This window comes from Lynx canadensis, chromosome A2 (genome assembly GCF_007474595.2).
Source record: "Lynx canadensis isolate LIC74 chromosome A2, mLynCan4.pri.v2, whole genome shotgun sequence".
Lineage (NCBI taxonomy): Eukaryota > Metazoa > Chordata > Mammalia > Carnivora > Felidae > Lynx > Lynx canadensis.
The window spans coordinates 145866646-146127856 of record NC_044304.2 but is presented as its reverse complement, the minus strand read 5'-3'; the positions used below and the strand labels follow the sequence as shown (position 1 = coordinate 146127856).

The window sequence follows — 261211 nt, the reverse complement described above, 5'->3', positions numbered from 1 at the left end:
CAGGGGGCCCCCGACGGATACCCAGCACCATCTGGGGGCCCTGCTCTGTGTCAGGGGCTCAGGCTCGGACACTGACAACAGCCAAGGTGGCCCTTTCTGGTTTCCATCTGTTCCCTCTGCCTCCCTATCCCACCCCCTACCTGGCCTACCCTCTATGGCTGGGGCAGAGTGACCCCATTAGATTTACCCCCCACTCTCTGCCGAGCCTAGCTCTGAGAAGACAGTAAAACACTGAATTCACCCTCAACAGACGTTGAACCTCATGAAGACTGTTCCTCTCCACTCCAGCAGCCTTGCCTGACCTCCAGGCCCCAGATAAGACCCTCTTTCTCCCCGAAGCTTCCTCTGGCTTCTTTTTCAAGTATCTACCCCTTCTCCGAATGCTCACCCCTTGCCTTATTCATTCTTCTGGCCCAGGTACTGTGCTGTGCCCTGCGATGATGCCAAAGTCACGCCGGTCCCTGATCTCAGGGAGCTCACGGTCTGGTGTGAAAAACACAAGTAACCAACCAACATGTCGGTTCTCCAAGAGGTCTTACGAGAAGCTGTCACCAAGACCAGGGTGGAAGGGCAAAAGTCTTACTGGCTTGCTTTCCTCACTGCAGGAGACCCGAGCAGTGTTTTTTCCTCTGACGTGCGTGAGAGGCACCAGTAAGGCCATGGACTCTGCACTGTTGGCCTGTCCAGGAGGGTCCAGGGAAGACTTTCCCAAGAAGGTGACATTTGACCTGGGTCTTAATGACAGGATTTTGCTAGGCTGAGAAAGGAAGGGGTGTTCGTGACACTATTCGGTGCTGAAACACAAACTCACATTTACTCCTCCTTAATGTATGTCTCCCAGCGAGACTAGAAGCTTCCTCAGACCAGGAACTGTTTCTTAGCCATCTCTCCTACTCCCCCTCATCTCTCAGTGCCCTGTAACATTCTCAAGCTTTCAAATCTGTCCCCCAGCAGGAAAAAAAGGTTTCGTAGAGCCTGTCTTCAGTTTGCATTATGAAAACAATATTTCTTTTTGTATTTCTAACTCTAAAGCTGTCCTATAATTTGACTCTGTTTCACGCACATTACACATGTTGGGGTGGGGGGGGGGGTGTTGGCTAATTCTTGGGCCTTCTGTGAATTCCTTCCAGAAAAGACAAACCCATTGCCGAAAGGAGGAGGGGTGGGGGAAGGGCCCTGCCCTGCCAAGTGGGCCTCTTGAAGCCTCCAGCCAGCCATCTAAGGTGTCCAAGAGTCATGTAATCTATTTTCTTGCAAGGTTGGAAAAGATTAATTCAATGCTGCAAGCTAAAATGAGGGCCAGCACTGGCAGGAATCTGGAAACACAATGGGAGAGGACTTTGGGTCTCAGGTGGAGGCTAGGCCTAATTCCCTGGGCCCCTCCAAAGCACCTCAGGGTGCTGAAAATTGCCTTTTGGTAAAAACCAATTTGCTAGAACGAAACCTGGGGCAGAGGGCCACAGTACTGCCTTTCCACAGTGGCTTGCTTCACATTGGTCCAAAGCAAGGGCCAAGATGAAGGCCATCGAGACCTATTAGCATGAGAAAGAAGCCACCAGCCTGGTATGCAGATTCTTGGACAAGTCACGGGGCTGAGGCCTGAACGCAAACAGAGGAAGGACAGCTGAAGCCACATGGAGTAGAGTCCAGTGTCCCTCCCTTCTTCCACAGGCCCCACATCAGGCTCTGTGCTGATGGCTCAGAACCTGGAGCCTGCTTCGGATTCTGTGTCTCTGTCTCTCTCTGCCCCTCCCCTGATCATGCTCTCTCTCTCTCTCTCTCTCTCTCTCTCTCAAAAATAAACATTAAAAAAAAAAGACGATTGAGGAACCCCATTGTCTTTTGCAAGTGATTGGTCTGGGGGTAGGCATGTGACTCCATTGGGCCAATAAGAGGTGAAAGGAAGCCAGCAAGGAAGCTACTAGAAAATGTTTCTCCACTCTTGAGAAGGAGACACCTTTCTCTGGATATTATCAAGTCTGTTGCCCCACCTTTGGACTATATAATATGAAAGAACTGTAAAAAGCACCGTTGTTTATTGTTTGTTGCTAACTGATGCATCTACTAAGCTTTTATTTATTTTTTTTTAATTTTTTTTTTAATGCTTATTTATTTTTGAGACAGAGAGAGACAGAGCACGAACGGGGGAGGGTCAGAGAGAGGGAGACACAGAATCCGAAACAGGCTCCAGGCTCCGAGCTGTCAGCACAGAGCCCGATGCGGGGCTCGAACTCACGGACTGCGAGATCGTGACCTGAGCCGAAGTCGACCGCTCAACCGACTGAGCCACCCAGGCGCCCCTCTACTAAGCTTTTCAAGTGCTTGTGTTGTCAGAAGACAATACAATTTTAGCCTAGGGGAGCCTTTATGTGAAATGGGAAAAGGCATTAGTCTCCCTCTGGGCAGACATAGTCCCTCATCCTCTCAGCAGAATGTTTTTGTGCAGTGTACAAACTGGACAACTATCCATGGCAACCCTGTTGCCAGAGAGTGCCCAAGCATGATAAACAGAGGCTCTACGACAATGCTTAAAGATCCCCAAACTAAAACCTAGAAAATGGGCTGTTATAAAGGCAGGAGAATCAGTTCCCCATGTCCATATTGGGGATCAAAGGAGACAGTGGACAAGAGGGATCCTCGCAGAGAGCACAAATGGGCACAGTCAAAATGACTGGATGCAGGAGCTGGATGAGACTTCAGCCGTCTCCCTTCGGCACGTGTGTTTCAGGCTGTATGTGGTACACTCGTGCGAATGGGAAGAGAAGTCTATGAGAATTTGAGGCAGCTAAGCGGTGGACTGTAATGAACACATCTCATTTTCCCTGCCCGGCGTCCTCCTCCTTCCGAAGGACCACCCCTCCCGACTCTAACTAAGACCAGGTGATTCAGGCGGTTCTAGCCACCCCACCCCCACCCCCGCTCTTGGAAGAACCAATTAGTTCCATTTCCCCCCCCCCCCAAGCTTTATCAAGGAGGCTTTCTATCACACGTACCTAAAAAACAAAACCAACCAACAAAAAACACAGCCTCTGCCTTCCGAAAAGAGCAAAAAACAGGAGAGGGAATGCCTTCCAAAAGTAAATCGCCACAAACCTATTATATGATTGGGGAGATCACGTGCACATCCCTCAGCCTCAGTTTCCTCATCAACGTATTGAGAGAGTAGGACAGAATGATCTCCTTGGTCTCTTCTAGCGGTAACGCTTTATGATTCTAGGACATTTGTATTCTGTACCCCCGAACGAATCACAGCCGTGATGACAGGTCTGGGTAGGGGAGAGATTGGCTCTCCAGGTTTGTGAACAGATCAGAGCAGAGCCACAGGGGTCCTGGGGCCTGTGATGGATGAGTGTTCCCAGGACAGTGGGGGTGGAGAGGGGCCACGTCTTGCGGAGGCTGCGGGGGGTGGGGGGGGCCGCAGGGGGAGGCTGCGGGTCTCGGGGGCTTCATGGAAGGCTGGGAGGACGAGGCCCTGGTGGCAGCCTCCTTGAGTTTCACTTTCCTAACGGAGCGCCCAGTAGGACCTATTTGTTTGCTTTGAAGCTGCAGAACTCCCACTTTCAAGTGGCTAGTGTGTGTCTCCAAAAGGGAGGCAGAATCCGCATCCCAAAGACAGAAACACTCAATGGGTTTTTAGGAAGCGTCAAGTCAGAAGCGAAATCTCAGAACAGAGATGTGGAAGAGAGAAGACCTAAGCAGGAATGTCCCATAATGTAAAAAAAAGAAAAGAAAAGAAAAGAAAAGAAAAGAAAAGAAAAGAAAAGAAAAGAAAAGAAAGAAAAGAAAAGAAAAGAAAAAAAACAAAAAGAAAAGGAAAACAAAAAGAAAAAGGAGAGAAAAAGAAAAAGAAAAAGAAAAAAAAAAAAAAAAGAAAATGGGGGAGGGGAGAGGCAACGTGGGAACCGGGTCAAGAGGGTGGAGGAGAAGGAGGGGCTGTCTCACAAAGGGACACGAACCAGCTCCAAAGCCAGCGTCCAGTTGAAGGGTTTTACTTTCCACATCGTATTTCCCTTCTGTATGCCCAGGTCAAATTTTGTGAAATGTTACCCTGCGTTCTTAACTGTGCTTTGGGGACTTGATGGGGGAGGGCAGGAGGGCAGATGGGGAGCCACAGAGTTTGGCCAAGACAGCAAGAGGTGAATGAGGAGCAAGCCGGACCAACGGATTTGCGAACACGTCGTCGTTGCCAAGGACTGTCCCACATACTTGGGGAAGGAGAACATTGGAAGGCGGAACAGGCTAAAGTTGTCCTTCGGGACACCGGCCCCCTCCCCCCCATCCCCAGAAGAACATGACTTGCCCCCCCAAGCTCAAGATGTGGCCTGACTTCACCCGTGTGTGGAGCACTGACAGGCTGACGTTCCCTGGATTCTCTCAGCCTGTAGCAAGTGGCTGTCTGGGCCTTCTTAGTTTTCTGAAGAAGCTTTTTTTTTTTTTTTTTTTTTTAATTTAATTTTATGATTTCAGTAAAGTCATTTTCTCTCTGGGCCGGTCGGGGGCGGTTAGAGGGGAGATGGCGGAGGGCGGGGAGTGGGGGGTGGGGAGAGCTAAGGGCTCCTCACTGGGCTCCCTGGACCGCGGCCACTCGGCCATCGCTCTCCACCTCTGCCACCCGCCTGCCCTCACACAGGACTCTTTCAGGTTCCAAACTGCCTGCCTGGTTTGTTTTTTTAAGAAAGCAATAACCGCAGCACATTCACTGTGGTTCTTTATAGCTTTCCATATGTATAATCACTCTTTCTCTCTTCAGTTTTTCCAATGTTTTTTTCTTTTAAATAAATGCTCATAAATTTTACTGGTGAGAAGGATGAAAAAACATAACCTAAAAAGAGCAGTTTGTTGGAAGGGGGGGTGGGCAAAAAAAAAAACAACAACCAATCAGGCAGCATGTAGAAAAACTGAACTCCTGTTTGGCATTATATACCCCAGAAATGAAAAACAAAAATATTCAGATTTTATGAAAAAGAGATTATTCTGTAATATCTCTAAAACTCACATGTTTAAGTATTGAGCTTTCGCTTGATAAACTCCTCCAACCGTCACGTCCCTGGGCTTGCTGAGGAGACCCCCTCGGTCATAGGAAGAAGAGGCCTCGCTTTAGTCTTCTCCCAGATGTTAGGTTCATGCAGGGCCTCGCGAGTCCAGAGACCCCCAGCCTTCATAACTGTAAGATGAGGGGGTTGGGCCAGAAGCTTTGAAAGGGCCCTGGAAAGTTCTGTGGCTTAATCATTTAGTCAGTCACTTGATTACCTAGAGCAAAGAAACTGATTCAGAGACCCCCTTCAGATCTTCTCTCCCTTCTGAGAAGCAGCAGCCGACCGCTGGCTGTCTTTCCAATATCCATTCTCCCCTTTCTCCCTCCCAGCAGAACTCTAATTTCACTGGGGGCAGCAATGTGCTCAGCTATAAAGTGATTTCCCAGCCTCCCTTGCAGCTGAGCATGGCCACCGACACAGTCCCAGCCAATAAAGTGTAAGTTGAAGTCCGTGGATCGCCCAACTCAGCCGCTGGCTCACGTTTGTTGCCCTTGCCCCCTCATCCTGCCTGGAATTCAGTCACGTGATGGAGGTAGACCGGAGGTCAAAATGATGGCCGAGTGACAAAACAGAACAGTCCAGAAAGGTCTGGGTCCCCAGCGCGCCAAGGAGTCAGGTTCAGTCAGGTGGGCTGGTCTACCCACCTCAGGCAACTTATTACATGAAAAAAAATAATAAAACCCCGATCTGCTAAAGCCATTCTGTCACCTAATGCTAAACCTAGTTCTAATCCATACGAGGACGAGGACGAGAAGCACTCTTTTGACAAATACCGAGTACCCACTGTGCACCTGACAGGAACTGAGGGTGAATAACCCGAACGTGGTCCCTACCCTTACAGAGCAGTCAAACTAGTGGCAGAGACAAAGCAACAAAGAAGTCAGTTACTATCACTGTAATCGAGGAAGTACGTAAGGCCTCGGCAAAGAGAATAGATCTACTTCTCATGGACGGTCCTAGAAGGACTAAGTGAGGAAATTATACTGAAGGGGAAAATTTAAGGAGTGGGTCATTTGGAGGGAGAGTGAGAGGAGAGAATGTTCCAGAGAAGGAGGAGCACAGGCAAGGGCTTCCAGTTGGGAAGGAGCCGAAGGAGCTGTGAGGAGGTCAGAGGGCTTGGGGCTGATGACCAAGGTGTTCAGGCAAAGCGGGAGAGGTGTGCAGGGCCGGCCACGCGGCACCTTGGGCGGGGGGGTTAAATCATTGAAGGGTTTTAAAGGGAAAGTTGCCTTTCAAGAAGACCGCCATCTGTAAAGCAGCTTCAGCCCCAACTCTTGTGAGCCTGTTGGCCTCGCAGAGGTCTTTCCAACATGGCTGTGAAAACAAGCTCCTGGCCCCTGGTCCTGAGGGGCTCTGGGCAAGACTCAGGTCCCAGGCCTGCCTCTCAGTCGCTGGGCGCCCTTTGGCTATTATCCTCATCCTGAGCCTCTTGATTTGAAAATAAAAACAGTGAGAGTCTTACTTCTCAGAGCCGTGAGGAGCCAATGTGTTGAAACCTGTCATGCACTTGGAACCATGAATGGCACACGGTACGTGCTAGAAACGGTTATTATTTTCACTGTTGTTACTGAGAAGCTCATCAGGGTCCAGACCCTCCTGCCTCTAGGGCCATGCCTCTCCAGCATGGCATTGGCATCACCTGGTCCCATGCCCAGAGGTTCTTTCTGATTCAGGAGGTCTTGGGTGGCCTGAGACTTTGTATTTCCAGCAAGCTCCCACGTGATGCTGAGGCCTGTGGTCTGCAGACCAGGGCTAGGCTAAGGCAGCCCCTTGGCAATACTCTGGCAAAGGATGACCAGCGTCCCGCCATTGTAACCACCCTCGGCCCTAACAGATAATGGCAAAAGGTGGGAGACCCAAGGCCCCAACTCCCCCAGGGAAACTCAAATGTGTTCTTCTGGGAGACAGGAAAGCAGGTGGTTCTCAGCCTTTAAGGGACCTCAGAACTCCTGGGGCAGATGGTACAAATACACATTTGGGGGGGGGGGGGTACACCCCAGAGATTGTTTCACTCTGGGAATGAAACCCGAATATCTTCACATTAAATTACTCCCCACGGATTCTGCTGCCAATGTGGCCACAGGTCACACTTGGACAAATGGAGACATAGTGGTTTTGGAGTTAGACAAACTCGAGTTCAAAACCCCTTTGACAACTTCCCATCCATGTGATCTTGTGTGGCCTTTAAAATCTCTCCGAACCGGGGCACCTGGGTGGCTCAGTCAGTTAAGCATTCGACTCTTGATTTCACTCAGGTCATTATCTCACGGTTCGTGGGGTTGAGCCCTGCATCGGGCTCTGCGCTGACAGCATGGAGATTGCTTGGGATTCTCTCTCTCTCTCTTTCTCTCTCTCTCCCTCTGTCTGCCCCTCTCCTACTCATGCACATTCTCTCTCTCTCTCTTTATAATAAATAAATAAATAAACATTTAAAAAACCTGTCCAAATAATCATCATACTTCCCTTATCTGAAATACAAGCGTATTAATACTGATAATATCAGGGCACCTGGGTGGCTCAGTCGGTTAAGTGTCCGACTTGAGCTCGGGTCATGATCTCACAGTCCGTGGGTTCGAGCCCCACGTCAGGCTCTGTGCTGACAGCTCGGAGCCTGGAGCCTACTTCGGATTCTGTCTCCCTCTCTCTCTGCCCCTCCCCTGCTCATGCTCTGTCTCTCTCTCTCAAAAATAAATAAGAACATTAAGAAAAAAAAATCTTTTAAACACTGATAATATCCTCCCCAAGAGGCCGAAATTAAAATATTTGCACAGAGGGTACAAAAGTTATAATCACGCACTCCGGTGTACAAAGGTATAACTTGCTTTATTTATCTGTAGCTTATACTAATTTAGCCCATGGCCTCATATTCCCGCTAATAGCAGAAAACTTTAGCTTGGAAATGCTAGCTCGCTCAAATCACTTCCAGCTTTAAAAAAAAAATCTGTCTCCTGGGAGAAACCACAGCGCAAATCGGGATCTTCCCTTCCTTTGGCTCTTCCCCTGGAGAGGATCTGGGTTCTTCAGGTGTTCATTACCCTGACTTGCTCAGGCCTCCTCATGGCATGGCAGGTCCTGGGCACAGGCATCCCCAGTCGATGGCCACCGTGCCACCATGGCCGATGGCCACATGGCCCCCGGGCTCGGCCTTCTTGCTTCCACCCCGGGCCTCCTCACCATTTCTTTGCTCAGAGCGCTACGCAGCTCAGAGTGTACCCGGCCTCGTGGGTACACTCTAATAACCTGCCTAGACCCCTTGGCTCGGCCATTGTTAACCTGCTCCTTCATTGCCCTTTCGGACCTGGGCCTTACCTAGAGTTCTGATCACTACCCATCCCCTCCATCTACCAATTTAACCTCTATCTCCTTTTAGGGTGGAAAGAGGGACTTGTTCTCACTTCACCCTCCTTTCTTCCATGTGTGCGATTTAGAGTAAAACTCCGTGCTCTGTGTCCTGCAGGGGCCAGCTCCCGGGCACCCACCATCCTCCTCCTTTGCAACAAAACCAAAGTCTGGCCCTTGCAAATGAAAGTCTCGCTTTCTGCCTCAGACGTGCACAGACCCACCCAGCGTTGCTGTTGACCTCCAGCTTCTTCAGAGTACCTGCCTTGCCCTGAGGGCGGGGCAAACAGACCCACTATCTCTGCTCCCCGGGGATGGAGGAAGGCGAAAGTATTAGGAACAACCTCAGGAGGGGCGCCTGGGAGGCTCCGTCGGTTAAGCGTCCAACTCTTGGTTTTGGCTCAGGTCATGATCTCGTGGTTTCGTTAAGTTTGAGCCCCGTGTCGGGCTCTGCGTTGCCAAGCGTGGAGCCTGCTTGGGATGCTCTCTCTCTCTCTCTCTCTCTCTCTGCCCTTCCCCTGCTCATGCTGTCTCTGTCTCTCTCAAAATAAATAATATAAATAAATAAATAAATCTAAAAAAAATAAAGAAATAAAGAAACCGCAGGATTGGGAGGGGGTGCATCTTGTTTCTTCTATCTCAAAATATTCTCCCTTCTCTCCCTTAAATAAAGTGCTTACTTAGTAAATGCCGGGCCGGGACTAACCGCTCAGCGCAGGACAACCATGGTGACTGTGGCAAAGAGGGGGGGAAAAGAGGATTTCCTCTCCCTGGATGTGTGGGGCTTCGCCGTGCTGGCCCTGACTGGCCGTGACTCTGTCCAGGACCAGCGGAGACTGCGAGGGTGCCCAGGAGGCGCAGGTCACAAACCAGTGACTTGTTCACTCTCCTTTAGAGGGTGAATAGGATCTTCAAAGAGGGGGAGTCTGAAATGAACCCCTGACCCCTACCAACATAGGAAATGAAGCAGGAAGAGGAGGAAGCTGCCTGTCTGTCCCCACCTCTCCCTCAAGGTGCCGGAAATGTCGCCACCGGAGAGCCACTCCTTTTGATCAAACATTGTCCCCTCCAGGATCATCTTAGGATGTAAACACCAAGGGGACAATGTGCCTACTAGCAGCCCCCAGCAGGTGCGTTGTCTGCCGTGGGCCTGGAGGACCCACATTTGCAGGAGGAGCAAGTGTAAGGTCGGCTGGCCCCTCAACCCTCCTGAGTACCTGGGGACTGAAGAGGCGTTTCAAGTGCCCCTCTCCCCACCTCAATGCGAGCCCAAAGGGGTTGGTGGCCAGCCCCGGAGGCCATCAAGCCTGTTCAAACTTGTATTTATCTCCTAAGGGGTCAGGGTTGGGGTGTGGGGAACAGGAGGCATCACTTGGGTTTCAGGAGGAGCCCCGGTCCTCGGGGAAGGGAATGAACCTTCCCGCTCTGTCCTCGGTGGTGTTGTTAGTAGGGATGATTCAAGGTGTGCTCCATGATGGTCCGAAGCGCCAGCCACGTCTCCTGGGCCGTGGGGATGATCTGGGAGGCCGGCAGCAGGAAGCCATAGCGCCCCGTGTCCCGGAGCTCGAAGGTGAAGGAGAACTTGATGCCATTGTCATAGGCCCAGTCGACAGTGATCCCGCTGGCCACATCTGGATGTAAAAGGGCAATGAAAAAAAAATTTAAAAAAAAAAAAGGGCAAAGAAATCCCCGCCCCCGCAAAGGAAGAATAGGGTGTTTTGCTAAGAGGCATCCTGAGTGGTAAGTGGGCCCTGGGAGCTTGACCCCAACTCACCCCGGACAACATCAAGCTTCCTGACCCAGGCCTCAACCTGGGCCACCCCCTGCCCTCTCTCCCCATTCTCTCCCCCCGGCAAAGGGAAAGCTCCTCGAGGCCACCACCCTTAGGATCTCCTCTCTCAGGGACCATCACAGAGCCAGGCATTGGGAGTTGGACATTAATTAGTGCTGCAGAGAAGCAGCTGCCTGTTTCTGGGTGCCACCACTCACCCCTCTATTCCGATTGGAAACCAGCTCTGACTCAGCCCGGTCAGACCTATGGCCCTGTGGCCAACCAGTGCTGCCAGTCGGCAAAGAGACTGCACCCGCCCACCCCCCCCGGTGGATGTGGTGCCGAAAGCAGCAGCCAGGGCAAGGCTCACTCACAGAGGGTGGTGCTGATGCTGCCATAAATGTACTGGATCCCGTGGACCTCATACAGGGCCTGCGCTGCGTCCTTGGCAAGATCGTTCTGCGAGATTACGTCCAGAGGGTGAGAGGCCGGGGCTCCCCGTGCTCCCACACCCTCACCAGCTGCTGAGAAACGGGAACTCAGGAGTCCTGGAAGTAGGATATGCAGGTGACTCTCACGAGAAGGGAGCACAGCACCTCCGGCTTTGAACTTGACCTCATGTGAGCACAACAAGCTCTCCTCTCCTTCCTACCATGGGGTCAACTGGTCCAGACCCTTGTTTCAGAGTGAGGGCCTCAACCCTGTGGGAGCCTGCCTGATGCCTCCCCCAAGCCCCCAGCAGCCAAGCTCACCAACTCCTTCTGGTTTGGAACAGGCTCCGGTGAGTGGCCGTAAGGGTACATGAGCATCTGAGAGTAGCTGTGAATGGAGATCAGAGCCTTGATGTTCCCGTGGGATGTGATGAAGTCCACGATGGCAGCCACCTCTGGCTCCGACTGAGGGGAGGGCCCACGATAAGTCTCAGAGCAGGGGTTGTTATTAGAACCATTTCCTGGAAGAAAAAGAAAAGCACGCAGAGGCTTCAAATTCCAAGGCTTGGGAAAGACACTTAATGCTCACAAAATATCCAGCTGCTCCTCCACATTTCCCAGCCTCCTTTGCAGTCTGGTTGAGGCCATGTGACCACTTCTGGCCAACGAGAATGTGAGCAGTAATGAGGTGTCACTTCTAGCTGGAGGCTGGTAAGAGCAGGCATGACTTCTCCACACTCTCCTCAGTCTATGTGGTTGAAAGCAAAAACCTCTAGATGGAGGAAGCATCCCGGATCCTTCTCTCACGATTGGGAGAAAGCTGCCAAGGAGAGTCACCTACCCACATTGAGCTTCCTGTGCATGAAAAACAAACTTTTACTATATTAAGCCGCTGAGATTTGGATGGGTATTTATCACAAACCCTAGTCTTAGAGGGTCGACTCAGCGACTCTCTTGCCCTGTAGAGAGCTTCCCCGGCTTGTCCTTTGGTTAAGTCCTCACGTGTTCCATTAGAAAAGTGGGCCTTCTTCGGCAGCTGCCTTCAGAAGAAACTCTAGGTCTCCAACCCTGGCTTCCTCAATGAGCAGCCACCCCTACGAGCTGACCCTTCTCTGCCGACTGTCCACTGCCATGCGGAAAACTTGGTCAGTTGAGCGCTCAGACTTAGCACCTGCTCAAGCTTTGCCACAGCTGTGGCCCCAGGAGCAACACGAACTTGGGGCCAAAAAGAGAGAGACTAGATCCCCATAGCTGCCTGAAGCTGGTCTGGGAGCCACAGATGTAAAGAGCCTTTGACGATTCTTCTTGGGGACCTAAGTTGGGGGAGAGGACAAAGAGGAACTGACCTTCTATTCTGTTCGCAAATTTCACTTGCTCCTATCTCCTAGATTCTTTGCTCTCCATTTCTTTTCTTCCTCTTCTGTCTGCCTGCCCTCCCCAGGGGCCACGTCCTGGGGGGCTGGGCTGTGGCTTGGTCAAGATTTGGGGGTTATTTGGAAGGAGCCATCCCTGTTCTTCCTCTTCTTCCTCCTTCCTGAAATGACTGCGCACAAGCCCAATGCAGAGGTCAGGGATCACCCCAACTTCTGGAGCCTCCCAAGGATGCCAGAGGACCCCCCGCCCCCAGACCCTCAGGGCAGTGCACTGGCCCCAGGACTGGGGGGCCTGGCCCATGGACTGGTTCGGATGCTGCACTAGGATTGCAGCAAACCGGTCCTCCCCAAGAGCGCAGGGGAGGGCAGCGTGAGTGGGAGGGATGGTCTACAGATTACTCATTATGCAGCAATTAAATTAAGGCAATGATAAAACCATAAACAAAATCTTCCAGCCTGAGTCACCAACCCAGACACACACTATTTCTGTCCACAGGCAGGCCCGGAGGCAATTCTGTCACCGGGGAGCGAGACCCCCTCGGTCTGCGGGTCCTCGCCCGGGGCGGGGACCCTGGTGAGAAGGGGATGTGCCTGCAGGAAGCAAGGGTGAGGAGCGGCCCCACAGGCTGGACAGTGGCCCTGTTTGTTGTGTCTGCCGGGAGCTTCTGCACCTGCTACACTTGATGAATGACAAACAGCAACAGATGAGCAGAGCGGGGGAGGCTGAAAGCTTTGTCTGCGTTTGCAGCCCACGCAAGGAAAGCGGTTCCCCTGCCAACGACCAGGTGGCTTTGCCCAAATATGGAGAAACACTTCAGGCCATTAGTTCTGGTTTGAGCTAAGCAGCATAAACTAATCTTCCCCTGACCAAATGGGAATTAGCTGCCTGCCTCTCTCTGACGTTCATAGTCAAAGTCCTCTGAGCCTGCCTGTGTCACAAGTACCTGCTAATGGATTCATTAGCTATTTATTTTTCCTTCTCTGAAAATGTAATTTGTAGCAAGGGGAAATCTCTGGAAGGACATGGTAAATTATTAAAAGCAGTAATCTTTGGGTGGTGGGATTATGGGAGCTTTTTGTCCCCTCTGGGCTTTTTTTCTTTTTTTTCCATACATTTTTTTTTTTTTTTTACATTGTATATATACTGATTTCCTCCAGCCCCCTGTGGTGAAACACACAAAAGTTATTTTCTTTAAAAGGTAATTTGTCTTTCTGCTAGCCAGTCTGTCTCAGGGTCCATGGGTACTCACTGCAGCCGGTTCTGAGGGGCCCTCGCGGATTGCAACTTGGGGCAAAGGGGCTGGTCATTTGAAGGTGAACACACCCATTTTTACACGGTTGTGTTCCCTTACACAAGTGGTTACACACACAGTGCCAGATCCTCAGGCAGCCCCCACACCATGGGCTGAGCGCCTTGCTCTGGATGCTTTAGATGCTTATTTTTCAATGAAAACAGACTGAAAGAAGCTAGATTTTCAGCGATGGGCAGATCTACAATGTTCTGTCTCATTGGTCTGGCCATCCATCTGCGGGTCTGCTTTTCAACGGCAATGGCACTGCCTCCTGTGGAGCCAAACTCCGACCCCACCACGCCCCCCAGAATAGGGGGTGCCCACGCAACCTGTCTTGGCCAGACCCAGGATCCCATTCATCACATCGCTGCATTCCCAGGGTCCACATACTAGTCCCGAGGCTTTCTGGAGACCTCAGTTTCCCCATCTAATCCCTACGTCCCCGGTGTGGTAAGGGTGATAATCAGGAAGAACACCAAGAACTTGAGAGGAAGCTGCCCACCTCTGCCTGGAAGCAATACGGCCCTGCAGGTACGCACCAGTCCATCAGCCCAGGATTACGAAGCAACTGGGTCGCAAGTAAAAACCAGGCTCCAGACAGTGTCAGTGATAAGAACTTGGCTTATTTTAGATTTAAACTACTGTTCTGGCCTCCCCAGAGGGCAAATTTCAGGTCATGACTCTCGGGAAATGAGTTTGAAGGCATTTTCTCTTGGTGGGCTCCCTACAAGGAAGGGCTGGAGAGATCTGGGGGGCATATAAACTCTAGGGTTTGAACAACCAGCAAGACTATCTTGTCGCTCCTGAAGGGACAACCTGAAGACTCTCTTGTACCTTTCCCTGCCGTATTTAGGATTTGACCCCTGCAGCAAGGAGCCGTTTCCCGCGTTTCCCACGAAGCTGGAGCGGATGCGTACGTTGCCCACGCATGTGCAACCCCTCCCCATATCGCACAGCCAATCCTAGGCGTGTGCTTGCCTGTTCCTGCCATGACTCACTCGCGTTAACTAACTACATTGCCTCTCCGGTTATGAGTCCACATAACCTGACTGTGTGAGAGACGTGCCAAGACGTCCTTCTCCAGCCCTGCCCCCAGGTCCAGCAGATTGCCATACCTCCAAAACCTGACTTCCAGTTCCTGTTAAGATCCACACCGATGCAGAAGATTCCAGGTCTGGTGGACTTGTTCTTCCGCCACAGGCGGTTCTGAAAAGCCCAGGGCGGGGGACATTCACCCCTTTCCCAGGGATGGAAGCCTCCGACATCCTGTCCTAGGAAGGGGTGGGGGGTGTCTGGTGGGACAGAGAGGGGCAAAAGGAAGGAATGTCTAGGGCAGGATGGGGCTGCTACGAGACTGGGCCAAGACTGCGGATCACCTATGGTTAAAGCTGTGGTGTGGGGGGAGGCCCGAGGACAGGCTGCCAACAGTGGCCTTCCCTGGGCAGCAGGACAGGGGTTGAGTCGCAGCTGCAGTACCTGAGTCACCTGCCTGCCTTCGTGAGACTCTCCACCAGGAGCCCCTGAGGAGCCAGCCCCCAGTGAACCTCGGCTCAGCTTCCCAAAGCCACAGTGACCGTTCCTGCACGCCCCGCCCCCCAGAGCTGACCCTGACCCCCGACCCTCTCCCTCCCGAATGTCCTCACCATGCTGTGGGTAAACGCAAACCCATCAGGGTTGGTGACGATCTCCATGAAGATGTCCATGGCGTTCAGTAGGTCCGTCAGCGTGCGGTCTTTGCCATATTCAGTGACAATCTGCAGGCCAGGGCGGAGTGGGTACAGGGTGAGGGATGGGAGGCGCGGGCAGGCCCTCCTCTGAGGTAGATCAGGACTTCTGCACAGCCAGTGGCCGCAGGCAGGGGTGGCATCAGGCCATCAGATACATTCTTTGTGGGCTTGGAGGTTAAACAACTAGAAGGCGGAGGTTTAAACAAGCCAAGTACAATCTCGCAACCAGGGGCGCCCTAAAATAGTCGAGTAGCCGCCACCCCAGCCCCACCCCCATCATCTGTGCTGACCTTCTTGGCGGTCCAGATGCCAGTGGCATGGGTGATCCACTCCCGGGAGTGGATTCCAGTGTCGATCCAGATGGCCCGGCGCTGAGGTCCTCCAGTGCTAAACTGGGTAAAAGCACCGGGTCCCCAACAGGTTTGAATGGAGACAGCTGCAGAGCTGTCCCTCGGCTCCCAGAAGGTGGCCCCAGGTGTACGGGCACTGCCTGGGGCGGCCCTGTGTCCCGAGACAGGGGCTGTATATGCAGGGACTTGTGCATGGGTCCATGAAGTGCACACGTGTGGGAGCCCCGGTGACACAGTGGTGCACTGGGGAAGCAAGGTGATCCAGCTGGAAGCACAGAGCTTCCCAGGCTTGAAAGTGTCTGAGACTAGTGTTTCTCAAATTTTAAAGGGCACACGAATCCCCCGGCATCTCACGAAAATGCAGATTCTCAGTCAGTAGGTCTGGGGAGGGGTCTGTGGTTGGGCGTTTCTAACGGGCTCCCGGGGGTGCTGCTGCAGGTGCCAGGACCCCACTCTGAGTAGCAAGGTCCTAGGCCACATTAAAGAGAGGACACGGACAGCCCCTGGGGGAAATCAAAGCAGGGAATGAGGAGGTCAAGTCCCAAGTTAGATGAGAACACTTGGCCCTCTGGAAGAGTCCCCCAGGGCTGTCGAGAGCCGGAGCGCCGTCTTGTCTGAGAGCTGGACGTCAAGTGCCTTGAGGGGGCCCTTTAGGGCACATACTAAGACTTGTTTTTGGCTTGGCTCGACTCCACACTCCTACCTATCCTGCCTTCTTCATGACCAAGGCCATTGCCGCCGTCAAGTTTGCTCCAACTGTTTCCAGTGGCCCCCGTGAAGGGCTGGGAGGTCTCCCCACAGACTCGGGCCTATCTGTGGGGCTGCCTGAGCCAGATGACCTCAATCATTTGTAAATGAGGCCTCTATTTATCTCCCTTCCCATTTCACAGATGAAGCAACCAAGGGAATAGGGAGAACGCTGACTCACCCGCATTCACCTCCCAAGACCAGGGTGATGACCACCACCCTGCAATTCCATCTCCTTTGCAACCCTCCCACCTACTTCCTGACCCAGGACCTGCCAGGTCGCTGCACCATCACCTGTCCATACCTACGAGAGTAGGTCCCTGAACACCACAGCCCCAAAGCTGTGGGTCACCTCAGGGCAGGAGTATACACATCTTCTCTGTCCCTAAAACTCCCACCCTGCCATGACCCTACGTGAGTTCAGTCTCATGCCAGGGGCTCTCACTGTAGAGTCTGGTGGTCAACACTGCCCGCTTTTACCTTCAGGACAACAATGGACCGATTTTCAAAGCTGTGGCCAATCCGAATTTTTGAGACTATATCTGAGTGCGCGGCCACAAAGTTGTCGATCCAGCTATATATCTGAAAGGAATGAAGTTTGTCAGACCGGCAGGGAGGCAGGGAGGCGCGGGGCCCAGGCTCTCCCCGGATATCCTCCTTCTCCCACCCCACCCTCCCAGTGCTGTCCCACCTCCCTTGAGGGTCTAAAAGGACCCAGCAGGAGAACTGCACACATCAAAGACGTGGAGCTGGTGTCGAAGGCAACTGGCCCTGTGCAGAGCTGAGCCTCTTTCTGGAAGAGGAGTGTCCTCACCCTGCCCAGTCCCCAGGGTCAACCTGCAAGGCTCTCAGGGTGGAAGTTTCTTTTGCTTCCACTCTCTTGGCCCATTCAGTCCGTTTGACAGACCCCACAGACCCAGCTGTTTTGGTCTTCTCGGCCCTTAGAGATTCTAAGCCGTTTGAAGGCAGGACTATTTATCTTGGATGTCAATAAATACTGACAGGCCATATTAACCCCTTCCCTCACTCTTTCAATGTACATAATTGAATTACCAAACATATGGGAAAAAATGGATCTTCTATTCCAGGCCATGTGAAACGGGAGAGTAATGACAGCGATACCAGAGGGGACAATATCAATCCCATCACATCTTTTTCATGAAAATGGAACCTATGCCTTGAGTTTCTTTCTGGGCTGGGTGTCCAGAAAGGCGGGCTGTAACTGGGAGCAAGAATTGTCTCCAACTGAGGCAACTCTGTTCTATTCTACAAAATGGCTCTCCAATGTGCCTGGCTTCCTGTCCCTTCCATGCTCCAGGACCCACAGCTGGGGCCACTTGACACCAGAAATGCTTGTGGAGAAGTCAAGACCCCTGAGTCCCCAGCCACAGTGCTGGATTTGGAGATGCCACTACCTGCTCTGCTCTGGCCAGTGATGCATCCCTACCTCAGTGTTCTGCCTAGTAGACCTTTCCTCAGTCCCGGACCTGCCCTGGGCTGTACTGTTGAGTTCTCTCTATCTCTATATGGATCCTGGCTTCTGGACCTGTTTGAAGCTGTCTGTCTGACAGACCTTCACCCAGTGTCTGCTCTGCTCTCCAGAGACTCCCCCAGAGTCATTTCACACTCTCCCGTGGACTTCAGAGTCTTTCATTAGTCTCTGCCTGAGTCGGGAGACCCTGAGGGCCCAAAGGGACAAGAGAGCCCGCAGCTCAACTGGGCAGACCTACCTCCTCCAGGGTGTGGTAAGAGGCATAACTAAAGCTGCTGGTGCTACGCTCCAACCGGCGGGATTTGGCCATGGCTTCTCTCTCCTCATCCAGCAGCACCTAGGAGACAAGAGCACATACTGGAAGGGAAGGGGAGAACCGGGCCAGGCAGGCCTCTTCCGAACCCCGCATCGTCTGGGCCGCGCACAAAGACACCACCGACACAGGAGAACGAGCCACCATGAGTGTGAGCTGCGCAATGGGAGGAGATGCCGGTTGCTGGATGATTCTGCTTGGCCAGCTGGTGTTCATGCCTCCGTTTCCCAAATGAGCACGGGGCGAGGAGTCCGGAGAGCTGCATTCCAAGTCTGCCACCAACTTGCTGTGGAGCCTTGGCCTTAGTTTCCTCAGCATGGAAATTAGGATAGCAATATCTTGCCCTGCCCAGCTCATAGGATAAAATGTAATAAGGGATATGAAAGTATTTTAGAAGAGTGCTCGTGATCTATTGCCAACATTGTTTTTGCCCTCTATGAACACTGCTGAGTCAAGGCTCAAGCTGACCCCCTGGGGGAGCAGAGGGCCCCCCTGACCCACTCTACGCTACCCCCGGGGGGTAGCCTACACAACTAATATCCAGGCCATTTGGGAAACCAACTATGGAGCAAGCTGATCCAAATAATTATAGAACTAATATGCCAACAATCTTTTACTTGCTGTCTTAACTGCCTCTTAAACACAAGTATGGATGAACCAAAAGCAATGTCCTGGGTATCATTTGGAGTTGGTACTCCGCCCACACGCAGTACTTCCCACTGACCATGGGGGGGGCATACGGTTGGATTGGGTTGCCCTCCCACATCATTCTGGGACACTTTTCCCAGCTTGGGATTCAGTGAGGTGGGCAAGTGCCCTTCACCCCAGGCTCATACCCTTACACTGGCACCCAGGGATAGAGGCACCCCAGGACTCTGCACTGACCAGCAGCATGGGAGGTGCCTCGGCCTCTCTGCCACAAAGGGTGCTGGGAAAGCAGAAGACCTCAACCCGAAGTCACACAAGGGAGTCTTGATAATGTCTTGCTTCAGGCAGAGCCTTTCACTTTACCAGGCATGCTTATCCTCATTGTCTCCATTGGTCTGGTCAGATGACCAAATGACAGGGCAGGAATTCACTATTCATGTTTCAGAGATAAAACAGATTGGAGAGGTGAAGGGACTTAATGGCAAAGCCAACAAGGGGCAAAGGTGAGGTAAGAACCCAGACATCCTATTCCTAGCCTTGGCTTCCTTAAGGCTGGCTAGCTATCAACACTAAAGGTGAATTAGAATAATAAATGTATGTATTATATGTAATACTAAATAACAAACATATATACACACACATAGATAGATATGCATACCTATAGGTATATACTGTTGACCCTTGAACAATGAGAGGGTTAGGGGCACCAACTCTCCCACAGTTGAAAATCCACACATAACTTTTGACTTCCAAAAAACTTAACTACTAATAGCCTGCTGTTGGCCAGAAGCCTTACCAATAGCATAAACAGACAATTAACACATATTTTGTACGTTATATGTGTTATATATTATATTCTTACAATAAAACAAGCTACAGAAAAGAAAATATTATTAAGAAAATCATAAGAAAGAGAAAATACATTTATAGTACTGTACTGTATTTATCAAAAAAAAAAAAAAATCCACGTATATCCACACAGTTCAAACCCAGGTTGTTCAAGGGTCAACTGTATGTTTATCTGTGTGTGTGTGTAGGTATGTATATGTGTGTGTGTGTGTGTACAGAGAGGGCAAAAAAATGTGTAAAATGTTAACAGGTGAAAAATCCATCATACTATTCTTGCAATTAAAAGGTGTTCTGAAATAGCAAAAAAGTGTGGTGCCTGGGTGGCTTAGTCAGTTGAGAGTCCAACTCTTGAATTTGGCTCAGATCATGATCTCATGGTTCATGGGATCGAGCCCCACGTCGGGCTGCGCGCTCACAGCACAGAGCCTGCTTGGGATTCTCTCTCTCCCTCTCTCTCTCTCTCTCTCTCTCTCTCTCTCTCTCTGCTTCTCCCCAGCTTGTACTTGCTTTCTTTCTCTTTCTCTCAAAATAAATAAAAGTAAAACATTTTTAAAAACTATTTGAAAAAAAAATAACAAAAAAGCAATACCCTGAGCATAGAAAAATAAGACAATAAAATGTCAGAAAATACCTCTATGAAAACAATGCTTGTTAGGATAGAAAGATTATGATTTCAAGCAATTTTTAAATGTTCCCTATTTTTATATTTTGGCAGCATGCTTCTACTACTTCAATAAGTAAAATCTTCTAGGGAATAAATAATACTAAAACAAAAACAAAAAGGCCCAATGGCTAAAATAAAGTAGCAGCCACGGACTCTTCAGTCCCAGGGCTGGAAAAGAGGCATCACCACCATCCCCCGCAGACGAGGCCGTTGTCAAGTGCCCACTCACCCTGCTGCCCCAGTCAGCTTGCTCACAACCCTCAAGTTCACAGATTTAAAAATGGGACTGGAAATCGCTGCTTGGGCCTCATTTTCTTTTCTTTTTGAGCACCGACCACACGTTAGGCAATTGTGATTGCAATGTTTTCTGGCTGAATTAGCTAAGCTGGGTACATTCCCACTTGGGCAAAGCTGGGATTGCTGGGCAAGTAAGGAAGCCTGGAGGAGCCTTGACCCTTGCTGGCACAGGCACCACCCCGGGACACTCTAACAAAAGGGACTTGTCTTCTCCCAGGAAACCAACGGAAATCTCAGCAGCCCACCGTGACCAGGGTGTGCCCATCACTTTGGGCCGGGCACTACCAGCTGTGGTGAGCAGCCGCAGGGAGCCAGCAGCCCGGGGCTGGCGCACCCAGAAGTCCCCCTCCAGTCCCACCGAGATGAACTTCCTAGGGACTGGTGGAGGACCTGAGGCGGTAGGAAAAGGTGGAGGACAGGGAGGAGAAATTGGGAAGCTCTTCCCACAGCCCAGGGACACCCACAGCAGTAAACAGCTCCCAGGAGGCCATTCTTTGTTCCACAGAACGGCTTGGGGGCAAATGGGAAATGGGCACCAAACTGCAAATAACTTTCCAAACACCCTCACAGCCCTGTGAATGGATGTGACACCCGCTCACCAATTGGGAATGCTCAGCCCTCACAGCTGGGCCCCAATCCCAAGAACGCTAATCTACCCTGGCCTGAAAAATACACAGATGTTGGCTCCCTTCACAAGGCCGAGAGGGGAGAGGGGAGAACTGAGAACGCAGTCTTGCCACAGGCTCAGGGAAGCCTAATTACAGCCCTGTCAGGCTTCTCAGAGAAAAAAAAGAAACGGCTCAGAAGCAAGCCATTTGCCTCCCTGGAAGCCATAACCTGACAAGGAAAGTAATACCTTGGTGTGAATTAATTTATGACAGGGGTGAGGAAGGACGGGAACATTAAGCAAAGAACAGCACCTCCAGGATGGAGGAGGGCAGGAGGCCACGGGAGGCCCAGGAAGGGCGAAGCTGACGCCTGAAGGGAACCAGCACTCGGCCGCTGAACTCCAGCCGTGCAGACGTAAAATGGACGCGGCTCCGGGTGACGGTGAACGGGGAGCATCTCCCCACCCCCCCGCCCCCACCCCCGCTCCGTGACAGCAGCAGTCACCTCTCCTCATGTGTCCCTGGCCTTCTCTAACAGGCCCAACATTTGCAGTAGCAGCTGCGTGGCTGGTAGCAAATGCAGTCTGTGCCTACGTGGTGGGTGGCTACAGACCCGGGGGTTCTTAGCGTGGACCCCCTCAGAGGTCAAGGCTGAACGGGTGGCTTCACTGCCCCAAAGGCAGAGTTAAAACCACCCACACAAACAACAGTGACAACTGTGGAAGAAGCAGATGGTCAGGAGCAAAGAGTGCAGGGCCCGGGGCCAGGCTGCCTCTGGTAAAATCTCCACGCCATCACTAACGGGGCACTAATCTCTCTGGGCCTCAAAAGTATTCATCTCTCTCTGTGCCTTCAAAAATGGGGGTCACGTTATCACACCCTTGAGCACATTCTTTAAGGGGTTCCCGTGAGGCTTAGAGGGGTTAATACATGTAAAATGTTTGGAGTGTCACCTAGCACGTAGCCATGAGGAGGAGCAAGAGGAGGGTGGCAGGGCGATAGTAATTTGGGGGGTGACTCACGTGTGAACAAGGTTTTGAAAGCAGCAAGGGAATAAGTCATGCAGGTATCTGCAGAAACAGCATTCTACTCAGAAGGACCAGTAAGTGCAAAGGCCCCGAGACGTGAATCTCATCAAGGGCCCTTGGGCAGGAATGGGTCAGGCAAGTTCAAGGACAGTAAAGAGGTCCAGGTCTCTGGAGCACAGCGAGCCAGGGGAGAGCAGTCAGTGACGAGGGTGTTGTACTTCAGGGCCATTTTAAGGACTTGGGCTTTTACTCTCAGTTAGGAAGTCATTGAGGGCTTTAAGCAGAGAAGTGACATAATGGGATATAATATATAATAATAATAATTTTAAAGGACCCCTCTGAATGCTGTTTTGAGACTAGGCAACAGGGAGGCAAGGATGGAATTAGGGACAGCAGTTAGAAAACTCTTAGAACAATCCAGGTGTGGGGCTGATGGCGTGCTGGCCCAAGGTGGTAGCATAGAATGGTAAGATACATTTTATTTATTTACTTTTTTAATGTTTATTTTTGAGAGAGAGGGGATGGGGCAGGGGAGGGGCAGAGAGAGGGGGACAGAGGACCCGAAGCAGGCTCTGTGCTGACAGCAGGACGCGAACTCACGAACCGTGAGATCATGACCTGAGATGACGCTGGACGCTCAACCGACTGAGCCAGCCAGGTGCCCTGGTACGATACAATATAAAGGGAGAACTGACGGGATTTGGTGAATGTGGGATGCGAGAAAGGAGTTGAGGACGACTCCAGGCTTCTTGCCTGAGTGACCGGAAGGATGGCGTTGTCATTTCCTGAGATGGAGAAGGGCTGTGGAGGAGCAAGTTGAGGGGGGGTGCTCGGTTGGGAACGGTGACATTTGAGACGCCCGTTAGGCAGGCAGGTGGAAATGAGGAAGAGGCGGTTGGAGACCCGAGTCTGGAGTTCAGGGTGAGCGTAGGAGTCCGGCTGGAGATGCAAGTATGGGAATATTCAGGAGGCTGAAGGTATCCAACGCCATGATCTTGAATGAGAGGATCCAGGGGAAGTCAAAGGACAGAACTGGGAAATAGGAAAATGACATGCAAAGGAGAGCCAGTTAGATGGGACAACATCCAGGAGAGGACAGTGTCCCGGAAGCCAAGACAGGACATGTTTCAAAGACGAGAAAGCAACCAGCTGGGCTAAATAAGGTGGAAGAACAACGGGCACTCAAAGTTGGCCACTGAGTTGGACGTAGGAGCTGTGGGTGACGAATGTCAAGGGCAGTTTTGGTGAAGTGAGGGGTGGACAGTCCACCCACGGAGAAGGATGGAGGTGGCAAGTATGGCCCGTATTTCCAAGAGTTGTGCTGCACGGGGAAGCCGAGAAATGGGGTGATAGCTGGAGACGGGGGGACGGGATCGAGAGAGGATTTTGGGGGGTAAGAGAAATAACGCTACATTTGTATGCTAATGAGAATGATCCAGTAGAGAAGGGGAAATTGGCCAAGCAATATTTACACTAAATTGCATTTTGCTCTAGATGCTCAGAGCCCGGGTGATTTTTGTGTTCTCCGTTGTGCTTTCCCCTATTTTCCAAATTATCTAACATGAATATTTATTAATTTTGTAATCAGAAAAAAGCCATTAAAATCCACAGAGCTGATTGCTCAAGTGAAGCTTTTCCATGGTGACTCATCCTAGAGAAAAAAAAAAAAAACAACAACAACACCAAAACCAAAGGGCTGAGAAAAAAGGGGGAGGTGAAGAAAAATTAAATGCAAATAGAGCTCACTCGGAATCAGATAATTTCTTGCCTGGCCCACTGCAATTTCCTCAGCACCCTCCTGCCTGTCAGTCTCTCCCTGCTCCTGTCCCCAGCTCAACATTGTCACTGTCAGAGGGATTTTTTTTCTTAAATGCAAATCTGATCCCGTCAGAGCCCTCCCATGGCTCCCCCATGATTTTTCAGGATAAATCTCGACCTCTTCACCCAACAGAGGATGCCCCTTGTGATCTGGTCGGGCCTCACTGCCAACAGGGCGGGGGGGGGGGGGGGGCCTTCCCCTCCCGGTCCCCCCCTCGCCTGCTCTTCAGCCGCACCGTAATTACCGCCTTCTCAGAGCCTCCCTACGTGCAGAGCCTCTTGTCCTCGGCTCCCATAGCAACCTGCTGCACGCCATCAGCACCATCAGCAAGCTCATCCACTCCATTGTAATCACTGCTTTACTCCCCTCCACTCCCCACCCCCACGACCCGGCTCCCCTGGATACGGAACCGGAACCGGAGTTCCTGTCTTTGTGTTTCCTGCACCTTGCACACAGTAGGTATCTCCATATCAGGAGATGGAACAAACGAACCCAGCTCTTCCACCTCAAGCACGCGTCTGATCACAGCTCGGGGAGGGGGGAGGGGTGGGGGTGGGCAGGGCGGGGAGCAGGGGACACTTCCCTTCCTCAAAAATCTCCAGCACCCCTGGCCAAAGCGAAAGCCGGAAGCCGGCACCAAGGTTTTTCACGCTCCCTCTCAGCCTAGTGCTGCGGAGCAAACACACCCTCACTTCTTTCCTTTCTTCGCATCCGTGAATTCAACCAACATTTATTAAGCCCCAACCGAGTGGCAGGTGCCATGGAAGGCGCTAGGGCATAAAGATAGATAAGAGGCCCGAGCCTGGACCTTGAGGGGCTCAGGAGAGGGGGCCCTGGAGACAAAGACCAACCTAATAGCAAGGCCTCTGTCTGGGCACACTCTTTCCGAACCTGCCAACAGAGTCATTGTGGAGACCGTTGAGGGCCCGCCGTGCAAGAGAGGCTACGCCAAACGCTGCGGCAGAGAGATCCGGAAGATTCAGAAGAGATTAGGCCCGTGCGTCAATAACGAAACGTAAGGCTAGAGGCCAAAAACCTGAGTGGTGCAAAGCCTTCCCCTCCTGTTAGCGCCTCTGAGCTTCTCTCCTCCTGGACACCCTCCCCCTCGTCACCACAAATCAACTCAACGCGGCAGCCTCCCCTACCCCCCCCCCCCCAGCTCCCTCCAAGCCAAAATGGGATCTTAAGTCTGACAATCGGAGCTTGATGCACTGCAGACAGAGCGAGGTGTTGGGGGAAATCCTGCCCGGCTGGGTTAGGGCAGACAGTCCAGGGCATCTACTACTGACAGGGAGTAAAAAGCGCCCCCGGAAGGGATTCCAGCCTGGGGACGACAGGGGAGGAACGTGAAGAGGACAGCTCCAGAGGAGCCAGGGGGCAGGCTCAGAGGTGCCTCTGGGGCCACTCCTGATGTGCAGAAATCAACAGAACATTTTGAGAGACCTCTTCGCATCTGCTGGCTAAATGCTGCGGGCTTTCAGGGCGGGGCAGAAGCGAGGAAAGGCGAACCTGAAGATGCCCGCATGGGCGAAAAATGAGAATTGAGTGCTATTTCTTTCGATGTGGTACCCTGTCTTGTCTGCGGGGAGTTTCCCCATTTGGGTTTGTGGGGGATTAATTAGAGAAAGAGGCCACCCCTACGCACTGAGCAGCAAACACATGGGCCCGATGAGGGACAAAGGTCTGTGCGTGGATCTAAGTGGCCCAGCCCGGTGCGTTCGCGGGAAAGGAATGCCCCTGATGCGTTTATCCCTTGGCATGTGATGTCATGTGTGTGCGCTCCGGGAGACTGGGTTCCCACACTCAGAGCCCTCAGAGGGTAGCTGCAGCGCGCCGTGGCTGGGGAGGAATGTCTGGGGATGCGACCCTGCAGGTGCACCACAGCATCTGTGGAGGGGTGCGGCCAGAGGCGCCTAACCAGCACGCGGTGCCCACAAGAAGCGCTTTAGGAAGGGGCCTCCTTGGGACACCCTTGAAGACAGAACAACAGAAATAAAATGTCACGGTGTTCAGAAAAGACACCGTAAGCTGCGCCGACCAGGGCGGGTGGGGACACGGGCAGGGCCGGGATGAAGGCTCTCTCTGTCCTACCCAAGGGTGGGTGTGCAGCCCTCCCAAAGCTATTCCCCTGGGAGAATCCTGCCTGGGAGAGGAGCCTGGTACCTCCTAGTACCGAGAGCCTGGCGGTACAAGTGTCGTGGGACAGCCAGGACGGCGGGGACGGTCAGAAAAGCAAAGGGACTCTTCCAGAGCTGCCTCCCCCCGGGTGCCCAGGAAAGACCCGAGCTACTTGCTCCTGTCTCCCTCCTCCCTGGTCTCCTCCTCTGCTGTGAGCTGCAAATCCCCCCACAAGAGGACTCGTCCACAAGTGACTGCCACTACCACACGAGGAGGACGTCCCCCCTCCCCCGACCGTGGGCTCTGTCCTAGATTTTCAATATTCTCTGAGAAGTGTGAGGTGTCGTTCCTTCTACAGCAGGTCCACAAGAATGCAGACGGAACTCTAGAAACCTGTCCAATGTGAGCCCTGGGTTGCTTTCCTCTGGGCTGGGCTCAAACCAGAAAGGCGCGTGGAAGGTGAAACCCTAGCCGTGGTGCTGGGGCAGGACCTCACCTGGATGTCCTTTATCATGACGCTGTAAGCAAGGCCGTGAGAGCCCAGGTAAGCCTTGACGTCTTTCAGTTCAGAGAAAGGAACTCTCATATCCACCGGGAGGCTGGGCCTGGCTGGGCCACGCCAGAAGTCCACCTTGGTCACAAAGGAAAGGAAAATGGATGTGTTTAATCGTGTGTCCTCATACATGATCCTGTGGGCACCTTAGACAGGCAGACGGTCTTCTTCTCTTAGACAGTTAAAAGGGCCCCAGTTCCAAAATGAAAACCCTCAGGCCGAGCACAGAGATGGGGGCAAACAAAACCCCCGAGCTGCGTTTCTTTCTCCGATTCCGAGCACCCTCGCTCCCCGCCTCACTCCAACTTCGCCTGGACCCCAAGAACCCTAAACAGTTGCTAAAAGTGAGACAGCTCATCATACGGGGCATTCACATGGACAAGAACCTTGGTCAGAAGGGGGAGGCATCACTGCCCTCAAGCCCTGGGGAGGGGGGAGGAACCCGACCTGCATTCCCATGACCTCCAAATGCTACGTCTACTCACCAACTTGTTAAAGGGAGACAATTGTTATAAAGTGTTATGAGTCCTAGTAGATAGGGGCACTCAAACGAATAGGGACAGGGGCTTTGGGCCACATCCAGAAATACCTGGTTGCTTCGGCAGCCCTCAAACAAAACCCTTCTATTGTAACTGTTGAAGAAAATGTTTTCCATTGTGGAATACTTGCAGAGGACAAACGTTCTCGGAAACAAATGCTCAGGCTGACAGGGACGAACCCAAATAAAACACAGGTTCGCCAAGCTGAGCCGTTTCAGTGGGGGAAACCGACGTGTCCAGTCTGCATACTACATGGCATCCCACCCAGAGACATATATACTCCCCGGGTGGCTTCCGGACACTCCAGTCATTTGTGAGGTGGCCCCTGACAGGGTCTGCTCGGCAGCTCCCCATCTAGGACAGAGGAGAAGGCCAAGAAAGGCCACCCAACTTTCCGGGCGAGTGTTCCCAACCTTTCCTGAAGAAGATCCCACATGTGATTTTCCACGGTGTTGTGATCTTTGGCAGATATGATAGGGGCAGGTTTGGGGTTCGGGGAGCAGGACAGGGGGCTGAAGATGCAGGCCACTGTAAGAAAGTGGAGAACGTGTTCCCCAGCCCTGAGGAGTCCTCACCTTCTGGGGCTTCAGGCCCTCCAGATCCCTGAGAAGTGAAAGCTCCTTCTCATTTTTAGCCAGGACTCGAAGAACCTGATCTCTGGAAAGACACAGGGAGGGTGGAAGGAGATGCTGAGACGGCTCCCTGGAAGGCTGGGCTAGGGGACCCTGAGGACCAGGCTGAGGGGACCCGGCAGGAAGGCTGGGAGGCCGGAGGAGACTGAGCAGAAGGACGTGCCACTCTGGGAAGCACGCGAGTCCTTCAGCATGAGACAGCGGTCGCTCCAGACCAAGGACAGACCACCCGAGCCACTAAATAAAGCCCGTCACAACTAGTGATGAACCCAGCAGCAAGACAGGGGAGGAAGTATGGGACAGGAACATGGGAGAATGGAGGAGGCCTGGAAAACCAAAGGAACGAAGGGGAGAAAAGAATAGATACAGAGGGCAGGGGAGACCAACAGTGGCCCCGAGCGCTCTTCGTACAAGGGCCAAAGGCCATGGTCTGTCCAAACCCTGTGCCCCTTCCAGCCTTCTCTCAAGAGCTTGAGGACATGGAAGGGGAGATGAGCCTCACGCTAACATAGGAGAGGAAGCTGAGCCCTTCCCATCCCGGTGGAGAGGCCGCGAGAGGCTGTGCGCGTGACCTCCGGTGTCCGCCACCCGGGATGCCGCTGACTCCCTCCCTGACTGGCTTGGATATCAGGGAGGATGAACCCCGCCCCCACCCAGCCCCCTCTAATCACTACTATGGGGATACTTTGGGGTCATTCCATTAGGTGACGTCTGGGAAGCTGAGAAACATGTCCCTAGAGGGCCTGGGGTAAAATCCTAATGCTTATTCGTATTCAAAGGAGGACAATACTGTATCCATATGGTAGGGATACAGAGTCTTCTGGGGGTTACTAACGTCTTTAAGAATCAGAGAAAACCAGGGGCACTTGGGTGGCTCAGTCGGTCGGGCATCTGACTTCAGCTCAGATCATGATCTTACAGCTCATGAGTTCGAGCCCCATGTCGGGCTCTGCTGACAGCTGACAGCTGGGATCCTGGGGCCTGCTTCGGATTCTGTGTCTCCTTCTCTCTCTGCCCCTGCCCCACTCACGCTCTGCCTCTCTCTTTCTCTCAAAAATAAGTAAACATTCAGGGCGCCTGGATGGCTCAGTCGGTTAAGCGTCCGACTTCAGCTCAGGTCATGATCTCGCAGTTTGTGGGTTCGAGCCCCGCGTCGGGCTCTGTGCTGACAGCTCGGAGCCTGGAGCCCGCTTCGGATTCTGTGTCTCCCTCTCTCTCTGCCCCTCCCTAGCTCATGCTCGCGCGCTCTCTCTGTGTCAAAAATAAATAAACTTTAAAAAAAATTTTTTTAATAAAAATAAATAAACATTCAAAAAAGTTTTCAAAATCAGAGGAAACCATCCCCCCAGGAAAAAAAATAGATAAACAATTTTACATATAAGCAAGAATCAGGGGAATCTTGGAGCCCTGGAAACTTCCCCATGGGCTGCAGATTAAGAACTCATGCTGTGGGGGCGGGGGGGGGGGGGGGGGGGGCCTGGGTCTGACTTCTGCTCAGGTCATGATCTCCTGGTTCATGAGTTCGAGCCCCGCATCAGGCTCTCAGTGCAGAGCCTGCTTGGGATTCTCCCTCTCTCCTTTCCTCTCTCTGCCCCTGCCCCACTCGTGCTCTCTCTCTCAAAATAAATAAATAAACTCAAAAAGAAGAAGAAGAAGAAGAAAGAACTCATGTGGGGAAGGACAGTAAGACAGCTGCTTGTCCCACCCTTGAGCGTGAGAGTGGGAGATTGTGGACCTGAATGGGAAGTGAGGTCCCAACTCCCTCTACTTTGACCAGGTCCCAGGAAGACAGCCTCCTCCCTGCTGGCACACCTGGTCCCCAAGCTCTCAGCAGCCCTTCCTCCCCACTATGGAGCTGCCACTCACCCTGTGAAATTCATTTGGCCCAAAGCTGCTGCCAGAATAAAGCTGAAGACCAGGAGCGTCCACCTGTCCACAGGGGACAGCCCAGGGCCCACGCCTCCTCCAGGGGCCCCCTGCATGCTTCTTCCTTCAGGCGAGCTTCAAGGCCTTTCTTCGTGCGCGGGCATGGCCGAAGCCTCAGGACAGGACAGCACCTAAAGGCCGGCAGGCCCGGCCTGAGAAGGGGCGTTAGGTTCTCTCTGGGGGAGACCCAGCATGTGGCTCCCACACGCAGGGCCTTGACAGAGCTAGGGCCACCCCTCCCCACGGCTAGGCAAATCCCCTCCCGGCAAGAGGAAAGAGGAAAAGAGGAAGACGAGGCTCTTGGCTTTCCTTCCTCCCTGGAGGTTTGCTGGGCCAGCCTCTGGTGAACATCAAGTCCTCCTTCTCCGGAGAAAGAGAAGAGTAGCTGGAAGGCCCCAGGAAACCACTCCGTTCCTCCCTCCTCATTTAAGTCTTTTCTTTTGCTCTCCTTCTCCCTCCCCATCCGCTCACGCTTCCCCTGGGCCACGTCCCCCTTACGCATAAGGGTGTGGACGCCATTGAAAGAACGCCGGGTTTAGAGACAGGGACCATGGGCTCACTTCCTGTCTAAAAGACCTCGGGCAACTGCCCTAATCTCTCTAAGTCTCAGTTTACTCATCAGTAAATGGGGTTAATAATACCTCCCCTCCCTACCTCACAGGGGTTGGGGGGAATATTAGATGAGACAACGTGGGTGAACTGGCTTGGGAAAGCCCGCAAAGTAGAATGTATTATTATTTCCAAGCATTAACTCTTAGTCACAGCTGCATCTTAGGTCAGCACTCCAGTTGCAGTGGGGAGAAGGGGGACAGAAGGGAATAGAGAGGGGAACAAAGGAAATACATATAGCACGAGAAGGAATTCGGTGAAGACTCCCTTTTCTCTATGTTCAGCTGGCCGCCATTATGCCGGCACAGGTAGTGGATTTTCTGCCAGACATGAAGGTCACTGCAATCATTATAGTTCTCAACAGACAGCAGAGTCAATTTCTCAGTCCTGCTGAAGGCCCACACAGCCCCCTTTATGGGCTGGGAATAGCAGGAATAAAGCGGAGGCCAGCACACAAAGCAGTCATATTGGAAGGAGAGAGTGAAAGATGATACGTGAATGGTAAATGATGAATCTAACAGAAAATCCACAGGAGGGGGGGGGGGGAAGGCAGAGACTAAATCCAACAAAGTTGTTCAGCAGAGGACGTCAACAAAAGGCCACTTAACTGTCACCGGCGATTCTCAGCAGCCCCCCTCCCCATCCATACTTCCCCAGAATGGTCAATTAACTGGCCATGTGTGCAGAGAGGGGAGCTCTTTTATTGACAGAATGCCCTGCTCCCACACCCCGCCGGACCTACTCCATTATTTCACCGTGGTTCAGTTGTTCAGACATGCCAAACTCTCCTAGAACCCTGGCTTTGGGAACTCTCAGACAGAAACATTAACAAAGGGTTTAAGGACCTAGAAAAGAAAGCAATTAGGCTTTCCACCCAAGTAACATTCAGCTTTAGTAGAAACAGGAATAAAAGAACGCCCTAGTAAACAACAGCTCAGGAATTTAAAAGAAAAAAGTGGGATGGTGCTAGGCACCAAAAGTACCCAGCATCTTCTCGCTCAACAGCATCATTTAAGTCACTAATAATAAGACAACTATCCCTGTATTTGGTTTAGGGGTGGGATGAGAAAGAGAGAAAGAGAGGGAGAGAGAGAGAGAGCAAGAGCAAAAGAAAGAGAGGAAGAGAGAAGAGCACTTCAGAATTCTTGAGAATTTCCAGTAGAACTTTCTGTGATAATGGAAATGTTCCGTGTCTGTGCCATCCAATAGGATAGCCACTAGCCACTCGAGATGTGGCCAGTGAGACTAAGGAATTGAATTTTTTATTTTATTTCATTTTAATTCATTTCACTGATTTAAATACCACGGTGGCTGATGGCTATCATATTACACGGCACAGTTCTATGGGAATTCACTAGCCCTAAAGCAGGGCCTTCAATGGCTGGATATGAAGCAGAGATACACAGCGGGGCTTGACTTAATACCTAATATTGGCTTCTAACCAAAAACTAATCATTCATCTAATCATTTCCTCAATAAGCGTCTACTGCATATCTATAATGTGCCAGGCACTTGCTTACTAGGAACAAAGTATGGGAAGAAAACAGAGAACAATACAGACCTGGACCTTAGATTTCTAATGGGGTGAGTAGACAATTAGTTTAAAGAGCATATAAATAATTGTAAAAATATAGCTGGCGTATGTGCTCTAAGACGAAAATACAATCTACCATGAGGACAGATAACAAGGACTCCGCGCGGGCTGAGACAGGGAGAGTTTCCTCAAAGAAGTTTTGTTGGAGGACTTTTACCTCCCGTGAGTGGGTGGTTTAGACACCCAAACAACCCTGCCTCCATGAAACATTTTATCCACTAAAATTCTGGATACGATGAAATATTTTTAATAACTTTTAAAACACATCACTGAGGGGCGCCTGGGTGGCTCAGTCAGTTAAGCGTCCGACTTCAGCTCAGGTCACGATCTCACGGTCCGCGAGTTCCAGCCCCGCGTCGGGCTCTGGGCTGACGGCTCAGAGCCTGGAGCCTGCTTCCGATTCTGTGTCTCCCTCTCTCTCTGCCTCTCCCCCGTTCATGCTCTGTCTCTCTCTGTCTCAAAAATAAATAAACGTTAAAACACATCACTGAGTGGGCATGAAAGTAAGAATCTACAGATCCCCCAAAGAAGTAAAAGGCAGACATCAGAGAAGTCAGCAAATTTTCCCCCCCGGAAGAGTTCCCTCAACCCCAGAGTTCTTGATCTTCCTCCTGGAAGAACATACCTAGCGTCTATGGCCATTTTCCTTCTGCTTGAAGTATAGCTCTTAAAACTTTCCTTTCGTGATAGTCTCCGTTTTCATTTGTTTGAAATTTTTGTTATCTTGCTTTCATTCTTTTTTTTTTTTTCAACGTTTATTTATTTTTGGGACAGAGAGACAGAGCATGAACGGGGGAGGGGCAGAGAGAGAGGGAGACACAGAATCGGAAACAGGCTCCAGGCTCTGAGCCATCAGCCCAGAGCCTGACGCGGGGCTCGAACTCACGGACCGCGAGATCCTGGCCTGGCTGAAGTCGGACGCTTAACCGACTGTGCCACCCAGGCGCCCCTCTTGCTTTCATTCTTAAAAGAGTTTAACTGGATATCAATTCCAGGTTGATTATTGCTTTTCTGTCAGCACATTGGAAACATCCTCCCACAGTCTTCTGGCTTCCATTTTTACCGTTAAAAGGTAATAATTCGTCTATTCACTGTTCCTTAGTAGGTGATCTTTTCCTACCCCGGGTTGCTTTGGAGATCTTCTTGTCTTTGATGTCCTTTAGTTTTATCTTCATGTATGTATTCTTCAGCTATCCCAAATAGATCTAGAGACTCAATGCGATTCTGGTCAAAAACCCAACCATTTTACCAACTGTCACAAGCTGATAAAAATGGATATCAAAAACACGAACGAACACACAAGCAAACATCCTAAGAAGAGTCAAGACGATCCTGAAGAACAGAAGACTTTCTCTGCCAGACAGGAAAACATATTATAAAGCTACATAGAGAATATCTCCTGACACTGGAATAGGGAATGATTTTTCTGAATAAGACACAAACGGGAAAAAAAAAGAACATAAACCTTCCCATAGAGGGAAGGATGGATAAAATCAAGAAAATTAAAATTAAATTAAATTTTAAGAACTTCTGTTCTTAAAACCCTTGACAGAGTAGAAAGCTGACTTCAGGGGCACCTGGGTGGCTCAGCTGGTTAAGCATCCAACTCTTTAATGTTTATTTTTGAGAGAGACAGAGACAGAGACAGAGATAGAGAGACAGAGATAAAGAGACAGAGAGAGAGTATGAGGGGAGGAGGGGCAGAGAGAGGCAGACACAGAATCCGAAGCAGGCTCCAGGCTCTGAGCTGTCAGCACAGAGCCCGACGCAGGGCTCGAACTCACGAACTGTGAGATCATGACCTGAACCGAAGTGAGGCATTTAACCAGCTGAGCCACCCAGACGCCCCAGGAAGCATCGGATTCTTGATTTCAGCTCAGGCTGTGATCCAGGATCATGGGATCAAGCCCCACCTCAGGCTCCATGCTGAGTGTGGAGCCTGCTTAAAGTTCTCTCTCTCTCCCTCTCTCTCTCTCTGCCTCTTGCCCCAGCTCGCATGTGCATGCATGCACTCTCTCTCTTTCTCTCAAATTAAAAAAAAAAAAAAGAAAAAAAAAGAAAGCCGACTTCAAACTGAGAGGACCTATTTGCAACACATAAAACTGGAAGTAAACTATTGATATCCGTGATGTACCAAGAACACCTGTGCATTAACTTTTTTAACAGGCAAAATATATGAATGCCATTTCACAGAAGATGACTCACAAGTGATCTTTTCAAAACATGAAAATTTGCAATAGGGGAAAGCAAATGAAAACTGCACTAAAATTACCGTATCACACCAACCAAACTGGCCAAAATTAAGAAGTCAGTCAATAGCCAGTGTCGGCGAGGATGGGGTGGGGGGGGGGGCGGGAGCAGCATTTTTCATTCACTTCTGGTGGAACTTGGATGAAATTACTTCGCAAAACGGTTGTTTCCTAGTAAAGTTGAAACGTTACCGCACACCCTACGCCCTGACAATTCCACTCCCACCTGTGTGGCCTGGAGAAACTCTTGCTCGTGGTTACCAGCTATATGGACAAGACTGGATAAGTGGGGATGTAGTTAGTTGTGTTCCTATAGGACACAGCAGAGTAGAGGAAATGGACCCGCCATAGATACATGCGTCCAGTAGATGAAACTTGGAACCGTAAAGCTGAGTGAGAGAAGCAAAATCAGAAAACATACCGTATGTTTCCATTTAAATGCACTCACAAACAGGTAACACTAGATTGTTTAGGAATACGTGCACACAGGATAATTATAAGGAAACGGAAGGAAATTATTAGTACAGATTAGTGGTTTCATCTGGAAGAGAGAAGGGAGTGCCATGAGGGGCACAAGCAGGCTTCTCACAGTGTCAGGGTCTCATTCTTAAACTGAAGTAACGGTATTTTATTTTGAAAAGGCCACGGACGTTTTATACAGGCTTTTGTAGGATATACTTCCCAATAAAATCTGTTCCAAAGGAACTATGGGAAAGCTAAATTCTTATTTTGCACAATGAGGAATCAATAGAAAATGCCTAACACAGAAAAATCAAGAAGTAGCAATATAAGCACCTTACCTAGGTTTGTGGATGTGAATGTCAAGTCTAAAAGAATTCAATATGGTTGTCGCTGGAGAGCAGGACGTGGGAAGGAGGAACGAGGGCTTGGCTGCTTTTTATAACAAGTCTTATGAAACTATTTGACTCTTTAAACACTGTACCGTATAACCAATTAAAATAAAAGTCAAGTTCAAAATGTGGCATCGCAGAGGCGCCCGGGTGGCTCAGTCAGTGGAGGGTCCGACTTGGGCTCAGGTCATGATCTCGCGGTTGGTGAGCTCGAGCCCCCCACATTGGGCTCCACGCTGACAGTGTGGAGCCTGCTTGGGATTCTCTTTCTTCCTCTCTCTTTCTGCCCTTCCCCCACTCACGCTTTCGCTCTCTCTCAAAATAAATAAATAAACTTTTAAAAAATCAAAAATAAGGGGCGCCTGGGTGACCCAGTAGGTTAAGCGTCTGACTGTTGATCTTGGCTCAGCTCACAATCTCATGGTTTGTGAGTTCGAGCCCCGCAATGGGCTCTGCACTGACAGTTCAGCGCCTGCTTTGCTTGGGATTTTCTCTCTCTCTCTCTCTCTGCCCTTCCCCCACTCCTCCTCATGCTCTCTCTCTCAAAATAAATACACTTTTAAAAAATAATAAAATAAAATAAAAACAATAAAAACTTAAAAATTAAAAAAGCAGCATTGGATCCCTAGAGTGGCCAAATGCACAGAGACAGAAAACGCAAGGGTGGCTTCCAAAGGCTGGTGGGGGCAACGGGGGAAGTATTGTTTCACTGGGGCAGGGTTTCAGTCGGGGAAGATGAAAAAGTTCTGGAAGTCGATGGTACCGACGGTCGCACGACAACGTGAATACACTTAATGCCGCGAAACCGTTCGCCTAACACGATGACAGTGGTAAATTTCACGTTAGGCCTATTTTACAACACCAAAAACTTAAAGCTCAAAAAAGGGTGGCAGTTAGGTAAAGATACGAAGGAGTTAACTAGCCAAAGCTGGTGGGGAGGTTGCAGGAAATCTGATTCTTGCCCTGAAGCCCTCTTCATTAAACGTATTAATTCCCACTTTGGTTGGGGACCTCCCTGAGGGTCTCCAGAGATGGCATGAGGTGCTCCAATATGTACACATAAAACTCCCAAACTAAATTATGTTTGATTTCCAAAAGTCCCCTTTGGGCGTTTAACGGAAATAAATTATATCAAGTGGAATCTTAAAACACAGAATAACAGGAGTGTCATCGTTCACATTACAAAAGGATCCTTTGATTAACAAGAGGATTTACCACAGTTTCTTAACTATAGCCAGCTCCCCCCGGTACACTCAAAATGTGATTTAATTAACAAAAACCAGGCTTATCCCACCTTCGAGACACATGCCAGACAGGCGCTTTCCAAGGAACTTGAGCGATGAAAATCCAAGAAAACAATAACCCCCCAAAAGGTGGTTAATGCTGCTCTGGAGTTTCCAAATCCACTTCATGGTTCAAAACCCCACACTGGGGCCACCCCCCCGGGGAAGCCATAGCTGACTCACCACACTTTTAATTTAGCTGATCACGCCTTGTGCCCCCCCCCACCATCAAAAACCACATAGATTCTACTCGTTTGCAAGCATCAGTCTAGACATGAAACAATCTCCTTGGGTCATCCTCACCTAGGTGACCCGGGAGCCCTGCGTGCAGCCCAGGCCACTGGCCACGACCTACCTATTGACTGATTCGCTGACTCCCTCGTTCCAGTGAGCACTGCCCAGAGCTTGGGGAACCCACACTTGCCTCCTAGGCCTTCACCCCCTGCCTGTGCCACCAGTTCTGCATCCATCCACTCAGAGCTCCCCAACCTTTGCTCTGTTCTGCTCCCCAGTTTTAGTTCCCTGGACCCCATTCCCACCCGCCACAGTCAGAGGCCTCACCTGGTGTCACCCTTAAGAGCAGCCCTCCAATACCAGGGTCTTGCCTTCTCCTCCCCTGAACCTAGGCCAAGCGGTTGGTGACGGGCTCTTCGGCCGCCCTTTGCCACACGGCTGCCTTCAGTTGGGCACCCAGTTGGCCGCCTCCCAACTGCACTACAGCTACTCCCTTCCGCACTGGTCCGGCCACCCACCAAGGGAGCCCAGAGCTCCCCCCACTCCCCGGCTTCCACCTAGTCTCTGCAGGGCCGAGGGTTTGTCCAGTGACGTGCTCTGGCTCCCGGCCCGCTGTTCTGGCCACCCTGTGGCTGAGGGTCTGGCCACCCGGAACCCAGCTAATGACCACTGTGATGTGCCCAGGACCACAGCCCAAGAGCCTGTCCCCAGGAACACAGAGGGTTGGCAGCCACCACTGAGGAAGCCACTTCCTGCTCTTTGGAGAAAGGGTGCCTACAGGCCAAGGGGTATAGCTACAGCCAGGGCCAGCCCCTTGGACTGGAGAGCCACCTGTACGGCCCTGTGAGGAGCTCAGGAAGTCCTACTGTGTGAAAGAAAAGGTGAACATGACCCAAACACTTTCCCTGCCAAGGGGGCGGCAAACTCTTTTGTAGAAAGGGCCCCAAATAAATCATAATAGGTTTGGGGGGACCACAAGGTATGAGAGAGCAAGCGTTCTCACTGAATTGTCTGTTTTACAAGTAAAAATATAGAAACCAGTCTTAGCTTTGGGGCTATAGAAAAATACGTAGAGACTAGATCTGGACTGCAGGCTATAGTTTGTCTGCTCCTGGTCTAACGGAAGAGGCAGGCATTCATTTATAAGACTATGAGAAGCCATGACAGAGCTCGAGGGAAATCAGAGACCCGTGTTCAAAGCATTCCCATCAAATCCAATGATCTCCAAAAGAGAGGCATTCGCTCCTATTGGGGGGAAAGGAAGAAATTGTTAAGACTTCTGTGTACTTTTATCTCATCCTTTTTATTTCAATTTTTGTTTGTGTTTTGTAAAATACATAGTGAGTACAATGGTATTTGCACAGGATTTCTAGGTAACTACGTATGTTGGGTGTGATATGCTAAAGTTTTTTTTTTAATGTTTATTTATTTGAGAGAGAGAGACAGACAGACAGAGCACGAGCCGGGGAGGAACAGAGAGAGAGACCAAGAGACAGAATCCGAAGAAGGCTCCAGGCTCCAGGCTGTCATCGCAGAACCCGACACAGGGCGCGAACCCACGAACCGTGAGACCGTGGCCTGAGCCGAAGTCGGACGCTTAACCGACTGAGCCACGCGAGCACCCCTAAAAAGTTTTCCTTATATGGGTGCAGGATGAAAAACATCTGAAGAATCCTGGCCTGATGATCAGGGACCGATTTATCTCGGTCATGCTTTTGTTTCTGTAAGTGGCTCTCCTTTCACATTATGTTGGATGGCAAAATCTGATTTTTTATTTAAAATGTATTTAAGTCAATGTGGACAAATATTGAAGAATTTCACTATCCTTGAAATCAGTGTATTATGTGGCCTGGGCCGGGGGGGGGGGGCGCTATTTATTGAGCACTGCTATGATCAAGGTTCTCTTTTTGGAACCCGATGTCTGGTGGGGATTTTAATCTTTGCTGTTCCTTTTTGTCACTAAGAGTAAGAACCACCCTCCTCTGGCAGGCCTTTGGGATCAAGAATTTTAAAACTAATGCCGGGTCCATGTTAACTTCAGGCTCTCTTTGACACCAATTATATACTAACATTCCCCGTGCGTGCGGAATACAGTCTCTTCTACAACAGCAGACTTCTGTGCAGTAATAGAAGGACCGCAAGTGGGCGGCCGGGGGGACCGCTTGTCAGGGTAGCTTCTCAGTTTATTTGATTTCACCTAAACAGCCGGGTTCGTGCGTTTTGCCCACATTTTGTAAAAATTAGTGGAAAATGTAAACCAGTGCCCATGATGAAACAATTGAGGTGAACCTGATGCAACTGAGCTAACGACAGAGATTAACGTTCTCGCAGGAAATAGCCTCGTCAGACATTTGTTGGATTAACCCGGGTAGCGAGGTATTGATTTGGGCAGAAGAACAAAACTATGAAAGATGTTGTCCAGAGCTGTGAAAGCTCGAAGAGTCTGCCCTACCTTCGAGCTAATACGTTAGCCTGCCACAATTTCGTGGATGCCGGCGGCAGAAACAAAAATCCCGGGGCTGGAGACACGGACTTTGTCACTCATGGCAATATCGGTCTTTGTGCCAGTTCCGTGGGCCCCCTTTTCCGCAAAGGGGGGGCCAGGTGACACCCTCACGGGGAGTAGGGCAGAATCACAGAAGAGGAACCGCGAGCGAAGGGAACCCGAAACCTTTTATGATTTCAGTTCTTTGAATCTGGCGTGATCCAGGCAGGGAGAAATGTAAGCGATCCGTGGAGAATCGTCTCCCAACCGATGTGTAAAACACCGGGGAAAGGGCCGTGGAAACCGGGTTTAAAACAGAAGGTCTCGGCCTTGGCTGTCCATTAGCATCACCTGGGCAGGTTTTTACAAAACCAATGTCTAGAGATTGTTTTTGGGTTTTTTTTTTTTTATTTTTTTTAACGTTTATTTATTTTTGAGACAGAGAGAGACAGAGCATGAACGGGGGAGGGGCAGAGAGAGAGGGAGATGCAGGATTGGAAGCAGGCTCCAGGCTCTGAGCCATCAGCCCAGAGTCCCACGCGGGGCTCGAACTCACGGACCGTGAGATCGTGACCTGAGCTGAAGTCGGACGCTTAACCGACTGAGCCACCCAGGCGCCCCTAGAGATTGTTTTAACTGATCTGGGATGGAACCCAGGCATCAGCAGTTTACAGCAGCCCCCGGGTGATTCTGATGTACAGACAGGGTGGAGTCCACCTGTCCGAGAGATTATGAGGTGAGAAGTAATTAGTAATATTCATGTTTAGCTCAGGGCCTCGCAAGCTTTGCCGGGTATATGATATGGGTATATTTACCTGGGACTCATGTGCAACGCAGATTCCGATTCAGTAAGTCAGAGCAAAGCCGGAGATTCTGACAAGCTCCCTGGGATAGCCGGATGTTGGCATTCAACTTTGAGTAGAAAGATCTTGGCTCACTGAGAATATACTTCTCATCATAGTCTGGGTCTCCTGCTAGACTTTCATACTTTGGGCTTTATGTACAGCTGTGTTCAGGAATTTCTCCTGTATGAAAGGAGAAGAGAGCCTGCTGCTAAACACGGTTCTCGCAATTAGAGTAAGGCCTATCCTTTCTCAGGACCACAGAAATACCCTGGGTGTTGAGATCATGACAAACTGTTTGAAAGATACCTCAGGGGGGTTGAAAAGCAGAGATTTAGAACCCAGGGCCATTAAATCCTAAGCGACCTTATGTTGCCGAACCTTACGTTCCTCACATATTGACGAAGGTACCAGTTAGGGAAGAGTCCACAAATTTGGATCCGAGGGTCAGAGAAATAAAAAGTAAAATCCTGGGGTTGCCTGGCTGGCTCAGCCGATGAGTGTGCGACTCTTGATCTCGGGGCTGTAAATTCGAGGCCCACACTGGGTACAAAGATTACTTAAAACTTAAAATTAAAAATTAAAAAAAGGGGCACGTGGGTGGCTCAGTCGGTTGAGCGTCCGACTTCGGCTCAGGTCACGATCTCTCGGTCAGTGAGCTCAAGCCCCGCGTCGGGCTCTGTGCTGAGAGCTCAGAGCCCGGAGCCTGCTTTGGATTCTGTCTCCCTCTCTCTGCCCCTCCCCAGCTCACGTTCCGTTCTCTCTGTGTCTCAAAAATGAATAAACGTTAAAAAAATTTTTTTAAATAAATAAAAAAGTTAAAAAAAATTTTTTTTAAGTAAAATCCTGATATTGCTGGAGGAAAAGCCACATCGGGTTTGAGTAACTCAGGAAAACATGGATCAACTTGTTATGATTTCTTCTTCTATTGGGAATAAGGGAAATGTTTCTGGACCGACTTTTCCTAATCTCCTCGTTTCATTTCGAAAGGTCATTGATGGCATTGGCCTCTGAGGTCTCCGAGCTGGCATCTATACCCTTCCACCATCCTCAAGCTTTGGCAAGGGAGGAAAACACCCTCCCCAGGGCCAGTGCTATTCGTTACCAGGCCTTCCCCAATCCAGCAATCTGTCTACTACCCAGCTTGATCAAATATCTTTCTGGCTACGCAAGTCCCTCACTTCTTTTCCAGAGCAAATGGAAGGGCCCAGACCTGCCAGGTACTAGGAAGCCTGAGGACACAGAGAAACGTGCCTATTAAATATTCATCCTACTGATGGCCCTAGGCAAGAGGGGGGCGGAGGAAGATCCGGTGCCTCCTGCTTCGACGTGCCTCCTTAACAAGTTAACACCTGTCCGCCACCAGCTGCCTCTGGAAGACTTCTAGAAATACCACGTCACAACAGCGGGATAGGTCCTCCTTCCCTTTCCACTGGGCCTGGCGTCTCTGAGCTCCCTAACAGAGATTTGCTGAAATTGGAGAAGGGCTTTGCTTTCCCTGATCTCTGTGTTTCCCACATCCATCAGAAAAGAACAGTGCCAAGGCAATGTACTCGGAGCTGAAGGAGGGAGGCCGCCTCAGCTAAGTGGGAAGACGACGCCGGGCTTCTTTTGGGTCAGGTGTGAAACTGACACCGCGTGCAGATATCCATTCAATATATCTTTGCGATGCACCAGTATATGCTTCGGTGCTAGGGATCCAAAATAAATAAAACCTTGGCTCTGCCCTTGAGAAAATTACAAGCCTCAAATCTGGGTTAACATTTTCCTAAGGTTAGGCCAAGTTGTTGAAATACTCAAACAGAACGTATCTATTTGCTTGTTGAGAGAAGCGGGCATTTTGTCATCCAGACTTTGAGAGCTAATAGTTAAAGACAGGGCTTGGTGGTTCTGTGGGTTGTCGAATCCCCGTGAAAGGGCATAAAGACCCTGAACAGTGAAAATAGCGTTTCGCGTCCATTCTGTATGTTCCATCATAATTTGAAAATTACCCCCAAGCTCTCCCTGGATGGCAATCTCGGGTGTGGGTACAAGAGGAGCAGACCCATAGGACCCACACACAGTGCCCCTCCATCGTGGTCGTCATCGGTGGCAGCCAGGGAGGGAGACCTAGCTCCTGTTTCCTCCCCACATCCCTGCAAAACGGGAAACAAAGGTTTGAGGAGCCAGGCAGACGATACAGCGTTGTGAGACCAGAGGCGCTGGAGGAACTCGGTGGATTTTAAAGGTATTCAAACTGCTTCCGAAGCAACAACCTATCGTGCTGCTCTTGAGCATCTGCTTCATCACCTCACTTCCGTAAAACTCTGATTCCTCATCAGTCAAACAGGGATAGTAACAGCCATCCTGCATATGTCACTAGGTGGTTGTGAGAATGTAATTATCCAATATCTAGACAAGCATTTTGAAAGCTATAAATCATTACAAGAATGTACAAAATTAAAAAAAAAAAAAAAGTTTAAAAAAAAAAAAAAAAAGAAAAAAGGGGCGCCTGGGTGGCGCAGTCGGTTAAGCGTCCGACTTCAGCCAGGTCACGATCTCGCGGTCCGTGAGTTCGAGCCCCGCGTCGGGCTCTGGGCTGATGGCTCAGAGCCTGGAACCTGTTTCCGATTCTGTGTCTCCCTCTCTCTCTGCCCCTCCCCCGTTCATGCTCTGTCTCTCTCTGTCCCAAAAATAAATAAACGTTGAAAAAAAAAAAAGTTTTAAAAAAAAAAGAATGTACAAAATTTAGCCCATATCAAGTCTTTCTTATCTCCGAAGGCTTCATGTATGCTCTCTCCGAGAACTTAGCTAGGCACCTACATTCCAAACTGTTCTCCAGAATTCCACTGATTAATATTTGTCGGAAAAAGTCCTCTCTTCCTGCTGCCCTAACTTGTTGAGAGTAGGGCTTATGCAATTGTTAACTCACTGCCCCTGCAGCAAATCAAATCAACAAATATTTACTAGCTGCTGAGCTCGACCTTGCAGGAGATACAAAACACACACACACACACACAACTATGAGATTCACTTTTTGGATTAAAGGAGAAAGCTGCCCAGCTGCACCACAGCACCCATACACTGTAGAGGAGGAAAAAACTGTGCTCTCTGGATCCCCCCAATACACCTGGAGCTTTACCTCAAATACAAGAAACAGCTGGTGTTCATGATTTAGGGCCCGATACAAATAGTAGAGAGAATTTATTTTACAAGCTGTCTGGTTTGGCAAAATTCCAGAAGTCATCAAACAGAAAGATAAGGACGATGATGATAACAATACAAACGATTCTTCACAGTCGGTCCTACTATAGGGACCTAAACAATGTGCAGCCTACATAGGATATTCCAGAGCCAGAACCTACCCTCAACTTCACTTGCGACAGATTTACATTACGGCAGGGTCTTCCCAGAACCTGTAAAAATCAAAGGTGGCCCCATAGACTTGACGTGGTTGGAAGCTGGACCTGTAACGGCTTCAGGCAATAATCCTTCGCATTAACCCCGTAGAAGGGCATCAAGATCTATTTAACATGAGAAATCAGCTCCCAGAGAAAGAACTCCAGTATGTCAAAACCCATGTAATACTAAAAATGATTTAGCATCCAACTAGTGCCTTTTTGTGAACTGTTGAAATCTTTGTCATTAAGCCTCACGAAAAATCTAAAGGATGATGTTAGGGGAAATGCCAATAACCTGATTCGTAAATGAATTTCTACCACTTGGTGAGAATAATAATTCAAGCTAACACATACCACGTACCATACCACAGGTAAGGTGCTCAATACTTTAATGCATGAGCTTACTAAATTCTCTTAATACACTACTGTAAATACCACCATTATTCTCATTTTAAAGATGAGAAAACTGGGGCGCCTGGGTGGCTCAGTCAGTTGGGCATCCAACTGCTGATTTCAGCTCGGTCATGATCCCAGGGTCATGAGATTGAGCCCACTATGAGTGGGCCCTGCTTGGGATTCATTCTCTCTCTCTCTCTCTCTCTGCCCCTCTCCCCAACTCATGCATGCACTCTCTCTCTCTCTCTCTCTCTCTCTCTCTCAAAATAAATAAGCTTAAAAAAAGAAAAGATCAGGAAACTTGAGCTCCCGGAAATTACATTAAGACCCAACGAACTTCATGGCCAAGAGCAGGAGCTGGGCTACTCTCCTGCCCCTCACCATCTAGAACAGAAGCAGATGTGGTCTGTTTGTCAGGCCCCAGGTGGCTGCAGCTCAATGGATGGTTCTAGTTTCAAGCGGGCAGCACAGGCATAATAGCTAATCTCATCGGCAGCCATGGACTGTATCCCTCACCCTGTCACCTACTTCACAGAGGTCTCTTTTTGGACCCCAGCACGACTGGGTGTAAGACTTAGGAATGGCTTGGCAAACCCCACCCCACCCCCAGTACTGCAAAAAAAAAAAAGAGAGAACTCAAAATACTTTTTTCCATTATCAGTGGATTATCCCTTTTCCATCCCCACTGGTGTCCTTAATAGTGGAAAATTCCATAGAGGCTGGTTTGATGAGGTATGAAAGCCTTTCAAAGTTCAGTGTGTTTCAGAAATTTAAGTTGTGTCCATGAATGCTTAATGGCTCAAGTTTTCTCTTTTTCGATGGGGTCTTCACTTAGAGAAGAGAAAATATTATTTGCCGGAGGCAAGAAACATACTGCTCTTGAGATTTTTCCACCTGCAAAATGTGGATAATAACATCCAGCCCACATGTTTCATATGGCTTGGGGAGTACAAAAAGAATACAAAGAAAAGAGTTAAGAATAATTCTATAACACAAGCCCAAATACCATCTTCTCGAACTTTCCCAATCTACAGGCCCCACCACTACACATCTCTCTCCTCACAGCAGCCCGTCTTCTTTTATTTATGGCAGCTCTCAGTAACCGAATTAAAATTTTTCATTTGTTTTCAGGAGTACTTTCTGTCTCTCCAGCTACAATGAAACTCCATGCAAGAAGGGATTTTGTCTTCTTGTTTGCCAGTGCATTGCCAGCATCTAAAACTGTCCCTGGCACACACTAGACATTCAAAATATGCGTACTGATGCATTGTGACACAAACATTTCTTTGTTGAAATCTGTATCTTTATAAACATTTTTAAAACCGGACTTCAGGTCCACAGAAATAGATTTACCATAATCCTTGGCTAATGGCATGTTCATCATTGATCCACGCATGGCCCTCTTTTACGATTTATTTCGCTGTTGAATTAGTTTGTTTTTTCTTAAATCGGGTAAAAAATACCTGAAAAAAAGAACCTACAACAGAAGCTAAGGCCCTGCATTTAGCCCTAAGGTTCCTACCCCTAACTCATCCTCCTGCCCCTCCCCATCTAAGGTAATCATCATTCAGAACCCAGGCTCTTCATTTCCTGTTGTCTTCTGTCTATGTCCCTGGAAATGGAGCTTGAGATGGGAATCCTGTTGAGGTGACTTATTGAGGGAGTTCTCAGGGGAAGGGGAGTTTGGGAAGCAGGACAGGGCAGAGTAAAAAAGCTAAGCAAGGATGTGGAATCAGCTGGAAATGGTATTCAGGGCTCTGGAGCACCACTGCCCCACGGTATGACCCTACGTTGAGGCAGAAGATGAGGTGTTTGTGCCCCAGAGTCAGTCAATCATTGGCTGACATCTGGGGAGGTGATACAGAAAAAGCAAGTGCACGGCTTCCTGGGTGAGTCAGCCCCCAGCTGGCTAGCGGCAACTCTCCAGAGAGGAATGGAGCTGCTGGCAGAAAACACTCATGGCAGCTGGGAATCCGTGCACTTGAACAGGAACAGAGGTCTGAGCATGTCTCCTATCTTTCTTCCCTTTTTATACAGTTCTGTCAAATTTTACATGTCTTCCTGAAAAGGAATTATTATTTCTATTTTGTTCCATTATTTGGAACTTTCTAGAAACGAAGTCATACTAAATTTTGTTTTGACTGTTGTAGAGTATTCCAGCATGTGAAAATACCACACCTTATTCGCCCATTCTCCCCCTGGTGGGCTTTTGAGTTGTTTTTAGGTTTTTGCTATTATGAACAGGGTTGCTGTGAACATTCTCATATATGTCTCCTGTTGTATATGTGCAAGAATTCCTTGGGTTTATGCCTGGGGTGAAACAGCTAGACCACGAAGCGTGAACTTTTGAAGATAACGCCAAACTATTTTCCAAAGTGGTTTTATGAATTCACATGCCCACCAATAATATATGAGATCCTATCATCCACCCCCTCTCCAACGTGTTGATTGTTGCAAGTTGAACGAGTATAGAATGGCATCCCATTGTGGTCTTGACTTGTATGTCCTCAATCAGTAACCATCTCTCCATATGTTTTTTTTTTTTTAAGTTTATTTATTCATTTTGAGAGAGAGAGAAAGACAGTGAGTGGATTAGGGGCAGAAAGAGAGGGAGAGAGAGAATCCCAGGCAGGCCCCACAGAGCCCGATGCAGGGCTCAATCCCATGAACGAGGAGATCACGACCTGAGCCGAAATCAAGAGTCAGACGCTCAACCGAATGAGCCACCCAGGTACCCCTCTTCATATGTTTATCATATGCTTTTGTCCATTTTTCTATTGCTTATTTGTGCTTTTCTTATTGATCTGTAGGGGTTCCTCATATGTCCTTTGTCGTATGTATTATGAATATAGTGAATACCTTCTAGTTTATAACTTCACTTCTCACTTTCTTTATGGTGTCTTCTAAGGAACGGAGGCTCTTAGTTTTATTACACTCACAGGTACTCTTTTTATGGCTTTTCCTGTGTCGTGTAAGAAATCTTTCCCTCAAGGAATCCAAAGGACAATCTCAGTCTTGGGGGTGAGAAGGTCTATAAATAGAGCCAGGTTATAGGCGAGTCACAGAGGCAAGCACTGTCATGCCCACTGGGGCATTGTCTAGTCCAAGGCAGCCCTGACTAGCCAGCACAAGCGACCAGCTGGCTGGCTGGCAGGTGTCTTCTGGTTATAGAATTGGATATATCACGCTATTAGAACTGGATACCATTAAAAATTCTAATCATAGACTGTAATTAACTTTCCTTGCTCTGACGCCCCGCTCACTAAACAACCTTCTGATTATAATTTGGCTTCCCATGTATCTTGCCTACAGGGAGAGAATGTACTGTTCAGACCGACGTGAGGATTCAATCCACTAAACAGTTACATGCCATGATGTAAATTAATAAATTCGTATTCTGATTTTATCATCTGCCTCATCTGAGCTCTGTGGGCGTGAGTCAGCATCCCCAAGTCTAATCAACACGGATACTGAGAATATCAAGCTTCTGAGCTGAAAAACTAAGAACGAGACCCAGGACCAGAGCAAAATCACCAAGGTAACACTGCCCTGGAGGCCCCTGGGCCTGATGGACAAGGCCTTCCTACATGTCACGCGATACAGACAGGGATTAAAATTGACATTTGACATTTGAAAGAGCTGCATATTCAAAACCATGGCATGGTTCCATTCAGGTGAAGGCGAAGAATAGGAGGTGATCATGAGACTCATACTGAATATTTATTGGCCAAGAGCACACACCAGATGCCGCACAAATCCTAGGCAGAAGGATAAGATTTACGGACACGTTTGAAAAAAAGGGGGGGAAAAGGACAGATGGTATGTGCTGAGGAGGAATGGAACGAGAGAAGCCTGACTGATGAATCCTTGCTCCATCTTGACGCCCAAGGCCCAGGATGCAAAACAGAAGAAGTTGACTTTAAGACCAAAAGAAACACAAGGTGCACCAGAGCACAAACAGGAATGTGCCGGGGTGGTGAGATTATCCAGGCCAGAGGAGTGATTTAGGACCTGTAGGGCGAGGGCAAGACCTTTGAAGTAAGTTCAAAAGGCAAAGTAGAGGTGAGCCCGTTAGGACAGATGGGGGTAATTCAGCAATCCTGCTGTTAGCTCACCCCTTCATTAAGGGTTCCTGGGTGAGCGGAACCTACACTGACACAGATCCCCTTCTGCGATCCCAGTTCCACCGCCTAACAAAGGGAAGAACGTGATCGGGACTGTTGTATCTGGGAATTTGGGGCCCAGTGAGGAGAAGTGATCCACTACTTTGTATCAGACCGAAACCAAACAAAAACCAACAAAAGAAAACAAAAGAGGAAGACCTCCACGGATAGCCCTACAAGATTTATTTTTCAAAGACAAATATATTCAAGAAGGAGTGAGATAAATGAAAGGAAGCTCGGTGTCATCTCAGAGACTGATCTCAAAGACGAGCCATGGTCTCTCCTATGGTGCCTCTCTTGGGGCCCCAGCAGAGCAAGGTCACCAGCTAGGCTAGATTGGATAAGGCTAGAGAACCACGTTCAATGTCTTTTTGTTCCAAAAATGAGGTAGAGGCATGCCACCCAGTAAGGAGTGACCCTACGTGTGGCCTACCCAGACAATTACATGAACGGAAGGGCCTACGAAGGGCCCAGTGAAACAGCAGGACCAAAACACAGCAGGGTAGCAGCAGCGCCTCTCTAAGGTCCACCGCCAGAACATACGAGCTTCAGGGATGAGGGCCGGAGAGGGGCTGCCCTGCGTGCCCCACAAAGCCAGAGGGCTCTGACTCATGCGTGAAAGAACAAGCTCCCTTTAGTAGTAGCTTTAGCGGGCAGGCAGACGCGGGGATAAATGACGGAAGACAGGGTCAGGGTGGGGCTCTTCGTCTAGTAGAGGTTGTCCCGCACATGCTCCATGATGGTCTTCAGCCCCAACCAGGTCTCCTCGGCAGTGGGGATGATCTGGTTGGCTGGTAGGAGGAAGCCATAGTGGCCGGTATCTCTCAACTCAAACGTGAACGCATACTTGATGCCATTATCGTATGCCCAGTCAACGCTGCTCCCACTAGCTGGGTCTGTAAGTCAGAAAAGAAAACACTTTGAGGGCCAGCTTCTTTCAGGGTTAGAAGGGAAGGAGCCAGGGGTTCAGCCTGCCCGTGATTCCTTAGGGACCTAGAGTCCTTTCTGTAGGTCATCAGGCCTATGACACACGAACACTGGCCTGATGGCATCTTCAACGGTCTCAAACCAAGAGATTTTAAACCCTCATGCCCACCTTGTCACTAACTCACTGTGGAGACTCCTTCAGGTCACTCAGAACCAGTCTGCACAGAGTATGATAGGCAGCCCCCGAGACAGCCCCAGAGATCCTTGTCTCTTGGTCTTCACATCCTTGTACAGTGCACTCCGACAGTGAGTAGGGCTGACCTGTCCTGGGTAACTGACAGGCGGCTACAGAAATGATGGTGTGTGACCTTCAAGGCTAGACCAGAAACACTGTGGCTTCCACCGCGCTCTCTTGGATCATTCGCTCTGGGGAAAGCCAAGTAGGACAGTCAGAAAGCGTCCTACGGTGACAAGGTCTATGTAGCAAAGAACTGGGGTGTCCTGCTGATACTCAGCACGCTTGGGAAGCACCTGAGTGAGCCACTTTAGAAGCAGACCTATCCGGCCCCGTCGAGCCTTTAAATGACTCTAGCCTTGGAACTAGACTAGCAACCTCAGGAGAGGCCCTGAGCCAGAGTCACGCAGCTAAGCCCTTCCTGAATTCCTAACCCAGGGAAACAGTGGAAGAAAATAAATGTTTATATTATTTTCAGCTGCTAAGTTTTAGGATAACTCTTTACATAGCAAGAGATAAGGGATACACGGAGAGAAAGAAGCATGCCCTTGAGACTGTCCCTTTGCCAAAAGGCTGGGGAAAGGAAAGAGGCCTACCTTCCTGCTTCTTCCCAGCCAAACTCTACTAGAGCAGAAACTGGCTAAAAGTGCAAAGTGGGGGTGACACTGAATCGCCAAATAATGACGTCCACAGCAACTATCATTTCTTGAACATCCACCACGAGCCCGTCATTATATTGGAAAGTTTACGTGTATGACCTCATTAATCTTTAAAAACCCCAGTGAGGGGCGCCTGGGTGGCTCAGTCGGTTGGGCGTCCGACTTGGGCGGACTCAGGTCATGATCTCGCGGTCCGTGAGTTCGAGCCCCGCGTCGGGCTCTGTGCTGACAGCTCAGAGCCTGGAGCCTGTTTCAGATTCTGTGTCTCCCTCTCTCTCTGACCTTCCCCCATTCAGGCTCTGTCTCTCTCTCTCTCTGTCTCAAAAATGAATAAATGTTAAAAAAAAAATTTTTTTTTAAATAAAAAATAAAAACCCCAGTGAGGTGGGTAACACTGTCCTTATTTTTCAGATGAGGAAATCCAGGCTCAGAGTGGGTAATTTACCTAAGGAAATACAGACGGAAAATGGCAGGATTGGAATTGAAACCCGGGTCCCTCTGCTGATAAAAGCCCGTGCTTTCTTCAACCTCCTCCCAGTCCATTGAGTAGAGTACACGTCTGTTACATGAAGACATGGGTTCCTTTTGTTTTCCCACAATTCCTGAGGGTTGTTTCCCATGATACCATTTGTGATTTGTGTAGAGATGCTGCTTCTACTGCGATGACACGCCCCCTGAGGTTATGGAACAGACCCTCCTATAGTCTCCGAAATCCTTGTGCGGTTACCACGTCCTTCTCTACCCTGGGAAAAGGCTGAATAAAAAACAGATGATGGCACCAGAAATTTCTAGAGGTTAGTTATATGGCAAACTCAAGTATTTCAGAATACTTGGAAGGAGCCAAGAAGATCTCTGCTGAGCAAAGTGATCAAGTGCACGTACTTCACTTTATTTGGGTCTCTGCTCAGAATCTACCCACTCTTTTAACACGAGTGGGAACACACTACTAATATGCTATTAAAGACACACGTAGGGGCACCTGGGTGGCTCAGGCGGTTACGCGTCTAACTCTTGATTTTGGCTCAGGTCGTGATCTCACAGTTCATGGGATCGGGCCCCGAGCTGGGCTCGGTGCCGACCATGCAGACAGAGCCTGCTTGGGATTCTCTCTCTCCCTCTCTCTCTTTGCCTCTCCCCCACTCATTCTCTCTCTCTCTCTCTCTCTCTCTCTCTCTCTCTCTCTCTCTCAAAATAAACAAATAAACACTAAAAAAAACCCACTGTCTTTTTAAATTAACACTGGAAAATTATTCCCTATATAAATGCACCTCCTTCATTTGGGGGGGGGGGGCATACTGTCTCAGCGTGTGAATGCTTTTATTCAGTACTGTACTGATGGACATTTAGGTGTTCACCAGTCTTCCGTGACTATGAACGATGCTGTCATGAACATCCTTCATCCTCACAATCTAGCCACGAGTCAGATGAGCCCAGAGAACTTGCGTCCAAGCCCTGAGCAGACCAGAATCAGTGAATGGAAGGGGCGAGGGTTGCTAGAGGCAGGTGGCCTGAAGCCGCACAGTCTGACCAGAGGAAGGGGACATGAAAACTCTTTAACGCAGACACAAGAATTCAAGAGGCAAAATGGGCTGGGGCTGTCCAGCACAGGGATTGAAAACGCGGTACGGCACAGAAAGCCTTCAGGACATAACCAACGATGCTCAGAAGGCCACTCGCTCGTGAAAAAAAGGAGCTTAAATCTCTTGTCCATGCTCTGTTTAAGAAGGCAAGAAAGCAGGGCACCTGGGTGGCTCAGTCGGTCAAGGGTCCGACTTTGGCTCGGGTCACGATCTCACAGAAGTTCGGGCCCCACGTCGGGCTCGCTGCTGTGTGCACAGAGCCTGCTTTGGATCCTCTGTCTCCCTCTCTCTTGGCCCCGCCCCCGCTTACATTTGCACGCTCTCGCTCTCTCTCAAAAATAGGAGAAAGAAAAAGAAGGCATGAAAGTGTGAAATTCACGTGACAGCTGTTTTCAGCTACAACGGTTAATCTAAGAAAAGGTCCAGCACTTGAAGGGACGAATGTCAACTACTCGTGTAGCACATGCAATAATAACCCATAGAATTGGGGTGTTATTACACAAAAATTGATTACATTTTGGAAAGCCAAGGGGGCAGACAAAGCCTTTAAAGAATACAGAAGATGCACTCTGGAAAGATTTAGGAAATATTATGTCTCCTGGACGACACTCGGGAGAGCCTTCTTCCTCTTGCTCTGGAGGAGTCCGATGAGTATCTCTTGATTTTGGGACAGCTTAAGCTGGGAAGAATGTGTTTGATGTGGGACGACAAGGCCGTCCTTTAAACTGGAGTTTGACCCCAAAGCCCCGACTGTGGTGACCCACAAAGCTCTTTTGAGAAGGCCTCGTCAAAGGCCTCCTACCAAGTCTCTCTAGCTCTCTGTAGTCCCGAACTCCGTCCTCACTAATTAAGCAGAGAATGGAGACTCTCCTGACGTGCTTCTCCTCTGAGGAGTCCCCATTTAACAACACTGAGAACAATAAACCATGAATAATTAATGGACGGTTGCTGCAATTAGCCACACAATGACAACATCAGGCTAATTGCTTTATACAGCACGGTGGCGGTGGCGGTGGCCATGATGGCAGCGGTGTATGAAAGGCAGACAAGAGGGCTGAGGTCAGAGTCCAGAGGGCCCAGCAGGGCGGATGGAGCATCCTCCCAGAAGGGGAAGGCGAAAGGGACAAGCTAGCCGAGGATGAAGCAGTTGGATGGCACGGTCATGGGATGGAAGAGGACAGAAGTATCAGCAAGTTTGCAGGGGCTCTGAGGGTGGACCAACTGTCGGAAAGTTACCTACAGAGGAGGCACTGGGGGGGTGGGGGGGGAAGAAGGGCGCCATCTTAAACGGTGCCAGAATTGTGCTCCTCGTGTTTGTATTTTTACTTCCCCTTGATAGCTAGACTCGTAGAGAACGAGAATATTCTTCAATTTGACCTTTAAAGATCAGGCTCACAGAATAAGGGAACCGGAAGGTTCTCAGCAGGAACAGGGTGAAATGCTCAGATGAGACACTTCAGTGAGAAACCAGAACAAAGGTTGAAGCTGTAGGTAATGAGCCTCAAGACCACCTTCAGGTTCGGAGTCTCGGTAGAGGTTTTTTGGGGGGCGGGTGGTTCGGCTTGCTGTTAACCATTGCACAGAAGATCCCAGATCCCAGCATGCTGTGCTCCAACACATGCTCACTGCTGACGGGAAGGTGAGCGAACCCCCCTCCCCAACCTCAGCACCACCACCTCGGTCTGCCGATCCAAAGGTGGCTTTCCTTTGAATTTTCCTTTGAAAATCCTATGTCAGGATCTTTCCTGGAATGTGAGGAACGCAGTCCAGCAGGACTCACCTCACTGTGGGCACGTGATAAATGGCCCAGCTGTGGTGATGGTACCGATGAGGACGACGCCTGCAGCACGGACGATCACACAGGCTTGACACAAATCTGGTCTACCGCTAACAACTAACAATCCGACTACAGTGTAGTAAGGCCTAACTTGCAGCTCTTCTCCCGCTTCCTTCTTCTCAAGTTTCCTCTCAAAGCATTTTCTAAATAACCGATGCACACAGCGAGTACTTACAGACAGTGGTGCAGGTAGGACCCACTTGGTACGTCGTGCCCGACAGGGAAGCCAGAGCTTTGGCCGCACGCCTCGCCACCTTGTCCTAGAAGGGGGAATCGGCGGAGTGAGAAAGAATGGATCCCACAGCCTGACATCCCCCAGCTGTTCTGCACTGCAATGGTATGGAAGATTCTCGGCCCCTCCCCTGGGTTTCCCTTCCGGTCTCCCTCCTTCCCATCCAACCAGAGCCAAAGCCTGATACACAGAGATGTGGAGGGCTGCTCACCAGCCCATTGGGAACCTAGTAAATACACCACTGTCTTCACCTCTCCCAAGGGACGGGAATGTCGTGGTCGTGAACATGTGAGAAGGCCAAGTTACGTCCCAGAGGAAACCTTCTAAGAGTTGGGCGTTCCTGGAGTGGAAGTGAGATGGGGCCACCGTATGTGGATGTGCCCTATGCAGAATGCCTGTCTGAGACCAGAACCTAGTCCACACCTAGCATGAGCCCTGCATCTGCCGGGAGGTTTATAGGCCAGCTATGGCCCTGGGCAGGGGGGGCGCTCTCGCACCGACCAGCACAGTGGGAGAAGCGCGCAGTCGCCCTGCAGGTGCAGCCCTGCTTGAGCCAGTCCACCCTGAATGCCTGTTCACATCCTGGGGCGAGTCACTGTATGTGACACGGAGCACCCCTAGGCTGTAGCCTGCACCCTACTTAAGTTATACCTTGACCAGAATGAGGAGCACCTCCCCCTGACCCTCCACAGTGCCACCCGCAGTTCTTGGCAAGCAGTGGGTCCGTAACACATTTTGGTCAGAAAAATAATTGAGAAGGAAAGGACAGGTGCAGGGTACGGTCCTTGAAAATCACAGCAAACACAGAAATAATGAGAACGGACTTCTACCTGCCCCCAGGAGGTCTGATGGCACATTCCAAAGGGCAGAGAGAGAAGACCCGGCCCGATGAAATAAGCCCAAGCTCCCGGACTTTCCCTATAAGCTGGAGAACAACCACTGTGGCAGCACCCCGGGGTCAAGCAGGCCCAGGGCTCGGTAGAAGGTAGCCCATCACTCACCAGCTCATCAGCATCTGGGGCCTTCTTCACTGTGTATCCATACGGATACATCAGCAGCTGTGAGTAGCTGTGCAAGTCGATGAAGCATTTGAAATTCCCATGTTCTTGGATGAAATCTACCACCGACTTCACCTCCACTTCCGAATTGGCATGGGGTCCGTGGTATATTTCAGAGCAAGGGTTGTCACTGGCTCCCTCTCCTGTGGGGGGTGGGGAGGTGGCCCAAGCAGAAAGATTAACCCGTAGGCAAGAAAACAGAAATGCAGGACACTCAACCCAGAAGAAGGGCGGAAGGCGTTGGCAGTGGACAGGTCAATGCTAGAACCCCCCCCCCAAGAGACTAGTTGGTCCACACTATGCGTACATTGCAGGGAGGGCGCAGAAGTGGGAAGTCAGGGTACTGCATCTGCCTCCAGAGGGGGAAAACTGGGAGGAATCCTTTAAACGGATAGAGTTGACCTTGTATTGTATCACCCAACAGTTGTCATAAATAATTAATATCATACCTGACAGTGGGTTGTAATTAACAAGTATTCGAGATAATTAATATGAAGACCAATTAATAATGAAAATGACTCCATTTATTCTGGTGTCAACTCATTCTCTTGGTTCAGATCTTAATGGCCAAGGGCTGCCAAAAATAATCTATTGTTGTGGCCAAAGTCTCGTATTTGACAGGCATTTAGAAATACTGCCTTCTTTACTCCACAACAGAGCTCTCTGAGGTATTTGGCATGAGTGTAAAACCACCCCAGTTGTGGGAAGATCTGACTTCACTTTGATGCCCTCAGTTCCCACATTTCTATCAGCTCCTTTCCCACAGCCACATTATTGTCCCCGCCAACGGTGTGTGTGGCAGGCAAGCTGCCCTCTTCCGAGTTACCACCAGGAACCCGTCCATCTACCCAGCCACCCGCCCAAGAGAAGTGGGGTGACCAGGGTATAAGGCATAGATTTGTATATCCAAAACTACAACAGTTTCTCAAACATTAGTGTTCTTTTCTTTTTTTTTTTTTTATTTATTGGGGGGGGGCAGGAGGAGGGGCAGAGAGAGAAGGAGACACAGAATCGGAAGCAGGCTCCAGGCTCTGAGCGGCCAGCGCGGAGCCCGACGCGGGGCTCGAACTCACGAACCGTGAGATCATGACCTGAGCTGAAATCAAGAGTCTGACACTTAACCAACTGAGCCACCCAGGCGCCCCAAATGTTAGTGTTCTTTTAGGAGAACAAGAATTGCAGGGTTGTTCTTTTTCAGAATTATCCAAAACAAGAAACACAAAAACCCAAGACATAGTGTAAGGGACTGGCCCAAGTCTCTCAGTGAAGCAGGAATGGAGCCAGCCTAGAAACTGGCTCCCTCACCGCCACCTGGGAGCCCTGTGGTCCAGGCTTTGAAAACCATGTCCCCAACCTACCTGCAAAACTAGCATTCCAATTTCTGTTTGGATCAGTACCAACGCAACGGCTTCCAGGATTTATGGACCGTGTCTTCCTCCATAATCGGTTCTGAAAAGTCCATCAAGAAAGGAACACACATCCAGAGACGGGTCAGGGCACAGGAGACGCGAAGGTTTTCTCTGGGGGTCTATGATGGAGACGGGCACCACCGAGGGGGCAAGCTGCTTCTGACTCTGCCTGGAGTTTCACCGGGGCTCCGGTCCTCCAGTGACTGAGCCGTCTCCGCTCATCTCCCAGAAAGGAAAGGCTTAGCCCTTCTGGCTCAGAGAGAAGGACTCCCCCAAAGTGTCCTGATAAGAACCTTATTGGGGCGCCTGGGTGGCTCAGTCGGTTGAGCGTCCGACTTCGGCTCAGGTCATGATCTCACGGCTCGTGAGTTCAAGCCCCACGTCAGGGTCTGTGCTGACAGCTCAGAGCCTGGAGCCTGCTTCCGATTCTGCGTCTCCCTCTCTCTCTCTGCCCCTAACCCACTCGCATTCTGTCTCTGTCTCTCTCAAAAATAAATAAACATTAAAAAAAAAAAAAAGAACCTTATAATGCGAGAACCAGCCTGATACCACCTGAACCCACCGGATAACTCTTGGTTTCAGCAAAAGTAGGACAAACAGACATCATATACCCAAATGATCGCTGGCGCGAGTGACAGGAAGTGCACAGCAACTATTTTATTCTTGCCTAAAAAACCAACCTGAATCCAGTCAAACTTGAAGATCTGACTGCCAGTGAATAGGAAATATGGGGGATCCGGAAACAAGTGACACACAACAAAGAAGCCATCAGCCAAATTCGGAACGTGAGACATTCTGCAGGACAATTTACTCGATTTCTCCAACAAATGAATGACATTTTAGAAGATGTGTGTGGGGCGGGGGGTGGATAACTGCTGTAGATTGAAAAAGCCTGCAGAGCGATAACAACCAAATACAAGCGCAGGCCTTATTTGGGTACTGATTTCATTAAATTGAGTCAAAAGACATTTTAAAGATAATTGGGGGAATTAGATGATATGAAAGAACTTCCATTCATTTTTTAAAAGGTGACAGTGGTGTATTGTTTGGGGTTTTTGTTTTGTTTTGTTTTGTTTTGTTTTAATTATCATCGACTAGAGATGCATACTAAAGGAGTTCGGGGTAAAATAACCTGATGTCTGGGATTTGCTTTTAAAGAAAAGGGGGAAAAGGTGTGGGAGGGAAAGAAATGAAAAGAAGATTGGTAAAGGGTTGATAATTATTCAAGAGCCATGACAGGGAGTTCATTAGACTCTTCTCTCTAACAAAAATATTCCCTGGTGACTCTCGGCTCAGAGAGAGACTGAAAAACGAGAGCCCAAGAGAGCTCCTAACCTGCACACGTGTGCGAGTTTTCTCCACGTTCATACAACTATGCAGGCGGCAAAGCAAGGGATTCAACCAATTCTCCTTAACTCCAAGCCCGGCCCGCTCAGTATTACTCACTTGAGTTTGTGTGTACACATATCCGTCAGGATTGGCCACGGGCAACAAGAAAATATCCATTTTCTCCAAGATGGAGGTGATGGTTGGGTCCTTCCCGTAATCAGATGCAATCTGAGCAGAGACGAGAAGCGATGTCAGGGCAGGCTGGGGTGCTAGGTCTAAGCCTGTGTATCTTCCCCAGATGCCCCTCTGCAGCCTCCCTGCCGCCCTCATAGACAGGGCCCCGTGCAAAGCTCTTGGATCACTTCGAAACCTGGGGGCACATGGCTTCATGAGGACGTCAACATTTGCAAGGAGTCCAGGGCTCCCTGGTTTATTCATTCCTTCCAGGGGGTGGGAAGAGCCACATATCATGATAGTTTGGGGGGAATCTGGGCCCCCACGCACAGCACCCTTCCTCTCCCTAGCGCTGCCTTAAAGCAGACCCTCCGGAGGGACACGGAGACAACATGAGGTCCTCGAGGGTCTGGAGGGCTAGGATGGGACTGAAGGCAAAGCTCGTCTGAGTTTCACTGCTGAGGAGACTCTGCTCCCTTTCTGAGGGGCTGACTGCGGGTCAGTGTTTCGGGGCCACCTCTGCAGCTCATTAGCTTGCTCGTTGCCATGAATGCACTTTGTCATTTAACCGCAGTGCCCTGACCAAGGGGCTCTGACCTCTTGCTTCTCTGATCCGAAAAGGCCCCCAGCCTACTGTGTCTATGCAGAGTGCCTTCCCACCTCGTCCCCCAGGCCCAGCCTCATGGGATGCTGCAGGGGCACCCCTGGCCCACCGGAATTCTCAGCTAATACCAGGCGACATGACCTTCCTCGCAGTCCAGATCGCTGTGGCCACCGAGATCCACTCCCGGGAATGGATGCCTGCGTTCAGCCAAACGGCCGGCCGCCGCCCGCCTTCTGCAGTGCCGAACTGTGGAAGGAGAAAGAGGCCAGAAAATGACCCTCCTGCCCACGTCTCCACTCACCTCTCGTCTCCCCAGCTCACCCCTATTCATTTAATCCATTTAAGATAATTCAGAGACCAAATGTTCCTGAGGGCACCATCTATTTATCAGGCTTCTCCGTGACCAGGGAGCTTAATTGGTTGGCTGTCAGGGCCCAGCCGAAGCTCCGGGCAGCTTGAGCTGCCCCCGGGTTGGAAGCAAATGGGAAGGGGAAACAATTGCTATTGTGAATTATAATGCCAGCGTGATTAGAGATAATATTGTGTCTCTTGAAAGACCTCAAATGGTATCCCAACAGAGAGAGACACAAAAGTGCATGAACCAGCCTGTTCTCGCTGATGCAATAAATGAATTCGATTTTAAAAGGAGGAAGAGAGAGGTTCACTATAGCTCTTTGTAAATGGCATGAAATGAATTCTGGCTCCCGCCTTTTAGTGTGGGGCTGGGCCACCTTGGGTCAGAGTGTGGTGCTAATGAAGCCAGAGTCTGCATCAGATTGGCAAATAATCTAAATTTATGGGGATTATTTTAGGGCAAGCAGTTCAGTGGCAAATCTCCTCCGGCTGGTAATTCAAGCACCGCTATGAGCCAGGGTTCCTCACGGCTTATACAAAGCTAAGGATTTGACAAATTCTTAGCACCATCAGTTGCTCCGTGGTTCCTATCTCCAAATTCCTTTTATTCATTTGGCTGGATTATTTATGTAATTTATGTCCCTGCCATAAATTCCCTACCTCTTTTGCCAATATAGACCTGAATCTGTTAGAAATATCTAGAAATTAGGCTTTGTGCAGCCAAGGAGCATAGGCTGGGCTTAAAATTACATCAACCCTAAAATTAGCTTCCTAGATTGCTTTTCCAATAAGTACCCCTAAAAGCAGAAGAGAATTTGTAGAACTATCCCCATTTGTCTTACTTTACAGAGGTAGGAATGAAGGCAAAAGACTGTGGCCCATCTGAGAGCTTTCTGGAATACTAATCGAACCCACCCCACGCCCACCCCCACTACCCCTCACCCCCACTCCCTTTGATCCTGCCTTTCAGTCAAAGCTTGCAATGGGATGGATTCCTTCTAAGTTCTAACTCGTTCCACATTAGGCAAAAGCAGAGGACTCTCTGTCAGACCAAACCTGAACCCCAGTAGATGTCTCCCCACGCCCCTGAAGTCAAGGAGATCCTAAGAAGCTGTCTCCTTCAGAGGCTTGAGGGCTGGGTCCTAGACACAAGGGACCAGGAGCCTGAGTCCAAGTCTGGCCCCTTGAAGAGCCTGGGGTCTCACCTTCAGTACATACATGGACCGGTTTTCAAATGAATGCCCAATCTTCACTCTGCTCGCCAGATCAGGAAAATCTCCAGCAATGCTATCCATCTCATGATAAATCTGAAGCACGAAAAAGTGAACTCAGGGGCGTTTAAAAATTTTGTTCAGCTCTGGGTAGGTATCTGTGAATTTCATCTTACTGATCTCAGTGATTTCTACCAGCCCTGTGATCGTGGGATTGGCAACATTATCGCCCTGGAATACTTATTCTTGAAGAACTGCCTAAAGAGTCCTTTTCAACGATATTCTAGAAAATAACACATTTTATTTGTCCATAAAATTATAGGCCACTAACCTAGAGAGAGACTTGTGCAGATACTTCTCCAACAGTGTGGTGCCTTGCACCATACTAGACTGGATAAATCAGCAATTGCCCCATTTAGCCAAGGTTCTTGAAAAACGATCCTCTCTAAGCTTTTTGATCACTTTCTCCACGAGGTTTTTTTTTAAAAATTACCATACGCCATATGTGTGTGTGTGTGCGTGTGTGTATTTGTTTTATAATGTGCATATGTTATGTATTCTACATGCATACCGTATATTATGTACGTTATATCACTGGAATAACGCACCACAAAAATATACTACGTACACTATAAAACAACCCAAAGAAACAAAAACATTAATAGTTGCATTAATAATAAGTATACACGTATGTAGAACGTCAATAGAAGTTGTAAGGTTTCTTCCTCCATCCCAGTGAGGCGTCTTCCTTACCCCCTGTAGTACAAGCACCCCACTTTGGAGATTCCTCTATCGGCCTTAAGAGAACAAGTGAAGCACTGTAAATCATAGTTACAAATGCTTCCGTTTGTTTTCAATTTTTTTTAATTTGATTTCAATAGAGTTCATCCATCTTAGTTGCTCAAACCTCTTGAGGGTCAAAAGAAGGAAATAAATAAGTTTATATTTAGACCTTAAAATTGGAAGAGGGAGCTTTACAGAGGAAAAAAACGTGCAGTCCATATAAAATAAAATCAAGCTTCAATGGTTTATCAGAGCTGCAGTCAATATGGCAGACTGAGCAGAGAAGCAAGAGACCGCCCCCCCCCCCCAGATGTATAACAGCAAGCCAGGCAAACTACAATGAGAATAACCCACAGCCAAGTTTAAAACTCAAGAAAGGAGACACCGCAGGGGCAAGAAATGAAAAGGGAACAACTAGCCATCTGGGTGCAAGGTAGAAAACGCAACACGGGGACCAAACACCTGCCATGGGCACTGCGGGTTTGCGGCAAACCAGGAATAGCAACATAGAGCACAGGACCCGGCGTGGGCAAGGGGCTGGAACTTGAGAGCTGGGAACCAGCCCTTCCAGCCACGAGAAGGGCCTGGAAACTCTACCTACTGACCCTAGGAAGTGAAGCCAAAGCCGGAGGCCCGCACCGAGCCAGGACAGGCAAGAGAGTCACCCAGGTAAAGTTACAACACCAAGCTATATCCGGAGGGAGGGGTCCAATTCACACTGCCAGCATGAGGGGAGACGAGCAACTAACAGAAATAACAGCAAACATGAGATTCCCACCAGAGACGTAAGAAGGCCTAAGCGGCTACGGGATGAGAGCTCTTAAAAGCTGTTTTTAGAAAGAACTGCAGGGGCGCCTGGGTGGCTCAGTCGGTTAAGCGTCTGACTTCAGCTCAGGTCACGATCTCGCAGTCCGTGAGTTCGAGCCCCGCGTCGGGCTCTGGGCTGATGGCTCAGAGCCTGGAGCCTGTTTCCGATTCAGTGTCTCCCTCTCTCTCTGCCCCTCCCCCATTCATGCTCTGTCTCAAAAATAAATAAAGGTTAAAAAAAATTAAAAAAAAAAAAAAAAAAAAAAAAAGAAAGAACTGCAGGTGATCGAGCCAAGAGGGAGATAGCACACCAATGCCCAGCGGGGGGGCCTCACGGGAGGGGTTGGGGGGGGGGACACCTAGAGCCAGAGGGCAAAAGCAAGTGCTTGAGAGAGTGAGGATCCCATGGCAGGCAGGCGAGGGGACGGAGTTCCTGGGGTCTTGGGTGACATTTGCAACCGGTTAAGCTCAGCTAGGGAGTGCCCCACGTTAACGAAGCTAACGTCATGGGTTTGATCCCTGGGTGAGCCCTGAGCTCTGCTTTTGTCCATGGCCCGGGACTGAACTCCTAACTTTATCCAGCTGTTCTGCAGATGTATGTCATTGGTCACAAGAGGGATCAAGGGCCAGTGCGGTTGGAAGTATACACAATAAACAAAGCTACTGACGATCAGGGGAAAGAAGTGAAAACAGTTGGTCAACCTTGGAAATCACCCCTCATCTAGAAGAAAAACAACTCAAAGTATATGCCTCATGCAAAGCATGCCAGGAACACCGTCTTCGGATAAAAAGAACAACATGTATGCGGGTACAGGAAGGAGAGTAACAATTTCGTTTTGAGGTGTTGTTCTGAGCGAGGAGAGAGCTTCCAGACTAATGTAGAAGACATCGAGGGTCGTAACAAAACTCTGCTATATGTGATGCGGTCCCCTTCTGTAGCCCCTCTTGATTCCTCGAGTTCTAATAGCATATTAAATTTTTCTGCTCCAAGTGTTTTATTGTGAGGGTTGGCTTACCTTGAAAGTCAGTCATCTATATAAAGTGGTTTTTAACTAAACACAGCACCAAAACACATTAGGGAACAAATATACGTTGTAAGTAATCATGATAAATGAGTGGAAATATTTGGTTAACCTTGGAAATAACCACTTGTCTACTTGCCTGGAATAAGTAACATTTTAATCTGGGTGAGTAAAATACAGGGATTATGGTGGGGTATAAGAAGGTTGAATTACAAGGACGGAAATGATTGTAATTATTCCATGGTTTTCTTTAAGGGGTTGCCTTAGAAAAGAAGGATACATGTGGGAGAAAATGTTCAGTTGTGTTTCACTGTGCTCTTAGGTGCTGGTGGGAGATAAACGACCCAAGAATTACGAAGAAATTGAAGCGTTCACATTGTAGCCCCTTAGTAAAAGGGTGTTGTGCTAAGTACTAACACCTATGTCCTGGAAGTAAGATAAGGGGTTACAAAACCCAGGGTTCTGACGACCTTTCCCTTAACCTGCTCTGAGACACTTACCGCTTCCAGGGAATGGTAGGCCCCATAGTTGAAGTTATTACCGCTTCGCTCTTGCCCTTCATTGTGTTGCATTTCTTCATCTTCATGATCTAAAAGGGCCTGAAAAAAGACACGGCAATGTCGTGAAGTGACCCAATGGACATGGAGGTTCGTGTTGTTTCTGCCATGTCTTGGCACGAGCTGGCCAAGATGGCGGCGCCCTCGTCACACAAATGCCAAGGGGTAAGAGGGGGTCAGATTTTTTTCTCCATATCTATAAAAGCTTACTTCTTGGCACCCAATGTACATCACCCCATTCGAAACCCACTTACTCCCCAAAAGCAACATATGCGCTATTCGGTTATTCTACGCTGTGAATTCTCTAGGCATCAGCCCGCATCTGGTATCCAGTGCCTCTGAAATACACAGCTTGGGAAACCATTCAGAAACAAAGAAATTCTTATAACCACTCATACTTTGAAGGCTCCTGGCAGATGTCTGTGACATGTGAGGATGATTAATAAGCTCACAGCTGCTCACGCCATCAGGAAACTCCCGGGCCAAATCACCAATTAGTCCATAACCCACCTCGGTGAAGGAGAGAACATGAGCCAGGCACTGTCCTGCTGCTCAGATACAGGTCGCGAGGCTGGTGTCTGGATGGGTGGTGATGTCCCCTCTGCTGAGAACTGTTGGTGACATTCCCTCTTTCTCAAAGGACGCTTTTCATGACTGGTCTCCGACACCCCCCCACACATACACACGCACACTCTTTCCTTCCCTCCTGACTTCAAATACGAAAAGGGACGGAGGTTTAATACTTGCGGGGCACCTACGACAGACCGGGCACTGCTGGGCATTTTACATGCGCTTAATCACTTAATTTTCTCAACAAATTGTGTGAAGTAGGTCCTCACTGGTACCATTTTACTGAGGAAGAAATGGAGGCTCGAGACATTAATAGCATGTCCACAAAGTCACACAGCTGGTAGTTAGCAAAATGAGGATTTGGCTCCAGATCTGCCCAGTTCCCTAACCGACATAATGCTCTTTTCTACTACAACATGTTCCACTAACAAGTCACTGCACTTGACCTCCCTAGGCCTCAATGAGCTCATCTATAGAATGGAGAAGGATAAGACCAGGACTTGCACGCGTCTCGGATCCACTCTGGATGCTTTGGCCTATGCAAGACCAGTTAGGGACCTTGCTCTACCCACCTGCAGGTCTCCGATTGTCACTGAGTACTCTAAGCCCTGGGACTTCAGGAAGGATTTGACGGGCTGCAGGCTGACAGATGGGACCAGGACATCCACAAGACGACTGAAGGTGGAAGGAGCTTTCCAAACGTCGAGCTGAAGAGAACAGAAATAAAACCAGGTTAGGGGCGCCTGGGTGGCGCAGTCGGTTAAGCGTCCGACTTCAGCCAGGTCACGGTCTCGCGGTCCGTGAGTTCGAGCCCCACGTCAGGCTCTGGGCTGATGGCTCGGAGCCTGGAGCCTGTTTCCGATTCTGTGTCTCCCTCTCTCTCTGCCCCTCCCCCGTTCATGCTCTGTCTCTCTCTGTCCCAAAAATAAATAAACGTTGAAAAAAAAAAAAAAAAAAGAAATAAAACCAGGTTAAAGGACAGTTCAGGTAAAAGGCACAATGAGCTCATTCTTCTGGAACAACTGCCAAAAGCCAGGGTGAGCCCTGAGGAGCTGGGCTCCGCCCAAGGGCAAACGCTGCCCTTTTCGCGGCGGTGTCTGGTCAGGCCTACGCAGAAGGCAATACCGGGCAAAGTCCAAGAAGTAAAAAGTCGATGGCAGACAGAAAGATGGAGCCCACTGCTGAGGCCTCCCATCTCCCAGGACAGCAGCGCTGTGACCTACAGCCCTCTCAGGCGTGCGGAGGCACTTGACTGATACAGGACTACACACAGAAACTCTTCAGGAGCAACAACGCCAGCGGTGCTAATCGTCTCTCACCAAAGTCAGAGATACCCAAGAGGACTAAGAAGAACCAGGTACCTTAAAGTTGTCTGAGTTCACTAGCTGACTTAGTTTGCTGATCTCGTCTCCATTTCTGACGTTAATCCTAAAAACTTGGTCCCTGGGGGGGGGGGGGGGGCGACAAAAAAAAAAGCAAGAGATAATGGTCAGCTTTCAGCTGGCAGATAAACCCCAAGCCTACTCTCCCAGACATAACTGGGCCGAATGAGAGGAAACGGTCTAGTCTTTGGTTATAACGTATAGCCATTAAAAATAAGACTACGTGGCAAATGTGAAAAAGCGCTTATAGTATAACTTGAAGGGAAATATTAAGCGAAAGAGCAGGACACAAAATTGTATGTATGCCATGATTACAAGTATGGAAAAAGCAGATGCATTGGAAGAAAAACAGACAACGGAAATATAGCAAATGCTGACAGTGCTTATGTCCGGGTCGTGGGATTATGGATGACTTACTTTTTTTCCCCTTGTATCTGTTTTCTGTAATGTGGTCATATTACTTTATAATGAAAAACATATATATTTTGCAGAAAGGAATGTTCCCGAGTTACACGCAAAGCTAACTCAAGACATAAAGAAGCACTTCTTCACTGTCAGGGGCTAGGACCGAAACTCTGGCTGAAGGTCCGTGCTGGAAAGAGCTGGAAAAGAGAACAGACCTTCTGTCCTCGGAGGGTTAGCTATTTGCTGGGTGGTCTCTCAATCCTGTCCAGCTCCAGAACTCTATACAAATACGAATTACAATACGGGCTAGGGTGCTGGGGCTGACTTGGGATTCAGTCCTCCCGAGGGGGCCCTGAGAAGGCCCAGAAGGGAGCCGGCCAGTCCCGAGCCCCCCTTTGTCGTCTGTCCTGAACTCGCTTCGTGTACACCATTTAGCTTCTGCAGCAGCGGCAGGGGCAGAGGCCCCCCGAAGTCCTGTGTGTGGGCGGGAGAAGGCCGAGCCTGAAAAGCTGCCTTTGTGCCCTCAGCCGGCTCAGGGAGCCAGGGGAGCCATTAGCCCGTTGCTAGGTGACGGCCCGAATGAATCCGCACTCAACGCTGTCACATGCGTCATCCCTTTACACGAATGAATGCGGGAAGAGCTGCTGGAGAGGGCTGTGGGCTGAAGGACCTGTTGACAGAGAAAATGGTTCTGTCACAGGGAGCTAAATGTGCAGCCTCACGTGGCAGATCCGCATCTTCTGATCAGAAAACCGGCTCGATCCAGATGGGGCTCTCAGGGTCTAACTTTGTTCTGGGAGGTTCTGGAGAATCTCCAGGGGGTCGTCTAGTCCAGCCCCGAGGAGGCAAGGGTTGCTTCCGCTGCGGGGGGGGGGGGGGGGGGGGGGGGGAGGTCTGGTGGAAATGCCAATGCCAAGGGCTCACTTTCTCCCAAGGCGTCCAGTCTCCACAGGGTCCTTGGAGGTGGGCAGCTGAGCCCATCCCCCCGGAGCTGTTGAGGCCACACTGGAGAAGCCACTGGCTGGGCTGGGGGGGGGGGGGGGGGTCTCAGCCTGAGCCCAACAGGCTTGCTAGGAGTTGAACTGCAGCCCTAGGAAGGTGGGGAGTCAGACTACCATTTCCCAGACACAGGCAAGCAGCCTCGCAAGAAAGGAACAGGTTGAAAACAGAAGGGGAATCCTCACTCCTGCCTAAGTCCCGGGCCCCATCTGCCGAACTTACGCTCTGTCGCAACCCACCCCCAACACTCCAGAAACGAGGAGTCTTTAAAATGAGTGTTCTAGAGAGCACCTGTGCACTGACATCTCGATTGGCAAAATGAGGCATCTTGTAAAACACAACGCTGACTAGAACAATCATAAAAAAGGAGTGGAGGGAGAAGGAACGGGAATAGAAAAAAAAAAAAAAAAGGAACCAAGAGCATGGAGCTCTCGAGAGTATGAACAGCACGTTACACATGCACCCCGAACGTGTGTTTTACTTTCCCAGGGTGGTAAGTTCACAACAGCACGTCCACACTCCTGGGCATAGTCCACACAGCAGCGGAACACAGTGAAATCGAACTGGCCCTGAGCGTGAGTAAATCCACAGCACATTTCATCATACCCTATCCACCAAGCTACCGGGGATAAAGACACAACTGTGGGGTGCAGGGAGGCAGAGTCGAAGGGCTGGTGCGGAGTGGGGCCCTTCCCCATCTGTCTCTCCTCCACCTCTCCCTCCTACACTCTCTCAGCGCCAGCCTCACCGAAATCCCAAATTCACCGCATACTTTGCCCTTCCGTGCCTTTGCACATGCTGTTCCCTCTACCTGGTTGCTAGCCCTTTTCCTTATCTTCCTGGCAATCTCACACTCAGGCTCCAAGAACCAATGTCATCAGCCATGAGGTTCTCCCCAACCCGGAGGCAACGTGAGGGATGGTCTTCAGATGGCCCTAAAAAGTGGGGGGGTTGAGGGGATCTAACATCATTCTCATGAGCGTAAGCCCGCCAGTGCCTAGAAGCAGAGAGAACATAAGTAGGTGCCGGGTGAAAGGCAGCCATTTTCTTGCCCTAATTGTCCTCGTCTCTATTTGCAAAATGCTCCTTCCCGGTCCTGGAAGTGTGGATGGCCGAACCCAACCTATCTCTGCCATCTAGAAATCCAAAGACCTCAAACTCTTGCTGGAAATGGAAGATTGGTCCGGGGGAGGGGATCTATTGGGATTTGCAAGTTGCCACGTCTACCCCTGCTGCTCCCCACAGGTGATCTCCGCGCTCTTGCTAACTCTGGTCCTCTTCCACACCTCGGGCTGTCCAGCTGCCACCAACGCGATGGCTGGTGACCTCCTCTCACTCACCCTCACACTCATCCCATGTTCTGGACGCCCTAGTGCCAAGCTTCTATCCTTCCCCCATTTCCATTTGGGCAAAGCCAAGAGGCCCGGCCCTTGGGCCTTTCTCGCCCAGATCGCCGGCTGGGCTTTGCAGCCACCACAAGACATCATTTCATACTTCCTGTTCTCTGCCTGCCCTGCACCTCTAGGCATCCTGGCCGCCGTCCATCCTTCAGATGGCTGAAGACCAGGCCACGAGACCCCAGCAGAGTGAGACACACTGGGGAAGTAGGGAGTCAGGTGAAAGAAACACAAGCTAGGGGGTGATGGGGGCGGGGGGAGAGCAACCATTATCTTCATCTCCATGACTACTGCCCCCCCACCCCCAGCCAAGCTGGGTTCTGGCTTCCTACCACATGAATGCCCGGAAAGGCCTTGCTAGAAACGTTCACTGAGCCAGGTGTCTGGGACAGGTCTATGGACCCTAGGAAGGATTCCACCACCCTTACTGGGTTCCCTACTATAGGATGAGAACAGATTGGGGGCGTGAGCTGCAATTAGCTCAGGCGCGCAGCCCTTTTGGTGCAAGTCCCTGTGGCGGGCGATCGAGTGCCGGGCCCGGCTGTCTCAACTCAGGGGTCCGTCCAGTGCGCTGTAAGCGAAGTCTGTATCCTGAGAAATAAAGATTGTTCCAGCCATGTGAATAGCTGCAGTGAGAGCCTGACGGCTCTCTGCGTCAGCCCACATGGCAGCGAGCATAGTTATTACACATCTACTGCTGAGCTGCCTGCGGAAAAATCTCCTTCTCTGGCCACCTGCTATGCCCAACCCCTCTGAGCTCTTTGACAGTAGACACCAGGGGTGAAAAGAAATCATCACCATAAAAATTACTCAATCTCATATAAGTAATTACCTCAATAAACATCCCCAAAGTCCCTCCAGCCAGATAGTATATTAGAGAGTAAACTAACACATATAGACATATCTGTGAGATACGGGATTCTGTCCGGAGACTAACTTGGTGATAGCAAAAGGGTATGGGTTTTGCCTCCAGAGTGGCAGCTCCCCTGCTTACCAGCTAAGTGGCCTTGGGCAGGTTCCTTAACCTTTCTAAGGCTGAGTTTTTTCATGTTTAAATTGAGGAAAATAACACCCCTGTCTGGCAGAGTTGCTGCGTGATCCAAAAGATAATGCACAGGAAAGCTCTTTGCAAATGGCAAAGCATTATGCGGTAATGAGTTATTAGAATTCAATCTTCTAGCGGGGGACCAAGGCACCCCTTCATCTCACCTACCTCCCAAATGTCCTCTCCACTGCAAAGCGCAAAGCATTCTGCAAACACACCGCACGCACACACACACACACACACGCAGTGTACAAGTGTATCCTTCTGTGTCAATTTTCACAGCTGTGGCTAGGCAAGACCTATGCAATCTCCACGTCCCAGGCACTGATGAGAAAACACCAGCTCTACAAAGCCTTCACCATTAACAAAGAGGTGAAACCAAAGAGCCTAATAAGACCCAAGTTTTCCCCCTAAGCATGGCAGAAATTAGAAACACTTTCTGGTAATCCTCAGTAATTCATAATATAGAAGTTAAGAAAGTAGGAAAGGCCGGGAACTGACCTTACCAATAAGAACTAGGAAGTAAGAGAACTGATGGGAGATTAGGGAGCTGGCGAGGGACTGTGGCGCCCACCTAGTCCTGATTTCAGAGATAAATTGAGCCTGAGAGAGAAGGAACTTGTCCCAGAAGGACTGGGACAGAAGCTCATGTCTTCTTTCCCAATGCCACTCCACTTGAGATATAATCAGCCATTCATTTTCAAATCCATTTGGCTCCTATAACTCTGAACTAGCCAAATAATGATAATCATAATAAGTCCAAAAGGAACTTACCCAAAAAACTTTTCTCGGCCACAGAAGCTGAGCCCAATAAGGGCCCCAAGGAACAGTATCCACTTCATGTCCCAAGGGTGTCAGTCATAGAGTGACTGAGTCAAGGTGTATTTATAAAGAGTCTGAAGCAGACTCATGTCCTCAAAAATGCTAATGCGATTCCCAATCACCCTTGCAACTGTGATGGTAGGTCAGATGGGCACCTACCAATGCCTCTTCCATTCCTTTCGAGTGATAAAGGCCAACCCTCTTGATTTACAAGGTCAGGAACTTGCTCCTCAGGCTGGAAAAGCCTGTGCCAAGGGTGCCACGTTGCTCATCACTTGGTATTTAAATAGTGTTTTTTGAATAAACAGGGAAGTCCCACAGTGCTGGAAAGAATTTACGGTCATAGGAGAGGCCAAACTGTAAACCTGAAATGAAGTTACCTCTAGAATAAGAAAGAAAGCGAAGACTATCAAAGAAACCCCAAGCCAACTTCAAGACCACACACTCCATAAGCCCTGTCAGAGAATTTCACCAGAACAGGTCATAACAATGAGAGTTTGTGACCTCTGTTACGAATCTGACATCTAATTCTTACGACTCCACTAAAAAAGTAGAAATACAGGAGGTAAACAGGATAGGAAGAAGTGTTAGTCTGGATAAAATCTCAGTTTTCCTTGGGGTCTGAGTAAAGGTAAGGCTTAATGGTATTATTAATAATAAGACTCTGTTACATTCGCTATACTCTCAGTCTAGTGTCCTTTCTGCCGAATCACAGCAGAACATATGAAAGGCACTCGTGATCTCCACAACTTCTTCAGGGATTCTGAGGCCTTCGAGTCTGTCCTGGGAGCTCCAAATCCTCAAATTTGGAGCCCCACACCCAAAGGCTCCCCCATCCCACTGTCCCTATGCCCTACATCATTCGTTCTGCTCTTGCCCAAGGGGAGTGGACACAACCAAAGATCACGGTTGGGAGTGTTAAAGAAAAATTGTTCTGACCCTTGTTGAAACTGTAAGGAAGACTTTATTCAAGATTATTCCAATAGGGCTCATGCATCAGAAGAGAGCAATTGTGTTCAACTCCTAGTACAGTAAAGACAGTGGGGGGGGGGGGTGGTCAGTAGATGGAAAACTGCTGAGGGAAGACATCAGGGCTAGGGGGCTTCTTGTTTAACTGGACTAACAGGGTTCTTGCTGCAGGCAGACCAAGGACTTAGTCATCAAAGGTGGAGGATGAGGCACTCAATCAGATATCAAGGACTAGGGGATGACTTCACAGGATCCTTTGCTAAGACTGACTTAGACAGGGCCCAAGGACAAGGCCCAGTCAAAAAGAGGGCTCAGAGAAGCCTAAGTAAGTTTGGGCCAAGGAGTCTTTGTCAGGAATTATGGAGCTAGAGGCTTTATTAGGACTCTTGTCCTGTCAGCAGTGAAACTGAACTCCCACGCCCACCCTAGTCCATAACGAAGGCCGGGCTCTAACACAGATTTCAGCTCCGAAATTAGTAAAAAGAAGAGCTGAGAGCTGAATCGGCAAGAAATGTGAACTAAAGAATCAAGTACCCAGAATTCCAGGCAAGCTGAAATTCACTTCCCACCCTTTCTCCCAGAGAAAACCATCAACATGAAGAAAATCTCAATCCCTAATGGAAGTGAATGTCTAAAAAGAACACATAGAGCATCTGAGAGCCCAGGCTTGATGGGGCAACCAGGAAGAAGGAGTGTCACTTGTTTGAGTCCCCACTTGCTTTTATAATGCAGCACACTAGAAATTGAAAAAAGCAAAAGGCACACAGCACCTAGGATAATGCTTGGCACAATGTAGTTGTTTAATTAGTGTTTATTGAATAAATGAACTCGAAAGTCCCTTGCTAGCTCTAAACACTACTCTGTTAAGGTGAAGCAGCTGACACATGCCACAACACAGTTGAACCTTGAGGACATTATGCTAGGTAAAATAAGTCAATCACAAAAGGACAAATCCTATATGATTTCATTTATAGGAGGTACCTGGAATAGGCAAATTCATAGAGACTGAAACTCAAATGGACGTTACGAGGGGCTGGGGGGAGGGAGAATGGGGAGTTATTGCTTAATGGGTATAGAATTTCGGTTTGGGATAATGAAAAATCTCTGGAGATGGGCAGTGGTAACGATTGCACAACCTTATGAATGTACTTAATGCCAGTGAATTGCATACTTAAAAATGGTGAAAATGGGGGTGACTGGGTGGCTCAGTTAAGCATCCGACTCTTGATTTCGGCCCAGGTCATGATCTCGCAGTTTGTGGGATAGAGCCCCTTGTTGGGCTCCACACTGTCAGCACAGAGCCTGCTTGGGATTCTCTCTCTCTCTCCCTCTCTCTCTCTCTCTGCCCCTCCCCTGCTCATTCTCTCTCTCTCTCTCTCTCTCTGCCCCTGCCCTGCTCATTCTCTCTCTCTCTCTCTCTCTCTCTCTCTCTCTGTCAAAAGAAATAAACCTGTAAAAAATCGGTGAAAATGATCAATTTTATGATCTGTATATTTTGCAATTAAAAAAAATTTTTAAAGGATGTTGGAAGCTTTTTACTCAAGACGGATTTTTTTTTAAGATGAAGGGGTAACCTAAGTGGCTTACTATGTTTTAGGGCAACATAAATCAAAGAAATAGTGCTCCTAGATCAGGATTGGCAAAAGGAATAATCACAACCCAACTTTGCTTTAAACCAAAGAACTTTTAATGGTGTCTATTCCCCAGAGCCCTAATAGGGGTGGTCCCGCACATGCTCCATGATGGTCTTCAAGCCAAGCCAGGTCTCTTTGGCTGTAGGCAAGATCTGATTGGCTGGCAGGAGGAAGCCATATCGACCTGTGTCCCTCAGTTCAAAGGCAAATGAGTATTTGATGCCATAGTCATACGACCAGTCAATGCTTCCTCCACTGGCTTGGTCTGAAGGGCAAATGAGAATAAAGTTTGGTTATGCTATTCCCGCTGGCCTCTCCAGCTATCAACTTCCATGTTAAGTTTCACCATTACCAAAGATAAGTCAGACCCCTATCTTCATGGACCTTGAAAGCAGAGATAGCTTTGTAGAGGATCACACTTATGAAAAATTACAAGATTAATCTGAAAAGCAAAAAGTTATTTAAATGGACGCTATACTCAGCCTTCCTTTGGCATTTTTAGGAGCCTCTGGCTTCATCTACCCATTTGGAATCCTGCCTGCTCTCCTCATTGGCATCTTCTACACCTTAAGGAGGCCACACCATCACTTCCTTCTTTAGATGAGTGCTAGGTGTAGACATTATTTTCTCTTATGGGACAGGAGGGATTACAAATAGAGTAAGAGATTTGGCCCCTGCCCTCCCTCAGGGAACTTTCAGCGTAAGGGTGGAGGGAGTTTTATTCTGATACCAAATAATATGCCCAGCACCTATATGTGATGGGTTACATCAATAAACTGATGTGCACCTGTGTAACACGTGGCCGCTGACGTGATAGATGACGAAGGAAGGTGGCATTAGCCTACGAAGACTTAATGGCAATCATGACTCAGAAGATCTGAGCAATGGATGAGCTCTGAAGCTCCTCCCAGGGAAGGTAGGTAGAGGTCAAATGGAAGAAACGGATGGGAGAGATGGAAGAAGTCACCTAGCCCCTAAGAATGGGGCTAGACAGGGGCTCCTGGGTGTCTCAGTCAGTTAAGTGTCCAACTCTTACTTTCAGCTCAGGTCATGATCTCACGGTTCACGGGTTCAAGCCGTGCGTCCTGGGATTCTCTCTTTCCCTCTCTCTGCTCCACCCCGTGCACACACACACACACACACACACACACACACACACACACATTCTCTCTCTCTCTCCCCCAAAATAAATATATAAAAAATTGTTTTAAATTAAAAAGAAATGGGGCTGGACAGACAGGGAGACCAGGGTGTTGTACCAGGGAGAAGTAGAATTAGTGGCTACTGTGTGAACTAACACTATAAACACCTGTGATTTGTGCCTTGGCCTTCACCCAAATGGTTGCTGACTTGAACCAAATCCCCCAGGGTACCAAAATTACTAACTGATGCTACGTGACCCAGCCTATCCCACTAAGAGGCCCACAGTGGACGGAACCCTGGCTGCAGACTGAATCCTGATTCTGCAGATCATTCGCTGGGGGACCTACGGCACTTACCTCTCTGACTCCCAAAGGCTTCATCTGCCAAACGGGTATAATATTACAGTACTTATCTCACAGTGAGAAATGCAGTGGGATAATATTATGCGTCTGACTCCAACACCTGTTGAGCACCTACTAACTGTGTTAGGTACTACGCTAAATTGGTTGATTTAATCCCCACATGGGTCACAAGGTAGATACTAGTATTATTCCCATTTTCCAAGTGAGGAAACCGAGGTTCTGAGGAATTAAGTGAAGGAGCTGGGATAAAGTATGCAGAAGAAGCGTTCGATAAATTTCCGTTGTGATTGGAACCATCATCGTGAATAAATGACTACGATCCTATCAAAAAATCTGGACCACCTTAAAGAGACGAGGTACCCGCAGGGGAGTAATCCCCCAGGAAACTAACCAGCAACATGTATATAATGCCTTAACGCTAGTGAACACTTTCATTCCACATTCTATCTTTTGAGCTTCTCAACAAGCTCTTCTTGTCTTGAGCTTCTCAACAAGCTTCTTCACAGAAGAACAGAAAAGATAAATACATAAAAAGGGAGAATGAGTGACCTGCCTGCGATCACCTGGTTTCAAAGTGGCAGAACTAGGACTCAAAACCAGGCCTCTCCCCCCAGGGTCTGGGTTTTTCACCAACTACCTCTCTAAGAAAGAACTCAAGTAACAACACCTATTGTGGTGCAGCTTCTCAGAGCCCTTTCCAGGTGAGAAACTACCCAGGAAATGTCTCACCCACCACAGAAGTCCAGCCACCTCGTGGGTGGAGTGAAGCAGGTGTTCAGCCCAGAGCTACATACCAATCTGGGGCAGGAGGCAAAAGTACTTAATTGAGCCTTGTTCTTAGAGGCAGTGCTTGTCCAAGCTGGAATGAGGCCAGAATCAACGAAAACAGAGTCAGCTCTGGGCAAAGATACAGCCAGAACTTGCCTGACCATTAATGGTCAGGCTCCAAAAGATCAGACAGCAAACCCTATGCTTGTCTGATACTTGCTCATTTATGGGGCACCTGGATGGCTAAGTCAATTGAGCATCTGCCTGCGGCTCAGATCTTGATCTCCCGGTTCATGAGTTCGAGTCCCACCTCGGGCTCACTGCTGTCAGCACAGAGCCCACTTTGAATCCTCTGTCCTCCTCTGCCCCCACGCCCCCGCTTGTGCACACACACTCTCTCTCCTTTTCAAAAATGGTTAAACATTTAAAAAGAAAAAAAGGAAATATCTGGGGACACCAGGGTGGCTCAGTCGGTTAATGTCCAGCTCTCGATTTCGTCTCAGGGCATGATCTGACGGTTTGGGCCCCGCATCAAGCTCTGTGCTGACGGAGTGGAGCCGGCTTCAGATTCTCTCCTCTCTCACTCTCCAATAAACTTTTTAAAAATAGAAATATCTGTAACCTTACCAAGAAAAGCACAAAAAACCTCAGGCTTCCAAGATCTACCTCCCTTGTACACACCTCAGATAAGAAAGGTGAAAAACTAGACTCCTTATAATAAAATGGTTGAGATCCCATGTGGGGGGGACATATGATGCCATTTTGCTGACATTCTGAACTCCAGCCTCCACTCAGAGGCTGCCAAACAGAAAACACGCATTCCTCAGCCTTAAGTGGCCATGATGGCCTTCCTCCCCAGTGCCACCAGTCGGAGAGCTCTGCTCTTTGGAGGTTCCTCTGCCAAAGGAGAGGACAATTCCACACGGAACATGATTTAAAAGGTCATGATTTAACAGGACCACTGCAGGGGTACCTCGGCAGCTCAGTCGGTCAAGCATCCAACTCTCAATCTCGGCTCAGGTCATGATCTCACAGTTCGTGAGATCGAGCCCACATCAGGCTCTGCACGGACAGCGTGGAGCCTGTTTGGGATTCTCTCTCTCTCCCCCTCTCTCTCTCTGTCCCTCCCCTGCTCATGCTCTCTCTCTCTCTCAAAATGAATAAACTTAAAAAAAAAGTCTGGGCAACTGGAAGCAGATCAGTCTTCCCAGAGAATAGTCTAAAACAATATGTAACAATAACTCCAAATCTGTTCATTCAACATCTGACTTGCTAATCTTGCCTTAGGAATATACACCAAAGAGATCATTTAGAAGAAAAACAAGTTTGTACCAACATGCAGCAGCACCATTTAGCAGACAATACAAAGGCCCAATAACCAGGATACAGCAATGTAATGGAATAACAAGTACCTAGAGTGGAAATACATAAAACTATACAGGAAACAACGTTAACTGAAAAAAACTGGACACAAAATAGAATATAGATGTTGATTACAACTAGATACATTTGTGTTCACTGACAAAATTACTGATGAAATTGAAAGAAAATATGATGATTATTGCCATTTCTTTTTTCTATGAAGCCTTTTATTCTTAAATTTTTTTTTTTAACATTTATTTATTTTTGAGACAGGGAGAGACAGCATGAACGGGGGAGGGTCAGAGAGAGAGGGAGACACAGAATCTGAAACAGGCTCCAGGCTCTGAGCTGTCAGCACAGAGCCTGACCCGGGGCTCGAACTTGCGGACCACGAGATCATGACCTGAGCCGAAGTCTGACGCTTAACCAACTGAGCCACCCAGGCACCCCGCTGTGAAGTCTTTTAAATGCATCATAATAGCAAAAAAATAGAAAAGAAAAACCACCAACTGGAAAAAAAAAAAAAAAAAGAAACTTTCATGATCAGTAGTTTCTGGATTTCCATCAATTGTTCTAGATATGGTAAGTCAACTATTCCTCCTCCGCTCTCCGAGACTCCCATTGAGAAAACCATGACTAACAAATGTGCCTTCCCTTGGATTCCCACCACCCCCCTCCTACAAATGGAGCCGTGCTGGTGCCTCGAGCATGCTTGCACACTTGCTCCTCCTAGTCAAGCCTGATCTACCCACCTCTGCTGGACTCCTCTGGCCCCTCTTCTCCTCCACTTGGGAACGGCACTGCCTTGGTCACTTCTCCTCTCTCCCGTATCTCCCACCTCTCCCTCTCTATTGGTCCTCTTCCCACGGTCAATAAGTTAGGCTCTCATCTCAAAAATGAAGCCTTCCATTCCTCTCTCTTTCCATTCTCATCTCAGATCCTCCAAAGAGCAGTCTACTCACCAGACCTCCGCTCTCCCCCACCCCATGTACTCCTCCCCTGACCCTCACCACGCTTAGGAAACTGCTATGGTTAAGGCCACCAATAAGCTAGTGATGAAAGTCCAAAGGGGGAGCCTGGGTGGCTCAGTCGGTTAAGCTTCCGACTCGTGGTTTCAGCTCAGGTCATGATCGCACAACTCCTGAGTTCGAGCCCCACAACCCGGCTCTGCACTGACGGTGTAAAGTCTGCTTGGGATTCTCTGTCCCCCACCCCCGCTCTCTGCCCCTTCCCCACTCATGCTCTCTCTCTGGCTCTCTTGAAAAAACAAATAAGTGAATACTTCAAAAAAATCCAATGGTAAATGTTCTGTCCTTGTCAGAGTTGACCTTTCTGTAGCCTTTCGTCATGGTTAACCACTGCTTCCTTTCCAACAACTGCTCCTTCCCTGGTTTCTGAAACACAAGCTTCTTGGCCCCTCTGCCCAGGCCCACTGTGTGTCCCTCCCTCACTAACCCCTTCTGTTGTCCGACATCTTGCTCCCCTCCTCCATCCAGGGCTCTTCCCTCTCAAGTGATCTCCTTGCTCTCCTGTTCCAACCATCCTCTCCATGTCAACGACTCTTAAGCCTCTCTCCAGAATCCCAGGGCCACGTAGCCCAAAGCCTACAGGACATCCCCACTTGAAAACGCTACAGTTCTCTCAACCTCAACTTGCCCAGATCTAATGACCCCTCGGTGAGAAGCTCTCCCTTCTAATGAGCGACAAAAGCCTTTTGGTTTTACCTGCTTAATGTCCACCTTCCGTCCTCACTGGCACTATACTAGCGTGGACCACCATTTCTCCCTGAACAATTCCTACTCTTCCTGCGGGATGTTTGTACTTCCAGCCCGCCACACTCCGTCCTCCACACTGCTGCTGGTTGTGTCTTCTCTGAAGCACAAAGCCTCAGCGCACTCACTGCCGGATGAAAACTCTCCAAAGGCTTTGAGAACCCTCTGGGTTAAAACCTACACTTACCATGGCACGCAAAAACCTGAGCGCCCCGCTCCCCTTGTTCCCACTTTTATCCCAGCAGTCCCAAATCTCCTTTTGGGTCACAGAGCCCATTCTGCACGTTCTTACTTCCATGCCTTTGCCCCATCCCTTTCTCCTCCCCCAGCCATTTGGTGAGCTGCCACCAAAATCCTGTCCTCCTCCCATATGTGGCTTTTCCTGATTCTGCCACTGTCCAATCCTTCCAGCTGCCTACCACTTTTGTACCACGTATAACCCACTGCTGCACACAGCACACTGAAGCTCGTTTGTCTTCCTGTTCGTCTCCCACACTAAACAATGAGTTCTCTATGTCTGTAGTACTTGGCGCAATGATGCGCACACAGTAGATGCTTAGTAAATGTGTGTTGAGCAGAGTGCGTGCCTGTAAGAGACATTTGTTTCCAAAGGATCCACGGGCACGGGAGCACTGGGAGACTCCTGAGCATTCGACTGTGGGGTCCTGAGTTTCTGGGTCTGTCCCTAAGGCAGTGGGGGATTCCTCTGGGGGACTCAGAATCTGGACGGATGCGTTAGGCTTTCCCACAGCACTGCAGTTTCCTGTTTCTATCCCAGTGCACTGTGGGACAAGGGAGTCTCAGAAAGCCCGCCAGCAGGCTCCCCAGCTTTACTCCTGACGCTGCCGGGATTCCTGACTTATCCTCCCCTCTGGCTCCCCAAACGGTACCTGCACAAAGGACTGCGACAGAGGCCATCCACTAAAATATCGGGGTCCTTTTAAAAAGTCGCACCCATTCTGTCCCCACACCCAGTCCACAGCACCATCCCTCTTAGCCAAGAAAGGGATAATTAATAAAAGTGATAACGTAGGACCAAGTCTTGACAAAAGCTTATTTTTCGGCAACAAGATTCCACACGATGACGGCGAGCTGTAAGGATCGGGACGAACAGAGAGGAACGTACATAACTCAGATATTTAAGAAGTTCTCTGTTCCAGATATCACCTAATAAGTATCCCATGGGAGGGACCTAGCCTCACAGAGGGAAACTGGGCAACACCGGGTGCCATGCATGAAGACCTCTCCATTTCCCATCAGGGCATCGCAAGGCTCTGGCCCAAAACCACATCGTACCTGCCATCGTACCTGGGTCATTTGTGAAAACACATCAGATACTTACAGATGACTGAGCAGATAGATCCCACTTTGTACTTGGTGCCATGCAGGCTTGTCAGAGATCGGGCAGCCTTTTGGGCCACTTCATTCTAGAGTGAGAGAACCAAGGAAAGGTGGATGGATAACACTTGTCGCTTGAAGAACGGATGGCCAATAGCAGAATGTAGCACGAGGCGGTCTGATTAACTGGACTCCGGTTAACTTAGGCTTAAGCACCATGCCCTTTCGTTTCGGCCATTTTCACGGAGAAGCGAGCACTAGCTCACTTCTGTTGGCTTGGAAAATACAACACGAAGACCTTCACTGTGTATGTATTCTTCCAGGTGTTTGCAACAGCTACACCAGGGTCATTATTTTGCCACCAGCTCTCCTTGCTCAGGGGTGTGGATGGAAATAGGGTGGGAGTAAGGGGCTAAAGAAAATACGTACTGACCCCAGGATGTACCCGGGAAGTGGATTTTTTTTTTTACTAGATCCCTACATTGGCTTCCTTCCCTATGATTGTCTCTTTTTCCAAGAAGTAGAGCTCAGCAAAATATTTTCCATTATTTGAGGGTTCCAATTTTGACTGATTGAGGCTTTACTGTCCTTGCTAGGGATAAATGTAAGGTCTTGAACTTGGGTCCAGGAAAACAACCGTACAATTACCAGATGGGGGAAACCTGGCTCGGCAGAATCCTCAGAGAGCCTGGGGGTTTCAGTTGTCAACAAGCCCAACGTGAGTCAACGGCACGATGCTACTGCCAAAAAACTAACGTGACCCTCAACTGTTTAAGCAGAAGTGCACGGTCTGGATGAGGGCAGTGATGGTCATGCTCTGCTCTGTGCTGGTTAACCCACGACACAAGTTTTACGCTCACTTCTGGGAGCTACCCTTGAAGAACACGCACAAACCAAAGCATGTTGGGAGAAAAGCAACCAGAATGGTGAGGGAACTTGGGACCATGTTATGAGTGCTTGAAGGAACAGCAGGTATGTAGTAGGGATATGGAAAACCCCAGGAAAAGCAGGTTATCACTCTTCAAGTAATTAACGGATTTGCTTCTTTTCAAAGGGAAACAAACTTGCTCTACGGAGCAAGGTGATAAACCAGGACTGGCAGGTAAAAACCATTAAGGAGAAGGATTTGGGTCTCCATAAGAAGAACTCAAACAATCAATTATACCCCAACATGGAATAGAATCCCTTGGAGGCAGAAAACTGTCCAAACACAGGCTGGATGACTACCAGGCAGAGATGTGAGCACCCAGTTTGGATAATTTAAGGTCATCTGGGTCTACGAAAAGTACCTTTTCGGTTCTTTTCAATCCTAAGGTTCTCTCTGATTTGACCTTGAGTGGTAATACTCACCATCAAAACCCTGAAAATTGCCCTACAGGGCTAACGTCCAACTGACGAGATGAGAGATACGCCTGAATTGGAATAATTTATTCCATTTCTGCCAGGAGCTGCTGTCAATAATGCATTTGAAAGTAAACTGACCAAAAAGTCCCATCTCAGGGTTTACCTCTAACACATGGGTCTCGAAAACCAAGCCTAAAAGCCAAATTGGGAATATCTGCACATTCTCTTCAGCTGGAGATAGCTCTTGCTGAATTATAAGTAGCCCCCGAGATGTCACCATCTGACTTAAGGCCACCACCATTTTGCTCATTCCGAAACAGGAGAGATGATGGAAGGTAGCAGGTCAGGCAGGCTGAGTGTTTTATGCCCAACGTCACACATCGGCACAGCATGATAACCGGTCATAGAGCCGAAAGCACCAGGAAGGTATGAGGCACAGAGCTGGGCGACAGTATTCCCTGGCATACAACAGCATCTGACTACAGAGCTAAGAGCCTCGGGTCCAAATTCAAGTGGGTTATTTCCTAAGCAACAGAGAGCACATCCTGGGAATTTACGGTCAAATTTAGGCTCCTGCTCATCTGGATGAAGGTAACAGGAATCTCATGAATTCTATTTCCCAAAGAAACTTAATTTAGGAAAGTCCACAACCAGTCTTTCAAACATCTGCCAGTATCTCAAACTTCTCAGTAGTTGGACCTATTCATTTGTAACCTGTCACTAGTACACCCCCATCTCAGTACCTGACTGGACGACTGAAACTTACTTGTCCACACAACGGACCTTCGTGGCTGAGCTGAAATGAAGTTTCAGAAACTTACCAGCTCATCAAAGTGATCAGGCTTGGTACACGTATACCCAAAGGGGAACATCAGCAGCTGAGAATAGCTATGGAGGGTAATGAAGGCCTTGATTCTCCCATGGCTCTGGATGAAGTTCACTATGGATTTCACTTCAACTTCACAGGTAGCCTGGGGTCCATGGTAGGAATCAGAGCAAGGGTTCTGGCTGGCTCCAGGTCCTGATGGGATGCAGAAGAAGCCCAGTAGAAACAGTGAGCTTTAAGGAGACACCATGTGGGTGCATTTACCATGCATCACTAAATTCTTCCTCTGGAAATCAGAGCAAGGTTGTCCATGCACTACACCGAGTTGCTGTCTAAGGGTACAGGGGAGGCCAAACTGAAGTGATTCTGGACACATCTCTCTTCTTTAGAAATATGGTTCCTCTATATGGCAGAAAGAGCTATCAAATTAGATCATCTCCTCTCTGTGGGAGTCGTTGGAAGAAAAGCTAGATTTAACATTATAGATGGAATTCCTGCCTTGGGTGGGAGTTGAGCAAGCTCTTTTCTGGGATTGCTTCCAATTCTTAGCGTCCAAGAGTAGAAGATTCTATGCATCTGTACTTCTAAATCACAAAGCCACACATGCAAGGAACCCTGACACCCTTTTTGCGGTGAGGAAATCACTACACTTGACGACAACGAGGCCACCTTTGGCCTTGATTTTCTCAGCAACTAGAGTTACTCGTGACCACCAAAGTGGTCCACTATGACCTGGCCAGGGCTCTGAATGCTAGAAAAACTCCGAGGGGCTGGGTAGGGGCTGGGACTCCCCAGGGTCTCTAAAGGATATAAACAAAGTATAAATACAACCTGTCACTTTATTTCAAGATTAGTTAATAAGAACAATAACATTTGGGGGGGGGGGGGAGCCTGACGTTGAATTCCTGGGCATTGCGCGGTATTTTAGATCGTATGCTTTGATTTTTTTTTTCCTACGCTAAAAAAACTATTGTAAAAGCGATGAATGAAGTTGCCACTCATCCACATCCTGTCACAATTCCCTAGTGGGTCCTTTCTTGGTTCAATAATTCTCATTAATTCATTCGTCTGACAAATATTTAGTGATCGCCTAAATCATGCCAGACCTGTACTACGCATTAGGGGTAGTACGATGAAAAAGACAGTTCCTAACCTCACTGTTACCAGGCCTAGTGAGAAAAATACAAACAAATTTCAATTCTGTAATTAGAGAAACACAGGGGTTTTAACTGGTCCCTACAAGCATAAAGGAGCCCCCCAACCAGCCTGCCAAAAAATTAGAGCCACGAGTCAACGAGACCAGAGCAGCAAGCCAGCATTTTCCCTCTGAATCTGTTTTTGAAAATCAATTTCCTAATCCTATTTGTACTTCTTTTTAGTTTTATTTCTCGAAACATCCAGAGATGATGTAATGCTTCTCCTCTGAGTAGATCCTAACCCCCTCTAGTGGTTGGTCTGGAGCTTCCTGAGGCCTCCCGCCATTGTGCCGAGTCTCGCTCTGAAAACTCAGAAGCGAAGCCGAGCTGGGCTACAGCTTGTGGGAAAACTAAGATGTGAGACAAAATATATTAAATGCTGCTCAGAGATCTGGGACAGCGCTGCGCGCCTGTGAAGGGAATGTACTTAAGTGTTTTTTAAATGGGTTTTTAAATGGCTTCGATCCTGAATGGGCTTAGCAGGCTGACGACACTGCACAGCCATGCAAAATAGCCAGTTGGGCCAGACAACTTCGGACCATCCCTGGGGGGCAAGGCCCGGCGCTCACCTCCAAACCCTGCATCCCAATTCCGGTTAAGATCAACACCAACACAGCGGCTTCCGGGTATCCTGGACCGATTCTTCCGCCACATACGATTCTTTAAAATCCAACCGAAAGAGAACACAGGAAAAAAGAAGGACCGTCACTCAGCCTGATGAGAAGGTCCCTTTAGAATTCTGTTAATTTCCCTTGCTTCCTCCCGGGAAGGTCCCTTTGGAATGATGCTAATTTCCCTTGCCCACAGAGGTGGCGAATAGTCCTCCTCCAGGGTTCTGCCAGGAGCTTCTTGGTCATTTCACTGAGACGAGAAATAATCCCCATCTCTTCAAGTCAATACCTGCCAAACCATTTTCCATAGAACATCAGTTCTCTTAACAATAACAGAAAATAAAAACAACAATAAACAAAGCGGGGAGAGGGCAAGGGTTCTGTGATGGAATATTTCAGGAAAATATAGAGCTAAATTGGCTAATTTACTTCAGCACTTCTAGGGTTTTTTTGTTTTTTTTTTAACACTTTCATGTTTTCTACGATGCTCCAGGAGGGGGATACAGTAGGCGGTACTTCCCAAACTTGACTGTGGAACTCTCTATTCATAGGGTATCTGAGTACTAGTATTTGTACGAGTTCTTTTTAAACGCCCGTTGGAAAACACTACCGTACTTGGCTCCCTCCAAAAATAAACCTGAAGCTCTGATTCACTCTGAATATATGTGGGGTCACAGTTGCCACAACGGTGTTTTGTAATGAGACTTTAAATGAAAAAAGAAAAGAAACTACGTAACTCCTTTTAGTGATATTACAGAGGATTTCTTCTACAGATTGTAAGTAACATGCCGAATGCATTGTACTGCCTACCCAAATCCTACTGCAATCTAATTGTCAGCAGGTAACATCCGCCTCCTCTTTTCTATCAATCCCACCACAAAAAACGCAGAGAGAATCGGAACAAATCTCCTAGGTGACTCACTGTGAACGCTGAGCTCTAACAGCCCAGCCTAACCGCTGAAATGGGCTCTGACCGCGGCAATATGTAAAGACATCATGTGCTGGAATAAGAGGTGATTAGAAACTCCACTATGTGCCTCCATCCAGGGCCACTACTGAGAAATTAGTCATTCCACTTATGGTAAATCAAGAACAGAAAGATTACGTTTGTTTGTTAAAGTCCTACGCATCTCCATCAATTCTTATTGAAGAAGAAAAAGGTCCAGGCTTACTTTGGTTTGAGAGAACACATATCCATCGGGGTTTGTAACCGGCAGCAGGAAGATGTCCATCATGTCCAAAATGGAAGTGATGGAGACATCATTTCCATAACCAGAGGCAATCTGAGCAGAGACAACAAATATGTCAATCTCACACTCCCCTTTCACCAGGGAACAAGGGATGGAATAGTAAGACAATGTGGTTTTTTTTCCAAACATGAACCAGATCCCATGACCATGGTCACGACCATGACCAGATACTGCTGGTCAATGAGAGCCTGCCAGGACTACAGTCCGGTCTCCTGCAACGCTCACGTGTTCACTACGTCAATGTCGATACTTTTATCTCTAGTCAGGATAATTTACTTATATGAAATAAAACGCAGATATCACCCATCCATTCTCTCTCAAAAGCAGAATTCTTTCTGTTCATTCTGGGAAAGCACTTCGCAATGGCGTTGTATGGCTTATAGGGGAGCTAAGAACCAAAGAAGTGTTTTTCAGTTTTTTCGTCGTCACATAGGCAGGCTTTCCAAAAGTACTCATGACAAACAACAGATTACTTAAATGCGTAGAGACTTTTCTGAAGATACAGAGAACCGGTTAAATTCCATTTGGGGAATTAAATTTCTACTTGCCATCAATTGCAGTAGGGCTGGAGTTTCTGCTGGATTAAAATTTATTCATTTCCTGTGCTCAGCCATCCTAAGGCATTATTATTCAACTGTTAAATATCCATTTCATAATACCCTAAAGGTAACTGCATTTTAATTGAAGGGAAAAATGCATCAGTCGGTATGCACGTGGTTGCACATGCTTGAATGATCTGATGTGGATTGATTTCCTTTGCTCATGAATTAACATTCTGATTTATAGCGTGTCATTTTTGAATTACTTAAGCAATACCAGACTAGGTCACACCCAGCCCGGTGTCCTGACTCTAATTCCAACGAACATGTGGAAGAAAGGTATTGCCACACTCCGACTTCAAAACCTGATGTGGAAACTTTTCAGAAAAACCCAAAAACCCTTCGCTAATTTCACTTTGGATCCGTAGGCCAGAGTAAACTCTTCTAGCACCCATTTCTATTTTCCATCTGAGCCCCTTTGGTGATTTTGTAGATTTCTAGCACAAAGTCCCTCAGCCCTCACGGCTCCAGGCAGCGAAGCAATTTTTCTCTAGTCTGTTCTTATGCTGAAATCTGACTCCTGGGGTCCTTATACTTACCACCCTCTCAATCTCTTCTGGCGGTGTCTGTTAACGGAGCACACAGTGGCCGGCAGGCCCAGCGACAGTGCAATACCGAAATACCCAAAAAAAGGTTGAATGGGCCTGCTTCATGCCAGTACGACAAGAGAAAGCCTCCCCGAGAGCATCAGCGTTGGCCGTTCGGATCACAAAGACTGTTGTGTGTTTGGGTGGGGCCTAACCCAGAAAGTCAAAATAATCGAGGAATTTTAGGAAAAACGACCTTATTTGCTGTCCACAGCGCAGTAGCTTGGGTAACCCACTCGCGAGCATGGATCCCAGCGTCTAACCAGATGGCCGGCTTGTCTCCTCCGGTGCTGAACTGTGAGACAAGCGTAGAAATGTGAACGGCTCCACCTCTGCGGGCTCCTGTCCCCCCTCTTTTCCCCCAGGGGCCTTGTCTGTCCCTCGTTCTGTACTTGATGTGATCGAGAGAGAAGGAGGAGGTGTAGACAGTGATGTTGTCAACTAACTCTTCCCATTTCACATGATTTTCCTGGCCCCGTGCTTTTACCGTAAGTTTAAATGCAAGCTAACAAGAGGGCGTGGACTTTCTTTTTGATGTTCGTAAAGAAAATCGTTGCCGGTAACGTAATGACATGAAAACACAGGTTCATCATTTGGGGTAAATTTTCTAAAACAGGTTACAGACTAGTGCGATGCCATTTTGATTCTCTCGAAAGGCCAGTTCATGCATGTCTATATACGTATGCACACAGCCATCTGAAAAAAGGAAGAGGGGGAAGAAGAGAGAACACAGACACAGCAAGATACACAACAAAATATTAACACCGATCACCCCGTAGTTGTGGAATTAGGAACATGGGGATGCTTTTCCTTTTTTGTTTCTGTTTTCCAACTTGTGCACCGATTGTGTTATTTCTGTGATAAAAATGCTTGGGATAACCTTTCGAGTCCTTCATAGAAGCAGAATAGGTAGTAGGCTCTGGAGGTGTTTTCCAGAGTTTAAGTTTTATGACCTAAGGGTCTCAGTTTTATTTGGAAGAGTGGCTTTGTCAATTGGATCAGTAAATGGGAAGGAAAAGAGGATGGTCGTTTGCACCATCAACTTCTGTCTCTGTGCTGCATTCTAAACATAGCAGATAAGGTAAATGAGAAATGCAAATCCTTGCTAAAAATTACATTTCATGGGCTTTGAGAGTTTTAGTTGAAAGGGTTTCATATCTTTTCCTCCAAAGAGCTCAATTGTAAAAAGCGGACCTTTCAAAAAAACACAGAACATTCTCAACCACGAACCACCCTAGATAAGAGAAGGCCAGGACAATCCAAGGGGGAGAAGAATCTGGGATTTCCTGGCCCAATGGTAGCAGTAACACAGAAAAGGAAATTTTTTTTTAAAGAAGGTAGTAAATATTAGCAAATGTACCACGGTGTCATAAAATAGGCAAACCACTCCTCTCAAGCCTGCTTTGGGAGAAACACTCTGGAGAAATCCATCTGTCCCAATGAGTCCCTTGGTTCTCAGCCATAACATTTCCAAATTTAGTAGGGAGTTGTGACATTATCTTTCTGTTTTTCTTTCCCTCTCTCTCTCTCTTTCACAAACTCTTTCTAGGAAACTCGGAAATACATTTCATTCTTTCTGGGCAAAGTGCAAAAGCTTGAAACTATCAGCACTAAGACTGTCAGAGGTTACACGCTGGAGTAAAGCCCTAACCCTTTTCAACTAGCACCAAGAAAGAAAGGAAGGAAGGAAGGAAGGAAGGAAGGAAGGAAGGAAGGAAGGAAGGGAGGGAGGGAGGAAGGGAGGAAGGGAGAAAGGGAGGAAGGGAGGAAGGGAGGAAGGAAGGAAGGAGGGCAGAAGAGAAGGAAGGAAGGAAGGAAGGAAGGAAGGAAGGAAGGAAGGAAGGAAGGAAGGAAGGAAGGAAAAGAAAAGCCTTCGTTTTCTGGGCATTTGCCTGCGCAGTTAAGTTGCCCTGTCATTCTCCTGCTCGCTGCAGGAACGCTTCTGTTTTTTAAATGCAGCTCAGGCAAGTACTTGGCGCTTTTTTTCTTTGTAAATCTCTTACTTTTAAAATGAGAGAGAAAAGAAAAAGAGAAGAGAAACAAGGTACAGAACTCCTACCTTGATTAATTACAGAATACCTCCCCCATCCTCCCCTGCTCACCCCAAGGCGGCCCCCCTACGTCCATCCCCTCGCCCCCCCCCCACTCACCCTGGGGCCCACACCACCTTCTCCAAAGCCCCCACCTCATCGCGGGGCCCGCACCGCCACCCCCAACCTTCCCTCACTCTGGGGCCCTCGTCATTTCCTCCACCACCCCCTCTCACCCTGGGACCCTCGTCACCTCCTCCATCCGCCCCCCTCGCCCCGGGGCCCGCACCGCCTCCCCCTTCCTCCGTTCCTATTGGCGCGTTCGCCTCTGGTTCCCGGCGAGTGAATCTATCAAGATGAGAGCATTAATTCACTCCTGCAGACCTGCGTCAGCTTGCGCAGGAAAGAGAAAAAAGAAAAAGAAAGGGGGGGCGGGGGTTGTGGGGAGCTGGATACTCAAAACCAGCAAGGACCGGTTAGGAGGGGGAAAAAAGGGGGAAAGGAAAAAAAAAAAAAAAAAAAAAGGGACCCGCTCTGCAGGCAGAGCCAGGACTGACGGCCCGCCTGGGAGGAGCGGGATTCTAGAAGCCTCTCGGGAGGAAAACCCACAGCTGCACCTGTGTACCTTGAGCACGTCCATGGGCCGCTTTTCAAAAGAATGGCCAATGTTCACTTTGCTCACTAGACCGGGGTGCTCGGCAACGATGTTATCCATTGCTTGGGAAATCTGCAGTGTTTAAGATGAACAAACAGACATTTGCAAATGAATGACGTGACGCCCCCGTGAGCGACTTTTCCGCCCTCCTCCACTCCCACTCCCTCCGGGCCCCGGAGAGGGCCGCGCGGCCGACGCCGCAGGATGGGGGACGCGGGTAGCGGAGGGGAGCGATGATGAGTCACCGGGCGCCTGCAGGGGCCGGCGAGGGGGGAGCCATTTTGTGGCAGCGGAGGCGGCTCGTTCCAGTTTCGTGCTTCCGACAAAATGGCCCTTGTCTGGCTTGCCCGAGGCCGTCCCCCCGCCCAGCTCTGCGGGGCAGCGTCCCCCGCTCGCCCTCCCTGGAGGAGGGCCGCGACCACCAGGGGCACCCGCAGAAAGGTGGCTTTGGAGGCAGCGGGGCGGGTTCAGGCCAGGGGCGACGGGGCGCCGGCCCGTGAGGCGCGTCCGCCGCCGGCTACCTCGGGCCCCTCTCGGCGAGGCTGATGGAAACGCTGCGCCGCTGCGTCCGGGGCTGGGCGTGAGACGTGTCCGGAGAGTGACCGGCGGGCAAAACAGCCCCTCCGGCCGCTGCCGGCACCTGCTGTCCGCGGGACACGGACGCCCGTGTGCGAGGCCCGGGGAGCGCGCGGGAGCGCCTTGCTTGCTCCGCTCCCTTTTCGCCTCGCTCTCCCCGGTGGTTCGCAGCCCCTTGTCTGAAAGCCGTCGGGGCCTTGCGTATTTCAAATAAAGAATCGTGGCGGCGTTTCGTTTTGGTGTTTTAATTTCTGAAGGGTCGTGGGAAGCGTGTGTTGCACACGATACGCGTGGCCTGGCTCCGTGTTCGAACACGTTCGTATTGCCGGCGGTGAAACAAATGAGTAGCAAGGCAGTTCAGGGCAGAGTTTGTCCCCAGATGCGTTTAGGTCGGGTCAGCTTTTGCCATCGGATAAATCAGGGGGGGACGATTGATTTCAGGGTTCTTTGCATTTAGAATTGGTGATTTAGGGGATGAGTTCCTACCAGATCTCTCCCCCGCCCTGGCTCTTCCCTATTCCCCCGCCTGTCCCTGTTCCCCTCCAACCCCACCTCCCCACCCCACCCCCACCCCGTCTTGTCACCCCCTCCCCTCCATTCCCCCACTCCAAATCAGTTAGTGCAAATAGACCCCCTGTGGACCCTGAGAAAAGCTTGGTGTCACAAAGAGGCAAGTGCGGTGTGGCCCTGCCCAGGTGTCCAGGGGGCAGCTTGTGACCCAGCTGGAGGAAAGGGGGCATTCTTCACGCCAACAGAAAAGACAGCGGAGACCTCACTAGCCTCGGCTCCTATGAGGTCTGGGCACATTCGTCAGGCTGGGAGACCCCACCCTCCCCCGGCAGGCAGAGGTGTCTGTCTTCATCAACTCCAGCCATGAAGCACTGACTCTCAGGTGGCTTCGTGGGTAGCACAGGTCAGAAATTGGCCAAGGGGCCTTGAGGGGAGAGGCTCATCAGCGTGAGCGGCTGTGTGCTCCCTGAAGACAGTCCTAGACGGTTCCAAGTAATGGAACGGCTCCTGGAGTGGGTATGTGGGCTTCAGGTCCTGCCTTTAAGGCAGGGACACTGATACTGGCTGTGAAATCCCAGAGAAAATTGGAGAAGTTAGGAAGTAGGATGAGAATACTTGCCATTAAACCACCAGACCGAAGCAAAAGCCTTGTCATCAGAGGAGAAAATGGCCCATTGCTCTGATACTCATTTGGAAACACCTACCTCTTCCAGAGTATGATAAGCCTCAAAGTTGAAGTTGCCATTCCGTTCTCTTCTCTGATTGAGTAACATTTCTTCGTTCTCTTTGTCCAACAGAGCCTAAGATAAAACCAGTCACACTGCTGATTAGCTTATAGCCATGCGTTTGCATCTACAGTTGTGAAGGAAATGCTAAGACCCCGGTCCTCAGTCCAAGCATCCTCTTCCGGTCCTCCAGGCTCTGGGGTCACGCCTTTCCCCCTTTCTGAGAGCACCCTGAAAGGGGAGGAGGCATTAACGGGACTTTGGGGCCAGCCAGATGCTGAAAATATAGGATGACAGTCCTGTGGTTGCCTTTCTGGGAACCCAGGGCCCGAGTTAACCCCCAATTAAAAACTAAATGAGGGGCGCCTGGGTGGCTCAGTCAGTTAGGCATTCAACTCTTGATTTTGGCTCAGGTCCTGAACTCACAGTTCCTGGGTTTGAGCCCCACGTCGGGCTCCGCGTTAACAGTGCGGATCCTGCTTGGGAGTCTCTCTCTCCCCCTCTCTCTCTCTGCGCTTCCCCCATTCGTGCGCACACGATCAGTCTCTCTAAATAAATAAATAAACTTAAATTAAATGAGTGACGTTTTACTTTTATTTACTTCAGCTAACATGCTTCGGTTTGCGCTCGATGTTTCATGCCAGGGATTCTCTTTTGCCCTTTCCCTCAAATTTTTTTTTTATTACCATATCCCACTCATGCCAAATGCAGATGGGAGAGGGATGGTGCCTCCCTACCCACTCTGCAGGGTAGCCCCGATGGCAGGAAGGCCCTTGTGGCACCCAAAGGTCCTTTCCCTGGCAGAGGGTATCCAAGGAGAAAAAAGGATGGACCTTCAGTTCATCTGGACCAGCAAGGTCTGTGGAATAAATACCTGAACATCTTCAATCATGATGGAATAAGCAATTCCCTGGGATTCCAAGAAGACTTTGACCGCCTGGACGCTGACAAAGGGAACTCGGACATGGGCTGTCTCCCCTGGGATGGTTGGTGATTTCCAGAAATCAAGCTGGAAGGGGTAAAAGGCCAAGGCAATACATGGGTCATTCCAGGGAAATGGACAGCTCAGCATGGATAGATTTCCAGAAATCAAAATTTGTATCCATTTTGCCTCCTGCCCACAAGACTAGAATCACTACGGAGTCACTGTGATATGGCAAGAGGGTCTTTTTTTTAAATATCCAAGCATGAACATATGTGTTATATTGTTTTCCCCCCCTGTGGTTAGATATTAAAACTGACAGAAGGCAAAGATTATTTAAAACTATGGCAGTTTTTTTTAACAGTTGACATTCAAGTGATCCAATTCATTTCATAACAGAACATTAATACCGTAAATTATTGGAGGAGGGAAATAACGCATTAAAGCTGTTCGGCAATTTTTCGAAGTAACTTTCACATTTGATCTCTCTTTTCACTCGTACAATAAACCTCTGAGATAGAAGAATGGCATGTTTATCCTCATTATACTGAACGGGATCATGAGACACAGGGGAAGCAGGTGACTTGCCCAATGTCACAGACTTGAAACTGGAGCCTGGGTTTTCCACACCCCGGCTCCAGGAGTTAACATTTCACACCACGTCAAAGATGAGCCACAGTCAAAGTAAGAGATCCAATCATCATGTCTAACTGTGCAGTAGTCATGTGGCAAAACAGAAACTCCCTGTAGGACAGATACCTGAAGATGTTCTTCAACCTCCAATTCCACCAGATGTCTTATTTGTTCTTCGTTCCTTGGTATGACCTCGAGAACCTGGTCCCTAAGGATATTAACCAGACATGACCTTAAAAGCAAACCCTGGACACCGTTTCCTGTTGCGTTACGCCTGCTGTTAGTCTCCGCACATAGGAAGGAGGTTAATGAAGCGGTTAATAATCTCTTTGACAATCGAGAAACTAATAAATGGTATACTGACCCATATCCCCAGAATGAGGAGTTTACTTCCCCTGAGGAAATGGTATCTAGATAATAATTAAGAGGTGTACCTACTCCTAGCAGGAAGCTTGCCATTAAAGTTACCTTTCCTTTAGCTAATGATTATTTCTAAAATAACACCTGCTGGTCATAAGCAATAGCTTTGAAAACTCTGCCTCTCAGAAATGAGGTTGGGGCTTTTTTTTTTTTAAGTGGAATAATTAGTTTGGTGCTTGTGAGAGAAATCGAATTCACATCTGGGTAGACCTAGGACGTTTTTGTTGTCGTCATTAACTGAAATGTATCAGAGTGCCGTCTCCAAACCCCATTCATGTGACCCAAACTTGGGGTATGCCAAAGACAATTAGGACGCTGAAAAATCATGGTGTGCTTCTCACTCCATGCACCCATCCACACTTTATCCTTGATAAAGGATATCAAGGACACCTTGGCAGGAAAGAGAAGTGGGAAAACAAGCCAACGCATATCCTTAGAGAAGAAATTTGGGAGTAGATCTGGATTTGTATAGCCCTTCCTCGGTGGTGGCGGTTTGCCTTCTACCGCTTTCTCCCAGTAGGCTGACTTCCTGAGTCACTGCCCTGAGCATTTGTGCAGTGGGGAAAGGGTTGGTAGAGAGCCATATACAAGGACCAGAACCCGCGTCTTCTGAAACCAAGTGCCGTGCAAACTTCCAGTGAACGCTAGCAAAATAAGTAACAGACTGTGAGATCTTCAAGGCTCTTCTGCCTCCAGGTATCCACCTGCCACATGATCTGAAAATTCTTCCATTTGAGTCTCATTCCTTTTGGTTAGTGCACAGACGCCCAGGAGTCCTCTTTTATAAGGGGAAGGTACTGAGCAAAGTACTGCTTTGGGCTAATGCTTACTGGTCTGTGGGTTTTTTTTTTTTTTTCAACGTTTATTTATTTTTGGGACAGAGAGAGACAGAGCATGAACGGGGGAGGGGCAGAGAGAGAGGGAGACACAGAATCGGAAACAGGCTCCAGGCTCTGAGCCATCAGCCCAGAGCCCGACGCGGGGCTCGAACTCACGGACCGCGAGATCGTGACCTGGCTGAAGTCGGACGCTTAACCGACTGCGCCACCCAGGCGCCCCATGGTCTGTGTTTTGAGGAATAGTAACCCTTTGAGTTTCTCCTCACGTTAAAAAAGAAAAGTGGGGAGGAGTTTGATGATCAAAAAAATGGGTAAACGTGCCAACCTAGATCCCTTCTTATAGATTTACAATGCATATGAATTTAGTAAGAGTCACTAGAAATCCCATAGTTTGTTAAACCCTCTGATTCCCAAATTTATTTGACCACCCACTTCTTTGGGTCAAATTTATTTGACCACTTCCTTAACTCCCTGGAACACTCTCCAAGAAATGCTGCCTAAAACCTTTCATAGGATCTTGGAACCAATACACTTGGGAGCAAAGGTGAATCCTACAAAGCCGTGAGAGTTGGATTTGGGCTGAAATCTGCAGCGCCGGTTCTCCGACTTCATGAGGTTCCATAGCTGGGGCACTCGGTCTGAAGGGCAGATATGGAGGATGGAGCCCAGAATGGCTGGGAGGAGGTCGTAGGAGAGTAACCCATCACTTACTGAGATGCGCTGAGACAGTAGGCCAAACAGCTTGATTTTCACTGACGTCTATCATCCCTACCTTCTGATCATCAAGGGATGTGAGTAAATACAGAGAGAAAAAGGTATATGCGTTCAGATTTCACTTTGTTTTTTCCTTTAAATGTCATTCATCTCTGTTTTTTGTTTTTTGGGTTTTTTTTTTTTTTTTTTGGTCACTCATTTCTGTTATTCCCACTATCCCCTCTCCAAATCTAAGAGGACTTCTCTGAAAATGCTGAACACTTACACCTTTTTATTCTGCCACCATCCAGTGAGACTCTGTGAATCAGGCAACAAAGTTCAAAGAGGCACCAGAAGACATAACTTACCCCACAAATGTTTCTCGACAGTAGATATGCCCAAAAAGGGCACCAAAAACCAAGATCAACTTCATGGTCGAGGGTCTTCCCAGAGTCCAGAATCCAGTGTCATTCCTGAACTTTATTTATAGGGCCCATGGCTGAGGCTGATCTGTAGGCAGTCTAAGAACTCAAGTGAATGCCCACATGTTAAAATTCCCACCTGTACGTCAAATTCTCAAGGTCGTAAACACCCACCTGTGTGATATCGCCAATTCGTACATTTTCCATTCCCACCATGAGATAACAAATTTTGATGGAAAGAAAACAAAATTTCTAGAGCATTCCAAGGGCAAATCATGTATTTACGATTTCGAACATAAAGTGCCACCAACTCTGACCAGTGATAGAAGCCAGATTAGTAGACCTGAGGTTAAAGTCCTTTCTGGGTCTCTGACTAAAAAAAACAAAACAAAACAAAACAAAACACCAAAAACCAAATAACAAAAAAGGGCACAGCATTTAGGCTAATTATGCAGGCATCCTGTCTATCACATTCCATTAGTTTGCTCATTTGTTTATTTTTATAATGTTTACCCTGAAATGCTGCAACCATTCAGTCCACATCTGCTGAATCTCCCTGTAGAGGTGGCCCATTCCCATCCTTACTCTATATTAAAACAAAACAGAAGGCCTTTTAATATTCAATTTTGGACTCTTTCTAAAGTGATCCATCAGCATTTGTAGCAAATTGATGTCCTTGTTTCTGTGCTTTTTCCCAAAATGAAAATGTCTTTCTGATTATGACAATGAAAGTGCTTGTTATAGAAAGTTTGGGTAAAAAAGTGTGTGTTAGTTAATCACCCATGGTTCCTCCACCCAATGAAAATCATTTGGTGTATACCTTTCCAAATGTTGTTCTATGTTTCAGAGCTTTCCCTTGAAGATTAGATGATGCCATACATTCTGATTTTTAAGCAAATGGTTTTTTGTCTGTTTGTTTTTTAATGTGTATTTATTTATTTTGAGAGGGAGAGAGCATGAGCAGGGGAGGGGCAAAGAGAGAGACAGAGAGAGAGACAGAATCCCAAGCAAGCTCCAAGCTGACAGTGCAGAGTCCCACACAGGGCTCAATCCCACAAAACCACAAGATCATGACCTGAGCTGAAGCCAAGAGTCAGACACTCAACGTACTGAGCCACCCAGGCGCCCCTGAGCAAAGGGTTTTTTAAACAAAGGTGATCTTCCCTTGTCTATAAACGTAATTCTTCATTAATCTGACTTTGTTCTTCATTGCAAAAGAAAAAGAACTACCTATTTTTAGGAATCATACTTTATTGCATTTAATCATTCACACACATTATGTTCAGCCCAGCAAGAACACGCCACAAAAAAGACACAAGGAATATTTCGTCTGTCCTCTGCATCATTGCTGGGTTAGAATTCTCAAGTACCAGCTTGAAGGGGAAAGCTCTGTGTGTGTGTGTGTGTGTGTGTGTGTGTGTGTGTGTGTCTGGTTTCAGAAACTCCTGGATTAACATGTTTTCTCATTCTCTTGGGTGTCAGGGAGAAGACAGAAACCAAGAAATGGAGGCCATCATTCATCCTCACATACCCAGCACCTACCAAGTAAACAGTAGTCATAGAAATTGAAATGAATATACTTGGAAAATCAATAAAAGCTTCTTGGAAAAATGGGGTCTGAGCCGAATGAGTCTTTCTTTTTTTTAAGTTTATTTATTTATTTTTGAGAGAGAGAGAGAATCCCAAGCAGGCTCTGTGCAGCCCAGAGCCGAGCACGGGACTCGATCTCACAAACTGCGAGATCGTGACCTGGGCCAAAATTAGGAGTTGGCCGTTTAATGGACTGAGCCAGCCAGGTGTCCCTGAGCTAAGTGAGTCTTAAGGCAGGATTTCCTGAGGGGAACCTGGGGGGGAGGGAAACATGAGAAAGGTACAGAACTGGAGAACACACGGCAGACAGTTGGGCCTAGCAGGGAACCAGCCCCACTTGGGCAGATGTGCCCCTGGGCGTGGTGAGAAAGGTAAAATATGAGAAGAAACTATGAGAAGAGCTGATAGTAAGGAACTCACAGTCCAAGAGAAGGAGTTTACACCTGAGGAAAGGGAGCTATGGAGAGCGGCAGGAGGTTGCTGAGCCAGTAAGTGATTGAGGAAGGCAGTCCTAAGAATGATGACTCTTGCGGGATGGGCTGCAGGGCAGGGACACGTGAAGCAGAGAGCCAAGTAAGGAGCTTCCTGGAACAATCCAGATTGCAAGTGACGCGCCTGGACTAGGTGGTGGTGGCGGAGGGAATGTGTGAGATGGGCTCGAAGATATTGCAGCGGGGAGGACCCCGGGTCTGTGGTGAGTGACTGGAGCCTGACCAGATGGAAGAAGTCGGGGACGGGATGCCTTCCGGTGGGTGTTAAAAGAGGGGCGGGTCACGATCTCCACGCTGCCTCCCCAAAGCTCGGCACCCACGCGTCACACTGTGAAGTCCCACCTTAAGGATTTGTGTTATCGCCCTTACAACACGCTTTCAAACAAAGAGGACTTTTTGCTGGGGAGTACTACCCAATGAACTGAATTCACTATGTCAGAGACTTGAGAGTTCTCTCCTCTTCCTGAAAAGGTTATTGGAAATGAACCTAGGGGCACCTGGGTGTCTCCGTCGGTTAAGCATCCAGCTCTTGGTTTCGGCTCACGTCATGATCTCACAGTTTGAGGGTTCCATTCCAACGTGGGGCTCTGTGCTGACAGCACGGAGCCTGCTTGGGATTCTGTCTCTCTCTCTTTGCCCCAACCCCCCTCAAAAATAAATAAGCGTTTTGAGAGAGAGAGAGAGAGAGAGAGAGTGGGAGAAGGGCAGAGAGAAAGGGAGACACAGAATCTGAAACAGGCTCCAGGCTCTGAGCTGTCAGCACAGAGACCGATGCAGGGCTCGAACCCAGAAACTGCGAGATCATGACCTGAGCCGAAGTCATATGCTCAACCCACTGAGCCACCCAGGCGCCCCCCAAAAAATGTCTTTTAAACAGGAAGTGAACCTACAGCTGCAGTAGGCATCCAAGAGGAGCCCGGACCCCACACTCCTGAGCCTCAAGAGTGAGAGAGAATTCGAGGCCGATGCCTGAGATGAGCAGAATGAACATTGCCGGGAACGGACAAAAACAGTAATTTTAAAAAACAAATAGAAATCAGAGAAGGAGAAAACACAAACCCTGGTTGGAGGCCGTAATGAAAACTCCAGAAAACACTGTTTATGTCTCTCTGTCACTGACAATGGAACCAGATTTTTAGCAGAACAGAGCACCGTCCTTTCTACTGCCTCATCGTTCTGGAAGCTGGATTAAACTGGATAAAATCTCTTTTTAGATAGCCGTATTGAGATAGCCTTGACCTACAATAAGATACATATATTTAAAATATGCCACTCGAGGGGCGCCTGGGTGGCGCAGTCAGTTGAGCGTCCGACTCCAGCCAGGTCACGATCTCGCGGTCCGGGAGTTCGAGCCCCGCGTCGGGCTCTGGGCTGATGGCTCGGAGCCTGGAGCCTGTTTCCGATTCTGTGTCTCCCTCTCTCTCTGCCCCTCGCCCGTTCATGCTCTGTCTCTCTCTGTCCCAAAAATAAATAAACTTTGAAAAAAAAAAATAAAAAATAAAAAAAATACGCCACTCGATAAGTTTTGACACGTGTATGCACCCAAGAAACCCTCACCACAAGCCACATCATAAACGTATCCATCAGCCCCAATAAAGCCCATTTTTGAGAATCACTGAGAAAATCTCCAACCGGAAAGAGAGCATCGGAGCCCCCTTGCTCTGCAGATGAGGAAATGAGGCACCAGGGAGGAAGCGGTCCACGAAAAGCCCCCGATGAGGGCTGATGAGAGGTGGAGCAGGTACCAGGAGCTCCGTCCTCGCTCTGCGGGTCACTGCTCTGACACTGGCCTGTCCCGTTATCCCAAGTAATTCTTCTCTGCTCTCGGAAAAGACCGTTTGAGACCAAATGCTTCTTTAGCAATCTATCAGTGGGGAAGCTGTAATTTAGAAAGAGAAAGATGATAGCTCTCTTTAGAAAAGGGCTCTAATGGCATGTTACTTTCTATTAAGGATGATGTTAGGCACACTGCCCACTTTTGCCCTTTAACCCCAGGAAGTAAGCGGCCTGATAGTAAGGAGAGTGAAGGATTAAATGGAACCACGGGAGAGGCGACTACAAATTAAATCCTCCAGCAGAGCTTCCAGCCTCCAGAGCACTCCAAAATCAAAACTCTGAATGCCTTGGCGTGTGGAAACATTATTATTCATAGTAAAAAGAGTCCTGCAGCTCTGTGAGTAAACTATTAATGATGTATTTCAGAACATTCCGGATTACATAGACTTCTGCGCTCTGACCGGAAAATACACAAAATCACAGCGTCTGAAAAACAAATGCGCTCCAAATTTCCATCAGCCACACTTCAAACCAAATTTTCCATCAGAGGAAGATGAAGACGATAGGAGTTGCTTGGTTGTCCGGCACCCAGGAACAGGCAACTTTAAAATCTTACGGTATTTGCTCTGTTTGGACAAACACACCACGGTTATCTAAGAAGTAAACATTAGGGCAGACTGGGTGAAAGGCAGATAGGAACTCTCAATGCTGTCCTGGCACCTTTTCTATAAATGTGAAATTGTTTCAAAAATTACTCCAAAATAAAAAGTTTATTTCAAAAAAGATAACCTCTGGGAAGCCACATATAAAAACAATGAAGAGATGATATACAGTGGGAAATATGCACAGCTATTTATTTGTTTGTTGCAGCATATACTTTAAAGGATTAATATCTTCACTATGTAGACAGCACTTAGAAAACTCTACAGGAAAGTATCTTATAGAAAATTGACAATAGCATAGGATGCCTCGTTGGCTCAGTCGGGAGAGCACGTGACTCTTGATCTCAGGTTGTGAGTTCAAGCCCCACGCTGGGTGTAGAGACTACTTAAAAATAAAATGTTTAGGGGCTCCTGGGTGGCTCAGTCGGTTAAACTGCCGACTTTGGCTCAGGTCATGATCTCACGGCTCGTGAATTCGAGCCTCACATTGGGCTCTGTGCTGACAGCTCAGAGCCTAGAGCCTGCTTGGGATTCTGTGTCTCCCTGTCTCTCTCTCTCTCTCTCTCTCTCTGCCCCTCTCCCACTCATGCTCTGGCTCTCTCTCCTTCAAAAATAAATAAACATTAAAAAAATTAATAAAATAAAATGTTTTAAAAAAAGAAAAAGAAAGTGGACAATAACAAGAATAGGAACACAAGTGCACACACACATACACACAAATATATGGCCAATTTTCTCAAATGTTCAATATCTCTAATAACCAAATAAATTCTATATTTAAAAATGAAATGCCATTTTTTTCCCTGCTAAGTTGGCAAAATTGTCGGACTTTTGGAGTGTTACAGATGTTTGTTTGCTTGCTTATTTTTAATATTACCCAGAACTGCTGAGGGTTTGGGAGAATGAGCACTAGTGAAAGGGTGTATGCTGTTACAGGCTTCCAAGAGAGGGATTTGGCAATTGAAGTCCAAAAATCTACCAATGCGGACCTCTGCGCCTACCGTTCTCCTCTTAGGCGCTTGTTCTAAGAAGATCGTTATGGACAGGCACAAAGATTTACCGAGGGTTGATATTGTTCCAAATGGTGCAAACTTGGAAGAATCCTGATGTTTTCTAACTGGCAATTGGTTAAATCAGGCAGAAATCCACACAAACCAAAGATGAAGGGACCATTAAAAATGACGTTGTAGGGGCGCCTGGGTGCTTCAGTCAGTTAAGTGTCCAACTCTTGATCTCGGCTCACGTCATAGTCTTAGGGCTGTGGGATCGAGCCCACTATCAAGCTCCGCACTGAGCATAGAGCCTGCTTAAGATTCTCTCTCCCTCTCCCTCTGCCCCTTTCCCCAGCTCATATGTGTGCTCTCTCTCTCCAAAAAATAATAATAAAAAAAAGCTTTCAATAAATATTTGAAAAATAATGTTAAAAAAAAGAGTATGTAAAGACCTGGGAAGATGTTCACAGAATATTACATTTAAAAAAAAAAAAAAAAAAAAAAAACCACTTACAAAACAAAACAATTATATAGGGGAGAAAATGATTATATAGGGAGGAAGAAAATACCCCCAAAGGTCAACCTAATGATTTGTCTACACAAATTGCCAAAACTTTTGCATGGTTGGCAGTAATGTTAATTTTCTTCATTTTGCTTAAAATTTAAAAAGAGAGAAAGACCAAATCTCCCTCTGAGGCAGGATAGGAAACTACAGACCCCAGCATCTTTCCTTATACCTTGGTCTCACCTCGGTTTGGCATCCCTCCTAATACTGTGCTTTCTAGGCTGGCTTCCCTTTTGGCTGGTGAGTTCCCGATTTGAGTTCCCCCAGTACTCCGTTTTCTCACCTGTCAGTATTTTGGGGCTCCCCAGAGCTCACCACCCCGGCAGCTCTCTGCTGCCCCCTCCTGCCCCCAGCAGACAACCACTGTGTGGATCCAGCGGGGCACAGTTTACACTGGGCCATTACACAAATCCTTTTTGGTATTAAGTCAGTTGAGAACAAACAGACTCCGTAGATCATTTGCTGTTCGCAACACCAAGCTCAAACGACCTCCAGTACAATAACTATTCGTCCTTCCTCAGCTGGAAGTCAACAGAGCCAGCCAATGCCAAACGGTGAAGAACCGTCTTCTCATCCTTCTCTTCCTTCTCATCCTTCTCATCCTTCTCTTTCTGCATCAGAAATGGGACCATCCCATTTATGGTCCCGGTTCAGGATCCATGAATGGATCCCTCATTTATGGAATATCTCCGACATGACCGGCGCGGTTAAGTAATAGGGCTTCAAAGATGGAGAAGATTTTATCAGCCAAAGAGCTCGATGTCTAGACCAGCAGTGTCTAATAGACCTTCTATAATGATGGAAATGTTCTATATCTGTGCTGTCCCATAAGCAGCCACCAGCCACATGTGGCGATTTTTTTTTTTTTAAGTTTCTTTATTTACTTTGAGAGAGACAGAGCGAGCGAGCAGGGGAGGGGCAGAGACAGAGAGAGAGAGAGAGAGAGAGAAGCCCAAGCCCAAGCAAAGCAGGCTCCAAACTGTCAGTACAGAGCTTAATGCGAGGCTTGAACTCACAAACCGTGAGATTGTGACCTGAGCCCAAATCAAGAGTCAGACGCTTAACCAACTGAGCCACTCAGGTGCCCCTTATTAATTTTGTAAAAGTTTGTTTATTTATTTTGAGAGAGAGAGAGGAAGCGTGAAGTGGGGGAAGGGCAGAGAGACAGGGTGGAAAGAGAATCCCAAGCAGTCTCCTCACTGTCACTGTCAGTGAGGAGCCTGATGTAGGGCTCGAACTCATGAACCGTGAGGTCATGACCTGAGCTGAAACCAAGAGTTGGAGGCTTAAGTGACTGAGCCACCCACGTGCCCCGCCACATGTGGCTATTGACCACTTTAAATGTGACTAGTGGGGCCCCTGGGTGGCTCAGTCGGTTGAGCGGCGGACTTCGGCTCAGGTCACGATCTCGCGGTCCATGAGTTCGAGCCCCGCGTCGGGCTCTGTGCTGACAGCTCAGAGCCTGGAGCCTGTTTCAGATTCTGTGTCTCCCTCTCTCTGACCCTCCCCCGTTCATGCTTTGTCTCTCTCTGTCTCAAAAATAAAACGTTAAAAAAAAATTTTTTTTTTAAAGAAATGTGACTAGTGTGACTGGGGAATTGAATCATTTTATTTTATTTTAATTAACTTTAACCTAAATTTTAGAGCTAAAACAGTGTAAAATATTTTCCCTTTAAACACTTTAATGTGTTGGTAGGACATTTTTAACTGTTGAAAATTCAGCATCCGAATTGAGATATGCTGTAAGTGTAAAATACACACGAGATTTCAAAGACTAGTATGAAAATTAGAATATAAAATATCTCATTAATAATTTTTATATTCATTGCATGTCAAATGACAGCGTTTGTTAGATAGTATACCTAGTATAGATTAGATAGTATCCATATCTTGGGTTGATAGAACATTATTAAAATTAACTGCATCTGTTTCCTTTTCCTTTTTAAAAATATTTATTTATTATTTTTTTAATGTTTATTTATGTTTGAGAGAAGGAGAGACAGAGTGTGAATGGGGGCGGGCCAGAGACAGAGGGAGACACAGAATCCGGAGCAGGCTCTAGGCTCTGAGCTGTTGGCACAAAGCCCAATGTGGGGCTCGAACCCACAAACTGTGAGACTATGACCTGAGCCAAAGATGGACGCTTAACTGACTGAGCCACCCAGGTGCCATAAATGTCTATTTATTTTTTAGAGAAAGAGAGAAAGAGAGAGCGCAGGGGAGACACGGAGAGAGGGAAACAGAGGATCCCAAGCAGGCTCTGTGCTGACAGCAGAGAGCCCGATGTGGGGTCAAATTCATGAACCGTGAGGTCATGAAGTGAGCCAAAGTCGGACACTTAACTGACTGAACCACCCAGGCGCCCTCCTTTTACCTTTTAAAATGTAGTTACTAGAAAATTTAAAATTACGTATGTGGCTTGCATTTAAATTTCTATTGAATAGCATTATCTAGACTTAAAAAAAAAGTGGCATCTAAACAGTCTCCTACTAAAATACATTACAGTTTCCTGCAAATGTGCACAAAGTCTAATACATAAAAATTAAGCAGTAGACTTACCTGATAGAGTCGAGTAATTAATTCTCAAGAGGTAAAAAAAATATCGTAAAATCCTCAATTTCAACATGAATTAAGTAATAACCTTTTATCCCAATTGAAAAAGTAATTCATGCTGCTTGTTAAGAATTGAAACATTACAGAAATAACTGTGAAAGCTAAGGTACTCTTAGAAATAATGAACGGTTTTAGCTATACAAAAAACATATTGTGGGGTGCCTGGGTAACTCAGTTGGTTAAGTGTCTGACTTCAGTTCAGGTCATGACTCGTGGTCCATGAGTTCAAGACCTGCACCAAGCTCTGTGCTGACAGCTCAGAGCCTGGAGCCTGCTCTGGATTCTGTGTCTCCCCCTCTCTCTCTGCTCCTCCCTAGCTCGCGCTCATTCTCTCTCTCTGTCTCTCAAAAATAAACATTAAAAAAAATTTTAAGTGGCACAAAAACAGACACTCAGATCAATGAAACAGAATAGACAACTCAGAAATGGACCCACAAATGTATGGCCAACTACTCTTTGGCAAAGCAGGAAAAAATACCCAATGGAATAAAGACAATCTCTTCAGCAAGTGGTGCTGGGAAAACTGGATAGCGACATGCAGAAAAATGAACCTGGACCACTTTCTTACACCATACACAAAAATAAACTCAAAATGGATGAAAGACCTCAATGTAAGACAGGAAGCCATTAAAATCCTCTAGGAGAAAGCAGGCAAAAACTTCTTTGACCTTGGCCATAGCAACTTCTTACTCAACACGTCTCCAGAGGCAAAGGAAACAAAAGCAAAAATGAACTATTGGGACCTCATCAAAATAAAAACTTCTGCACAGCAAAGGAAACAAGCAGCAGAACTAAAAGGCCACGGACGGAATGGGAGAAGACATTTGCAAACGACATATCAGATAAAGGGTTAGTATCCAAAATCTATAAAGAGCTTATCAAACTCAATACCCAAAAAACAAATAATCCAGTGAAGAAATGGGCAAAAGACATGAATAGACATTTCTCCAAAGAAGACATCCGGATGGCCAACCGACACATGAAGAAATGCTCAACATCACTCATCATCAGGGAAATATAAATCAAAACCACAATAAGATACCGCCTCACACCTGTCAGAATGGCTAACATTAACAACTCAGGCAACGACAGATGTTGGCGAGGATGCAGAGAAAGAGGATCTCTTTTGCACGGCTGGTAGGAATGCAAACTGGTGCAGCCACTCTGGAAAATAGTATGGAGGTTCCTCAAAAAATTAAAAATAGAAATACCCTAGGACCCACGAATTGCACTACTAAGTATTTATCCAAGGGATACATGTGTGCTGTTTCGAAGGGGCGCACGCACTCCAATGTTTATAGCAGCATTGTCAACAATAGACAAAGTATGGAAAGAACCCAAATGTCCATCGACAGAAGAATGGATAAAGAAGATGTGGTATCCATGGACAATGGAGTATTACTCGGCAATCAAAAAGAATGAAATCTTGCCATTTGCAACTATGTAGATGGAACTAGAAAGTATTATGCTAAGCAGAATTAGTCAGAGAAAGACAAATATCATATGACTTCACTCATACAAGGACTTTAAGACATAGAACAGATGAACACAAGGGAAGGGAAGCAAAAATAACATAAAACCAGGGAGGGGGACAAAACGTAAGAGACTCTTCAATATGGAGAACAAACAGAGAGTTACAGGAAGGGTTGTGGGAAGGGGAATGGGCTAAATGGGTAAGGGGCATTAAGGAATCTACTCCTAAAATCATTGTTGCACTATATGCTAACTAATTTGGATGTAAATTAAAAAATAATGATTTTAAAAAACCACGTTGTTGTTATCGGTTATTTTTGTTAGTGTGACATGATAACTATATTCTGGGAAGAGCTGAATTATATTCCACAATATGGATGTACTATAATATATTTACGCAGTTCTTATTTATGGCATCCAATATTACAAAGAACATTCCTGGGGCGCCTGGGTGGCTCAGTTGGTTAAGCGTCTGACTTCGGCTCAGGTCACAATCTCACGGTTCGTGAGTCTGGGCCCCGCGTCGGGCTCTGTGCTGACACCTCAGAGCCCGGAGCCTGCTTCGGATTCTGTGTCTTCCTCTCTCTCTGCCCCTCCCCTGCTCATGCTCTATCTCTCAAAAATGAATAAACATTAAAAAAATTTTCTTTTAAGAAACATCCTTGTAGTACTTTTCTTTTTAATGTTCATTTATTTATTTTGAGAGACAGAGAGAGTGTGAGTGGGGGTAAGGGCAAAGGGAGAGGGAGAGAGAATCCCAAGCAGGTTCCACACTCAGTGCCTGGAGGCTGATGTGGGGCTCGATCTCATGACCATGGAATCATGACCTGAGCCAAAATCAAGAGTTGGATGCTTAACCAACTGAGCCACACAGGGGCCCTGCTTGTAGTACCTTTGTATACTTTTTATGTTTACTTTTTCTGCTTCTAAAATAATATTTGCATAGTAAAAACATTTAAACATAACTGAAAACTCTAACACAAAAAGTAACTACCTCTCATGTTGCCCACTCTCCCTTGTCCCAATCTGTACCTCTGATGACTGTTACCAGTTGGATGTAGTATTCCACCAGAATTGTTTTCTGTATCTATATTAACCAGCTTATTTTTCTCTTTCACAAAATTTTAGACAGACTATACACGCTATCCAGCATACTTTTTAAACAATTTTTTTTTCAAGTTCATTTATTTGTTTTGAGAGAGAGCAGGGGAGAGGCAGAGAGAGGGAGAAAGAGAGAGAATCCCAGGCAGGCTCCACGCTGCCCGTGCAGAGCCCGACGCAGGGCTTGAACTCATGAACTATGGGATCATGACCTGAGCCAAGGTCAAGAGTCGGACGCTTAACCAACTGAGCCACCCAGGCGCCCCCCCACGCCCAATATGCTTTTTAACTTAAAAAGATTGTTTGGGCGGAGGAAGTCAAAAGGTAAAAAGAAAAACATGCAGTTGATACAAAACAGAAATTTTAATTCATATTTAAAAATTGTTTTTAAAAAGAGTGGATTGATGGATCAGAGGGCAACACTATGTGTAACTTTTTGAGAATCTGCAAAAATGTGTGCCCGGCATTTTTACAAGTATTTTGGAAGACACCTAAGTGAAGATAATCCTTCATTCCAAAGAGCCTACAATTTACAGCGTAGGGAAAGATGAGATAAACATGCCTCCATTAAACATATAATTATAACCTAGCTTATAATTAAGAGCCAAACATGTAGCTCTCAATTAAAAGTAGACCCACAGTCATAGAGAGGAAGGGAAGAGAAAAATATATGTATTATCTGGACACTTTTCCATGTTAGTGCATATACTTAAGTTACCAGTAAAGGCTCATCAATAAGAAATGTGTTCAATAAATTATGATATACCTATACAGTGGAATACTATGCAGACATGAAAAATGAGATCGATCTTTATGAATTAACACAGAATGGTGTCAAAAATATACATGTAAGCAAAAAAGGCAAATTGTTGAATAGTGTATATTACAATTCAACTTTTGTAAGAGAAAAAGTATTTGTACCATTTTGCCTGGCTATCCAAATTTATTTATTTCTAAATTCAGAGAGCAAGTGTTAAAATCTGGGTAGTGAATTCAGATTGTGAAGGATATTAAGTTTTCTGAATGTATTCAGGTCCTGAGTTTCAGATAGTGGATAGTAAGAGTTGAGATACAGAGAAATATATCTCAGGGTATTTGTCCAAATCTATTTAGTTGTTAGGTTTGGAAAGCAAGAGTTAAGCTTATTACGTGTGCTTATGCACAAAAATGGCCTGGAAATAATATACACTGAACTGTTAGCAGTAACCACATTTGGGGTGGAATTTTCTCTCTATTTTAATGTAACTGTGTTCTGTGAGTTTCTTACAATGCACCTGTGCACTTCTAATCAGAAAACACCACCACAAAAATGTCATTTTTAAGAAGAAGATTCTGGGGCTGGGGTTGGGGGTGGGGGGACCTGGCTGGCTCAGTTGGGAGAGCATGCAACTCTTAAACCCAGGGTCATGAGTTCAAGCCCCACATTGGGAGCCTACCTAAAGCTAACTAACTAACCAAATAAATAAATAAATAAATAGCAGATTCTGGAAACCTGGCAATCTAAACATACAATATTTCAATGAATATCCTTAAGTATGTACCTATTTTGTTTGTGTGTACACCTGAAAGGGTATTTCTGTTGGACCAGTTCTTAACAGTAGATTGCTAGGTCACAGAGCATGAAGATTGTGTATATTCCTCCAAAGAAATTATACCAATTTTCTTTCCCACCAATACTGCTTCAAAAGGGCCTTTCTTCCCACTACTGGTATCATCAAACACTGGACCTATGCTGGGCTAAAATAAGAACAATACTTTGTTTTATTTTGTATTTGTTTAATTAATTGTGAGGTTGAGCACCTTTCTGCATATCATTTAGAATCATTCACATTTCCTCTTCTGTGAACTTCCTATCCACATATTCTATTCCCTAGATCATTTTGCTACTAACTAGTTTGGCTTTGTCTTCTTTTTAAAAAATCTTTACGTACTGGGGATATTAGGGCTTGTCCTAATTTTGTGTTCCAAAGAATTTCTCAGTTCGCCTTTTCACTTTATTTACTAAGATTTTCCCTCTCTCTCTCTCTCCAGAAGTTTAAATATTTGTATGTAGCCCAAGTAACACCCTTTTCTTTTAAGACTTCTGGATTTTAGCTATATTATGCTTGGAAAAGTCTTCCCAAGACTTCCTTGAGATTAGGAAACTTTTTACTAGTGCTTTTTTTCTAGTACTTTTGTGGTTTCCTTGTTTTATCTTTTAGTTTTGTTCCATCTGGAATTAACTTTTATATAAGGAATTGGTTCGCATCACCTTTCAGACATATTCTTCAGGAATATGTTTCTCAGCATTTTATACATGTTCTTTAATTTTGATCTCTTTTTTCCCCACAAATGAACAGAGGGCTTACATCCAAATAGGTGACTGATGCTAAAATGCACCACTTCGAGGATGTCTAATGATTTCCAGCTTTCTCTCAACTGAACTAAATTTGTAAACTCTCCTTTTCTTATCGCTAACATCAACACATTCACTTTTCCATGTATACATGTCAAGAACTAAATATTCAAATAGATATATAAACATTGACGAACAAAGACGGCGATGCCGTTGAAAGCAAACAAACGCAGTTGCTTAAAATGTTCATCTGTGACCTCAGGTACAAAAATCCAATTTCTAGGAGGTTAGGCGTATCAATGCATCATGTCCAAAAAATCCAGTTATTTGACCTTGAAACATGAGAGGAAGAAGGATGGGGGTTCTTTATAGTACGATAGGATCAGGGCTACAACAGGGGGCTTAACTGTGGGAGCCCAGCATTCCTGGAAGAGCCACAGGAAATATTTCCTAGAGCGGTGATCTTTGAGATTGGTCTTAATAGCGAGGAGGGCGTCAACATTTGAGGAGTCCAACATCCGAAGATTTGGTGACTGGCATTTCAGGTAGAGGAATCAAGTGTGGGAAAGGTGGTTAGGCCGGAAGGGGCTTCTTAAAGTCCTCTCATCCTCCCCTCACCAAAGGAGGAAAGGATCCACTGTCAGGCTTCTTCTTACTGACTGATCATTTGACCTCATTCATGATAAAAGTATTGTTCCAACCCCGCATATACATTTCATACCTTCTTACCTTAAAAGGCTTTTCCCTCCTTAAACTTCTAACAAAAACAAAGCAGAGCAGCAGATTGTACAGGCAATAACTGAATGACCAAACTTAGTCAGGTGTGGTAGCCTTAGCTTCTCACTCCCAGAATGCCTCTCCTCACCGGCAGGAGGTAAACACTCTCCTTTGGGTCAAGGCCTAGATCCTGCCCTCGCACAGGTCACCTTCTTCCACATCGTTCCAGTTGCACTCCCAGCCTTTTTTCCTTCCTTGGTCTGAGCCCCCTACCTCCCACGAAGTCCCAATACACCCAGATCGTTATTACACTAAAAAAAGAATTTTTCAGTATTATTTAAAAACTTAATCCTACTTGCTCTCCTCCCTCAGCCCCAAGACTCTGCACATTTGAAATTAATTAAAAACTCAAAAAAAAAAAAAAGAAAAAAAAAGAAATTAATTAAAAACTTTTAATACCAGTATTCCCAATTTAGCAACCACCAGGATATATCCCTGGACCTCCTATATAACACGGATTTTCTGCCAAGTGTGCTACAGGCTGTATTCCTCAGGCAGTGATGTTCTGGAACCGTCTCAGACCAGCTCGCCAGAACCCAACCTGCTCTTCCCTTCCCAACTCCACGTTCACTGATGCCACTTTGGTAGCTGAAATAAGCAATAGTGGGAGTATTTATATCATGCAAATCAGCAAGCGCTACAAAATCAAGGCTTTTAACAATCAGAGCCGATTGTTAAACGTTTACCAGCACACCACTGTTTTAATGATTCTTTTGGTTTCCAGTAATAGAAACCCACTTGAGCTAGAGTAAGCAAAAAGGGGAAATTATTATAAGAATCTGCTAGGGAAGTGTCGGATGCCTATGAATGCATAAACAAAGGGGTCTCAGGAATTAACAAGAATCAGGGACTTGGAAGCCATCACATCTCTCTGCCCTTCACTGCCGGTTTCATTCTTATCTTTCAGTCACTACCTGCCTTCTCTGGTTCCCAAAGTAAAGGGAACCGTGGACCCCCAAAATCTGCCGTAAAGTCCAGTCACCTGAGACTGATCTCTTTCCTGGTCCCAATTCCAAATCTGCAGGAAGGGACTCTGATAGAAAGAAAATCCTCCTGAAATCCATGCCTGCATGGGGTGAAAATGAGATGGGAACAAGCAGTATCACTATGTACCGACATTCATGAGAAGCAGGGGGAAAAAGAATCTCCCGGAATAAAAAAGGAATGAGGCGGTCAACTGAAAAAGGTCCACAGCATTTATGAAGATCTTTTCTCAGAGATTAATAGTTCCCACCATCGTCATCACAGGCAAAGTCCAGCCCCCATCCAAGGAGCACACACACTTTATTAGAAGTTATTTATCTTCAAGGGGCCCGTGGCTGGCTCAGTTGGTTAAGCGTCTGACGTTTGGTTTCGGCTCAGGTCACGATCTCACGGTTCGTGGGTTCTAGCCCCACATCAGGCTCTGCCCTGACAGTAGGGAGCCTGCCTGGGATGCTGTCTCCTCTCGCTGCCCCTCCCTTGCTCAGTCTCTATCTCCCTCTCTCTCTCAAAAATAAATAAACATTAAAAAAAATAAAATAAACATTAAAAAAATATTTTTAAATAAATGAAAGAAGTTATTTATCTTCTAGGTGAAAGGAGCCTCTCTAAGAATCACAGAGAACAAAAAGATGGCTAAGACCCTGTATTAGCTGCAAGTCACAGCGAAACCAACTTAAAATGCTCAATAAGGCTAATTTTCTTGCCCAAAAAGAAGTCGAAAAGTAGGATGTTTCCAGAATTTGTTAATTCAGCAACTCAGGTCCTAATCTCTTCCATATTCTTGCTGGGAAGTGTTCAGAGTAATTCCATTTGGATACAGGTAGCTGTCACTGTTGCAGCCATCGCATGCAGACTAGACATCTTTCACCAAATGAAAAGGGACCACTTCTTCCCTGTGCAGGTCTTTATAAGACTGAAGAAACCTTTCTCAGAATGCCCCCCACCAGCAAACTTCCCTTTCCAGAATTAGCTGCCATGCCCACGTGTGAACCACCCGCTGACAAAGGAATGGGAGCAAGAATGAAAACCCCCACAGATGCAAAGAGACAAGACAACCCTGGCCTGAGGTGGCATTTTTCCAAGTCCCTTTGTCCCACACTCAACTCAATGACCTGTTAGTCTTACTAACTCTGGCTGCAGACCCTTCCACTGGGGCCTGGTTTCTATCTCCCTGCTTCCCTCTCTTGATTTATACTAATTAGTAACAGAGTTGGCTCCCCGCCTGATATTCTCACTGCTAAATCAAGATTTTGAGCCCATGAAACTTCATGGTGACAGAAGGCCCTAATAAATGAAGACAATACTAGACAACAGGTCCTTGTAATAAGGCAGCTTGAGGAAGCATCTATGAAAGAGGCCAAGCTCCAAAGATAAAAGGTAAGAACTAGAAGAGGGCATTGCCTGGGATTATAACATTTTTGTTTTTTAGAAAAGTATTTCATGCATGTCCTTTGCGCACTTAGCTGAAATCTGCAATGAGAAATAAGTTATTCAAAACAGGACAATTCTATTTTTTTTTTCATAATACATCATTCCACTGCTAACTCCTCGAGGTCTCTCTAATAACTTCCAGTCTCCATACCAAAAAAAGCTCCGTTTTCTGTTTTTATCTGTAGCTTCGTGAAATTTAGATATGAAGTGAGGCTCTTCTTTATGCTGAAAAGTGCCTATCAATGTACCGTTCGGTTCACATGCAATAGATACTTTAAAAAAAAAAAAGGTATCTTCTCCCTTTTGTCTCCTTCACCATTCCCGCATGTTTGTGCATAATTTGTATTTCCTCTTACCCTCCCGTGCACCTCTGTGACCACATGTTCCTGACAGATAGAGAAGATCCAGGTGGCCTGGTACTTGGAAACTTGTCAGATGTTATTCAAAGCAATAAAGAACACATCACACAAGTCTTTGGTATATTGTTACAGGGAAACCCTGTTTAGAACGTACTAATTGGGAATTTGCGATCATTTGAGGAAGGGCTGGCTGAAGTTAACCTTTGTACTATCTATGGAAGAAAAAAAAAAAGAGTTCACTGAAGTTCTGAATAGCGTAAACAAGATTGGAAGGGGAATAATTATCTACTTAAAAGAACCAGTTGTTTTGAAAAGCTTTAGAAGTATCCTTTTACATACAAACAGGGTAATTATGATTTAAACAAAGGCTGGCCTGTTTCTAAGCCTTCTTTGAAATGTCAATTACAAATTACTCTTGTTTATTCATCAAGGCAAAACCCACCCCTGCTTACCAAGCAACAGTTGGTTAGCTTGCTTCCACCTACTCTATTTGAAAATAATAAACCGAAGCTCTTTTAAAGCAGTATCGTTTAATTCAAGCTTTTCACTAATCTTGACTGTTGGTCCATCCTACAGTGTGGGTGAAGAGTTACTAAGTACTAGCATACAGCAATCGGGAACGCAGAGTGACGACCGCCTTCACTAACTTGGGGGAAAAGCTGCCTGACACAGAAAATCTACAAAGAACACTACTCCAGAGCCGCGGCTTTTATTTCTCATTTTGCCAGAGTAAGAAACACATTTTGCATGGCAACTCAGTACGCACACACTGAAACAAAAACAGTACTTACCCTTATTATGCGCAGTACACTGTTATTTTCTATTTATTTTTTCATAAATGCTAGTCACAGCCCTCGAAAATTGATTTCACAATCTATGAATGGGTTGCTGTTTTGAAAACACGAGGATCTGTTGGGAGATAGCATTCCATCCTGAGAGAAAAGGGCTGGTGCTGGGGAAGAGCTGTGGTTGCTCCCAGATTTCTTGGCTCTCCTCTCAAATCCTTGGCCATCAACCTCACTGCTCTAGTCACTACTGCCTCTTCTTGTTCCTGGATGTGCTGTGCAAAGCTCGTTTCCTATCCTCACCAGCCCTCCCAGCCGAGTTTCCAGTTCCCTCCTTTTCTTCAAAAGGCCACCCTGAGTTTCTGCCTGAGCTATCAATAAGCTGGCCATGCTCACCAATGGCAGATGAGGCGAGCTGATGCTGTGAGGTCTCTCCGCTCCACAGTGGGGACCCTCCCCAGCTTTACCCAACTGCTCCCATCTCTGATGCTTGGCTCCATTTTCTATGAACAGTCCTCCTCTGGTATCTGGGCTCGGTTTGGTATTTAGGTCTCCCAAGTTCTTATCTAATTGCTCTCCATTAAGGACATGGATAATGTATTACCATCACGGTGAAAACAAAATCTTCATGGACAGACAAAACCCAAGACCCAGCTCCCCCACGCTCACCACGTCCGTGACCTCGGGTATGTCGTTCAATTTCCCTGACCCTCAGTTTCATTATCTGTGAAATTGGGAAAACACCTATTTTGCAGGCTTGTGAATCCTTACAAAAGGGCTTATGCTGGGGGCACCTGGGTGGCTCAATCGTCTGAGTGTCTCACTCTTGAGTTCGGCTCAGATCATAATCTCACGGTTCGTGAGCTCAAGCCCCGCGTTTGGCTCTGCGCTGACAGTTCTGAGCCTGCTTGGGATTTTCTCTCTCCCTCTCTCTCTGCCCCTTCCCTGCTTGGGCTCTCTCTCAAAAAAAACAATAAACTTTAAAAGTAAAATAAAATGAGGGCGCCTGGGTGACTCAGTTGGTTAAGCTTCCGACTTGGGCTCAGGTCATGATCTCCCGGTTCGTGGGTTCCAGCCCCACGTCGAGCTCTGTGCTGTCATCTCAGAGCCTAGAGCCTGCTAGGGATTCTGTGTGTGTGTGTGTGTGTGTGTGTGTGCGCGCGCGCGCGCGTCTGCCACTCCCCCACTCGCACTTTGTCTCTCTCCTCTCAAAAATAAACACTAGAAAACATTTTTAATAAAATAAAACAAAACAAAACAAAATAAAATAAAATAAAATAAAATAAAATAAAATGCTTGCTTCAGTGCTGGCACATAACAAGCATTCTCTAAATGTTGCCTATTTTATCAGTATTATTGTTGTTATTATTGGCTTCGATTTAACTAGCTCCTCTCTTCTCCCTCCAAAACCACACCACCCAGTCTTGGAAGGCAGATACTGGTTCAGAGTTTGAGACGGTGTTCCCTGTAGACATAGTTCTCATTCCCCATTCTCCAGCCCCTCTCCAAATACCTCCTGTGTCATACTCTTCCTTCACTACATCCATCTGCTAGACCCTTGCTTCCACCCCATAGTTCTCTGCATTGCAGTGCTTGACAAGAAGTGTGATGCGTGATGTAAGCGTCCAGAAGTCAGTTGTGACCGCTTAGCTGCCTGAAGGGGCCACAGATAGGAAGCAAGCCCAAGAACCCCATGCCTTCCCTCAAGCAAGCTACCCAAACAGGTTACAACTTCAACCATGAAAAGCAGAGGTGGCGTACTTTATCCCGTGCAGCAAGGAGGGACTGAAGAACTGTAGAGCAACCCAGGGACCCCATCCTTACAGCTCATGTCAGGCTCTACAGACAAGCAACAGCCAGCCACGACTAGTGTTTGCAGCCCTGGTTTTGTGAATTATCTCCTACCTCACAGGTTCTATTCCTCTCCCATTAATCCACTTCCAACCATGCCTGGCCATGCTTTGGATCCTCCCCTACGCCACCCTTGCCTTGTTCCATTGATTCTGTGCATTTCTCTCCTTGGCTTGGGCTGTCCCCCCAGCTGTACTGGACCTCTGTTTTGGTTTAATGTATTCACAAATTTACTCTAATCTCATCTTTACAGCCCCTGGTTTAACTCAATCCTGATTCCTTCTTCTACCCCCACTATCTCCTATCCCCCACTCTAATCTGTTCTAGCCCCCATGGATAAGACCAAGAAAAGTAGCAGTCTTTGATAGGACTCTTCAGATTATAATGTTTGTATTATATAATGTGATTTAAACTCTAAACCCACAAGCAAAACATCTGAGACACGGGTCCTCACTCTGTTATCCGGAAAATAGTCATCATCTTCCTTTTCCTGGTGAGATCATGTCGCTTGGACATCACTTCTGGCCGTGTGAGAGGTGGGGAGTGACTTACCTTGAACCAAGATCTTTTAGGGGGCACCTTGGTGTGCTCAGGTCGGCTAAGCGTCCGACTTCAGCTCAGGTCACGATCTTGCGGTCCGTGAGTTTGAGCCCCGCGTCGGGCTCTGGGCTGATGGCTCAGAACCTGGAGCCTGCTTCGGATTCTGTGTCTCCCTCTCTCTCTGCCCCTCCCCCGTTCATGCTCTGTCTCTCTCTGTCTCAAAAATCAATAAAAAACGTTAAAAAAATTTAAAAAAAAAGAAATCAAGATCTTTTATCTTCAGAGAATAATGGCTAAGATCAAGGTAATTAAGAGCCCAAACTCTGAGGGGTGCCTGGGTGGCTCGTTGGTTAAGCGTCCGACTTCGGCTCAGGTCGTGATCTCACAGTCTGTGAGTTCGAGCCCCGCATCAGGCTCTGTGCTGAGAGCTCGGAGCCTGGAGCCTGTTTCAGATTCTGTGTCTCCCTCTCTCTGCCCCTTCCCTGCTCATGCCCTGTCTCTCTCTGTCTCTCAAAAATGAATAAACGTTTAAAAAAAATTAAAAAAAAAAAAAAAAAAAAGAGCCCAAACTCTGAAGCCAGACAATGCGGTCTAAATCTTGTCCTGCAACCTGCTACTATCTTTTCAGCTTGTTCCTTGTTTGTGTTTGGTTGTTTTGGGGGGTTTGGGTTTTTGTTTGGTGCTATTTGGTAAACAACAAGCATCTTGATCATATCAAGTTAGAAATATCAGAATCATTCCACTAACGCCTTGGATATTGGCCCCTGTCCTGTCCCTGTCTCTGCTTTCCCCAACCCCTCCTTTTTGCAGCATGAATCTTTTTTTGTATTATTCAGCTGCATTATTATCTGTCATGTTGTCTGGCACTGTGCTGGTCATAGAGATACTAAGATGACAAATCACGGACTCTCCCTTAAAGGTGGACAAATATGTATAGAGGTCAGAGGGACATGCAAAGAAATCCATTCATTAAAATGTTAAGGATGCTGAGATAGAGAATGCTGCAAAGTACGCTAGAGCATAAGGGAGTGCACAGTGAGTTCTGCCTGAGGAACGACGTGGAAGAGGGTGTCAAGGAGTTATGGAAGGTTTCATGGAAAAGGTTGATGCTTCAGGTGACTCCTTGAAGTCCTGCTCTTCGCTCATGGCCTCAGACCTGTTCCCAAACTCAGGCAATCTGAACAAGACAGTCTCCACAAATAAGTTCAGAAATTTTCAACCCATGTCCTGGATTCTAGTCACCTAGTCCAGTGGTTGGGGTTCCCACATTGCCCCCAGTTCCCTTTGTTGCCATCAATTAAAGAAATCTACCATCAGGGGTGCCTGGGTGGCTCAGTCCGGTTAAAGCATCCGACTTTGGCTCAGGTCATGATCCCACAGTTCGTGAGTTTGAGCCCCACATCGGGTTCTGTGCTAAGAGCCCAGAGCCTGGAACCTGCTTCAGATTCTGTGTCTCCCTCTCTCTCTGCCCCTCCCCTGCTCACACTCTCTCAACAATAAAGGTTAAAAAAAAATTTTTTTTTTTTAAAGCTACTATTAGCAGGAGTAACCCCTGAGCCAAAAATCATAGCTTGTGATCTCTCTGCCAGTAAGTCATGAAGGGCTCAGTCCCCAGTATCAGGTTGCAGTCTTTATCATATATAATATCTAAGTCCTTCCCCAATATTTAAGGCCTTCTTTGAACTCTAGCCCAGGGACTACAGTCCCTGCTGTTTATCTTGTCCTTGGCCAGCCTTCTTCTCTGGGATCTGGGGCTTCCTTTCATATCCCAGCTGGGGTTCTGCTATCCATCTGGAGAATGGTCTCCAGAATGGCCACCCATCTACTGAGACCTGCCTGAATGACCCACTGCTGGGGTTCCCACTTAACTCAAAAGCCCAACCTCACATATGTCTGGATTGTGGCTAACTTTCCATAAAGACTCTCTCTGACCAAATCTTAGTCAGGCTCCTCTGAGCCCTCTTCACACCCAGATCTCAACTTTGGTGCCTGGCCCAACTTTAGCAAGAATCCAGCTAAGTAAGTTTAGTGAGAGCTCCCTACCCTTAATATCTGATCAATATCCTCTTCTTCTATCTTTGATGCCTAAATCCTTGACTATCTTAGCAAGAATCCTGTTAGGTCAGGTTGTCAAGAATCCTCTATCTTTGATGTCTCCTCTTAGTAATTTTCCATTCATTAACCCCCCCCCCCCCACCCTGCTCCTTGGCTGTAAATCACCCTCGTCCTTGCTGTATTTGGAGCTGAGCTTGATTTTCTACCCTATGGCAACAGATTTAACCCCTATTACAATACTCTTTTTCTTTTCAAGCAATGGTTGATAGATTTTTTTTTTTTTTGTAGCACTTTGTGGCATAGTTTTTTTTAATTCTTTAATCTCAACTTTACTGAGATAGAATTCCAACTTTATTGGTGTATAACATGCATAATTTATAACATGTATAGTTTAAGGTGTATAACATGATGATTTGATACACATATATATTGTGACAGATTACCACAATAAGATTATTTAGCACTCCATCACCTCGCACGATTACCATTTTGCTGTGTGTGGTGGAACCTTTCAGATTTACTCTTAGCAACTTTCAACTATGGCATTGTAACAGCATTGTTACCAGAGTCCCTATGCTGTACATTAGATTACCCAAAACTTATTCGGGTCTTTCTCCAGGCTCTCCTCCTCCTCACCAACTGTAGCTGATACATGTGCAGCAATGCAGCTCAGATAGAGTCACCTGAAAATACGGACCTGGAGAATGTGGTCCATTCCATGCCAACCAATGTCACCTAATTCATTCAGTCAGTCAGACCGTCAAAACATACGAATACATTTAAATGGTTTGTGAACATAAATATATTTTCAAAGAGCTTCCTTATTTGTAGTACAGACATAAACAAAATACAAATACGCAAGGAATAAAATATGTCTTCTGCTCTTTTGAATAAAAAAAACCCATAGGAGATGCAGATCTTTGATGTTGTAACGGTGCCATAAACAAATTCACTGGCCTGTTTTTGGACAAGGGATGATCAGAAATTTTACCTCTTGGGTTCCAAGTATGTTTTTGTTGTTAGTAGAGAGACTCTAGTGTAAAAGCCTCCTCACCTAGAGCTCTGGTGATTTTTTTGTGTTTTATTCATCTCTTTCATTTGGCTTTGCGTAAGGTAAGGACTTGATAAAATTCAAATTTTGCTGTACTTTGTGCTAATGTCAGGTACACGATTTTCCTCTTGAATATCTGCCTTCGTGTGGGTTGTTCCTGAAGTGTTTTGAAGGAAATGGCGTGTCAACCACTCACTGGTTCTCATGGCCTTTGCAGTGGAGGCAGGGCCTTTCCCTGGTTTGGTAGCTTCCCGCATTCCTTTGCCTCTGAGCTATTTTCCTCTTCTGAATACTAGCTGGTGATGGGTGATGTTCACTTTCACTCTCCTTCCACGAAGAGGCTCCCGAGTTAGATTCTTCACCGTCACACTCGGTAGTATCACTATCACGTTGGGTCTGATTCACCCGGCTGAATTGAGAATGGCGCCTGGCTCGTCTTTGTTCCAGAGAGGCGTTGACCAAAGTCACTTCAGAGTCAGTTACAGGGGTGAGTTGGCTCTGCTTTGGTTTTTTCATCATTGTAAAGAGGCCCAGTCACCATCTTTGCTTTGCCACTTAAAGGAAGCATCTTTGCTCGCTAACAGCCAAGGAACAGATGAATATGTTAGGCATATTATTGGTCACCGGAACTTCATATTCCCTAAGGAAGCCTATGGCACGTGTAGACTCACTCTCAGTTGCCATTTGCCAAGCCACCACTTTTCTCCACTCACTTGCAAGTGTGGCGTCTCCCTGCATCTGTACGACTTGTACTACACCAAATCTCCTAAAGACCAGGAGGGTCAATGGATGCTTGACACACTGCTTTTGAAGTTTTGTGGGCCCCTGATATAAGACCAAGGGAAAGGTCTCTAAGCCTTTCCAGAGAAGGACCCTTTTTTTTTTTTTTTAACGTTTATTTATTTTTGAGACAGAGAGAGACAGAGCACGAACGGGGGAGGGTCAGAGAGAGAGGGAGACACAGAATCCATAACAGGCTCCAGGCTCTGAGCGGTCAGCACAGAGCCCGACGCGGGGCTCGAACTCACGGACCGCGAGATCGTGACCTGAGCCGAAGTCGGCCGCGTAACCGACTGAGCCACCCAGGCGCCCCGAGAAGGACCCTTTTTAACCTTGCCTTGAAGTCTTAAAGATTCCAGTATGTATGTGAATGTGATTTGGGTAGCGGGAAACTAAAAAGGATCTTTTCTCTACACAGTGAGTGTGATGGAGTTGTCTTTTGCCCAGCTGGCTGGCAAAACAGATTGTTAAGCTTTCAGGAGTTTAATAAGATAGCTGTTAAAACAGCCATTAGTAAAAATGAAATTATACAAACTCACCATTAAATCAATTTAGTTACATAAATGTGATAAATATTCAAAACTAATCACTTCCTAATTATTTTATTACATTTTATTATGAGGTATGCTCTTAAAGCTATTTCTGTCCTATCTGGTTGGAAATACCACGTAATCATGTGCTACTCTGCATCTCTCCCCTGTAACATCACACTGGTAATTTGAAATCAGTTTTGATGGATGGCGTAGAAATCAACAAGCACTAAAAATCAGGTCTCGGTTTATGGTTTTGTGGATTGTCTAGGCTTAAAGTGATGAAAAACAGGTTACTAACGTAGGTTACATTTAAAAGTGTCATGGGCAGGGCACCTGGGTGGCTCTTGACTTCAGCTCAGGTCATAATCTCTGGTTCTTGAATTCAAGTCCTGCATTGGGGTCCTCACTGACAGTGCAGGGCCTGCTTGGGATTCTCTCTCTCCTCTCCCTGTCCCCCTCCCTCTCTCTCAAATAAGTAAACTTTTAAAAAAATGAAATAAAATAAAAAATAAAAGTGTCATGGGGTGCCTGAGTGGCTCATTGGTTGCGTGTCCGACTCTTGGTTGTGGCAGGTGATGATCTCCCGGGTCATGGGATTGAGCCCCATGTTGGGCTCTGCGCTGGGCATGGAACCTGCTTGGGGTTCTCTCTCTGTCCCTCCTCTGCTCACACATGTGTGCACTCTCTCTCTCAAAATAAATAAATAAACTTAAAAAAAAAAAGTGTCATCCTGTAGCTACCACATTGTGAATAGCACCCAAAAACAAGGGAAATATGCTTCCAGAGTATTCTAAAACTATTATCCAATTCAGCAAAGAAGTCACATCATTGACAACCAGGTTAAGTTCTAACATACATCTTGTTTCTTTCATCTTACTCCTTAACTTAAAGGAAAAGAACATTCATTTTGGAGCTACACTTGTTCGTCCATTGCAGCCACAGGCCGGCCAAGGATGCAAGGATCTGGCAAAAATCAAGGAAAGCATTTAGCTACAACTGGCAATCTATATGGAATTTACTATAAAGTGTATTACATGTTTTGTTACTTGTAAATTGTGCGACATACATCCTTCATGTCAGCGACATTTAAAAAACCCCACATAGACACACATCCACATTTTTGGGGAGCCAGTTGTTAAAACACTTAACAGCACACCACAGCTTATAGGTTATTTAAAAAGATGTCATACATGGGGCGCCTGGGTGGCTCAGTCGGTTGGGTGTCCGACTTCGGCTCAGGTCATGATCTCACGGTCCGTGAGTTCGAGCCCCACATCGGGCTCTGGGCGACAGCTCGGAGCCTGGAGCCTGTTTCGGATTCTGTGTCTCCCTCTCTCTCTGCCCCTCCCCCGCTCATGCTCTGTCTCTCTCTGTCTCAAAAATAAATAAATGTTAAAAAAAAATTAAAAAGATGTCATACAAAGCTCACAATGCTGTAGCAACCCGAACAATAAAGGCTATGTGAAGGGAGAATGTTGAGGAATGAAGCGAGAGCTTGAACTCTACCTACCAGTAATTTATTTATAGACTCTAGCGGCTCTGCAAAAGCAGGTAAACTGTCCTGGGCTAAAGCAAGGAGCTCCCGCAAGGGGCCACCACAGGTCTGGGGAGGCCCTATAGCCATTCTGGGCTGTTCTCCTCTGTACTTTGCTTTCCACATTCAGCACACATTTCTCTCATCACAGTCCAATACCAAATATGTACCCACGCTCACCTTTACTGACCGAGGTGCTGGTCCCACTGTCTTCATCCTTTTTCTTCTCTGACATCTGTTTCAGAAATACAGATTAGTAATAGCAATCTCAGTTGGTTGGTTTTCGCTTACATTTACTTGTAAAACACTGCTGCCCTAGGGGCACCTGGAAGGCTCAGTCGGTTAAGCGTCCGACTTCAGCGCAGGTCATGATCTCATGGTTTGTGAGTTCGAGCCCCGCGACGGGCTCTGTGCTGACGGCTCAGAGCCTGGACCCCGCTTCAGATTCTGTGTCTCCCCCTCTCTCTGCCCCTCCCCTGCCCATGCTCTGTCTCTCTCTGTCTCTCAATAATAATAAATAAACATTAAAAATTAAAAAAAAATCCACTACTGCCCTAGACTCTTGGACAATGTCTAATTTTAAACATTCAGTACGATTCCATAAATTTTTTTTTTTAATTTTTTTTAACGTTTTTATTTATTTTTGAGACGAGAGACAGAGCATGAATGGGGGAGGGCAGAGAGAGAGGGAGACACAGAATCGAAGCAGGCCCCAGGCTCTGAGCCATCAGCCCAGAGCCCGACGCGGGGCTCGAACTCACGGACCGTGAGATCATGACCTGAGCTGAAGTCGGATGCTTAACCGACTGAGCCACCCAGGCGCCCCCGATTCAATAAATTCTTACTGAGTTTCCATTACAGTGATCCATCTGCTGCCCACTGAAGATCAGTCTTTGATGCCGAATCTGCCAATGTGTTTTGAACCAAACCAAATGGAACAAAGACTTGAGAGAAAATAATACTGATAAGGATCTGTAGGTTATAAAGTTTTCCTGTATTCACACTGTAAAGACATGTTATTTAAACATCTTTTTTTTTTTTTTTTGAGAGAGAGAGAGCTTGAGTGGGGGAGAGGGGCAGGGACAGAGGGAGGGAAAGAATCTCAAACAGGCTCTATGCTCAGTGTTGATTCCCCTGAACCTGGGATCATGACCCAAGCAGAAATCAGGAGTCGGATACTGAACCGACTGATCCACCCAGGTGCCCCTAAATATCATTTAAAAACAGATTTGAGGGGCACCTGGGTGGCGCAGTCGGTTAAACGTCCGACTTCAGCCAGGTCACGATCTCGCGGTCCGTGAGTTCGAGCCCCGCGTCGGGCTCTGGGCTGATGGCTCGGAGCCTGGAGCCTGTTTCCGATTCTGTGTCTCCCTCTCTCTCTGCCCCTTCCCCGTTCATGCTCTGTCTCTCTCTGTCCCAAAAATAAATAAACGTTGAAAAAAAAATTAAAAAAAAAAAAAAACAAAACCAGATCTGATGGTACTGGGATTGATTTTAAATTACTTAAAAATTTTTTTCAATGTTTACTTATTTTTGAAAGACAGACAGACAGACAGTGTGAGCGGGGAAGGGGCAGAGAGAGAGGGAGCACGGAATGTGAAGCAGTCTCCAGGCTCTGAGCTGTCAGTACAGCTCGAACTCGTGAACTGTGAGATCATGACCTGAGCCGAAGTCAGACGCTTAACAGACTGTGAGCCACCCCGGCACCCCTTAAATTACTTTGTAAAGGACATTTCATCAGGTCTCCTTTTATTATCTTTGAAGATCTTTACCAAAGTTCATAAACTTAATATCTCCTAAATCCTTTAGGAACTGTCCTCCAAAAGGCAACCATAACGCATTATCTGTGAATCTGGCAACAAAAAAGAAATGGATTTCTTTGAAGAGTTCCAATTTCAAATATCCTAGCCCAATATTCCATAAATAAGTCTGTTCTATTGTTCAGATCCGTGCCCCATTTTTTGATGCTGAACGTGATTTTGCCAAAAGATATAAATATAAAGCAACTCTTTCAGAATGTATCAAAATTTTAGAAATGCTGGTAACACTTTTGACACACAATAATTCTCACTAGGAATCTAATGATCCAGGGAATAATCCCCCAAAGAGAGAAGACTATGCACAAAAATAATCAGAATGTAATTAAGATAATATAAAACTCAAAATTCAAAAGGAGGCAATGGTTACATAAACTATGGTACAATCATCATATATAGTTGTAAAAACTATTATAATAAAGGCATGTCACAACATAAGAAAATGCATGTATAATATTAAGTTAAAAATCAAGATGCATGGGAATGCAAGCTGGTACAGCCACTCTGGAAAATAGTATGGAGCTTCCTCAAAAAATTAAAAATAGAACTACCCTACGACCCAGCAATTGCACTACTAGGCATTTATCCAAGGGATACAGGTGTGTTGTTTCAAAGGGACACATGCACCCCCATGTTTATAGCAGCACTATCAACAATAGCCAAAGTATGGAAAGAGCCCAAATGTCCATCGATGGATGAATGGATAAAGAAGATGTGATACACACACACACACACCACACACACACACACACACACAATGGAGTATTACTCGGCAATCAAAAAGAATGAAATCTTGCCATTTGCAACTACGTGGATGGAACTGGAGGGTATTATGCTAAGTGAAATTAGTCAGAGAAAGACAAAAATCATATGACCTCATATGAGGAATCCAAGAGACAAAACAGATGAACATAAAGGAAGGGAAACAAAAATAATATAAAAACGGAGGAGGACAAAACAGAAGAGACTCATAAATATGGAGAACAAACTGAGGGTTACTGGAGGGGTTGTGGGAGGGGGGATGTGCTAAATGGGGAAGGGGCACTAAGGAATCTACTCCTGAAATCACTGTTGCACTATATGCTAACTAATTTGGATGTAAATTTTTAAAAATTAAAAATAAAATTAAAAAATCAAGATGCAAATTTGTATATGCAGTATGATCACAAGTTCACTAAAAATATGAAAAAAGACTAAGCAATGTCCACAAGTGTTAGCAATGGTTGAGTTTGAGTGAAAGAGTGTTAGTTTTCCTTATAACTTTTGAAGTTGTCTCCAGTTAGGAGAAAAATGAATTTTTGTAGAAAGTCCAACTTCCTTCGGGTAGAAAGTGCTGTTCTTGGGTACTCATAACTACAATCCAGGACCCTTGGCCCATTCCTTTCTTAATATCTGATCTCTACAATAGCAGGCAAGTATCTTTAACAAGGTGCCTCTCTCCTTTTTGGGTTACGGCAACCATTCTCTGAAAACCTTAAGAATGGAAACTTAAGAAACCAGTCTTTTGAACAAAAGATACAATGGGCATTAAGGAGGGCACTTGTTGGGATGAGCACTGGGTTATTGTAATCATGAATCTTAAATTCTTTCCAGCAGGCAAGATATGAAAACGAAAAAAAAAGGAAAGAGAGCGGGGAGAGAGGGATGAGATGGACAGAGAGGGAGGGGGGAGAGAGGGAGACGGAAGGGAGGAGGGGAAGAGAGGAACGGAGAGAGGGGGAGAAGGAGAAGAGGGAGAAAGGGAGAGAGAGAGAGACAGGGGGAGAGAGGAGAGGGAGAAGGAGAAAGAGAGGAATTTATATATAATATTATATTCAATTACTATATTTTAATGTATACTAATATATAATACATATATAAGACTATATGTACATATAGATACACATACATATACATACATATATAATATATAAAAGAAACCACTCTTAGAAATGATTGGGGGGGCTTATTTTAAATTGAATATGTATAGAGATAATATTAAATGATTAGCAGTTTATAAGCCTAAAAGTTATAGTAGTTGGTTATTTCATGTAATCTGGAGTGATTTTTATTTCATTGCTTGCACTTTTCTATAATTTCTACGTTTTCTATAATGCATACTTTTGTAATGGACGAGGAAGGGGGAATGTTTAAAAACATTTATTAGGTTTATATCATTTTCACAGAAAGCCTCTGTATTTGACTTAATGTCACATTAAAATATAATCACAAAATCCTGAGAAAGATTTTGCATCAAGCTAAGTGGAATCATACGAACTGTGGTTATCAAAAGCATTTTATTAACTATCTGCGTGTGACTCCGTGAGTGAAAACAGCAGCAGAGCCTGCCCTGAGGAGTAGGGTAGAACAGAGGAGAGATCTAGGCTAAGGCTACCAGGGGACAACTCTGCAATTTCTCCGATTCACTTAACACTCTTAAACTCAGTTTCCACATATGCAAAACAAGAAGCTTGGGCTGGCATTGTTGGGAAAAATACCAGCACCAGCAGTCTGAATAAACACTAAACAAATGTGTAAACTAAATATAGTGTTCATAGTCTCTGAAAGCAAAAGAGTAAATGCATCCTGAAGAGTGGCAAATCCAGAGGAAATCCCTGTGCCTCGCAGTGGAGGATAATTACCACCACATTCCCATCACACTTTTACCATTACTTCAAGGTTTGTAAATAAAGGCTCATAGGTTAGCAGAGAAAATGAAGTTCAAAGTGAAAGAAAAATTCCATCCTCCTTGACTAGCTCTCATATGGTTCTCAGATTTCAAACCTGGGACCCTTCAGAAGAAGCAGTTCAACCAATTGTAACTGCCATAAGGATACAAAGTGAAAGACGAAACCTCTAAGATAATTAAGGTTTTAATCAGCACTGAATAGATTTAATTCAACATTTCAGCTATGCTTTGAAGCAAACGAATTATATGGCAGGAAACCATGGTCTGTATCTCCTCTGTCACTAACCACTTGTGTGACATTGGACAAGTCGCTTGATTTCCTTGGGGTTTATCAATTAAAACAAAAAAGGAGGGATACTGATACCTTACTCGCCTACAGAAAGGAGGCAGGACAACGTGCTCTCTTCAGGTCCTTGAAGCTCAGGACTCTGGGACTCCAAAGAGCTGACGCAAGCAAAGGAGAAGAATAGCTTAGACCTCGTAAGTGGTCTTCATGAGGAAATTGCCAGGAATCAATTTCAATTTTTTGTTAATTTTCTAAAGTATCTTTTCTGGCCCATCCGGACAAATTCAATACACTTAGCTAGGGAGTTTAGGACACATATCAGCGATCACTATTCTAAATCTCCTTTTGGCAAAGTATCTACTTGAAGAAGCATTTAGACTTTAGATGAAACTTCTCTGGGGAAGAGGTGGTGAGGGGAAGAGTCTCTGATTATCATAATGGAATCCAGCTGGCATAGATAGACCAACCCTCCTGCTCTCCTTCTAGAGCTGATGCAGCACTCGGTCTAGCTGCCCATTGCCAGCCCAGTGTTCTGACTGTAATGCCAAATGATGGAGGTTTGATTAATCATCAGCCTGTATTAATGGCCAGCAAGGACTCCATGTCAGCAATTTATAAGAGCTCGGTTGCTCATAATATGTTGGAGATTCACAGTCCTGAACATTTGGGCTATCTCCTTCCTAAGAGGATGGTATTTTCTTCTGCTAGTAGGTGGTCTAGAATGGCGACCTTCGTTCTGTTTAGTTTATTTCTACATCTTATCTGGCGGGAGAGTATAGTGCCTCATTCTACAAACTCCCAAATCCTACAACACGTCTTCTATAAATACGACAACTTTAGTATCTTTGATTAGAATTACGTGGCTACAAAAATTAGAATGTGGAGGTCATTCACCAGTAGGGAAGTTCATCCCAGCATTACATAGCCTATGGACAAACTGCAAACCTAAATGTCTCAGAATCACAGATTTGTTCTGGTGCAACCACCAGAAGTCATGCAGTCATGAAGTCATGAGGAGTGCTGCTGTGTGAATACGATTTGAGGAAGTGTTACAATATAATACTAAGTTTTGAAAAAGCAGGATACGAAAATATGTACAATACAATGCCAACAATGTAAGATCAAGGAGAAATGGAGAGAAATATTGAGATAGAGAAAAAGAAAAAAAAAAACTAGAATATACTCCAAAATGTTAACAACGGTTATCTCTAGAGAATAGGATTACGTTAGCTTAAATTTTCTTCTTCATCCTTTTCCATATTCTTGGATGCTCTAGAGCGAGATTGCATTATTTTTAAAATAACTTTTAAAAAGTAGTTGGATCGAAGTAAAGTGAATTATTTTATGGAAAATCCCCTATTCTACAGTCAACATATTATATAAAATGAAATTGGATAGCCTACCCAGACAGAAGCCCGCGAAAAGAACATCAGGACCAATATAATGACAAAATACCAAAGCAGGAAGCTCCCTATTGCCCCGCAAGAGTCATCCTTCTGGCATTCATAATCCTGACTTGGAATAGGAAAACTTAAAGGTAGGGGAGGAGGATCCACCTCCCAAAATAAGGAAAAAAGGTCTCCCATGATGGCTTCTCGCTTTGGAAATAAAGCATGCTCAAAAGAATGAAGATGACTGAGAAGTACTTCACTCCATGTGTATGACAATTTCCTTGGCAACCTATTATGACATACACTTCAGTAACTGTGACAGGAACCGGCAAACACTTCTTGGATTTCTAAGCTTTTGGAAGATTTACCTAAACTATTTCTACGAAAGGTTATGGTATTTACCCCCTACGTCAATAGGGTGCATTCTGCCCTATTTTTTTTTTTATTTTCCTGAAATTTGTATACACTGTATTTTCCTTAAATTTTAACGCCTATACAATCTAAGTCTCTGAGGTATTCATTGATTTTTTTCAGTGTCTTTTACATGTATCGTATCACATACCATATATAGATTAACACACGTGGGTCTAATGTGTTATAGACTGGATTGTGTTCCCCCAAATTCATACGTTAAATGAATAACCCCCAATTTGACTATAATCACAGATAGGGCTTTAAAGAGACAATTAAGGTGAGGGGCATCTGGGTGGCTCCATGAGTTGAGCGTCGGACTCTTTTTTTTTTTTTTAATGTTATTTATTTGAGAGAGAGAGCACAAGCAGGGTAGGGGCAGAGAGAGAGGGAGACACAGAATCCAAAGCAGGCTCCAGGCTCCGAGCTGTCAGCACAGAGCCTGATGCAGGGCTTGAACTCACAAGCTGTGAGACCATGACCCGAGCTGAAGTCGGAAGCCCTATCGACTGAGCCACCCAGGCGCCCCGAGAAGGACCCTTTTAACCTTGCCTTGAAGTCTTAAAGATTCCAGTATGTATGTGAATGTGATTTGGGTAGCGGGAAACTAAAAGGATCTTTTCTCTACACAGTGAGTGTGATGGAGTTGTCTTTTGCCCAGCTGGCTGGCAAAAACAGATTGTTAAGCTTTCAGGAGTTTAATAAGATAGCTGTTAAAACACAGCCATTAGTAAAAATGAAATTATACAAACTCACCATTAAATCAATTTAGTTACATAAATGTGATAAATATTCAAAACTAATCACTTCCTAATTATTTTATTACATTTTATTATGAGGTATGCTCTTAAAGCTATTCTGTCCTATCTGGTTGGAAATACCACGTAATCATGTGCTACTCTGCATCTCTCCCCTGTAACATCACACTGGTAATTTGAAATCAGTTTTGATGGATGGCGTAGAATCAACAAGCACTAAAAATCAGGTCCTCGGTTTATGGTTTTGTGGATTGTCTAGGCTTAAAGTGATGAAAAACAGGTTACTAACGTAGGTTACATTTAAAAGTGTCATGGCAGGGCGCCTGGGTGGCTCTTGACTTCAGCTCAGGTCATAATCTCTGTTCTTGAATTCAAGTCCTGCATTGGGGTCCTCACTGACAGTGCAGGGCCTGCTTGGGATTCTCTCTCTCCTCTCCCTGTCCCCCTCCCTCTCTCTCAAATAAGTAAACTTTTAAAAAAATGAAATAAAATAAAAATAAAAGTGTCATGGGGTGCCTGAGTGGCTCATTGGTTGCGTTGTCCGACTCTTGGTTGTGGCAGGTGATGATCTCCCGGGTCATGGGATTGAGCCCCATGTTGGGCTCTGCGCTGGGCATGGAACCTGCTTGGGGTTCTCTCTCTGTCCCTCCTCTGCTCACACATGTGTGCACTCTCTCTCTCAAATAAATAAATAAACTTAAAAAAAATAAAGTGTCATCCTGTAGCTACCACATTGTGAATAGCACCCAAAAACAAGGGAAATATGCTTCCAGGAGTATTCTAAAACTATTATCCAATTCAGCAAAGAAGTCACATCATTGACAACCAGGTTAAGTTCTAACATACATCTTGTTTCTTTCATCTTACTCCTTACTTAAAGGAAAAGAACATTCATTTTGGAGCTACACTTGTTCGTCCATTGCAGCCACAGGCCGGCCAAGGATGCAAGGATCTGGCAAAAATCAAGGAAAGCATTTAGCTACAACTGGCAATCTATATGGAATTTACTATAAAGTGTATTACATGTTTTGTTACTTGTAAATTGTGCGACATACATCCTTCATGTCAGCGACATTTAAAAAACCCCACATAGACACACATCCACATTTTTGGGGAGCCAGTTGTTAAAACACTTAACAGCACCCACAGCTTATAGGTTATTTAAAAAGATGTCATACATGGGGCGCCTGGGTGGCTCAGTCGGTTGGGTGTCCGACTTCGGCTCAGGTCATGATCTCACGGTCCGTGAGTTCGAGCCCCACATCGGGCTCTGGGCTGACAGCTCGGAGTCCTGGAGCCTGTTTCGATTCTGTGTCTCCCTCTCTCTCTGCCCCCTCCCCCGCTCATGCTCTGTCTCTCTCTGTCTCAAAAATAAATAAATGTTAAAAAAAAATTAAAAAGATGTCATACAAAGCTCACAATGCTGTAGCAACCCGAACAATAAAGGCTATGTGAAGGGAGAATGTTGAGGAATGAAGCGAGAGCTTGAACTCTACCTACCAGTAATTTATTTATAGACTCTAGCGGCTCTGCAAAAGCAGGTAAACTGTCCTGGGCTAAAGCAAGGAGCTCCCGCAAGGGGCCACCACAGGTCTGGGGAGGCCCTATAGCCATTCTGGGCTGTTCTCCTCTGTACTTTGCTTTCCACATTCAGCACACATTCTCTCATCACAGTCCAATACCAAATATGTACCCACGCTCACCTTTACTGACCGAGGTGCTGGTCCCACTGTCTTCATCCTTTTTCTCTCTGACATCTGTTTCAGAAATACAGATTAGTAATAGCAATCTCAGTTGGTTGGTTTTCGCTTACATTTACTTGTAAAACACTGCTGCCCTAGGGGCACCTGGAAGGCTCAGTCGGTTTAAGCGTCCGACTTCAGCGCAGGTCATGATCTCATGGTTTGTGAGTTCGAGCCCCGCGACGGGCTCTGTGCTGACGGCTCAGAGCCTGGACCCCACTTCAGATTCTGTGTCTCTCCCCCTCTCTCTGCCCCTCCCCTGCCCATGCTCTGTCTCTCTCTGTCTCTCAATAATAATAAATAACATTAAAATTAAAAAAAAATCCACTACTGCCCTAGACTCTGGACAATGTCTAATTTTAAACATTCAGTACGATTCCATAAATTCTTTTTTTTTTAATTTTTTTTAACGTTTTATTTATTTTTGAGACAGAGAGGACAGAGCATGAATGGGGGAGGGGACAGAGAGAGAGGGAGACACAGAATCCGAAGCAGGCTCCCAGGCTCTGAGCCATCAGCCCAGAGCCCGACGCGGGGCTCGAACTCACGGACCGTGAGATCATGACCTGAGCTGAAGTCGGATGCTTAACCGACTGAGCCACCCAGCGCCCCCGATTCAATAAATTCTTACTGAGTTTCCATTACAGTGATCCCATCTGCTGCCCCACTGAAGATCAGTCTTTGATGCCGAATCTGCAAATGTGTTTGAACCAAACCAAATGGAACAAAGACTTGAGAGAAATAATACTGATAAGGATCTGTAGGTTATAAAGTTTTCCTGTATTCACACTGTAAAGACATGTTATTTAAACATCTTTTTTTTTTTTTTTTTGAGAGAGAGAGAGCTTGAGTGGGGAGAGGGGCAGGGACAGAGGGAGGGAAAGAATCTCAAACAGGCTCTATGCTCAGTGTTGATTCCCCTGAACCTGGGATCATGACCAAGCAGAAATAAGGAGTCGGATACTGAACCGACTGATCCACCCAGGTGCCCCTAAAATATCATTTAAAACAGATTTGAGGGGCACCTGGGTGGCGCAGTCGGTTAACGTCCGACTTCAGCCAGGTCACGGATCTCGCGGTCACGTGAGTTCGAGGCCCCGCGTCGGGCTCTGGGCTGATGGCTCGGAGCCTGGAGCCTGTTTCCGATTCTGTGTCTCCCTCTCTCTTCTGCCCCTTCCCCGTTCATGCTCTGTCTCTCTCTGTCCCAAAAATAAATAAACGTTTTTGAAAAAAAAAATTAAAAAAAAAAAAACAAAACCAGATCTGATGGTACTGGGATTGATTTTAAACTTACTTAACAATTTTTTTCAAGTTTACTTATTTTTGAAAGACCAGACAGACAGACAGTGTGAGCGGGGAAGGGGCAGAGAGAGAGGGAGCACGGAATGTGAAGCAGTCTCCAGGCTCTGAGCTGTCAGTACAGCTCGAACTCGTGAACTGTGAGATCATGACCTGAGCCGAAGTCAGACGCTTAACAGACTGTGAGCCACCCCGGCACCCCCTTAAATTACTTTGTAAAGGACATTTCATCAGGTCTCCTTTTATTATCTTGAAGATCTTTACCAAAGTTCATAAACTTAATATCTCCTAAATCCTTTAGGAACTGTCCTCCAAAAGGCAACCATAACGCATTATCTGTGAATCTGGCAACAAAAAAGAAATGGATTTCTTTGAAGAGTTCCAATTTCAAATATCCTAGCCCAATATCCATAAATAAGTCTGTTCTATTGTTCAGATCCGTGCCCCATTTTTGATGCTGAACGTGATTTTGCCAAAAGATATAAATATAAAGCACTCTTTCAGAATGTATCAAAATTTTAGAAATGCTGGATAACACTTTTGACACACAATAATTCTCACTAGGAATCTAATGATCCAGGGAATAATCCCCCCAAAGAGAGAAGACTATGCACAAAATAATCAGAATGTAATTAAGATAATATAAAACTCAAAATTCAAAAGGAGGCAATGGTACATAAACTATGGTACAATCATCATATATAGTTGTAAAAACTATTATAATAAAGGCATGTCACAACATAAGAAATGCATGTTATAATATTAGTTAAAAATCAAGATGCATGGGAATGCAAGCTGGTACAGCCCACTCTGGAAATAGTATGGAGCTTCCTCAAAAATTAAAAATAGAACTACCCCTACGACCCAGCAATTGCACTACTAGGCATTTATCCAAGGGATACAGGTGTGTTGTTTTCAAAGGGACACATGCACCCCCATGTTTATAGCAGCACTATCAACAATAGCCAAAGTATGGAAAGAGCCCAAATGTCCATCGATGGATGAATGGATAAAGAAGATGTGATACACACACACACCCACACACACACACACACACACACACACAAATGGAGTATTACTCGGCAATCAAAAAAAGAATGAAAAAATCTTGCCATTTGCAACTACGTGGTGGAACTGGAGGGTATTATGCTAAGTGAAATTAGTCAGAGAAAGACAAAAATCATATGACCTCACTCATATGAGGAATCCAAGAGACAAAACAGATGAACATAAAGGAAGGGAAACAAAATAATATAAAAACGGAGGAGGACAAACAGAAGAGACTCATAAATATGGAGAACAAACTGAGGGTTACTGGAGGGGTTGTGGGAGGGGGGATGTGCTAAATGGGGAAGGGGCACTAAGGAATCTACTCCTGAAATCACTGTTGCACTATATGCTAACTAATTTGGATGTAAATTTTTAAAAATTAAAAATAAAATTAAAAAAATCAAGATGCAAATTTGTATATGCAGTATGATCACAAGTTCACTAAAAATATGAAAAAAGACTAAGCAATGTCCACAAGTGTTAGCAATGGTTGAGTTTGAGTGAAAGAGTGTTAGTTTTCCTTATAACTTTTGAAGTTGTCTCCAGTTAGGAGAAAAATGAATTTTTGTAGAAAGTCCAACTTCCTTCGGGTAGAAAGTGCTGTTCTTGGGTACTCATAACTACAATCCAGGACCCTTGGCCCATTCCTTTCTTAATATCTGATCTCTACAATAGCAGGCAAGTATCTTTAACAAGGTGCCTCTCTCCTTTTTGGGTTACGGCAACCATTCTCTGAAAACCTTAAGAATGGAAACTTAAGAAACCAGTCTTTTGAACAAAAGATACAATGGGCATTAAGGAGGGCACTTGTTGGGATGAGCACTGGGTGTTATATGTAAGTCATGAATCATTAAATTCTATTCCTGAAATCATTATTACACTATATGTTAACTACTTTGATTTAAATTAAATATATATGTACATATATGTATGTGTATATATGTACATCTATGTATGTGTATTATGTATATTTAATATATATTTATTTTATATATTAACTTATATATTTTCTATAATATATATAATTTTCCTTTTATATCTTCTCCGCCTTTTTCTCTCTTCTCTCTTTCCGTATCTCTCTCCTTTCCTCTCCTCTCTTCCTTACTCTCTCTTTTCCTGTCTCCTTACTCTATCTCCTATATCCCTACCCTACTCTGTCCATCCCTCCTACATCCTCTACGTTCTCTCCAGACCACCCCCTCTTAGAAATGATTGGGGGGGCTTATTTTAAATTGAATATGTATAGAGATAATTATTAAATGATTAGCAGTTTATAAGCCTAAAAGTTATAGTAGTTGGTTATTTCATGTAATCTGGAGTGATTTTTATTTCATTGCTTGCACTTTTCTATAATTTCTACGTTTTCTATAATGCATACTTTTGTAATGGACGAGGAAGGGGGAATGTTTAAAAACATTTATTAGGTTTATATCATTTTCACAGAAAGCCTCTGTATTTGACTTAATGTCACATTAAAATATAATCACAAAATCCTGAGAAAGATTTTGCATCAAGCTAAGTGGAATCATACGAACTGTGGTTATCAAAAGCATTTTATTAACTATCTGCGTGTGACTCCGTGAGTGAAAACAGCAGCAGAGCCTGCCCTGAGGAGTAGGGTAGAACAGAGGAGAGATCTAGGCTAAGGCTACCAGGGGACAACTCTGCAATTTCTCCGATTCACTTAACACCTCTTAAACTCAGTTTCCACATATGCAAAACAAGAAGCTTGGGCTGGCATTGTTGGGAAAAATACCAGCACCAGCAGTCTGAATAAACACTAAACAAATGTGTAAACTAAATATAGTGTTCATAGTCTCTGAAAGCAAAAGAGTAAATGCATCCTGAAGAGTGGCAAATCCAGAGGAAATCCCTGTGCCTCGCAGTGGAGGATAATTACCACCACATTCCCATCACACTTTTACCATTACTTCAAGGTTTGTAAATAAAGGCTCATAGGTTAGCAGAGAAAATGAAGTTCAAAGTGAAAGAAAAATTCCATCCTCCTTGACTAGCTCTCATATGGTTCTCAGATTTCAAACCTGGGACCCTTCAGAAGAAGCAGTTCAACCAATTGTAACTGCCATAAGGATACAAAGTGAAAGACGAAACCTCTAAGATAATTAAGGTTTTAATCAGCACTGAATAGATTTAATTCAACATTTCAGCTATGCTTTGAAGCAAACGAATTATATGGCAGGAAACCATGGTCTGTATCTCCTCTGTCACTAACCACTTGTGTGACATTGGACAAGTCGCTTGATTTCCTTGGGGTTTATCAATTAAAACAAAAAAGGAGGGATACTGATACCTTACTCGCCTACAGAAAGGAGGCAGGACAACGTGCTCTCTTCAGGTCCTTGAAGCTCAGGACTCTGGGACTCCAAAGAGCTGACGCAAGCAAAGGAGAAGAATAGCTTAGACCTCGTAAGTGGTCTTCATGAGGAAATTGCCAGGAATCAATTTCAATTTTTTGTTAATTTTCTAAAGTATCTTTTCTGGCCCATCCGGACAAATTCAATACACTTAGCTAGGGAGTTTAGGACACATATCAGCGATCACTATTCTAAATCTCCTTTTGGCAAAGTATCTACTTGAAGAAGCATTTAGACTTTAGATGAAACTTCTCTGGGGGAAGAGGTGGTGAGGGGAAGAGTCTCTGATTATCATAATGGAATCCAGCTGGCATAGATAGACCAACCCTCCTGCTCTCCTTCTAGAGCTGATGCAGCACTCGGTCTAGCTGCCCATTGCCAGCCCAGTGTTCTGACTGTAATGCCAAATGGGAGGTTTGATTAATCATCAGCCTGTATTAATGGCCAGCAAGGACTCCATGTCAGCAATTTATAAGAGCTCGGTTGCTCATAATATGTTGGAGATTCACAGTCCTGAACATTTGGGCTATCTCCTTCCTAAGAGGATGGTATTTTCTTCTGCTAGTAGGTGGTCTAGAATGGCGACCTTCGTTCTGTTTAGTTTATTTCTACATCTTATCTGGCGGGAGAGTATAGTGCCTCATTCTACAAACTCCCAAATCCTACAACACGTCTTCTATAAATACGACAACTTTAGTATCTTTGATTAGAATTACGTGGCTACAAAAATTAGAATGTGGAGGTCATTCACCAGTAGGGAAGTTCATCCCAGCATTACATAGCCTATGGACAAACTGCAAACCTAAATGTCTCAGAATCACAGATTTGTTCTGGTGCAACCACCAGAAGTCATGCAGTCATGAAGTCATGAGGAGTGCTGCTGTGTGAATACGATTTGAGGAAGTGTTACAATATAATACTAAGTTTTGAAAAAGCAGGATACGAAAATATGTACAATACAATGCCAACAATGTAAGATCAAGGAGAAATGGAGAGAAATATATTGAGATAGAGAAAAAGAAAAAAAAAACTAAAATATACTCCAAAATGTTAACAACGGTTATCTCTAGAGAATAGGATTACGTTAGCTTAAATTTTCTTCTTCATCCTTTTCCATATTCTTGGATGCTCTAGAGCGAGATTGCATTATTTTTAAAATAACTTTTAAAAAGTAGTTGGATCGAAGTAAAGTGAATTTATTTTATGGAAAATCCCCTATTCTACAGTCAACATATTATATAAAATGAAATTGGATAGCCTACCCAGACAGAAGCCCGCGAAAAGAACATCAGGACCAATATAATGACAAAATACCAAAGCAGGAAGCTCCCTATTGCCCCGCAAGAGTCATCCTTCTGGCATTCATAATCCTGACTTGGAATAGGAAAACTTAAAGGTAGGGGAGGAGGATCCACCTCCCAAAATAAGGAAAAAAGGTCTCCCATGATGGCTTCTCGCTTTGGAAATAAAGCATGCTCAAAAGAATGAAGATGACTGAGAAGTACTTCACTCCATGTGTATGACAATTTCCTTGGCAACCTATTATGACATACACTTCAGTAACTGTGACAGGAACCGGCAAACACTTCTTGGATTTCTAAGCTTTTGGAAGATTTACCTAAACTATTTCTACGAAAGGTTATGGTATTTACCCCCTACGTCAATAGGGTGCATTCTGCCCTATTCTTTTTTTTTTATTTTCCTGAAATTTGTATACACTGTATTTTCCTTAAATTTTAACGCCTATACAATCTAAGTCTCTGAGGTATTCATTGATTTTTTTCAGTGTCTTTTACATGTATCGTATCACATACCATATATAGATTAACACACGTGGGTCTAATGTGTTATAGACTGGATTGTGTTCCCCCAAATTCATACGTTAAATGAATAACCCCCAATTTGACTATAATCACAGATAGGGCTTTAAAGAGACAATTAAGGTGAGGGGCATCTGGGTGGCTCCATGAGTTGAGCGTCGGACTCTTTTTTTTTTTTTTAATGTTTATTTATTTGAGAGAGAGAGCACAAGCAGGGTAGGGGCAGAGAGAGAGGGAGACACAGAATCCAAAGCAGGCTCCAGGCTCCGAGCTGTCAGCACAGAGCCTGATGCAGGGCTTGAACTCACAAGCTGTGAGACCATGACCCGAGCTGAAGTCGGAAGCCCTATCGACTGAGTCACCCCGGCGCCCCAAGCATTGGACTCTTAATTTCGACTCAGATCATGATCTCACAGGTTCGTGAGTTCGAGCCCCACATAGGGCTTTGCACTGACAGTGCAGAGCCTGCTTGGGATTCTCTCTCCCTCTCTCTGCCCCTTTCCTGCTCACGAGCTCTCAAGAATAAAGAAAAATTTTTAAAAAGAGATAATTAAGGTTAAGTGAGGTCATAAAGATAAGGCCCTAATCCAATATGACTGATGTCCTTATAAGAAGAGTAAGAGATGCCCCAGGGGTATGTGGACACAGAAAAAAAAAGGCCCTGTGAGGACACAGAAGTCAGTAAGCCAAGGAAAGAGGCCTCAGGAGAAAACAGTTCCAACCTGGAAAACTGTGAAAAAATTTAATTTTTGTTGTTTAAGCCACCCACTCCAGGGTACTTTTTACAGTAACCCTAGCAAACTAATACATAATGCCAGCTATATATCAAATTTGGATAGTAGTACCATTCCTTTTTAAGCCTTCAACAAATGCACGATACCTTAAGGACATCAAGAGAGGAACGATGAGGGGCGCCTGGGTGGCGCAGTCGGTTAAGCGTCCGACTTCAGCCAGGTCACGATCTCGCGGTCCGTGAGTTCGAGCCCCGCGTCGGGCTCTGGGCTGATGGCTCAGAGCCTGGAGCCTGTTTCCGATTCTGTGTCTCCCTCTCTCTCTGCCCCTCGCCCGTTCATGCTCTGTCTCTCTCTCTCCACAAATAAATAAACGTTGAAAAAAAAATTAAAAAAAAAAAAGAGAGGAACGATGAGTCTGTTGTAAATGACATCAAATGTATACAATTTCCTAGGAGAGAGACATGGGATGGGGAGGAACCTAGTATTCTAATTTTGACTGTACATTGAACTCTTTCACTGCGAACAATTTTTGAGTTAGTTCGTCTCAATCTAAAACTAGAGCAAAACGCTACTGCTGCTAAGGCAGTCCAAAAATTATTAAAATCGCAGTTAAAAAAAATCTGTTAGATCTTTTAAGAGCATAGCATACCTGCAGATTCCATTGCATATTAATGATAGGCAGTAAATAATAATAATTATTATCTATTAAGGAAACAATTTTCTTCTATTTGACTTTAGATGCATTTTAGGAAACTTTTTGGTCATTGAGACGTACATGACGTAACAATCCACTAGCTTCTTGTGAAAAGGTGTGATGTTTTCATTAGGGTAACATTTCTCCACATCCCCAATGGCGGGTCCCAGCGCCCTGCTCTTCCTGGCTGTTGGCCCTGTGCTTTAGGCCGGCGTCGCCTCTTCCAGGAAGCTCTCCTTCCGGGAGCCCATCCGTGGCACGCCTCTGGGCTCACCTGCCCCCACGTCTCCTGCCCACCTAGGTCACCAGCTGGCTGAGCTCTTCCAGACACTAACCAGGGAGCTCCACTTTCGCATCCTGGCGCGGCTCAGTGGCACAAAGTAGGCGTTTGGATTCGTTCAATGAAACCAAACTGAACTTCCCGATGAACCTCTTTTCCCCCTCAGGATCAGTTCCGAAGAATATGCAAGAAAAGGAACGATTGCATTTTTTTAAACCTCAAAACCACTGGCAACTTTGACACGTTTGGGGTTTTCTTCTCACTGCTGCAACCTCATCACAGGGATATTTAAGAATTTACGCTGGGTCAGAACACTTTTTTTGTGAGAAATGCTTCGCTGAGGCTGATGGGTGTCTGGACACATTACCACATTCTTTCCCCTACAATTGGCTACCCTGCTTAATAAAATCTGCTTTAAAAAGTGAGTCCATAAATGCTCTAAGGAAGCTAAAGTTATATTAGTATATAGAAATTCAGCTTGTTACAGTTATTTCTTTTTACTGCGGGTTCAGAGCTTGGTCTGAAATTTTGCTGCCCAGCTTTCTCCCCGCAGCTGAGCGGGAGCCACAAACCCTAAAGCTGTTTCCCTGGTAACGTTCCTAGCTGTAGGGCTCCCAGCCGCCCTCCCCAACCTCCTCTTCTCGCGAGAAGGTCCGTTCTTCCGGTAACTGTCGTCCGGCAAACTGGTTGCCCACGCCTTAGTGCTTGGCATCGCGCATGTGCAGTAGAGAGTGGCGCGAGCCAGCAGCTTCCGGCCGAAGAACATGGTGGGTTTTCGGGGTCATTTTTGTGCTTAGTGGACGCGGAGTCCACGCGTGCTGTGGGGTTTCCACGACTGCGGATCTGCAGAGGGTTCAGCCAGAGGGGGGTGTGGCCAGGCGTCCCTCCACCTGTAGCGGAAAGGCAGAAAGAAACGATAGGGGTTGCTGAAGTTTGTGCTGGGAGACCCAGGGAGGGAAGCTCTCGGGACTGGGAAGTTTTGACTCGCGGACCGGGTGGCGGGAAGAGCGCTGCTCTGTACTTTCTGGGCAACGACTCCAGATATGGAAGTCTTAATGTTTTTCTGCCGGAGATGAGGCCTAGCGAAACAAAGGAAATATAAATCCCACGTGGACCCAAACTGCACACTCCCCAGTCGCTCTCATCCCCTTCACAACAGGAGCGTTCGCCCTTATAAAACTTCAATCCTCACATTTTATCGGCGGCAACACAAAATTGGGATCTTTGGCGCCCAGCGGTCCGAGTGCAGAGTTGTTTACGATCTTCTGCGTGAAGATGTAAGAGGAGAGCCTTAAATTTTTTTTTAATATTTATATTTATTTTTGAGACAGAGCGTGAGCGGGGGAGGGGCAGAGAGAGAGAGGGAGACACAGAATCCGAAGTAGGCTCCAGGCACTGAGCTATCAGCACAGAACCCGACTTGGGGCTCGAACCTACAAACCATGAGCTCATGACCTGAGCTGAAGTCGGAGGCTCAACCGTCTGAGCCACCCAGGCGCCCCAAGAGGAGAGTCTTTAATGGCTTGTAGCTAATATGGAATAGTTTCTCTCAAAGCTTGGTATTTTGAGGGGCTAGTCTTTGTGACATTCCAAAACAATACGGAATAATTGCACATAAAATCACCACCCTTTTAAATTACAAAATAAGACATTTTTATTCATTGGAAGTGTTCTCTGAAGTGATGAGCAAGTTCTCTATTGATTACAATATAGTGCCTATAAAGTTATAATTTAGGGCTCCCTTTTCATACAATAATAATGAAATAAAAATTTTTGGAAAGACATTAAAGATAAGGGAAAATATGTGCAGTTTTTAGTTACAATTATAAAGGACACAAGTTGGATTTCTTAAATGGGGAAGTGGTTTCTCTTCGTTAATTCCTGTGCTTTTTTGTTTTTGGATAGATGCAAGGGGAGGCAAATCCTAGTGCTTCCCTTATTGACAGAACCATCAAGATGAGAAAAGAAAGAAGCTAAGAAAGTGGTTTTAGCCTGGGGACTCCTAAATGTATCTGTGGCTGGAATGATATATACTGAAATGTAAGTTAATTAATCAAAAAAAGTGAAACTTAAAGAGGACAGTGGTAGGTTCCACAGGTTTTTGTGTTTTTTTGATTTTAGGTGTTTTCTGTTGTTTGGTTTTTGTGTTTGTTTGTTTTTTAAGATTTTGAAAAGCCTTCTTAATTTTTTCAGGACTGGAAAGTTGATTAGTTCATATTATAATGTGACATACTGGCCCCTTTGGTATATTGGTAAGTAATTAATTTTTACTGTGATTTAGGTTTGCTACCAATGAAAAACTGCATTCATGCTTAATTCAGCTTAGTATTCATTCCTTCACTCCATAAATGTTCAAGTGTGTAGTGTGTTCCAAAAACTGGGAATATAGCAGGCAGGGAACAAGATCCTTGCCCTCATGGAAGGGACATTCTAGTAGAGGAATGTAGAGGAGACAAATTAAACAGTACAGTTCCAGGTAATCATTAGAGTCCTCTGATGAAAAATAACTTCTGGTGGTGGTGATTCGCATTTATTTTCTCTGAAATGCCTTCCCTAAATCCCTACCATGTCTCCTTTCAAGAACAATCAGATTTCTATTCCATTAATGCCTTCCTCAGGTTCCTCGTTCTATCCTCCTCTCTACTTCTCTCTGCTCTTCAGTATAAAGAGGGTATAAAGAGTCTTTATTGCCATTAAAGTGAATTCTGTAGTCTAATACACATGTTAATGTGGAGTCCATGGTGTGGCAAGTGAATAAGCAAGAGTTTTGGGAGCACCTGGGTGGCCCAGTTGATTAAGCGTCCGACTTTGGCTCAGGTGATGGTCTCACAGCTTGTGGGTTCGAACCCCACGTTGGGCTCTGCTGACAGCTCAGAGCCTGGAGCCTGCTTCGGAGTCTGTGTCTCCCTCTCTCTCACTGCCCCTTCCTTCCCTGCTCGTGCTCTATCTCTCTGTGTCTCTCAAAAAATAAATAAACATTAAAAAAATTAATAGGCAAGAGTTTTGGGATCTGCATACCGGAGTGTATAATCATGACTTCGGTAACTAGCTGTGTGCTCTTGCAAAAGTCACTTGACTCCTCTAGTCAACTGAAGGTGAAAATGTTTATTGTACAAGGTTGTGAGGGTTAGTGATTTTTTTTTAAGATTTTTTTATTTTTAAGCAATCTCTACACCCAACGTGGGGCTCCAACTCAACCCTGAGATCAAGTCGCATGCTCCACCAACTGAGCCAGCCAGGTGCCTGATAATATTTTGAAATTTACTAGTAAATGCCATAGACATTATACATAGTAGACATTCATTAAATGGTAACTGTTATGAGGACTAAGAAGATAGTTTTCAGTTGTGTTGTTAAATTGCTAAAGTATGAAGGGTTTTGTTTTCCACTCACCTTTTTAAATGTTATCCCTTCCATCCTCCCCCTTAAAAAAAAAATTGTTCTCTTCCAGAGCTTGCCCTTGCGTCCCTCTTCAGCCTAAACGCCTTATTTGATTTTTGGAGGTATTTCAAATATACTGTGGCACCAACAAGTCTGGTTGTTAGCCCTGGACAGCAAACACTTTTAGGGTTGAAAACAGCTGGTAAGTGTTTTATATCTTTTGCAAAGGTGGGGGAAAGGTTGGCAATAAATCTTTCTCAATTTAATTTGCCCTTTTTATAGACTCAGCTGGAAGGGACTTCTAAAGCCATCTGGTTCAACTATATTAAACAAGTCTATAATAAATTGTCTTAAGGCCAATGATTATCATTCCTATTTGTATAAACTGAATGGAAATACTATTCAACAACCTCATGAAAGTTTGTTCCATTGTTTAATTACAGTTAAAATTAAATGACTAACCCTTATGGATTGAAGCTAATCTCTTACTTTAAACTGTATGGAAATGGTAAACCACTACTTTGTGTCCTTAGGTAATAATATGTAATTTAACAACCAAGTTATTCTGTTACTTTCTCTTTTCCTGAAGAAAAAGATTCATTTCATTAAGTCTGTTTTTATAGAAATTTTACTTATACATGCATGCACATATTATTTATTTATTTATTCATTCATTCACTCATTCATTCATTCCTTCCTTCCTTCCAGTTGTACAGACTACTCTCCACACGATCTGGCAGCAACCCAAATCCCTCCTTCGCCACCTTCTCCTTCAATTCAGGGTCAGAGTGTGTTGAGCTATAGCCCATCTCGTTCACCCAGTACCAGCCCCAAGTTCACCACCAGCTGTATAACCGGATACAGCCCTCAGCTGCAAGGTCTGTCATCAGGTGGCAGCAGTTCCTATAGCCCTGGAGTGACTTACTCTCCCATCAGTGGTTATAATAAGGTAATGAATCTTTTTTCCTGGCCAGTCACATTATTTTAGAATTGGGAGCTACCTTGAAAATCACCAAATGAATCAAAACTCCTCATTTTCTCACTGACAGGACTGAGAAACAGTGGGTAATTGACTTGCCCAAATTGCCCATTTAAGAGCCAAGAACAACCCAGATCCTGATACCTATTCAGACGTTATGTATACCACACCCTAAAATGAAAGAAAAAAATCAGCTTTTGCAAAGATAATAGACTGAGAGTCACCCTCTAGGATCTTTCTGCAGGGTCTTTCAAACAAGTTGAGACTATGATAATTTTTTACTTTAGTTTTTTAAATCTATGTTTGCCCTCTTTCTTTGCTTGTTTATATGAAACTTTTGTATATCCTTACAGAATCTTAATGCTTTTCATCATGTGGAATATCTCCTAAGCTAAAAACTGGGATTGTTGTGTAGTTTGATTCTTCATGATGGACACCACCCTTCATGGGATGACTAGAAACCTCCATTCCAACTTCCACAAAGTGGGTTTGATAGAAGCAAAATTGACAAATTTGAAATTGTGACTCCTGCCTGAAGTGTAAGAATATAAAAGGAGTGTTAAAGGGGGCATGGTCACGTTTTCAGATGCTCTCACTAGTTAGAACTACATCCCTATAGCTGCTAGTTAAATGAGGAATGTTTGGAAGTGAAATCAACACACTGCCCTTACCCGTTACATAATATTTCTTTGTAATGAAATTGCATACCACTGGTTACCCAATAACAATTTTGGCAAATAATAACATTTAGAAAATTTTTAATAAGTTAAATTTTACCCATAGGCAGATATGACTTACAGTTTTTGTTTTCATGAGAAAAAAAATCACTCATAGTTTTACCAAAAACATAATTTCTGTTTAATGGCTACTTAATACTCATCTAGTGGAAACACCATAGTTTACTCTTGAATATGTAAGTTATTTTTATTTCTTAAAAACTATTAATCTGTACTAAATAGCTCTGTATAAACTTGGTAACATTAATTATCTTTTTTCTCCTAGACTGTAACCTTCTTGAGTACAGGATTGTGTGTTTTATTCATGTTTGTTTTCTTAGCATAGTATATGAAATATCGATGCTATATATACACTATTTGTTGAACCAAGTTAATACCATGGAAAAGTTAATGAAATGGAATAGTAATTTTTCTAGGGAAAAAATGCTGAGATTGACTAACAGGTAGAAAACCTAAATAAATAAGGAAGAAAAAATTTGAACTTTAATCAAATATATCTGCAGAATATATTAGGGTTCCGAAGTTTTGTCATTGAGTTTTAAGTTTTCAAGAAACTTTTCAACTTTTGATTATGGAGATGTTGAAACATAGACAAAAACGAAGGGACTAGTACAGTGCATTTCTAGAGTCAGAAAACTGGATTGAAATCCTGGGACAATCTTGAGTGAATTACCTAATCTCTCATATCTGAAATTAGTATGGTAGTAATATTTACTTATTATTGAGAGGATAAAATAAAATAATGTACATTATGCATAAGATGTGCCCCTCAGCAAAAATAAACCAATTAGTGAATAGCGCAGATATCATCATGGCATATAGAAGGATCTTAGAGAAGGGGGCATCTGGGTGGCTCAGTCGGTTCAGTGGCCAACTCTTGATTTCAGCTTGAGTCGTGATCCCAGGGTTGTGGGATTGGGTCGGGCTCCGTGCTGAGCATGAAGCCTGCTTGGGATTGTCTCTTTCCCTCTGCCCCTCTCCCTGTTTGTGCTCTCTCTTTCTCAAATAAAACTTTTTTTTTTTTTTTTAATAAAAAAATAAATAAGAGAAAGCAGGGCGCCTGGGTAGCTCAGTCAGTTAAGCATCAAATCTTGATTTCGGTTCAGGTCACGATCTCAGGGTCGTGAGATTGAGCCCTATGTTGGGCTCCGTGCTGACCATGGAGCCTGCTTAAGATTCTCTTCCTCACTCTCCCTCTGCCTCTCTCCCTTGCTCACACACTCACTCTCTCTTTCACTCTCAAAAAAAGAAAGAAATCAATGTGGAAGAGGAGTAACATTTTTCTTTTCTTTTCAACTTTATTTCTTTTGCCACTATACTGGAGTAAATAGTTAATAAACTAGGTAATACCAGTGACCAGTAGTTGTATTTTTTTTAAGTTTTATTTATTTAGGTAGTCTCTACACCAGACTTGGGGCTCGAACTCACCACCCTGAGATCAAGAGTTGGATGCTCTTCTGACTGAGGCAGCCACGTGCCTCCATATTTTTAAAGTATTTAACTTCATAAAGAAACACAAGTTAAATGTAAATTTTTTAAAATTCTTCTATATCCAATAAACATTTTAAAATAGTGAAATGGACATATACCAAAATAGGTCCGCCTATCAACTTTTTTCTGAATAGTACTTAGCACAAACATTTCATGTAATAGAATCGGAATATGTATTAAATGTTCATATGCTTTGATCAGATCATTTCCGTTCTAAGAATCTCCTGAAGGACATTTCTCAGAAATTAAGAAAAGATTTATGTAGGGGCACCTGGCTGGCCAGTCGGTAGGGCATGTGGCTCTTGATCTCAGGGTCATGAGCTCAAGCCTCACGTTGGGTGTGGAACTTACTAAAAAAAAAAAGAAGAAGAAGAAAAGATTTATGTACAGAGATGTTAACATTATTTACAGTGGCCAAATCTTGTAGATAATTCAAATGTATTGAATGTAAAAATAAATAATGGTACGTATGTATAATGAAATATTGTATAGCTAGTAAGAATAATATTACAGAGGATTTTTATAGGAAAATCCTTGGTTACCTTTAAAAACACAATGAGGTTTAGGGACACCTAGGTGACTCGGTTAAGCGTCCGACGCTTGAATTGGGCTCAGGTTATGATTTTACACTTTGTGAGTTGAAGCTCCACATGGGGCTGGGATTCTCTCTCTGCCTCTCTGCCACTTGTGTGCACACACATATGTGCTGTCTCTCTCTCTCTCTCTCTCGTAGAAAAAAAGTTAAAATGAGGTTTAAAAAACAATTGTTTTGTTTAAAAATGTAAAAACAAAAATATATTTATATAGCTATATGCACTTAAAGATTTGAAAATACATAAAATATGAAAAGGATTATATTACCTCTAGGTTGTAGTTCTAAGTATGACTTATTTTCTTCAAACTTTCCATTTTTTAAGACGTGCACATAGTGCTTTTTTAAAAAAATAGACTTTATATTTTAGAACAGTTTTAGGTTTGGGCACCTGGGTGGCTCAGTCAGTTGAGCGACTGACTTTTGATTTCGGCTTGGGTCATGGACCCAAAGGTTGTGGGATCAAACTCTGCTTTGGGGCTCTGCCCTGATGTGGAACCTGCTTGGGATTCTCTGCCTCTCTCCCCACTGCGCTCGCGCTCGCTCACTCTCTCTCTCTCTCAAAAAACAAAACAAAACAGTTTCACAGCAAAACTGAGAGGAAGGTACAGAGACCTGTCCTATACCTTTTGCCCCCCCCACGGGCACAGCCTTCCCAATATCAAAATCCCCCACCAGAGTGGTACATCTGTTCCAGTTGATGAACCTGCATTGGTACATCATTATCACCCAGAGTCCACAGTTTACTTTAGGATTCATTCTTGGTTGTGTACATTCTGTGGGTTTAGATAAGTATATGATTCTGTATACCCACCACTATGGTACGGTATCATATAGGGTAATTTCATTGCCTTAAAAGTCCCTCATGCTCCACCTATTCATCCTGTCCCACTCCTGACCCCGATCCCTGGCAACTACTGATCCTTTTGCTTTTTCCATAGTTTTGTCTTTTTCAGAATATCATATAATTGGAATCATACAGTGCAGCATTTTCAGATTGGCTTCTTTTAGTCAGTCATGTGCATTTAAGGTTCCTCCATGTCTTTTCATGGCTTGATAGCTCATTTCTTTTCAATGCCAAATAATATTCCATTATGCAGATGTACCACAGCTTATTTACCCATCCACCTACTAAAGGATGTCTTGGTTGCTTCCAAGTTTTGGCAATTACGGAATAAAGCTGCCGTAAATACCTGTAGGCAGGTTTTTGTATAGACCTAAGTTTTCAACTCCTTTGGCTAAGTCCCAAGGAGCACAATTGCTAATCAGATGATAAGTGTAGTTTAGTTTTGCAAGAAACCTCCAAACTGTCTTCCAAGGTGGCTGTACCATCTTGCGTTCCCACCAGCAGTGAATGAGACTTCCTGCTCCACATCCTTACCAACTTCTGGTGTTGTCATTGTTCTGGATTTTGGCCATTCTAATGGGTGCGTTACTTTCTGAAAGTCAAAAACCACACAAAAGTAAATTTCAATAAGAAAAAGTTCTTTTTTTTGTATAGTTGGCAAGCTATAGTCCTTCTCCTTCTTCTCCATACCCTACAACTGTTGGACCAGTGGAGGGCAGTGGGTTGAGATCTCGCTACCGTTCTTCACCCACCGTCTATAACTCGCCTACTGACAAAGAAGACTACATGACAGACCTACGAACTTTGGATACTTTTCTTAGAAGTGAAGAAGAGAAACAGCATAGAGTTAAGCTGGGTATGTATATTTTTATTCAGATCCAACCCTTATTTTGGTGTTACTTTTATGTTATCCTTACCCTATTGTTTTCTTTATTTTGATAACTACATAAATACTTCTTTTTTACTAATATGTGTAGCTTATTACACATAAGAAATACATTTTGTTCTTATATTTTATAGAGTTAGAATTTTAAGTGCGCCAAATTTAAGAAGTAAAAGTTGAACTGAGAATTCTTGAACCTTTTATCTACATTAAGATTGAAAGCTTTTTCTATATAAGTTATACTTTCTATTCAAAAATTGAGGCTATAAAATGTTTTTGAAGCGGTGCAGAGCAAAGCTTATTGAAGTGATAGTTGTCTCTTTTTGGTCCTTGGGAAGATTGGCATGACGGAGGGATAAAGGAGGGAGAACATATTTACTCCAGAAGTGCTGCTGTTTTTCAGAACATTTTCGAACTTCTCTTTAGTTTACTTTGAGAAACAGTGTTAGCAAATCTTAATCCATTTGGGGTGGATTTGATTATAACAAAGTCAATTATTTGAAACCAAATTAGGTTATTGAGCCACGTAATGATTTTTCCCCCTCAGGAACTTTCACAGAAAGCACATTAGGTGCTAAAGCATGGCCACAATGAGGAAGTCCGTTATTGGACCATGGCTCTTTGTGTCACTTGAAATCTCTCCATTGATTTTTAATTTAATTTTGCCTGAAAGTGCCAGAAATGTCAAAGAAACAAATCAATATTATCTTGTTATTTGTCGATGCATGCTTTTTCTTCTTGTGAAATTTTGAACTATTTCAAGTTTTCTGAAAATTATATAGAGTATAATGCAAAGAACAACCTATGTCATTCCCTCTCCTTATCTTTGTCTTATTGAGATATTTTCTGGCTTCCATTTTTATTTCCTCTTTGATCCATAGGACTTACTTAAAAGTGTTATTATTGTTTAAAAGTAATATTAGTGATTGGTGTTGCTTTTAATTTCCAAACATTGAAATGAAGGCTTGATTATCTTTTATTTTTCCTCTTAAGTTAATTGTGCTACACTAGAGATTGTGACCTCTACCCTGTTAATTCTTTGGTATTTTTTAAGACTTGCATTTGGGCCTGTTGTGTGATCACTTTTTATAAATGGTTTTTGGTATGTTGAAAAGGATGGCATAGGCTCTACATACTTGGCTCCATATTTGCTCATTGAACCAAACTTCCTGAACGTGTTCTTAAATTCTTTATCTCATTAATCTTCATCCACTTGCTCTGTTAGTAAGAAAGTCGGTTAAAAGCTCCCACTGATTGTTTTACATTAAATGTGTCCTCGTAATTCTGTTAAATTTGCTAAATATATATGAAATTATGTTAAGTGCATATAAATTCATGATAATATTCTGGTCAGTTATTTCTCTTATCTTTTTTTTATCTTTTATCTTTATCTTTTTGCCTTGAAATCTGTTTTCTCTGATATTAACACAGCTGTACTGATTTTCTTTTGGTTAGTATTTGCCTGGTGTATCTGTGTCCATCCTTATACTTTGAAATCTCTGTGCCTGTAGGTTTTAGGTAATTCAGTATTTATATAAATTAAATAGTAAGTATTTTTGTGAGGAGCTACTTTGAGACTATATAAGTATCTTCTTCCTCATCAAATTTGACTTACTGGCTTTAACATCCTTTTAAGTTTCTTTTCAAAATTATTACTGTGTTGTAGTGGCTATCTCATTCCATCATTCCTTCTCTATTATTCCCTTTTACATTTTTAAACATGTTTTGTGATAAAATATGCATAAGGTTTACCATTTGAACCATTCTTAAGAGTATAATTCAGTGGTATTCACATTGTTGTGCAACCACCTTTTACATTCATTTGTTGGCATTCTGTTGCAAGATAAGAACTTTTTCTTCTCCCCAATTATGTCATTTATTTTAGTGGTTAGATTGTTTCAGGTTTGGGTAGTGGGATCCTCTGGTTTCTGTTTTTTGTTTGTTGTTTTGTTTTACTGTCTAGCACCACAAGATATTCCAGGCTTCTCTTGTACTTTCCTGGTTAACTAGCTCTGGAGTCAGTCCATTTCTCCAAGGGGACCATGATTGCTTTTAGTGGAGAATGATGTTGAGAAATTAATGTCTGGGCACTGGATATGTCATTGTTGATGGGGTATCATTACTCTAGGTCCTCTCAACAGACAGCCAGGAATATATGTATATACACACACAAACACACCTATATGTGTTTCCATATCCATCCACCTATATATTAAAATCATGAGTACATACTGATACCTCCAATTGCAGTCCAACTATGCAGGGTTTATTCTAGCCTCCTCCCTTTTCATATTTGTAACTCCTTTCTCCAATAGTAAGAAACCAGGCACTCACATTTACTCTTTCTCACATACTTTTTTTGCTGCCTGGCCACTTCATCCTTAACTATTTCGAATGCATCTCCCAAGAATGTGAACATTTTCCTTTCTGACTATAGCGTAATTACCATACTTGAGATACTAGTGTTATTCATATTCACATTTCTTCCAATTGACCCAATAATGGCCTTTGTAGTTTTTTTTTTCTTTTACTGGTGCAGGATCTGATCAAGGATCATTTTTCCATATTTAGCTGCCATGCTTCTTTTGTCCTTTTTAATCTAGAACATTTGCGCGTCTTTGTTTTGTTTTTTTATGACATTTACATTTGAAGAAGTCAGCCTAGTTGTTTTGCAAATTTGGGTTTGTGTGATCATTTTTCATTATTGGATTAGATAAGAATCAGTTTAAATACGATTTTTTGGCAAGAATACAACTTAGGTGGCAGTGTGCTCCTTTCAGCATATCACATCAGGAGACTCATGATACCATTTTGTCCCTTTATTGGTGAGATTAAATTGGATCAGTTGGTCAAGATGATGGCAACCTTGGCCTTTCCCTTCTGTAATTAATAAATAATCTATAGTGCGATACTTTGAGACTTGTGAGTCCTGTTCCCCAACAGCCTTTTACCCGGTGGTTTTATTTTTTTATTTTTTATTTTTTAATTTATTTTATTTTTTTGCAACGTTTTTATTTATTTTTGGGACAGAGAGAGACAGAGCATGAACGGGGGAGGGGCAGAGAGAGGGAGACACAGAATCGGAAACAGGCTCCAGGCTCCGAGCCATCAGCCCAGAGCCTGATGCGGGGCTCGAACTCCCGGACTGCGAGATCGTGACCTGGCTGAAGTCGGACGCTTAACCAACTGCGCCACCCAGGCGCCCCTACCCGGTGGTTTTAGCATCTGAATGAGTTAATGCAGTGGTGGTTGCAAAATGGAGACTTTCTAATATTTTCATTTCTTCTGCATTTAGTAGTTTGGCATTCTTCTTTTGTCCCCCTTACCCCACAGTTTGTGCTGCTGGTTGGTTCTTCCATTAGCAGTATCTAACCTGCTGTTTAACTCACTGAGTTTTTCATTTGTTGTGGGTGGGTTCTTTTTTTTTTTTTTTTTCTCCAGTTTTCAAGGTTTTACTTGGTTCTCTTTCAAATATGCATGATTTATTTTAGTGTATCTTGTTCTGTTCTTATGTTTTCAATTTTTCCTATCTCAGTCACTTTAAACATGACTTTCTAAAAGTCTCTGTCCTGTAGTTCAGTTATCTAAAGTTCTCGAAGGTTAAATACTCACATTTTTGTCTTGTTGATTCCTTTGCTTGGAACCCTGTTTCCTCTTGTGATTTATGTATTTGTTTGTTTTTGGTAAGTTTATCTGCAGTACAGTTCTACCTGTTTCTTCTATCCTGGGCAGGCTGGATACAAGCCTTGTCTCCTCCTAGCAGTTTTGTATTTGCCTCTGCCAAGTACCTAAGGAGTATTATGACCTTGAACTAACTTAGGTAATTTCTGGGCTAGGAGGTTCCTGGATTTCACAGATAGTATAAATGGGTGTTCTAAACCCATATGTAAATGGATAATTTTTAAATCCCCATACAACTTAGATGAGTTTCCTTACTATTTCTTGGTGCCAGTGGACAGATTTTTTCTTATGTACAAGAATGTGGCCATTTGAGGTTCTTGGCCCTATGCTGGCTACAGGGGATAGAGGTAGGAGAAAAGGGTCTGAGTCCAACCCTACCTCACCTTTGCCTCATTACCATTTCCCACTTGGGCAGTGAAATCCAAACTGATAGGTTTCCCAAAGCCTACAGAATTCTCCAGAGCAGCCACAGCATCAGCTCACAGGGATGCTGGGGAAAAATAATATTTCCTGCCCTCAAGGAACTCAAATTCTGTTTGGGTAAAAAGACAAACTATAGCCTTAAAGTGTAATAACTGCTCTGGTAGAATCCTCTAGAGGATTAAGTCCCCATATTAACTATTAACATTTCCTAAAAGTAAATTTATAAATTTAAAAGTGTAATCGGCAGTCTCTTGAATGCAACGCAGGAATTATTACAGGCTATAAAGAGAATGCAGTGTAGTACAGGGAAGAGTGAGTGGAGCTGCTGGCCCACAGAGTAGTGTATTAATAGGAAGCTGTAGTCGTACCATTCAGAAAGAGCTACTAAAAATTCAGGCAAGGAACTTCCTTAGCCTATTTATTTCCTGAAGAAATTTGTCTTTTGTTTGTTTCTTGCTGAGTCATTTGAAAGTCTTAGAGAATGAAACAAGCCTAATTTTACAACAGAAATAAACAGATACTTTCAACCACTTGATTGATATTGCTCAGAAAATGTTCTTTTTAATTTTAGCACAGGCAGTCTGTGTTCTCTAAAGAAGAGGTAATGTCAGGGAGGAGGGAAAGAAGAGTCCCTTGGGGCTTTGTCTTCCTTGATTGCCATCGCCTAGGTGCCCAGATACCCAGTGTTCGTGTGCTAACTCTAAGTGTCACAGTTACTACAGCCCACACTGATGCTCTTTAAATTCATTATTGTAGGGAGTCCAGATTCTACCTCGCCTTCCACCAGTCCTACCTTCTGGAACTACAATCGTTCTATGGGAGATTATGCACAGACATTGAAGAAGTTTCAGTATCAGCTTGCCTGTAGGTCTCAGGCCCCATGTGCTAACAAAGATGAGGCTGATCTCAGTTCTAAACAAGCTGCAGAGGAGGTAAATGGAAAAGAAAAATGACTTAATATTTCTGATTGCAGATTGTTAGAAAGTCTATTCTACTTCTGGAACATTTTTTGTCTGTAGTCTTCACTTTTCCTGGCCAGAAACATAAATCTGGCACACATTAAACACTGGAAAGACTCCTATGTAACTTCGTGTATCTAAAACTGAATTGTATTGTACGTTTTATTCTTCGTTGCATACAGTTGACATTAGTATCCTGCCTAAAACATTTTTCTGCATTCATTTATAAAAAGGTATCTCAAGTATCTATTTGTACTTAATATATACAAGACTCCTGCTTTTAAAATACATTTGGATTAGAACATTTGAACTTGATCAGTTTAATACCAAAAATAAGATTTTTGTTTTGTTCATAAAGCAGGAATGTTCTTTAAACATACCAACATAAGGAATTTTAAAGATCTATCTGTGCATGAATAGCAACCAAGTGGATAGTAAGAAAATTCTTGCATATTAATTAGATGAATATCAGTGTTGACGAAGTTGTTTTTCAGATTTTTTTTCCACATATTTTGAGAGTTGAGGAAAGTACCAATTTCTGACAAGATTTTTCCTCACTGATTGTTCATTTGAAACATATTTTTAATAGGTTTGGGCAAGAGTGACTATGAATAGACAACTTCTTGATCATATGGATTCGTGGACAGCTAAGTTCAGAAATGTAAGTTCTGACACTCTTCAGACAATATTGTTGCCTCTTACTATGCGAAGTGTGTTATTAGAATATTATTTAGAGGTGTTAATTACTAATTAGAGTGTCAGAATTAATTATTATGAAAAATGCAATATGGATGGCACATATGTAAGGATAAACATGACATTTACCTTATGGTGTCTGTTTTCATCAGATTGTTTTTCTCTCCATATTTAGTAAATCAGTTTCTTTTGAGTGATAAAGAAATAACATATCTAGTTATTAAGATCTTCCCAACAGCTCAATTTTATTTATTTTTTTTCAAAAATTTTTTTTCAATTTTATTTTTCAAAGAGCTTTTCTGGCAGAACCTTTTATATGTCTAGAGATATGAGGGAACAAAAATGAGGTCCTTGCTCTCAGGGAACTTTTTAATTAGAGAGGGAAGGTAATATATTATAAGCTCCTTCAGAATATTTCAATTTCTTCAGTTGTTTTAGAGAAGAACCCTCTTCTCTTTGGCCAATTCATACAGAATAAGTGAGTTCCCTTGTTTCAGCCTTGCCTCTTTCTACCCCTCTGTAGTCTCTGTATGTCCCAAGTTCTGTTGGACACGCTGGCCCCCCTCCACTGCAGGTAGTTCCACTTGGATTCCACGGAGGCTGCCACTTCTTCCACTATTTCACCCTTCGACACTCATCCACTCCCTCTACATCTTCGAGAAATACATTGAAATCACTTGTCTACTTTTTTATTCTTTTACTATAATTTTAATTAGGTATCAGGAGGGAGTAGTGAAAAAGCAGCCTGTTTTCTTGAACCAGAAGCACTGGATGGCTTTCTAAACATAAAAATTCCCTCAAGAAGATGAAAGGTACAACATAGGGAATATAGCCCTGAACCCCTTGGGTAATTTTGTTGCAGCCCAAGGGTGGCTCGCGAGTAGAATGCATTGAGTACATGTTGGAAGAATGAATGAGTAAAATGATGTCCTAGTACTGTACTCTCTTTTATTTCTAATTACAGTCTTGAAAGTTTCAAGTTTTTTGGATATTTTTTAAAAAGCAGTGTGCATATAGCATATAATATTGTGTAATACTACTTACTAGCAGAGTCTGGTTAGCACGTGGTGATCAAAGACATTAATATTTGTAGCAAAACATGTGAATAGTCACACTAAGTGTGTAAATAGCCTCATTGGAATTTAGTTCAGGCCTTGCGGTATATCTGATTTGCTTGCTAAATGGATTACTGAAAAGTTTTGTTTTTATAGATTTCTTAATTCACAAATTTGTATAAGGAATTGTATACTTGTATTTCATCGGAAACTTTTTCACCCTTCCATTTTATAGTTAAACAGAAGCATGGAAATAGAACTAACATAGCAGTTAAAGTTGCCACAAACACCTACGTGAAACACATAACACACGAACAACTCAAATGGGGTGTTTCCTTGGACAGTCTTTTCACATCCAGAATTAGATTGATGTTAGCCATCCAAAGTGGCATTTGAAGTTCTAATCCTAAAGGAATATTTTAATATGCATAAACCAGTATCAAATAGATCTGTTTTCCACGTAGTTAGCAAATTGAGTAAGCCTGCTGAGTTAATTATGTTAGTTTGAAAAACTGTCTTTTTAATTACAAACCAATATAAACACGACATGGATAAATGTATGATAATTGCTGTAGAAATGTAAATCAGAGATTATCCTTTTAGCTAAGTATAATAACCACAGGAAATTTTGAGAAAAACTTAACTAAAATTTTTATATTTTCATCAGCAAAAGCAGGCATATGTGATTTAGGAGTATAACTTTTTACACTCTGCTGGCTTGCTTACTTAACTATCTAGACTTCAGGTAGCTACTACTTCATTTTCTTTCACTATATTCTGTTAATATTCAAGTACAAGACAGTAAAAATATTCTTAGTGTTTCATGAATATCATTATTTGAGAAATACTTTAGAATTATGTGTGAAATCTTTGCCTTGTTTCTTCCCTAGTGGATCAATGAGACTATTAGTGCCACTGGTACAAGAGATTGAGTCTGTCAGCACACAGATGAGACGAATGGGCTGTCCCGAGCTTCAGATAGGAGGTATGTGAAAATAGAGACCAACATTTGATTTACCTTCAGTGAATCTGCCAAGTAGAAATTTTCTTTTTTTATTGGGCTGTTTAACAACTTCCTTTGTTATCTTGAGGTGAGGACAAAACTAAATGTTTATAATATATATTAGAATTTATTTGCTGTACAGTTCACCCTTTAAAGTCTACAATTCAGAGATTTGAGTTGTGCAAAAAGAATCAAGTTTAGAATATCTCATCACCCAAAAAGGAAACCCCACATAACCTTTAGCAGTCACCTTGTTTTCCCAATAACGCATTCCCCAGCCCAAGGCAACTACCAGTCTACTTTCTTAAATTTTTTTTTTAATGTTTATTTTTTTTGAGAGAGAGAGAGTGTGAGTGTGGGAGGGATAGAGAGAGGGAGACACAGAATCCGAAGCAGGCTCCAGGCTCTGAGCTGTCAGCACAGAGCCTGATGTGGGGCTCAAACCCACAAACTGCGAGATCATGACCTGAGCCAAAGTTGGATGCTTAACCAACTGAGCCACCTACGTAGCTACTTAGGCGCCCCCCACGAATCTACTTTCTATCTCTATAGATAAGTGTGTTCTAGATATTTCATATGAATGGAATCATATAGCATGTTGTCATTTATGACTGGCTCTTTCTTTCACTTAATATGTTTTCAAGGTTCATCCATGCGTGTTGTGACATTTATCATTGCTTCGTTTCATTTTATTGCCAGACAATATCCTGTTATATTGATCTACAACATTTTGTTTACCCATTTATCGGTTGGTTGACATTTGAGTTTTCACTTTTGGGCTATTATGAATAATGCTGCTATAAAGAGTTGTATGCAGGTGTTCATGTGGACATAGGTTTTAATTTCTCTAGGCTAGAATGACTGAGCCACGTGGTAATTCCATGTTTATTCTTTTGAGGAACAGCCAGACTGTTAGAAAGTAGCTGTGCTGTTTTACATTCCCACCAGCAGCGTATGAGGGTTTCAGTTCCTCACATCTTCACCAACACTTGTCTGTCCTTTTTATTATAGTTATCTTAATGGGTGTGAAATGGTTCCTCATTGTGGTTTTGATTTGCATTTTCCTGATGTCTACTGATGTTGAGCATCTTTTCTTGTGCTCATTGGCCATTCATACATTTTCATAGGAGAAAATACCTTTTCCGATCCTTTACCATTTTTAAATTCAATTATTTGTCTTTTTTTTTAAAGTTTGTTTATTATGAGACAGAGAGAGAGAAAGAGAGAGAGAGAAAGAGAGAACGAGCAGGGAAGGGATAGAGAAAGAGGGAGAGAGAGAATCCCAAGCAGGTCCCACACTGTCAACACAGAGCCCAACATGGGGCTCGAACTCATGAACCATGAGATCATCACCTGAGCCAAAATCAAGAGAAGGACGCCAAACTGACTGAGCTACCCAGGTATCCCTGGGTTACTTGTCTTTTTATCATTGAGGTGTTTTTTATGTTCTAGATACAAGTCCCTTGTCAGATATTAATTCCAAAGTTGTACAAAGCATAAAGAATGTGTAACAGTGCTAATTGAAAATCACCTATTTTCAACTCTTTTACCTGCAAAAAAAAACTATTAAGGTTCCATATAATTTGCTAAAAATATATTTACCATAACTTATTTAGGGTTAAGTAATTAGGTTTCAAAATAAAAAGGAATATCTTAGTCAAGCGCCTCTTTCTTATTTTTTTTATTAAAAAAATGTTTTTAATGTTTGTTGTTGTATATTTGAGAGAGAGACAGAGCATGAGCAGGGATGGGGCAGAGAGAAACGGAGACAGAATCTGAAGCAGGCTCCACGCTCTGAGCAGTCAGCACAGAGCCTGACACAGGGCTCGAACCCATGATCTGTGAGATTATGACTTGAGCCAAGGTCGAATGCTTAACCGACGGAGTCACCCAGGCGCCCCTCAACCACCTCTTTGTAGAGAATAAATTTTTCCTTGAAATATTTAAGTGCTTTGGATTGCACATTAGTACTTTCTACTTAACTTTGCATGTCTTTTATTTATTTTTTTACTTTGGGTGTCTTTTGATCAGCCTTTATTCTCTGGAGACTAAGAATAGAATTGTATATCCCAAAGGTGTCTATTGAGTATCTAAGTGTTTCATGTGTAATTTGTATAACCCTCACATCAACCTTGAAAGCTAGCTGTCAGTGTCCCATTTTATGGATGAGGCTGCTAAGACACAGATTAAGTATCTTGCCCAGTGTCAACACAGAACAGTGTTTTGAGGCCAGAGCTGTTAGACTGCAAAGCCCAAATAGTTACTTTCTAGATCTTGGTAATGTTATTTGAACCTGTGCTTGTTCTCTTTGAGCTTTCTTTAAAAGCTATAAAAATGTTATTTTCTACAACATTTTACCGGTGTTCTTTTTGAAAGAACAACATTGCTGGAGGGGGGGGGGCACCTGGGTGGTTCAGTCGGTTAAGCGTCTGACTTCAACTCAGGCCTTGATCTCATGGTTCGTGGGTTCAAGCCCCACCTCAGACTCTGTGCTGGCAGCTCGGAGCCTAGAGCCTGCTTCAGATTCTGTGTCTCCCTCTATCCCTGCCCATCCATCCGTTCATACTCTCTCTCAAAAATAAATAAAAACTTAAAAAAAAAAAGGACAACATTGCTTTGTGACTACAAAATGCAGTGTATATTATGTTCATTGTAGAAAGGCTGGAAAGTAGAGACAGAAATACACAAGAATATTATCCATAATTCTGCTTCCAGAGATAACAACTATCAATTTTAAGTCACAATTATTATTTTTGATTATGATACTAACTACATATATGTATATCAATTGTAAGTTATACCATAATATAACATTAAAATTTAAAAACTATATTTAGGAGCTGAGGACATATATTACACATGTACATTTTTTATAATGTTTATTTTTGAGAGAGAGCACTTGTGTGCACAAGTGGAGAGGGGCAGAGGAAGGGGGACAGAGGATCTGAATCAGCTCTGTGCTGACAGCAGAGGGCCCAGTGTGGGGCTTAAACTTATAAACCGCAATATCATGACCTGAGCTGAAGTCACGCTCAACCAACTGAGCCAATTTAAATTAGCGTCATACATGAATAGATAAAGAAGATGTGGTATATACATACAATGGAGTTTTACTCGGCAATCAAGAAGAATGAAATCTTGCCATTTGCAACTACGTGGATGGAACTGGAGGGTATTATGCTAGGTGAAATTAGAGAAAGACAAATACCATATGACTTCACTCATGAGGACTTTAAAAGACAAAACAGATGAACATAACGGAAGGGAAACAAAAATAATATAAAAACAGGGATGAGGGACAAAGCATAAGAGACTCATAAATATGGAGAACAAACAGGGTTACTGGAGGGGTTGTGGGAGGGGGGATGGGCTAAATGGGTAAGGGGAACTAAGGAATCTAGTCCTGAAATCATTGTTGCACTATACGCTAACTAATTTGGATGTAAATTAAAAAAAAAAAATTAGGGTCATACAATTTTGTTGACTGCTTTTTCCCCCAATTTTTCTATTTGTTAAATATTCTCCAGTACTGGTTTTATGGCTAGATTGTATTTTTTTTTTTTTGTATGTGTAATACATTGTATTTAACTGATCTTGATTATCTAAAATGTAGGGCTTTTTCCCTTTGTTGTTATTAATAATGCTGTGAGTAAATACCATTTTGCCTAAATCTTTGTGTACATTTGTAATGATTTCTTGGGGATAATTTCTTAGAAGTGGAGTTGGGGCACCTGGGTGGCTCACTTGTTTAAGCGTCTGGTCTTGGCTCAGGTCATGATCTCAGGACTGTGGGTTAGAGCCCCGCTTCAGGCTCTCTGCTGTCAGCGTGGAGCCTGCTTCAGATTCTCTCCCTCTCTCTCTGCCCCTCCCTCACTAGTGGGCACACACACATTCTCTCTCTCTCAAAATAAATAAACATTAAAAAAAAAAAAAAAGAAGTGGTTAGTTCAGTAGGAATAAATACATCAAAGCTTTGATGATGTACCTAACCCTTTGAAAAGCTTATACCAGTTTATACTCTAGCAACGTGTCACATAGAAGAATGCCTTTTTCCCCAACACTGGATATTACTAGTAAGGTTGGATGTTCTGAAAATTTCTGCTTATTAATTTCTTTGTGTAGTTGTGTTTCCTGATATGATAAGAGAAATCACTGTCATAAAAAGTTTCTACTTGTCAGTGGCTTAAGAGGCAACTTTTTTTTTTTTTTTTTTTGAGAGAGAGGGAGCACTTGAGAGAGGGAGGGGAAGAGGGAAAGAGAGGGAATGAGAATTTTTTTTTTTTTTAATTTTTTTTTTTGTTTATTTTTGGCAGAGAGAGAGAGAGAGAGAGAGTGAGCATGAGCGGGGGAGGGGCAGAGGAGAGGGAGACACAGAATCCGAAGCAGGCTCCAGGCTCCGAGCTGTCAGTACAGAGCCTGACGCGGGGCTTGAACTCACGGACTGTGAGATCATGACCTGAGCTGAAGTCGGATGCTCAACCGACTGAGCGACCCAGGCGCCCTGAGAATGAGAAACTCAGGCTCCATGCTCAGCAGGAAGTCCAACACTAGACTGTGTCTCACGGCCATGAGATCATGACCTGAGCCAAAATCAAGAGTTGGACACTTAGCTGACTGAGCCACCCAGGTGCCCCTAAGGGGCAACTTTTAATTCAATGTGATTTTTTTTTTTAAGTTTATTTATTTATTTTGAGAGAGAGCGAGCGAGCAAGCACAAGCAGGAGAGGAACAGAGAGCATGGGAGGGAGAGAGAGGGAGAGAATCCCAAGCAGGCACTGTCGGTGCAGAGCCCGACGTGGGGCCCGAACCCAGGAACTGTGAGATCATGACGTGAGCCAAAATCGAGTTAGACATAACCAACTGAGCCACCCAGACACCCTCAACGTTGTTTTTTTTTTTTTTTTTTTAAGTTTATTTATTTTGAGAGAGCTCTCACAAGCTGAGTAGGGGTGGGGCAGAGAGAGAATCCCAAGCAGGCTAAGCTGTCAACGATGAGCCCTACACGCAGAGCCCCACTGGGGGCTCAAACGTACCAACTGAAAGATCGTGACCTGAGCCGAAATCAGAGTTGGTCACCTAACCGACTGAGTCACCCAAGCACCCCAGCTCAACCTGATTTTGAAAGCTATCGTGTATCTTTTTATACATACCCCACAAAAAAAATTTGTATCAGTTGTCTATAGATTTACCGGAATGGATCTGGCTGCTGCTTTTGGCGTGTGTGCAAGTGTGTGTGTGTGTGTTTATAAATCTGGCCACCGTGCCAGAAGTAAAATAAATTGTAGGTAAAGGAGATAATGCTCATCGTGAAAATAAACTATTCTATTCTTACTTTCACTTATTCCTTCAACGCCTATTGAAGGAAGAGACCCACATGAAGAATAATCTGTGTCCTGTGTTTTGTTTTAACAGAGGCTAGCATTACTAGCTTGAAGCAAGCTGCTCTGGTCAAAGCTCCTCTCATCCCGACTTTGAACACGATTGTGCAGTATCTAGACCTTACACCCAATCAGGAATACTTGTTCGAAAGGATTAAAGGTAACTAGTAATTTGAAGAGGAAAAAAATTTCACTACTTTGAGATTTTATAAATAAAAGTAACAAGGGGAAAAAAATTTTAAGTATCACTTTTTTTTGTTTTATGAACATATATTTAATTAGGGCTTAGTTAAGGCTTATTGTACTTGAATAACGTTTGGGTTTTATATTTCATATTGCCTAACTCTTGTCAAAATGATGTAGTTAGCCTTAAATGTGCTCATTAATTGCATTCTGTAGAGGGAAACTTAAATGTGAGCTACATGGGCTGCAGTAAATATTTCACCTATTTTCTACCCTTAAACCACTAAGAACGGGTGCCACTGTGACATTCCTTATCATTTTAGCATGTTGGTCCTTCTTTCTTTCAATTCTTGTAATGTATATTTAATGTGTTGCTACTTTGAATTTCTGTTATATTCGGATTATTTGGAGGGAAATGTGATCTTCTGAGGAGACGGACGTGAGAATCAGGAAAGTTAGCCTCCCTGATACTCCCAAACTCTCTTTATGCTTCCCTGCTTTTATTTGGATAAACTGTAAAATGTTCTCATCAGTAAAAAAAGCTTTAGAAATAGTATTTCACTCTTCAGATTTATCATAAATCTTAACTTGAAAACATTATGGTACCCTCTCTCCCCCAGGTTTGGACTGGGGTTCAGAAATAAGCATTTTTCATGACTTTTAAAAAAACTTTTTATTATCAGGAGAATTCAGATATTCCTAATACTAAACACAACAGTGTGCTCAAGCCTCCTGTACACAGCCCCTGGGCCTGGCAGCCTTTAGCCTCTCGGCACCCCTGGCCCTATCTATATCCCCATCTACCTGCTCCCCTCCTGTGATATATAGTTCTGTGTGCTGTTGTCACTTCATCTGTAAACAGCTCTGTATGTGTCTCAAAGATAAGGCCTTTTAAAAACATAACCTCAGTACAATTATCACACCTATTATTTAAAAAAAAAATTTTTTTTAACGTTTATTTATTTTTGAGACAGAGACAGACACAGCATGAACGGGGGAGGGGCAGAGAGAGAGGGAGACACAGAATAAGAAGCAGGCTCCAGGCTCTGAGCCATCAGCCCAGAGCCTGACGTGGGGCTCGAACTCACGGACCGCGAGATCATGGCCTGAGCTGAAGTCGGACGCTTAACCGACTGAGCCACCCAGGCACCCCCACACCTATTATTTTTAAAACAATTTCTTTATATCATGAAATATTAGCCTATGTATGTACGGATTTCCATCCATCTCATAAAATGTTTAATTACTTTGTTTGGTATTGCTTGAATTGGGATTCAGATATTATCATATATTGTGACTAGTTGATACAGCATTTTAGTTCCTTTTAAGCTATAGGTTTCCTGTCCATCCTTTTTTTCATTTGCAACTTATTTGTTGAAAAAACCGGATTGTTTGTCCTGTAGAGTTGTCCACGTTGTGGATTTTACTGAATGCATGCCCATGGGGTATGGTTTTACACGATCCTCTGTCCTCTGTATTTCGTGTAAATTCAGGTTGCGATATTTTGGCAAGATTGCCTGATAGATAGCAAGGTGTTTGTATATCCAGAAAAATGTGTGTGCACACATATATACAAAGTACATATAAAGTATTGTTATATTCTAGATCAAATATACAAAAAAGCTTAAAAAAATTGTACTTAAAAAAGTACAATGAACAGATAGAGGCCTTCTAGATTGAACAGTTAGCAACATTTTGCTACAGTTGATTCTCTTTGTCTACATATATACACACACACACTTTTTTTTTTACCATTTGAAATTCATTACAGACCTCATTACTTGTTAGTATGATAATTCCTAAAAATGAGAACATTCTCCTACATAAACCCAGTACATTTAACAGACCTTTAAAATTAGCAATATTTCTAAAATCATCTAATATATAATTCATATTCAAGTTTCCCAATTGTCCAAAGAATGTTACTCTTTTTTTCCTAACCAGAATAGAGTCTAGTTTCACACATTACCTTATGGTGTTTTATCTTTCTTTGGTCTCTTTCTCTAGAACAGTTCTGTCCCCCTTTTCTCCCCACATGACCTGGACTTTTTAAGAATCCCGAATGGTAGTTTTATTCTGTGTTTTGGAATTGTCTGGTTTTTTTTTTTCATGGTGATGTGTGAGTTACTATTTTATATCTTGTGTTTATGTTAGGGTGTTTTCATCAGGTTTTGAAGGTGTTATGCTTCCCTTATTGTTTTTTTTTCCAACGTTTTTTATTTTGGGACAGAGAGAGACAGAGCATGACAGAGGGGCGGGGGGCAGAGAGAGAGGGAGATACAGAATCGGAAACAGGCTCCAGGCTCTGAGCCATCAGCCCAGAGCCTGACGCGGGGCTCGAACTCACGGACCACGAGATCGTGACCTGGCTGAAGTCGGACGCTTAACCGACTGCGCCACCCAGGCGCCCCTATGCTTCCCTTATTGTAACCCCTTAGCCTTTTCTTGTTCTTCTTCTTCTTTTTTTTTTTTTTTTTTTTTTTTGCATATTTTTGGCTTCTTAAATTTCATCTTTGTTGCTTCAGAACTTTCTCAGGGAGGCTGTATGAGTTCGTTTAGATGGAATAGAGGTGGAGACTTCAAAGGACGGAAGTGGGATACAGACCTGCCCACTGACTCAGCTGTAAGTCACTACTTCTGTTTTCTCAGTTTAACATTTTCCCATGTTAATTGGATTTATGTGCTTTTATTTTTCCATTATAAAATAAATATTAAAAAGAACTTAGAAACTAAGAAGTAAAAGTTTAAAATTGTACCAGCGTCTATCTTAACCACTGCTAATAGTTTGGTGGGGTTTTTTGGTTGTTGTTGTTGTTGTTTTAATTTTTTTTAATGTTTATTTGTGAGAGAAAGAGACACAGAGTGTAAGTGGGGGCGGGACAGAAAGAGGGAGACACAGAATCTGAAACAGGCTCCAGGCTCTGAGCTGTCAGCACAGAGCCCGACGCAGGGTTCAAACCCACGAGCAGTGAGATCATGACCTGAGCCAAAGTTGGAGGCTTAACCGATGAGCCACCCAGGCACCCCCTGGAGAGAGAAAATCTTTTAAGCAGGCTCCACACTCAGTACGGAGCCTAACGCAGGGCTTGATCTCACAACCCTAAGATCATGATCTGAGCCAAAATCAAGAGTCATATGCTTAACTGACTGAGTCACCCAGGTGCCCCAAGATTGTGCTATTTTTTAATGTTTTTATCATAGTTGTTATTATCCCATACATAAAATTTTGTATCCTTTTTTTTTTTTTTCCACTTTTGTTGTGTAAGTATTTTTTCATTATTACCCAGTGTCCATTAACTTTTCCTATGTTGGACCTAAAAGTTTGAGAAATGTGGTAGGGGAGGAACCTTTGTTTTTCTGTTTTAAATAATATTGTAACTGGGGCGTCATGGTGGCTCAGTCGGTTAAGCATCCGTCTTCAGTTCAGGTCATGATTTCATGGTTTGTGAGTTCGAGCCTCACATCGGGCTCTGTGCTGACAGCTCAGAGGCTGGAGCCTGCTTCGAATTCTGTGTTCCCTCTCTTGCTGACCCTCCCTCATTCACGCTCTGTCTCTGTCTCTCTCTCTCAAAAATAAGTAAACATTAAAAAAAATTTAAATAATATTGTAAGGAATATCATGGTGCATGTTTATTCTTGGGGATTATGGCTTTAAGAAAAATTCCTGGAATTAAGATTTATGAGATCAAAGAGTGTAAAGTTTTTGAACATTTAAGAGTTTCAAGATCATGTTTTTTATTTTTTAATAGTGACCGTCAGTGTGGAAAACATAAAGCTTCAAATGATGATATTCAAATTGAGAATGTATGTCTGTTTTTATCTTGGTTTTTTGTTATTAACTATATGAGTATGAATGATCCACTTAACAGAAGACTTGGAATGTCTTGCTTTGTCTTTTCATTTTATAGATTTCATCTTATAAATATAACTACTTGAAAGCATTTTGCTAGTTCTCTCTTTAGGGAAACATTTAAAGATTGGAGTCATCATAAACAGCACTGTTTTTAAAGGGCTTATATCTATGATAGATTTTCATGCTGATTTAAAAAAATTGTTCCTCATCTTCAGATCATCATGCATGTATTTTGCACCTACCTTGATTCCAGATTACCTCCACATCCTAAGTACCCTGACGGAAGACATTTACTTCTCAGCACTTTGTTCAGACACCAAATAAACCAGGTATAAACCTCCTAACAGAATGAGTTGAGATTTTCACATGAGATATATCTAGAGGTTTAGCTTGTTTTTTAATGTAGCGTATTTCCTTTACAGATGTGACAAATGAGAATGTTTTTTGCATCTATCAGAGTGCTATCAACCCTCCTCATTATGAGCTAATCTACCAGCGTCATGTGTACAATCTTCCAAAGGTACTTCTTTTTTAAAAAAAAATGTTAGTGTTTATTTATGTTTGAGAAAGAGAGACAGAGTACGAGCTGGGGGGGCAGAGAGAGAGGGAGACACGAATCTGAAGCAGGCTCCAGGCTCTGACCTGTCAGGACAGAGCCGGACACAGGGCTTGAACTCATGAACCGTGAGATCATGGCGGCGCCAAGGTCGGACACTTAACCGACGGAGCCCCCCAAGCGTCCCCAAAGTTACTTCTAAATGTAGAAATGGCCATTGAGGAAGGTCATGGGGACTTGCTTTGATAATATTTTTTAAATTAAAGTCTCTTGTCTAAGGAACAGGTAAACTGTTTAAATTAGGGAAAATGAGGGGCGCCTGGGTGGCGCAGTCGGTTAAGCGTCCGACTTCAGCCAGGTCACGATCTCGCGGTCCGTGAGTTCGAGCCCCGCGTCGGGCTCTGGGCTGATGGCTCAGAGCCTGGAGCCTGTTTCCCATTCTGTGTCTCCCTCTCTCTCTGCCCCTCGCCCGTTCATGCTCTGTCTCTCTCTGTCCCAAAAATAAATAAACGTTGAAAAAAAAAAATAAATAAATAAATAAATTAGGGAAAATGAGTTTCTTAAATGTCCCTTTTTTAAACTATAAAAGTAATATATGCTTAATTTGGGAAAGTATAAAGAAGAGAGCAGGGGCACCTGGGTGCCTCAGTCGGTTAAGGATGCGACTTTGGCTCAGTTCATGATCTCATAGCTCACGGGTTTGAGCCCCACATCGGGCTCGGCATTGGCAGTGCGGAGCCTGCTTGGGATCCGTGCTCTCTCCTCACTCTCTGCCTCCCCCACTCACACTTTGTCTCATGATAAATAAATTCTGAAAAGAAGATCACTCATTCCATTACTTAAAGGCAGCTATTGTTAACGTTTTTGTTGTATTGCCTTTGGTAAATTTCATTTTGGCCTTTTCTCTGTGCTATTTTATGGGTTGAAATCGTATTATTTATGTAGTTTTATTTCCTTTTAAAAATTAACTTCCTTAAAGAACTCTTTTGCACTGCTGGTGGGAATGCAAACTGGTGCAGCCACTCTGGAAGACAGTATGGAGGTTCCTCAAAAAATCAAAAATAGAACTGTCCTGTGACCCAGTAATTGCACTACTAGGTATTTATCCAGAGGATACAGAAATGTTTTTGGCGGGGCACATGCACCCCAATATTTATAGCAGGGCAATCAACAATAGCCAAAGTATGGAAAGAGCCCAAATGTCCATCGACAGATGAACGTATAAAGAAGATGTGGTATATGAATACAATGGAATATTACCTAGCAATCAAAAAGAATGAAATCTTGCCATTTGCAACAACGTGGGTGGAACTAGAGTGTATTATGCCAAGCAAAATAACCAGAGAAAGAGAGATATCGTATTATTTCACTCATATGTGGAATTTAAGAAACACAACAGATGAACATAGGGGAAGGAAAGGAAAAAGAAAATAAAAACAGAGAGGGACACATCGTAAGAGACTCTTACAGAGAACAAACTGAGGGTTGCTGGCTGGGCGTTGGGTACGGGGATGGGCTAAATGGGCGATGGGCCCTAAGGAGGACACTGGTTGGGATGAACACTGGGTGTTATATGTAAGTGATGAATCATTAAATTCTATTCCTGAAATCATTATTACACTCTATGTAACTAACTTGGATTTAAATTTTTTTTTTAAAGTGAATGGTAGAAAAAAAAATCTTTCTTAATTTAATAAACTTAATATAATTTTCCATCCTATAAAAATATTTCATAGAAATACTTTTTAATGGCTATAAAAAAGTTATCATTATATGGGGTGCCTGGGTTGCTCAGTCGGTTAAGCATCCGACTCCGGCTCAGGTCATGATCTTGCAGTTTGTGAGTTCAAGCCCTGCATCGGGCTCTGTGCAGACAGCTTGGAGCCTGGAGCCTGCTTCAGAATCTGTGTCTCCCTCTCTCTCTGCCCCTCCCCTGCTCACACTCTGTCTCTCAAAAAATAATAAGTGTTAAAAAAATTTGGGGGGGGAGGGCGGCACCTGGGTAGCTCAGTCAGTTGAGCGTTCGACTTTGGCTCAGGTCACGATCATAGTCTGTGAGTTTAAGCCCCGCATCAGGCTCTGTGCTGACAGCTCGGAGCCTGGAGCCTGCTTCAAATTCTGTTTCCCTCGCTCTCTGCCCCTCCCCCACTCATGCTGTGTCTCTCTCTGTGTGTCAAAAATAAATAAAAACATTAAAAAATTTTTTTCTTAATTGTTTTAAGTTTATTATAAGATTGTAACACAATTTATTCAACCGTTCCCCTACCATTGAACATTTTGGATGTTCTAAATCTTTGTTTTATAATACTGCTGAATATTCATTTATGGATATAGCTGTCTACGTTTTGGGTAATTTCGTTAAAGTCCAAAAGTGGAATTCTAGGTTACAGAATATTTTCAAAGCTTTTAAAATATATTATCAAACTTTTATACAAAAGGTTATGTACCAGTTTACATTTCTATTCAGGTATCTTATTACTTAACTGCAGACTTCAGTTCTATTGATGACCTTGTAGTTATTGTTGTTACCAGCTTCTTTACAAAAAAATTTTATATTGACTATAATCATAAATCGTGTTCTCCATCAGATTCCTAGAAGAGAGTATTAATTGCTTTTTTTTCAAATTTAATATTCCAGCTTTATAAGTGTTAATATTTTGGGCCATTGAAGTTTCTGTACAAATCCATGCAAATGAAAGTCTGAATTACACGGAATTCTGAGTTAGTAGAATGTGAATTGATAGGATCTGCATTTATCTTTTTGTTTGGTTTGTATAATCTTTGGCTTGGCTTGGTTTAAATCTTGCTGTCTTTTTTGTCTTTGTTCCAGGGCCGAAATAATATGTTTCATACATTGTTAATGTTTCTCTACATCATAAAAACCAAAGAGTCAGGAATGCTTGGGTAGGTATTGATGCTTTAAAAATGCAAGTACTTAACTTATTTACTGTTTTTCTTCCCATGTTAAGATTCTGCAGAAGCAGCATCATATATTGAAAAGATTGTGGAACGAACAAGAGATATGGCTTTTGGCACTAGCTCAGCCCTGTCACTAACCAGTTCTATTCTGTTGGGCAAATCCATTGATTCCTCACCAACCTCCATTTCCCTACTGGTTTCCCTCATTGGCTTTACGGTTGTGTCCCTCAAGAAGCAACTCTGAGGATGTATATCAAGCTCTTGCCAATTTAAAATTTATCAACAGAACAAAAAAAGCCATCCCATTTCAGACACAGCCTTCTGCAAAATGTTTATACTTCTAGAGAGACTGAGTCAGCACCCATTCCATAATATTATTAACTGGGACGGAAAAATGGTCAGTTGAAATTGTTTACTTTGTTGTTCTAAATATTTAGAATGAAGCTCACGTCCTGTTTAAATAAATTCAGAATTGTCATATGGTCATTTTGGTGATCCGAAATATTAGCATATCAAATAATATTTTGAAGTAGGAGGACTGGTTAAGGCTGGAGAAATCTCGTAATGCAAGGTCTAGAACTCTCAAAACCTGAGGTTAAGAAATGTGAAGGGAAAGGCTTGGAGTGGAGAATGTCTGGGGTCCATTCCAGTTCCGATATGCATGCCTCTTTTCAGTTTAGCTTAGGCGTCCTGTTTTATATGTGTTTTAGAACTACATTGTCTGATAGAGCAGCCATCTATCACATGTGACAATGAGCATTTGAAACAGGACTAATCTGAATTGAGATGTTCTGTAAGTGTAATGTTATATAGACCAGAATTTGAAGACCCAAGAAAAAGGGGGGTACAGAAGATCTCATTAATACTCTTGTGCATTGATTACCTGTTGAATTAATACATTGGATATATTGGATTAAATGAAATATATTACTGAAATTTATTAAACCTGTTTCTTTTACTTTTTATAAAATTTTAAGATGTCTATTAGAAAATTTAAAATTATGGGGGCATCTGGCTAGCTCAGTCAGTAGAGCTCACGACTCAATCTCTCAGGGTCGTGAGTTCAAGTCCCAGGTTGGGCATAGAACCCACTTAAAATAAAAATTTTTTTAATATAAATAAGATTAAATGTAACAAATATTTAATAAATTAAAATAATATTAAATTTATGTAACACAAATTAAATGTATTAGCAATTTTACATGTGTATGGGTTTGCATTTCACTGACATCACATTTAGTTCTACTGGAGAGTACGCTCTAGAGCCAGCACGTTCCTGTCCTTAACATATTAGATTCACAGATTTTAAAAGACATAAACAGTCCCAAAAAAAATTTTTTTTCACCAAATCATCTATGGTTTTAATGTGATTCCTATCAAAATCCTAGGCAAGTTTTTTTTAGTTCTCCTTAATTTTATTTTTTTTAATTACACCCAATTATTAGCATATGTAAAAAATTTTTTTAATATTTATTTATTTGGGGGGTGGTGGGCAGAGAGAGAAGGAGACACAGAATCTGAAGCAGGCTCCAGCCTCTGAGCTGTCAGCACAGAGCCCATTGCAGGGCTCGACTCCTGAGCCATGAGATCATGACCTGAGCTGAAGTCAGACGCTTAACCGACCCAGCTACGCAGGATCCCCTTTTATCATATATACGCACATATACATATTATATATGTATGTGTGTATATATATATATATGTATATATTTTTTTCTTTAATGTATTTTTGAGAGAGAGAGGAGAGAGGAGAGAATGAGCAGGGGAGGGGCAGAGAGAGGAAGACAATCTGAAACGGTCCAGGCTCCGAGCTGTTACGACAGCACAAAGCCCGACAGCGGGGCTCGAACCCACGGACTGTAGATCATGACCCAAGCCGAAGTCTGACGCTTAACTGACTGAGCCATCCATGTGTCCCATTGTCATGTATGTTTTAACGTAAGAAAGATTAAATAGGAAACTCACTTTTGTGAAGCATCTAAACTAATATTCTTCTTTCCTTATTTTTTAATTACAAAAGTAATACATGCCCAATATGCAAATACTTAAATGCTACAGCAGTGTATAGACTAGAAATTGAAAATTCCCGTCTGGTCAGCCTCTCAATCCCACTGCCTCTGAGTACCCAATGTTAGCAGTTAAAAGTGTATGTTTATAGACTACTTTCTGGGAGTAAGTTGATCTGGGTTTTAGTTTTCATTTTGTTTAAACATGTATTGTGCCTAAACATATTCCTATGCTTTTTTTTAATCTTTTTTTTTTTTTTGACATTTATTCATTTTTGAGAGACAGAGACAGAGCATGAGCAGGGGAGGGGCAGAGAGAGAGAGGGAGACACAGAATCTAAAGCAGGCTCCAGGCTCTGAGCTGTCAGCACAGAGCCTGATGTGGGACTCAAACCCAGGAACTGTGAGAGATCATGACCTGAGCCGAAGTCAGACGCTTAACCGACTAAGCCACCCAGGCGCCCCTGTGCTCTGCTTTTTAATCTCACAGTTTGTCTTAGACATTCTTCCATGTCAGTAAATACAGACCTTTTTCCTAAAATTTCTAGCAGTATTTAATTATAAATATGTGCATGCATATGTATTAGAAATATGGAATATGTTATAAATATAATGTTTTATAATTATTCCTCACTTAATGCTTCAGAAGGGCTATTTTGAAGCCAAGAATTAATTGAAAAATACTTTAGGGGTGCCCGGATGGCTCAGTCAATTAAGCATCTGACTTCGGCCCAGGTCATGATCTCAAAGCTTGTGGGTTCGAGCCCCAGGGCTGACAGCTCGGAGCCTGGAGCCTGCTTTGGATTCTGTGTCTCCCTCTCCTCTCTGCCCCTCCCCTGCTCATGCTCTGTCTCTGTCTCTCAAAAATGAATAAATGTTAGGGGCGCCTGGGTGCGCAGTCGGTTAAGCGTCCGACTTCAGCCAGGTCACGATCTCGCAGTCCGGGAGTTCGAGCCCCGCGTCAGGCTCTGGGCTGATGGCTCAGAGCCTGGAGCCTGTTTCCGATTCTGTGTCTCCCTCTCTCTCTGCCCCTCTCCCGTTCATGCTCTGTCTCTCTCTGTCCCAAAAATAAATAAATGTTGAAAAAAAAAATTAAAAAAAAATGAATAAATGTTAAAAAAATTTTTATTTTATAAAAAGATATTTTAAATCAACAGCGAGTATTTGTTTAATGTTTATTTATTTTTGAGAGAGAGAGAGAGACAGAGTGTGAGCTGGGGAGGAACAGAGAGAGAGGGAGACACAGAATCCAAAGCAGGCTCCAGGCTCTGAACTGTCAGCATAGAGCCGGACACAGGGCTAGAACCCATGAACTGCAAGACCATGAGCCCAAGTCAGACGCTTAACTGACCGAGCCACCCAGGCACCCCTCGAATGTTTGGTTTTAATTGAAAGTTTATCTTTCCCTCTCTAGATCCAAATTGACATTTTGATGCATTAATGATTTGTCATGATAGCTTGAAGTTGTGTTGAGTGCTAGGTACGCTTTGTCCACATAAAATGGAAAATTTTCAGAAGTATTTAGGAGGCTGGCTCAATCTGTAGAGCATGCAACTCTTGATCTGGGGGTTATTAGTTCAAGCCACGTGTTAGGTATAGAGCTTACTTAAAAAATAAATAAAGTAAAATAAGATAGAAATATTTAGTGGGGTAATGACTTACTCAGAGGCCAGGAAGAATTCACAATTTTTAAAGTGCGTATCTTATTGAGCAATTTAAATGTGGAAAAAAAACATTTCAAACTAAACTAATACATCTTTTATTTATTTGAGATTTTTTTTTCCTTAACCAAGGGAAAACTTTGAAATTATTAACTTATTAATGATTGATTAATCTACTTGATACATTCTAAAACAATCAAATGCTTAAAAACTATCCTATAACTTAAAGGAAATAAGCAAGTGGCTCAAATAGAGTCCATTTGGAATCATTCCCATAAAGCAGCAGCAGATTGATCCAAATACATTATCCAGTCAATGCCAGATATTTGTGCAGTTACTGGAATGAGATCTGGTTTACTTACAAAAGGGGGAAAAAATCTAGACAGAATTAACTGCACAACAATTTAAGTGTTCTGTTCAGCAAATAAACTGTAAATAAAGTTTAAAGCTAAAACTAAATGACAAACTGAGACAAAATTTTATAGTTGCAACAGATATAGCAAGTCCAAGCTAATATCCATCATATGTAAAGAGCATATATAAATTCATTGGAAAGAAAATATATAGAAAAATGGTCATAGACATGAAAAACTTGCACAAAAAGCTTTGTGCATATGGCTAATAATCACAAAAAGATGCTGGTTAGCCTCATAAAACAAGCCAAATTAAAACTTTTTTTCTATCAGATTGAGATTTAGCATTTGCAGGGTTTTTTTGTGTTTTTTTTTTTTTAAGATTCTTTTTTTTTTAAATATACCCAACATGGGACTCTACACCCAACATCACAACCCTGATACCAAGATTTACATGCACTACTGATTGAGCCAGCCAGGTGCCCCTCTCATTGGCAGTTTTGGTAAAGAGTTCCTTGAAGAAATGGGAAAAGCCAATTAATATATAAATGACCTTTTTTGAAGGGCATTTTTGTAATATGTATATATTTTAAAATTTTTGTCAAAGCAATAACTATTCATAATTTTACAAGTCCTGTGGTGCTGTAAGTTCATGACAGAAATAACCAGTTCCCTGTTCCCCAAGCCCACTAAAGACAGCCACCTGAAACTCTCTTAGCCTTTTTCTTCTGATATTATTAGTTCCAAATAATAGAGGCATGCGGCTGTCTCTTGATTCTTCAGTTTGGGACATCGGAGGTTGATTTCTTACTTTGTCAGATGAGTGATCTCTTTCTCTTATAGCCCTCTCCTTTGTACTTTGAATACTGTATAGTACTCTCTAGAGTAGAAGTAGATTTTTCTTTTGTTTATATATAAGTAGGGTTTAGTTTAAGCTATATTAAGAATTCCCATGTACAAATTCACTAAAGCATCCATAATAATTAGTAAATTCTTAATTCGGATTTAATAGGTAAAATTCTCTAAGAAACCTAGCAGCTCTATATCATATCCTCCATGTAAAAATTTAACTGCTACCTCTACTTTAATCTTGCTAAAATTATTCTGTAATATTCCTTGAATTTTCCACACCCTGTAAACGCATTTGTCCTAAATTGGGGTTTTAAGCCCAGTGAAGAAAGCAATTACTATTACTAGGGTCCACCTGATAAGCCATATGTAACATAACTCATTACAGGATGGCATTAAATGTTATCAGCTAAATATGTATTCCTTGTAAAGACTAGTTTTTGTTATTTGAAGAGACCTTAAATGTTTGGAAATCAATTCAACTAAAAAGTTTTTGTTTTTTTTTTCTTTTTATAGGAGAGTTAATCTTGGTCTATCCGGTGTGAATATTTTGTGGATTTTTGGCGAGTAATGTGGGTCATTTAATTCCAAACATTAGGACTTTTATTTGATTGAACCAGGAGTTGAATCTAAGCATCTCTGAGTCACTGTGTCTTTTGAAATAAGATACATGTGTGTGTTAACAGACTCTTTTAGATTTAACGAAAAATTCGCTATTACGAAACTTCTTGTTAAAGTATTTCCTGTGTTCTCTACACCGAGACGTTACCTTCACTTTTTTCATTACCTTTCAGATTTTTCAGTTGTCTGTGAAACTGCAAACCTTCAGATATCTGTTGACCCAAAACAGTGCAATTTCCCCTTAATTAAGAAATTTGAGTCCTTTTCATTGTAACCTACAAATGAGAATCATCCACCTGATTTTTCCCACAAAAAAATTATCTTTTCAATCATATTATTTGGTGTAAATACTTAAAAAGAAACAAGGAAATTGCTAATTCACCTCTTTTCTCTCTTTACTTCCCTGTTGTTCTATAGATCAGCCCAAGGCCCACATGTAAAGAGATGAGATCAACTTGTAGGCAATGTGTTATTAGCCCATGTGCATTTTTAAATAATATTGAAAGAGGTTTGGCAGTGTTGGCCTGTTTAGAAGTCAGCTCTCAGATTAACTCACAGAGTTAAACTATCTGGGTCTTAGGTTAAAAGGCTGAAGACATTAAGAAACTCTTGCTTTCTTTTTAATAATTCAATCTGACTGTGTTATTTTAAGAGTTCTCTTTTAAGATCATACAATATCTGCTTAAATTTTTTTAGATATGTTCAAAATATCTGGAGAGTAAGAAGTGACTGAGTTTTGCTTGACTCTATTTTCTTACGTATCTATGAATAGGACCTTGAAGGCTAGCTAGCAGGTGTGTTTGTTTCCCGGATTGACGTCCTATTAGAGACCACTTCTGTCACCTTACGTAAACCTGGAAACAAAACTAGAATCTTCTGAGTAACTGCATTTTGGTCCTATATGTGCATCCCTTTTTTAATAGTTTGTAAATTCTGTTTTTCAACAAGTCGTTCCTGTGTTTTGAAAGTCCTATGTCCAGAGGAAAGGAGGTTTCTTTTCACTGCTTTTGATGTATGTTGAACATGTTTGCTGTGGTATTTTAGAAGAAAATGTCAATTAAACATGTTAAATACGAGAACATGTGAAAATCTAAGTACTGTTTCAAAACTTATTGAAGGTGTCACGGAATAACAGTTGTTACATGGTTAACATTCTTTATTAAAGGGAATAAGGGAAAAATTTTAACACATTAAGACAAAGGTTTTTTTTCTTTATAGGACTTATGGCAGCTTTTAGTCCAAAAATTCAAAGCTATAATATTTTTATTTTGTGACTATCAAGAAAATAAATATGTGGGAAATATACATGTAAAAAGACTAGAGATACATGCTAAAAAGAAAAGCTCTTTTGTTTGCATACTGTGAGTCTAGCGTGGGTTACTATATTCCAGGTAGTTTTCCTATACTGACTAGTCTCCACAAGTGTTTGAGCCAACTCATACTTTAATGTAGCCTTTATTAAAAATACTTTGATAAATTAGTTGGCATTCACACGTCAGGAAGACAGTGCACTGCAAATATGGTAAAATTTTTGGGTCTTTGTGTTAAAATGAGTAAATACCTACTTAATTAAATGTTATTTAGGGTATTTTTCACGAGTTTTTCTTTTCATTGCTTGACTCATCCTTGTGGGATCAGATCCACCAATTATGTTGATTTTAGATTATGTTCTCTGTATCATTTATCCTCCCCCCCCCCCCCCGCTTTGAATATCAGCCTTTACTTCAGCCAAATTTGTTTTAGGAGCGTATCTAGGTGTTCATAATTTAGTTCCCACGAAGACATAAAAATGCTGTGTTGCTTGGCTTTCTCAAACTGATATATGGTACACTTTAGACGGATATTTCCGTGGTGAAGACATGTAGCATATGGCTGGCACTTCTAAACCCGGCTTTGGAACAGAAGTCCTTTATTTTTTTAGAATATCAATCTTTTAAATGTGGACTTTTCCTCAAAGGTCAGTCTTGGTCCTGTGTTTCCCTGTCTCTGCTTTTCCTTAGAGATCTCATTCACTCCACAACTTCGTTTATCACCTCTCTGCATCTGATTCCCAAATTTACCACCAACCATAACGTCTCTCCCGCCTGAGCTCTGGCGTCCGACATTTCCATTCGCGTGTCCTGTGGACTGTGCGACCGGAACTGAATTCACATCTGCCAAAACCCGCTCGCTCTTCTAACCTCCCTTTTTCTGTTCATTGTACTACCAGTTGCCCACGCTCAAAACTCCGGTGTCATCTTTGATTCCTTCGCTCCCTGGGTCCCCGATCCAATTAGGCAGCAAACCTCATCCATTCTTTCTTAACAGTGTCTCTTGCAGCTGTCCCTTTCCCTTTCTGCTGCCCCTGTGCTCATTTGCACCCTTATCAACTCACATAGGACCACTACGACAGCCTAATTCATCTCGCAGCTTCCTAATTGTTGCCGAGCTTCCAGACTTTCCAATTCATCCCGCACATTCTCTTCAAATTCATCTTCCTGAAACACCTGTTTGATCATTTCATTCCCCTGATCAATTCCTTAGCCTGACATTTAAAGCCCTCCCAATCTGGCCCCAAGCTAGCCTTCTCCTCCCAGATCCTCGGCCCCAGCCAGGCGGGCTGCCGCTCGCTGGGCTCTCTGTGCGCTTCCTCCCGCTTGTCCCCCTCACTCTCTGGGGGACCCCCGAGCAGCCTGCCCCTGCCTTGAGACTTCACTCTGATTAAACCTGCTATTTTTTGGAGCTAGTCCTGACCACTCCAGCTGGCAGTCATTTCTCCCCCAGGGTGATTGGATCCGTGCCCCTTTTCTGGCACTCAGCAGCCATATGAATAGGTTCAGAAGTGACTTTTGGTCTAACGGTGCGTCCTCGTATCTTTTCTCATCTGCCGAAAAGAACGGAGTTTTTTACTAGTCTGAGCTGTCCTGCTGTTCGGGACGACTTGACAATGGCTAAAGCCACCTTCTGGGAAAGGCTCGCATTCTCCTCTTTGAAGGACGCCTTTCGAGCAGCCAGGCTCCCTGGCTCTCCTTCTGTGTTAGGCCTGAGGAGAAGGAAGCAGCCCCGGGACCGGACAGCAACAGGGGGGCTGCCCGAGCGAGGTGTGAGGAAAATGCCACAACCGGGTCCCTGCACCCCAAAGGTCTTCCTCAGTGAGCTGGGTGAGGCCCTGCGCCTTAGCATGCTGTTCCAAATGCCACAGCGTCCACGGGAAGGGGCGCGGGGTGCACCCATCCCTCGGTGACTCCGGTCCCGGCCGCCTCCAGACCGCGGGTAGTGGCCGAAGGCAAAAACGCGTGACTATGAGCAACAGGGGGCTGGGCTCTCTGGCGGGAAAGCTGCTGAGAAGGATCTGGGGGGGCCTTGTCTGCACACTTAAAATGAGAGGGGTTTGCACAACGAGCACCTGTGCTTCCTGGTCCGTGGTGACCAGGTTGCCACATCTCGCTGGGTGTGCCAGTGGCTTTCTGCTGAGTCTAGAAGTTGTTAGGTGTTGCTTCTGAGCCACATCTTTCATTCGAGCCCTGGAAGGTCATCCAGGATTCCATTTCCAAACTGACTGAGCTGTACTCACCTCGGGGACAGGTCGTGGGTTCCACAGGCAGGGTCAGGAAGAGGAGTCGGTACAGCAGAATGGGGCTGCAGAGCAAGCAGGACCCCGTCCACCCAGGGATATTTCACCACAATGTCCCCTGCAGGCAGTCCCCAGCTGCGGCCGTGGGCGCCGTAATGACAGTTCAGAGCCTGGAGCCTGCTTTGGATTCTGTGTCTCCCTCTCTGCCCCTCTCCCCTCCATCTCTCTTTCAAAAAAAATAAATAATACATTAAAAAAAAATTTTAATAAAATAAAGCTATAGTTACATCCTTTCATGTCCCCAAAGCAAAATGAATACTCCAAAACCAGTCTGGCTGGAAGAGCCACTGGCCTGAATGGGCTGAGGCTTGGGAGGACTGAGCTCTTTTCCCTAACTGGGGCAGGGTGATCACCGTTTACGCTGATTCTGATTCGGAGATCACTGAGAAGCTACAAGCTAAAATAACGGATGACAGTGCTTTTAGGTAGGGAAAAAACTGGCTTTGCAAAGTCCCCAGACTATTAGCATAAACGTAAGAAATGGCCCCTTTGGCATTGTGAAGCCACTATCTCCTTCATGGACCAGGAGACCTTCATGGCCTTGACACGCCCTTGCCCCACCCCAACTGCTCTTGCCCAGCCGGATCTGCCCCCTGCTCCCTCCTTCCTCCCCCCACCCCGGATCTGGCCCTCCCCCAGCATAGACAGTGCTACCTTTGTACCTTGAAGGCTGGGCTTTCTGGTCTACCAAGAAAACCCCGTCTCCTTCCTTTCCCATTTCTAAACTAGAAGGAAAAAATAACAACCCTGAATCAGACTCTGCTTTCATGAACTGCATCCCATAGGGGGAAAGGCAGAAGGTGGTGATCTGCTCCGTTGGGGGCAAGACTTGTTTTCTCAGGCAGCGGCCGGGCACGATTCTTCCTCAGACACACGGTGTGGAGACTGGAACCGGGCAGCTCTGTGATAGTTTTGGCCCAGACTACAGGCATCAGCGTCCTGAGCTCCAGCTCCACAGAAAGGCCCCTTGTGCTCCTAATGGGGAGGGTCATCATCCACTGGACAGCCTGCGGGGCAGGGCAGTCCGGCTAACTCGTGAAAGTAAGACTTGGCAGAAGAAAGATCGAAAGCCATCAGCCCCCAACCTGGTAGTTTGAAAAGGTGTTAACGTGGCATCCGTCTCAAGTTAGTTAACCACTCTTAAAAGTAAATTCAGTAAGGGGCGCCTGGGTGGCTCAGTCGGTTGAGCGTTCGGCTCAGGTCATGATGTCGCGGTCTGTGGGTTCGAGCCCCACGTCGGGCTCTGTGCTGACAGTTCAGAGCCTGGAGCCTGCTTCGGATTCTGTGTCTCCTTCTCTCTCTGCCCCTCCCCAACTTGTGCTCTGTCTCTCAAAAATAAATAAATGTAAAAAAAATTTTTTTGAAAAAAAAAAGTAAATTCGGTACGATGTTCTGCTTCCAGTTCAAAGTTCTGCATGAGTTCTTTAAAGTCTTTTTTAAGCCATCTTGAAAATTCCTGGAGCTAACTACCTTAAAGTTGTGGTTAGACTGTACTTAGAACTCGGAGCTAACGTCCACATCCCAGAATTATGGATTCTCTTAAATGAGACACAACGTATTTTCTATGCAGCCAGAGAAATGATCTTTCATTGAAACTACTCTGAGTCAGTTGCTACTTTTTCCCACCTCAAGACTCTTGTTTCCCCGCACATACACCTTCCCCTCTCACCTACCCGCAGTGGTTTTCTGCTGGTGACGGATCTGCAGCTCTCACTGGCTTGCCCTTCTGACCCTGTCCCGGCAGGTGCAAGAATGGGGCAGTGCTAGAACAGATACCAAGGAAAACCAGAGGCCCTGCAGACAGTGGAACTCCTGTAAATGTTGGAGCTTCCGTTAGACTCTGGCTTCCTTCAGGTCCTTGAGGGCAGGTGCACGTGAGATACTCAGGAACTATTTGTTGGATTAACAAGCGGATTGAGTAGAAATTCACTTGAAAAGCAATCCTTTTCTTGTTCTGGACTGGAATTTTCAATGTGCTTTCCATGCTGAAGACAGTAGAGAGCTCTCTGGCTGGTGAGTAGAAGGGCGGCAGAGAGGAAAAAAAGCTAGGGATTGGCAGTTGGCTCTAAACTTATAGAGAAGAAGGTCAGAGGACCCACTCTACGTTTCCACGCATCCTTCTTCATTGGGCTCTATGGAAATTAATTCAATAGTAAGGAGTACGTATACGCCTGGGAGTGGGTGGAGCCATCTAGATGCACATCTGCCAGCAGTTTCTCAGTTGGGTGCAAAATTGGTAGCATCCTGCAAGCTGACACAGCCGGAGCTGTGTTAGGATAGATGCGAGGTGGGAGAGCTGGGAACCCCGTGATCCGGTCCCGGGATACCATCATCCCGTTCCCTGGCACACTGCAGAGTTTTCTCCAAGTATGTTCTCATTGGACCAGAAGATGTATTTCCTGAGCTGCTTCTCTGGAACATGCTTTCTCTGAGGATAGCCTCCGTCTGTTCCACAGTTAGAGTCTGTGCCCCCCGGCCACACCAGGATCGGCCACACTCCTCCACTGCTGGTGGCCCTGGAAATTAGTACAGCCTTTTCGGAACATAGCACGGGGCTACATGTATATCTCCGTCACTCCTGCTGCATAACAAACTAGTCCCCCAAAGCATCATTCGGTATCACTTTTCCCCGGGGAGCTGGAAGACTGAATCGTCTTTAAGGCTCGTTCATTCACATGGCTCGTGGTCGATGCTGGCTATTGGCTGGGGAGCTAACTGGGAATGTGGGCGGAATGCCCACACAGGGCTCCCACATGTGGCCTGAGCCACCTCTTAATTCCAAGAGCAAGTATCTTGAGAAAGGAGGGGGGAGATGGGGACAGAAGCGTATTACTTTTTATAACCTAGACTCGAAAGTTGCACGTTTCTTCCACTGCATCCCGTTGATCGAGGCGGCTACAAAGAACAGACCATTTTCAAAGGGAGGGAGCCTAGACTCCACCTCTCAATGGAGAGAGTGTGTGGGATGGGTCATATGTTGATGTGGCCGTTTTTGAAAAATACGATCTACCACAAAGTGCAATGCCCACCTCCTGCGATATTAATACTCTTTGGCTCATCGATCCCAGGACAATGTATCCTAGGAAAATATTCAACAGGAAAAAAATAAGTTATGCCTAAAGATATTCATTGTGAGGGGCGCCTGGGTGGCGCAGTCGGTTAAGCGTCCGACTTCAGCCAGGTCACGATCTCGCGGTCCGTGAGTTCGAGCCCCGCGTCAGGCTCTGGGCTGATGGCTCGGAGCCTGGAGCCTGTTTCCGATTCTGTGTCTCCCTCTCTCTCTGCCCCTCCCCCGTTCATGCTCTGTCTCTCTCTGTCCCAAAAATAAATAAACGTTGAAAAAAAAAAAAAAGATATTCATTGTGAGCATTTGCTCATTGATTTATCCATCCCCCCAGTAAATATTGTTTAAATTCTTTTGCTAGGTGCTAGGAATACAGAGGAGACTTAATATACCCGTTTTCCCCTCACATGGTTTCTAGTCTATAATAGCTAAAAACAAAATCCATCCAAATGTCTAGTGATAGAACGGTTTAATCAATTATTGTACCTCAATTCTGTGAGATCTATCCTTGAATGAGATACTTACAGACTTAGTTTGACCTCTTTCTAAAATTCCTACAACTCTAACAAGACTATGTAAAAAGATGGGGGAAATGTCGGGTAGCAGTGAAAGTAAATCAAAGTTGTACGTCTACTGTGGTTACAATTATGTAAAAATATGCATGTGGATCGCCAACTACAACAGAATATCCAAATGTGAACTCACTTGTTGAAACGGGAACGTGGATGATTGTTTTTTCCATTTTCAATTCCCTCTCAATGGTATGTCGCTTTTACAATAAAAAAAAAAAAAAAGTCCAGAAAGGGGGGTGGGGTGGGGGAAAGTGGTGCAAAACAGAATTTTACAGGTCAAAGGAAGAGAAGGCTCTGCTGAGTGAGAAGGTGAGGTGGGACAGGTGGCAAATGAGCTTCAGCAGGAGGAGGAAGCAGCAGGGATCCAGCCATGAAGACAGGAGCGGGGGAGCTGACTTTGGAAAACTGCAAAGCATCCCACCGGAGCCGTGTTTACCGGAGCCTGGGAAGTTGGGGCTCGAAGGAAAGGTTCACCTAAGGCTGCAGAGTTGACCGTAGGGACTCCGCCACTTTTTGAGCAGAGATTGAAGTCAAAGGTGTGCCCAAGGAAGATGCCCCTGCCCGCTGTCCCGAGGATGACAGAAGCAGGCAGGGAGGCCTGGGAGGAGGCTGCTGCCGAAGGCCAGGTGGGGCAGGAAGCTTGGAGAGCGTTTGTGAAAGCAGAAACGGTCACAACGTGGTACCTTGGTAGACACAGCCCCCGAGACTTCGGTCTGCGTGGTTATGACGATTGCAGAGCTATTCGCGGAAATTGGAGGAGAAGAACCGGTTGGCAGAAGAGAGATTTTCAACACGCTGAGTTCGAGCTGTAACTGGGACATCCACACTGAATGACAACAGATAGCTGGAAACATAAAGTCTGAATCTTAGGGAAGAGATCCCCTTTTTGGCAAAATAGTCTGAACCTCCCACTCGGGCCTAGAAGGCTCTTCCCCCAGCTGTGTGTAACATCTGCTTCCTGTCTTCAGGAAGAGCTCTGCTCAAATGCCACCTCCTTGGACGCTTTCTTGCCACCCTAAAATGGCACTGCTGTCACCATCTCCCTTACCCCGCTCAGCTCTTCTTCATTGCACATACGTGAGACTTTACTTACCCCCACCAGCGCCCCCCTTTAGAGATGGGACGCCTGCGTCATCGTCCTGTGTTAAGAACTGCACGTTGGGGCGCCTGGGTGGCTCAGTCGGTTAAGCGTCCGACTTCGGCTCAGTTCATGATCTCACGGTTGGTGAGTTCGAGCCCCGCGTCAGGCTCTGTGCGGACAGCTCGGAGCCTGGAGCCTGTTTCAGATTCTGTGTCTCCATCTCTCTCTGCCCCCTCCCCCACTCACCCTCTGTCTCTCTCTCTCTCCTTCAAAAATAAATAAACATTAAAAAAAAACTGCACGTTAATGGTCAACGGGGCGCCGATTCGCTCTTATGTGAATTTCCATTATGAAATGATAATAACAATGGCATATATTCTTCTGACTCCCAAGCTCAGTCTAAGATTGAAAACTCTCTGCTCAAAAATACAACTTAGAAGAAAGGACACCCACCAACTGGTTTTTAAGAACGTCTCCTGCATAGCGGCAGGTACTTCCAGGCATATCCCATTGGCCAGCCCTTAATCACAGGGACACATCAAGCTGCAGGGGAATCTGAGGAAAGTAGGTTTTGTCTGCCATGATCATGGCCATGGCCAGCTAATAATCCTAGCACTACAGACGAAGGGGAGGGGTTGGATGTTGGACAGCAGCAGCAGTCACTGAGGAGATGTCTATACAAACCCACAGAGCCTTGGCTGTGCCTGCCTCCAAGGGCTGTGAACACGCTACAGAGTCCATTGTCCCCTGGAACGGTGTAACTCACCAAGGGTTTCCTAACCCTCTCCCTGGTCCCCAGGCATGAAGATAAGGAAATGTTCAACATTTCTGTGTTCCAGATGCCAAGATCTGTAGAGCAAAACATTGCAGGGACATCTACAATGCTTCTGCTTAACATTCTAAGTATTTTAGCCAGCACCAGCTACATATTTGTGGGACCCAGTGCAAAATTAAAATTGGGGAGGCGGGGGGACACGCCTGAGTGGATCAGTTGGCCTGACTCTTGATTTTGGCGTGGGTCATGATCTCAAGGTTCACAGGTTCAAGCCCCGCGATGGGCTCTGCGCTGACATCATGGAGCCTGCTTGGGATTCTCTCTCTCTGCCCCTCCCCTGCCCAAGTGCTCTCTGTCTCTGTCTCTCTCAAAATAAATTAAAAAAAAAAAAAAAGAAAATGTGGGGTCTCTTGCTAAAAATTACCAAGAATTTCAAGACAGCCACAACAGAGCATTAAAGCAATCACAAGGCCCTTCTAAGTGTGGGGTCCTGGGTGGCTGTCCAGGTGGCAGTCCTGTGACACCAGTTCTGTGTTTAGCCTAAAAAGAAAGGATGTGTGTATCTTTTTTAAGTTTGCTTATTTGAAAGAGAGTGTGTGGATGGGGAGGGAGAGAGGAATCCCAAGCAGAGGCTGCACTGTCGGCAAAGAGCCCGATGTGGGGCTCAATCCCATGAACCGTGAGATCGTGACCTGAGGCGAAATCAAGAGTCAGATCAACTGACTGAGCCACCCGGGCGCCCCAAGGAGCTCTTTAGATTGTGTGAAACACCACATGCAAGCAGTGTTGGCTTTGGGGGCCGCTTCAGTTTTGGGGTGAGATGTTTTTCCTGTCATAGCTTAGAAAGCCTGGAAGTGGCCTTGGGGATCAAGCAGCTGGACCGTCTCATTGTACAGAAGACCCCAGAAGCCCAAAGAGGGGCCTGCCCCTGCCCAGGGTCCTGCTTGGGCCACTCTAGAAGTCCGGCCTTCAGACTCCGCGGTGCCGCAGGAGGTAGTCGTTGTCCCCATCAGGCCGGCTCTGTGGTGCCAGGCCACAAGGCATCGTTGACACTCCTGGGACCTCCCAGCGCCTACTTGGGCTAGATTCTTCCTCCAGCCTGTATGGTCAAAGCAGACAAAAACCAGGAGGCTCTCCGTCCTTGGTTCCTTCTAGGGGATGTGCCACGAGTCCTCGGGAGCTGAATGGCGGCTTGAAGAGCTTGGCCACTGCGCTCTGATACTTACTTCCTCTCCACAGATGCCTCCAGGCTGGGCATCCGCGGCCTTGGTGCGGAGGTGGGCAGAGAGGTAAGGGCGGGACGCGGCGCACCTGCCAGGTAGGTGCTGAGGGCTCGCCCCGAGGGCACTGGCCGGGGTGGAGGCCAGGCACGCCCTCCTGGTGGAAGCGGGAGCCGGAGGCCGCGGGCCCGGGGAGGGGGGAGGATCGGCCGGGTGGGAGTCGCGCTGAGCCGGGGCAGGCGCAAGGGCAGATGAATGTGTCACGGGGGGCGGGGCGGGCGGGGTGTCAGATGGGCACGCTTGTCTCCGGGGGAAGAAGGTTGTGCGAGACGCGAGGCGGAGGAGAGGGAGCGATTAGCGAGCGGGCGTGAGTCACGCATCCAGTCCCCGGGCAGCGGCGCGCGCCGCGGGCTCCCCTGGGTGCGGACTCGGTGCCAGGCGGCGCAGCTGGCGCCGGGAAAGGTGCCAGCTTTCCTGCGGGGGCCTCGCGGGGCGGGGGCCGGAGCCGGGGATCTGATGGCCACCTGCTCCTGGCGTGAATCCAGAGGGCGCTGGTATCTGTGCCTGCGGGGCCCTGCCGGTCCCGGCGCCGCCACCACCCCCATCCCCCCCGCCCCCCGCACGTCGCGCCCCCCACCCCCCGCGGCGGGAGGACAAAGCGGGGCCGCCCGACCGTCGCACGCGGCGGGCCCCGCACCGCAGGAGGGAAGGGCGGCCTGCCTGTGTCGGCGGAGGCCCTCCCGGCCAGGACAGATGCTGTCCCTGCCTCCCTGCCAGGCCGGGACGCCCAGGCCGGTGCCCACCAGCTTCCCTGTGCGTGCGGGGCCGAGGGCCAAAGAAATCAAGTGGTTTCATCCCCGCCGTAGGCCGCAGGGCTGCCAGTGGCTCAGGCCTTCATCCTGAAGGCACCTGGGTCCCCACTGTGGCCCGAGTTTCTAGAAGGCTCTGTTCAGAGTCGACCCCTTCTCCCTCCCCGACGTGGGCCCCGAGAGGGGTGGCCGTGGGTACGAGGGAGCCTGCCTCAGAAAAGGCGCTAGGAAGGGAGGCCCGGGTGGCTCAGTCAGTTAAGCTTCCGGCTTCCGGCTTCCCCTCAGGTCATGATGTGGCGGTCGGTGAGTTCGAGCCCCGCGTCGGGCTCTGTGCTGACAGCTCAGAGCCTGGAGCCTGCTTCCGATTCTGTGTCTCCCTCTCCCTCAAAAATAAATAAACATTAAGCAAGAAAGGGCACTAGGAAGCCCCCCTTCTCCACGAAGCTGCAGCAGCTCCAGCTGCAGGCCTGGAAGGAGCTTCTGTTCCTAACCTCTGCCCTCTAACTAGGCTGCTGCCCGGAGAGGGAGGCAGGGAAACAACGGCCTCTCCTCCTGAAGGCCCCTGTGGCTATTCAGGCACCAGCTCCACTGGCTTCTCTCTGTATCCACGGGGTTCCTCGGGGGGGTCACAGGCCGGATGTCGGCCTTCCCGAAACTGTACCTGTGGCTGCTGAGGAGGAGGGGGGTCTCTACACCCGCGTGGTCACTTGCGTTGGCTCCTCTCCCGAGAAGCTCCTCTGCCCTGGCTGGGGAGAAGGGTGGGGGGCACTGACGCGTGTCCGGAAAGCTGAGGGTCGCTGCCCTGCTTGGCCAGACCTAAGAGAGGGAAGGGCCAGGCCGGTCTCGCCCTGGCCTCTGTCGCCACTGCCTGGCCGCCACACAAGGCCTCAGAAGAAGGGCTCTGGCTACAAGACTTCGGTGTCATTTCCCCGCCTTCAACGTCAGTCAGCAAATTTATTGAACTCTTAATATGCTCAGGGCCTCGCCGCTCTCACCTGCGGCTGATCGCCGCCCTTCCCCGTATCCATCTTCTCTGCAAAAATGAGATCAATGCATCTCAGCTGAGACGTAAGAGGTTCTCCCACGGCAGAGCTGGTAAAGGAACAATAGCCAGAGGCCTTCACCTTCCCGCGCAGCCCGACCAGCGTGAGGCAATGACTGAGGAGTGCACAGGAATCCCCCACCTGGAGGGAGCGCGGTGTGGGCAGGCTTCCTTCACACCCGCTGAGGCGCGAGGACCTGTGAAGGTTGGCCCATCTTCACACTTGGCAGCAGGTGCCTCCCTGGGTCACAGTCATCCCCTGCATGCGCGTGTTTCTGAACTTAAAAATCTTTAATTTTACTTTTTAAAAGTTTATTTATGGATTTTGAGAGAGTGGGAGGGGCAGAGAGAGAGGGAGAGAGAGCATCCGAACAGGCCCCGCGCTGTCAGCACAGAGCCCGATGCGGGGCTCGAACTCACAAACCGTGAGATCGTAACCTGAGCCAAAACCAGGAGCCAGACGCTTAAACCAACTGAGCCAACCCGGGTGCCCCAAGTGGTATCGAACTTTTCACGTCACCTCTGATTTGCCCCCTCTGCCTCAGCGTTTGAAACCTCGTGGTTATGTACCATAAATATGTATGCACAGCCGCTGGGGTGGTTTAGCCCTCGGGCCATTTTGTCGGTATATTTGTGTTTCCTGACCTTTTTAGAATATCCTTGAGAAACAGAACACAGTTCCTGTTTCTTTGTTTCCTTTTGCTCACCAGGGTCTACCGTGGGGTTCTGTACACAGCCGGTGCTGAACTGCTTGCTAAATAAAATGGTGACAGCTTACAGAGGGTCCAGAGAGACTCTTAAGAGGCCCGTGGCGGTTACTGGAGATGTGGTGTGGCCCTCTCTGCAAGGCCCTGTCTCCTCAGCACCCACACCTGGCTGAGGTGACCTGCCTGGGCCGCCCGCCCTCCCTCACCCCCTTCACGACATGAATGTGAGGGTGGGCCAGCTCCTGGCAGACCCAGAGCTGAGCTGGGTGCAGCTGAGGCAGCCCAGCCGGTGGCCATCTTGCATCCGCGTGGTTGAGAGCTAGGTTGGATGGGCTCAGGCCCTTCCATCCCCACAGAACGGGGAGCACTGCTGTTGGGCTGCTCAAAGCTTATCCAGAGGACGCCAGACCTGAGTCTGCACCTTAGCTCCCAGGCAGCAGGATCGGGGGGAGGGAGCAGCACATCCTCAGAGCCCCCACCATGCTCGTAGGCCAAGCGACCCCCAACCCCCCATGGAGCAAGAGTTTTTGGGGGCTTTAAGGGTCCAAAGTCTTGGCAGGCTTCTTAGTCTCCCCACCTCCCAAGCTGAGTCAAATTTTAATTGAAGCCTGTGAAGCACAAAGTCCTACAGAAACCATTAGGAGAGTCTTCTGGAAAATAGAGACTGACAAGAATCCCTGCAGGGAAGAGGATGAAAGAAATCACAGCTCACCAAGCCCTCTGGGCAACCAGTCCCAGGGCACCCAGCAGACGGCTTCTCCATCTCTGTCGCGCCCAAGTCCTCTCCCAACCCTGGTCTCATTAAAAGGAAACCAAAAGAGCTATATTATTTGGCTTCCATCTGGTCTCTTGAGATTCAAGGACTTTAATCAGTAAAATGTTAAAGAATAAAATAACTCTACAATAACAAGAAAGCCGCCAGCTGGCCCTTCCAGTGACCTTGCCAGAGTGCCTGGGAAATGGATCACACCATCTGGGCTTGACTTCCCTCCTGGGGAAGAGTGAGCAATTATGCCATTTTAGGATCCAAGTTTACAAAAAATTTATTTCCCCAAATAAGAAAATCTGTGCCCCCCAAACAGCTTGTATCTAATATATCATCTGCTTCCTGCATCCCACTGCCCCCACCCCAAACCAGCCCTCCTCTCTTCCCTATTCCAGGCCCACAATTCCAACATGGCATCTTCGGGAAGGGTTGACAGTTCAAGGCACCACAGAGGGCTCCCTGTGAAGAAACGTGGAACAGCCTAAGAGCAGGAAATAAATCACACTGGTTGAAAAGATAAGAAAATTGGTTGAATTCCTCCTCCAGGTCCAAGTGTAGGACTTACCAGACCTCTTCCTGGGGCCATCTTGCTCTCATGGGGAGAACCTAAACTCAAATCTATGAAGGAAAGACAGAGTGGGCAAGGTGCCCAGCAGGTGACAGTTGAGAGAGAAGAGTGCTGGTGGTTCAGGCTGGGTCTCCCTTTTTCAAGGAGCCACTGAGAGGGAGCTTCAGGGTGTAGACCTGGGAGGCAGCCCTTAAATTCCCACATAGCGTCCTCTGGCAATGGCCGACTAGCCCTTACCCCATCTGGTGTGTCCCTGGGAAAAAGAGGCAAAGGGGAGCGGGGAAGGACTCCACCACAGTAGGCAGGGTTGAACCTGGAGCCCGGGGCTCAGGCTCTGTGCTCTGAAGTGCCGTGAGGAAGGGGCTCAGGCTCTTCCTCCCCAAGAGGGACAAGGAAGAGGAAGCAGTCTGAGGTAAACCTCCCCATCGAAGGATATATTTTCAGCCTTGAGCCACTTGGCTGGCTCCCCCTCTCACCCCACTCCCCTCCTCAGACTCCTTTTCCACAGCCTGTGGAAGCCCATAGAAGCTTCTTTCATAGCCGTGGAAGCTTTGCCCGTTCAAAAGGGTTAGGCACCACAAGCAGGCCCCGGGGGTCATTGTCATGTTGGTCTTCAGTGCCCTTTCTGAAAGAACTGGCCATCATCCTCCCAGGAGCAGCCCAGACCGCAAAGGTTGGTGTGGCCCGAGTGCAGTGGGAAGAAGCTACCTCCCTGAAGGGTGACCTCTGAAGTCGGACCCCAGAGAGACACCCTCGTAAGGTCGACGAGGGGCTTTCGGGGTGAACAGGGCCAGTGAGTGGCACCGGGTGGGGGTGGGGGGATCCTGAGTCTGGGACCAGAGCTTCTTCCAGGCTGTTACGTGTGGTGTCAGTTGCTCAGGAAGTATCTAACCATGGAGCTGTGGATATTCTGGCACTTTCCAGGTCACCCTGAGTTTCTTCTTATGTCTCTTCACAACTTTTGAGGGCAGGTTTTCTCATTTAAAAAAAATTTTTTAATGTTTATTTTTGAGAGAGAGACAGAGAGACAGAGTGTGAGCAGGGGAGGGACAGAGAGAGAGGGAGGCACAGAACCTGAAGCAGGCTCCAGGCTCCGAGCTGTCAGCACAGAGCCCGATGCTGGGCTCGAACTTACAAACCGTGAGATCATGACCTGAGCTGAAGCCCGGTGCTTAACCGACTGGGCCACCCAGGCGCCCTAGATTTCCTCATTTGAGAAAGGAGGAAGGCAAGGCCCAGAAGATCACATTCTAAGTAGAATCACTGAGACCCAAAGCCACGTACTGTTTAAAGCTCATGTAACTAAAGTGCCCCGGCCAGTGCCCCGGTCCAGGCGCACCCGCGGCATCAGGGCCCCCCCGGGCCTGCCGGCTTGTTCTCTTCAGGGCAGGCTCTCCTCCAACAGAGGCCGCTGGCCCCCACAGCTTTAGGCTCGCAGCCTATCTGGTCAGCAACCCCAAGAGAAAGGCCCCGAGTCTCTAATTCTTTAAGAGAAAGTATTGAGAATACTCTTATACGTACTACCTGGATTTGTCATATCTTTATATTCTGTCCTGAGCTGGTGTTTTAAAAATGATCTTTTAAAAAAGAAAATACAGGGGCACCTGGGTGGCTCAGTCGGTTGAGCGGCCGACTTCGGCTCAGGTCACGATCTCGCGGTCCGTGTGTTCGAGCCCCGCGTCGGGCTCTGTGCTGACAGCTCAGAGCCTGAAGCCTGTTTCCGATTCTGTGTCTCCCTCTCTCTCACCCTCCCCCGTTCATGCTCTGTCTCGCTCTGTCTCAAAAATGAATAAACGTTAAAAAAAAATTAAAAAAAAAATTAAAATAAAGAAGAAAATACAGGAAAGGGACCAATCGTGGTACCTTCAGACAATGGACTATTATTCAGCACTAAAAAGAAGTGAGCTCTCAAACCATCAAAAGACATGGAAGAAACCTGAATGCATATCATTAAGTGAAAGAAGCCAAGCTGATTCCAACTATGTGACGCTCTGGAAAAGGCAAAACTACAGAGACAGTAAAAAAGATCAGGTGTTGCCAGGGGTTGGCGGGGTGGATAGGTGGAACATTTTTAGGGCGGTGAGAACACCGTGTACGAGACCGTACGATGGTGGATACGTGTCATTACTCATCATCAGTCCAAACCCACAGAATGGGCCCCACCGAGAGTGGACCCCGAGGTAAACCACGGACTCTGGGTGATAACCACGTGTCCATGTGGGTTCATCAGTCGCCACCAAGGTACAGCTCTGATGCTGGATGTTGTTGGAGGGGAAGGCCGGGGTGGGGGAGGGGAGGCACATGGGAAAATCTCTGGACCTTCTCTGTTTTGCTATGAACCTAAAACTGCTAAAAAAAAAAAAAAAAAGATGAAGTCTCTTAAAAACACACAGAAATTGGGGCGCCTGGGTGGCGCAGTCGGTTGGGCGTCCGACTTCAGCCAGGTCACGATCTCGCGGTCCGTGAGTTCGAGCCCCGCGTCGGGCTCTGGGCTGATGGCTCAGAGCCTGGAGCCTGTTTCCGATTCTGTGTCTCCCTCTCTCTCTGCCCCTCCCCCATTCATGCTCTGTCTCTCTCTGTCCCACAAATAAATAAACGTTGAAAAAAAAATTAAAAAAAAAAAACACACAGAAATACAATTATTAAGAACGATGACACCCAAGTCTCCACGATGCCCCCCCCACCCCCACCCCCCGAGCTAGTTTCCCAATTCAGCCTCAGCAAAGTACCACAAACTGAGACGCTTCAACCACGGGGAACGTACTCGCACACAGTGGTGGAGGCTCGAAGTCCAAGGTCAAGGCGTCCGCAGGACCGGTTCCTTCTGGGGCTGGCCGGGGTGGGGGGCGGGGAGGGGGGGGGTCCATTCCCTGCTTCTCCCCCAGCTCTGGTGGTTGGCTGGCAATCTCTGGTCTTACAGACGCATCACCCCATTCTCCGTCTTCGTGCTCGCGTGCTGTCCTCCCTACACGTGTGTCTGTTCTCAGATACCCTCTTGTTATAGGGACACCAGTCATACTGGAAGGGGACCCGTCCTAATGACCTGATTTTAACTCGATTACCTCTGAAAAGACCCCATCTCTGAATATGATCACATTCTGAGATACCAGGGGGTTAGGACTCCAACCTATGTTTTAGGAGGTGGTGGTGGGGGGGGACCCGTTAACACCCACTGAAGACACAGCCTTGCCCTGACCTGTGGCGGCCGACTGAGCGCCACATGGCTATGTCGCTGTTCTGACTGCGTGTGTCCCTGGCGGTATTCCGGCTCGGAATTCTCACGGGTGATTTCACAAGCAGGCTGCAACTCACACCTGGCTCTCCCCATCTAGAGCAGCCTGTCAACGCACGGCGGGGTTAGACACATTTTCCAGGTGTCACGGGACGATGCAACACGTGGCGGGGTGGCCTTCACTCGGCAGGTGCAGCCAAGCCTCAGCCCGGCACATCCAAAAGGTCTCCCGGAGACTTGGGCGCTCCCAGCGCTCTTCTTCTCTTACGACGTCTCTGAGCCGCAGAACCCATATGCCAGACATTCCGCGGAGACAATTCCGAGGCGAAGTGTCTCAAGATCTGTCGCCCAAAACACACTGACACAGCCATTTCTATTCCTCTTAGAGTCCCTTTTTGCATTGCTGACTCCCGAGAAAGCTAATTAATTATTGGAGACACCACTATTAAATTGACACGGTGATTAATCTGATAATCCCTTTTATGAAATTACCTCTGAAATGCTAACTTTTCATCTTTTGAAACTCACTGTGTAAATTACTCTGAAGATTACATTGTACCGGCTTTTGGCTCTGTAAATCTTAACGGCAGTTTTTTGCCAAAAGCAATAAAAGCTGTCCCGAATTTTATCAGGTCAATCAGGAAAGAGGCAGGCAGGCAGGAAATTGAAGGTGACACACTGCAAGTGGGGGGTTTGCCTGACGGATTGTTAGAACCTGCTGTTGCCAGTTGGCTACAGGAGACTTTGAACCGAGGACAGGCACAGCGGTAGCCTCCTGAGGCAGAGGGACAGGAGCCCCTGGTCGCAGGTGTCGAGGCTCCTTGACACAAGAGCCAGTGTGGTTCTAAGCGGTGGTCCCTTCCCCCCTTCTCTGCACCACCGTCCCTACGTCCCCTCCCAATGCACCTCCTGCAGTGGTGGAGACCTCTTGGTGCGTGACAGAGACAATGCCTGCCCTCCTGGCACTTCCATTCTAACAGAGGCAGTCAGACAATAAACAAGATAAATGACAAGTGACAGGGTGTGAAGGGGATAAGGGAGATCTAGCGGGGGTGGAAATACACAATTTTTAAAATATTTTTTTTAATGTTTTATTTATTTTTGAGAGCGAGAGACAGAGGGCGAGCAGGGGAGAGGCAGAGAGAGAGAGGGAGACACAGAATCTGAAGCAGGCTCCAGGCTCTGAACTGTCAGCACAGAGCCCGACGCGGGGCTCGAACCCATGAACTGCGAGATCATGACCTGAGCTGAAGTTGGACGTTTAAGTGACTGAGCCACTCAGGAGCCCCTGGAAACATACAATTTAAACCAAGGGTCAGGGAAGACCGTGTTGCCTTGTTTACCTCACCCTGGCCCTGCCTCGTTGAGATGACATTTGAATAAAGAACTGAAGGCGAGAGATTGGCCATGTGGATGCTGGAGAAAGAGCTTTCCAGGGCACAGCCAGTGCCATGGACCTGGCATGGAAACCTGACTGGTCAAGGAACAGCAAAGGGGAGCTGGAATAGAACGAGCAAAGGGGCAGCGGCAGGAGTTAAGGTCACAGAAATTTGGAATCCGTGAGCCATGGAAAGAGCTGAGTAAACCTGGCACTTTGGGGTGTTTTGCAAGGGAAAAGCAAGTCTGTCGATCCTGTTCTCTGCAGGTGTTCCCTCCCAGCCCTGGGTCCTGTCCTGAAGGCGTCTTCCAGGCAGACCACAGCGTCTAAGGGCCCACTCAAGGAGAAGGGTGTGGACTGCACGACGTGTAGGTGAGCACTTCCCAGGCCTGTAGTCCCGCTGCCAGGGTTCTCGATGCATCTGCCCGGGGAAACTGAGGCACCTCCCTCCAGCTTCCCACAAAGCATCCACGTTCTTTCTGCTTTGCGGGGGGCAGGAAGCTTACTGCCTCCCACCTCCTTCTGTCCCAGGTTTTCTCCCATTTCTGCCTACAAAGGTGAGAACCGAACAGTGAACCCCCCCACCCCAACCCCGCCCCCGCCCCCCGCCCCAAGCCAGGAAGGCCCATGCCTGAGGTGGAGCCAGTTTCTGACGAATCTCTTATGAAGCCTGGAAACCAGAAGAGGTTTCTGATGCCCTCAGCGTGCAGGAGTTGTGGTCAGCAGCTGGAGTGACGTGGCGACAAATGGAAAGCACCTGTCCCCTGGAGGGGGGAGGGTGGGCATCTCCAGCTCACTCTGCAGCAGGAGAACGGTGGGTTTCTCTGTTTCAGACAAAACCTATCTATGGCCTTGAGGCTCTGGATCCAGCCTCTGTGGCTGCCCTCCGGCTGAGCTGCCCCACGGAAGGATTTTTCTGGAAAGGGACAGCCAGGTGCACACTTGGGGAGGCTCTGAGATCTCCGCCATCCCTGTTTTCTGCCCCCTAGGTGTGGGGATGGAGCCACTGACCGACAGCTGTCACAACAGCATGTGTGGTTGCTTTTTTGGTGTGTCCCTGGCCCTCCCCGCTCATCTGCCACTGCACGGATGGTGCCTGACTCCTCTCCCCCGCTCCTCCCTCCATCCAGGCCCACACCGCGTTCCAGAACAATCCCCCACCGTGCGTCTGTGGAAGGGGCCGGTCTCCCCGTTGCTTTTCCAGTGAGCCTTTTCTTCCCCTGAAGCACATCCAAGAGCGCCGCACCGACTGCCCTCTGGGTTGCCATGGAAACGAAGCATTCTTCCCACTTCCCTCTTCTGTTTACCTTGGTCAGGGACTGCGGCAAAAACCAGCCAGTCGCTGAAGGGGAGGGCGGGCGGCTGGGGGAGAGGGAGGGAGGAGGGGAAGGCAGCCGCTCTAAACCAGATCATTCCGGTTCGGAGCGGTTCCCCGCTCTACCCCCCGAGAGGCTCTCCGAGTAGGCTCTCCAGCTAGGCGTGGGCCGCGGACGGCGGCTCCGCGCCCTGAGATTAGCGGAGAGGGGTCTGGAGGCTACTCCGCACCCCCCGCCCCGGGCTCCACGTCCGCCTGCGCTCTGCCTGCCCGGGCTTCCTCCCCGCCGGTGCGGGGTGTTGGCGGAGCCTTTGTCGTGCCGCCCGGGCTCGCCGGCCTCTGCTCGGCGGTGGTCGGTCGGTCACGACACCAGGGCGCCCGGCGGAAGGTGGGGGAGCGATGGGAGCCGACGTCCAGCCCCGCTCTGTGACCTGGCCCAAAGCACCCTCACCCTGCCCGCACCGCTGCCGTGGCCTCCCAACCGAGGGCCCCGCTTCCTCTGGCACCCTCCCTCGGCAGCGGGGGGGATCGGTTCGTCCTCTCTCTGCCTTCCAGCTTCCAGTTGATCTTAGAATGAAAACCAGACGCTTTGCCCGGCTCTTCCATCATCTGCCCAGCCTGCCTCTCCTTGCTTCCCTGGCCTCCCCTCCCGGGTTCCCGTCCTCCCGCTGCGCGGCTTCTTCCCCTTCCAGAAGACGCCAGGGGCCGGGTTTTTGTCTTTGGAATGCTCTGGCCCCTTGATGTAGTGGCATTCTCCCTCATGTGCTTTCTGGCTCCTGGCGCGCAGTCATCGCATCCTCGGGGAGGCTCTCCCTAACTTGTCCGTGTCCGGCCGCTCGTGCTTCTTCACAGCAGCTGTCTCCCCGCTCCCCGCCTCCCATGGAAGCTCCCTGAAGGCAGGCGTGCTCCCCGCCGCCTGGCCCGGCCGGCTCCCGGCCCCGCGCGGGCGCGTACTAGGTGCTCAGTTAGTGAGCGGTCCGAGCGGGCGCGCGCCGGCGCCGACCCCGGCCTGCGCACCGCGCGCTCCCGCCTTCGGGCCGGGGGTCGGGCGCCCCCTCCCGGCCGAGCTCCGCCGGCTGCCGCTGCCCGCCAGGGGGAGGCAGAGAAGCCCCGGGAAGCGAGGTCGCGGGCCCGAGGCCGGCGCGCCGCAGGGGGAGAAACCGGCTGCGGGCCTCGCTCGCGCGGGGGAGGCGGCGGCGGCCGCCGGGCCGCCCTCGCCGCCAGCCCAGGGCTCCAGGGCCCCGGAGGGCGACCGTTCTGGGGCGGGGGATTGCAGGCAAGGCCACCCCTTCTCCGGGCTTTGCGGATCTGGGTAACTCTCTCTGCAGGCACGCCACTGCGCTTGGCTTGCCACCAAGTGGGGGTCATCCCTCCAGGCTTAACATTCCAGTACCGCTTTGGCGGGGAGAAACGAAGCAGGGAAAGGCGCGTCTGGCGCTTGAAGGAGGCACAGGCTGGGTGGGCTCCGAGGTGGTGAGGTTGGCGGTGGGGGGAGCAGGGCTGGAGTTCCAGGCCTGGACGCCGCCGGTGCACCCCTAGGCACATGTCACTCCCCGCAACGGCCGAGTTACCGTTCTTACGGATCACCTCTCTGTGGGTGGCAAGTGGGCCTCTTCCTTTGGAGGGGGGGGGGGGGCAAGGGCAGATGCCAGCATCCTGAGCCACGATCTGATCTTGGCTGTTGCAGTGCACGCTCTCTACCTTTTCCTCCAGGGTGAGGCTCAGGGAGTAAATGAGACCCCAGATGCCCGGCGGAGGCCGGAGCAAGTAAGTTCGCTCACTTCAAGTGGAGGAGCTCTTGTAGACATCCTTGGCGGTCGCAGGGAGAGCCACCTCGGCTCCAGCAGCCGGGCAGCTTTCGGTGGAAGGTGCAAGAGGGACGAACTGACCGGTGTGGTCTAAGGTGACGCGGACTGAGTAACAGCGGCTTTCTCTTTGCACAGCTGCCATGGGCACAGCCACCCTACAGCTCCAGGCCGGGTGCGGGCTCCTGAAATAGCAAGTGGCCGGAGCTCCCAGCTGTCTCTGTCCTTCTCTCCTTCGCAGCCCTGGGCTGGGCTGGGCTGGGCTGGTCACTGCCCGGTCTGCCTGAGCTGAGCTCCGCGCCTTCCTTCCTAGGAGAGCTGCGGAGGCCCTCCTGTTAGGCGGACCATTGGAAAGGAACTCAGACACACTCGTGTGTTTGAGGATTTGAGAAAAGTGTCTCCCTCTTCCACCGGAGACTTCGAGGCCAGACCCCAAGGCCTGTGCAGGATGGGTGGGTTTGCCGGGTCTGCTTTGTGTATCGCTCAGAAGCCTTCCACCTCCCCTCCTCTCACCGTGGAGTGGATGACAGAAAAAGCCTCTAAAATAATGTATTATCTTGCTTGATTTTATGAAGGGACAGGATGGTGAGGAATGGTCTTCGGGCAACAATTAAATCTTGAGACTTTTTTTTTTTTTCTTTCCCTCTCCTGGATTTTTTTTTTTCTCCTACCGGCTTCCAAGATTGGCTTTTAAATCGAAGATTTCCAAATACCAGTCAGGCTACCTCTTAATCAATCAAGAACTTAAAAATACTAATACTCCAGCCCTGCCCTTTGAACCACCCAATTTTTTACAGCCTGATTTGGTCAGAACGGACCCAGATTCACAGTATCCTGAAAAAGGGCTAAATCGAAAGAGTCATGAAGGGTTCTGGTTTATAAAGGAGAGAAAAGGGGGAAAAAAAACGAACAAAAACCGTGAACATACTTGAAAAAGCCAGCAGTCCCTGCTGTGGCCCTCTACATCTCCCGGGCCACCTCACCACTGTTAGCTCTTTTGGCTGTTTTTGTTTGTGTTTTCTGATACCTTCCTTTATGCCTCTAGTCAATATGCTTTCCTGGTTAGTGCTTAATTTGAGACATTCTGTATATTACCTTCCTGCCATGGAACATGAGGATTTAGCTCTCACCTATGTCACCCCACTTCCCTTGTCTCGTCCTCTTTCTTTATTGGTTAATTTTGTAACTTTTAGCAAATACTTCGTCTTCATTTCCTGTACCATCAACTATAGAGAGCGAGAATGGTAAATACCCCAGGCATGCTTCAAAGCACCTCCCACATTATTGCAGCCACACAGTAACAAGGACTGAGCCGAGAGCCAAGAGCTAACCAAGCCTTGGTTCTCCAGCTCTCCAGGCCATCTCCTTCCAGCACTGTACTGAGGTAGCCGCTAGCTACGCGTAACAGCTTATACTTACAGAAATGAAAATTAAATGGAATGAAAATTGTAGTTCTTCGGTCACACTAACCACATCTGAAGTGCTGAATAGCCAGTGGCTACCACATACTGGACAGCGCAAATATAGAACATTTCCATCACCGCAGGAAACCATTGGTTTTGCGCTGGTCTGGAAGCTGGGCCTTTTATCTGAAGGTAAGTATGGAAACTGGATGGTTTTGCCAGTGTCGTCTCCCATCAAGCAATTACTACCAAAGATTAACTGCAAGAGAATTGTGGTCCTACTGTTCAGTTATAAGAGCTTCGTAACAGCATTTTGACAAACTAGAATCTTACACGTGTAATTAGAAGAACAAAACCACCCAAACCAACTAAGCCACTGAAACCTCTTCCCACCCAAGCTAAGACGGGGCTTAACTAAGAACCGAATTAGGTACCAACAAGAGTTCATTTCAAAGCTCTGGCTGGTCTAAAGTCTAAAAGGCAGAGGGTCCACTTCTTGCCCCTGATGGGCCTCAGGGGAGTATACTTCAGAAGACGTAGGAGAAATAAAGCAAGGGAAACGAGAATGCTCTGTGTAATGAATGTGCTCTGTGGATTAACTGTAACGTGGGCTGGGAAGCCCTATAAATTAGGGGGTAGAAATTGTTATGTTTTCCTCTGGTCGATTTATGGCAGAATATCGAAGATTACTTGTCCCAGGAAGGCATATTTGATCCAACAGTTTGTCGATGGAAACACTGAAAACTAAGAGGCCTATGTGCGATTCTGGACGAGAGACCTTAAAAGTGACCAGACTTGGGAGTGTCCACACCTACACCGGACTTCAGAGCCTGAAGAAAAGCACTGCTGGGAGAGGGATCCTAGCAGAGGGTGAAGCGATACAAAGCAGAGGTTTTGGAGAAAGAAGCATCTGGAAGACCGAGGCAAGAACCAGGAACTGTGGTTTCATCCCCAAAGGACCCCCTGGGAAGGGCTCAGTTCCTCCTGGGGTTTTTTCCTTGACTCAGAGACAGTTGTGACTCTGTATGTAAAGATTCACATCTTCCCTTTGAATTCCCTGTAGCTCCTCCAACTCTTCAGAAAAGCCTTGAGACATCCGTACAGACTTGGCTAGTGGGAGTTTGGGGGAATATACAGAACGGGACAGGAAAAGGGAGTGTGGTCTGCCCCACAGTCACTCGCTCCCTTGCTGGTGTCCTGAGGGGAAGAGCGTTCTGTTGAGGGGACGGTTGTAGGTCCAGGAGTCCCAGATGGTGAGCAGAGAGAGGGACCCACAGCAGGCGGCGGTGGAAGGCAGATGACTCACAGATATTAATTACAGAGAAAAGTGCACCCTAGTGGGTGGGAAAGGGGTGGCGGAGGCGGGCAGACTGATGCTTACGTCACAGAGGTGAGCTCGCATACACGCAAATCACCGTCCCACAATCAAGGTAGCCTTGAGCCAAATAGATTTGGATAAGATTTATTGATCAGATTGTTTTAGAAAACCAACAGCAAAACACTGACAAGGTACATAAATACAGATTGGACATTTTAGGGTAAATTCACTATTTTCCCTACGTGCTCGTAGGAGACCAAATAAGGTGGAAAAGCTGTCCTGATCATATGGCATGCACACCAGACTGCAAAAGGACTTCCACACTATTTAACAGGACTGTGGCAAATAGCTTTACAGTAAGGCAAGCATCGTGTGTGGCCTAAGCACACCCTGTACAAAGAGCCAAGCCCAGGCCTGCCCTCAGAGACTGCGTGAGGGGTTCCCCTTTCTTGCCTAGGTTCTTCCAGTCAAATCCTCATCGGCAGGTGCCTTTACAGGGAAATGCCTGGCGCTGTCCCTGCTCAGACTCTGTGTACAAGGAAGCGGCTTCAGAGAAAGTCAGTGTGTTTCTGATGCCTCCTTTGTATTCTAAATGTGCAACTAGTAAAACAGCAATCACTACAGCTCGGTGAGACTGCCTCGGACTCACCCTGCGCACTGACTAAGCAGGGCCTTTCAAAAACTTCTATAAAGTGAAAAAAAATAAAATCATGAAAATTACAACTAAAAAGATGGTACCACTTTTGAAGCACAACTCAGAACTTCTTTTTGTAACACCAGGTAAGAGAAGAGGTCGCTTCCCACCAAACCCAGTGACCTCAGAAGGGAAGCAGCATCACTGGGCACGACCCGCGGCGGCACACACGGGAGGTACAGAGCTCTACGAAGCCGGCCTCAGGCCCTGCCAACGCCCCTAGAGTCCCGAGGAATTTGGGGAACCAAAGCACTTTAAGCTAACAGTGACCAGTTTTTGGAGCTCGCGATCACGGGACCGTAAGCCCTCATCCGTCCTGGAGCTCAACGCCAGAACAATGAAGGATAAGGAAAACGGCTTCTTGTGCTACATCAGAGTGCTGGCAGGTAGACGATTTATAGTAACGGTGCCACCTGCTAAACATCTGTAAGACCACATAAAAACAAACTGGTTTTACAGAATTAAGACCAACACAGACTTACAGGGTAATTCAACCTTTTCCCACACGCCAGGCTATATGGCTGGAAAAGGAATTCCCAAAGGAAAAAATAAGGCTCCTGCAAGAACAGAGGAAAAGCAAGTATTTGTCAAGAGCCAAAGAAATGTGTTCAAATGATGGGATTCCCTCTGCATCACACACAGCAGCTTTTTCTTCCTCTAGGTGCTAAGAGTTCTTTGGTGGTTACAGGAGAGACAGCCTAGAACTCAGGGCAGGAAAACCGTGCCGAGGCAGAGGAGTGAAGAGTTAACATCTCAACTCAGGATTACCACCCGTGGGTCCTAATTTCAGCATTCAACAGCTGTCATCAAATTGACAATTACAGCTAATAGGGCTGCCTATATGCTTGCTGGTTTCTAGCCCTCCGTGACTCTTCGTTTTCATTTCTAACTACTTATTAGCCCTACTCCACTGAGAAGGAGGTGCTTGTGGGAAAGGGGTAAGGAGGAGGAAGAATATAAATGGATCAATTGTTTGATAGAAAAGTTGAAACACTGATTATCTATGAGTTTCAATTATCTGTGCTTTACTCTTGCTACTCTGGGTAACCAAAGGTCACTGTTAATAAACCTTTTGCTTAGAAATGTTAATGTTTATCATCATATGTTTAAATCTAGCTATGTGATGGACATGAATAATTTAGAGCAAATTTTTACACCATGTCACGAGGGCCCTGAAAAGAGATTCTGCCAGTGGAAAGGATTTCAGTTTGGCCCCTGAAGAACAGTGAAAATTTCATTCTATTCTATATTGGTTAATAAGATTTTCCAGAATGTGGAAAATATTTTATTAAATGAAGAAAGCCTCATTTTCTTCGTTTAATAAAGTCTTATATTCACAGATAAATTAGTATGTACATGGGAAAGCTGACAGTATTAAATACTAGATTTTAATTCTCCATTTAGAAATTCCTTACAGGTAGACTTCCTTTTTTCGTGGGCAAGAAATGTAGTAAGATATGCAAACATGAGATAGTACAAAAGATGACTGGGGGAAAGTCTCAACTCTAACAAACCCAAGGAATAAGAAGTCTTTAAGAACTGGAGTAAGAAAACAAGGACTTGAAAATCCAGATCGACCAAGAGTTGGCTTACGCTAGCTGGTCACATCTCAAATTCTTGGTATAAGTTGACTCTAAAGGAATGAGCTGGCTTTCCCCAAGGCGGATTCAAAAAAAAGAAAAAAAAAAAAAAGTAGTCTACCTGCTTTATAGTTACACCCTATATATAATCTGTATATATCCATATGTGTTTCTATATATTGCACTTAAATTTACAGGACTGCAGTAAGATGGCAGGGAGTACCTCAAAGAGGCAGAGAAGCAGCAGGCATAAACTTTCCTAAACCAAGTAACAGTGTCAGGAATTCAGGGTGCTGGTTATAGGGATACTAAATGGTCGGGGACCCCCTATATAAAATTCTGCTCATCTATATTTAAGTCATCATACACACAGTCTCATTTGGCATCCAGAACATGTGCATATGTGTGGTTCTATAGCACTCAGAGCTGGTCATACTACATCGCTTTCACTAGTGTTATATGAAAAGAAGACACTTTAGACCAAGGGTATGTACTTTTATAAAAATGTCACACACAAGGTCTTGGATGTCAGGCCTCCAAAGTCTACCTCAAAGAAGACTGCCCTCAGAAGGCTTAAATCCTTTTTGCTAGCAAGTGTGGACTGAACTAGACTCTCTTTCTAGCTCTCCAGTGTAGCAAAGCTAGAGACCTGCTTATTTCCCAAGGAGCACGGAAGGGTAAGCACAGAGGCTGAGCACTGAGGCTTTGGTCCCTACGTAAATCCACGACGAATACCCTTTCGCCACCCTAGACCGCACAGCTTATTTAACTGGATATAGTCCACCGAATATCCAGAGACCAGGCTGGAGTCGTGCGGTAAAGCTTTGTTTTGAACTCATGGGGCTGTTCAACCTGACTTGCTCCGGAGAGAGCTCCTCACTGGAGTAAGCTTAGCAGTGGGCGGTAAGAGGTTAAATGTCAAACAGACTTGGTCGTGGCAAGATGGGGGTGGGACCTCTAGAGGAGTTGCTCCTTGTCCTGCCTCTGCCCCACACCCATCATTCCCCCAAAAGGACCCAAACTCACAGGTGAGTGGTATCATAAGACCTTGCAGAATTTGGGCTCCATGAACTCAACCCAACATGGACGGGATGTTCTAATAAGGCATAGAAGTTAAGAGTCCAAGTCTAGAGACCACAGTTTTCTCTTCCCCAGAACTCAACACTGGAGGGTGACTTTTTAGCCATAACTCAAAGGTGATTTTAAATCCACACATGAGCTAAAGAGATCCCTTCTGGGATGAAGGAAAAAAGAAGAGTAACTTTAAAAGCTAAGTGAAAAAGAGGCACTTAAAGGAAAAATGTGTCCCAAATCTCCCGTCTGAGTCTCCTGTTGTGAGGTGACCAACGGGATGATCAGCACTGTGCCTTCTTGTATGCCTTCCGCACCTTTCGTACACCTGAGGACTTCCAAATGTTCACGTCTCAGTGACTTGCTCAACTACTCTAGCAGCCTGATGGCAAAGAAGTGAAAATTCAGGTCACTCCTTTTTTTAGAGTTAAAATACAAAACAAACCAGAACTAAAATGTCACACCAAAAAGCTAATGATCTTCAGCTTCATTCCTTCCTCATGCTAGTTTTGAAAACAATAGTTCTTTGGGAAGGATGGCCTGTGGCTTTTCCCCCAAGACCTTTTATCCAATAACTAGACAATTACTCACAGCACCATGCACATTAAAGCAGACAAAAAAGAGGCAAGAAGCTAAGGGAAAAATCAAGGGCCAGTTGGCTTTCTAGAGATAAAACCCACTGCCTGAGAAAACGGCAGGTGCGTGGCCCAGTGTTCAAGTTCTGAAAAGGAAACGGCCAATATGATGGTCAAAGCTCACAGCCTGGAGCTGAAGCCCTCCCCGCCTTGCTCTTTTCTGGCCTCTCACAAGCTTACTTTTACGCCCCATGGCATTTATGCCACATATTTAGGGTCTACAAGTCCCCCCACGAAGAAGTCAGAGATACTTGAAACCAGTTATAAGCACAAGGGAATTTCAAAACTGCCCAGAACAAAGAACTTTGACCACCATCAATTCCTTGATTTGAAACGTTCTTGGTGCCATAATTTCTAAGGGCAACAATAAACAGCACAACTACAACACACACACACAAGCCTTTTGACAGCCAAATCTAACCATTGCTGGCACCAGAAGAATGTGGAAAGAAATCACTGATCAAGAGTTGCTGAGCCGCCTGACTTTCCTCCAAAGTCAAAGGATGGGTTTGGGTATCGATGCAGCAAGATGTCAACCGGTGCTGCCATCAGATCCAGCCACGCAATTAGAGGCGTCTTGGAAAACAGTAAGGTTGACGTCTAGGTTGGCATGTAACCTGCACAATTCTCAAGGTCAGCCTTCTTGTTGTTGTTGTTGCTGGATTTACATTTTTAAAAATTTTATTTGTTTTTGTCAATGATGCTGCTTTAATTTGTGGAGCACTGGCTGACATGGTCATAGTTTCAGAGATCCTTTAAAAAATTCTTTATCTGATCATGATTCATAACATTGTTAAGGTACTTTCAGACTTTCCCTCAAGTCCATCCAGGAAGAGGGAGTATGTGAGTATGTGTGTGTGCTGAGGCAGGAGGGAGAGAAGCAAAGAAAGAAGCACGAGGGAAAGTGAGATTGCCATAAACTTAAAACCAATTTACAGAAAGGCATCTGATGTATTTTCTGAATAAGGCCTTGATCAGGGTAACCAATTCTACACTGCCCATAAATAAAGGAGTCTCTTTAAATTAACATTTCCAGTATCAATGAACAGTCCAGAAATCCTCATTTCAAGCGCTCGATGAGTCCCTGTGTGAGTCCAAGGTGCAGAAGCTGTGTGCGGGAGAGGTTTGCTAGGTTGGGGAAGGCTGCAAGCAGCTTCTCCCATGCCAGTTCCAGCAGGCTCGGCACCACCAGCCAGATCTTAAACAGTGACCCAGTCCGTTTGTTTTCATGGATGTTCACCACTCCTCCATGAATGTACATGCAACCAGCCTATGAACAGACGGCAGTCAAAAGAGGACAAATTCAAATGGGAGAGAAGCAGGTAACTTAGGCTGAAGAGTCAGCGACAAAATGCACAGTAGGCCAAATGGAGACGGGGCAAAACAAAAAGAATTTCTCACTGATCCCAACATAGTGCAGAGATCAAGAGGCGTTTAAATAATAAATGAGTTTACTAGGGGAAAACTGTAGCTTTTTTCTTTCTTTTTTTTTTTTTTTTTTACTTCAACGAACATTAAAGTGACATTATATTAAGTATTCATTGTGCCAAACACTAGGAACACAAAGATGAAAATAAAGGTCTTTGCCTTGAGAAACTGGTGGGATCTTTAAGAACAAGGCATCGGGGGGATAGAGCTATCCTGCCCTCCCAGAAAACACCTTTTATGTCACTGCAGGGGCCTAAATGCCACGCACAGCATTTCTTTTATATTTCTGCTGCTCTTTTAAACTGTGTATGATGGTTTTTCTCCCCTCTTCTCAGAAGAAGGGCTGGCTTTGTCTTGAAGAAAGTTTTAGAAACACATTCTTTATCCAAGGTTGGTAATATCAGAACCTTTTTTTCTCGCTAATATCACTGTAAAGATTTATCATCTGCAACTATGTAAGGAAGATATGAAAACAAAGACTTACTGGTGTAACAGCTGCACAGTGAAAATAAACTGGCTCTGGCATGGTAGCTGGGAGCTTCACCCATTGAAAAGTCTGCAGATTCAGCTTCCAGATGTCTCCCAGGATCACTTCTCCATTATAGCCCCCACAAATAAACACATCTATCAAGAAGAGAGAGACCCATGATCACACCAAAGAAAAGAGCCACAGCCACAGCGTGTTTTGTAGATCACCTGGCAGGCTGACAGGGGACAAGTTCAGAGGATTCCCCCCTACTACAGACGGCTCTAGCCGGGTGGTCCTCCCCTGCTGCTGCTTGTCCCTTGCTAAAGTATGGATACTATGCTGGGATCTTTGCCACTAAGACTAAGGATGCAGCAAGCCTCTAAGCAGGCCTCATGTCTGGGTCCTCAAATTCAAATACCTGTAGGCACAGGAAGTGAATGAATGAGAAGGTCCAGGGAAAATAAACAACCAGGAGATCCAGGGAAACAAATAAGAAGAGCGCACATGCCCTGCACCAGCTGACTGATACCATGTAGAGTGTAAGGTCAGCAACTGCCAGATCTGTTTTTATGAGAGAAGCTGGAAATCTGGATTTTTTTTTTTAAGTAAAACACTTCGATTCTAATCCAAAAAAATTTCATACACACGTGAGCCAGACAAAACATAACTGCCGGTCACCAGTTTACAAATTGTTCTTTTAAATAATGCTCTAGAAAGGATGGACACGATCTGCCCATAGAGACAAATGTCTTCTATGTAGACATTTAACCTGAGGAGAAACATTCACTGCAATGCTCAATTTGGGGGCAGAAAAAGTAGTTCTTACAAATTTTCTTTAGTCAAAAGAGGATAGTTTGAAGCCCCATTGGATCTAAACAGTTTTTTAAGTTCTTTAAACCTTCTCCAAAATCAAAGGTGTTTCTTTTTTTTTTTTTTTACCATTGTCATTGCTTTGTTTTTGTAAAATTAGACAGTTATAACTGGACGACTTGTAACAAAGTCTACATAAACATTCATACTAAATGCCCCAAACTAAGGCTGAACTCCACTAGTATACTGCCTGGCCTCAACGAATCAAATGAATAGATGTCTTAATTCAGGTCTAGATCAGGGTTAAGCCAATACTTCATTAAACTACAAAATACACTGGAAACTTTTTGGCCTAAGATTCAAGAAAAGTTCAGCTCCAAAGCAAGGTACAGCTTTGCTTCTTCCAGAGGCAAAGCTGAACAACGCCACTATCTATAAATCCTACCGAGAAAGCAGGAGCCTAATAAAATGTACCTCTGTGAGATGGCAGCATAATCCTAGTGAAATCCAAACAAAACTGCCGAAAGGATACAGGCTATCAAATTCATTTACACACACCTTCCTCCCAGGAAAAATGGAAGGGGGTATACCAAACGATCAAATAAGTTGTAAATTAAAAGACAGGAGGGTTGTCCAAAGAGGAGTCATTCATCACACTCGGATGAAGTAGCCTCAGCTGCTTTCTGAAGCCACACAATGCCTCTGTTGTAATACGGCCAAAGAATGAGCCAAGAGTCCTATTTGGCATCTGACAGAACACAGAATAAACTTTAGAAAATACCACTCTGAAGGACTTATTGTAATTTTAATACTTTGTCCACCAAGGTGTCCATTTTATATGTCAAGATTATTAGTGTTACCCACCACGGCCACAGACATTGGTTGGGGTGAGGTGCTGAAAGGTCAGGTGGTGTAATAAAAGCTTATTTATCACCAATTTTTGAGTTCTCTGGTAAGTGAGGGAACCCAAACACCCTACTAGGTTACTGGATGAAAACTGCTGAGAGAACCATAATTTTATGGGTTTCCCTTTAAGTTTACACTATAAGAAATAGACTCTTCTCAAAGTTATGCCCCCTTTAAGGAGCTATTATTAAGAAATAAAGCCACCTGGGTGGCTCAGTCAGTTGAGCATATTGAATCTGGCTGGGGTCACGATCTCACGGTTCATGAGATTGAGCCCCACATCAGGCTCTGTGCTGACAGCATGGAGCTTGCTTGGGATTCTTCTCTCTCTCTCTCATCATTTCTCTCTGCCCCTCCCCCACTCACGCACTCTCACTCACCCTCTCAAAATAAATAAATAAACATAAAAAAAAGAAGACATTCTTGGCATATACGATTACAAAAATGAAACTAGAATGTTCTTTAGAATACTTACCATTTTTTATTTGAACGCAACTGTGACATCTTCGGGCTGCAGGAAAACCTGCCAAACACATGAACACAAATATCCCATTATCCACAGAAAGAATAGAATAACGGTGATGGGCCACGGTGAAAGACAGCCTATGAGTAACTTACTTAAAACAATCCCTTTGTTGCATTAAGCAACCATTGATTAGTCCTTCCAACCCTTCCTTTTTTTCACATTAAATTAAAGCCATCGGAGTCCCATTATAACTACAATGCTCAGGTGCCAGGGCAACAAAACGGGGTTACTAATGGCCTTCCCAAGCCCTTATGCCCACAAAAAACAGGTGGACCTTGATTCAAAGTGCCTACTTCCTAACCCACCCACATTTCCCTATTTCCACAGAACTCAACAATCCCCATTAAAAGTCTCTGCACAATTGCGGAGGAAGCATAATTGGGCTAAGGAATAAAATAAGTTATAATACTAGTACAACAGATATTATACTTGTCATATAACTCAAAAAAAGCACTTTTTCTCTTCTAAAATAAGTAAAAATATAAAGCATAGTTATTAAAGAAAAATGAATCAATAATTTAAATTTACCTATTTTTTCGTGGGGTTTTGTGGCAATTTCCTCCCATGCGTTCGTTTCAAGGTTGTATGCATGGATCTTGGGGAGAAAAAGAGAAGATACACACACATAAATAACTTTAGCTTATTTTTTTAGAGAAAGAGTGTGTAAGCGGAGGAGAGGGGCAAAGGGAGAGAGAGAGAATCTTAAGAAGGCTCTGTGCTAAGTGCAGAGCCTGAGGTGGGGCTCGATCCCACAACCCTGGGATCATGACCTGAGCTGAAATGAAGAGTCAGACACTTAACTGACTGAGCCACCCAGGCACCCCTGAAAACTGAATTTTTAACAACAACCTGTATAAACATGTATTCTTGGTTGAAAAGTCTTCGTTTCTTTTGCTTTTCTCTGATTTTCCCTAATACTAATATTAAGGCAAAAAACATTAAATGAAGCAGTTGAAAACTAGCAGATATAGGACTCCAATTTTTTAAAATCACAGAAAAAAAACGAAGTAAGAAAGTTGGAATTCTACAACTACCACATTTTTCGCAATGAACATGTGTATCATTTTTTTATACCAGAAAAAAAGCAACTGTTCATAAGAAAATATGAGAATGCAGTTTTGACAAAACTTGAAAAAGATCAATAAGGTTCCAAAGCAGACCAGGAGCTCTGTAGCCTAATCTAGATTTTCCCTGGGAGATGTGCATTTAGAAATGTCATAGGAATGGATGAATAAAAACCTTCAGAGTACAGCTTTCTAAAGTGAGTGACGCAGAGCCCTAAAAATACTGTTCTTTTTAGACATCTCACTGATGATGAGAGACATTCTGTGGGACATTCTGAGCAACGTGGCTCCAGTTCTCATCGGTTTCTCCATTTAAGCTACTGTGTCCTCCTTTTGGTCTCTTTCCTCATCCAGTTTGTGCCAGGATTCATTTTCATGTGTTTTTAGTGTGTGATCACTACAACTGTCAACTGGAAAGTGTAACAGAGGCATAGTTCGGCCTTCTGTTACGAAGAGCAGGTAACACACAACAGGTGTTAATGAAGAACCTGTCCAGAAATCTAAATATCTACAGTCACAGAATTATCTTGCTTGGTATGAAACATGCCTCTTCCTATCCTTCTCTCTCTCTCATTATTATTATTTTTAAATATACCTTGTTTAAGGAATAAGCTGTCCAGGAAGTACCACCTCCCAAGATGTAAATCCTCTGCCCATCATGTGCAATTTCATGTCTGTATCTGAAAATACACAATAAAATCCATTTATAATAAAGTGAAAAATTATCTACCTAAGATTTAGCTACAGGATATTTTTATTGGATAATTATTCACAGTAATAAGTTATTAGAAATAACCTAAGTGGTCAACAAGAGTGAATTGATTCAATAAATTATAGAATATATATAAAATGGATTAGTATGCATCCAATAAGAAAGTAGGTGTAGAGGATGGTTAATATATTGGAAACTTCTTTTCGTGTCATTAACTAAAAAAAAAAAAAAAAATGCTCTCACGTAAGAGCAGATAGGCTATAACCTCATTAAAAATTTATAGTTACACAAATACGCACAGAAAATGACTACAGAGATACATCCAAAATGTTAACCCTGGTTATCCCTAGATTTAGGTTTTGTTTTTTTATTTTCTTCATTTTGCTTATCTGTATTTTCCAGATTTTCTAAAAAGTGATCTGTCTACATTTCATTAGAAACCCTAGACTATGTGCTTTTAAATGAAGATACTTATTTAATAGATACAAAGATATCAGAAAAATTATGCTACTCAAAACTGTGAATATAATGTGAAACACCTACCAGAACTTTCATCCAAGCAGTCTAGCTAGAAGCTGAAACAATTTATAATATGTCCATAAAATGATTCAAGAAGGCAACCATGTGAAAATGCTTTGAAAACTTAATCTATTTCCTCCTTTCCCTGAAGGCCCTGGTGCTGATAAAATAAATTACATCAAAATTATTCCAGCAGCGGTCCACCTCCCAAGTCCTCACATGGTAGTTCTACAATCATCAGCCCACTGACATACTGCAAAAAAGATAAAGTCTTCCTTAGCACCTCTATGCTATTTTGTTTAAAGGAAACAAAGAGTTAACTGCATTCATCTGAACAGAGTGAATAAAAAAATGTTTACTGTCTTTGCATTTAATGTGTATTTTTTTAAGTTTATTCATGTAAGTAATCACTACACCCAACATGGGGCTTGTACGCACAGCCCTAAGACCAAGACTTGTGTGCTCTTCTGAGCCAGCCACGTGCCCCCACTGTCTTTACTTTTAAACAGGAGGGGAAGAAATTAAGTTTTTCATAGAGCTCACTGCTAAAAGGCAACTCCTATCAGGAAACAAAAGTGAAAGGCCTACACCTGTTCCTAGAAGGCAACTAGGAGCACCATGTGATGTTTGCGTGCTTAACAGGGCACTTAAAATCAGTGGCCTCCCTCCCTCCTTTCCATCCATCCATCCGATCAATATTCATTGAGTACTACTATGGGAACTGATGCCACGGGCACTGCGCCTTCTTCTGGGTATACAGCTGCGAGCAAATGAGCCAAAGACTCCTAATATGCAAGTTAAGAAGGGAAATCAAAAAAGTAACTAGAAAGTAATTGTTTTGTCTGTAACATGATATTTAATTACAATTGCTACCATTGGTTTCTTCTCCAAAGTGTTACTATCTTCTTAGTGCAGAAAAACTGAGGTATAAAAGAAAATAACATGAGGAAAAAATCTATAGTTAATGGAGAAATAGCACTCCTTAACCAGAAGACCTTTCTTTAATGCTGAACTGGCATCTACCAGCCAGTTAGCTATTTTAACCAGGCTGTAAGAATTTTCTTTAAACCATATTACCAATATTCTGAATAAAGTCAAATCTTAGCAAGAATGAATAAATATGCTTTAATCCTCTTGCCAGAACCTTACCTCTCTTCTGGCAGATCACAGGATAGGTTGTTTGGTTTCAGTTGTGTCCACTCTCTGGTATTGAGATCTAATTTGTGCAGATCTGTGCTATAAATATAGCCAGTTGTCCCTCCAAAAACATAAAGGGAGCCATTGATGATCGCCATGGCCTGGAAAACAAGGAAACGTGAACACCACTGACTCATGAACACTTTGGTAAAGAATGTAAACTTACTAAATACCCCAAAATCAGACTTTATGAAATTCTTTTGTACTTTTTAACCTTCTAGAATATCAGACGTTTAAAGGATTTAAGATTTTAGAGAACCCAGAGATTACTTTTAGAAAGGTAGAGCTTTGCTCAACTGGAAAGCAGTCCTACCTAGAAAGGCAAGAGGACTGGATGTTCCTTACGGGTCTTAGCCAACCCAAGAATGTATACATCGGGGGCATTAGCATTTCCATGCAAAGCTGCTTCTCTTTCTAAGCAGTATGAAGAAAACTGCTCTAAGAAGAACAAGCAGATATGAAAATAAGCCACCAGAACTCCTCAAGTAAAATGTCTAGAGTTAGCAGTCATAAAACTTCACATTTTCCACCAGCTTCTTCTTTAGCATAAGCTCAGCTTTTGTTATGATCGTGTTATCAGAGTTTAAATGCCTCCTGTGGCGGGATAGAGTTATCTAGTGTGTGCCTCTACACATAGCTCAGAAGGAAGGTATTTACCAGTACGAAAGCTGGCCAGCTGAACAAGAAGCCAAAGCTTAGCTGTTTTAAGCTTAGTCCATTACTTTCAAAGGGTCTCTGATGCTGGTAGGTCGCACCCTATCTTTTTGGATATAACTTTTCAAACCTATGATTTGAAGCACGGCAATGTAACTAGAAACTCATCTCCACATAATCCACATAGCTCAGATCAGTCTTAGAAAAGTCTTGTACCAAAGTGCGGAGATCACCTCCTCTACTACTTAGGTTAGAAAGCTCTCCACAGAATCGCATTGTTCTAAAGGTGGCAGCGTGCAGACCATACGTAGAGCCCAATCTCTCACTGGAGGTGGGGGTGGGGATGTGGTGGGTCCTGACACTGAAAAATACTTCTGTATAGATCTAGATCACGATGCCCAATTGGACTAGAAACAAAGAGTGAGGGAAAAAAAAGGAAGAGAGAAGGCGAGCAACCAGATTTATAAATTACAACTTCGTATCAGAACTGAAAATCAAATATTAACCCCAGTGAATTTATTCTCTGTTAAAAACATGGAAATAATTATTCTGACATTGTCCCCCAAACTAGAAAAATCTGCGGAAATACATCCACCGTGACTGGCCACAGATTGGTACCTGTCCATATATACGACTGGGTTTCTTCCCACGACAGCTAAGTAAAGCCCATCTCTTATACTTCACGTTACACACGTGGACATCATTGCCGTTGCTCTCGCCAAATGGGATGCCTGTACCTCCGAATACCAACAGGTTGTTTCCATGCAGCACAACTGGGGAAGGAGAAGCACAAATTCCATTTACGTACTGGCTACCTGTAATATGTTCCCATAAACCCAGAATCACTGAGAAACTGGGGGGAAAAAAAAAGCCTGCTTTAATGCTCTCGGAAGATAGCCCAAATCACTGACATCTAACTACTACAAAGTACTGCAGAAAAAGGTTTAATTCACACTCTATGGACTGTGTCATGTAGCCAGCTCACTGTTAGGTGTGTGACATGTATTCAATGTGTATTTGTGGAGTTCATGAAATACTGTGGATAATAATACTAAATGACATGAACCACTGCCGCTCAAGGCGGTTCAAGTACGCAGCAAGGCAGAGGAACATGAAGTATTATCTTTGTCTTAGCAAAGGCCCAGCAGGGCTCTGGATGAAGGGATAAAATGATCATTCTGTTTTTGCCAGGGGAATGAATGATCTCTACATTTTAAATTATGGTTTCTGTCACCTTAATCCTCCACCAGATAAAAAGAAACACCAATATCCTGCTGGTAACTTTGGTGTTCTTCTCTAGATCTCTTCTGTTCTGCCACCACACACACACACACACACACACACACACACACACACACACACACACATTCTTTCTCTCTGATGACAAATGCTCCCAAAATAGTGCTACTGTATTATTTCAATGGCATTTCTTTTCTAAAATCAATTATTCAGTTAATATAGAATAAGAATCAGCATGGGCTCTGAAGCCAGCTAGAGCTAGGTTTCAATTCTCATGTGACCTCAGGAAAGTTATTTAATCTCCAAATTAATCCTCACAACAGCCCTATGAGGTGGGAACTAATCTTATCTTCTCCATTTTTATAGCTGATGAAACAAGTGGAGAGTGGTTTAACCTCGTTGAACGTTTCCCAAAAAGAATCTTGCCAAGCTAGGATTCAATTCCAGGCAATCTAACTCCAGAGCCTGAACTCTTAGCCATTTCCTTAGGGCATCTCTGTAGCCTCAGTTTCTCTTTTTTTTTCCCTTCCAAATTTTGATTTAAATTCTAGTTAGTTAACATATAGTGTAATACTGGTTTTGGAATAGGATTTAGTGATTCATCACTCACATATAACACCCAGTGCTCATCTCAACAAGTGCCCTCCTTAGTACCCATCACCCATCTAGTCCACCCCCCCACTCACCTCCCTCCATCAACCCTGTTTGTTTTCTATCATTCGGAGTCTCTTGTGATTTGCTTCCCTCTTTTCCCCGCTTCCCATACGTTCATCTGTTTTGCTTCCTAAATTCTACATGAGTGAAATCATATGGTATCTGTCTTTCTCTGACTTATTTCATTTAGTATAATATACTCTAGCTCCATCCATGTCATTGCAAATGACAAGATTTCATTCTTTTTGATGGCTGAGTGATATTCCATTGTGGTGTGTGTGTGTGTGTGTGTGTGTGTGTGTGTGTGTGTGTGTGTGTATACCACATCTTGTTTACCCATTTATCAGTCGATGGACATACTTGGGCTCTTTCCACTCAGTTTCTCATTTGTACAATGGCAGTAATTCTAGTTTGTGCATTATACAGACGTCGTTAGGTAAACAGATACTACACGTGAAGTACTTTGTTCAGAAGCTATCATTGCCATTGTAAGCCCCATCTGTTGATCTTCTACTACATTGTGCTTCGCATACATACATATATATGAAACTTTATACTGAACCCACTGAGATATCACTAATCCCAGTTTACAGGTAAGGAACTTGACGCTAAAACTCATCAAGCAAGCAAATGGTACACAGCTAGATTTAAACTCAGGACTATCCAACTGCCAAGTGATTCTGAATCACCATGCTATATTATTACCATAGTGAAAAGTCTACCCATTAACAGGGTTTAATCATATTACAGTATTATTATAAATTATGAACAAAAAACACACGGCACTAAACCTGTTCTCACAGACATTGCTTAATTATGAAAGAGTCAAAAGTTCAGGACGGCTTGCACTCACGTGACATAGATGCCAATTCCCGGGGCATGTAGCCATCTGTGCCCATCTGGTGCCATACTCCTGTAGCAAAATGATACCTCCAAAGCTCCCTGAAGAGAGGATAGTCTTCATTATCTGGCCCTCCAGATTCATCGTAATCTGGGTTATAACCTCCAAACACATAGAGGTTGGTATTATCTGCCACACAACGATGTCCACTTCGTGCTGGTGGAGGTCTGTGGCCTAGGAAAGAAGAGGACAGTCTTCCACAGATGGCCAAGCAGATTAAAAACACAAAAAAAATTTGGTCATAATCATTTTAGCTTTAAAAGGGGATGGGGAAGATTTATAACGTGGATTTACTTTTTATTTGCTTAGGTTATTTTATACATTCGCACATACTACTTAAGATAATTTTAAGGAGCTAGTCTCCATTTCTATTTCATACAACTACTTTCAGATTTTGGAAACTGTAAAAAAATTTTTTTCCAAGGGAGGAAAAATAGCATTATAAACTCAAGAAAATGGCTGACAACTTGAAATTTGCAAGAGAAGGAGGAGGGGTTTAATAATCCAAAAGCTAACAGGACAAATTTTCTTATTTCCTTAGAGGAGAACAAAAACACAGGCCAACTAAATTAAACTGAAAATATTAGAGAACTACATAAATATAATCACAAATGTGAATGAGTCATGTATAAATAAAAATACACACACATAAAACCTATGATTTGTCCACAGTATATAATTACACACTTAAAAAGAAAACTGGCTTTCAAAGAGTTATAGCAAAATTTAGAATTTAAATCCCACTCCAGACATTATGGCAGTCAACAAAAAATATCCTTATACTTATCTCAAAGAGCATCTTTCACCCTATTAAGAGCTTCACTAAGGAAAGCTATTTCTACAATTGATATTTGAAAGCTTTCTGAAGCTTTCTGTAATTTCTGAAATTATATCACCTAGTTCACTAAAAACGACTTCAAGATTATTTTAGAGTAAAAAAAAAACTAAAATTTTATATTGTTTCTATTATCCTTACAATTGTTTATACCAGTCTACACAAACCCTTACATAGCTATAGAACCAAAGATGTTTAAATAACATATTGGATAGAATAAGAAGCTACTATAGTTGTCTGTTACCTTAAAGACTTATCTAATTTCTTATATTAGGAATAGGTACTAATATAATGTTAATTAATATTTAGGACGATGCTGGGCACCTAACAAACTTCTGTAATATAAATAAACATTTATTATCAACCTAACATAAGCCTTATATATATATATTCTTAATCAAAATCCCACTTCCTAAGGTATAGTTTTCAATAAGAACTGAAAAGAAATTGCACAGATCTAAGAGAAACTAAAAAACTAATGAACCATGAATCACCGAATCACTCAACTCCGACCTGTTAGTCCTGCTTGAGAATCTTTGACGGTTCCTTCCTGTTCAAGTACGGAGTGTTCAACTAGTGATTTAGGGCCTCTGATGACCTAACTTTGTCCTGATCTCTCACACTCCTGCCTGTTTAAGTTTGTCTCGCTGCTTGGAAAGGCGAGTACTTCCCTTAGACCTTGGCCTGGCCTCCTACCCTTCAATGCCTACTTGTGGAAATGTCTCCAAGTCCAGCCCTTACAGCTTTCTCACCAATAAAACCCTAGGGCCCTTACAGTTCAGCACCCTACAATTCAAATGATAGGATATGCACTTTCTATAAGATTATGTAAACACATGAATATATTAGGCAATCTAGAATCAGTTAGAAAATTGACTCATGAGCCGTGATTTACCTCAAGTGAAGAACTCAATTTCTCTTTCTAGGAATCTTGAAATACAGAAAGTGTGGTGTGGAAGAAAGAGCAAAGGCTCCCACAAATATCCAGATTTGAATCCAGGTTTTTTTCTAACTGCTACCTTGAGCAAGTCACTGACCCTCACTGAGTCTCAGCTTCCTCATCTGCATAAGGGGATACTATTCTTGTACCTCACAGATTTTTCATACTGCTATTAAAATGTTTATTAATAAAGTTTTATTTTAATGTTTATTTATTTTTGAGAGAGAGAGACAGAACGTGCCCGAGCAGGGGAGGGGCAGAGAGAGAGGGAGACACAGAAACTGAAGCAGGCTCCAGGCTCCGAGCTGTCAGCACAGAGCTTGACGTGGGGCTCGAACTCATGAACTGTGAAATCATGACCTGAAGTCAGGCACAACTGACTGAGCCATCCCAGCGCCCCTAAAATGTTTATTGGTTTATATATGAATCTTCAACGTACCTGCAAGCTATTTGAAGAGAGAGAAATGTACTTGTATTCATCTTTCTAGCACCAAGCCTAAGGCACACAGAAAACACTAAACAAAAACTTACAAATTTGATTCTTCTCTACTCATTTTGTTAATGTTTTTCTCCTCCAAATAGGTTATAAGCTCCTCAATGGGAAAGGTCATGTATAACAATTATTCTGTACTACCTCTAACACCTAAAACAGCTGGAGATATTTAAGGCACTAGAAGTTTCACTGATTTTAAGTCAGAGTAAACAATGACAGGGACGCTCAAAACAGTACAGCTCTCAGTGGACTTTGATATAATTATACTTAAGAGATATACGATTTGGGGGGCAGGAGTTGGGTTATACAACGGTCTTCTCAAAATATAAATGTTTCTAAAAATTAGTGACACAAATTTAGGGGCACCTGGGTGGCTCAGTCGCCCGAAGTCCGACTTCGGCTCAGATCGTGATCTCACAGTTCATGAGTTCAAGCCCCACACTGGGCTCACAGCTGTCGGCACAGAGCCAGCCTCAGGTCCTCTGTTCCCTTCTGTCTCTGCCCCTCCCCTGCTTGTTCTCTCTCTCTGTCTCAAAAATAAATAGTATTTATTAAAAATAAATATTTATTGAAAATATGTATATTTTTAAAATGTATAAATAAATAAAAATTAGTGAGGCAAATTTAAAGAAAAAACAGAATTGCTGTGGTCAGCAGATGGGAACTCTAAGAATCTCTATAACGTCACTCACTTTATTACCTACAGTCAACAGACAATTTTTTAAAACTGCTTTTGGACAGAAAGGACATACAGTCTATTCTAGGATTTTCTCTAAATGGCTGTACAGCAGATACTCCATTATAAGTTTATTGACAACTATTTTTGTGACAACTATAACTCAAATGTATTAAAGGTTGAGGAGTTAGTGAAAAGACAGTTTTAGATTTATCCACTCGTTCATTAAGCCAAAAATCTTATCAGATACTTGCTATGTACCAGGTACTGTGTAAGATGCTGGGGATACAGCGATAGAGAATGGAGATACCATAACCATTTCTGTCCTTTAGAGCTTGTAAAGGCTAGTCCTACACTGTCCAATGCAGTAGCCACTAGTCATATATTAATGTTGAGCATTAATTAAATCAATCAATTAATTAATCAACATTAATGTTGAAATGAGGATGGTCCAAACTGAGATATGTTCTAAATGTAAAATGCCCACTGGATTTCAAAGACTTAATATCCAAAAATGAATGTAAAATTACAAATTTTCGTATTGAATACATGTTGAAAAATTTTTTATATCCTGAGTTAAATAAAAGTATTATTAAAATTAATGTTGCCTGCCTTTTACATTTTTATTTGTTTTTTGCTTTGAAATTTAGAAACAAATTTTATTTAAGATCTGAAATACAATTCCTAAAATATCAACTTCTCCAGAAAACCGTGGCTACACAATAATGCATTGCCTCTATCATGTTAGAAAGTGCATTAGACTCAAATACAAAAACCATGAAACAAACCACCATCCTTCAACAATTTGAGCAGAGAGAGAATGCCTAAGGAACAACATAGATGGACTTGCAGAGGATGGGCTGTTTTACTTCAAGCACCATTAAAAAAAAAAAAAAAAAAGAGCGCAAATGGCCTTTTACAGTTTTAATGTGGCTACTAGAAATTTTTAAATGTTGTGGTTCACGTAACATTTCTATTGAACAGGGTTGGTCTAACTCAATTGCTGGCTTTTGTAAGTAATTTCATTATCTATGCAAATTAAACTGCTGGGTAAAGAGCATCTGATCAATTTTTGATAAATATTAAACATCCTGTCAAGAGGTCTGATAGCCGGGAGTGAAGAGGTTACTGTTCTTTCTCTTTGGTCAGTAACTAGAGATTTCTTTGTACATATTTATAGCCCAAGAGTGACTAACATATCAGAAAGTCAAATTTTATTTTGAATAAATCATGGGAGTTTGTCAGGGATAATGTCATGGAGACTAAGCATTGATTTTCATTATGTGGGATACAGCATAGGCTCATCAACTTGACCGAAATAAAATCAGGTTTTAGATTGTTAAATAGTTCTCTGAATCCTCCCCCAAATTCTCCACGTGTAAATCCCACCTTCCTAAAAATGACTTGCTACTATTAAAATCACCCAGGGAACTAGGTTACCTGATTCAGGAACTTCCACTAGAAAATGTAAAAAACTCCAATGTGAACTTGTATGCAGAGGTGAACTTCTAATATCCAGAAGGCAACCTCCAGCTAGGGCAGTGTGCACCTACTATGTCCGAGCCATCTTCTCTTCTGTGTGCTCACCCTGTCACAACAACTTGCTGTTGACCCCAGGGAGTAAGCAGGAGCTTATGGTAACCAGGGAAATGGGCTTTAGTTTCCAGCCTAAAGGAAGGAAGAAGCTAGCTGTCCCCCATCAGGGGATAGATGTTTAGGTTGCTGCTGTTTTCACCATTACAATATTGTAACAAAGCTTCCGTTATGTATATTGAGATGCAAATGTCCGAGTATTTCTGGGTCAAAGGAATATACGCTTTGACCTGTTACAGATGCAATGTTGTCACAGAGCCATACTGCTCTCCAAAAAGACTGGAACAATTTACACTCCAGCAATGCTTTCTGGAAGTGCCTATTCATGCTGTCTTCAAGCTCTTTCATTTGTGCCCATCAGAATGGTGCAAATTGGTGTCAGGTAATTTGTATTTCCCTGATTTTTACTAGTTCACATGTTTATCAGCCCGTTTTATTTCTTCTTTGGTGAACTGCCTGATCACATCCCTTGCCTACTTTTCCATCTACTGAGTTTTCTTCTCACAGGCTTATAGAGATTATTATATTTCTTTCTTCCAGCCTGCTACTTGTCTCAATTTTGTTTATGGTACCTTTTAACAGATGGAAGTTTTCGTCTGAATCTTTCAGTCTTTTCTTCTAAGGTTTCTTTGCAAAAAGAAAAAGAAACAAGAAAAAGAAACAAGGCTGCTCTGTATCTCATTTATTTCTAAATCATTATAAAATTATAAAAAATTCCCACTTACTTCTAGTAATTTTACAGTTTTGACTTTTTATATTCAGAACCTGAATACATCCAGAACTTATTTTTGTGTATTATAGGAGGTAGGGCTCTAACTGTTCCTCTCAAATGGATAGGCTGTTGCCCCCAAACCATTTATGGAAAGCCACCTCTTCTATACTGAATCGAAATATCACCTTTATCAGACACGAAATTGACATGTTCTAGAGTAGAATCAGGAAAATCCCAATTATCCAGGTCTAATCACAAATTTAGACACAAAATCTATTACTCTTTAAGAATGCACACAATCAACACAAAGCAAAACCACAAAATCTTAATGGCAAAAGCTTGCAAATAAAATAGCATATTAACATTTATTGCTTAATAAGTCTATTACTTACAAGATGTAGCCACCTCTAAATGTTCTATCAAATATGTGTGGGGAGGCCATTAAAAAAATAAGAACTTTCACCGCTAAAAGTATTAGCTGGTTATAAATATCAAATAGCTAAAGGATAAATTGTTTAACTGGTCACTTTTTTCCAAATATGAAGCTTTCCATTACCTCTGCCGGAGAAGACAGGTCTTCTGTTGTACACCTGGAAACCTGACAGGAAATCCAAGGAAGACTGAGCCAGCTAGCTCCCGCCCCTGACCAGCAACCAGACCTTTTTACTACTCCCAGAGTCCAAGCTGCTCAGGCAAAAGCAACCCATTCATATCAGCATGCAATATTACTTAGTTGTGTAAGCATTTCCTACCAAAGAGACTCTATGCCCTATACGAGATGTGTATGTAAATATTTGGCTTCTCAGGGCAGAGTAATCTTTAGCGTCTAAGATGGCAGCAATAAAATAAATTCGCTTTGACAGGTTCTGGTGTTATCGTGAGTTAGTTTCAAGTGCTGAGCACAGCATACTTGAGACAGCAGTCACACTGTTCTAGGGATCAGTGGCCATGGGCTTCTGGGATCTGTTCAGTTCCACTGTCTATTCCTATACCATTATCACACTGTCTTAATTATGTTAGCTTTGAAGTATCCAATCGACATCTAGTAGGACAAATTCCCCTTTGTGTTACTTCTTCATAAACCTCTTGGCTGTTTTTCTCCATTACTCATGTAATGAATTTTGAAATCAGTTTGTTAAAAACCTATAAGAAGTTCTTTGGTATAAGACACCATCTTATACAGATGATCAAAGTTAACGGGGTCATAATGGGACAAATCAACACCATGTGCAATGAGATGAGCACAGCATTACTTCCGAGTATTCCTACCAAAAATGCATTAAGCTGAATGTAAGGGACACTGCACAATATAACTAGTGTTTACTGTTCAAAAATATCAACACCAAGGCTGAAGATGAGAACTGAACGCAACACGTGATCTGGGACTTTCTTTTACTAAAAAGGATATCATCGGAATAATTGGCAAAATCTGAAAATAAGGTCTGTAAATTAGATACTAGTGTTAATTTTATCCATTACTTATAGTTTCCTATTTTGTGTACGAGTCTGCAGTCAAAGAGACTACTTGTTTTTTAGGAAAAGACACTTAAGTATTTAGGGGCAAAGGGGCATGATGTCTGTAGCTTACTCTCAAAAACGGTTCAAACAAACAATATGCATGTATATGTATACATGTGTTATACATATAGAAAGGGGGGGGAATGGGCGAGGAGAGGAGAGAGAGAAGAGAGGGAATAGGATAAAGCAAATGTGATCAAATATTAACATTTGGAGAATCTGGGCAAAAGGGATAGAATTTTTTACCATTCTTGTAGCTTCTCTGTTGAATCTGAAATTATGTCATGAAGGAACATAATCTCTAGCCTTTTATCCTCATCTTTTTTGATAGTCATCAGTAGTTTCATTGTTTTTATTTCTCAGTACTTTACAAATTTCCATATAATTGTGACTAGATATCTCTTTGATTTTCTAATTCGTTGCTGTTAATATATAGGAAAGCAATTTATCTTTGCAAGTTTAAATTTTATCCAGCCAACTGTCTGAACTCTAGTATTAGTTATCATTAATCATCTTGAATTTTACAGTAGACAATGATATACATGTTATTAATGACAACTTTCTGCTTTCTTTCCAATACATGTACCTTTTATTTTTTTCCTTGTCTTCTATTGTATTGGCTGAAACCTCCAGAATAAGGTTGAAGAGTGGAGATGATAGTAAGCATTTTTGTCTTATTTTTACTTTTTTTTTTTCAGTATATGAAGTTTATTGTCAAATTGGTTTTCATGATTTTTACTTTAATGAAGATATTGGTAATGTTTCACCATTATATATATTTGCGGTTGGTTTCTTTTTTAACAATTTTTTTGAGAGAGCATGATGGGAGAGGAGCAGAGAGAGAGGGAGACAGAGGATCCAAAGTGGGCTCTGCACTGGCAGCAGAGAGCCTGATGTGGGGCTCGAACTTGCGAACTGCAAGATGATGACCTGAGCTGAACGAAGTCTGATGCTTAACTGACTGAGTGGGCCACCCAAGGTGCCCCTACAATTAACTGGGTTCTTATAGATAGCCTATCAATAAAATAAATTTTCCTTTTTTCTTGGATGCCTGCAAATGTTCCCTGCCAGGAATGGGTATGATTTTTTTAAATAAAATTTTTACTGAAATGTAACATAGAGAAAATTGCATAGGAGAGTACAGCTTGATGCATTTAACATTTAACAAAATGAACACACTGAGAATCAAAGTTTATAAAATGCTTTTTTTGATATCAAGAAAAGCTTGCTTTCCCACTTTTCTGATTTTATTGAAATAGTTAAGCTTTCTTATTTTCCTTTCCTTTTTTCCTAGGGAGATCTTCATCCCATAACCTCTAATAATTTTTAAAACCCATAAACTTTTGTTTTTCTAACAATATTAAGAATAAACCACATATGGAAAGGAAGTTGGCTATTAACAGCGTTTACTTCTGTAGAGGGGAATAAAGTGGAGAATAAAGATATAAAGTAGGACCTTTGCTTTTTTAATTTAATCTCTTTCACTGTGAAATATAACGCATGTACAGAACACATAAAACTATAAATGTGTAGCTTAACAAATTATCAAAAAGGCAATATGTCATCATCACCCAGGTCAAACTACTGAATACTGGCAGCGCTGAGACACCCCTTACCTGCTTCTTTTGGTCACAACTCCATCCATCCCACCTCCTTCACTTCTAGAGGAAATATATTTCCTGATTTTTATGGCAACTATTAAACTTGCTTTCTTTTAAAGGCTTTATCATACCTAAGTTTGCATTCCTAAACAGTATTGTTTATTTTGGCCTAAATTTGATTGTATTTAAAAAAAAATTTTTTTTAATGTTATTTTTGAGACAGAGAGTGAGGAGGGGAGGGGCAGAGAGAGAGGGAGACACAGAATGCGAAGCAGGCTCCAGGCTCTGAGCTGTCAGCACAGAGCCTGATGTGGGGCTCAAACCCACAGACCGTGAGATCATGACCCGAGCCGAGGTCGGACGCCTGACTGAGCCACCCAGGTGCCCCTGAATTGTATTTTAATAGAATGATATATAGTATGTATTCTTTCTGGGCTCTTTCTTTCATAACTAAGTTTCTGAGATTCATGCATGTTGTTGGGGTGAATTAGTCTGTTCATCTCCATTGCCAATTGCCAAATAGTATTACTTTGTGTGAATATATACCATGACTTATTCACTCTATGTTGTGTGAATGGAAATTTGGGTTGTTTCAAATTAGTGGTTCTTAATGCTGCTATAAACATTTTTGTACAAGTTTTCAGGTGCACAGGGGTCAATGTTTGTAGGCCATAAATCTAGAAATGTAATTTCTGAGTCATAGTGTAAATCTTTACCTTTACTAGATAAGGCCTAACTGTTTACAAACTAGTTGGTATTGTCAGTTCTTTTTAATTTAGCAATTCCTAAAGGTTTGTAGACCTCTTTTCATCATGGTTTTAATATGCATTTGTCTTGGCGGTGCCTAGGTGGCTCAGTGGATCAAGCATCTGACCTCGGCTCAGGTGATGATCTCGCAGTCTATAAGTTCAAGCCCCGCGTCAGGCTCTGTGCTGACAGCTCTGAGCCTGGAGCCTGCTTTGGATTCTGTGTCTCCCTCTCTCTATGCCCCTCCCCGCTTACACTCTCTTTCTCAAAACTAAACATTGAAAAAATATGCATTTGTCTCATTACCTTTTTTTATTTATTGACCAACTGGATTTTTCTTTGGGAAATGCCTGCTCAAGCTTTTAATACATTCTTCTATTGAGATGTCTATTTTCTTCTTACTAATCTGTTAAGTTTGTTATATATGCTTGAGATAAGGACGTTCACTTTTCACCCTCCTATGTACTTCCGTATTATTTGAGTTTTAATAAACCCATATTACACCTGTAAATTCTAAAACAAAAAATCAGATGATCTTAGGCAGTTTCACTTTCTCCTTACCCCCAATTTGTTTAAATCACCTGGAATGTCACAGAATGTTATTTATAGGTATATCTATCTATCTATCCACACACACACACATAAATATGCACACATACACATATTTATATTATCTTGTGTTTTTAGTTACAGAATGTTGTATATATAACATATATACACACACATACATACACATACACGCATTTATATTATACTTCTACATTTTTATAAATCTTTTCTTAAAAATCAAACTAGGCTTCATAGCCCCTTTATCTGGACACAACTTTAAGTTTTACTGGTTTCTTTGCACACTGTTGCTTTCTATATCCAAATCTCCCTCTTTCTTGGATTTGTTTTCATTTTACTGGGAGTATCTCTTCAAAGTAATTTTCCAAAAAGGGTGTGTATGATAAACTTTCAGAATTCTCATTTATTTTGACCCCCACATAAACATTAGTGAGGCTGGGTGCAGAGTTCTGTTCAAAATAATTTTCTCTTAGAACACTGAAGCTACTTCTCTTCAAGCAAATCATGTTGCAGGTGAGAAATCCAACACTAGTCTTTCTATGTAAACTATTTTCTGTCTCCGGAATCATAAGGAGTTCACCCATGTACAGATAGAAGCTTTTGTTTGTGTTCTTCCTGCTTGTTCCTTGGTGGCCCCTTCATAGCCTCTTCATTTTAGGGAAATATTCTCCATTTCTTTATTTTCTCCCTTCCATTGTCTGATCTTTCCTTCTGTAACTCTACAAAATGAATATTGACCACTTAGATTTGTCCTGACAGTATGAGTTTCTCTCATGTATTTTCTCTTTTGGTCTTCTTGTCTTATGGTCTCTACATTTCCTCTTTTATTTTTGTAAAAATTGGTCTTAAGACTATTATTGACCACTCCAACTGCATTTTTATTTCAGCAATCGAGACTTCAACACAGAGGTGCCTGAGTGGCTCAGTCAAGTAAGTGGCCAACTCTCGATTTCAGCTCAGGTCATGATCTCATGGTTCGTGAGATCGAGCCTCGTGCCAGGCTCTGTGCTGACAGAGAGTAGAGCCTGCTTGGGATTTTCTTTCTCCCTCTTTCTGCCCCATGCTTGCATGTGCTTGCTCTCTCTCTCTCTCTCAAAATAAATAAATATAAACATTTTTTAAAAAGACTTCAACACAGAACTAATTCTTTAATCATTCCTTTTTCTCACGGCAGTTGGTTTTTAATTTATGGGCCCAATTCACTCTTGATTCTGAGGAAACCTCCTATGATCAGAACTTCCTAAAGTTCCATTCCGCTTCCTCATTATCTCTGTTTTTCCCACGTCAGCTATTTGTTCATCTTAGTCATCCTCTTTCAAGTTTAGTCTCCTGCAAATGTCTGATGGGCCTGGATCACCTATTTGTATTAGTAAGTGAAGAACTACATGGGTTAGTAACTGTAAGAGGCATGGGTTTCCTCAACAGTTGTATTACTCTGTCTCCAAGACTCCAAATGAGAGGTCTCTCTCACTGTGGGTCTCTGCAGGTAAGTGGTACAGTGGAGGTACACTGACAGACAGGTTTCCCTTTCGAAAGAAGCTGAGAAAAGGTAAGCAGTTTTGCCTTACGATTGCCAGAATAAGGCCGTATTTTGACGGTAGGGTCCTTTAATGTACGTCAATCCCAGATTGAGTTCCCTTTCTTTTCCTGCTCCTGTTCCACCCTCCTCACCCATCTATTGTGGAGGCACACTGCCTAAAGCTCTGCTTTGTGCTCCCACTCTCTCTCCAGTCCAAGTCCATGGGAACAGGGCCTGCTCAACCATCCCCAAAGCAAATCCCCTAACTCCACCTGAAGAGCTGTTCTCGTAGCTTTATCCTAGGAACTAAAGCTGCTGTCAGAGCTCTGTCTATAGAGAGACGGAAGAAGGGAAGTAACTGTTTTGGAGGAAGTCCCTTAATTATTTGCCTTGATGTTCCATTTTTCCTAAACCTGCTCCCTACTGCCACACTTGCAGACTCTAGGCTTGGAGTTTCAGTAAAGAGGCCCTATGGAGAATTCTCTGACTTTAGCATGCAGCCGGAGCACCTATTTTGAGTTCCATGTTACTGTTTTGGTTTCTCAATCAATAAAATTCCAACTGCTTTCTATTACGTTGAAATTCCTTAGACTTTCTGGTATCATCAAATAATAATGAAAGCAGCTAACATTAATTCAACACTGGCTAAATATAAAAACTCCAAGTACTTTGCACACATGACCTCTCTCGGTCCTCACAATAACTCTAGAAGGTAGGCACTGCTATCATCATCCTTATTTTACAGATGAGGAAATTGAGGACAAAAAAAAAAAAAAAAGAGTAAGGAACTTGGCCAAAGGCACACAGTTGGTAAATGGTAGAGCCTGGATTCAGACATAGATAATTTGGATTCAAAGCCTTTCTTTTCTACAATCACGATTTATTAGTTTTCTTATGTCTGTTTTGTCTTTTGCAATGATATCTAAGAAGTATGGAAAGATAAATGGGTATGTTTAGGCCATCATTTTGTAATGGAAACCCATTGTTTTTATTACACCAATATTGTTTTCACACCACACTTTTAATTGGTAGAAATATCTTTCAGAGAAAATGCAGGTTCTAGAGAAGGAATCCAGTGACAGAAAATGAGCCCCTTGAAACTGTTAAATCAGAATCAACAGAGGTAATGCATAGGATTCCCAAAATTAAAGACTTAAAAGTGGCAACTTCAAAAGCATAGATTTTTTTTTAATCTAAGAAAACGATAAACGACAGCATTTTTGTGTTCTCAACAACTCTAGTTTACTGCCACATCACCAGAGAGAAGTTGAGAACATACGAAAATTTTAGTCCCATCCTATTTATTCCCTGACAGTGGCCTTAATAATTCAATTCAACTGAAATACATAGGATACGCCTACCACTTGCACTGTGCTACAAACTGGAGACAGAGAACTGTCAGGCACTGTCCCACCATCCCTGCCCTTGCAGAGCTTACAGTCTAACGGCAGGCACGGACAAGGAAACTGATGACTGTAATTCAGTGTGATAAGTGCTATGACACAGGCAGGTACACCGAGGGTGCCATCGGGGCAGAGACAGGCCTTCCCCGGAACTTTCCTGGAAATAACTCTTAACCTGAGGGCTCAAGGATACATTATTATTGGTTTCGGGAGATTAAACTGAATGTATCATCCTCTCTTCAAATCTGCCCCACTCTCCACCCATTTAACATGGGTAAAGAGCACAAAGGTCCACACAGAAAGCTCCTCCTCTTCAATATTAGTCGAATCAAGTGTCATCAAATTCTACTTCCTTATATTTCAAATCAACTCCCTACTCTCTACTCCTAGTACAACTACCTTCACTGCAGTCTCCATCGTTTCTCACCCCAATAACTGTAATAACCTTGTAATTAATCTTTCAATTAAATATCTTCACTGGTTAAAAACACAAAATGAGGGGCGCCTGGGTGGCGCAGTCGGTTAAGCGTCCGACTTCAGCCAGGTCACGATCTCGCGGTCCGTGAGTTCAAGCCCCGCGTCGGGCTCTGGGCTGACGGCTCAGAGCCTGGAGCCTGTTTCCGATTCTGTGTCTCCCTCTCTCTCTGCCCCTCCCCCGTTCATGCTCTGTCTCTCTCTGTCCCAAAAATAAATAAACGTTGAAAAAAAAAAATTAAAAAAAAAAAAAACAAAAAAAAAAACACAAAATGATTCTGAAAACTTCCCTTGGGTTGTACCCCACTTGATCTGGACCTTCTCCAGCTTCTTCTCTCCTTACTCCTTCCCCCTATGCTGAACCCCCTACAGTTCTCTGGAGACTATGCTCTGTTTTGCCTAACTGCCTTTCCTTAAGCTATGTGGTCCCCATGATTTGAGATGTTCTCCCTTGCTAACCCTCCCTTGCTAACTAACACCTACTCAGCGTTTAAGTACATCTCTTCTGAAAAGTCATCCTGATGGCCACTCCTCTGTCTGTGCTCCCCACAAGCTGAGTCAGGAGCCTCTTCTGTGCAATCCCATACCATGCTACCTCACCAGGACACTTATCACAAAGAATTACACTCAAATTATTTTCTGTAATTGTTTATCTGATTCTCTGTTATTTAGATACTGAGCTGATACACTGCCTGCTACACAGGAGGCAATCAAGAAATACTAAAAGAATGAAAGAATGAACGAACGAACGGAGAGAGTTAAGTCTGTGAAAGCTGATGAGAGAACCAAAGGAGATAATGGAGAGAAGGACAGAACGCTGGAGAAATGCCCACCTGTAGTGGGTAGGAAGAAAGAAGCTAGTGAAGGAAACAGAATGAACAATCAAAGAGAAGAAGAAAACATCTAGGATTGCACAGGAAAGTAACCCAAAAGAAGAGAAATATTTAAGAAGGTGCAGGTGGTCAACAGCATCAAACACTACAAACAGGTCAAAGAAAGCGAGAACTAAGACAAGACCACTGATTTAGAGGCAGTCACTGGTGACTGATGATGGTGATTGATGCTGGTTTTACTCCCACCTCCCTCTCAGCACAGGCAGAGGCCATCTTCCTAGGCCATTCATTGTTGGAGGCAATTTAGGGCTTACAAAAGAACCAAAGATATGCAACTTACCTGTACTAATCTCTTTTTTCCATGACTGAAGAATTGAAAAACAAAATATTCAAAAGGAAATCAAATCTCACCATCCAGGTATAATGTTGGTTCAGTTTCCTTTTTTTTTTTATGTTTATATTTGTACAAAATTGTATTATATTAAATTCTATATCCTAATTAAACAATTTCTTAATTGTACTTAAATTTAGTCAGCCCGAGTTAGCCTTCTCATTGTAAATCAATAAATTGGCATTTTAATTTATAAATAGAAAAAAGAAAAAAATGTTATAGAATTAGATGTGCCACTTGTTTGGCCACATATGCAAAAATGGTTTTGTCATATAATATTAGAATTATCTCTTAGTCTGTATCAATAAAATCATTATTCATTCTAAAAGGGAGCATAACACCCTAAGTATCTTATTTTGACCATTAAGTCTAGATTTCATTCTTTCCATGCTGTGGAACATGGCTGCTAAAAATAGATTAGGTACTAGATATAGAAACATCTATAGCAGCTGCAGGATTTTTTTTTTTTTTTTGTAATAATCTTCAGTCAAAATTAGATATACTGGCTTATAAATAATTTAATAAAAGTCTAAATCATCACATTAAGTATGCTTGTCTGACAATTTGCTATACCTAGAAAAACAGTGTGAACCAGTTTTCAACCCTCTTCTGAGATTCTTTTTCAGTATGGAGTATGTTCTGGTAGAAAAAATAAGAACTAGAAGGAATGCAACACTTCTAAAAGTAAGAATTACTAGGTCAAAGGATGTCAACATTTTTAAGGTTTTTTATATCATATAGCCAAACTGAATCCAGATAGGCTGTGTTAACTTTACACTTCCCTCCATATATGAGCTTCACGTCCCCATACTTTTGCCAACACTGGGCATTCTTATTTTTAGCCTTTAGCCAACCTCATACGTGAAAATGAGATCTTATTATTTTAATTATCATGTTTATGTAACAATAGTGAAAATAAGTATTTGTTCATATTTACTGATGCTTTCTTTTTCTGAATTGATTATTCATGTTTTTTTATCTATTTTTCTAGTGGGCATTTGCTTTTAAACTATTGATTTATAAGAGCTCTTTATATATTCATGGTAGTAACCATTTGTTACAAATATTTCCCCCTTTTAATTTATCTTGTTATTTATGGTTTTTGACATAGAGGTTTTTAATTTTTATACTGTCACATCAGTTAATCTTTATTTATTCCTCAGATGATATTTAGAAAGTTCTTTCCCACGCCCATATTTTATAGATTATTCACTCAAAGTTCTCTCTCATATGGCTACAGTGGAATAATACTGATATCAGTTAGATGATTTATTTCTACCATCTAGTACACATTAAGTGTTTCTAACTCCCTAAAACTTACAATTCCAACTCCAACAGTGGTCAATATGAGACACAGGTTTAAAATTAAGTTCTAGACTTTTCTTACTCCAATTTTAGCTGTTTAGACAATTTTTAAAAACCAGAGTTTTGACTTTAGAAAATTCAAAGTTCCCTTTAACCCATATGAAGCACAGATCTCTTGCTAGTTATCACCCACCTCTCAAAAACCTGTTAGGGATCCTTATGATGGGACAGGACTGAATGAAGCGCCTCCTAACTGGGTCCCATCGTATTTTCTTCTTACCTGTTACCACAATCATCAGCAATAAGTCAGACACATACAACACATGGCAAATAATACATAGTTACTGTAGTTATAAAGACAGAAAAACAGGAAACAAAACAATACTTGAATACAGAAAGAAGTGATGTAAAGTAGCATTTAACCCTGTTTTGGAAGTCAAAACAAAATTAAATTAATACACAAGCAGTGATGAAGGTATTCAACTCACCCCCAAAGAATGCAAACAATATGTGCACCATTTTTCAGAATTCTGGTTCAACAGAACATGCATTCAATAATCACCAATGCCATCTTGTGGCAAAAATTCACCAGTAGCTTTACAAACAAATTAGAAATTATGACATTTTAAAAAATCAGTGAATGTCAAAAAAGGAGCACTGACTAAAATTAACTCGGCATAATGCAGGCTCCTGTTCTCTTCCGGGTTTGGTATTCTTTTATCGGTTATGTGGTTAAGAGGATAAAGCAATGGGCACCATTCTTTGAATATGAAATAAGCAGATCTTGCTATAATTAAAATGTCATGGTGACAACCAAATAAAGCAAACATTTAATATCTTGGCACTTCCACTGGGAGAGAGAAAAAAGGAAATTCATCTGCCTTCCAAGGAAGCAAACCAGTTCCATATTAACCCCAACTAAAGCTTGTTTTCTTGTAATATAGTAGAGAAATACAAAGCATTATTGAACTGTTAAAGGAATAATTTTGTCTCTTTCCAAAGTTTTGATAGCTCCCAAAGATGGCTTTTATTGGCAATACAAAAAGTTAACATTTGTATAGAGTTTAAAGTTTATAAAGAGCTTCCACGCATGTTACCTCATTTGATCCTCACAACAATCCTGTACGGCTTCAACAGTTATTTCATGAAGCATCTGCTATGCCTTGAGCCCTCGGCCAGGCTCTAGCGTAGCGCAAGGATATGTCCCCTACCCTCAACAGCTCTTGGTCTTATGAGGAAGGCAGATGTCCAAACAAACAATTACATTACAGTGAAGTAACTGCCATAACAGTGGCCGTAAAGACATTTTGAGAAAGATGTTATCATCTTAATTTTACAAGCCAGGTAGCAAAGCGACTTAATGCCTCACCCAGGATCCAAGCTCAGCCTGACTTTAAAACCTGCCTTCTTTCCACTACACCACACTTCCCTGTCTCATATTCATTAGAAAGCGTATAGGTTTTGGGTTTGGCGGTTGCAAATATACTTAGATGTTCGTCAGCAAGGTACTGGTACACAAATCCTGTGCGATGAAAAGGCACTACTGGTGTGTGCGTTATGCCCTTCATACTGTGGAGGAGACAGACTCCTTGGCAAGGGGAAGAATTCTTTGTTTTGCAAAAGGGGTTATCTTTTAACTGTCTAAGTCTTTTAAATCAGCAATGCCCAGATCTTGGTCTACAGACCACTGCTAGGCTAAGGTGAAGATTCACCAGTCCAAAACAAAATGAGAAAAAAGCGGACAAGGTAGTGATTTTTTTTTTAAAAGGAAAATGTTCCATTTAAGTAAACGGCCTGTCCTTTTTTCAGAGATTAGAAAGTTTTTTTGATCAAATATGCTTCATTTTATGAGATGAAGGTTAGAGGAAATGGTTAGTTGGTTTTGGTTGAATTATTCTTTCTTAGAAAAACAGAAAATGTTCAAGTCTATGTGTATCCCCAAAATATACATATACATATATATACATATATATATGTGTATGTATGTGTATATACATATATATATGTATATATATATTTTTTTAGTTACAAATTTATGACATCCAAAAGTCTGGAGAATCACAGGTTAAATCAATACAATTTTTGTTGATGACTCATAAATCCAACATTATAAACCACACTGTCAAAGGATACATAAGATGTATAAGAAACTTCCCTTGCCCTCAAGAAGCTTATATTCTAATTAGGGAGACAAGACAGACACATAAAACAATTAGATAGCAATACAAGACAGAATATAACAAGTGATTAGCTTAAAATTTGACATTTTTATGTATCAAAAGTGTTAAAATGTACATACCCTTTGACCCAGCTATTCCACTTCTAGGAATTTATTCCTAAAGAAACAATCACAGATGCATGGAAAGATGTATGGACAAAGATACTCACTATGATACTATTCATCATGGCAAAAAATTAGAAACACTTTCAACGTCCAATGATAGGGGGATGGTTAAGTAAGTATGCTAAATAAACATACTTAAATATGTTCATATTTCACACACCACTAAAAAGTATATACAAGAATATTTACTAACGTGGGAAAACATTCACAATATATTGCAAACAAAAAAATGCAAGTACAAAATAGTACTAGAGTCTGATACCATATTAGTAAAGAAAAAAGCGCTTGTATAGATTCACGAAAAATACAGGAAGGATGTACATCAAATTTTAATTGTGGTTAACTTTGGGTGGTTATTATGAATGATTTTTGGATTTTTCTCCTTAATGCTGGTCTTTATTTTCCAAGCTTTCCCATTGAGTAGGCATTACTTTTGGACTGGAAGAAAAATAATACCATATTACTTTAATTTATTTATGCTATGTTAAAAAAAAAATACTGTAAAGAAACATACCAAAGCATTAACAGTGGTTATGATTAGGGTTGAGGGTTATCATCTCTTTTATATTATCCAAATTTCTAGGACATATTTTATAATGGAAAAACACAAGCAAATTTAGAATGACACTGAGGGAATAACATTGAAAATGACTGAATCAAAGTTATAATAAAAAATGCTTTTGATGTTTTCTCAGAGCTCTGCCAAACATCTTTGGCCTTACTCAGCCGCCAACATGAAGTCTGTCATAGGCATAAGCTAATGTTGAGGTTATTCACACAAGGTAGGCACTGACTTCAGAACCCACGTTTTCTTCCTTCACCCAAAGATCAGAAAAAGAGAGAAACCAGCAATAGAGCAAATATATGCCGTTCCAAATTCATATAGATATGTTCCTGGTCTGTAGTTTTGCTCGTTAAAGCTTTCATTTGTATAAATTCAAACTGCCAATCTTCATTCGTGATTGCTTCTACTCTTCAAAACAAAAACAAAAAGGATAATTTCTTCAATGATTTCATCAATATTTTATTTTTGCTGATTTTTGTTATTTTTTTAAAGTAATCTCTTCACCCAACATGGAGCTCAAACTCACCACCCCAAGATCAAGAGTCACATGCTCTACCGACTGAGCTAGCCAGGCACCCCTATTTTTTGCTTTTAAATGTTTTCTTTTTATTAAATTTATTTCATTATAAAAATGACATAGTCATTGACCGAAATAGGCTATTAGGCCAAACACATTCTCCTTTCTCCAAAGCCCAGCAAATAACACAAAAGCCATTTTAAATTATTTTTAATTTTTAAATTTTTTACAAATCCATAATCAAAAGAAAGCAAGAAATGTCTTCGGTGGACTAACACAGGAATCACTGCAACGTGAGAAACATAGTCCGATACACCCAGAGGAGAGGGCTACTGCAAGTGGTCAGAGCAGACCTCACAGTAAATGAAGCCCAGAGGTGGAAAACAGCAGGAAGAACTGACACAATTTACAGAATTTACAGGTTGGGGGCCAGCACAGAAGTTACAAAGCAGATCAGCCTCTCCCGCTCATTTACCTCTTTGGGTCAACCATTACAGAACAGAGGTATTTGCTCCAGAGGGAAACGGTGGCATCAAAGGAGAGGTGTCCCTCCCCTCCCCGGGTAGGAACAATGACTATAAACACCGGATCAGAGAGACAGGACAGAGCCTTGGGTGGATACTAACTCCCAGGTCGAAGAGGGGACGCTCACACTAAAGAAGACCCTGGCAATGGTGGCTCCATCCTACTTCACATTTCATCTCTCCCCACAACCATTAAAGACCTGCTGCAGTAACAGATGTAATATTCACAGGAAGGCTAACTAGGACTCTCAAATAAAGACGAATAAGCAAAAACCCAAGACTCAGACATGAAAAAGACTCAGGCATGAATGTGACAAACAGAGGAACTCAGACTAAAGAAAGAGAGTTAACAAGTTAAATAGAGTAAGACCTTACATCAAGTATAATTAATATCCTCAGAGATATGCAAAGTAATAATACATTTATTAAAAAAAAATCAATTGGAACTCTCAGGAATTAAATTTTGATCACCAAACTAAAAAACCTAGGAACTGAAAAGACACAGTTAAACAGCAAACTAAATTAGTACAATGAAAGATGGGGCCAAGAAATTCACCAGAATACAGTATAGAAGGAAAAAGAAGTAGAAAGTATTTTCAAAAGTTAAGATATAAAAGAGAACTGAGCAATCGCTACCAAAATTCCAACTGCCCTTTTTCCAGAAATGGACAAGCTAACTGTAAACTTCATATTGAAATGTAAGAAACCCAGAAAACCAAAGCAATCTTGAGAAAGAACTAAATTAGAAGACTCACACTTCCTGACTTCAAAACTTACTACAAAAATACCGTATTCAAAACAACTTAGTACTAGCATAGGATGGACATAGAGATCAATGGAATAGAATTGAAAGTCCACAAGTAAACCCGTACATCTATGGTCAACTGACTTTTAACGAAGGTGACAAGACCACTCAATGGGGAAGAACAGTCTTTTCAACAGATGGTCCAGAATTCTATATCTACTCAAACTCTCAATTGTGACAGTGAAATTAAGACATTTTTTAATGTACCAGGAAACAAAAATTTTGCTTCTTTCAGACTTCTGGCAAAAGAATTACTCAAAGATATATACTTGGGGCACCTGGGCAGCTCAGTTGGTTAAGTGTCCGACTCTTGATTTCGGTTCAAGGTCATGATCTCATGCTCCATGAGACTGAGCCCTGTGTTGGGCTTAGCATGTAGTACAAAGCCTACTTGGGATCCTCCCTCTCTCAAATAAATAAACTTAAAACTTTACTTGGAGCTAAAAAAAATTAATCCAAAAACAACAAACAAGGTACAAGAAAAGAGTAAGGGGAGAAACCAGTAATATCTGGAAGTTAAGTGCTGATTGGGAAAAGAACAAAACACAAAAGTTTACTAACATTCAAAACTCTAATCTTAGATGATATTGACAGGAATCACTGTGAGGGTAAGAAGAGGGTTGAGAGAAGGGAAAGCAGAAGAATAAAGTCTTTGCCTTGTTTAGAAGAAAGATGCAGAAAGTGATTAACACAGATATTGATAGAAAAACACAAATTTAGGTATTGCGCAAAAAAATTAGGAGGAGTACTAGATGGCTTCACTCCGAACATTTAAGGAAGATATATAACACCCATCTTACACAAATGCTGTCAGAGAATAGAGAAACTCACTTAGGAGACTAATAGAACCTTGATATCAAAATCTGATAAAAACATTAAAAGTAATTACAGGTCAAAATCCCTTACAAACAGGCTCAAAAATTCCAAACAAAATATTACCAAATAAAATCAAAGCTATATAAAAGGATAATACATCATGATCAAGTAAAATTTCTTCCAAGAATGTAAGACTGATTTAACATTAAAAAATCAGTATAATTCGCTATATTAGCAAAATAAGGAGAAAAACCACAACATCATTTCAATCAGTGCAAAAAAACCTTTGGATAAAATACCAAACTGCAAAAAAAAAGAAACTTAAGCTCACACAAAAACCTGTACACAAATGTTCATAGTAGCTTCATCAATAATGGCCAAAACCTGGAAACAACCTTCCAATGAATGAGTAATTTAACTGTGGTACATCCATACCATGGCATAAGGCTCAGTATTAATGAACTACTGATATGTGTAACAACTTAGATGGCTCCCAAGGGAATTGTGCTGAATGAAAAAAGCCAATGCCAAAAGTCAATGCCAAAAAGTCAATGCCAAAACTGTAGGACTCCATTTATGTAACGTTCTTAAAGTGACAAAATTACAGAGATGGAGAACAGATTAGTGGTTGTCAGGGGCTTACCAGGGGAGATGGCTGTGACTATACAAGGGTAACATGAGGAGTCACTGTGATGGATCTGTTCTATATCTTGACTAGGTGGTCACACAAATCTACACATGTGATAAAACTGCCTAGAACTCAATACAAACACACACACATATGAACGCATGCAAAACTAATGAAATCAAAGTAAGGTCAAACAAGCAGTATCAACGTTGACTTCCTGGTTGTGTTATTACACAATAGTAACAAAATGTTATCATTTGGGGAAACTAAATGAAGGGTGTATGGAGCATTCCATATTCTTTCTTACAGTTGCATGTAAATCTACAATGTCTCAAAGGAAAAAGTATTAAAAACATGACAAAAACTGATTACGTTGATATGGGGCAGACTGCATTCAAAATGCTATGTCTGAAACAATTATAAATATTTTAATAAACCAAACTATTTAACATGATCTAAGAATTCTGATTTAGGTGGCTATGCCATGTGTCATGATCCTATTGCTTTATACAATTCAGTGTCTATAAAGAATTTCAGAAGAGAAGCAAATTAATACTGTATTCAGAATCACTGCACAGTTGTGTAGGTTGCACACTGCACAAGAGCTCCAGGCCAAGTGGCTAAGTGAGGCTAAAATCCAGCCAACACTCTACTCCCCAGTATACTAACAGGACTATGCTTACCTGGAAAAGACATTATTTATTTATTTGTTTGTTTGTTTATTATTTTTAAGATACTTATTTTGAGAGAGAGAAAGTGCATGAGTGGAGGAGGGGGGAGAGGGAGGGAGAGATGGAGAGAGGGGGAGGGGGGAGGGAGGGAGAGAGAGAGAGAGAGAGAGAGAGAGAGAGAGAGAATTCAAGCAAGCTCCATGCTCAGCCTAGAGGCCGATGTGGGGCTCAATCCCATGATCCTGGGATCATGACCCGAGTCAAAATCAAGACTCGCAACTAAATAAGCCACCCAGGTACCCCTATTTTTTTTAAGATACACTCAACGTGGGACTTGAACTCACAACCCCAAGATCAAGACTCACATGCTCAACTGACTAAGCCAGCCAGGCACCCCTGGAAGAGGCATTTTTAAGTAATTTGCATAACAGCACACTTTGGGCTGGCAGTGACCACTTTTTTAAGTAAATGATTTTCTTTTACACTTAGAATTAACATTTATCCAGTGTCTACTCTACTCCTAGCAGTTAAATACACTCATTTGTAAGTTTCTGTCTTTTGCCTCTCAAAGCAAGAAGATCTGAACCCATAATCTTAATTCTGTCGTGTCAGTTGAATACAGAGTATTCTTTTGGAGGCTTTGGATCGGTCTCAAATCCTTTTGGAAACAAACAGGTATGTAAATCAACACAAACTAAAATATAAATTGGAGTGCTATATTGTACTGTGTTATGGCTTAGTCATGGCAGCATTTTACATATACATGTTTGTGTGTGTGTGTATCAAAACAACTGAATTCCCTTTAATAACAATACTGTTCCAGGACTCATTTAATCCTCACCACATCTGTATGAGACAGATACTATTATGATTCCCAACTTACAGTGGAGGAAACCAAGACAGAGAAATTAAGCAATTTTTCCCAAGGTCACTTAGCTAGGCAAATGAAAAATCTGGGATTCAAACCCATGCAGTTTAGATCCAAATCACTCTTTTTTTTTTTTTTTAATTTTTTTTTTTTTCAACGTTTATTTATTTTTGGGACAGAGAGAGACAGAGCATGAACGGGCGAGGGGCAGAGAGAGAGGGAGACACAGAATCGGAAACAGGCTCCAGGCTCTGAGCCATCAGCCCAGAGCCCGACGCGGGGCTCGAACTCACGGACCGCGAGATCGTGACCTGGCTGAAGTCGGACGCTGAACCGACTGCGCCACCCAGGCGCCCCAGATCCAAATCACTCTTAACGACTCTATAATAATGCTCTTAGTCACAATTCAGTTCAGCACCTAAGAAATGTGTCTAATAGAGGCATTTGCTAAATACTTGTTGAACAAACGAATGAACAAATGAAAGAACATTAAGGCAAGGACTCTCAACTAAAGGTACATTCTCCCAACCCCTCCAAAGAAGTTGTTCTCCTCTCCCAAGAGTCTGGTGTTACCCGCACCCCCCCCCCCCATATACCATCATATTGCCACCCTTATTAAAATAAAAGCCATAGTAAGTCATTGTAATGAATGAAATAACTGTAGTGTTTCTCATCCCTTAGGCTTTTAGGAAACAAGAAGCATGCACTCTGGTTCAAGGGCCTTCAAGCTAGGGGTAAGCAGCTATTGACTACTTACTCGCTTCTACTGTCCTTTCCTAATACATACACAGGAAATGTATCTTTAGGGAGTTACAATATTGAGGCAAAAGCAGCTGTATACCCCCCAGCTACCAGATATGTTATATCATCTGTCTTCAACTACACCATTTACTTATTTACCTACTTATAAAAAACATTCTATTTTCAGATAGATCTCTGTTTATAAGCTAACTCAGGTACTTTTGACACTAAGAGAGGGATAAATGGTAAATGAATGAAAATTGCTGGTTCTTGCCATCTCTGTTGCTTGTCATTGCTGTTTATTAAAACATGTTCATTTCCCCTGCTGTGCTGCATTTTTCTGTTTTCTTTCACATTAGTCTCTTGTCTCTTCTGACTTTACTCCTCTGACATTTGTTGCAAAAAGTAGGCCTATCATGCACAGACTTCTAGAAAAGTGAAGTAATCATAGCACACTGAAAGACATCTTCAAATCTTAAGATGCTTTTTGTCATTCGGTTTACATTATTAGTTATTCAAGTATTACTTTACTGGAGAAAAGAAAAAAGCCTCGCTGGTTGAGTTTTGTCTTTGGGAAAGGGAGGCAGGCACAGGAGGAGTTGTACTAGGCTCAAACTATTCTAAAAGGTAGATGGAATATTTGAAACTAGTGCTCCTAAGTGAATCCTCAGCTATACTGTCCTTCCTACGGAATAGCAAGAATAAAATAGGCTAAAATCTTTACAGATTAAAAATTAATAAAAAAGTATAACTCATAAACCTGTGTTAGATTAAAATATTAAGTCCAACAAAAAAAATCTTGGGAACACTCCTGATTTAAAATAGCACTACCACATTCTTAATGTTTACGAATGGCTGCCAAGGTTTTCAAATAAATTTTCAAATAAAAACCTTACTCCTTTGGATCAGCTTAATCTTTTGATAGAAAGAATTCACTATAAATATACCATAAACTATATATAAACTAAATGGTCTCTAAAGCTCTAAAAATTCTACAATTCTCAATGGAGTCGGAAATGCTCTAAGCATCTCAGAAATTACCTAGCGCGATAGTTCCTGAGATGCTAGACTAGCCGGCTCATTGCAAACTTACTAAAAATAATAAAAATAAAAACAAAACCAAAAAGCAGATTACCAGGTCTACCCCGGTAGGTCTGGCATATTAATTTTGGTGGGGAATCAGGTTCTATTGAGGCTAATAAAAATTACTGGCTCCCTTCCCAGAAAAATGCACATATACAATTTTACATATGATATAATCCCCTGAAGACCCATCCCCTGAAGACAGACTCATGAACTGATGGCCCCCAGGTTAAAAAGTAAAACAGAATTCAGACCCAGAATGTTATCAATGTTTTCCAAAGGGTGGTTAAATGGAAGAAAGAACAGATTCATTCTATAATCTATAAGAAGATACAACTGGGAGAAAGTCATAGAATTTGTAGCTGCACTTAAGGCAAGTCTTTGTAATAATTAGAGCCAACACATAATTTGACAGCTTTCTCCACAATGTAATAGGCAGTCCATTAGTCTAGGAGGTCAAAATAAGGAGACATCTTTAAAATAGAGAATTAGGAATACCTGGCTGGCTCAGTTAGTAGAGCATGTGACTCTTGATCTTGGGGTCATGAGTTCAAGCCCCACATTGTGCACAGAGCTTACATAAAAAACAACAACAACAACAACAATATTAAAATGGAGATTTTATAAAAAGATTAGAACTATTGTGGAATGGATTCTCATATTGTGTAGAAGCTAGGGCAAGATAATTAATTTCTAAGGTATTTTTCAATTTTAACATTTTATGGCTCTAAAGAGTTTTAGAAGAGAGGACAAAGGAAAAAGATAAAAAGTTAATTTTAAAACTTTTTTTTTTACTACTTATAAAATATTTTCTGTGTTTAAGATTTAAAAAAATAAACAAGAGCCTAAATGTCCATCAACTGACGAATGGATAAAGAAACTGTAGTTTATATACACAATGGAATACTATGTGGCAATGAGAAAGAATGAAATATGGCCCTTTGTAGCAACGTGGATGGATCTGGAGAGTGTTATGCTAAGTGAAATAAGTCATGCAGAGAAAGACAGATACCATATGCTTTCACCCTTATGTGGTTCCTGAGAAACTTAACAGAAGTCTATGGGGGAGGGGAAGAAAAAAAAAAGAGGTTAGAGTGGAAGAAAGCCAAAGCATAAGAGACTCTTATAAACTGAGAACAAACTGAGGGTTGATGGGGGGTGGGAGGGACAGGTAGGTGGGTGATGGGTATTGAGGAGGGCACCTGTTGGGATGTTGTATGGAAACCAATTTGATAACAAATTTCATATTAAAAATAAATAAATAAATAAATAAATAAATAAATAAATAAAAATAAAACTGCCTGCATTCGTATTCTATGAGTATCTGTGTTAATGTGGCCATCCTGAAATGTAAAACATAGCCAGAGAGTCTGCTTTCCTTCTTTTCTTTTATTTTTCTTTTTAGAGATGGAGGGGGTGAGAGAGAGAGAGAGAGAGAGAGAGAGAGAGAGAGAGAGAGAGAGAGTCCCAAGCAGGTTCCACGCTCAGCTCAGAGCCCAATGCAGGGCTCAATCCCACAACCCTGGGATCATGAGCCAATATCAAGAGTTGGACGCTCAACCAACTGAGTCACCCAGGAACCCCAAGAGTCTGTTTTTCTTAATTTAATATTATCTCCTTTTTTATCTCCAGCAAAACTTTGTTTAAAAAAAAAAAAAAAAGAGGGCCACCTGGGTGGCTCAGTCAGCTAAGCATCCGATTCTTGGTTTCAGCCCAGGTCATGACCTCTGGACTCTGTGAGTTTGGGGACTGCATCGGGCTCTGCACTGGCAGCATGGAGGCTGGCTGGGATTCTCTCTCTCTCTCCCTCTCTCTCTACCTCTCCCTCTACTCACACCGTCTCTGTCTCTCTCAAAATAAATATACACTTAAAAAAAATAGTTTAAAAAAATGAGTATGGTATACACCCTACTACCCTAGAAAATAACTTAGCCAGTTTCTTTACTAACAACTATGTATGTGAAACCTAATATACTGAAATAAAAATGTATAGTAATAACCTACTCAGGAGTCAAACTACATGATTTGGTCTTTTCATATTCCTGGATTTCCTGCACTCTGATGAGTATCCAGAGAATAAACTTTCTCCCCAAAAACATCCTTGAGGGAGAAATAGAAACACTATGTACTCAGTGAGTGTAGATATGAGAGACTGAGTAGGAAAAACAGATCTTTCAATCAATACATTTTGACAGTGCCTGATGAGCTAAAATTTTGCAAACTCCCTCCTTTAAGAGGCACCAAAGGCAGTTAGCTCTTCAGAGACACAGAACACTTCCTATTTCTGCAAGTAAAACTGAGGAATCAAACAGAAGGAAATTCGCAAATTCTATTAAATGACTGTATCCAGAAATGTCATTTAATACTTTGCTACTCATTCTGTCCCTTGATTAAAATTAGAAAAGTAATCAATTTTGAAGTGAAGACACAATTATTTTTTGTTGTTTATTTTTGAGACAGCGAGAGACAGAGTAGGGGAGAGCAGAGAGAGAGGGGGACAAGAGGATCTGAAGCAGGCTCTGTGCTGACAGCACACAGCCTGATGCGGGCTAGAACTCACAAACCGTAAGATCATGACCAGAGCCGAAGTTGAACACTTAACCGACTGAACCACCCAGGCACCCTAGGACACGACTGTTCTTTATGATTTCACTTTCCCTTCTCTCAAGTCACCATTTTCTGTTGGCAAATGCAATGTCTTCAAAGAAAATATCTAGACTTGACCAAAAGCAATAAAAGTTGTGTTGGACCAAACCTGGCAAAAAAGCAACAAAACAGTCACCAAATAACAAGTTTTTAATGTTTGCTATCTTATACAAAACTGTTTTTAAAAGTTCAATATTTAAAATGAAGCTATTTTGAAAAACTGGTGACAATCCTGTCATGTAACAAGCAGAAAGCCAATAAGAACTTAAAAGCAAAACTAAAAAATACCAGATTGAATACTGCTAAAGCAGACATGACTTCTAGTAAGATACTTGCTTGAAGCATCATATTAAAAAAGAAGAGCTATTCTAAAAAATAAAATAATAGCTATTCCTTCCTTAAAAATAAAAATTTCAAAAGATACATTTCACAAGAACATTTGCATTGTAGTACTTTTTCCATAAATGCATAGTGAAGTTTTGTACTTAAAATTATAACTGAGCAGAAAAAAATTCGATGTAGCTTTAAAAAGTTATTTTTCTTCCGAAATGGTTTTCTCAATGTTTAGTTTAGTATATGCATGTGCATTTAATGCTAAATATGTTACCTCTTTCTAAAGTACCCAGCTTGGAATGCACATTAGAAATTCCGTATTCTGGGGTGCCTGGCTGGCTCAGTTGGTAGAGCATGCAACTCTTGATCTTGAGATTGTAAGTTCGAGCCCCATGATGGCTGTAGAGATTACTTAAAAATAAAATCTTTAAAAAAAAAAAAAAGGTGCACCTGGGTGGCTCAGTTGGTGAAGCGTCCAACTTCAGCTCAGGTCATTCGTGGTTTTGAGCCCTGTGTGGGGCTCTGTGCTGACAGCTCAGAGCCTGGAGCCTGCTTTGAGATTCTGTGTCTCCCCCTCTCTCTCTGCACCTCCCCCTCTTGGACTCACTCACTCTGTCTCTCTCAAAACTAAATAAACATTAAAAAATTTTTTTTATCTTAAACAAAAAAAAAAGAAATTCCATGTTCTTGCATGAGGTTTGCAAGTTTGTATTTTGAGGAATTTGTTTTATGTGACACCAAGATGTTTGTGGTTAGCAGTTTTTGATCAATTACACATCTGATTCAAATTAACTGAGTTGAGAGTTTGTTGATAAAACCATATGGTAGGAGCTACTGTGGGTAAAAAGGGAAATAACTCAAAGAAAAAGCACTATTCAACTCCAAAGACTATTTATTCCTTTTTTTTTTTTTTTTTTGGTAAGTGAGGGAGAACGTGCACACGTGAGCCAGATAACGGGGAAGGGGTAGAGGGAGAGGGAAAGAGAGAACCTTAAGCAGGTTCCATGCCTAGTGCAGAGCTTGACCCAGTACAGAGCCCGATCTCATGACCTGAGCCGAATCAAGAGTCAGATGCGTAACCGACTAAGCCAACCAGACACCCCTAATTTCACTGTCTAATCTTATAGACAAATCAATGATATCTTAGAGAAAGCTTGAAGTAAATTCACTGACCGTACAGCAAATATAATAAGAACATGATATCAGGTTGGATTCTAAATGTAGCAGGAAGCAACTGAAGGATTTTGATCTGGGAAGCACATCCTAAAAACCATAGTTTTGCTTTAGGAAGATTAATCCTGTTTCAGTCTATAGAATAGAATACGAGAAGAAGACAGGAAATGACAGAAACATTAATTAGTATAATCCAGTTATAAGGCAGTGAAGGCCTGAATTACATTAGTAAGAGAAAGAAGTGGGAAGGACGGGCAGCAGAGAATCCAGCACAGAGTTAAGAGCATGGACTGTAGAACCACATTGATTGTTCCAAATTCTGGCTCTGTCTCTAGTTAGCTAATGGCCTTAGACAAGAAATGCTGGGTCTCAGCTTCCTTCTCTGTGAAAAGGGAACAATAACAGTACCTACTCCTCACTGGGTTATGTTTATAAAAGTTCCTAGTGTTATTATTATGAGGATTAAACCTAAACACTCCCAGACAAAATGGATGGGAAAGTTGAGTAAAATAAAGGGATAAATAGAAGCATGAGTTTTTAGTCCCATAACTTGAAGAAAACTTTAAAAACAGACATTATATGGGTAAGTTGGTAGTATTTATCACTATGCATTGCAGGAATGTTTTCTCTCTCTTTAAATTTTTTTAAATATTTATTTTTGAGAGACAGAGCATGAGTGGCGGAGGGGCAGAGAGAGAGGGAGACACAGAATCCAAAGCAGGCTCCAGGCTCCGAGCTGTCAGCACAGAGCCCGATGCAGGGCTTGAACTCATGAACCGTGAAACCACAATCTGAGCCAAAGTCACTCAACCAACCAAGCCATCCAGGCGCCCCAGCAATATTTTCAAATTGTAGATGAGGAACAGTTTAAATAAGTATCTATTGCATGAATGGTAAATTACTGTACATCCATATAACACAATACTTTCAGCCATGAAGAAGAATCAAATCAATCAGATCAATCAAAATCTAAATAGTAATATAGAACTACCCCCAAAATATATTTTTAGTTAAAAAAAAGGATAGGTTCATAAAGAATACTTTATATTGTACTCTAATTGCTTAAAAATGAAGATACAATGTATCTATATGCATACACATGCAAATTCTATTTCTGGAAAGGTACACCAGAAACTCTTAACAGATGATTCCTCTGGAGACAGTCTAGAGAACTAGGGATCTAGGGCAGAAGGGAAATTTTGTCTCCTTTGTATACTATTTGATTTTACCATATTTATGTAGTGTTTAGTTATAAAATTTATGAAAAGATATTAGGGGATAGGCTAGGATGAGTCCAATAACAGGAAATCATATTTACATATTTTAGCCTGAGCATAACTTTTATTCATTCTACAAGTTTGCTCAGTATAGATAACTGGTAATCTGGTCTAATGATCTTAGGGTTCAAAACCACTAAAAAACTGCTTTTAAAAAGGTCTTAAAAATAGTTCAGGAAGGAAAAACAAAGTGAACCTTAAAAAGTACAGAGGCTATTAAAAATTAGGCTGTGCTTCAAAATTCTAAATTTATATCTCGGTTTATGATATGAACTGTGTTATAAACAGTTCATAGGTCCGTAGGCCAGCCCACCAAAGCCATACCGACGGTGGTAACTAGAGTACCGTAGTATTAGAGTCCACCATTTTAGAGCCTTGAACAAGATGACCTCTCCCTCCTTCTTGAAAGGCTTTCTTCTCTTGGCTTCTGTGAAATCAAGTAGTCCTAGTTTTCCTCTTATTTTACTGACCTTCTGTGCTTGCTTCTCCTTTCCTTCCCACCTTCAAGTTAGTCGTCTGTCCTTATTTCTATTTAATCTTCCTTGGTGATCTCATCCAGCCCAGCAGCTTTAAAATACCATCTATATGCTAATAATTCCAAAATTTACATATTGACCCTCTACCTCTCCCTTAAGTTTGATTTATATATGAAAATTGCCTACCCCATATTCTCCACGTGGAGGTCATACAGGCATCACATGCTTAACATAGCCAAAACAAAATTCTTGACTTACCCCCACAATCCTGCTCCTTCCCGTCTGTTCCATCTCATTTAATGACACCATCATCCATCCAGTTGCTCAAGACAGAAACATATGATTCCTCTCTTCATACCTCACAGTAAATCCTGTTAATGCTATTTTCAAGGGGCACCTGGTGACTTGGTAGGTTAAGCATCTGACTCTTGATTTTGGCTCAGGTCATGATTTCATGGTTCGTGAGATCAAGCCCTGAGTCGGGCTCTGCACTGAAAGCACGGAGCCTGCTTAGGATTCTTTCTCTCCCTCTTCTACCCTTCCCCTGCTTACACACACACACACACACACACACACACGTGTGGTCTCTCTCACAAAATTAATAAACTTTAAAAAAATGCTACTTTCAAAATACATCTCATATTCAATCACTTCTCACCACCTATACCACTATACCCTAGTCCAAGCCACCATATTCCTTTGAGGAGACAACTACAAGTCTTCTAAATGGCTTTTATGCTTCACTTTAGCCAATTCCCACACTCCATTCTCCATCCAGCAGTTAGAGGGAGTTTTAAAAAATATAAATTGCTGGGGCACCTGGGTGGCTCAGTCAGTTGAGCCTCCAACTTCGGCTCAAAGTCACGATCTCACGGTTCGTGAGTTTGAGCCCCGTGTCGGGCTCTGTGCTGACAGCGCAGAGTCTGGAGCCTGCTTCACATTCGGTGTCTCCCTCTCTCTCTGTCCCTCCCCTGCTCATGTTCTATCTCCATCTCTGAAAAATAAACTTAAAAAAAATTTTTTAGATGTAAATTGCTGACTGACTTATTTTGCTTAGCATACTATTCTCTAGCTCCACGTTGTTTCCAATGGCAAAATTTCATTCTTTTTTATGACTGAGTAATATTCCAGTGTGTGTGTGTGTGTGTGTGTGTGTGTGTGTGTGTACACATATACATACCACAGCTTTATCCATTCATCAGTCAACAGACACTTGGACTGTTAAGTCAGTCAGAGAAAGACAAATACCATATGATTTCACTCATATGTGGCATTTAAGAAACAAAACAAACGAGCAAAGGGGAAAAAAGAGAGGGAGAGACAAACCAAGAACAGATTCTTAACTATAGAGAACAACCTGGGGCGCCTGGGTGGCGCAGTCGGTTAAGCGTCCGACTTCAGCCAGGTCACGATCTCGCGGTCCGTGAGTTCGAGCCCCGCGTCAGGCTCTGGGCTGATGGCTCAGAGCCTGGAGCCTGTTTCCGATTCTGTGTCTCCCTCTCTCTCTGCCCCTCCCCCGCTCATGATCTGTCTCTCTCTGTCCCAAAATAAATAAATGTTGAGAACAACCTGATGGTTACCAGAATGGAGGTAGGTGGGGGGGTGGGTTAAATAAGTGATGAGGTTTAAGGAGCACACTTGTAATGAGCATCAGGTATTATATGGAAGCGTTGAATCACTATATTGTATACCTGAAACTAATATTATACTGTATGTTAACTGGAATTTAAATAAAAAACATCAAAAAAATGTAAATCACATCTTATCAATCCCTTGCTTAAAACTGTCCAATAGCTTCCCTTCACTTTTAGAATAAGGAAAGGTCACAAATTCAGTTTTAGACATGCAGAACTTGAAGGATATAAGGCATGTAAGTGAAGACGTGAAGACAGTAAGTATATGGCCCTCAAGAGAGATTTGGGCAGAGGTTAGAAAGTGGCCTTACTTATTGGCATACGGATAGAAATTGAAAACCATGGATTTGGAAGAGAATACTTAAAATTAAGTTTGAAAAAAAAAAGCGTGGAGGCATAGGATCATGACTTGAGAACTCACATTAAGGCCTGGTGGAAAAGGAAGAGTTGACAAAATTAAGACTGGGTATGAGAGGCTAGACTCATAATAAGAAGAGCAGATCCGACACCTAGAAAGCTGACGGAAAAGGATGTTTTAAAATGAAGAGAGATCCAATAAAATGGAGATTGAAAAACATTCGTTTGATTTGATAACACATTAGTCATTCTGTGACTTTAACAAGACCTACTTCAAAGACGTGATGGGGAGGTATGGCGATTAAGACAGCAACTCTAGTCAATGCTTTCACAAACTTGGCTATGAAAGGAGAAGGAGAGGGGCACCTGAGTGGCTCCGTGGGTTAAGTGTCTGACTCTTGATTTTGGCTCAAGTCATCATCTCACAGCTCATGGGTTCGAGACCCACATTGGGCTCTGGGCTCATAGCACAGAGCCTGCTTGAGATTCTCTCTCCCCCTCTCTCTCTCTGCCCCTCTCCTGCTCACACTGTTTCTCTCTAAATAAATAAATAAACTTAAAAACAAAAAAGGAAAAGGAGAGATTAGAAGACATAAAACTTAAAGCTATAACGCTATAGGAATGATTTGATGGAGAGAAAAAGGTTGAAGACACAGGACATAATGTACATTTTCTGGAAAGGCAGGAGGGGACAGAATCAAGGCACAGATGGAAGAGTGGTACAACTGTTTATGATAATGTTCAACATAAAAGTGTACTCGGAAAAAAAGAATATTTAGAAAAGCCATACAAAACTTGTATGTGCTAAATACCTCAGTAAAGAAAATCTATTTTAGACTATGTAACGTAAAATAACTCTCTTGCATCAATACCTGCAGACGTTGAAAATTACCAACTCATTCAATAAACATTTACTAAAAGCATAGTAATGAGCTGGACAGTGTTCTAATCTCTGCAGAATACGGTAAAGAGTAAGACATTACTTTTGCCTTTAAGGAACCCATAGTCAGCAAGCAGGTAAGTTGAGAATTGCAATTCAGTATACATCAGTACTGTGATACACACTTTGTATATATATACAAAGGAAGGTGGTGACACAAAGAAGGGGCACAATAGCATGGGCTTTGAAGTCCAACAGACTGGTCTGAATCTGAACTCTGACATTTATTAGCTATATACCTTTGGGCAAGTTATGTAGCTTCTCTCTAAGCCTCAGTTCCTCATCGGAGAAGAAGATGCAAAAGTTATTTTCCTCACAAGGTTATGAGGATTAAATAAGTTAATGGTTATAAAACACCTTGAACAGGGCCAGACACATAGTACCTACTCATTACAAATAACCTATTTGTATTAAAAAAGAGATTTAAAAAAAGAGAGAGAATTTTAAAAAGTTGTATAAGGTACACTTGAATGGGTCTTAGAGGACAATTAGGAGAATGGCACTCTAGAAAGAAGAAATAAAATGTACTGTAGTATTACAGTAAATTACACATTTTTTTAAATCTCTCTCTCCAACCTACCCTTTGCCAAGAATTTAAGGCAACTAACTACAAATACTTCTATACAGCTGAAATATAAAATCAAAGACATCAATGGTGAGGTTAGAGAGATAGAAAGGGACAAACTGAAGAGTTAGGGTAAGGAGGAGAAATTGAGAAGACTGTGACCAATTGGGTAAGAGGTGAGCAAAAGGAAGGAATCTACTGTGATTCCCAGGTTTCTGGCTTGGGTCACTAAATGGATGAATTAGCCATGAAACTAGTTAGGATAAGGAGCAAAGAAGAAAGAACAGGTTTGGCAGGAAAGATGATGAAATTATTTTTAGACACTGAATTTAAGGTACTCGTCAGTAACTTGGGTGGTAATGTCTAGTAGCCACAGGCAAACAGTCCAACAGGAAAGTAGGTCTGGGTTGGAGACAGATTTAGGCATTGTCAGGAAATTAATAACATCACTCAGGGAGAATACAAGAGTAGGAAGGGAAAACAAATAAACAGACAGATATATTCTTGGCTACTAATATTAAGGGGCAGATAAAGGAAAACTAATGAGAAGTTCAAGAGCTAAAAGGATAACTAAGAGCTCTTCAGGAATAGAGACTTTGTCTAATTATGGGTTCCTAGGCTCTAGTACAGGAGGTAGTCAAAATAAAAATCTAGAGAAGTTGGGTAGGATGAAGACTAAGAGGTATCCAATGGGTTGAACAATTAGGAAGTTATTACCTTAACAAGAGCACTTGAGTGGAATGAAGGAGGCAGAAGCAAGACTGCAATAGATTGAAGAGAAAAAAAAGAAATTAAAATAAATAACAGAGTCTATTCTTTTTGAAAGCCTGGCTATAACTGAGAGAAATAAAACAGGACATGGGGTGCCTGGTGGCTCAGTCAGTTAAGCATCTGACTTTGGCGCAGGTCACGATCTCGCAGTTTGTGAGTTCGAGCCCTGCATCGGGCTCTGTGCTGACAACTTGGGAGCCTGGAGCCTGCTTCAGATTCTGTGTCTCCCTCTCTCTCCACCCTTCCCCTATGCATGTGTTTTCTCTGTCTCTGTCTCTCTCTCTCAAAAAATAAGCACTAAAAATTTTTAAAAAAAATAAAAGAAATAAAATAGGACATCAGCTAGAAGAAAACCTAAAAGTTATTCATATAATAAATTGAGAAACAGACTCTTCCTAATAATAGAAAATATAAATGAGTGTTTATGAGTAAAATATTTAAACATACGACACCTTTTGGGTTATTTTTTTGTTGTTTTTCTTTTTAAGTTTATTTATTTATTTTGAGAGAGAGTGCATACATGCAGGGGAGGGGCACAGAGAGAGGGAGAGAGAGAATTCTAAGCAGGCTCCATGCTGTCAGCACAGAGCCCAGCACAGGGCTTGACCCTGTGAATTGCGAGATCATGACCTGAGTCGAAACCAAGAGATGGACACTCAACCAACAGGACCACTGAGGCGCCCCTAAATACACAACAGTTTTAACAGAATCCAAGTTGCTGCTAGTGATATGTAATTACTTACATAGTATTAAAGAAAAAACAATTCACTGATAACTAAAAGGAAAGCAAAATATCAAAATGTTGATACAGTGGTTTTTAAGCGGAATTACTATGGATGATTTTCAAGTTCTCACTCAATACTTACCAAATTTTAATAATGAGCTTCTATTCCTTTTATAATTGTGGTAGTAAGAAGTGGAAGACAATAAACCATACTGAACCAAAATTAATGATGTTTCAAAGGCAGAAAAAATTTAAGAGATTCTAACTCAAAGAAGATAGACCATAGAAGAGATGAAATATAAGCAGGTTGAAAGCAGGAAAGAAATGGAAGGAAAAAATAAAACCGACACAGAAATGAAATCTTCATTGAATACAACACAAAGGAGTACAAACACTGCTGAAAACATAGTAAAGGACACGGACAAGAGGACTGAGAAAGGCAAGCAAGATATAAGTGAACTCTGAAAACCATAAAACATTGTTGAAAGAATTAAAGAAGGTCTAAATAAATTAAAAACATCCCATGTTCGAGATTGGAAGACTTAATGTTATTAATATGGTAATACTCCTCAAACTGATATGCAGATTCAACACAAATCTCTGTAAGAATCTCAGTTGAGTTCATATAAACTGACAAGCTGATTCTCCAATTTACATGGAATTGCAAGGTACCTAGAATAGTCAAAACAATCTTGGAAAAGAATAAAGTAAGAGGACTCATACTTTCTGATTTCAAAACTTGCTATAGAGCAAAAGCATGGGAGGCAGTGAGGTAACAGCACACGGACAGACATATAGATCAATAGAATAGAATCAAGTGTCCAGAAATAAACCTGAATGTTTATGGTCAACTGATTTTTGACAGAAATGCCAAGGCTATTCCATGGGCAAAGAGCAGCCTTTCCAACAAATGGTGCTGGGACAACAGGGCAGCCAACTGAGACAATCTCTACCCTACACCAAACATGAAAACTTACGCAAAAAGAATCAAACATAAATGTAAAAGGGAAGCTACATAAAACTCTTAGAAAAAACATAGGGATAAGTTTTCATGACCTTGGATTTGGCAAGAGTTTTAGATATTGATAAACTGGACTTCATTAAAATTTATTTATTTAGTTTTGGACTTCACCAAAATTTAAAACTTTTGCACTTCAAATAACACAATTAAAAAAGTGAAAAGGCAGGGGCAACCTAGGTAGCTCCGTGAGTTGAGCATCAACTCTTGATTTAGGCTCAGGTCGTGATCTCAGAGTCATGGGATCAAGCCCCTGTGGGGCTCCATGATGAGTGTGAAGCTTGCTTTGGATTCTCCCTCTCTCCCTTTGCCCCACTCCCCTGTTCACATGTGTGCACTCTTTCTTTCTCTCTAAAAATAAATTTTTAAAAATTTGGTGGGGAGCGCCTGGGTGGGTTAGTCGGTTAAGCGTCCAGCTCTTGATTTTGGCTTAGGTCATGATCTCGCAGTTGGGTTCAAGCCCCATATCAGGCTCTGTGCTGATAGTGCACAGCCTACTTGGGATTCTGTCTCCCTCCCTCTCCACCTCTCCTCACTCTTTCTCTCTCAAAATAAATAAATACACTTAAAAAAATAAAAATAAATAAGTACAAATAAAAAGTCAGATAACAACAAGTGTTGATGAGAGCATGTGGACGCAATTGGAACCCTCATACACTACTAGTAGGAATGTAAAATTCCAGCCACTTTGGAAAAGTTTGGCAGTTAATCAAAATATTAAACATAGAGCACAGAGCTACTATATGACCTAACAATTTCACTCCTAGGTATATACCCAGGAGAAATGAAAACATATGTTCACTCAGAAATCTCTACACAATTTATAGCAGTCTTATTCTTAACAGCCAAAAAGTAGAAATAGCCTAAATGCTCATGAGTGGATAAATGGATAGACAAAATGTGGTTTATCCATACAATGGAATATTATTTATCCATAAAAAGGAATGGAGTACTGATATCCACCACTTTAACATGGATGAACTTTGAAAAAATTATGCAAAATAAAAAAAGGCAGTCACAAAAGACCACATATTATATGATTCCATTCATATGAGACAGTCTACAATAGGGAAATCTATAGAGACAAAAGGTAGAGTAGCGGTTGCTTAGGGTGGGGGTGGGGTGGGGAATGGAAGCAAGAGGATAAGGGAGGTGCAGCTAAAAAATATGAGGTTTCTTCTTGAGGTGATGAAAACGTTCTAAAATCAACTGTGATAATAACAGCACATATCTGGCTATATTAAAAAACCCTGGTATTTAAATGGTGAATTGTTTGTTTGACATGTGAAGTATATCTCAAGCTATTGAAAACAGAAATGGAAATGTTAAGAAAGAGTTTAAAAGGATTAACTAGGGAGTTGGGGGCTAAAAAAATAATAATAATAAAGGGATTAACTACTCTTGTACTAAAGAAAATAAATAAAAAATGGAATTGATGGAATTGCAAGATATTTAGAAAATAACTACAACAGGAAGCCTATAACCTACAGAACACAACTAAAGCAGTATTTAGAAGCATTCTTATGATTTAAACACTTAGAATGAAAAAGAGCATTAAGCATCCAACATAAAAAGACAGAAATACAACCACAAAATAAAACCTAAGAAAAGCTAAAGGAAGGATTTAAAACAGTGAAAGAAAAAAGTAATAAATAAGAAAATAGTAGAACTAACTTAAATAAATCCAAGAGCTGGTTCTAAAATCCAACAACCAAGAAAAAAACACAGGAAAATTTTTTTTTAAATGATAAAAGAGTATCTGTTCAACTTCACACAAAATAATTTTAAAAACTTAGATGAGATGGGTTATTTTCCAGGATAATAAAATTATCAAAGCTCCCCCTAAAAGATGTATGTTGTAAGCAGCCAAATTATCATAAAAGTAGACATTATTTGTCAAATAGTTTTCCTTCCTCTCAAATACTCAAGGTCCAAAGATTTCACAGGCAATTGAATCAAACCTTTAACTTCAATGCCATTTAGCCAGAGATAGAAAGAAAACAAATTTAAAAGCACAAAAAAACAAAACTTTGAAATAACTTTTATGAAAGTGGCATAATCCAACAAAGATAAACCAAAAACTACGGAGCAATTTAGTTTATGAGGAGTGATACAAAATTTCTAAATAAAGTTTAGCAAATAGAACCCAACAGCACATTTAAAATAGTAATACATTGTGACAAAGTGAATTGATTCAGGAATGCAAGGATGGTCCAGTAGTACAATTCACCACAAAAGTAGATCAAAGGATAAGAATTATGTAATTTTCAAAGAAGCTATAGATGAACGCTTTAGATGAAATTTACTTCTGTATTAAAAAATCTTAATAAAATGGTGATAGTGGACTACTTTAACATGATTAAATACGTACACTTCAATCTGAAGTCAGATCACATTCCAACAGGAAAGCACCAAAAACACCCAATGAACTTAGGAATAAGACAAAGATCCACTATCTTACTGTTTCATATATTTTGGAAAGTACTTGCCAAAATAATGTGACAAAAGGAAGAAATAAGTATAAACACTGGAAAGAGGCAGATAAAATTATCTTTATTTGGTAATGATATGATTATTTAACCCCACAACTCTAAAAAGACAACTGGGAAACTAGCTAGTATTAGAATTCTAAAAGTGGCTAGATACAAAATTAACACTCAGAAATTAACAGCATTCCCACATTCAAACAAGATAAAAGATATAATAAAACTATAAACTCCATTTACAATAGCAACAAAAAAGATAAAATACCAAGGGCTAAACATAAGAAATGTGAAAGGTCTTAATGAAAAAATTTTTAAATGTTATTGAGAGATGCAAAAGAAGACTTGAACAAGAAATGAATATATTCCCTGCTCTTGAACAGAAGAATGAACCGCAAAAAGACATCAAATATCTCTAAATCAATCTATAATGTTCTATCAATAAAAATATCAACAGCATGGGGGAGAGGAGCTATACAAGCAAGACTATCCAGGAAAACCCTGGCAAGTAGAGTAAGAACAGACTATAATCAAAGAATGGGGTCATTAAGGTATAAATAGGTGAACTGATCAATGAAACAGGATAAAAGCCCAGTAAGAACCTCAAATTGTATGTAGGAATCAAGTACACCTATAGACAGTATTTTAATACTGCAGTAACTTGTAGCCACCTAGAAAAAAGTCGGATTCTTACCTTAACACTTTACATAATTTATATTTCATATAGATAAGTACATTTAACTTAAAGTAAAATTATAAAAGTACCTAGAAAAAACAAGAATTTTCATTTTAATCAGAAATAATAGTTAAATAGGAAAGGCCTTTCTTATGATGCAAAATCTGAAATCCAAAAAAGAATGATAATTACAACTACAAAAGAATTTTAATTTCTGCTGAAAAACTGTACCATAAACAAGGTCAAAAGCCAAATGATGAGCTATGAAAAATACCTTCAACACATAGCAAAGACAACTAATTTCCTTAAAACACAGAGTTCCTATAAACAATATTAAACATCTTGATAGAAAATGAACAAAAAATATAACCAGATGAATAAAAACTATAAGCAGATGTTATAAATAAAGTTAACAAATATGGTTCTTATACCTATTGAAAAGATGAAGAAAAATACACCTATTAAATTGGCAATTTTAGAAAGTTTGATAACCCACTCTATTATCAAGGGTCTGGGATGCAAGCACTCCAACACCAACAGTGAAACATAAACTGGTACAATCTTTATGGAAGGCAATTTCACAATATCTATGAAAATCTAAATAGTACATATCCTTTGACCCAGCAATCGCACTTCTAGGAATTTATTCTAAAGACAGACTCACTCATGTGCAAAAATATATAGACAGATATTCATCATATCATCATTTATATTAGCAAGACTGTAAACATTTTAAATGCCCATCCAAACAAAGAAATGCTACCATTTCATTCCACGTGCACGTGCACACACACACACACACACACACACGTACACTCAAAATTTATCATTGCTTGCTTCTAGGGAAAGAAGCCAATTAGCTGGGGCCAAAGGTAGAAGGAAAACTTGCCTTTTATCATATGCTCTTTTGTACCATTTGGATTTTATATCAGCAACATATATCACATTTCACATTTTTAAGTTATCAGTACTGTTTTTGCCCAGCTTTACCAGTTGTTACATATTTCCTTCTCCTTGTCAGTTTTTCAGTTCTTTCATTAGCAGCAATGTCTAACTGTCATCACAGGTAATACATTTAATCAAACTGACACCGTGAAATCACAATAGTAACTTGCACTCTATCATCTCCATGATCTGGGTGCCCCTGAGCTCTACCTCTGCATACCTATTCTACAAAAATGTTCCCTGTTCTTTCTTTACTATGTGTATAGAGATTATGAATTAGAAATCCAGGACCAACAAGCTATGAATGTCTTGGCCTATGGGACAAACACAAAATCACGACTGCATTTTAGGAGACAGCAAAAAGGCAAGAAGCTGCTCAAACAAGGTTTCACAAAATTATCATTTGTGCTGTCACCATGAATGCAGAGTGTGGTCTACTTTTAAGTGTAAGAACTTGATTTTATCCATTTGTCCAGAGTCAATGGGGCTGTAGAGGATTGAACCACACTAATCAATCAAATTCACAAGAAACTAATTGCTTACATATAATGCCAATGCATCCATCTAGAATTTAAGTACATGTACATATGTACAGACGTATATACACAATTAGTGTGTGTGCATATACGAAGAGTGTCAAATCATGCAAATCAAGGAATCACCCATAAATGATAAGTATGCCCAAGGAGAACCACATGGCACTATAAGTGTGTATAGAGAGAAGAGAATAAATCAGAAGGTCAAAGAAGGCATCCCTGAAAACACAGTGTGATCGAGTTAAGTTCTAATGGAAGAGAAGCTAAAAAACAAAAACAAAAAACCCTAAAAGCCAAAAAACAGAAGTGGAGTTAAGAGAGTTCTTGGATGATGGGCTAGCATGTGAAATGGCCTCGTGGCAGAAAGAGCATGATATGTCTAAGGTAGCAGAAAACGATCTAAGAGCAAGACCGTATGACGTAAAATTAACTCAAGAGTTACACAATGCAGTGCCTTTTAGGTCATGTTAAGGATTTCTGCCTTACACTAAAAGCAATGAAAAGCTAGTGAAGGGTTGTAAGCAGAGATGAGAATAGATTTGCGCTTGCAAAAGATGAGTGTGCTATAGGTATTGCAGGGCAAGAGGAGAAGCAGGAAGACTGCTTAGAAAACTGCAGGAGACCTAAGTGAGGAATGATGGCAGCATGAGCTGGAGTTATAGAGCAGAAATAAAATAAATGGAACTTGGTGATTAATTATACCTGAAATACAAGGGAGAAGAAAATTTAAGGAGGATGCCCAAGTTTCAGGTTGTGTAACTGCGTGGATAAAGATGCTACCACTGAAGGAGAGAGCAAGAACACTCCAGGAAGACCAGAGTGTTTTGTTTTGTTTCATCAGGGACTAGATGGAGGGTCTGCGTGCAAAAAGTAAGAAAGGGTTCTGGGTGCTTAGTATCTGGCAGTCTTGGTAGAGCCGGACAAAAAATGGAAAATGGGATTAGATGTCAATGGAGAGAGAAAGTTAGCTACAAAAACTTAAAAAAAAGAATCCTTTTTTAACCTCCAGGGTCAGCCATAAAACAGGCCTAGATATTTCTATGCCTCACCAGCACCTAAAATCTTCTTAAACAACTCAATATACAACCTTTCAATGAGTGTGGGGGGAGGGGACAGTCAAAATGCAATGTTGGGGAAAATAATTCATTGGTGTAAAAGAATTTGAAATATATTGAGATGGCAGATGTTCCCAATTCTGATAGTAAAGAAATGACAGAAGCTGCCTACTTGGGGAAGGAAGAATGAAGCACCAATCAAAAGGAAAAGAAAGAGAGAAGAGGCTGATCATCCCATTGCATGAATTCTCACAGTTTAAATTTTTCACGTTTTATCTTTCCCTCTGGACAAATGGCTGTTCTTGGCCTTGTGTGCTAAGGAAACGCAGAAATAGCTCCACACCTAAGCCCCACATCAGAAAGCATGGCTTCCACTGCCATCTGGTGGTGGCAGTGAGGAAGTGCACCAACTAGGTTCTTGGAGCCTGGGAATGCCTATATGAAGTCCATGGTATAATTAATCTGAGATCAAAGACCTAAAGATCGCAGTGGTAGAGGGAAAACCGGTAATAGTCTTTGGTAAGAGATTTATCTTCTAATCTGTCAATACACAAAAATAGAAGTTTTTGCTGTTAATTTGAGGTAGGTAAAAGGATTTCTCCTTTTTTCTTTTTCATGTTAAAGATCACATATATAGCAGTTCTAGAATACCCAGTCTGATACTATCACCTCAAACTCAACTCCTAGTATATTATATATTTGACTATTTACAACTGCTTCAATGTTAATTTTAATGGCACATATAAATGGTTAATGTGCATTTCTAACACACATCAATAACCTCATCACCAGCAAGCAACTGTCTCATTGAACGTGCAAAATTCCCTTTGTTGTCTACAAATTAATCAAATAATTTTTGACTACTTAGAACCACAGGCATGGTACTAAAATGAATTCAAAAACCATCATGTTCTCAAAACTGACCGGCTGAGCAAATATATCACTGATAGAATCAACATTATTCACAAACAATATGGTGAATGATTAACACATCATTCCTGATCGTTCTCTTCAAGGTAAAAAAAATACGCTTGCCCAATATAATATTTGACATTCTGTGCAATATTTACTTCCCTATCTTCCCTCTACTACACTTCACTTACAAATGTACCTCTTTAAAATTGTCTGCACACACACATCGATCTGATTTGTTTTTTAAAGCATCTGAACTCCAGGATAGGAAATTGTAGGCCAAAACGTAAAATAATCACACTGGATACATTTTTCCAATTCTCAATCAGCTGCTTTTATCATAATTTTGTCACCAAGTATATTCTTGATCTTCATTTTTCTCCCCTTAAAATCTAGACCACGTTATCGATTCTGTCTCTGGACATTGCAAAATATTAATAATTTAACTAGTTTTTCCTAATTCTCTTGGTTCTGTTCCCCATCCACATCCCAACACCCTCTACCCCCCTCCCCGCGCCTTTCCTCCTCCTTTCTAGTCTCAGAATGCCTAACTCTTAAACACTCGAGGTGGTTTTTACAAAAACACACTTTGGAATGTTCTTCCCTCTTCTCTCAACTTAGCACCCTTTAAAAAATAATGTCCCACAGCTAGGCGCCAATATCCTCCTTCTACAGGATCAAACTGCGGAAGAGGATGAGACTGGGAACAGAGTAACCGAAACATTTGGGAATGTCAATGAAACATCGGCCTCTCCTTTGAAAAGAAAACACAACTCTCAGCACAGAGCTTTCAACAAAGCAAAAATGCTTCTTTTCGTTGTGTTCCTGCTCCGTCCCTGACCTCAAAGACACCTTTCCTTTTCTCTAAGCCCCAGTTCCTCTGCTATGCGTGGGGCCTGCCTTTGCTCCTCCCAAGGAAAAGAAAGCCAGGGAGAAAAGAAAAGGTAGCAGTCGCCTTCCCTTCGCGCCCGCAAGCTGGCAGGACCCTGTCCCACGACTCACCTGGCAGGTGCGGCCGCCCGGAGAGTTGCACGAATCTGTTGAGCTGGCCAGTCCCCCGACCCCCGCTGCCCCCACTGCCCCCGCCGGCCCCGCTACCTCCGCCGCCGCCGCCACTGCCTGCGGCGCCTCCTCCCCGCCGGCGGTTCCTGTCCCAGCCCTGGGCGGCCGACATGACCCGCTAACGATTGTGGCAGCCGGGTCCCGGCAGCCCCTGGCCCGGCGGCACTAGCGGAGCCTCCTTGCTGGGCTCCTCAAGAGACCCGGGAGACTGGGGTAGGGGGAGCGCCCTGTCCTCACCAGCGACCAATGACTGGCTTACTTGGTGACAGGCAGCCAATGGCCAGTCGCCTTCTTGGCAGGTGGAGGGAGGCGGGGAGAGACGTGGTAACCATAGCTATGGCTAAAAAAAAAAAAAAAAAAAAAAAGTGGAGAGAGAGAAAGGCAGAAGCAGCCACTCAACACACGCATCAACCGCGCTAAGCAAGCCCGCGTCGCGAGTCCTGCGGGATCAGGAGGGCCAATCGAAGGCCGAGCAAGAGAGGCCACGCCTGCAGAAAGAGTCCCGGCGATAGTCGGTCCTCCAGCGGCGGTTAGGGTTCAGGAACTCTTCCCATAAGTACTCAAATCAGAACTAGGCTGTGAACATAATACACATGTTTGGGGGCAATACAGTGTTTCGCCGGCTGTGCAGACTGAGACCCCTTTCCCTGTTAACACACACAAAGGGCTCTGTTGGAGGAGGAAAAAAACAGAGGCGGAGTCATAGCTTAAATATAAAAGTGAGGTAGTCTGGGTTTCATTTGTCTTGTCTTTGAATTGAGTGGCTGAGCTCCTCAATTAAACACCAGCCACCTACCAAGCAATCAATTTTAAACTTGGTTAATAAACATAAAAAAGTGTTGAAGCTAACCAGTAATCCTGGAAATACAAATTAAGACTCCAGTGAGAAACCATTTCTGGTTTATTAGGTTAGTAAAGATTTTAAAAATAACACCTATCAGAAGAGTACCAGGAAAAAGGTAATTTCATGGATGACTGATGGCTATGAAAATGTTTTTGTCCAATCAAAGCCTTTTTTGCTAGTAGAAAATCTGAATCACCTGAAAGAAACACAGAAATAGGTACGGAAGATGAAGATTGAGGAAAACTGCAGATGTACAGTTCAGAAATTCTTATTGTTAAATAATTGTCAAATTATTACTGTCAAATTATTGTTCCAAAATTAAACAGAAAACTTGGCTATGAACTTACGGGGGGGGCAATGCAAAGTGGGAAAATACAGATTATTAAAGATGTTTATGAATGATAAGGGAAAAGCATATATACTCTTCAGAGAAAACAACTTTTCAAGGTTCTTAGGTACGGTGGCTTTTCTTTTTTTTCTGTAAACCTTTACATAGGAGAACCTTATGTGATGCAAGGAAAAAAGAAAAAATCTGCTGTAGCTGAGGCTGCATACATATGCTTTTGGTCAAATCTCATGTCACCAGTGGTCCTGCCTCCTTATTTTCCTACTTTTAGTCCCTCAAAGCAGGTGTTTTACCTTGTAAGCACTATAAGGCACTGCTTATGAAAATGTTTGAGACTTGAAAAAAAAAATTTATGGCTCTAAAATATGAAAGTCAAAATTAATAAATGTTAATTTTTCTAAAGAAATTGTACCATTGAGTAAACCAAATAGTAGATGAAGGAAATTTTCTTTTTATAGTATTCCCTAAATAAAGAACAATACAATATCACCATTTTTCAACCCTTAATACATTCAGAGATCAACCTATTGAATATTACCCACTGCTAGCATCACAAAATTAAAGATGAGATATATATGCCTCTAGAACATAAACATAAGTATGAAGTAGTCTTGTAGAAAAATTGAACTTGAATCTCATCAGATATCTATATCTATCAATTTATAGGAAATACCGAGGACAGAGGAATATAAAAGAAAAATACTACAGAGACACAAACAGCAAAATCCAGACTATGGAAATTCTACAGAATAATCAAATTTTTCAACAAATAAATTACAAAGGAAAATGAGAGATTTGGAAGGAAAAATCTATATGATAAGAGACCAGTGATAGTGGTATAATTGTGAATATACTAAGAATCACTGAATAGTAATGGTTGCACAACTTTGTTATTATATTAAAAACCACTGCATTGTGCACTTGAAAGGGTAAATTTTATGGTGGATTTTATGTGGATTATATCTGAATTAAAAATTTTAAATAATATGGGAAGGGAGGAATGGATGTGGAGCTAGATGAAACACATTAACCATAAGCTGAAGCTGGGTGGTGAAGAAGGACATACGAACTGTTCATTATACTGTTGTGCCTACCTTTGTATATGTTAGAAATTCTTCATAATAAAAAGGAAAAAAAAGGTCTACAAAAATAAGATTAACGAATCAACTGAAAACTATCTCATGTAGTTATTATATATTATGTAGTATATATAATACACATATAATTTGTATGTAATATATATGATAATCAGTTTTAATTCCAGAAACAAAATGAAACTTTTGTTCTTAACTAAATTTAAAATATTAAATTATTATTTTTTTTAATGCTTATTTATTTTTGAGAGAGAGAGCACATGGGGGGGTGGGCGGCCAGAAAGAGAGGAAGACAGAGGATCCGAAGTGGGCCCTGTGCCAACAACAGAGGGCCCAATATGGGGCTCAAACTCTCACACCCTGAGATGGTGACCTGAGCCAAAGTCGGACATTCAACCAACTGAGCCACCCAGGTGCCCCAAAATTATTATTTTGAAAACCTTCTAAAAATTAGGTTGCCATCAAAACTTTTTAATGTGGAATATAGGTACACTTTGATGGGCATTGACATGATTTGGACAGGGGCCTTCAAAGTAAGTGCACGCAGAGGCACATGGCTGGCTCAGTCAGTACTCATGCGACTCTCGATCTTTGGGCCATGAGTTTGAACCTCATGTTAAATGTAGAGATTACTTAAAAAGTTAATAAAGTAAGTGCATGCAGACAATATGTACCTGCTAACATAACATAATATGAAGTACATGATACCACCTACAAAGTCATCATATCAAAAATATTCACTTGAATCTATTCAAGATTTAACCTCTAACATCCAGTTTACAGAAACTTTCAGGGTACAAAGGAACAAGTTAAATAACATGTGAAACAACTAAATCCAAGGAGACAATCTTCACTATATCTAGCCTGGTTTCGTCAATAAGTCAATGTAATGAAAAACAAAATGAAATAACACAAAAACAAAATGGGAAGGTGGTGACCCCTAACAGAATAATAGAGGTAGGCAATGACAATCAATGGCTGCTAGCATAACAAAAAGGAACAAGCAGACATTACGTGTGTGCTAACGAAAGTATAATCATTGATGGTGAACTATACTTTTAAAAAAAAATTTTTTTAATGTTTATTTATTATTGAGAGAGAGCATGAGCATGAGCACTGGAGGGGCAGAGAGAGGGGGAGACACAGAATCTGAAGCAGGCTCCAGGCTCTGAGCTGTCAGCACAGAGCCTGACGTGAGGCATGAACCTATGAGCCATGAGGTCATGGCCTGAGCTCAAGTCGGATGCTCAACCGACTGAGCCACCCAGTGGCCCCTATGATGAACTATTCTTGCCAAAAAACTGAATCTGAATAAAGTCAAACGTGTAACTCTATCCGTTTACAGGATATAAAAAACAGTACATGTGAAAGTACATGGAAAAGTATGTTTTATATAAATGTAAGGTCATATTCTCATGTTAGCAATCAATCAATGTATAGCAATCCTTTAAAAACGTTTACTTCTTGGATTGTTGGTTGGTTTGTCATAGATTAAACATGACCCAGAATCCTATAAATTCCTTGGTGAATAGTCAAAGGTGACTAACTGCTTGTCATCAGTCCAGATCAAATCAGCATTGATACTGAGAAGCCCAAACTAATGAGTCTGTAGTTTACTTAATTACAAAAATTATAACCATCTACTCATAAACATTACACACATAAGCATCACACATACAGATGTCGTCAAAACGCAAAGTATAAATTGTAGCTAAGGTTAGGTCTGGCTGCCCAGAGAAAAGAAGGAAGGCTCACATTTATTGATCACCTGTTGTGAACTAGGCACTTTTATGTATATTATGTTTTTTAATAGGCAGATTACCTACCATAGCATTTTTGAAACATTAAGTCATGAAATCAATTCAATGGAACATGACCAGTATTTCCTAAAAAAAAGAATGAAACTGTAAGAGTGCAAGAAAAAAAAGGGGTGGGGGGACAAAGTGGTTCAGGAAGGTCTTGAAACACCTTGCCTCTAGGTATTCAAGTTGGAAGGGCCTCTTCTGAAGGGTTATAGAAACCTTAAGCTCCCCTCTCACAATGTTTAGGCAGGCATTTGATCAACAAAAGGGTAAGCAACCAATGTGTTTACCAAAGTTTTAGGTTCCCAGAAGCCCAGTAACTTCAGCCCTGTCTAAAAAACTTATATGGAAATTTTGAATGCAACTCTTTGCCCTTATCCCACCCCCACTTAAAACACACACACACACACACACACACACACACACACACACACACACACACAAATATCCCACTGTTTCAAAGCTTCCATGTTTCTTTGTGTAGCTTTAAACATAAAAGCCTGAGTTTGCCTTTGATATGTGGAAAAAAGACCTTGGACTTTGCAAAGGTAAAACCAAGATTTCATTTTGGATAGGGAAGGTATTAAACAGTTCTGCTTAAGATGACACCGGAAAGACAAATCTCATTAAGGAGCTTAGGCTGAATCCTAATGGAGTGAGGAGTCGTTGAAGTCTTTAAGAAAAGAGGTGACATGATCAGATTAGTTTTCAAAGA

General features: G+C 43.9%; 6 protein-coding genes and 1 long non-coding RNA gene across 8 annotated transcripts; 1 reads left to right on the top strand and 6 right to left on the bottom strand.

Moving 5' to 3' along the window:
* Positions 1-8981: 8981 nt before the first annotated feature.
* CPA5 (carboxypeptidase A5) lies at positions 8982-29608 on the bottom strand. Its single transcript, XM_030308449.2, has 11 exons — positions 29493-29608; positions 27570-27651; positions 26399-26533; positions 17797-17895; positions 16547-16648; positions 15260-15361; positions 14886-14996; positions 14358-14448; positions 10899-11098; positions 10521-10605; positions 8982-10006 (listed from the first exon to the last, which is right to left on the bottom strand). The coding sequence occupies exons 1-11, from the start codon at positions 29606-29608 to the stop codon at positions 9819-9821; spliced, it is 1311 nt and encodes a 436-aa protein (XP_030164309.1). The 3' UTR covers positions 8982-9818.
* A 16616-nt stretch (positions 29609-46224) lies between these two features.
* Positions 46225-69381, bottom strand: CPA4 (carboxypeptidase A4). The gene is made up of 11 exons (XM_030308445.1): positions 68989-69381; positions 64348-64429; positions 63559-63693; positions 62360-62458; positions 59242-59343; positions 57824-57928; positions 57022-57132; positions 55525-55615; positions 54110-54309; positions 53052-53136; positions 46225-48534 (listed from the first exon to the last, which is right to left on the bottom strand). Exons 1-11 carry the CDS (start codon positions 69054-69056, stop codon positions 48347-48349), a joined length of 1266 nt encoding a protein of 421 aa, XP_030164305.1. The 5' UTR covers positions 69057-69381; the 3' UTR covers positions 46225-48346.
* Positions 69382-71669: 2288 nt separating this feature from the next.
* On the bottom strand, positions 71670-93272 carry CPA2 (carboxypeptidase A2). Its single transcript, XM_030308444.1, has 11 exons — positions 93169-93272; positions 90975-91056; positions 90168-90302; positions 89273-89368; positions 87453-87554; positions 84994-85092; positions 83534-83644; positions 82320-82410; positions 80550-80749; positions 78389-78473; positions 71670-71904 (listed from the first exon to the last, which is right to left on the bottom strand). The coding sequence occupies exons 1-11, from the start codon at positions 93231-93233 to the stop codon at positions 71717-71719; spliced, it is 1254 nt and encodes a 417-aa protein (XP_030164304.1). The 5' UTR covers positions 93234-93272; the 3' UTR covers positions 71670-71716.
* Positions 93273-116733: 23461 nt separating this feature from the next.
* On the bottom strand, positions 116734-125857 carry SSMEM1 (serine rich single-pass membrane protein 1). The gene is given in 5 exon segments (XM_030295605.1): positions 116734-116865; positions 116867-117174; positions 117177-117230; positions 119681-119735; positions 125675-125857. Coding segments are annotated over 5 exon segments (732 nt in total).
* Positions 125858-138730: 12873 nt separating this feature from the next.
* Positions 138731-173519, top strand: TMEM209 (transmembrane protein 209). The gene is given in 18 exon segments (XM_030308443.1): positions 138731-138792; positions 138794-138865; positions 139019-139077; positions 140277-140408; positions 140915-140926; positions 140929-141155; positions 145507-145708; positions 150596-150771; positions 151388-151459; positions 153440-153453; positions 153455-153534; positions 158965-159090; positions 161639-161736; positions 163182-163248; positions 163251-163295; positions 163389-163486; positions 166353-166426; positions 171827-173519. Coding segments are annotated over 18 exon segments (1671 nt in total). The 3' UTR covers positions 171882-173519.
* Positions 173520-190722: 17203 nt separating this feature from the next.
* Positions 190723-193176, bottom strand: LOC115509179. The gene is made up of 2 exons (XR_004343308.1): positions 191920-193176; positions 190723-191556 (listed from the first exon to the last, which is right to left on the bottom strand). It is a non-coding gene; the product is annotated as an uncharacterized LOC115509179 (long non-coding RNA).
* A 3551-nt stretch (positions 193177-196727) lies between these two features.
* KLHDC10 (kelch domain containing 10) lies at positions 196728-256610 on the bottom strand. Of its 2 annotated transcripts, XM_030308438.1 has the most exons (10): positions 256351-256610; positions 227459-227545; positions 211611-211832; positions 209483-209637; positions 208163-208311; positions 206378-206462; positions 205247-205313; positions 204668-204715; positions 202492-202631; positions 196728-201849 (listed from the first exon to the last, which is right to left on the bottom strand). In XM_030308438.1, exons 1-10 carry the CDS (start codon positions 256520-256522, stop codon positions 201640-201642), a joined length of 1335 nt encoding a protein of 444 aa, XP_030164298.1. In that variant the 5' UTR covers positions 256523-256610; the 3' UTR covers positions 196728-201639. The 2 variants fall into 2 exon arrangements, with proteins under 2 accessions (XP_030164298.1, XP_030164299.1); XM_030308439.1 differs by lacking the exon at positions 227459-227545.
* Positions 256611-261211: the final 4601 nt, after the last annotated feature.

Excerpts from the sequence above, each read along its gene's own strand:
- CPA5 (XM_030308449.2), bottom strand. The coding sequence starts at position 29,608 with ATGCAGGGGGCCCCTGGAGGAGGCGTGGGCCCTGGGCTGTCCCCTGTG. Across the intron at positions 14,997-15,259 it reads GCATCTGGACCGCCAAGAAG|ATTGTCACTGAATATGGCAA; the intron begins GTCAGCACAGAT and ends CCTGGCCTGCAG. Across the intron at positions 14,449-14,885 it reads TTGCGTTTACCCACAGCATG|AACCGCCTGTGGCGGAAGAA; the intron begins GTGAGGACATTC and ends TGGGCTTTTCAG.
- CPA4 (XM_030308445.1), bottom strand. The coding sequence starts at position 69,056 with ATGAAGTGGATACTGTTCCTTGGGGCCCTTATTGGGCTCAGCTTCTGT. Across the intron at positions 63,694-64,347 it reads TGAACTCAGACAACTTTAAG|CTCGACGTTTGGAAAGCTCC; the intron begins GTACCTGGTTCT and ends TGTTCTCTTCAG. Across the intron at positions 62,459-63,558 it reads TGACAATCGGAGACCTGCAG|GCCCTTTTAGATCATGAAGA; the intron begins GTGGGTAGAGCA and ends GTCTTTTTTCAG.
- CPA2 (XM_030308444.1), bottom strand. The coding sequence starts at position 93,233 with ATGAAGTTGATCTTGGTTTTTGGTGCCCTTTTTGGGCATATCTACTGT. Across the intron at positions 90,303-90,974 it reads AGGTTGAAGAACATCTTCAG|CTTGATTTCTGGAAATCACC; the intron begins GTATCTGTCCTA and ends TACCCCTTCCAG. Across the intron at positions 87,555-89,272 it reads CTTATCATACTCTGGAAGAG|ATTTCCCAAGCAATGGATAA; the intron begins GTAGGTGTTTCC and ends TAAACACTGCAG.
- KLHDC10 (XM_030308438.1), bottom strand. The coding sequence starts at position 256,522 with ATGTCGGCCGCCCAGGGCTGGGACAGGAACCGCCGGCGGGGAGGAGGC. Across the intron at positions 227,546-256,350 it reads CGGGCGGCCGCACCTGCCAG|GTAAGAAGAAAATACGATGG; the intron begins GTGAGTCGTGGG and ends TTGTGGTAACAG. Across the intron at positions 205,314-206,377 it reads CAGCTTATTCCTTAAACAAG|ATCCATGCATACAACCTTGA; the intron begins GTATATTTAAAA and ends TTTCTCCCCAAG.